This window comes from Eleginops maclovinus, chromosome 16 (assembly GCF_036324505.1).
Source record: "Eleginops maclovinus isolate JMC-PN-2008 ecotype Puerto Natales chromosome 16, JC_Emac_rtc_rv5, whole genome shotgun sequence".
In the NCBI taxonomy this organism is placed as follows: domain Eukaryota; kingdom Metazoa; phylum Chordata; class Actinopteri; order Perciformes; family Eleginopidae; genus Eleginops; species Eleginops maclovinus.
In genome coordinates this window covers 1,794,919-2,083,276 of record NC_086364.1, presented here as the reverse complement: position 1 = coordinate 2,083,276, position 288,358 = coordinate 1,794,919, and the positions used below count along the sequence as shown (strand labels likewise).

General features: G+C 42.3%; 9 protein-coding genes and 1 long non-coding RNA gene across 22 annotated transcripts in view; 1 reads left to right on the top strand and 9 right to left on the bottom strand.

The window, feature by feature from the left end:
• Nucleotides 1-19,835, bottom strand: part of ppl (periplakin) — a 22,452-nt gene extending 2,617 nt beyond the window's left edge. Inside the window, 23 exon segments of the mRNA XM_063903908.1 lie at nt 1-420; nt 545-637; nt 1,146-1,262; nt 1,356-1,439; nt 1,744-1,894; nt 2,032-2,225; nt 2,924-3,062; nt 3,184-3,362; nt 3,468-3,625; nt 4,645-4,751; nt 4,839-4,990; nt 6,213-6,359; nt 9,195-9,317; nt 9,430-9,525; nt 10,389-10,496; nt 10,614-10,775; nt 11,522-11,563; nt 11,896-12,021; nt 12,240-12,314; nt 12,316-12,361; nt 13,568-13,722; nt 14,506-14,605; nt 19,608-19,835. The exon segment at nt 1-420 is cut by the window's left edge and continues 2,617 nt beyond it. Coding sequence (XP_063759978.1) covers nt 1-420; nt 545-637; nt 1,146-1,262; nt 1,356-1,439; nt 1,744-1,894; nt 2,032-2,225; nt 2,924-3,062; nt 3,184-3,362; nt 3,468-3,625; nt 4,645-4,751; nt 4,839-4,990; nt 6,213-6,359; nt 9,195-9,317; nt 9,430-9,525; nt 10,389-10,496; nt 10,614-10,775; nt 11,522-11,563; nt 11,896-12,021; nt 12,240-12,314; nt 12,316-12,361; nt 13,568-13,722; nt 14,506-14,605; nt 19,608-19,660 — 3,027 coding nt within the window. The 5' untranslated portion in view covers nt 19,661-19,835.
• A 25,565-nt stretch (nt 19,836-45,400) lies between these two features.
• On the top strand, nt 45,401-153,241 carry si:dkeyp-72e1.9 (syntaxin-binding protein 4). 5 transcript variants are annotated; one of them, XM_063904296.1, is made up of 22 exons: nt 46,268-46,466; nt 93,095-93,168; nt 99,269-99,364; nt 110,056-110,125; nt 110,214-110,288; nt 113,965-114,044; nt 114,778-114,948; nt 115,636-115,759; nt 118,412-118,553; nt 132,828-132,934; nt 133,509-133,650; nt 134,329-134,401; nt 138,861-138,949; nt 141,650-141,746; nt 144,041-144,168; nt 144,242-144,334; nt 144,425-144,490; nt 146,159-146,398; nt 148,013-148,129; nt 151,666-151,715; nt 151,909-152,036; nt 152,348-153,241. In XM_063904296.1, exons 1-22 carry the CDS (start codon nt 46,324-46,326, stop codon nt 152,392-152,394), a joined length of 2,352 nt encoding a protein of 783 aa, XP_063760366.1. In that variant the 5' UTR covers nt 46,268-46,323; the 3' UTR covers nt 152,395-153,241. The 5 variants fall into 5 exon arrangements, with proteins under 5 accessions (XP_063760370.1, XP_063760369.1, XP_063760366.1 ...); XM_063904297.1 differs by lacking the exon at nt 46,268-46,466 and adding an exon at nt 80,889-81,051; XM_063904298.1 differs by lacking the exon at nt 46,268-46,466 and adding an exon at nt 82,698-82,839.
• On the bottom strand, nt 58,531-59,779 carry LOC134877722 (uncharacterized). The gene is made up of 3 exons (XR_010167613.1): nt 59,613-59,779; nt 58,959-59,023; nt 58,531-58,666 (listed from the first exon to the last, which is right to left on the bottom strand). It is a non-coding gene; the product is annotated as an uncharacterized LOC134877722 (long non-coding RNA).
• Nucleotides 153,242-155,076: 1,835 nt separating the features above from the next.
• rrn3 (RRN3 homolog, RNA polymerase I transcription factor) lies at nt 155,077-168,230 on the bottom strand. Its single transcript, XM_063904301.1, has 17 exons — nt 167,887-168,230; nt 166,516-166,572; nt 166,326-166,415; nt 164,246-164,375; nt 163,992-164,051; nt 162,636-162,699; nt 161,912-161,981; nt 160,997-161,095; nt 160,752-160,847; nt 159,751-159,874; nt 159,530-159,660; nt 158,957-159,087; nt 158,680-158,867; nt 158,051-158,159; nt 157,273-157,425; nt 157,067-157,151; nt 155,077-155,572 (listed from the first exon to the last, which is right to left on the bottom strand). The coding sequence occupies exons 1-17, from the start codon at nt 167,977-167,979 to the stop codon at nt 155,426-155,428; spliced, it is 1,827 nt and encodes a 608-aa protein (XP_063760371.1). The 5' UTR covers nt 167,980-168,230; the 3' UTR covers nt 155,077-155,425.
• Nucleotides 168,231-176,423: 8,193 nt separating this feature from the next.
• On the bottom strand, nt 176,424-178,285 carry si:dkeyp-72e1.6 (transmembrane protein 238-like). Its single transcript, XM_063903304.1, has 2 exons — nt 177,653-178,285; nt 176,424-176,714 (listed from the first exon to the last, which is right to left on the bottom strand). Exons 1-2 carry the CDS (start codon nt 178,167-178,169, stop codon nt 176,635-176,637), a joined length of 597 nt encoding a protein of 198 aa, XP_063759374.1. The 5' UTR covers nt 178,170-178,285; the 3' UTR covers nt 176,424-176,634.
• A 2,454-nt stretch (nt 178,286-180,739) lies between these two features.
• LOC134878614 (phosphoinositide-interacting protein-like) lies at nt 180,740-191,428 on the bottom strand. The gene is made up of 2 exons (XM_063904771.1): nt 191,380-191,428; nt 180,740-182,001 (listed from the first exon to the last, which is right to left on the bottom strand). The coding sequence occupies exon 2, from the start codon at nt 181,982-181,984 to the stop codon at nt 181,652-181,654; it is 333 nt and encodes a 110-aa protein (XP_063760841.1). The 5' UTR covers nt 181,985-182,001; nt 191,380-191,428; the 3' UTR covers nt 180,740-181,651.
• LOC134878744 (52 kDa repressor of the inhibitor of the protein kinase-like) lies at nt 183,711-188,434 on the bottom strand. Of its 4 annotated transcripts, none has more exons than XR_010167718.1 (3): nt 188,008-188,434; nt 184,046-184,157; nt 183,711-183,903 (listed from the first exon to the last, which is right to left on the bottom strand). XR_010167718.1 is itself a non-coding variant. In XM_063904954.1 (2 exons), exon 1 carries the CDS (start codon nt 187,016-187,018, stop codon nt 184,541-184,543), a length of 2,478 nt encoding a protein of 825 aa, XP_063761024.1. In that variant the 5' UTR covers nt 187,019-187,327; the 3' UTR covers nt 183,711-184,157; nt 184,508-184,540. The 4 variants fall into 4 exon arrangements, 1 of the variants encoding a protein (XP_063761024.1); XR_010167716.1 differs by lacking the exon at nt 188,008-188,434 and adding an exon at nt 184,508-187,327; XR_010167717.1 differs by having other exon boundaries at nt 183,711-184,157.
• Nucleotides 191,429-193,434: 2,006 nt separating the features above from the next.
• Nucleotides 193,435-204,301, bottom strand: gspt1l (G1 to S phase transition 1, like). The gene is made up of 14 exons (XM_063904170.1): nt 203,857-204,301; nt 202,458-202,502; nt 199,674-199,925; nt 199,073-199,106; nt 198,886-198,963; nt 198,478-198,658; nt 197,065-197,219; nt 195,870-196,010; nt 195,687-195,780; nt 195,085-195,165; nt 194,798-194,971; nt 194,602-194,691; nt 194,281-194,449; nt 193,435-194,091 (listed from the first exon to the last, which is right to left on the bottom strand). The coding sequence occupies exons 1-14, from the start codon at nt 204,047-204,049 to the stop codon at nt 194,039-194,041; spliced, it is 1,740 nt and encodes a 579-aa protein (XP_063760240.1). The 5' UTR covers nt 204,050-204,301; the 3' UTR covers nt 193,435-194,038.
• Nucleotides 204,302-204,700: 399 nt separating this feature from the next.
• pdxdc1 (pyridoxal-dependent decarboxylase domain containing 1) lies at nt 204,701-240,893 on the bottom strand. 6 transcript variants are annotated; one of them, XM_063903678.1, is made up of 23 exons: nt 238,026-238,206; nt 237,838-237,903; nt 231,453-231,539; nt 230,785-230,934; nt 229,795-229,984; nt 229,316-229,384; nt 229,147-229,225; nt 228,945-229,029; nt 227,515-227,563; nt 224,001-224,102; nt 223,474-223,599; nt 223,229-223,279; nt 221,490-221,534; nt 218,321-218,381; nt 217,154-217,224; nt 216,719-216,824; nt 216,452-216,626; nt 212,315-212,433; nt 212,084-212,205; nt 211,787-211,879; nt 211,052-211,148; nt 210,659-210,757; nt 204,701-209,040 (listed from the first exon to the last, which is right to left on the bottom strand). In XM_063903678.1, the coding sequence occupies exons 1-23, from the start codon at nt 238,100-238,102 to the stop codon at nt 208,754-208,756; spliced, it is 2,406 nt and encodes an 801-aa protein (XP_063759748.1). In that variant the 5' UTR covers nt 238,103-238,206; the 3' UTR covers nt 204,701-208,753. The 6 variants fall into 6 exon arrangements, with proteins under 6 accessions (XP_063759748.1, XP_063759749.1, XP_063759753.1 ...); XM_063903679.1 differs by having other exon boundaries at nt 230,785-230,931; XM_063903683.1 differs by lacking the exons at nt 237,838-237,903; nt 238,026-238,206 and adding an exon at nt 240,707-240,893.
• Nucleotides 240,894-254,161: 13,268 nt separating this feature from the next.
• Nucleotides 254,162-288,104, bottom strand: LOC134877442 (mitochondrial adenyl nucleotide antiporter SLC25A23-like). Its single transcript, XM_063902930.1, has 10 exons — nt 287,402-288,104; nt 277,551-277,674; nt 276,904-276,991; nt 274,993-275,104; nt 273,761-273,919; nt 271,268-271,420; nt 270,933-271,046; nt 269,951-270,118; nt 259,166-259,316; nt 254,162-259,077 (listed from the first exon to the last, which is right to left on the bottom strand). The coding sequence occupies exons 1-10, from the start codon at nt 287,612-287,614 to the stop codon at nt 258,896-258,898; spliced, it is 1,464 nt and encodes a 487-aa protein (XP_063759000.1). The 5' UTR covers nt 287,615-288,104; the 3' UTR covers nt 254,162-258,895.
• Nucleotides 288,105-288,358: the final 254 nt, after the last annotated feature.

The window sequence follows — 288,358 nt, the reverse complement described above, 5'->3', positions numbered from 1 at the left end:
CTCCTCTTGACCACGATCTCTCTCTATACGCAGGACCTCCTTGACGGTGTACTGCTGTGCCCCTTCTTTGAGTTCTGTATCAAGGCCACGCAGCTTCAACTTCAGTACCTCAAGGTCATTCTCCAGGACATGGGTAGTGCGGCGCTCCTCTGAGAGTTTCTGCTGGACCTTGTGGACTTCCTCATCAAGCTGCGGGTCAGGAACCTTTTTGATCAGCTCCCTCTTGACAATTGTGTCTTGGGGCTTCTGTCCTTCAAGGACATATATGTCTGTCTGGATAGTCTCAATTTCTCTCTCTAGCTGCTCCCTCCTCTGGATTTCATCATCCAACTGCTTTTTGATTCTCCATGGCTCTTCTCCCGGGGCAGCAGCATTGACTGCCTTGACATTTGTAGGCTGGATCATAGAGATCTCAGGTTGCTATGGAGGGAAAATAATTACTTGTTGTCATTCTTTTTAATGTTATTTATGTTATGATTACAATTTGAAAGTTATCATGAATACTATTATTATTATGATTGTCAATATTGTTAGAATATTTTACCTGGTTGAGAAGACTTTGAGTGAACTCCAGATTGAGAAGCTTCTGCTTGTTCACAGCATTCACCTCAGTGAACTTGGCCTCAATAGCAGCTTCCTGTGAACAACATGGAAAGCACTGACAGTGAACACTTGGTGGTTCACAACCTTTGGGAACTTAAAGGTTAAATACAATATATACTGTAGATATATACTTATGTGTGGAGCGTTTTTCAAGATTTATCTAGTTGCACCTTGGGAAATGTAGAATCACATGTTTCTTGGACATGCTAGGGTCAGGATATCTCTAATGCTTTCATTATTTGAATATTTCTCTCACTAAACTGTTCTTTTGGTGAGGGGTGGGGGTGCTGTTACTAAGCAATACTAAATGTAAAGTACCCCTATAAATGTGTGTGAGTGGATTCACTGGCTAATCTATCCTCAGAAAGAACAAACACAGCTGTGATTTACTTCTTTACACATGCTCATGCATGGATGAAGAAGACAGGGACAGAATGTTTGTCTTCACTGTGTACTGTAAAATACTTGCTCATGTCACTGCAGTAACCTAACCAAGATTTTCTGAGTGATTTGACAGTGACCTATCTGGTGGTGTGCCTCACCTCTGCCTTGACTGTCAGTCCAGGGGATTCCAGTCTGTTCCTCTTGTATGTCTGAGGGACAAGTCCATCCTCAAGGTCAAGGATGGATCTGAACTTCTCAGTGTCATTCTCGTAGTCCTACAAACACAAATAAATAAACCATCAGTTAACATCATCTTTTTGTATTTCCGTAAGTCAAATGTAGTGATGTGGTGGTTAAACATATCTCACTTTGATAGCTTGTTGGTAGAGCTGGGCGTTTTTGGACACGTTGTTCAAGTCAGAATCTTTTCTCGCAATATCAGAGAGCAAGTTCTGTAGAAGACAGGAGTTGTTATACACAGCAGCACTGACATAACATATCTCTTCACCAGGAAATGTCTACAACTGAAAAAACTGAAATGTTGACATTAATTAAATGTAGTATGTACTTAACTGTATTAGGTTAGTCCAAAGCAATAATATTAAGTTTACATAAGAAATATTAGTTCAACTTAATATTATTGCTTTCAACTAACCTAATACAGTTGTGTGAAATTTGTTGACATAATACATTTAATTTAAGTCAATGTTTCAGTTATTTCAGTGGGTGAATCTCCCTGTTGCTCATTACTCTCACCCTCTGATTCTTCAGCTTGGTCTCCACTTGACTCGGGTCATCAGTTTCACGGGGCTCGTAGTTTGGGACACGAGAGAGCCAGTTGTTCAGATTGTCATAATCATTGCGGTAATTGTTGTAAGACATCTTGGCTCTCTGCAAGCTCTGAGACCTGCGACACACAGCATAAGAGATTATGATGCAGATCGTACGTATGAGTCTATGACATGCATTCATTTGATGCTCAGCATTCCTTCAAATAATTATTGCTGCACAGATCTTTGTGAACTTCTGCTCTGACCCTCTCACCTGGTGTCGGTCTGCCTGATGAGATTGTTGTACCGCTTGTTGAGCTTCTGGACGTCCGCCTCCTGCCTCTCGATGTCAGGGCAGTGCTCTTGGAATTTAGTTGCCATGGTGTCACAGCTGCTTTTGGCCAGGCGCAGGCTCTGCTCCGTCTCAGCGATCACTGACCTCTTGGTCCGCAGGTCTGATGCAATATCCTAGCAGAGTAGCAAGGCCGTATAAATACACACAGTAATATGTTCTTCAGGAAACACAAGCCAGTGATGGGCCAATGGCAGCATAGGAGAGTGTGAAGGCTTTGTTCCTTTCCTTAAAGTTTCTTCAAATTGACCACTTGTTAAATCTTTGAATTGTGTGCAATTATTCCAAATATCTTTTTCTGTGAATTTGGAGATAAATGTACCATTTTGTACTTGTATATATGAAGGACATGGCAGGGTGCACTTGTTAGAAGGCCCTGGGGAAAAATGGCCTGGCCCTATGTATCTTATGTGACAATAAATGTGTGTCAATGTCATCAGGTACAGTGAGAGATTACAATCTAAATTATAATAATATTTCAGTTATATTTATTTATAATTAGTTTGTTACATTGGTTTTTAGGGGGGACTGGATCAATAGCATTGTAAAGGATCTAAGCCAACCTTATGCAGGATCCATTCGAGTTGTAATATTATATAATAGAGCGCGAAGACAGTTGCCCGCTTTGCTTATTGATACTCCATCTCTGGCAAGGGACCATAATCCATGGGCCACAGTTATGAAAAACAAAGACCTGCTTCACAGTGCGTGGCTTCATAACACCGCTAGTGATCAAAGACTTGTGATTTGTTCATTTCATTTAAAAGTGGGATCTCATTGTAATATGATCCAAAGTCTAAAAGAGGCATCTTACCCCAAGTTCCCGCTGAGTTTTCTCCAGAGAGGAGATATCAGATGGAGCCACCTCCTCCCTGGCCAGCTTGTTCTCGTAGCTGGACAGCAGAGTCTTTCCGTTTTGAAGGGAAGTCTCCAGCTGGTTGGAATTTTTCAGTCTGAAATATAGGTAAGTTGCACAAAATATTAAGTATACAGTTGTTTGATTGATCACATTTCTAGGTGTTTCATGAACTTGAGGCTCACAACAATCCCAACCACAGGAGACGAGACACATACTTCTCCTGAGAGCACTGCAGAAGCTGCTCGATGTTGGAGTACTTCTTGTTGGCTTCGTCCACCTTGCTGTGAAGTTGAGGAGCGCTGGCACAGGATGGGTTGGACACCAGGAAGCTCTTTGACTCCTGCACTTTAGAGGACTTCTCTGGTTCGATCTTACTGACAGCAGCAGCGATATCCTGGAGGGAAATGTCTTGGATTTAGTGATTTGAAATGCACTCATTCCCTCTGTAAGCTTTTTGAGCTGAATTGAGAAAGTACGCATGTGGAGAGGATCACATTACCCTCATATCCTGCAGGCGGTCAGCGCTGTCCTGCAGGGGCCTGGTCTGCTCCAGTGGGGGGCGAACACGAGTATGAATGGCCTTCTCCTGTTTGTCCAGGTCACTCACCACTTTGTCCAGACCGGCCATCAGCTGGCGGCACTGCTGCTCCTGCTTATCTGAGGACACACACAGGCACACACATGGTGAGGGACAGATTTTGTATGCAGGAGAACATACGAAGCCTTTGTCTGACACATGGTGCATTACAGGAATAACAATCCCTCACTGGGAAGGAAATCTGAAAGTGCACGTGTAAATACTATACTTACAGTAAGTAAACATTTGAGGTACTTGTACTTTACTTTACTTGAGTTTTTTAATTTCGTACGATTATATCTTCTCTCCTGCATTTTGGAAGCTGTTTTTTGTACTTTTTACTTCATTCATTTTACAAGTTTATTTACTAATGACTTAAATTATGATTATGACACATAATACTCGTTTAAAATATAATGATTTGCAATAGATTAAACCACCCAACAACATATTTAAGTAAATAAAACCATGATTTGTTAACAGAAAATGAATTGGCAGCAATTTTGCTCAGAAGTTTTTTTGTTCAGAAATATTTCACAGTTGAGCTTCTTAGATTTGCTGCTTTTGCTTTAACATATTTAAAACATTCTCGATATATTTACTGATGTAAACCAGTTAGCAGATCTCAGCAATTCACTTCTTGAGAAATGTATTATTAATGCTAACGCAACACTACTAGTTCTAAAATCTAACCCATCACTGTGTTATTTATTATGTTTCTGGCTGGAACTTAATTCTCTTTAAAAAGTTACAAAAAACTAAAAGCTTCAAGTTGTCAAGGGGAGTCATTTATATACAAATGATTAACCTGCTTGGCTGCTGCTGTTAGCTTCTCAATCTTAAATATCAAACAACCCCAAACCTGTGGCTATGTGGATGGTTAAGCATAATTTAATAATATAAACAGTAAAAGAACAGTGTCAAATTAAATAATAAAGATTTTGAAATTAGAGTTGACACAGGGATCATCTTGAAGACAAAGCAAATAATTAAAGTCATGACAAAGTCCAGCGATACATAAGTTGCTTGAGTTGAAAGACTTTACAGACTGCAGCTTTCCTAGAAGCTGCAATCCATCAGCAGTGGATGTGTTCTGTACCTGTGGTGCCGGTCCCGCTCGCCTTCTTCAGCTCATCGAAGCGTTTGGTCAGAGTTGTTTTGCTGCCCGACATCCTCTGCTTCACACTCTTCTGCTGGCTGGCCAGGCTGCAGACACACAACACACACACTGTTATAGCCTCAGAGGATATAAAGGAGTGTGTCATCCAGTGAGTGTTGTTTATACACACTCACTTGTCAGAGATTGCCACTGCCTCTGGGTCAGTGGGGGGGATCATGAAGCATACGGCGGGGGCTGTGAGCTGATGTCCAGCAGCGTCCTTCACGTCCCATTTGGCCCCGTTGTTCCGGAGCAGAGTGTACCTCTCCCCGCGCAGAATCGCCGCCTGTACACATCCAACAATTATAATCTGTCCTCTGCTACTGGATATAAATATAGCATATAGATATAGATATAGTTTAAACAATCACAGTCAACACAGCTTTGATATCATCATCGTTTGAAGATTATCAATTTCTTTTCATAAAATATTCTTTCATTTTTTATATTTTTGAGCTCGGGCGTAAAAAGCCTTGGTGTGCACACTTTACTGGAAAAGAAAATATTTGGAATTCACTGATATATAATCTGAACTGAAATAAAACCCTCTAAAAGATATGTTCAATATCAACAAACATTCAAAAAAGACTATATTGAGTAATATAAATGAATTACGTTAGTGAAGTAATATAAGATATTGAAACACAAACACACATTCTATATAATCCTTGCTTTTTTATATTTTAAGATTAGCTTTAAAAAAGAAAAAGCCATCTCCACAAGTAATATGCGAGCGTGTAAAATTATTCAAGTGTTTTGTTTTTTTGACATGCCTTTACTTTTGTAAATCAAAGCCTTAGAAACCTGACAAAATGGATTTATGTTTTAAGAAGAATTCGGTGAGGTCAAACAGCCTCCTCTGCTACAGTAAGCTGCAGAGCTCCGGAGGCTCTACAGTCGGAGAGAAGACTTCTTTAAATCCCCTGTTCTGATCTTCACGGGTTTCAATAAGATACTCAGAGTCTCAGCCTGGGCTCTCTTCTGAGGGGATTTGAATATTTAACATTAAAAGTCCAATAAAAGTTGCAGGCCTAGTGCTAAAGAACAGCTCAACAAAGAGTAAGTGCTTAGTCATGAAGCCGGTAACGTCCTGTCATTGTAGCACTAATACCCAGTGACGGAGGAAAAAAGATAAGATGAGCTGTTTAGAGTTGAAAAAGGGGTCACAGAAGCATGGAAGAGCAAAAAGCTAATAAAGATGAAGGAAATTGTGTAATAATGTTATAATGTAAATTTACGGGCACATTATTCAGTATTCTGATTCTGAATAATAAGCTAAATGCTTCCGAAGAGGAATTCAAAAGAAGGAATAAAATGCTGTTTTAAATTGGTACGAGGTAATAGCAAACATCCAAATCACTTCTCTCTGGTTTCAGATGGTAAAAAATGTTATCTATATTCCTAATGCAGACCATGAGTTCTCCCACTTAAAATCTGGATGAACGCAAAAAAATGGCAACTCAGACTAAAAGATACTTAGCACCAGCTTCCAACAACACACTACTTACATCATCTGTGTCGTACTCGCACAGAGCCTCAACAGGTAACATCTTCGGGGGGGTCTCCCGACGGTACTTCAGAGGCAAAACCTGCAGGCTGCGCTTCTGAAGAACCTTCACCCGGTCATCGAAGTGGTCCATGGCCTTAGCTTGGTCCTGCACACACAAATAAACAAATATTTAAAATACATCTAGAATCAAAGGACATATCACAGCAGGATCTGGAAAAGTAGTCCATGCTTTTATCTTCAGTAGACTGCAGCTGATTCAGAATGCTGTGGCTTGAGTCCTCACTAACACTGAGAGAGTGGGTCACATCACTCCAGTTCTGAGGTCTGTACACTGGCTTCCTGTCTGTCAAAGAACTGATATGAGAATATATTTCTGATCTTTAGCAGAAGGTTTTTTTAATAATTTCAGCTAACCCAGGGTACTCTTTTTTTGTGCCTTTCTTATTCTTTTTAACTTGTTAAATTGAATGGCCCTTTAACTGTATTCAAATGGCCTTCTCGATGCGTTATTTGCACTTTGTCTCAATGCTTTTATCTTTTTATGTGGAGCACCTTGAATGGCCCTGTAGCTGAAGCTGCTGCATGAGTACTCCTGCCTTATGATAGCAGATACTCACATCCAGCTCTCTGATCAGACCCTCCATCTGATACACGTCCTTGAACTCTGGGTTGTACTTTTGGCTGAGCTCCGTGTCCATCCTCTTCAGCAGGTCCTGAGTGTCCCTCGCCTCCTTATGGTACTGCATGCACACAAAAAAACTGATGAGCTTTACCTGTTTGTGTATGTGTGTGTGTGTGTGTAAGTGTGTGTGTGTGTGTGTGTGTGTGTGTCACCTTGTGGTACTCGTCCATGTGTTTGAGGTGGTTCTCCTCACAGATGAGCAGGTTCAGGTACTCTTTCCAGTCAGCGTGCACGGCCTCCGTATGAGCCTGAAAACAAGAATGTGAGTAAGCATGTGATAAGTAAACTTTAACTGAACACTAATATGGGATAAACACTCAGTCCAAAAGCATACAAGTGAAAAATAGATGTTCGCTGTATGTAAAGACATCAGTTTGGTGAGGTATTTCCAATATTAACAAGGGCTGTTCCAATGTTCTCTGGGCCAGGAGAGAAAGGGCTTGATCCCCCTTTTATCTTTGGAGTAAACCAGCGGTTTGGAAGTCACACCCCACTCGTAAATCTCCACCACCCCTCCCAAAAAACACAAAAACATTACTGAATTCTGTGACTCCTAATATCATTGTTTGACTTTAGTTTGAGGGACACAGCGGTGTACCCATGGATGTACAGAAGATAACTATGGTAAACATAAATACTAATGACTCTTTTTATACTTATCGTTTCGAAGCAGACGTTTATTTGTTAATTTCAAAGGGGAATATATTATGGAGGTTTCTTTAAATATGTAAATCATATAAGTTTGTTCAGAATTGAGTTATGACTCAGAGAATGGGTGGTTTAAGCGCCTTAATCTCATCCAGGAGCTGTGTGCCACACACACTGCTCTACCTGCTGACTGGTGAGCAGTCCAATCAGCAGCTGAACTAGAATCACCCCTAATGCACCTGTCCCTGAACCTCCCTCCCTCGGCATCCTCACAGTTGGAACTCCTCTCATTTGACCTTGTAGGCAGCTTAAGGTCACATGGCCTACAACACCTCGATGAGACTTTAAGTCTGAGTGCCTCTGAACATATAAAAAGAACAGTCCAAGAAAACTGACTTATACCAGCATACTGGGAATAAAAGGGAAGCATTCAGAATACGGAGGTAACTGTGACTGTACTCGATGAGTTCTTGCTGTGTAGAGGCTATAACAGCTCCTTCCGTATTCAGATGGCACTGGAAGATGAAGCGTGGCTTGGTCTTTCAGCATGACAATTGTACCAAGAAGTTCACCTGTGCGCAGGCAACAAGAGTGGCTAAACAGGTAAAGTTCATTTGTTAGTGTGTTATCTGGTACAGTGTGTAGCCAGTCTCGTATGCTGGGTTGTGCAACCCGCAGCTACCTCATACTGCTCTGGCGAGGCGGGTTAATCCAGGTTGGTGTCGCTCCACGAGGGATCTCTCCCGGCCTGCTGTCCACATACAGTCGTAGGTGCAGCGCGCATGTATCCGAGGTCAGCAGGTTGCGCTGACGGTTGCATGGAATGGCCAGACAGGTGTGAGGGCGGAAACTTGAGAGCTTACCACCACACATTCAGATTCCCTGCATGTATAGCCTAACAACATTCAATTAAAAATATGAATAATTTTAGTCAATATTGACAACATAAGTAAGCCACAAGTGTCAACCTTTGTTTAAAATAGAAATCTAGACCTGTACTGAGGATGAAATCCATAATGTCAGTGTTTCAGAACAGTTTGTCATAAGTTTTTATAAATCTCGTCAATGTCATATTTGACAGTCAAGATGAAGAACATAGTGAGTCGTCTTTGATGACTTTTGATATGGAGACAGAAACTTCCCAAGTGTGTGTGGTGTTATTTATTTACAGTAGTTTGGCGACTTCACTGGAGCTGTGACGTATCTGCAGGAACACGGAAAAGGATACTGTTAATAATGTTTGTAATGCTTTAGTAGACTCAGTACGTTCCAAAATGAATAATATGCACGTATAATAGTCCACACTCAACACTAATGTTTGGTAACCAACAGTTTGAGTTTATACTACCTGTTTTTATATGTTCAAATGTTAAGTAAAGAAAACAAAAACAGAGGGAATATAAAAAAAATGAAATTAAAAAAGTGTTTCTATTATGATAATTTAAGGCAAAGGTATCTTTTATGATGCTTTCTTATTCTTTTTTAACTTGTTAAATTGAATGGCCCTTTAACTGTATTCAAATGGCCTTCTCGATGCATTATTTGCACTTTGTCTCAATGCTTTTATCTTTTTATGTGGAGCACCTTGAATGGCCCTGTAGCTGGAAGCTGCTGCATGAGTACTCCTGCCTTATGATAGCAGATACTCACATCCAGCTCTCTGATCAGACCCTCCATCTGATACACGTCCTTGAACTCTGGGTTGTACTTTTGGCTGAGCTCCGTGTCCATCCTCTTCAGCAGGTCCTGAGTGTCCCTCGCCTCCTTATGGTACTGCATGCACACAAAAAAACTGATGAGCTTTACCTGTTTGTGTATGTGTGTGTGTGTGTATGTGTGTGTGTGTGTGTGTGTGTGTGTGTGTGTGTGTGTGTGTGTGTGTCACCTTGTGGTACTCGTCCATGTGTTTGAGGTGGTTCTCCTCACAGATGAGCAGGTTCAGGTACTCTTTCCAGTCAGCGTGCACGGCCTCCGTATGAGCCTGAAAACAAGAATGTGAGTAAGCATGTGATAAGTAAACTTTAACTGAACACTAATATGGGATAAACACTCAGTCCAAAAGCATACAAGTGAAAAATAGATGTTCGCTGTATGTAAAGACATCAGTTTGGTGAGTATTTCCAATATTAACAAGGGCTGTTCCAATGTTCTCTGGGCCAGGAGAGAAAGGGCTTGATCCCCCTTTTATCTTTGGAGTAAACCAGCGGTTTGGAAGTCACACCCCACTCGTAAATCTCCACCACCCCTCCCAAAAAACACAAAAACATTACTGAATTCTGTGACTCCTAATATCATTGTTTGACTTTAGTTTGAGGACACAGCGGTGTACCCATGGATGTACAGAAGATAACTATGGTAAACATAAATACTAATGACTCTTTTTATACTTATCGTTTCGAAGCAGACGTTTATTTGTTAATTTCAAAGGGAATATATTATGGAGGTTTCTTTAAAATATGTAAATCATATAAGTTTGTTCAGAATTGAGTTATGACTCAGAGAATGGGTGGTTTAAGCGCCTTAATCTCATCCAGGAGCTGTGTGCCACACACACTGCTCTACCTGCTGACTGGTGAGCAGTCCAATCAGCAGCTGAACTAGAATCACCCCTAATGCACCTGTCCCTGAACCTCCCTCCCTCGGCATCCTCACAGTTGGAACTCCTCTCATTTGACCTTGTAGCAGCTTAAGGTCACATGGCCTACAACACCTCGATGAGACTTTAAGTCTGAGTGCCTCTGAACATATAAAAAAGAACAGTCCAAGAAAACTGACTTATACCAGCATACTGGGAATAAAAGGGAAGCATTCAGAATACGGATGGTTATACTGGTGAGCCTGTACCTCGATGACGTTCTTCGCTGGATGGTCAGAGGCTATCAGCTTCTCTCCGTCTTCATTCATTCTGGTGATGGTGGCCTCTTTGGACTCAAGACATTTACCAATGAAGTTCTGTTGGGAAGACACAGATAGGTAAACAGAGGATCACATGTTTCATTTGTTAGTGTGTTATCTGTGTACAGTGTGTAGCTAGCTGTTATGCTTGGGTTGTGCCCATCCCGCAGCTACCTCATACTGCCTCTGGCGGGCTGGGTAATCCAGGTTGGTGTCGCTCCAGTCGTAGTGGATCCTCTCCTCGGCCTGCTGGTCCATCCAGTACAGCTCGTTGGTGCAGCGCTGCATGTAGTCCCGTAGGCTCAGCAGGTTGCGCTGACGGTTGCTGGAACTGGCCTGACAGAGGGAGGGTGGAACTTCAGAGCTACCACCACACATTCAGATTCCCTGCATGCTATAGCGCTAAGCTAACACATTCAAATTAAAAATATATATAATTTTATGTCAATATTGAACAACATAAGTAGAGCTACGTTTTATGGAAGTTAGTTCAAAGCAAAAACAACTAAAACAAGTAAATATTACTTTTAAATCATTTTAAAATTGGACATTGTCACATGGAAACCTCTAGCTGTAGACATCCTTCACATTTCTAAAATGTTTTAGTTTGTAGAAGACTTAGCCGACACTCTTTCATCTGCAGAGCTGCAGCAGTGTTAAATACAATCTTTAAAACATGGGACTAACGGGTGAACTAAACTAAAACAGGTAAACTATGAACTTAGCTGGGAGAACTTTTACGAACCCTGAAGCTGTTTTTAATACATGTATGCAATGTGGTTTAATATTTACCATACAGGACTGCTAATGTTCTATGATGTTCCTATTTTAAACAAAGGTGGTCAACCTTTGTTTAAAATAGGAACATCATAGAACCTGTACTGAGGATGTAAACCATTAGATAGCTCAGTGATGTTCAGAACAGTTTGTCACTAAAGTTTTTAGTAGAATCTCGTCAAATGTCAAACTTTTGACACAGGCAGGAGAAGAGACATTAGGTGAGTCGTTTTGTGATGGGACGTTTTGTACTGGAGAGACAGAAACTCCCCCAGTGTGTGTGTGTGTGTGTGTTATTTATTTACCAGTAGTTTGGCGTACTTCATCTGGAGGCTGCTGACGTATTCCTGCAGGAACACAGGAAAAAGGGACTACTGTTTAATAATGTGTTGCTAATGCTATTAGTTAGCATTACAGTACGTTTCCAAAATGTAATAAATAATGCAAACGTATAATATCCACCTCAAACTATATTTTTTTGATTAACCAACATTTGATTATTACTACTACCTGTTTTATATATGTTCAAATAGTAATAAAAGTAATGTAGAAAAAACAAAAAACAGAGGGAATATAAAAAAAAAAAAATGAAATTAAAAAATGTGTTCTATTATGAATAAATGTAATGGTCAAAATGTATCCTGTGTAACTGAGTTCTTCTTGGGGTTTAAGGTTGTACCTTGTCTCCGCCGGTGGAGATGTGAGGAGCCAGAGCCTCCACCTCGCTGTGGAAGATGTTGTGTTCCTCCACCTCGTTCTCCACAGACGGCAGGTCCTGGCCAAAGCCCTTGTTGTTCAGGTTGTCCTGAACAGGGGGACAGAACCGCACGTTAGTCCATCTGTCACTAGTATAGTCGGGCTAATACTGAAATTAACTTTTTTCAATAATGTTTAAATTGTAAAGTGTCCAGATACACTGTATAACAAGCTGTATTTACTCTACTCGATTATACGCTCAAAGATATGGTATATTAACAGCATCAACTACTGATGAGTGATCTGTATGGACATCATGCTTCCTACCAGCTTCTCATCTATCATGTTGCCCCAGTTGATGCTGGGCATGCCCTCAGTGCGGGTCAGGTGGTAGATGCGGTCAGTGGTCCTCCTTCAGCTTCATCACCTTCTCTCTCAGCTGCCTCATGCTGAACACACATAAAACTCATGTTAGCACAGCTTTATATTTTCTATATACTTGACTGAAAGACCAAACATTTCCTCTATCCATCACGTACAACCAGGAAAACCCCCATAAGAAGCTGGTATGGGGAGCCTGCACTACGATGACTCAGCATGATGTACATTTAGACTGACAGCAGTCTTCTGATGTTTTGCTCACACACAATTCTATTTCCATTCAGATATTACTGTAACTTCTCAAATAGTTGTTTAATCCAAGAAATAAACAGGCCTTCATATCTCATTTTTACACTCAATTCAAAGGTAACTCATTTACAGTATTTCTTTTGCTGTTCAGAAAATCATCAATAAAACATTTCTATTTATTATTCCCTCTTTGCTACTAGAAGAGTTTTAATGTGAAACATCTGTGCAGGAAGAGATGGATTTTGTTGGCATTAGCTAACATGAATGTCTTTTATTTACAGTTGAAGTTTAGATCTATTTATTTAACCGTGCAATAGTCATATCATTCAGGATTTATACGGCATTACATTTGGAGCGGTAATGTGGTTTCCATCATGAATATATATATCAGTACTTATATACAGATTTTTATGTATTCATTGTTGTTATATATTGTGTTCATTTCACTTAGCTTCATATGTTAACATTGATATTCTCCTTTTTGTATTTGTATTTGTCTTTGTGTTTATTTCTTTATTTTGAGTGGTTAAATAGAGTGCAGATCAAGATACTGATTTTTAATGTCACATAGTACCAGGCTCGGGGAGTAACAGATTACATGTAACGGGGCTAGCTAATCAGGATACAAACAAAAAGGCAACTGTATTCCCTTACAGTTACATAAAGAAATATGTAATCAGATTAGTGGTACTTTAAACAAAAATGGGATTATTAGCAGGATTACAATGTTATCATTTGTTTTCTAATAAAGAATGATATATTCTAGGTAGAATTTTCTTTTTGCTTGATAAGAAACAACTGGTAATTTATTTTCTCTTGTTTGTATTTGCATGGCATTGGATATTGAGGAAATCCAAAAGTAACGTAAGTAATCAGGTTACATTACTTTTCTATTGTGATAGTCAGATAAGGTTACTGATACCTTTGTTTACAGGTAATTAGTCATTGTAACGGATTACATTTTTAAAGTAACCCTCCCCCTGCGTGGGACAGTGTAGTTTTTAGGCACGGGGAGTTGTACTCACTCCTTCTCTATCATCTCGGCCTGCGGGTGCTGAAGGCGCTTGGTGTTGACGGCGTCGTCTTCCAGGCTGTTGAGCAGCTCCAGAGACGCCAGGATTCTCTTGTTGGTGTCATCTTGATACAGAGGCTGCTTCCCCTCATTGATCTTACTCACATCCTGCACACACACACACACACACACACACACACACACACACACACACACACACACACACACACACACACACACACACACACACACACACACACACACACACACACACACACACACACACACACACACACACACACACACACACACACACACACACACACACACACACACACACACACACACACACACACACACACACACACACACACACACACACACACACACACACACACAGGATGTAAGAAAGTCCATCAGGTACAGTATATCCTGTTTGTGTCCATGTGAACACATCAGAAGCAAATTACACACAAAGTGAAAACGTTTTTCAGTCTGAAGTTGCATATTTCCCTGCTTTTTAGCTTGTGAAGAAATATAAAAGGTAATTTGTATGATAAGGGGTTGACAGACACATCAATAAGATATGGCTAATAGCTAGCCAAACTAGCTAACAGTCTGCTGTAGTGTAACATGTGTCTCTGTTTGCTAAGGTGTGACTTATTTTACCGTCTTTTCTTACTGTTCCAGTCAAAGAGAGCTGGTTCTCTGGCACCGCTTGGTCATTATATCCTCTAAAATGTGCGCTAAAGGCCATGGTAAATGTTTTCATTGGAAATCCTCTGTGTTTGTGTGTGTGTGTGTGTGTGTGTGTGTGTGTGTGTGTGTGTGTGTGTGTGTGTGTGTGTGTGTGTGTGTGTGTGTGTGTGTGTGTGTGTGTGTGTGTGTGTGTGTCTGTGAGTGTGTGAGTGTTACCAGATATCTGAGGAAGACTTTGCTATCACACTGTACCTTGTTGAGGTTCTGCTCGATTTCATAGCTGTTCTTCTCCACTTTGTCAGCATTCTTCTGCAGCTTTTCGATCAAAGCGCTCAGTTCTGTGGACGGAGCGCTGCAGGACAAACACAGAGCATGTTTCACCAACTGTTCACACACTCACCATCATCAGACACACTAGTTCTGTTGTTTGGACTAAAGTTCCAGTCAATTAAGTTGCTAAACTAGCCAAAATTAAAACAAAAAATGTAATTAAAACTTTCATGAATAACAAATAAAGGTGAGGTTCCATGATATTTAATGAAAAAATAAAACAAACTACTTCTTAAGAAAGACCAGAGCACAGGAGTGTTTGTAGGTTATGTTCTTGGAATAAACAACCACCATAGGTGTTAAAGATTTGTTCCAAATGACTCATTAGAGTTTGTCCCAGCCGCCAATGTTATCTACTTTTATAGCTGTTAATGACTTTATGAGTCACAGTTTGACTTCTTTGGAGCCCGGCCCTCATCTCAGATTAGCATGACAGTCACTGTGTCTGCTGCTCTGTGAGTTAAATGAAACACTGCCTGGTGGCTGAGGACGCTAGCAGACACACCGGTTTCCTCAGGGTAAAAACCAGCTGAGCAGGTTCTATTCTCATATCATGCAGCAGACATGAATCATCCTTCAGTGTAATGGTGCTATAGTGCACGCTGAAGTGTGTATCATGGTGACTGTCAAAGGGAGTGTAGAGGGTTCATATGGAGCACTGTGAGATCACCTTTACAACTGTTGAGTGGATTTCTTTAGCTGGAGTCTAGAGTCAGACATACATGCCTAGCCTTTTTTATTGGCTGACTTCATTATCACAGATAGATGGTCTCTGAATGGATATCAACTTAAAAGTTCAGAAATTGCAATTAAGAAATAACACAAATACATTCAAAGTCATATAAGAAACAGTGTGTCCATTTCACAGTTTGTCCACCAGAGAGCACTGTCAAATGTCACTCCGTACACCTGTGTCAACTCTTTACCAAACTAACATGTTGTGTTAATAGCAGACATATTGTTATCAGACTCTTTGGACATCATTGGTGGCAATATATATTTATCAGTTCAAGAATCATATTTAATCCTTCAAAACGTTGTATATTCTCCATGCATTGCTTTTTGTCAATAGTGTTACAGATGAACATTATGCAAGCAAATACTATACTAGTTATTGTCCTCAAAACATGCAATTGGTGTGTGTGTGTGTGTGTGTGTGTGTGTGTGTGTGTGTGTGTGTGTGTGTGTGTCGGTGGGACCAAAAACAGACCATGTCTGTCACCTTAAAGCCACCAACCATCTCCTCGCACACACACACACACACACACACACACACACACACACACACACACACACACACACACACACACACACACACACACACACACACACACACACACACACACACACACACACACACACACACACACACACACCCCCATTCATCATCTGTACACACATTGCATGTCGTCTGCTGCACACGGGTCCCTGACTTTAATGTGAAAGCTCCTGCTGGGCTCACATTAAATTAAACTAAAGACTGTCAGAACAAGTTTGAACCAGTATAGTGAGGAGTTCTGCAGAAGGAGCTGGCAGTTTGTTTTGGAATGAAAAAAACCCTGAGGAGTGTTTGTGTCACGTTACAACAGCTCATCATGATCTCTCTGAAAGCCTCACAGCAGCGCTCCGCATGTCTACATCACATGTTTTCTGATTGCAACTACTAGACTCTGGAGTGTGAGCATAAATAAACATCAGCTGGCTGTTAAGAGCGGGAAAATTATATGCATAGTTGTCAATACAATTTTCTTGTATGTTTAGAATGATTAAAACCACTGGTTTGTACAGAGCACGTGTAGAAAAAACCCAGATATGTTTGTTCTAAAATTGAGAACAGATGTAAACTAATCCTGCCGTTGTCGTTTAAATGTTTAGGAATCCAGCTGAATGTGTCCAACACCAACAGCCTTATATTACATAACTGAAAGAGTTTTCTTGAATGCAAGATTACTGCTCCTGAACACAACATAACAATAATTGACCTACTATACAACACATGTTGTTAACAGTTTCCAGGGAGGCTCATTGGCATTTACTCATGTTTGGAGTTTTCGTTGTTTCTGGGAAGGAACTGGCACTGGAGCGTTAGCTTGAGCAACACAACTCAGATGTTCCCACAGGGGAACGGTTAAATTAGAAGCAGAGAGCACAGCCCTCAGAGGGCGTGGAGGGCTGCTGTCACACAGTGTCACAGTATCCCCATCCTGCTCAACTCCCCAACCATAGCACGGCTGAAACATGGCCAGATTATAAAACAACAGGCCCCAGGGGCACATATTGTAGTTTTAATGTGTCTTTCTGGTTGTTGCCAGCCTCTTTGGGAATCATGTTACTCTTAATGTTTTTGCATCTTTTCGATATTGTTTTGTGCCTCTTTGAGGACCTTTCATGTGTCTTTGAGGTTGTTTATGTCTGTTTGTGTCTGCTTTCCATCTGTTTGTCCCTATGTTCATTTGTTGATATATTACTTTTCTATGCAGCACAGAGGCCTGTTGGAGTCTCTGAACTGAGCCCTATAGGCCATCCAAAGCAGAGGAAGTTGATTCCAAACCTAACAGTGCCTCCGGACTTCCTGGCATCGTTTTATTCTTCTCTTACCACCTTACAACAAGAATAAACCGTAACAGGCCTAAGCTAACCTTTCCCTTTATTATTGTTTGGATGCAGACGAAGGCTCTAATCCCCAGCTCCCAGGTTTCAGCGACCTTGCCACGGTCAGATTTCAGGCTCGAACTTGAATCTGTCATTAGCCTGGCACGGCCTGAAAGCCTGTCAGATACCTGAGATCCCAGCCTTCATGCACCAAATACAAACTGAATAAGAAGAGGGTGGAGCTGCATTATTCAGACTCCACCCCTGTGTGTGTGTGTGTGTGTGTGTGTGTGTGTGTGTGTGTGTGTGTGTGTGTGTGTGTGTGTGTGTGTGTGTGTGTGTGTGTGTGTGTGTGTGTGTGTGTGTGTGTGTGTGTGTGTATGGCTAGCTGACAGTGAGAAGGTGTTCAGCAGGAAATATAATGATGACCTATCTTTAATGCATCCTTTTTGTCTCATGGCCTGATGAGTGGAAACCAATGCAAGCTACAAAATGCAATTACATGGTTTGGTATGGACTTTTATAACTAAGTGCCTGGTACATAAAGATCATATTTCTTTTTACTTTCTACATTAGTATGCCTCTCACCCCCATCACTGTTTTGTTGTAAAAGAAGAATACATGAAGTGTAAGTGTAAAACTACTTGCACTTACGAGGAATGTACCTACCATAAAACAGTACAATTCTTTAAATAAATGAGATTCCATTTCATAGCCAGGTACAAAGACTCTGAGTTTTATGGCAGGAGATAGGGCATTCCTGTCCTCTCACAGGTGGGTGTGTCAGTGAGAGGAACACACCTTGCACTGAGAACCATCTGAGAGGTAGATTAGTTGATCTTTTGGAACTTGACACTGTCAATGACTTGTTTGTAAGACCCCTATCCCCCTATTACCTGCTGAGTGACAGGAGCATTACGCTCTGTACTTTCTCCAAAGGCATTCCTCCTTACAGAGAGCTGGTAGGACATTTGTTCAAATTGCAAGTGAATGATTTAATAAACCCATTCAGCCTCAATATGCACTATATTTTTCCAGGGTAAGAAACTAAACTGATTTCCCCTCACATCTGAAGCCCAGAGAAAGGTACAGGGAGCAGAGGTGGAAAGTAATTAAGTACACTTACTCAAGTACTGTACTTAAGTAAAACGTTGAGGTCCTAGAACTTTACTCGAGTATTTCCATTTGGTGCTACTTCATACTTCTACCCCACTATAATTCAGAGGTAAATGGTGTACTTTTACTCCACTACATGTATTTAATCCCTTTAGTTACTTTACAGATCTGGATTAATGATGGTAAATATAACCAGCCCTTAAATCAGACTTTAGTTCACCTGGAGTAAATTCAGCAGCTACCCTGCAGTATACAAAGCCATTCAAACTAGCTGCACCTTTACCAGCTCTGAGAACACTTTAATGATCAATAATTATAAAACAGATCAGAGATATTATTCTGAAATGGACCAATCACACAATGACTACTTTTACTGTCGCTACTTTAAGTACATTTAGATGAGAGTACTTTCTACTTTCACTGGAGGAACATTTAGAATGCAGGACTTTTACTGTGACAGAGTATTCCTACACTCTGGTACTTCTACTTTTACTCAAGAACAAGACCTGAGTACTTCTACTTTTACTCAAGTACAACATCTGAGTACTTCTCCACCTCTGACAGGGCCTGGGCTTGGTGCAGGTGGGAGAGGCTGCAGGCAGTTCCTCACATTTTCTCTCTGAGGAGGAGCGAATACTTATCAAACCAGTTACTACAACTTTACTGCAGCCTGTCCACCACACCCTCCCTGAGTTAAAAAGCACACATTATGCAATCTGATCTACAACCTCGTATTTCTGTCCAAAGACACATTATCATTAGGCAATCATTATCAAAAAACACATTGAGTGGATTAATCGATCCACAGTCGTGCAGAGGGGATTTCACTTGGCCAAAAGTCAGCAGCAGTCTGAGGCAGAGGGGGAACGCCTCATTCTCTTCATTTCCAGCCTGCACCATACTCTGTTAAAATATACTAAACTACAATGACGGCATTTGTCACTATGGCTTAAATACCATTTCAGTTATTTTGTGAATCAATGGGAAAGTATGTTTAATGCGGCAGGTGTGTCATAAATTATTGATATCTTCATTTGATTTATTACCTTACTTTTCACTTCTTTTTTAATAGCAGAACTACGTGATTCAGTGAGACGTTTGTACACAACCTTAGCTGAAGGATTTCTTCGTAATGTTTCTCCATTAAATCTCACAGCCTTGAGGATTAGGTAAATTAGTACAGCCAGATATTTGTGTGACTACCGCAAAGCAAGGTCACTTTTAAGGATTTTAAATGAAGTTTGCAGCAAAGGTACAACGGCACGGCTCCGCGGGATTAAATCCTCCGCAGGTCGGTAAAGTAGACCCTGACTCACCTGGTCTGTGGCTGCGTGATCGCGGTGGTCTTGCTCTTTCTGCTCTTGAACATGTTGACAGGTCACCTGTCAGAGGCTTCCGAAGAAAAAACAATCCAAAAGCACAGGTGAACCTCAGCGGTGTGTGTCTGTATGTGTGCTCTGCTTTCTCCGCTGCTATATGTGTGGTGTGTCAGATGTGTCCGCAGCCTTCTCAGTGTCAGAACCTCCCTCCCACAGAAACTGCACTGAGCCTTCACTTTTGGTTTACACACACACACACACACACACACACACACACACACACACACACACACACACACACACACACACACACACACACACACAGGGGACAGGTGGGGCCACAGTCGGCCCCGCCCCTCAGCTTGCCCCACAGGTATTTACAGCTAAACACTTAGCTATGGTGGAAAGTCACCAAGTGCTCAGGTATTTTACTTAAGTTCTACTTTAACAAACTTGTATTTTACTAGTATTTATATTTAATGCTACTTTACTACATTTCAGATATCATTTGTTTTACTCCACTACATTTTTTTACTCTCACAGTGACTCGTTACTCTGTACATATAAAAACACATTTATGCTGATAGGGTGCACTGAAAAGCTGCAACGTTGATATTAATGAAATGTATCACGTCAGCAAATTTCACATGTCTGTATTAGGTCAGTTGAAAGTAATAATATTGAATTTTTTTATTTATTTAAACTTAATAGTTTTACTTTCAACTGACCTAATACTGTAATGTCAAATGTGTTGACATATTACATTTAATAAGTAAATGTTTCAGTCTTATCATTGTATTGCAGTACTTTATTATTAATCAACACAGTATTTCTAGTATCTGAATTCCTCAACATTGACAAACTACAATACTTAAATGTGTACATGTTACATGTATTTTACTTTTGATACTTTAAGTCAAAGTCAAAGTCCACTTTATTGTCAAAGTTTCCACATGTGTTATACATACAGAAAATTGAAATACCGTTTCTGGCAGTCCCACAGTGCAAATATAAAAGAACATATACATAAAAAGATAAGAGCCTAGAAAAAAAAAAGAAGGGGGGGGGGGGTAAAAAGGGGGTATACAAAAAAAAAACGAAGTAATATATACATATGTTAGACACAATCAACACAGTTTGACGGTAGTGCAAGTAGTTCTTTAGTGCAAAAAAATACTTTGTGCAAAGTACATTTTCAGTAGCAGCAGAGAATAGAAAGGGACTGGTGATGGATGAGGGACAGGTGTGTGAGGGAGGGGGATTAATGTCCAGGTACATTTCCATTGAGGCTGTGGGGAAAGGTGGGTGGGACGGAGGGCGGAGAGGTCAGGGGAGAGATGGGAGCGGGGGTAGAGGGAGATGAGAGAGGGGGACAGAGAGGGATGGACTGAGAGAGGGGGAGCGAGAGGAGAGAGGGAGGGTGAGAGGTAGGGAGGGAGGGAGGAGAGAGAGACAGAGGATTGAGGGAGGGACGGACAATAGAGAGAGCGAGAGAGGGAGGGAGGGAGGGAGGGAGGGAGAGTGTTCAGCATCCTAACCGCCTGGTGGAAGAAGCTGTTCCTCAGCCTGGTGGAGCTCGAGCGGAGGCTGCGGAACCTTCTCCCTGAAGGCAGGAGGCTGAAGAGGCTGTTGGAGGGGTGGGTGGGGTCCCCCGCAATGCTTGGCGGGTGAGTCGGGTGCTGTAGATGTCCTGTAGTGTAGGGAGTGAGACCCCGATGATCCTCTGGGCAGAGTTCACGATGCGCTGCAGGCTCTTGCGGTTGGAGGCGGTGCAGCTTCCAAACCACAGCGTGATGCAGCTGCTGAGGATGCTCTCAGTGGCGCCTCGGTAGAATGAGAGCATGACGGGGGTGGAGGCTCCTGCTCGCTTGAGCTTCCTGATAAAGTAGAGGCGTTGCTGGGCCTTCTTTGCCAGTGCAGTGGTGTTGTTGTTCCAGGTGAGGTCATCTGTGATGGTCACACCCAGGAATTTGGTGCTGCTCACCTGCTCCACAGCAGCACCATTGATGGTCAGAGGGAGGGGGGGTTGGGAGTGGGTTCTCCTGAAGTCAACAACACTCTCCTTTGTTTTCCCCACATTGAGGAAGAGATTGTTATTTTGGCACCAACAGGCCAGCTGGTTCACTTCCTTCCTGTAGTAAGTCTCATCATTGTTGCTGATGAGACCCACCACGGTGGTGTCGTCAGCGAACTTCACGATGTTGAGGTTGTTGAGCAGGGAGGTGTGACTGTCACAGGTCTGCGGTGGTAGTTTGTAGTCCGTTATGGTCCTAATACCCTCCCTGCTGTCTTTGAAATGTCCTGTGATTTTTCTGGTGTACAGACGTTTAGCTTTCCTGATGCCACGGCACAGGTCAGCCCTGGCTGCTCTCAGCCCAGCTGGGTCTCCAGCTCTGAAGGCGATGTCGTGGGCCTTGAGCAGCGTGCGGACTTCCCCTGTCAGCCATGGCTTCTGGTTGGCTCGGATGGTGATGGCTCTGGTGGTGGTTACATCATCAATGCACTTGGTGATGTAGCCTGTGACTGTCTCTGTGTATTCTTCTATGTTAATGTGATGGTTGTAAGTTGCTGCTTGCTTGAACATGTCCCAGTCTGTCATATCAAAGCGGTCTTGAAGTGCAGCAGTACTGTCCTCTGTCCACACCTGTACCTGTTTTGAAACCGGTTTGGCAACATTTACCCTTGCTCTGTAGGCCGGTTTCAGCAGGACAGTGAGGTGGTCAGAATTAAACTGATAATACTTCTGTAATTTATATTATTCTGAAATGGGCCATTGTGCACAATGACAAAAACTATCAAAGTAAAGTGTCACTATATGTTGTGAATCATTATAGCAAACAAATGCTAAATTCTACACGTTTCTTTTTGTACAGTGAATGTGCTGTTATGTTGATATATATATATATAACTTTACTGAATAAGTGGCATTACAGAGTGAAAACAGCAAGACATGATGGGATATTAGATCAGCAGGTTTGTGTTCTCAGCAGGATTTCCAGCGATATTTCCCACCTGAAGTCAGCAGCAGGCGGACATCAGACACACCAACAAAGCCTTGTTCACTCAGCTCATGTGTCCTCTATTTAAATAGAAGTCTGCATAAAAAGGGATAATCTGTAGGGAATGGTACAATATCTTGGTATTGGAAGCACTGTGGTATCTGATTGTGGTCTATTTTTAGTCAGAATGGTATTAAACAATCACATTTGACCAGCTTTGGTTGAATGCAGATAAACTGTCCATGAGGTGAGAACGAGGTTCATGGACTGGCCACAATCTCAAATCAATTGGCTATAGTCCGACAACGATTTCACTTTTTATTAGCTTAAAAATGTGCTTGTGGGCAACTTGGGTAACATCATATCAAAGAAGTTGTCTCTCCGAATCCTTTCTCGCATTTCAAGGTGCAAATCAAACTGTAAACAACAAGGGCCGCATAACAAAGTGTCATCTTGTCACAGATACCTGCTGGCTACACCGGAACCCCGGAGACTTTTTGTCCTTACTGGGAACATCTTATATCCAGTAGGGAAGAATAAAGGATGTCAAACTGATCATTTCTAAGATTTAATTTGAATACATTTTTATTATGAAATAAGGATCAGTGTTTTGGCATCTCCAAAGTTTTCCAACTGATTTTGTTTTGTGTGTTTTTAGTGTCTTTAACAGATCTGACTTACCACAACTTGACATGCTTTGTATCAAGCAGCACTTCATTTTGTGTCTTCGTAATCATAGAGAAGTTAACATTTCTAGACATTCAACCTCTCTGTCAATCCCAAACTGCTTCTCCAACAAAGACTTGAGAAGCGAGTCCCTCCATAGTCAGTGAAGACCTCGACTTACTCTGAAACCATGGCTGATGGATCTCCTGCTTTTTTCATGCCTCTATTATATTTCTTTCCATGTCTGCAGGTTACTTAAATCACCTTGTTTCAAGCCAGAAGTGCTCAAACTTTTTAAAGTTTCAACCGCCCAGAAAGATGAGGTTGGTGTTCCAGCCACCGCATTACGCAAGTTTGGTCAGTGAAGCAAGTTTATGTCAGTGAAGCTACTTTGAAATCATAGCTTTGCAAGATAATTTTAATAGAAGTCAAACACTGCCCATTGTTGCCAAATCTTTTCCAGTAAAGGTAGCCAGCAGCACAAGCTCCAAAAGTCGCTTGTATCGAGATAGTTGCTAAGTCGGCAAAACTGACACACTAAAGCAGACATATAGAACAAGGCAATGTATCAAAAGGATGCTGCCCATCATTCACTTCTCTGCAGACCTATAGCTTTACTTTTCATCAAATAATTCTTCAACAGACTGTCCTCATGTCTTATAATTCTTTGTAATGGACTTTCAGGTTTTATGTTAGCACTGCCTGCTACAACACACCCACACCTCTGCAGCTATTCTGGATGTTTTGCTGGAGGCCTTTTGACAATATGGCCTGTATTTGAATTAACTATCACTTGAAAACACTTAACTGTAGGCCTGGACTGTGTGGAGATGAATTTAAGTCCTTTGCTAGTTCCTAGTTCTAGAAGCTTTCTAGAGTGGAGGCTTTCTTCAAACAGGGTTATTCTTTCCATCCCTCTGTTGGAATGAAACAGTGTCATTCAACATCTGGGCAGACGGCCATGACCTCTCACCCAGGGAAGGAAAGACTGTTATCAGCTCGAAGGAAGAGCTGGAACAACCAGCCACTGATGTGGTCCTAAACAATGGTGTGTGTGTGTGTGTGTGTGTGTGTGTGTGTGTGTGTGTGTGTGTGTGTGTGTGTGTGTGTGTGTGTGTGTGTGTGTGTGTGTGTGTGTGTGTGTGTGTGTGTGTGTGTGTGTGTGTGTGTGTGTGTGTGTGTGTGTGTGTGTATGTGTGTGTGTGTGTTTCTATGTTCTCAAGTCGTTTTGGAAATCAATAGTATAGTCTTGAATTTTATATTTTGCCATGGCAGCTCCTTTTATATGAGTGCAAGTAAATTCCTCCACTCATTACATTCATTCAAATGTTTCTTCCTGTGATCCATCTTCACAGGGAAATACTATTCAAAGTGAGGGGGAGTTTCTGACTCTGAATCAGTGTGTTTGTGCATTGCTATCAGCAGCTATAATTGACAGCCTCTTCCACTCTTGCCATTGTTTGTTCTCATTAAAGTAAATCAGTGACCCCAGAGGTCATGATAGTTTGACCTTTGACTACAGAGGAGCTCGAGTTTAAAGGAGATCAAATGAAGTGCCAAACACCATGGCCACGGAGCCAGCTCCAATAAGGATAGCAGGGCATGTTTTAATGTCGTCTTTGCTCATTCCACATTATCTCCACCTTAAACAAATAAGGATTTTCTTGCAGTTACAGTGTCATTAAGCTGTAAAATAAAACTCCAGGACCTGATGCTTACCGGCACTAACCATGTATACACAGTCTGGTAGTAACATGTGGATTATTTCTGGATACTCTGTACGGATAATGTCATCTGATCACAGGTCTTTGCATTTACACCGCTGTTCTTGTAATCTCTATAGAGTGTTGCTGGAATGAGTCTTAAAACTCAGGAATGAGTAAGCATTTTTCCACTACCAAAGTTTTATTTGAAAAAATGTGGTTGGATGCCTGAAATAATGTCTTTGGTCAACATAAGCTGAAGAAATGTTTTGGTAAAATTAAACATAGTATACGTCAGCTAATACACCACTGGTGAATGTCTGAAGCACGTGTCTAACAAATTGCTAACAGTTGTAAATGAGACAAGTAAACGTCATCACGTCGAAAATTAGCCGCCTTTAGCTTAGCAGACGTGAAGTCATGTGACAATTGCATTTACTCTATTAAAATCTTAATAGTTGTGTTAATATGTGGAGACTATCCTGCCAGGTGCAGTCTTTGTGGAAGGGTGAGATCAGGGGGAGTGCAGAGCTGAGACTCCCAGTTCTTGGAGAGTTTGAAAGAGGATCTGGGGGTTCACTGAGTCAAACGCAGCAGAGGAGAGGGAGGCAGCTTCCTCAAAAATGTCAGGGGTAATAGACTGGAGAAGGTCAAGAGGGCAGCTGGTAGTGCAGGCTGAGGTAACAGGGTCAGAACCTGGTTTGGAGAGAGGGAAACTTTAAATGGATAGAGATGAGCATGTGTTATGAGCTGGGAAAAATAGTTGGCTTGGTAGAACAGAGGAAGGTGGAGGGGGACTGGGGAAGTTGAGGAGAGGGGAAGAGATAGAGAAGAGTTTTTGGGGGTTTGGAGAGATAAGATTTTATTTTAGGTTGAAAGAAGATAGAGATAGATAGCTGGATAGGTGAGGAGGTCATAAAGGTGGTTTGATTTCCACCACTTCCTTTTCAGCAACCCGTAGGAATGGAAAGAGTGAGAGGGGAGGGTCTGTGGGACTGTCGAAAGCATAAGAGAGAAGAAATCGAGGGAAGTGGGGGCAGGGAGCACAGATAAGGCCAGAGAGGAGGGAGAGAGAGGGAGGGAGGTTACAGTGGACAGGTACAGTGTTTGATGAGATTGGCTTCTAATGTTTGGAAAGAGGGGAAAAGAGTCAGAAATACTGATCATAGATGAGAAGTGGGGTTACAGAAGGTTCCTGGTGAATATGAGAGAGAGAGAGAGAGAGAGAGAGAGAGAGAGAGAGAGAGAGAGAGAGAGAGAGAGAGAGAGAGAGAGAGAGAAAGTTGATGATCCATGAGTTTCTGCTCTTTTTCATCTGAAGGACATCTGCTGAGAGTTACAGATACAGGCAAAAATGCATTGTCTCATCCATGGATATGGAAGTGCATTTGGTTATAAGGGTGTAGTGATTTGAAGTTAGATGACCTTCCCAAAGATTGAATATATTACATTTGACACGAAGAGCAAGGAACACTGGGTATCAATGGGAGCAACCCATGGCGCCGGTGGAGTCTCAGTTCTGTAATACACTAAACACGATTTCTTCTTCATAAAGGCCAGTATCTGACCTGTTCTCGACATCCCCCCCATTTACCACATCACAAACACATTCCTCTACTGATACAAGCATGAGAGTCAGTGGATGTGAAGGATCAATGAAGCCTGTTGAACATTAACCAAGCCAAGCCCTCCCTGCAAACCTGCAGCTCAAAATGCAACCTGAAACCATCCCTGATGAAAAAGGAAACCACGCTCTGACTCACGGATAGATTTATTAAGGTGTCCACTTCTTTCTGAAAATGTTTTACACAAATGAATCAAAGCATAAAACACCCTTAATGGGCTTATCAATCCAATAGTTCACCTAAAACCTCCTTCAACTATTTTGGTATTAAAACTGGAGAAATGTAGGACACATAGAGAAGGATACTCTGAATTGTATCTTTAATTCATAAAAGCGGAACTCTGTAAATGTTGCCCGTTGACCTGAGCCTGCCCCTTCAGGAGTAATAAAGAGATTTAACCCTTGACCCCTGAACATTGGTGTAAACCCTGCAAACCTACACTCTATTAATGACATCACATCAGTGTTGTACACGTGGAATACAATATGAAGATTTCTTTCTTAATTTAAGGAATTATACAAAGAATGATATCATCGACTAAAAATATGACTTTCACTTTCCAGTATTAGAGTAAGAGACAAAAAGTAGATTACATAATGAGAAGTAAACCCATCATAGAACAAATCCCAACTGAGACTTGTGTTTAAGCACATCTCTTTAATGTATACATAATAATAACAACAGTGAAACAACCTAGAGAATTATCTGACGTAATAATCCCAGTTTGACTATTTTGAATATTTGTATCATTCTCTATGTTTTTATTCAGCGCTTCTCAGGGTCTTACCATGAATGGCTGATGGGATGTTTTTTATTTAAAGCTCTACAGAAAACACGAAGGCATAAGTATAAAAAGCTCCTTCACTTATCACTTCTTTAATCCCTCCAGCTGAACCAGGGGCGTGCTAAAATAAAGAATAAATAAAGTTGATAGTGCACAGATAGTGAAGTGAGACACTATCAGAGACAGTTTAGAAAGAATGTTTGACTATCAAAAAACAGAGGTATTTGTGGCGGTGAAGAGTGACTTTTATTTTAAATATTTTATGATGAGTGAGGTTGTGCAGACAAAAAAAAAAAATCTCACTGAGGGCCCCCTTTTGCTCAAAGACCCTTGGGCACATGCCCAGGTTGCCCATATGGTTAATCCGGCCTTTGGGAACATACTCAACCCAACATCAACAGTGAATGAGAGTGTGGATTTGAACAGTCATTAAGATAAACAAATATCCATATACTATTCAAAACTTTTCTTTTAGATGATCGTAATTGATCAAGGATGGATAACTGCACGGGCCTACCGGGCCCAGGCCCAGGGGCCCAAGGGCCAAGGGGGCCCTGAAGCCCAAGCCTCCGCGCTACCATTTCAATATTGTTTTTACAACATAATACATCCTGATATCTTATTGAAAAAAGGGAGACACGTTCAGAAGCACCTTCACTCTGTAAGCAGTTTGAGACATTGGAGATTGCGTTCATGGCCACGTTTTGGGATACAACATTGTCACGATTCCATGCAACTAGCGCTATTTTGCAGCAGTGTCAGTGTGCTGTCAGAGCGCTGGAATCAGTACGTGATTGCATTGCTGCACAGAGGGATCTTTTTAACAAATTTGAGAGGGCCGCGTTGAGTGTGCCTGGTCTCAGCCAGGTGTACAAGTATGACATTTGTCGTCGAAAGAGACGCAAGGCCTTTGCTGACGAAACAGCAGGAGAGGGCATTGAGCTCGGGGGAAAATGCAGATTTCAAATAGAGACTTTCAATGTTGCCATCGACACACTCACACAGAGCCTCAGACACCGTCTGGTGTTCAGTGCGCTTTTCTTCGAAAAGACTGAATCGGATGCCTCAGTGATGCAGAAGGCCAATGTTCTGGCATATGCCTACCCATCTGATATGGATGAATGTTTAGGCGATGAACTAATCCAACTGAGGTCATTCATCAAGGCTGGGGATGACACAAGCCCAAAAGGACTGCTCAGACTAATTTTGGATTATGCCCTTGAGTCTATGTTTCCGAACGTGTATGTTGCGCTTCGGTTATTCCTCACACTGCCTGTAACCAACTGCGAAGGTGAGCGATCATTCTCTCTCCTGGGTCGGATAAAAAATGAATTGAGGACCAAGATGAAACAAGAACGCCTCTCCTGGCTTTCTCTGATGGCCATCGAGAGTGAGCTGACCAAGTCATTGGACTTTAATGACATTGTCAATGAATTCGCGCAGCGCAAAGTCCAGAAGAGATGCGTTTAATGATAGCCTATTTAATATATTTTAGCCTGCTTCACACAAACATGTAGCCTATGTTTCAGATCATAACTTCTGTGTGAGTGATTTGTTCAACAGTGATGTTTCATGATTTAAAATGTATTTTTAGCGCAACCTTTGTACCGCTGCTGATTTGTGCGTGAGTCAGAGTTGGGTTGTGTGCCGATGTGGCGTGTGTGTGTTGGGGGGGGGGGTTGGCTTGTCTCGTCGTCTGGGCCCAGGGGCCCACGGACTCATAATCCGTCCCTGTAATTGATGCATCAGAGGCTGTGAAAACCACTTTAGATCCATTAACCGTAACCCTCAGGGATCTTTTCTCAGAGCCACTGAACACATTTAAAGCAGTTTTTGCAGCAGTGATCGACACAACTGATCTTAAAGTGTTATCTAGCGGCAGCGGCTCTTTAATTCAGCTGAATTGTCGCCCTCATTCTTCAGGTACTGTTAATGTAGCAGAATGTTAAATGTGAAGTGTTCAAGCAGGGTGTAGTCTGGCTGATCCAGGGTCTGTACCACAACTGGAATGTTGGACTGGACTGTTGAACCGGTCCGGCCACATTCTGAACCAGATCACAGGTATGATTCAGGGGGAGAGGCTGAAGCCCTGCTGAGGCTCCTAAACACACTTATAAAGTCAAATGCTTTAGGAGGAGAGAGTGGTAAAGCCCGAGGGATGTACTTCAAACTCTTAACGCTCTGTTCTCAACTCTCACCTCTGACCTCTGTGAGGATCGAAGCAAGAAAAAAACAGCTAGAAATAGTAGTAGAGGTAGACGTAGAAATAATAAAGCTTTAATAACAATAATAATAAAGTGCTGTCACAACATGGCACACATCACAAACTACAAGACAAAAAATAAGAAATTCCCTTCAGATCAGACTTTAAAACATTTTAGCACACATAAAAACATCACATAAAAAAAGAGACACAACGAGGTGTGATAAGAAAAAGAAAATACAATAAAATAAATACTGATCCCTCACTGTAAAATAAAGGAAGACATAACACAAAATTAATAAATACAATCAAATATAAAATAATAACAATATAAACTAAATAAATAATGAGCATAATAAAGATTAAAAGAACAACTTCAAAGGAAATATCCCTAATAAAACGATAAAATAAGTAAAACAATATCAAAATAGGGGGGGGGGTAGCAGGAGTAGAAATGCAGGAGAAGTGGAAGCAGCAGTAAGGGTATGGATCAGATCAAACTCTATATTTCAAAAGGGAAGACGCAGATTTTCTTAAGTCTAGGACTGCACTGAAAAAAGTGAACCATTGACTTTTATTAAATTCCAATGTCACACATTTCATATTACTGTATTAGGTTAGCTGAAAGCAATAGTATTAAGTTGAACCTAACATTTTTGTAATAATATTGCTTTTAACTAACCTACAGTTATGTGAAATGTGTGACATTGAAAAGTAATAAAAGTCAATGTTTCAGTTTTTCAGCGTGCTTTCACTCTTGGTACGGGGGGTGGGGGTGAGGGCTCAACGGCCTGCAGTGTGTGACTCTCCTGTCCTTGAGCTGTATTCGAAAGGTGTAAAAGCTGGATCGATTCTGAACACTGGACAAAAAACCCATTGTCCTGAGCCCAGCTAACAGAGTCAGTGGCGCAAGCCCCTCATATGTCCCCCTTATTAGTCATGTTCCCACTACCTCCCCCCCTCCCCAGGCCCATGCATTTGCTACAACTTTCCACACGTGCCATTCCCTGTCGCCTGACCTCTGACTTACCCTCCTGTCACAATCACCTGACAACTCTACATCCAGCTGCTCCCCTCATCCTCATCCCCCAATCCCCCCCCATGTATTTATAGAAAACCCATCGCTACCTGCTCTTTATAGCACATAAGGAAAACACTGCTAGGAAGTTTACCAGGACTGAGAGAAAAAGCCTACATTAATTAGTTTATTCCACTCATGGCAACTATCATAAAACTAAACATGTACACTTTACGCAGAGAAGGAAATCTTATTTTACCTGCCCCTTATTCAGAAATAAATATACATTTAATGAAAAACCACTCACAGCTGTTTTCAAATAAAACAATCTACCTTAATCAATGAACAATACAAAATGCAAATTGACTGATAGTCAAGCACATATTTGGCTTTGTTCAACACTATTTTGAACTAAAATGAGCTTATTCCCACATACAGCATCTCACATAGGGATCTGTCTGTGACCCGGTGTGGAAAGGAGGTGAGGTGTTGAGTGTTTTAATGTCCTAGCAACCCAGCTGGATGAGTGACATGCTGGAGATGCAGACAGGTGTAGTGATACTGTGTGCAGGTATTCATGAGGAAACAGTACATTCATACCTTTGTTAGGCTCCACATTCCCCGGGGGGGTGTGACCTGAGGTGTGTCCCCACAGGTTTGTGACCTGTAGGAGGTGGCAGCACTGCTGGTATGACAAGTATGACACATGCAGCTGTAGAGACATTGTTGCACAGGGTGGGGCCACACAGCGGGGGAGTCTGAGGGGCCGCTGCATGCTGTGCAGATGAAGAGGACATGCTTTACATTTTTGAACCCTTACTTTTTATTTTACTACCTCCTTGAGAGACTTTAAGTGTTTAACCCCCACACAGGCAACACAATGATATACACTGCCTGGCCAAGCAAAAGGTCACACACGCTAATATTGGTTGGACCGCCTTTAGCTTTGATTACAGCAAGCATTCGCTGTGGCATCGTTTCCACAAGTTTCTGCAATGTCACAACATTTATTTCTGTCTTGCATTCATTTTCCGTCAAGATCTTGTATTGATGACGGGAGATTCAGACCACTGTGCAAAGTCTTCTCCAGCACAGTCAAAGTCAAAGTCCACTTTATTGTCAAAGTTTCCACATGTGTTATACATACAGAAAATTGAAATACCTTTTCTGGCAGTCCCACAGTGCAAATATAAAAGAACATATACATAAAAAGATAAGAGCCTAGAAAAAAAAGGGGGGGTAAAAAGGGGGTATACAAAATAAAACTAAGTAATATATACATATGTTAGACACAATCAACACAGTTTGACGGTAGTGCAGGTAGTTCTTCAGTGCAAAAAATACTTTGTGCAAAGTACATTTTCAGTAGCAGCGGAGAATAAAAAGTGACTGGTGCTGGATGAGGGACGGGTATGTGAGGGAGGGGGACATCCCAAAGATTCTCAATCGGGTTCAGGTCTGGACTCTGTGGGGGCCAATCCATGTTGTCTCATGCTCCCTGAACCACTCTTTCACAATTTGAGCCCGATGGATCCTGGCATTGTCATCTTGGAACATGCCCGTGCCATCAGGGAAGAAAAACTCTATTGATGGAATAACCTGGTCCTTCAGTATATTCAGGTAGTCAGCTGACCTCATTCTTTGGGCACATTGCTGAACCTGGACCAGACCAACTGCAGCAACCCCAGATCATAGCACTGCTATGGCTTGGCAGTGTATATTGCACTTCTGATTGACATGAAAGATAAGTTCCTGTGAGAGACTAAAGTAAAGTATTCCTTGATCAAACGGTATGTTTGCTGGGTCAATGCCACACATGAAGAAGCACAGGGAAGGAGAAGGCTGCAGGGTGTGTCGTCATTCCACACTCACATCTCCAGTTCCCTCTGTAGCGCAGAGGAAAGAAAAAACTGTGTGGATGTATTCACTGCAGTCTGGATCATTTGATAATCAGCAGCAGATAGTAAAATGCATTCTTGATTTCTCATCAACATTTGTGTGAATAGTTCTGGTCAGCGTTATGACAAATATAATAAACTGTAATGAAAATGCCATTTTCTGTGGATACCCTACGTGTATTTACAACCGCAAATACATGCAATGCAGAGCTGCTGTTTTTTCTCCATAAGTAGGATTAGGTCAGAAATGTTCACACTAAGTGAACCTGTCCAAAGTACAGACAAAGTGCTTTCCTACAGTTATGTGGTTTCTCTGAGCTCTTGCCACACAGTTGGAGCAGGTGGAGGGTGTGTGCAGAAACAGCCTCTCAATGACAGGTGTGTCCCACTCTACAGGTTTAAAACAACCATGGAATAAACATTCTTTATTAACACACACATCTATGCATCTAGGCATTCACACTGACAAACAATCATACTGACAGAGAGCTATGCCGAGCCCTTCCTGCTGCGCATGATTAAAAACCAGCGACTCCACCCTGCCCTTAGATATGTGAGGCGCTCAATAAACACTTTAAAGCACTTCAAGAGTGCTTGATTAGTCTCATTATCTGTGCACAGGTGAGGACATGTTTATCCCTCAGTATACAGCATTTACAATACACTATCATTGTTCTGCAGGAGAGTCATAACTCGGTCTGTGTGATGATAGTCTAGTATAGTTATTGACAACTCATTCCATTAAAAATGTGAAAGAATCAAAGAATGTATGCTCTAAACCTAGTGTCTGTTTCTGCAAGGACATCAAAAGGTGTGAAATATATTTGGTAAATTAAAATCAATACTTTCTATTTCTCATCGTTTACCTAATTCAACCCCACAAACTTGTGGATGAGGACTCTACTACTGCAAACAAAATCTACCTCTGGGTATAAATAAAGTAACTTGAACTTGAACTTTAAATCACATAATGGCTTTGTGATGATAATATAAATTGTACCACACTGCTAATCTAGTGTGAAAGGTTCATAACAGTTTACTGAATAGAATAGAATTACTTTATTGATCCCAATTTGGGACATGTTTTCGTTGTAGCAGAACAATAAAAAAACAAAATAAAACAAGACAATGTAATTACAATAAATAAAATAGCATTTAAAAAGAAAGTTAAAAATATACAATTTGGACAAAAAATGTACAGAAAATATAAACAAAAACAAAATATGAAGTAGACTACAATATGTGCAATCAGTGTGAAGGTGTGGAATATTAAATAGAATAAATATAGAAAAAGGTCCAGTTATACGCAGTCATGGGCATCTTTTCTATCTGAGATCTGGGAACAGAAGATCTGGTCAACAAACAACAGCCAGACAATATGAACAACAACATTTGTATATAACAAAAGATCAAATGCTTATATTTAATGTGAAAAGTGATGCTGGCAGAGGCACACCCACAGTGGCGTTCCCCTCCCATCTTCAGAGCTTTATTAGCTCATTGTTTGGGTTTCTGGCCCGCTGGCTCATTTCTAACAGCCTTTAACCACTGTTCTCCCTGGAGCTGTGCTCTTACAGATTTCTATTATAATTCCACTTTACTGTGTGTTTCCACTCTTAGTTTTCAGATAATTAGTTTTCAATTTACAACCTCTCTGATGGACTATGTTAGTGATATGTTGATGTTTAGAAAGGATCTTAGCAGAGGTGGAATGTTTTACAGTACATTTACAGGACAAGTACTGTACTTAAGTAAAAATGTTGAGGTAATTTACCTGAGTATTTTCACATTATGCTACTTTATATATTTACTTTCCTCCCTTTTTTTTAAATAAATGTTTTACTTTACTTTATTTATTTGACAGCTTTAGTTATTAGCTACTTTGGAGATATATGTAGATTGATGATGCAGAATACAATAAACCAGTGGAGATGTCAATAATTGCAACATTGACATTAATGCATTCATAATTATTATAATGTAATATGTTTATTAAACATTAATACTTTTACCTTTAGTAATTCAGGATATTTGGATGCTAATACTTTTCTTCTTTTTCTTGATGACAATTGTGAATGCAGGACTTTCCACCCCAGAGATGTGATCAGACTCTCAGTCTGTACACCTGAAACTTCTGAGGAAGAACCACACCTCAACTGGTGTGTGTGTGTGTGTGTGTGTGTGTGTGTGTGTGTGTGTGTGTGTGTGTGTGTGTGTGTGTGTGTGTGTGTGTGTGTGTGTGTGTGTGTGTGTGTGTGTGTGTGTGTGTGTGTGTGTGTGTGTGAGTGTGTGTGTGTGTGTGTAAGAGAGAGAACCTGCTAAACCAGATCAAGCATTTTTTGGAGTGTTGATCGTATCACTAGGTCTGTTGGATGCTCTTTGTTAAACTGAAAAATGATGAATGGGCTTATGAGACATCCTAACACACACTTCTACAATCAACTAAGAACTGATGTTTGATATCAGGATCAATGAAAAGCCATAATTATAGTATTGTATATGTGGGCGGTGGTGGCAAAGTCTATAGGGGCTTGGCCTGGGAACTGGAAGGTCACCAGTTCAAGTCCCCGAAAGACCTAGTGCCACCGTGGTGTCCCTGAGCAAGACACTGGTTAACTACACTGCTCCCCGGGCGCCATACATAATGGCAGCCCACTGCTCCTAACACTAGGATGGGTCAAATGCAGAGACCGCATTTCGTTGTCCTAGTACTTGTACTCTGTGCAATGACAATAAAGTTGAATCTTCATCTTCATCTTCATATGTACAGAAACTAAAGTACTTATGGCTACATGCTTTGTTAAATGAAGTCAGGATGATTGGTGGCAGCCCGCAGGTGCACAGATAGACCCCAAAGGAGGCCTGAGCACCTGCTCTTCTGCCCTCCTATTAAAGAAGTGCCCATTTTTGTATGTTTTGCTAATGAAACCCAGTTCACAAAGGGTTAACAACAGAGAAGTTACAAGCCAATTGTTATACAGAGTTTTCGATACAGATGTGCTTTAGCCAATCAGAATGCAGATCCTGCAGCACCGTAGGCTAGCTTTACTGGTGAGTGTAATTTACGGCATGCTATACTGTGGTTTTATATTTATTTTATGTTACGAATGGTTTTAATAACATAAAAGATTTGTTTTTAGAAATGTCTTCATATACTGTACTGTACTGGAGTTACAAACGTCCTCCTAGCCTACGCTCATATTTAGGGGAATTCAATTTTTTTGGAAGGATGAGATCCACACTGGATGGAGTCAAATTGTTTTTTTAACGTATTATTAATGTAGTAAGACACATTTTATACATTGGATTAGTATTTTGTTGTCCATTTTTTAGGCAGATTGAAAATTAAAATAAACAAATAAAAAGCAAGAGTAAAAAGCATATTGTCATTCTGTTCTCTTTAACAAACTTTATTACAAATATTATCAATATATATTCCAAAACTTATAATATAGAATATTATTAGAAAGGTGTCATGTTATATTTCAACAAAAGGTATAATGTTGTTCATAAAAGGTGATAAAATGTAAAAAGTGTATTGGTATTCCGTAATGCTTGATTAAAATAAATGCTCATTCTTGTCCTTTTGGACAATCATTGTTAATTATCTAAGGTTGTTTATTTGATTAATTAACACATCAGGCATAACACAGTAACACACTCTATCAGAAAATGTTTTTATAATAATTTTCTTTTTGACCTATTTGTTAAGTTCTGAACTTGTATTTGTTTTATTGCAGATTCACCATGTGCCTGAATTTGGAGAAACGCACTCAGGGGGCCCAGGGACATCAAACGAGAGTGTATAATATATGAGGGTGCTAAACCATTAAGAGCTTTATAAACCAGTAAAATCATTTTAAAATCAAATCTAAAGACACTGGGAAATCCTGGACACAGATGATTATTTTAGTTTTTAAATGTTCAAATGTTGTTTTACTCAGTAGCTTGTATGTTATCTGAATGTGTTGTCCCCTGGATTTGTATTTTTTCCCTCAAAGTGTGAGACTTCATTTATTTAAATAGTTACTAAGGACAACTTTATCTACCTCCTGGTCTTGTTCACAGTGTTTCAGCAGTTTCTTTTGAAAACTTTCCACAAGATGGTGCTATATCCAAACTATTAGACTTGCTGCAGCTGAGTTGCATTTACTCACAATTAAAATAGCAGGTCAGGCCGTTAGTGGAGGTGCTACAACATATACATTAAATCTGCATGCATAAGAACCCTGTCTGTATTCTGCAGACTGAAGCACAAGACACACATGATGCACCCGTAACAAAATAAACATAATATAAGAACTTACCAAATAGATCAACAATGAATAACAATGTTGGTATGGCGTTTCATTTCATTAGAGTGTACAGAATCACTCTTAACATTTTGACATATTATGCTTTTATGAATTTCATCACAGATTGACATCTTACAGCAACAACACTTCTTATATTCAACATTTTCATTTTTGACGTAATATACTTTGAAGCATTTAAACTAATTTTCGAAATTATGACATGCATGCTTTATACTCTGTATATTGCACTGCCTTACTAACAATTAGGACAGTGTGTGTTTTTCTTTGCTATTTTCAAATGGACAAACAGAATCCCAAACATTAATTACATTTTACGTTGTTACGTTATTAATCCATCCATCCATCTTCTCCCGCTTATCCGTCAGGGTCGCGGAGGTATCAGCTCCAGCAGAGAGCCCCAAACTTCTCTTTCCCTGGCCACATCAACCAGCTCTGACTGGGGGATTCCAAGGCGCTCCCAGGCCAGTGAAGAGATATAATCCCTCCACCTGGTCCTAGGTCTACCCCTCGGTCTCTTCCCAGCTGGACGTGCCTGGAACACTTCCCTAGGGAGGCGCCCAGGTGGCATCCTCACTAGGTGCCCGAACCACCACAACTGGCTCCTTTCAACGCGAAAGAGCAGCGGTTCTACTCCGAGTCCCTCCCGGATGACTGAACTTCTCACCTTATCCCTAAGGGAGATGCCAGCCACCCTGCGGAGAAATCCCATTTCGGCCGCTTGTATCCGCGATCTCGTTCTTTCGGTCATGACCCATCCTTCATGACCATAGGTGAGGGTAGGAACAAAAATGGCCCGGTAGACAGAGAGCTTTGCCTTCTGGCTCAGCTCTCTTTTCGTCACAACGGTGCGGTAAAGCGACTGCAGTACCGCTCCCACTGCTCCGATTCTCCGGCCCATATCCCGCTCCATTGTTCCCTCACTCGAGAACAAGACCCCGAGATACTTGAACTCCTTCACTTGGGGTAAGGCTTCATTCCCTACCTGGAGTGGACACTCCATCGGTTTCCTACTGAGAACCATGGCCTCAGATTTGGAGGTGCTGATCCTCATCCCAGCCGCTTCACACTCGGCAGCAAACCGATCCAGTGAGTGCTGAAGGTCATAGACGGATGAGGCCATTAGGACCACATCATCTGCAAAAAAGCAGCGGTGCAATCCTTAGCCCACCGAACTGCGCCTCGAAATCCTGTCCATGAATATCACAAACAGGATTGGTGACAAAGCGCAGCCCTGGCGGAGGCCAACCCTCACCGGAAATCGGTCCGACGTGCTACCGAGGACCCGGACACAGCTCTCGCTTTGGGAGTACAGAGATCGGATGGCCCTGCGTAGAGACCCCCTCACCCCATACTCCCACAGCACCTCCCACAGTAGTACAAAGCACATGTAGACCGGATGAGCGTACCCCCAGGCCCCCTCCAGGATCCTTGCAAGAGTAAAAAGCTGGTCCGTCGTTCCACGACCAGGACGAAATCCGCATTGTTCCTCTTCAACCTGAGGTTCGACAATCGGCCGGACCCTCCTTTCCAGCACCTTAGAGTAAACTTTCCCGGGGAGGCTGAGTAATGTGATGCCTCTGTAATTGGCACACACCCTCTGATCCACCTTTTTAAAGAGAGGAACCACCACCCCGGTCTGCCACTCCTTCAGTAATGTTTCCGAATTCCACGCAATGTTGATGAGACGTGCCAACAGTGGCGGCTGGTGAACATTTTTTGGGGGGGGGCGCAGTTGGGCGGCACGGTTTAAATAGCACTTTTTTAGAGGTTTAGCTTAAGACAGTTGGTTAGGTGGCTGCGGCCACATTCGTGCTTCTTACATTTTTGTGTGAAGTGCTTTAGATCCTTCATCCCGGTTGTAGTCCAAAGTGTTTCAGTCCCAGGACTTTGAAATAACAGACAAGGGAAACAAAAAAAGGCATTGCTCACTGTACAACCAGCTAACCAATTCCGCTTAGCATACAAGTTTGAGGAGAAGGTCCGAGTGTAGGTTCTCCCGCGATCAGTGGTCGTCTGTTGAATGTTTAAATCCGGACGCTCGGGTCCCAAGTCTTTCAATTTCTTCTTTTCGACATCTGATAGTCGATGAAACGGTGTTTTAAGTAGAGCTTGCACGGAGTTCTCAGCCATCGATGTCGCCATATTCACTCAATCTAAGTTTCAGCTAGCTACGGTGCTGCTCTTTACGCTTGTGGTTAGGGAATGATAACGATGCTGATTCGCCGAAATAGTCCAATCGCGTAGCTATCTAAGAATGTCACATTGAACTAAGAAACAATGCCATTGGCTGTGGGCGCAAAGATTTGCGCCCACAGATCTAAGTTTCATCCCCCAATGAAAAGCTATCCTTGCTAAAATGACTGAGAAAAGTATAAGCTCTCCTATAGACTCCCATGTTATCGGCGCCCACGGACGGTAGCCGACCTGCCTATTCTCAGAAAAGGCGAATGGCAATATATTATGTCCGGACACATTTTAGCGGTTCTTGACAGTGGTCTCCCATACACATTTAACCCATAAACACGGTACATTTCTTATTTCAATTATGTTGTATATATAACGTTTTTTAACTCAAAAAGTCAGGGTGGGCGGCGCCCAAGCGCCCACTATTGACGCACCGCCACTGCGTGCCAACCATGACAGTCCCTCAACACCCAGAGTCTTCAGCATTTCTGGGCGGATCTCATCCACCCCCGGGGCTTTGCCACTGTTGAGTTGTTTGACTGCCTCAGTGACTTCCCCCCGTGAGATTGGAGTTGATCCCCCTTCATACTCCAGCTCCACCTCTAACATAGAGGGCGGAGTTGTTGGATTCAGGAGTTCCTCAAAGTGTTCCTTCCACCGCCCTAACACACTATCAGTTGAGGTCAACAGCGTCCCATCCTTACTGTACACAGCTTGGATGGTTCCCTGCTTCCCCCTCCTGAGGTGTTGGACGGTTTTCCAGAACAACTGCCGACCGAAAGTCCTTCTCCATGGCTTCTCAGAACTTCTCCCACACCCGCTGCTTTGCCTCGGCCACGGCTGAGGCTGCTGCCCTTCGGGCCTGTTGATACCTCACAACTGCGTCAGGAGTACCCAGGGATAACATATCCCGGAAGGTCTCCTTCAGTCGCACGGCTTCCCTGAACACCGGTGTCCACCAGGAGGTTCAAGGGTTACCGCCCCTTAAGGCACCTAAGACCTTGAGACCACAGCTCCCCGCCGCAGCTTCAGCAATAGAGGCTTCGAACACCGCCCACTCAGGTTCAATGTCCCCAGCCTCCACAGGGAAGCCCGAAAAACGCCATGATCTGGTGTGAGTTGAAGGCTTCCTGGACTTGGGATTCCTCCAGACATTCCCAATTCACCCGCACTACACGTTTGGGCTTACCAGGTCTGTCCAGAGGCTTCCCCTGCCACTCGACCCAACTCACCACCAGATGGTGATCAACTGATCAACTTATGTTATGGCCAATCTATGACTAGCACAGAAGTCCAGTAACAAACCACCACTCTGGTTCAGATAGGGGGGGCCGTTCCTCCCAATCACGCCCCTCCAAGTGTCTCCATCATTGCCCACGTGTGTGTTGAAGTCTCCCTGCAAGACTAAGGATTCCCTTTCAGGAGCCCCATACAGGACTCTTTTCAGGGTCTCCAAGAAGGCCGAATACTCTGAACTGCTGCTCACACCTTGGGCAACACCGGAGAAGAGCTGGTGGTGGATTTCAGACGGCGCCAATTTATTTGAAAAGTGGGTTTATTAAAACATGAAAACAACTGTGCAAATATACATATATATTTAAGAAGTACAATTTAAGAAGGGTTTCAGGTAGGGGCCATATTCCATTCTACCTTTTGAATTTGTTGAGGGCCGATTTAAAATGGACATTTGGCCCCCGGGCCGTAGTTTGGACACCCCTGCTCTATAACCATCATGGCCCGCGGTAGACCCCCTCACATATAACAATACTGACTATAACACCCCCAGTTGTGTCAATAACTGTGCAATACATATCTGGCTGCTATACTTTTGTTTTTGTGTATTTTGTAAATTGTGTGATTCTTGTATATTTCTTTAGTATCTTGGGTGTAACATTAAGCTGTCTTTGGCTCTTTCTGCTGTAACAATGAAAATTTCCCCTCTGTGGGTCTATTAAAGGTATTCTGATTCTGATCCTGATTCCAAATAGAGGGCAACCCCTCTCAAGAAGTTAGGTTCCAGAGTCAACGCTGTGCGTAGAGGTGAGCCCCAACAGATCCAACTGGTAACACTCCACCTCCTGCACAAGCTCCGGCTCCTTCCCCCCCAGAGAGGTGACATTCCACGTCCCCAAAGCCAGCTTGTGTCGCCTGAGTCTGGTACGTCGAGACCGTCTGCTTTTTTTTTTCATTGGTCCAATCGGGACGTAAATCTGAAACACTTCTGTTCCCAGGCCAAGTCCCTACAGACTGAGCTACTGCCTCCACATGCCATCCGTTTCCTTTTTGTTTTGGTGCTTTGCTCAAGGGCACCTCGGGAAGTGAACCGGCACCTCTCCATCTAGCAGCCCACACTCAGTCTCTACGTGAACCTGCGACGCTGTGGTTCCCAGGCCAAGTACCTGCAGACTGACACACTGCTGCCACGTGTCTTCTTCTCTTTTATGTCCTTATTATTTAAGAAGAAAATCCCCACAGGAGCAATTTGTAGAAAAGAATCTTGCCCAAGGACACTTTTACCCAAAGCGACTGCTTGGGCCTCACCCAGGTGCACCACTTCTCACTTTTCCCACTCAAGAAGTGCTCTGAGCCTTGCTTCCTGCAAAATAAAAAAGAATGTACGTCCCTCACCTGTTCTGCTGTCCTCTCTCACATGTTCCTGTTAGACACGTTCTCCCTCAACTGGTCTGCTGTCCTCTCTCTGTCATTTTCCTGTACGACACGTTCCTCCTCTCAGGGTCTGCTGTCCTCTCATAACTCTCACATGTACCTCCCTCACCTGGTCTGCTGTTCTCTCTCTCACATGTTCCCGTAAGACACGTTCTCCCACATCTGGTCTACTGTCCTCTTTCTCTCATGTTCCTGTAAGACACGTTCTTCCTCTCAGGGTCTGCTGTCCTCTCATAACTCTCACATGTACGTCCCTCACCTGTTCTGCTGTCCTCTCGCTCACATGTTCCTCCAAGACAGGTTCTGCTGGATTTGACTGGATTATCTGATCCCAGCTCACTGTCCCCAATCCACCTGATCAGAGTCAGAGCACTGACCTGGAGCGGCTCACCTCTGAACCACAGTCTGAATTGAAAGCAGCTCTGATGAGAAGCTTCTTTATGAGGCTGTGAGGATGGATAGCACCAGGCTAGCTTCCAATATGAGCTTTAATCAATGAGTAGTTGGTGATAGACCTACAGGCATTCCCTTAACAATAACTTAATTATTCTCATGATTATATTGAGACTCACAATTAGGTCAAACAAACAAGAGCATTGTTTGATTACATTGTGAGACTCTACTAGAGTATTAATTGCAGGTAAGTCTTATGAATGAATTGCATATTACCTTAAACATGCTCTGACCAATACGTTTTTCTGTCCCCTAAACTCCTGAAGAGCTGTGACATGTGTTGTGTTGCTAAATGGTGAATCATTTAAGAAAAAATTAACATTTTGATTTGTATTGCCTTGTGTATTCCTTTTCTTTTTCAAATGTAGGTAAGGTAAATGGTGTTTTGTTTTTTTTTTAAACAAGGGGAAATAATGGTTGAAACAAAAAATCTAATATTGAACCCCCCCAGCCCCTTCCCAAGTTAAACACAGTATTTAGGGGTGAAACGATTCGGAAATCCAGACTGGAGCCCTCCCTGCACCACAGCCTGTGCAACTGCAGCAAAATAATATTATACTGATATATGATTTGAGTTGCTTTAGCCTCTATCTGGTCTCTGGAGCTGTCGCACACTCTCCTCCCAGCATCAGTCTCCCATCTGCAGGGGGAGACATGGAGGAAGGTTCTTCTAATCTCCCCCATCCAGGGCTTAGTGGATGTGAAAACACACAATAAATTATATGATGAATATTGTGGTGCCCCAGCACCGGACCACTTCAATAAGGTGTGTAGTGTTTAAAAGGAACACAAGACATGTTGTATGAACTTTTAATAGACTTGATAATCCAGATAAAATATCATGTTTGTCCATTATCTGACTTTCATTCATCAGTGTTGACAGAGTTGTCTTCAGGGGGCAGGTCTTTATGCAGGATTTTAGAATCATTGTTTTAATGCTGTTTGAAAGCTTGCATTTTTTAATTTGTGTTTGATCTCCAAAATCGATATTTCCAATATGATCACTCCATAAAGTACTTGAATCAGCATTGTGTTTGTCAAGAACATACTTTTTTCAGAACAAATTAAACAACATTTCTTTGATGGGCTTCGAGAATTTAAATTTCTAAATTGGCAGTAGACGCATTTCTTTTGCTTTAATTTATAATAACGAGTTGTTGATGCAAAATGTATTGGCTAGAGAATGATTAGAATATCAGTATTTAGATTGGCTCAGTATGAACTTCACACTTCTGTTTACCTCGGGTTGCATTCCGCTCTCACAGTAAAAGCCCTGACAACCTCTTCCCTAAACCACTTCCTGCCAGAGACCATTTCTCTAAGAGGCAACTGATGACTCTCCAGAGTTGTAAACTGTAGAAACTTTACCCTGCCTTGAGGGATGTGACCATGAATGCAAAGCCTTAAAAAAAGTTCTTGCTGGGAATTTTCTTCCCGTTGTTTCCCGCCCTATACGGTAGCCAGATTGCTAACAAGGACTAGGAGATTGATTTACTTTACATCTGAAGATCTACAGACAGGCAATATCTTTTCACCAACTTGCACAGTTGGTTTGGAAACAAACGCTGTGTGTCCTGTGTTTTTGGTAGCTCTAAGCCGGGAAACAGAAAGAGATCCCACAGCAGCTGCAAAAACAATGGAAAACGCTTTAGCTGAACATTTGAAAAGTTAACCATTTCCACTTAAAGCTAAATTAATATTTGAATCACCATTGGGTAGGGTATGAAAATGCATAACAACAATGGTAAGAGCAAAAATGATTTTTCTCATTTCATTAAAGGTTGATGTTTTAAAATGTAGAATGACTACTTTTCCAGTTTGCTGAAACCCCCAAATTGCAATGAAAAATTTCTGAGGACAGATTCTTATTCGTCTCCATGAACGACCCAACCTGGAAGATGACAATCTTAAAAATGATCATTCAAACCCCCCACTCACACATGATCTAGCCTATGAGGCCAACAGTGCCAGCAGAAATCAGGACTAAGACTTTAGTTAAGAGATTCTGCATTCACAAGGCAGATGTTTATAGACATTAGATCTGAGTCAGGGTTGGTATATCCTACAGAGACTTGGTCAACACAAATATCAGATTATAAATAGATTACCTTTCTATGATAGACGGGGTGGTATAAGTACTCAGATCTTTTACTTGAGTAAAAGTAGAAATACCAGTGTAGGAATACTCTGTTAAAAGTCCCACAAAGTCCTCTCAAAATGTTACTAAAGTAAAAGTAAAAAAGTATTGGCATCAACATATACCAACAATAAGTATTTGTTTGATTGGTCCATTTCAGAATAATATCTCTGATATGTTTTATAATTATTGATCATTAAAGTGTTCTCAGAGCTGGTAAAGGTGCAGCTAGTTTGAATGGCTTTGTATACTGCAGGGTAGCTGCTGAATTTACTCCAGGTGAACTAAAGGCTGATTTAAAGGCTGATTACATTTCACGTCCTTAATCTAAATCTGTACAGTAACTACAGGTGTTACATAAATGTAGTGGATTAAAGTACACCATTTACCTCAGTGGAGTAGAAGTACCAAGTCGCATTAAATGGATATACTCAAGTAAAGTACAAGTCCTTGAAAATTGTACTTCAGTACAGTACTTGACTACATGTACTGTACTTAGTAACTTAAAACCACTGAAGATAGACAAATAGTTAAAAATGTCTTTTGGAAAACCACTGTCAGAAATAAATGAGTGATTATTGAACAAACACAGCAAGACCACTGGAGAGTTTTTGTTTTAATTTGTACCGTTGGTGATGCATATTCTTCAGAATAAAGAAAAGCTGGCCGATTAGTTATCTTAGGATAAGCAGGCACACCACCCACCCTGCAGACAGCGCATGGCCCGTTTCTCTTAATTGGACCTTGAACGCAGCACTGATCCACAGTCAGAGACAGTGTGTCCTGGTCAGTAGAGAGTCAGGAGTGAGTTCAGCGGCTGAAGACACCGGGACATTTTGTTAAACAGAAGGATAAAGGTCGGTCAGCAGGAAAGGCTCACGTGTAGTGCCGACAGAGCAGCGTTCGGTTACCGGGAGCACTGGCTAACTGATCTGAGGAGTGCTGACACATCCAAGTGCTCAGGCACGCGGGCAGAGGGATGCGTTCCAGGGACCTGGACACAAGTTTCTCTTGTGGAAGCTGAACACCGGAGCGCACACACACACACACACACACACACACACACACACACACACACACACACACACACACACACACACACACACACACACACACACACACACACACATCGGGATCATGTCTCTGCTGAAGCAGCGGGGGAGAGAGCTCGAGCGCTTCGATGGACTGTCGCTCATTTACTGGTACGTGATAAATACGTTCATGCTCTACAGGAGAAAAGCAAAAGTTATGTTTCCATCCTGCTTTTTTTTGTGCCTTAAACAGAACCTCTATACTGTTCTCTTGAAACATGCGACAGACATTATAACCCGGGCTGTGACGCTGGGCTTTGATAGTCATAGTGCTGCTTGTTGTATAGGTATCGCTCCCTGCTTTCACACACCCTCTGAGCAAAGCAGTGGAGTCATCACTCAGGTGATTACATTTTTAATTAAAGGGTTCTTTTTTGATTGGTCATGTTTAGATTTGTGTGCGTGTAAGAAATGGTGTTAATGAGTTAATGATCATTTATTTGGAATGATCCTTTAATATGAAAGGATAATGGAAATAATACTGAATATATAACCTTATGCAACAATTTTACTACTTACGATACATCATAAAGTATGTGCAGTTTGAATGAAGTGTTTAAAGAGTGGGATGAATCCTCTTTATGCGTACTTCCATTGGCATTTTAAAATGACAAAAAAGCTACATAATGACAGGAAATACATTTAGCATCCATAAAGCAGCAGACAACTCATTTGTCTTCAGTATCAAAGTTTTCCAAATTAAAAGAAAAAGATGGAATTGTGAATGCCTAATGCCTCAGCTGTTGGTGAGTGGGGCGAAATTGGGGGGGGTGAAATTGTCCCTGCTATGGCCCTGAAGGGAGGAGTCAGTCAGCTAAATGTAGGTGCTGAGTGGAATGTTGAAGCTGGCTCAGTGTTTAAAGGCGAACTGCAGGACGCTCGGTGACACTGTGCCCCCCCTCTCTGGATGACACACGACTTTTGCCAGCCGTCTTTCCCACACACACATCCTGCCCTGAAGTTTCCCTCATGATTCTCTCATCCAAGAAGTTACCCGAGCTCTGGGACTACTTTCTGATTTACGTCTCCGGAGCCTTAGAGTTTAATCCTGACTGCAACGACATAGACCTGGGACTGTTTCCCCTCAGGATGAACCCCACCATTAAGACCAGGTAGGTGTGAGTCAGGGAGGCAGGGTGGGGGGATGCTGAGCAATCTGCTGAGAAACTGCTGCTCCCAAGGCATCCAGGAGAGAGGTCAGTGTGTCTGGGTTGCTAGTGTGAGGAGTGACCAAAGCTTGCACTTTGGTTGTACTGTCCCCTTAGAGTGAGAGGAACGAGTGTGTGTGAAATGCAGGATAATGACTTGTTGACTCGCTGATATGTGGGAATACCAGACACTGCTTTTTAGTTTGGTCTATCAGAGGTGGGAAGTAACTAAGTAGATCTACTCAAGTACTGTACTTAAGCAACATTTTGAGGTACATGTACTTTACTTGAGTAATTGAATTGAATTCATTATGTGCCCTGTAACATTTGAACAGAGGTACATGAAGCATGAATCCCACAGTGCAGCTGCCAGCACTGATCCAACAGGAAGTTGAAACAGAGAGACAGATGGCCCTGTACAATCACTGGTTTCTCTTCATTCTCAGATTTGCTTTTGGCACTAGATTTGACTAGACAGAACCATCAGGTCAATGTTGGTCTTTTGTTCAATTTTAAATCAGCCTGTCACACTGACTCCTCTCTGTCACAATGGAAGGAGGGTCCTGCAGTTGTGTTATGATCAACCTTTGATTTCAAAACTTAAGAAAGACGGTTATGTTTAGTCTTGGACCTCAAATGGTTAAGGTTAGGACCAGTTGTCAGACCGCCAGTCTTACGGGTTAATGAGTTGTCTGTGTTGAAAGGGCTAGCTCTTAAGTTAAGTAATGAGGAAAGGAACTTTGAGCTGACTCAATTAGAAATTGAGAAATGAGAAAAAAAACAAGCAGAAGGTAATAACAAATTATAACTGTGTCCTTTAAGCTGCTATCTAACTGATATATATATATATATATATATATTTCAGTTAGATAGCAGCATGTCAGATCTGCCCTGAAAGCGTGCGTGCGCATTCCTGTCGGTGCTCTGAGTGTGCATAGAGACCAGTGTTACCAAACTGAATTTCTATTTATTGGGATGCTGGAAAAATGATCTGTGCATATTAACAGTGCACTGCTGAATGCATGTATATTTACAATTTAGTTAAATGGGTGTTTTTCTAACGAAAACATGCCAACAGACCTACATGTATTATTACTTCATGTGTATTTCATCTGAAACATAGGTTTGGAGAATCCTGACAACCCTGTCCAGGACAGTCCTGAGATCTTTATGAACTCTCTTGTACCCGTTGCGTTTATGCTGCTGACTGAAACTGTGGGACACGATGCCCCCTCACACCACACACACTTCCAAATGGAGCCCCTCTTGCAGAGCACGTAGTACTGCCGCCACTTTGTTGCAGTGTCCACTGACCACCGTCTATTTAACGAGGAATTCCCCTCCTTCTGCTCCTCCTCACACACACACACACCCACACCCACACCCAGGGACTCAAGTCAGCACTGTACATCACTGCCTATAAAATCTCGGACATTTAAAGTGAGACTGTAAATTGTAAATATGTACAGTATGATGTTGGTAACAGCTAGCTACTAAAGAGCTACTGGTCATCCAAGTATGGTTGAGGTAGCACACATCTCGTGTTCAATTGTGTGATTGTGTTCCTTTACTCATAATCCAGCTTTTTTATTCTCTAATACCAAGTATATATATCATCCACCCATCCATGTTTGTATGGATCATCACAGAGGTTTTGAATAATGTTGTTGGTATAAACCTTTCACTGTAAATCTAAATTATGGACAGTGGTTCTTTAATACATTGGTCACAACCTCAAATTGATCTAATATTAACCTCATTTTGTGGATTTGGCTTGGTGTCCTTGACTTGAGTTGTATTGTGAAAGTGACCCCGGGCGGTGGCAGGGTGGCAGGTGTGACTGGATTCACTCTGACAGTTTATTTACTCCACTCCTGTCCTGTGGAATTCAGGCCTCTGGTGGCAACCACCATCAGTTCTGCAGTGACAGAGGAAACAACGTGGCCTCGTTCAGTCACCTGGCCTCAGCATCTGTCACATCCTTATCCGGGACACATTATAATGATGTACGCACGTCCTTTTGTTACTCCCATGTTCATCAAAGGTCATTATTGCATGCAAAATTAGATAGAACAGGTTGATTGAAATTACCAATCTCAGAGCTCAATACATGATTGGTTTTGAAAATGTGGACTTGAAGCCAATAGAGGCAAGAAAAAAACTACCTCAGGTTAAAAGTTGCACAGTAGTGTCCAAAATAATAATTATATTTATATATCCTTACTTAGAGACACTTTGGTCTGTTTGTTTTTCACAAGGCATTTGAGTGCTTGAAGCAGCTATTTAGTCTGAGATCATTTTCATTGTAGGAAAACAATTATTAATAATTGTCAAAATATCAGCTCTCAGATCACCTTTCCATTATTTCTTTACCTCTGGGTGAAACGTCATCGGGTTAATGAAAGATGGTGTTTGACTTAATCAAGACAGCAAGCTAGACATCTGCGGTGCTTTGAGAATTGGACTGCACACTATCCCACTTGTTCATGATGTGCCAGCCAATGGTATTATTGGGCGTCTGCTGTGCAGAAATGACAATTTCCAGTACAGCGGACTACAGCCGTGGAAAAAATTAAGAGACCACTTCAGCATTATCATTTTCTCTTATTTTATTATTATTATATATTTTATATATATATATATATTTTTTTTAATTTTTATTTTTTAATTTATTGTATTCTATAAACTACTGACAATTTTTTTCCGTGTTGGAATTCAACAGACACTGGACTGGCTGCCACACATGTAGAGATAAAGATTTAAGAAACATTTGGAGTGGTCTCTTCATTTCTTCTGGAGCTGTATATTCTTGATTACCAAAGTTCAAATTAAAATTAAAAAATGAAAGTGAAACTTAATGATTGTGCAACTTCCCCCTGCGGTCAACACACATTAATCCACATTAATCCCAATAATTAGGCTACGATTGTACGAACATATCTTAAACAAATCCCATTTAATGCAGTGTATGTACATCCTGTTTGGCCTTCACATATATCACCATTCAAACATGTTTTAAAAAGGAACCCCATACAACCCAGTAAACCTTATGAAGGTTGACTTTATTTGATCATTAACAGTGAAAAAGTAATGTTCATATTTTTGACCTTCTGAGTGTTGAAAGTTCAAAGCACAAGTTCTCTGGCAAGTCATGGAGTACTTGTTGAAGCTCCTTTCCTATATAGAGAATCTGAGCAGCTCTGATCATGGCTGCCACTCAGGTACTTCCGGGTCATTTCACTGTTAGGAACCTTTTGATTGGTCAGCGGTCAAGTCGTTTTCTGTTGCCTCAACATAGCAATGGGCAAATAATGCCAACGAACACACTCATTGAAAGCACTGATTAGTGCAGGGGCATTACTGAGACTGTCGCACTGCGCTGGCTGTGAAAATGGCAGCTATGTTGGTTTCAAACTACAGTAGCCATGAGACGCTCCATGCATGCTAGCACCGCTGTGTCCCTGTAGGATACTTTGAGCCCAATGCTAATGTCTGCATGCTCACATGCTACATCACTGACAAAGTTAATATGCTGATGTTTATTTTTGTATAATATTTACTATGATCAACTTATGGAGGTGGAGCATTCTAGTAATAACCACTAAATCACGTAGTTTACCTTACTGGGAATATTTGATTGAAGTCATGGTTTCACAGATTTTATTACAATGTCTCCAACCTCTGGTGACTAAAAACCCCAAATGAACCTTTAATCAATATGCGTGCAGTTTTGACTATAGAACATAAATTAATGACCAGATACTTTAGTAGCAAAGGGTGAGACCAGTGTAAACAAATGTATATTTAGCAATATCTGTGAATGAATTTTCACAATTCTGACGGTATATATAAGTATTGAACACGTCACCTTTTTTCTCAGTAAATATATTTCTAAAGGTGCTATTGACATGAAATGTTCATCAGATGTCGGTAACAACCCGTGCAATCCACACATGCAAAGAAATCAAACATAGATGTCCATAAATTAAGTTATGTGTATTAAAATGGAATGACAGGGAAAAAGTATTGAACACGCTTACTGAAATGTATTTAATACTTCGTACAAAAGCCTTTGTTGGTAATGACAGCTTCAAGACGCCTCCTGTATGGAGAAACTAGTCGCATTGCTCAGGTGGGATTTTGGCCCATTCTTCCACACAAACAGTCTTCAGGTCTTAAGGTTCCGTGGGCCTCTTCTATGAACTCTGATCTTTACTTCTTTCCATAGATTCTCTATTGGATTCAAGTCAGGTGATTGGCTGGGCAACGGCTGGGCCATTCTAGCAGCTTTATTTTCTTTCTCTGAAACCAATTGAGTGTCCTTGGCTGTGTGTTTGGGATCATTGTCTTGCTGAAATGTCCACCCTCGTTTCATCTTCATCATCCTGATAGAGTTTTATCAAGAATATCTCTGTACATTTTTCCATTCATCCTTCCGTCAATTATATGAAGTGTGCCAGTGCCCTATGCTGAAAAACAGCCCCACACCATGATGTTCCCACCTCCAAACTTCACTGTTGGTTTGGTGTTTCTGGGGTGATGTGCAGTGCCATATGACCTCCAAACATGCTGTGTATTATGGCATCCAAAGAGTTCAATTTTGGACTCATCTGATCCGGCTATATTCTCCCAGTATTTCACAGGCTTGTATAAATGTTGTGCAGCAAACTTTAAACGAGCTTCAACATGCTTTTTCTTCAGCAATGGAGTCTTGCGTGGTCAGCGTGCATACAGGCCGTGGCGGTTGAGTGCATTACTTATTGTGTTCTTTGAAACAATTGTACCTGCTGATTCCAGGTCTTTCTGAAGGTCTCCACAAGTGGTCCTTGGCTCTTGGAAAACTCTTCTGATAATTATTTTCACTCCTCTGTCGGAAATATCGGAGGAGCACCTGGTCGAGGCTGGTTTATGGTGAAATGATGTTCTTTCCACTTCCGGATTAAGGCCCCAACAGTGCTCACTGGAACATTCAGGAGTTTAGAAATCCTTCTGTAATGCCATCAGGCCCTCAGTTGGGACTGAACCAGCTGATATTCATTTGCACTGAGGGGCAGGATTGCCTTCTAATTACTGATAGATTTCAGCTGGTGTCTTGGGGTTCCATGCCTTTTTGCACCTCCCTTTCTTCATGTGTTCAATACTTTTTCCCTGTGTCATTAATATTTAAAGTTTGTCAAAGCAAATATTCTGTACAGATTATTGGCAAAATAATAATGTATTTTAAATTCAGTTTATAACATAAGGTAATACAGCTGTAAGAGTGTGGTCATTTATTTTTTTCTTTGGAATTTGTGTAATAATCTAAGGGGTTATATTCCTCCCATGTAAAAGAAGGAGTGTAGCAGCTAGGCAAGACACTGTTAGATAATACTTTCCATCAGAGCCAGCTCCAACAGTCTTCACTGTTATACAAAGTACTGGAACCATGCTCTACAACCAGGTCATATGAAGTCTGCTCCTTACAGTATCTCTGTAAGTTATTGTGGAACAGGAACAGCAAACATGTGCATTCACCTGAAGTACTGTCTGAACAACTGCATCCAACATGTTTTCCAAGAGGTCTCCTTCAGTAGTGTCTCTTACATTCAGCAGACCGGTAACAGACACTCTCAGAATTAGCTCCGTTCTTCCTTGTCAGGTAAGATCAATGTGCAGTAATGGGATTTCAATTCAGCTCCTATCGACTGCTCCTGTCCCTCTGGTCACCATTGATTTTCTGGGAATGACTCCTGGGTTGGATTTTCTGTGCTCGGTTCCTGAAACAAACTGCTGACTGGATTTGCCTCCCGGGGAGTTTGCTTGTTGCTGATTTCTTTCCTCCCCCTTCACCTATTGATGTTTCTTTACTGAGCTGACTGGTGTGCGTTGTCTGTTTAGGAGTGTCAAAGGTGTCAGGAGTCTCTGTGTTTGCAATTGAGAGGATGTAAGTGTGCTGCAGTGTGTGACCTAACAGCTTTAATTAGCTGAGACAGGCTCAATGCTCCCATTCAATGAAGGCTAATGAATCATTAAGGAATCCCTCGCTCACCATTTCACTGTCAGTTTTATCTCTTCAATGTTGCAGCTTTTGTACTGATATATTACCTTTTTTATCAGCTTGAACTAGTTACTCCAAATCAAAACCCCACTGATGTTGGGTTTGATCTTTTCAGTTTGAACCTTCTTCAAGAGAAAATCCTATCTTCAACAAAGCGACACGTATAATCAGACCTCATACAAGCAGGGTGCAAAATATTGTATGCTATGACACCAGGGTGCTTAAAAACAGACTGGGCTACATCACTGTCGGTCAGCGATCAAACCACATGGAACATAGCGACATTTGACATCATTTATGCCATGAAAAAAATATGAATTGTCCCTTTCGTTTATGGCAGAATTGGCTAAACTTTTATAAAGTATGATTTGAATCAAAAAGACTTGTAAATCAGTCATAATCTTAACATATTGGATAAATACTGGGGCTGTCAAGCAATTAGAATAGGTCATCCTATTTACACATGCTTTTAGATTTATTAATCTAGTTAAATTGCATTTATCAAAATTAAGATATTTCAACTCGAAACACTACATTTGTCTGGCAAATGGCTCAATTATTGAATGGAAATATCAAAAGGTGCATTAGAAGTCAATAAATTGTTTTACTTTCAAAAACCTGTGCCCCACTCGACGGTCAGCATTTTGCAGATACTGCAGCATCACAAAGATTAACATTGATTGGTAAAAGTGCTGTTGAGCTGTGATTCATTCAATGACTGATGTTCTGTCTGGTGATGGGACAGCTTGTGGAAAAGTGAATGGTGTGATTTCAATCGGCAAAGGGATTGTTGAATGACTATGGTGTTACTGCTTATGCAAATATGCTTTCATTGAAGCCATTTGGATTGTTATAATGAAGCTCTTCATATTCTCCACAGACAGAGTACTGGAGTGTTCAAATTCAGAACACATGGTTCTGGAGCAGGTGTGTGTGCTGTGGCAGTATCTCATCACTCTGATCCGCTTATGTGGCAGTTTAAAAAAAGCTGCAGGTACTCACAGGAAATCAAATAGAGTAGACACAATCTCTAATGCATGCTACCTCTTCCAACCAGTTTGTATTAAATTCTTTATTCATGTGGAGGAAAACTGTGTTTGTTCAATTTTCTAATATTAAGTATTTAGGCATGTCTTAATCTCTTTCAGGACAAACAGTTTGATGTGGCTGGTTTTTGAATTTTTCCTTACTCAATGGAACTTTATCTTTTGTTCACTTTATCTGGAAGGACTTGCAAGATAACATACTGAATAATAATAAGCTACAAGGTCAACAGTAGGAAATACAATGTCCTTATTTGTCCTGACTTTAGAGGTTTTCATTTAAAAAGGTAGCACTTTAACAACATAAAAAAGGCAAGAGAACCATCTCTTAAATATCCCAGTCAAACCTCTCATAATAAGCAGTGTAGTCCCCATGTGGTGCGTTGTATATCCTTCCCAAACACAAGCAGAGACATATTCAAATGTTGTTATTAATATTTCAAAGGAGGAAAAGCCTTTGAAATAGTTCAACAATTTCCTACAGAAGGCCAAGAGTCTCCATGTTCATTTATATTTATTTCCCAAGGTCACAGAATATATTTTTAATATGTCCACACATTATAGCGAACCTCAAATGCAACCCATGACGACACTATTTTAAGGTCCTTTAATCCCCTAAAGGCTGGGCAGTACACTGGCTTCATCTCAGTCACTGGCGAAACATCCTGCTACAGCATGGATTTTGTGAGTCTGTTACCTTGATGAACACACACATACATTTTGGTCTAAATGCACACACACACACACACACACACACACACACACACACACACACACACACACACACACACACACACACACACACACACACACACACACACACACACACACACACACACACACACACACACACACTCTTTCTACATGTGGATTAAGTGCACGTTTTTGCCCCCCACATATAATGTCTTGCTCAGATTCAGGTGGCAGTAAAGTTAAATCTATAAACTATGTTAGGTTTACTGGAGAAAAACACCTGTAGGCCAGTACCCTATTTTCCTACGTATTCAGAGGCAATAAACACATCCTTTCTGTTTATCATTCTTTTTTCTGAAGATATTTCCCATTATATTGGCAATAAGAGTGACAAAAGGTGAGTATTGTTTTTCGTTGTGTAATCGTGTGACTGTCAAAACAATAAATCCTATGAAGTCATTTTACATCATATCGCCCATCCCTCATTCATTATAGGACACCTCTCTGCTACTCCAAACTTGGGGCGTGCTCAGTCTGCCGACCGACATGTACTGTAGGTAATACACTGCAGAGTTGGACTGAAAGTTGGAGGAACCCTCACCTTTGCACATTCGCTGCATGTTTCCTTGTTAGCCTTCACTTTAATCATGGGGAAGTCGTCCTGCAGGAATAGCCATTGCAGTGTGGATGTGATGCATCTTAAACCTTTAAAGCAGCAGGATGTTCTCAATTGACTTTGTTGGAATCTCAGACCCTCGAATGCAGAACATGTTTCCTTTCAGGATACTTAAGCTCCTTGGTTTTTATTGCATTTGTTTCTATTTAGCCATTTTTCCAGTGAGCTTAGGATCCAAGGTGTTCCCTGATCGATGGAGTCATCACAGTTATGTCGTCTAAATAAGCTGAGCAGCCGGATGCTTTGCATTGTTGTTCACTTAAGCCCTCTACATTGCATTTATCCAGCCTTAGGTCGAAGGTTTGTGGCTGACCCAAACAGAACCACTGATATCGTGCCATGATGCTTTTCTCAAGCCTCTACCATTTAGTGGTGAAGTTTACCACTTCAGCGGATCCATGTGGGACTTTATGAGCTTGTCTACTTCTGATAGGACAACACCAGCTGGGATCCACCACATTACTGAAAGAGTAGCCCATTTCTCAAATTTCCCCCTCCTCGGTCCTCCGGTAGTGACCCGGAAATCGATGTCAGCTTGCCATGTTGAAAGACATTTCATTTCAATAATAGGTTGGTTTCATCTGACGTCACACTGCTGCATCGCGAGAGCGCGAAATTCAGATGGAGGGCAGGAAGTGAAGTAGCTTCTGAGGATCTGCCGTCCGAAAAAATGCTAATGTTTTGTGTAGTTTACGGCGGCTCCAGTCGTTCTAACCGAGAAAAGGAAAAGGTGTTTTATAGAGTACCAAAGATTGTCGTTGCCAAAGGTGAGAAATGTAAAAAGCTCTCAGAACTACGCCGTAAAAAGTGGATTTTAAACCTACGTCTGCGGTCGGGAGGAGCAGAGTCTGCTAATGCCGTGTCTGCAGCGACCACTTCGTCAGAGGTATGTTAGCTAGCTTACTTGGTTTTTGTGGCTGTGTTTATATAGCATTTGGTTGTGGTCAATTGCTCTGTTACTTAGTAATGATTATTAAGTTGCCGGTAGTCTAATAGGGACTTCATTGGACTTTTTAGGCTGCCCTAGCGCTTTGAGTGACGTTGAGTCGGTAGACTGGGCTACGACGGTCAAACTCGGTTACCAAAAAACTAAGTCCAAATCAGAGGCATCTCTTCAACGACAGCAGAAGATGAAGCTATAGGAACACCAACAGAGACAGTCGGAATGTGCTGAGGCTATGTTGGATCTCCAACAGACTGCTGAGAGCCCGGATATGAGCCCAGATCTGAAGCAGACAGCCGAGAGCTCCGAACCGAAGCAGCCAGCTGACAACCCACAATCAGAGGGCATCAGTGGGAATGGGACATTAAATGATCAAGGTCAATTATTGTACTAAGATGTGTAACCAGCATTATTATTAAATATTACAAATGTGATCGTCAGAAAATCTATGCAAACCTCGAATTCGGTTTTCAAGCACGTACGAGTACAATCGCAGTAGTACGGATGATGAGAGAGAACGATCAAAGGCTTGTCTTACACAATGGATGTTTTCCTCAGATGTTCTTGGTTGTCCCCTCCTCCCTTCATCCAACACTGTCCCTGTCTCCATAAATGTCTTGTTGCCACGCACGAACTGACAGACCTCATGGCGGATGTCTTCCAACAAACACTCACCCTGGCGAAGACCAAACGATAATCATCGTGGAGCCGTTTGGTACCGAGGCTGTGGACCCAACCGCTGACAAAAAAGTGATATGCCTCCAGACTTTTATAGACTTTCATCTGCAGTTTGGTGTAGTAGGATGTCTGAAGGACCAGATACTTTGTGATATCAACAGCCTCGATTGTCGGCAAATCTTTAGGTTCTGTCGAAAACTCACTCATCTTCATGAGATATGGGTCAGGTCCAACAGATTTGTTAATTAATTGCTTGTATCTTTGTCTTGAAACTGGATCTAAATCCGTACAATACGGACTCTCTGCAACAGTTTCCTCCATAGACGTATTCTCCATTTTTACTTCCTGCCCTCCATCTCAAATCGCGCCACCTTCGTGCGTCATCATAATCACGTAACTGAAACCCAGCTATTGCACATCAAGGATGTTTAATAGAGGCGTGACACACAGCTGAATCAATGACAGCTCTGCAAACTGTTCCCAGGGTGATAAGAAGTTATTTAAGAGAATCAAATGCGTATCAAACTTTCTGCCTTTTACCGTTTGATACTCACTAATCACTAGTGTTGCACGGTATACCGGTACTAACGAAGTATCGCGGTACTGAGGCATTTAAAACGGTACGGTACGGGATTTGGAAAGTACCGGTACATGGCGGGAAACTCATCAGTAACGTTGCGTGGTAACTAGGATACAACTGAGAGGAGCAGGAGAGAAGAATGGCTGCTGCACCACCTGTCACTCCCCTGGTTGACAAACCAGGGGCACGAAGTGCAATCTGGAAGTATTTTGGCTTGAAGTCAGATGAGGAAGGCAAACCAACAAATGTAGATGCACCGGTTTGCAAAAGGTGTTTTAAAACATGCCAAGCGAAGGGCGGCAACACGTCCAACCTAACGAAACACTTACAGGACAAGCACCCAGACCTGTATACAGAGCTCAGGGGACAACAGGTAGGCTAACTCACAAACTAAGGTTTTCCCCCTTAAAATGACAGGGAGCCAAACTATTTTTGAAGTGAGCAAGTCATGTCAGGGCAAAAAAAAAGTTGCACCTTACGTGTAGGCTAGATAACGCCTTCAATAGCGGAGAATGCGGCACGTTCGCTTTTCAAATGGAATAGCTCAGTAGCCTAGTTAATATTTGGAAGGGCACACAGAGACCAACCACATTTCACGTTTTTAAAGTTTGTTTCAGTCCGTAGGCTACCATCCTCGCAGAAATACGATCAGTAGCCAAGAACTAGTCTTTCACAAAACAAATTCAGTGATGTGTCAGAGAGCCGGTTCTCTGACGTGACAACGGCTCCATTGCAGGCTACTGTTAGGAGCTCCGAGCCCGTATACTCTCTCTCTCTCTCTCCCCTCTCTCTTCGGCCCCTCTCTCTCTCTCGCTGCTGCACGGAGACAAATGTTTCCCCCCCGCCTCATCACGTCACACTCATGCAATATAATAGTAATAATAAAAAAAATAAAACGCATTAGGTGCAAGTTGTGACAGCGTTTTCTGACATAGGCATATCGTCTGCATAATAGTCTTAATGCCGTCACTATCTTTCGATCTGAAGCGACGTTTCGGCAATCTTGCTGAAAAGTACCGAAAAGTACCGAAAAGTATCGAAATACATGTTAGTATCGGTACCGGTACCAAAATATTGGTATCGTGACAACACTACTAATCACACCCACCCCCCCTGGATATTAGGCTACAAATGGTTTTAATTCAACTGTTTTAATCGAGACGAGATGTTTGCAGTGAGAACAGCTGTGAGGTCCGTGCAGAAAGCAGATCAGTGTGTATAATATATATCACTCAGTAACAGATCTCCATTACACTCTTTAAACAGGAGATATTTTTCATAAAAGCATTTAGTGCTTCTGTAGCCGGTCTGGCCTGCCCCTGCTACCAAACTCTGCATTGTGTTTGAGTGGTTGAAGGAGACATGGACTGCTCACTTTGCCAGCCAGGGGAATGTATTCTCTGTGTGAAACATGAAATATCAGTACAGCAAGCAACTACACAAGCCAGGTTGATCTCATGCACATCTCTCCTCTGGGAGCGCAACGCTGACTCCATGTCATTACAACTCTGTTTCTGAAACAACATAAAATACCATGAAAAATAAAATACAAATGAAATCATCTTAGTGACAATAAAATTGTCACAACAATCGGTTGAATAACCAAAACAAAACATATCTCTGATAGTTACAAATAAAACATTAATTTGAGAATGTATCCACTCACAGCTGCAATATTTTTTATTTTATGAATTATATTAAATATAAATGAACAGGAACATACATTCATGCTGCATAACCCCCCAAAACCCGAAATCATCCATACACAAATGTACATAAACAAACATAATGGAGTAGCTCACATACCTGTGTGAAACATCAAATGTCATTATAGCAAGCAACTTCACAAGCCAGGTTGATCTCATGCACATCTTTAAAGGGGAAAAGCAGACAACAGTGGCTCAGTCAGTAGGGGCTTGGACTGGGAATCGTAGGGTCGCCGGTTCAAGTCCCCAAACAGACTTGAAATACGGAAGGTGGACTGCTACTTGGAGAGGCCCCAGTTCACCTCCTAGGCCCTGCTGTGGTGTCCTTGAGCAAAGCTCCAAAGACACCTCCAATCCCCCCTCCCCATTGCTCCCTGGGCGCTGCACGATAGCTGCCCACTGCTCCTAGTACTTGGATGGGTTAAATGCAGAGGACTTTCACTGTGTGTGCTCTGCTGTGTGCATGTATGTGACAATAAAGAGGGTTTCATCCTCCGATTCTATTCTATTCTAACAGCAGGCTGCCTGAGAAACCTTACCATGCTCTTAGCATAGCTTGAGAATGGTAGCCTAGCCTGTTGCACAAAAGTGCAGTACTCGATAAATAATTACATACAATATAATAATAAAACTAATATACAACATGAAAGTAAAGGACATCATTTGTGAACTGTTACAACAAAAAAACTGCGACCCTGTCTAGCATTTCATCCCATTTTAACAAATGATTGACAAGGCACTTATATAAGCTTACCTCTCCTCTGGGAGCGTAACGCTGACTGAGAGAAATGCCGCGAACTCACCATGAAGTGAGGTCACGTAATTTCAAACTAAAAGCTCCTCCAAGAGAAATGAATACAAAGCAGGTGAAAACAACAAAACATGAACAGAAAAGGATTATTGGTGAAATATATACCTGGTACATTAGTACACCAGTTACACTTCATGGAGTAGCCTGATACATATGCTTTAGGAGCTGTAGGTGCGTGTCGTAACTACAGTGTGTAGGTGCGGATTGTACACTGTGTAGGTGTGTGTTGTACAGTGTGCGTGTGTGTGCGTATACGCGGCGGACAGGTAGGTTTCAGTTAGTCTGGTTACCCTGCTTACTTAAATAATTGTAAATAAAAGCTTTTGGCCAGTAATTTCATTTCCCCGTTGTAGCGACCAGAGAGAGGAGGGAAATATATCCAGTCTCTGATAGTGTGACGTTATTATGAGGGTGCTATGGTAATTGTTTGATTGTGGAGATCGTATTGAAACGCAGGAGACGTTCATTACAGTTGAGCACACGAATGCGTGTCTCGTTTAATCACACAGTAAAAGTTAACAAAACAAGATGGCGCTGTCCTGTAAACCAACAAGCATGGGGCTCCACGTCATCGTAAACACAGATTAATTAAAGGGACCACGTTCCCTTTTTACAGTCGTACTTTCAAGCCTAAACCAACGGTCATACTTACAGGCATGAAACAACAGTGTGTAGAACCACACTTAAGAAGGAGGTGAATTATGTATATTACATTCACTACACACGTCCCCCCAGAATTCACCATATAAGAAGAAAAACAAAAAAAACAGTCATCGGTGAGGTGGTCGTATTAAACGGCCACAACGGCTGTGCCGCACAGGAGGCAGAGGAGGCACTACTGCGGCAGGTGTCTCACCATGACACGGGTGTGGGGCATGCAGTGTGGGGGTTTTGGGAGGGAGGGGAGCAGGGGGTGGGGGCAGACCTGGAGGTCGCCCGCGTCTTGGGGGCTGGGCCAATTCAATGGGCCTAGCCACATCCAAATGAGCGGGTTTGAGGCGGTCAACAGAGAGTCGCTCCGGTTTGCCACCCATGTCCACCACAAAATGTTTATCCCCTGTCTCCAACACACGGAATGGACCTTCAAGGTTTCAAGGTTTCAAGGTTTTATTTGTCATATGCACAGCAGATACAGCGTATATGTTGGCAATGAAAATCTTATGTCCCATGCTCCTCCAACAACTCCACATACATGGTGCAAATAAGATAAATAAAATAGTGCAAAAAGAGAGAAGAATATTTACAATATCAACAATAAAGATTTGAGGATGTGAAATATATACATATGTGGAATACATTGAGAGTATTTAAATACTTTACTCTGTGGAATGAGGAGGTACGGACAGATGCATATATTATGTATAGCAGATGTATATGGCAGATATGTATAATATATAGATATGTGTACTATAAACAGATGTGTATAATATATAGATATGTATACTATAAACAGATATGTATGGCCGATGTGTATAATATATATAAATGTATGTGTGTACTATAAAAAGATGTGAGTAGACATTCACACAGCTCAGGAGTTCAGCAGTCTTATAGCCTGTGGTATAAAACTGTCTCTGAGTCTGGTGGTCTTGGTCCGGATGCTGCGGTACCGTCTGCCAGACGGCAGCAGACAGAACAGATTGTTGCTGGGGTGATGGGGGTTCTGTAATATCTTACCGGCCTTCTTCCTACACCGCTGGGTGTAGAGGTCCTCCATGGATGGCAGCTCCGTCCTGGTGATGTGCTGAGCAGTTTTCACCACCCTCTGTAGAGTCTTACGGTTGAGGGCGGTGCAACTGCCATACCAGGCGGTGATGCAGCCAGTCAGGATACTCTCGATGGTGCACCTGTAGAAGTTGCAGAGTATCCTGGAGTCCATGTTGAACTTCTGCAGCCTGCGGAGGAAGAAGAGCCGCTGTCGAGCCGTCTTGGATATGACCCTGGTGTGATGTGTCCATGTCAGGTCCTCACTGATGTTAACCCCGAGGAACCTGAAGCTGCTGACTCTCTCCACAGGAGTCCCGTCGATGGTGATGGGTGTGTGTGCCTCTCTCTGCCTCTTCCTGTAGTCCACAATCAGCTCCTTTGTTTTGCTGACGTTGAGATGGAGGTTGTTGTCCTGGCACCAAGATGTCAGGGCTCTGACCTCCTCTCTGTACGCCGTCTCGTCGCCGTCTGTGATCAGGCCGATGACGGTCGTGTCGTCAGCAAACTTGATGATGGTGTTGGAGCTGTGTGTGGCCACGCAGTCGTGCGTGAACAGGGAGTAGAGGAGAGGGCTGAGCACACAACCCTGAGGGGCTCCGGTGTTGAGGGTCAAGGTGGAGGATGTGATGTTCCCCATCCGCACTGCCTGGGATCTGCCCGTCAGGAAGCTCATGATCCAGTCACAGAGGGCGCTGTTGAGCCCAAGGTCCCGTTCGTAGGGCGGGCGTAGCGGTCCCCTGTGGGTATCGTGGCGAATGAAAACATAATCAGCCGTCTGAAGCCCAGCGGGGATGTGCGACTGAGGGAGGCCGTGACGGGAAGTAGGGATAGGAGCGAAAAGCCTCGCATTGTCCAGTAGCGTGGCTCGCTGGAGAGTTGCAGACCAAGGGGCAGTGGTGCTAGGGACAAAATCCCCTGGAACCCGCAGCGGCTGGCCATAAACAAGCTCTGCGGATGAGGACTGTAGGTCCTCCTTTGGTGCAGTTCTGATGCCCAGCATTACCCACGGGAGCTTGTCGACCCAGTTGCAGTCTTTGAGGCTGGCACGAAGAGCAGCCTTCATCGACCTATGAAATCGCTCACAGAGTCCGTTCGCCTGCGGGTGATATGCAGTAGTGCGGTGGAGTTTCACTCCTAGGCTCTGGTCAACAGCGTTCCACAGCTCAGACGTAAACTGCGCGCCCCGGTCAGAGGATATGTCTGATGGAGTGCCGAAACGGGCAACCCAGGTGCCGATAAATGCACGTGTCATCTCAACAGATGACAGCGATGTCAGTGGCACAGCCTCAGGCCAACGGGTGGTCCTGTCAACCATGGTCAACAGGTAGGTGAAACCCTGAGAGGAGGGCAGAGGGCCGACCAGATCAATGTTAACATGGTCAAACCGTCTCTCTGGCACTGGGAACAACTCTAACGGGGCTTTAGTGTGGCGGTGTACTTTGGCCCGTTGGCACTCAACACAGGTGTTAGCCCAGTGCCGAACGTCCTTCTTGAGGCCGTGCCAAACAAATTTTGCCGCAACCAGCCTCTGTGACGCTTTAGAACCAGGGTGGGAGAGACCATGGACGGCATCAAAAACTTGTCGTCGCCAAGCCATGGGAATGATTGGCCGAGGGGAGCCTGTGGAGAAGTCACACAGGAGCGTGGTGCTGGTATCGCCAAAAACCACATCCTCCATCATCAGCCCAGTAGTTGAGCTCTTAAGGTGTTGCACGTCTGGGTCTGTGGTCTGGTCCGCTGCCATTCGGCTGTAATCCAAACCAAGATGGACTGCCCCTGCCACAGCCCGTGACAGGCAGTCAGCCACCTGGTTGTCCTTACCTGCAACGTGCTGTAAATCCGTGGTGAACTCGGAAATGTAGCACAGATGACGTTGCTGGCGGGCGGACCACGGCTCAGCCACCTTGGCCATGGCGAAAGTCAGCGGCTTGTGGTCGACAAAAGCGGTGAAGTGTCGCCCTTCCAGCAGGGAACGAAAGTGTCTGATGGCGAGGTAGAGGCCAAGCAGCTCCCGGTCGAAGGTGCTGTACTTCCGTTCACTGGGGCGCAACTGACGGCTGAAGAAAGCAAGCGGCTGCCAGGCCCCGCCTACCCACTGCTCGTAGACGGCACCGACAGCGTAGTCTGAGGTGTCCGAGGTGATGGCGATGGAGGCTGAGGGAGAAGGATGTGCCAGCATGGCGGCGTTCGCCAGGGCTGTCTGTTTATTTTCCCAAACATGGCTAGTCGCAGTGCATTTTCCATGTGGATCCCAGTTAATTCATGTTTCTTTGCCTTTTCTGAAAAGTGCTTCAAATCAGTCATACTTGTCTTAATCCATGCTGGGTCAGATCCTGACGTTTGAAAAAGGAGGCAGGGAAAGCAGAATAAAGCAGTAGCCTCGCTACACGCAGTTAGCCAAGCCTTGTTGCTAAACCAGGTCCTGGAAAATCAACGAGTATATTGTCTCCCTCTGTCTTTTGACTGCTGATGAATCGCGATGTTCGGCTGATCAGGTCCGAGCTCTTTCACGTTGAGCTTCTCCTGATATGTTCTCCTCTCAAAAGGTGTTCTCTGAAGTGACTTCACTGAATTATTTAATATATCTTTCTCCATTTTGCATCTCTGTCCGATCGTCTCCAACTCCCGCGACTTGACCGTCCCGGACCTGACGCTGCCCACCTTCTCTGCGCCCACAACCAAGCACGGGGTGGAGCACCACGTCACCACTGAGGGACCCCCAACCTACGCCAGGGCCCGGCGGTTGAACCCTTCCAAACTCGCAGTGGCGAAGGCAGAGTTTTCGACCATGGAACACCTGGGTGTCACCCGCCGGTCTGACAGTCCTTGGGCGTCCCTTCTGCACATGGTCCCCAAGCCAAATGGTGGTTGTTGCCCGCGTGGGGACTACCGCCGCCTCAACGACGCAACACTACCCGATCGTTACCCGGTTCCGCACATTCAGGACTTTTCGGCGCACCAGGCGGGTAAGCTTGTGTTTGCTAAGGTGGACCTGGTGTGTGGTTACTACCAGGTGCACGTACATCCCCTGGACATTCCCAAAACGGCAGTAATAGCTGGAGGGGCTCCGTGTATGAGGCGGTTCACCACCTATTGCACCCTGGCGTGAAGCTGTCGGTACCGTTGGTGGCCGCAAAATTCATCTGGCGGGGACTCAAAAAGGACGTGAGGTCATGGCCCGGCACGTGTGTGGCTTGCCAGCGAGAGGAGGTTTGACCACGTCAACATCGACCTGGTTGGCCCATTACCCTCATCTCAAGGTTTCACCTACCTCTTAACTAGGGTGGACAGAGGCGATCCCACTCGCCCTGATGGCGGCAGCTTCCGAGATCTGGAACGCCGTTGATGAGGGTTTGGGGGTTAAGCTCCACCAAACAACTGCTTATCACCCTCAGGCTGACGGACACAGCGCTCACAGAGGCCCACTGCAACCCCCTTACAACGGGCCTTTCCGGGTCTTGGAACACGGGGCAAGCACTTGGTAATGGACCTGGGTGGCAGGGCTGAGCACGTCTCGGTGGACTGGGTGAAGGCTGCTCACCTGGACTTGGACCAGCCTGTGGTGCTGGCCAGGCCTCCGCGGCGGGGCCGCCCACCGGCCTTAACCCCTGTCACCAACCTTGGGCCTACGGTTCAGGTCCCACCTCCCCCATCGACCTCCCCAGCAGAGGTCGATTCCCTGGCTCCCGTTCTCCGGAGTCGTGGTGGTCGACCTGTCGTTCCTCCTCACCGCACGGACTTTGTGTATGGGTGAATTCTGTGGGGTCTTGTGTGGTGACACATTGTGTGTGTGTGGAATAAATGGATATTAACCTGTGGAATTCCATATTAAACACACCGTCTCCGACTTCCATTCATCGGCTCCACACACCTCAGTTATAAAGGCAAAAGGCACTGATGTCGAGTACTTCTCCATAGTGGTCTGCTGCTGCTTTTGCGGTGTTGCAGCGACAGATGTTGTTGGCCGTTGTCGAATACAACTGTGCTCCAAAGTGTGAGAGTGGCTAAGGCGCTGGTTCTGTTTTTCAAGAAACACAAAAACGAGACAACGAGATGGCGCAACCAAAGGTGATACTGCTGCATGATTGCCTATTAGCATGTCACTCCATACGTTGCTAGGTACCAGAGGACGAGATCCTTTGTTTGTGCAACCAACCTTGCTTCGCAACCTAGTGTTGCAGGCCTGGTCTGGAAGGCAGCTGCAAGGGGTTGTGGGATTTGGAGTTGTGCGGGTGTGTGTGTATGAGGAGGAGTGCAGCCGAGGAGAGAGTTGGACAGGTGTGAGCAGAGATAAGAAAGTTTATAGGAAAGCAGAGAAATAGAACAGTCAGTCGGCAGAATAATAGTGTAGTTTGACAATGTCTGTATCACCGTTACTGTATAAATCTAAGCCATGATCGTTACGCATTACACCATCGACCGGCTCAAACAACGCCCTGCTTGAGCCATATACATTTTGTCAGTTCTTGTCAGCTGTTTACAAATCACCGTTTAACATGGATGAAATAAACTCCACCATGTTATCTGGTGATATTCACAATATGACACAGGCAGACGCTGCCAACGCAAGCCTCAAAAACAAATGCAAAAGCCATGTGTTACGGACAACAGACAAGCATGGTCATCTGAAAGGATATTGCTTTGTTTTTTAGCCTGAAAAAAGTGCATATAGTGACCATTACAAAGCACATACAGTGGGGCTAAAAAGTATTTAGTCAACCACCAATTGTGCAAGTTCTCCCATTTAAAAAGATGAGAGAGGCCTGTAATTTTCATCATAGGTATACCTCAACTATGAGAGACAGAATGGGGGAAACAATCCAGGAAATCACATTGTAGGATTTTTAAAGAATTTATTTTCAAATTATTGTGGAAAATAAGTATTTGGTCAATAACAAAAGTTCATCTCAATACTTTGTTATATACCCTTTGTTGGCAATGACAGAGGTCAAACGTTTTCTGTAAGTCTTCACAAGGTTTCCACACACTGTTGCTGGTATTTTGGCCCATTCCTCCATGCAGATCTCCTCTAAAGCACTGATGTTTTGGGGCTGTCGCTGGGCAACACAGACTTTCAACTCCCTCCAAAGATTTTCTATGGGGTTGAGACTGGCTAGGCCACTCCAGGACCTTGAAATGCTTCTTACGAAGCCACTCCTTCGTTGCCCTGGCGGTGTGTTTGGGATCATTGTCATGCTGAAAGACCCAGCCACGCTTCAACTTCAGTGCCCTTGCTGATGGAAGGAGGTTTTCACTCAAAATCTCACGATACATGGCCCCATTCATTCTTTCCTTTACACGGATCAGTCGTCCTGGTCCCTTTGCAGAAAAACAGCCCCAAAGCTTGATGTTTCCACCCCCATGCTTCACAGTAGGTATGGTGTTCTTTGGATGCAACTCTGCATTCTTTCTCCTCCAAACACGACGAGTTGAGTTTTTACCAAAAAGTTCTATTTTGGTTTCATCTGACCATATGACATTCTCCCAATCCTCTTCTGGATCATCCAAATGCCCTCTAGCAAACTTCAGACGGGCCTGGACATGTACTGGCTTAAGCAGGGGGACACGTCTGGAACTGCAGGATTTAAGTCCCTGGCGGCATAGTGTGTTACTGATGGTAGCCTCTGTTACTTTGGTCCCAGCTCTCTGCAGGTCATTCACTAGGTCCCCTCGTGTGGTTCTGGGATTTTTGCTCACCGTTCTTGTGATCATTTTGACCCCACGGGGTGAGATCTTGCGTGGAGCCCCAGATCGAGGGAGATTAGCAGTGGTCTTGTATGTCTTCCATTTTCTAATAATTGCTCCCACAGTTAATTTCTTCACACCAAGCTGCTTACCTATTGCAGATTCAGTTTTCCCAGCCTGGTGCAGGTGTACAATTTTGTCTCTGGTCTCCTTTGACAGCTCTTTGGTCTTGGCCATAGTGGAGTTTGGAGTATGACTGTTTGAGGTTGTGGACAGGTGTCTTTTATACTGATAACGAGTTCAAAAAGGTGCCATTAATACAGGTAACGAGTGGAGGACAGAGGAGCCTCTTAAAGAAGAAGTTACAGGTCTGTGAGAGCCAGAAATCTTGCTTGTTTGTAGGTGACCAAATACTTATTTTACCGAGGAATTTACCAATTAATTCTTTAAAAATCCTACAATGTGATTTCCTGGATTTTTTTTTCTCATTCTGTCTCTCATAGTTGAGGTATACCTATGATGAAAATTACAGGCCTCTCTCATCTTTTTAAATGGGAGAACTTGCACAATTGGTGGCTGACTAAATACTTTTTTGCCCCACTGTATCATATGCTATGAAAGTAGCCGCTGTGAGATACGAACCCAGTCATGCTTTCAAAAGGTAATAACCCACTGCTCTACTGCTTATAATATACCGTTCAGATGTTGAAACAACAAGGTGAATATTTATTATTGACTATTTGCTTGTAGATGCTCCCAATTGAGAAAAACTGTCATAATTGGCTACAACTTCATCACTGGATGCATTCAAATAGAGGCATGGTTTGGCAAGGGACTTTATTTATTTTTTGGCCGTCAAATACATGCAGGACAGTAGTAATCTTTGTCCACAGGTGGTTCCCCCACACAAAGGCTGTGATACCAACTTTTACAAAGCGTGCACTCCGTTTGGAAGAAAAGGGCAAAAACAAAGATATGCTTTAGGACAGTTGTAAAATAAAAACATTACAGTAATCAACTTCAAGTGCTCCAAACTTGCCTGACCCATTCGTCATGGGTGTCATGTTCGCCACGCATCCGACATAGCTCAGACAAATCATCTGCTGATTACAGATAGCCATGCTATTGGCTGAAATAAATAGTACCTGCATGACAATAACAACTGAAAACAAAGTAGAACCCAACCCGTTTCCTTGATCAGCTGTTGGGCTATGTCCATTCGCAGATAGCTGATCCCCTGCTCATCAAAGGGACCAGCCACCAGTTTCTGTTTTAAAATCATGTCTGCCAACTTTAACAAGAAATATGTTGAGGATACATGGAAGCTTAACAAATCCAGTAATGCATTTCTCTGAATTGATGGAAGATGAAAGGCAAATTCGCTTACTTTACACACAATAACGTCACATGCTGTAGCATCTTGCTGGAGTGGGTGCGTGATACTTTCACATGACCAGCGGGAGACGTTAAGGCCACGCTGCCTCATGAAAGCCCTGCTTAGTAGAGGGCTCATGAATGACTAAACACCCAAAGTGACTAACCCCTCACCCAAAATAAATGGACACTCCCCACACCGTGTCCCTCACGTATACCTGCTGACTTCTGTGCATCTCTTCAGTGCCTGAGACTGAGCCCCAAATGGATCAACATAGAGGGAGCGTTTCTCTTGCGGATAGATGGCCTGGACAATAGCAACAGATATATAAGGAACAATTACATCAACATGAGTTATGTGTAATCTAATCTAAATATAGCCAAGGCCCTTACTGTGAGTGTCCAGTGGTTCTCATCACAAACCGCTCCCACCATGACATCATAATCCATGGGGTCCACCTGCAATTACGCAATATAGTGCAATGACACTGACTACCTCCTTATTGTCCACAGTGTGATTACATTTATTATCACTTACCCTCCTCAGGCCTTTGTATTTTCTTTGCCAAATGGCACTCATTTGGAATGAGTCTATTAAATATGCCCGTTTGCCTGATCTGTTCACATCCCTCACCGTTGTGGTGAGGTACGCATTTATGATCTGTAATGAAATTTAATGTTAAATGTTCAATATGGGAATTGCCAATTTCCAAACACCAAATTTTTGCTCACCTCACTTTCCACAAGGGTCCCAGGACCAAGGTGCTCCCGCAGGTTTCAGGAGAACAATTTATATGGGCCTATCTTGCTCCACAAAATGTCCTCCTTTTCCCCAGTCCACATTTTATGAACCACTGTGGTGAGAAATGTTGGCAAATGACTTGCAGTCATAGACAACATCAACAATCGACAAAATAAGTCCATCATTACCAGTTTCCAGAGTGTCTGCTTGTATTTCTTGTACTTGTGGAAATGTAGGGCTGGACTGAGGTGGGGACGGGGACTGAGGTGGGGACGGGGACTGAGGTGGGAATGGGGACTGAGGTGGGGATGGGGACTGAGATGGGAATGGGGACTGAGGTTGGAATGGGGACTGAGGTGGGGATGGGGACTGAGGTGGGGATGGGGACTGAGGTGGGGATGGGGACTGAGGTGGGGATGGGGACTGAGGTGGGGATGTGTCAGTAATTGTGGATGGGGAACCAGTTTGCCATTTGTGCGGCACACGTGGTGTTGGCTCCATGTATCGGACGAGTTGGTGTATATTTACTTTATGCAAGGTCTTGCCCTTCTTTGACATTATGTCAGCACATTTTCCATCCATGCTGACGATTATAAATGGCCCAAGCATTGACGACTCCATCTTCCCGCCCTTTCGTTGTTCCTGCCTTATATTTTGCCGCAACACTTTATTGCCAACTTTGAAGTAGTCATCATGGCCCTGCTCCTCCCTCTTCCGCTTCACTTTCGCCCTTACCTTTTCTGTGTTCTCCTGGGCAGTACTGTAGTGCCCATGTAGGTTTTAAACACCTGGTGACTGGGATTCCTGACCAGCAAGGTGTTCCAAATGCTCATCAGTTATCTGTGGCAACAACGAATACACATGGCACAATTTCAGCACATCAGATGGGCATCCATGCAGTCAAACTTCATAATCTCATACAGACAACACAGATATGGAGCACTTTACTACACACCTCGTACACTTTGGGAACCTCAGTGGGATACCTGGCCTCCCGACCAAATATCAGAAAGTAAGGTGAGAACCTTGTAGTCAGCTGCTTTTTGGTTCTGAGTGCAAAGAGTGTGGCACAGGAGACATAACATAACAACATAGTCACTTATAGGATTGGAAAGTGTATTAAAAAAAAACAACATATACATTTATCTAAGAAAAGAGGGCACATTATATGGAAATATGTCCTCACTTTTGGGTGAAAAAAATCATATTTTTATTCAGTCACCTCAATTGGGATGTAGGCCTTCTTAATTTTCAAGACATTCCTTCTGGCCTGGCATTCAGGACACTCAGATATCTAAACAGAGGAGTCAACAGTGAATATGAAGATGCATATAATTGTTGTGAAAGTAAATCCTGCACAGAGATCACTTATAAATTCAGATAAAGCTCACCCATTTTCTTATGTCCTTCTCCATCCAAGGCCAGTAGTACCGTGAGGCAAAGGCATCAACAATTTTTTCCATGCCACAATGGCCTCCATGCTCGCTAGCATGGAAACCCACAAACACCTGGTTTGCCTCCTCCCATAATCCATGGGGTCCACCTGCAATTACGCAATATAGTGCAATGACACTGACTACCTCCTTATTGTCCACAGTGTGATTACATTTATTATCACTTACCGTCCTCAGGCCTTTGTATTTTCTTTGCCAAATTGCACTCATTTGGAATGAGTCTATTAAATATGCCCGTTTGCCTGATCTGGAGTCAACAGTGAATATGAAGATGCATATAATTGTTGTGAAAGTAAATCCTGCACAGAGATCACTTACAAATTCAGATAAAGCTCACCCATTTTCTTATGTCCTTCTCCATCACAGGCCAGTAGTACCGTGAGGCAAAGGCATCAACCATTTTTTCCATGCCACAATGGCCTCCATGCTCACTAGCATGGAAACCCACAAACACCTGGTTTGCCTCTTCTGGCGAGGTGACTACTTTGGCGAGATAGTCACCCTGCTTCCTTCTATGGCATATGTAGTGAAGCAGCCCATCTGATGAGCCCTTCGTATTAGTAAATCTAAATGAGTGATGTATAGTTTGAAATGACAAGCCCTATCACTTACCCTTAATGCGGTAATTCTCGCATCTTCTCTTTATTACAAAGCGCTCCATGGACGTGGAGCCCACAGGATAGGCATTATGCATCAGGAAGTCTTCTACCTCCCTCACCAATTGAAAAGAATTGTTAAAGGAGCTGTGATGCTGAGACTATGTTTCCGGTGGCAACCACTGTAGAATGTCCGATTAGAACAATAAAAGGAAACGGTGTCCAAAGAAATGAGTCTTTATTGAGTCTTCACACCCACAACACAGAGTAAGAATGATCAATGTGTGATCAGAGTTTGTATGTATTTATGTGTGTGTTTCACTAGATGCACGCACACCATCAAACACAAAAGAATCAAATTACTTCAACAGTCAGCCTGCAACAGCTGGACTTCGATCCCACTCCTGAAGATGCCAGAAAAGGAAGAGGTCCTAATGAAACCTCAGCTTTATAGTGCTCAGCCATAGGTGGCCAATTAACTGCCTGACCAAAATATCAATAGCACAACTTACACATTACCAAAATAATATGAATCGATGGGCTTTTGTACACCAATCGATGGTCCATTTCAAAAACCTTTCACTACTCTTAACGTCACTTACCTCACCTCTCCTTACCTCACCTCTCCTTACCTCACCTCTCCTCACCTCACCTCACACCACACAACACACTCTCACGCTCACACTCTCTGTCTCTCTCTCTCTCTCTCTCTCTCTCTCTATCTATCTCTCTCTCTCTCTCTATCTAGCTCTCTGTCTGTCTGTCTGTCTGTCTGTCTGTCTGTCTGTCTGTCTGTCTGTCTCTCTGAATCACCAAACTCGCTACAAGTCAAAAGTGTCTAAACATATATAAACATAAATATATATATATCCTTTGCCACCTAATTTGCTAATTGACTTCATCCAGTGATCAATTTCAATGTCATTGTTACTGTTTTTCCCAATTGTTGGGAACAGCTACAAGCAATTTCTCAATATCAAATATTCAGCTTGTTGCTTCAACGTCTGAACAGTAGCTCAGGCCATTAGCGGTAAGACAGCGGATTAATACCTTTTGAAAGCAGGACTGGGTTCGTATCTCACAGCGCTATTTTCATAGCATTTGATATGTGCTTTGTAATGGTCACTATATGCACTTTTTAGGCTAAAAAACAAAGCAATATCCTTTCAGATGACCATGCTTGTCTGTTGTCCGTAACACATGGCTTTTGCATTCGTTTTTGAGGCTTGCGTTGGCAGCGTCTGCCTGTGTTATATTGTGAATATCACCAGTTAACATGGTGGGGTTTATTTCATCATGTTAACCGGTGATTTGTAAACAGCTGACAAAAACTGACAAGATCTGCATGGTTCAAGCAGGGCATTGTTTGAGCCGGTCGGTGGCGTAATGAGAAACATTCATGGTTGAGATTTATATTGCCCAAACGTACGGGTTCGAATCCTGTCGCTGGAGTATGAATATTGTTTATTTTCATTTTTATTATTTGGCCAGCATATTGTGTGTTGTTGTCTGTAGGTGATCTCGACATGACCATTTTACATTAACTGGTGATGTTAATGTATTTTCGCCGAGGTTTTCTCCGTTGTCTTGTCACACTTCAGACACACAAGTTACGTGAAAGTGACGAACCTGACCACAACATCTGGCGGAAAAGGTAAACAAACGCCACCAGTTAAACCGGAATCCAGTTAAACTGGAACACCGGTAACGAACAACAAGCCCAGTCAGAGTCACGGTGAGCATCCCAGCTCACGAAAGGGCTAGTGTTGTTCATCTGATGGTTCTAAAGGGCAATAAGCAAAGATCTTCAGTAACAGCACTCAACAATGTTCTCCACATGATGAACACAGACTTGACTTTATGTTTTGTTCTGAACCAGAATGTTGGTGCTGCTGTGTTAAAGTGTGTGCAGAGGGCATTACTGATCTAGAATGGGAAATAGGATATCATACATCCCTATTCTATAGCTGCTTCTCCTGTGCAGCATTCCCCCTGGGAAGAAGTCTTTGTTTTGTTATTACTTTGGTCCTATATAACATGCTTCTCTTTGCTGTGGGGGTCCAGCTTGCACCTGCAGCCAACCAGTAACAATCCCTGCCTCTCAAACTGCAGGTCTTAACAACCAGATGTAGCTGTAGTCGGCTCTCTTCAGTCAGTGGATCTGTTTACTGCCACAGGGAGATGTACAATGAAATGTGATCCAGCACACCTCTCACCTCCTCAGGATACACACTGCCTCTCGTTGCTGTGCTGTGTAAATGACCCTCAGTGTGCCAACATGGCCTCCATACTGCTGACCTGTACAAACAGATTTGCTCACACCTTAGCTCAGCATCAGAATCCCCATCTCACAAAGATACACACAGGGCATTTTCACACAATTCATCTCCATACAACTATGTTTGTATAGTAGACAACTCCATTGTATCCATGTATTATCTTTTAAGTCTGTACACATCATATCAATCCTGGGAGAGGGTCCTCTCCCGAGGTTTCTAAAAAAAATCCTGTTCACTGCAGGGTTTCTTTAGCAGCTTTTCCATCTATGCTGCGGAGGTACTGTATAAGGACAGAGGCTGATTTATGCCGTACACACTGTAAAGCCCATGTGTAATTAGTGATTTTGGGCTATATAATTAAATATAATTGATGATTGAGTTGCTTAGTATTCTTAGACTGCTGGAGCTTTCCCTCTGTCAGAATCTCTGCAGCCTCTCTGCCTCATCTGTAGAGGGCAGCCTTCAACTGGAAAGATTTGACAGTGATCACCCATCTCTATAGGTCGGCACACACACGCACGCGCGCACACACACGGTGCGGGATGTTTCACTGGGATTGGGTAGGGCTTGTCTGATTTCTCATTGTGGACTGGATAATCCCATAATCTGATAACGACCCACTGTGCAGATTTAGTGATTAAACTTCTGAGGCAAATGGTCGTTACCATGGCTGCCAAATGGAGGAAGAGAATAAATCTGTGTGAAATGATAATGTGAGTGTAGCAATGGGGGGCAAACATGCTGTAGTAGTGCTGAAATGTGCATGTGCGATCTGAATCCGAAGATCTTTGACTGCCAAGTAGGTTTAATCAAAGAAGGCGTGTGTTTCGGAATTTCGGTGCATGAGTCAAATAAAGAAGGAGAAAAAAAACAAGAACTGCAAAAGCAAAGAATCATTCAAATAGAAATATATACAATATACCTTGTAGAATTGAAACAAATCTACAGCTTTAAATACTTTGGATTATATATTCAAAATATTGACTAAAGAAATATTAAAATAATATGTGCAGTGCAAAGATGTGCATTAATGGATCGATTGACATAGATTTGGTGACTTTGCGTTATGGCCATGTGTCAGGATTCTGACCGAGAGATGGAAGTGGACCTGAAGAAGAAACTTGTGTTTCCATTATCTCACCGGGACCAGAAATTGACAGACAACATCTTGTTATCCAAACACACGGAGCCCTGGGAGGACACTGTAGCGCTTACCAACTGAAGAAAGCAAGTCCCTGGATTTGATTACTATCAGCAGAGCGAATGAAATGCTGAGCTCCTCATCCCCAGCTGTGGTTGCAGGGTACGAAACGTGGTGGAGGAGGTGATGACAAAAAAGTATTTTTAAACAAGACAGACTAGGCTCGATTATCATACTAGAGTGGATCCAAACTATTGCTTTTGGCATGTGAGCATGCACCTGTTGAGCCAAGGGACCAGTTGTTAATGAGAGCTGCTTTTTGACATGTGTGACATACACTGCCCGGCCCAAAAAAAAGTCACCACCTGGATTTAACTATATAGGAAATAGATAAGAGCCTCCCATTGGATAATTACTGCATAGGTGATTATGTTTCAGCTGGCAACAAGTTATATGAACCCTAACTGATGCAGTGAGTAGTTTCTCATTTGTTAAACAGTCAGGTGGAAAGACATATCCTGTGGTCGTGGAAAAGATGTTAATCTGTTTCAGAAGGGTCAAATTATTGGCATGCATCAAGCAGAGAAACATCTAAGGAGATTAATGAAACTACTAAAATGGGGTTAAGAACTGTCCAACGCATTATTAAAAACTGGAAGGACAGGGGGGAAACATCATCTTCCACGAAGGAATGTGGTCGGAAAAAAGTCTTGAATGATCGTGATCGGCGATCACTTAAACGTTTGGTGAAATCAAATGGTAAAAAAACAACAGTAGAACTCACGGCTATGTTTAATAGTGAAAGTAAGAGCATTTCCACACGCACAATGTGAAGGGAACTCAAGGGATTGGGACTAAACAGCTGTGTAGCCGTAAGAAAACCACTTGTCAGTGAGGCTAGTCGGAAAAAACGGCTTCAATTTGCTAGGGAGCGTAAAGATTGGACTCTGGAGCAATGGAAGAAGGTCATGTGTTCTGATGAGTCCAGATTTACCCTGTTCCAGAGTGATGGGCGCATCAGGGTAAGAAGAGAGCGGCTGAAATGATGCACCCATCATGCCTACTGCCTACTGTACAAGCCTGTGGGGGGCGGGGCTATGATCTGGGGTTGCTGCAGTTGGTCTGGTCTAGGTTCAGCAGCGTGCCCAAAGAATGAGGTCAGCTGACTACCTGAATATACTGAATCACCAGGTTATTCCATCAATGGATTTTTTCTTCCTTGATGGCACGGGCATGTTCCAAGATGGCAATGCCAGGATCCATCGGGCTCAAATTGTGAAAGAGTGGTTCAGGGAGCATGAGACAACATTTTCACACATGGACTGGACACCACAGAGTCCAGACCTGAACCCGATAGAGAATCTTTGGGATGTGCTGGAGAAGACTTTGCGCAATGGTCTGTATTTCCCGTCATCAATACAAGATCTTAGCGAAAAATTAATACAAGACCAAAATAAATGTTGTGACATTGCAGAAACTTCTGGAAACGATGCCACAGCGAATGCATGCCGTAATCAAAGCTAAAGGCGGCCCAACCAATATTAGCGTATGTGACCCCTTTTGTGTATAACCTAATGTTACTTTCAACTAAAACCTTTACTATTGTTATAAATCGGTCTATTAACAGACTAACAGAGTCACTAGGGTGACAACACATCACAGAGTTTTTTTCAAGGAAACTAAAAGTGCATGGAGCTTTGTGAGCCAAGTGGACCGGAGTTGCTTCAATCTCAGTCACGTACTGTCTCAGTCTCATGTTCCACCTGGGAGCAGCAGTCGAGTCTAGTGCATTGGCAAGCTCTAGGGGCTTCAGATCAGAACTACCTGTTAAGGTTACAGTGGTACTGTGTGATGGTAGTGCCCAAGAAGCTGAGCACCAGCACCTTATCGTGGTGGAGAGGTTTGTGAACCTGGGGGCTGTGTTGTCTGGAACCTTGTGTTCCTGGTAGGGTCTCCCATGGCAAATTGGTCTCAGGTAAGGGGCCAGACTAAGATTGGTTCAAAAAGAAAAACAAACAAAAAACCGAGGATACCCGGCCCGGGATCCCTTTCTGGAGCCAGGCCCAGAAGGAGGACTCGTCGGCAAGCGTCTGGTGGCCGGGCTTGCCACCAGATGCCTCTTTAATTGTATGCCAATTACAGAGGCATCACATTACTCAGCCTCGCCGGGAAAGTTTACTCTAAGGTGCTGGAAAGGAGGGTCCTGCCGATTGTCGAATCTCAGGTTGAAGAGGAACAATGCGGTTTTCATCCTGGTCGTGGAACGACCGACCAGCTTTTCACTCTCGCAAGGATCCTGGAGGGGGCCTGGGAGTACGCTCATCTGATCTACATGTGCTTTGTGGATTTGGAGAAAGCGTATGACTGGGTTCCCAGGGAGATACTGTGGGAGGTGCTGCGGGAGTATGGGGTGAGGGGGTCTCTACTCAGGGCCATCCAATCTCTGTACTCCCAAAGCGAGAGCTGTGTCCGGGTCCTCGGTAGCACGTCGGACCGATTTCCGGTGAGGGTTGGCCTCCGCCAGGGCTGTGCTTTGTCACCAATCCTGTTTGTGATATTCATGGGCAGGATTTCGAGGCGTAGTCGTGGGGGAGGGGTCTGCAGGTGGTGGGCTAAGGATTGCACCACTGCTTTTTTGCAGATGATGTGGTCCTAATGGCTTCATCCGTCTGTGACCTTCAGCACTCACTGGATCGGTTCGCTGCCGAGTCTGAAGCGGCTGGGATGAGGATCAGCACCTCCAAATCTGAGGCCATGGTTCTCAGTAGGAAACCGATGGACTGTCCACTCCAGGTAGGGAATGAAGCCTTACCCCAAGTGAAGGAGTTCAAGTATCTCGGGGTCTTGTTCTCGAGTCAGAGAACAATGGAGCGTGAGATGGGCCGGAGAATCGGAGCAGCGGGAGCGGTACTGCAGTCGCTTTACCGCACCGTTGTGATGAAAAGAGAGCTGAGCCAGAAGGCGAAGCTCTCTGTCTACCGGGCCATCTTCCTTCCTACCCTCACCTATGGTCATGAAGGATGGGTCATAACCGAAAGAACGAGATCGCGGATACAAGCGGCCGAAATGGGATTTCTCCACAGGGTGGCTGGCATCTCCCTTAGGGATAAGGTGAGAAGTTCAGTCATCCGGGAGGGACTCGGAGTAGAACCGCTGCTCCTTCGCGTTGAAAGGAGCCACTTGAGGTGGTTCGAGCACGTAGTAAGGAGGCTAGACCCCTCTAGACGAAAGGAATTTAGGCTCTTTCATGACCTTGCTAAACTTAATAAGTAAAGTTTGCCTCCTTGATGCAGCTTGCAATACTTAATTTTTGTGAAATATTTGAAAAATATTCACTTATTGTTAAATGAAGTATTTCAGAATCAGAAACCCGGGCACCCCAAAGCAGATTACTAAAAACATAAGGTGGTTCCTCCCTTTCCTCCCTGCAGCGTTCAGCTTGTTTTGGTTCAGGTTGAAAGCACCCTTCAGTTCTTTAAAGCCCCACAAAGATGCTTTGAAGAACTGCTAAGCCTCTCTAGGTATTAGATTTAAAAAATGCAGGATTTCACATGTTATGTAATCCAGCGGCTGATCAAAGTAAACACAAGTCACCCCAATCAAATGCACATTGAAATATTTGAGGTGGCTTACCCCAGACATTGGCTTGCCATTTGAAAAACATGCAGACAAACCAAAGCAAAGCAACGGTGGGGAAAAAAACTGCTGATGAATGTGAGGCTTAAGGTCCTGGGGGAGAGTCATGTCAGGATGGTGAAAGCAACAACACACTGCCCTCTATTCAACTCTCCGTCTTCTTCACAAATACATCCCAGAATTATTTTGACATTGATCATGATTGTGTTTTTGTTACTTTGAGAGAGCAGGAAGTCCCGAATGAGATTGTATGCAGGAAGGCATTATGCCTGATATGACATCTGCATTTCGAAACTGTTGAAAACCTCTAAGGCCCCGGTCCACATGGTACCTTTTTCTGGCAGAAAGGCACTAGGAAAAACCTCCTCCCAAACAAACACTCCCAGCGCTTTTGTATTGTTTCTATGACAACGATGTCTTTAAAACACATCATATATACTATTTTTCTTCACCATGAACCCTCACCATAGGAGGCCCACTCGCACATTTTAAATGAATAAGCTTCAGTTTACAGAAAAAGGATGTTGGGTGCAGCATCTTTTGTCGAGGCGGCTAATTACATCAATTAAAAGAAGCTCAGAAAGAGAAGCTATGTGGACATGGGCTCTAAATAATTGTCAGCACTTGGTAAAGATTACTATGATACTATTTAATTTTCATCAACATTTAATATTTGGGGGGTTTTAGGGCAGCAATATACATCAGAGTTGATTTGAGTTCCAGAGGGTCAGCAGCTGACCTCTCATTTCCTGGGGCCATACAGTACACCATGCATCCACAACAGAATTATGCATGTAGGCATATTTATGAGACATCTTTCAGAAAGTACTCTGACCCTTTTAAGAGCAAAGACATTCATTGCTCCTGCCCTTAACAGGATTTTCTTTTCTTGTTTGTATCATCCTGGTCGTCTGAAAAAAGTATCAGCTAAATTAAATGTGGTGTAAAGTGTGACCCCAGCCAGTTAAGTAAAAGACAGTGGCAAGTTGGCCATAGCAGCAGTCAAGTGTTAGACAAGTTTCCATCCTGCTCCCAGAGCCAGTCTGGAGTCAGTACAAGACGGTGAGGTTAGATAAGAGGCTGGAGCCCCTCCAGCTCCTTCTTATCCTGTCAACTGAGAACACATCGGAACCTTGGCCTCAGATCCCTGTTTCCACCTACATGGGTGTGTAGGTGGAAACAGGGATGTTTTTATGTGGCATGTTTGGTTTAATCAGCTTATTAGACACCTAAATGAGTGAATTACAAAATTCAAAGTCGAAAGAATATTAACACAAAATTAAAGCTGCATTAAAGCTGGGTTAGGCAATATATATTTTGGCATCATTAGGCAAAATAACCTTGTAGAATATCAAATGAAAGAAGAAATGACAGACAGGAGGGAAAACATTTCAAAATAAAACAGGAAACAAAACTCTATAATCATGACAAAAACAGAAGATGGACACCATCAGATATGAGATTAAGGGATGTAAAAAAATGTTGCTAATAGTTCAGCGTTCTTTTCAAGGGAGTGGCTAGTGTTGTGAGCTAACTTTAGCCTCATTGATAATGTATGGATGCTACCACTTAGTGGTTAGCAGAAAGCTAAATTATGAGCAACAGTTTCTCTCTGTCCCTTACATTATTAGCAGGTGTTGTCGTGACTCTCGCAGTCTGTCATCTGAAAGGGCTTAAGTTCATATAAAAAGCAGTCATCCAAAAAAAATACTGGCCACCTCGAAGTATTTTGGCAACTTCGACCTTGGTATGGTAAGAAACAGTTGCTGGTTTGCATATCCAGCAGAATAAGAACCATTGGCTAATGACAGGACTACATTTCAACTCTACTTCTCAACCACATCACAATCTTCTCCATGACATCCCAGCTGCTTAACTCACAATAACAAAACTACCATTCTCCCAGAGCTCTCAATGACATCACCAGATTTCTACTAATTCTAACATCGTAGCTTTAAATGACAGCAGCACTGATCAAGGTTTTCTGTAACTGTATAAGTCTGCTCACAGTTTCTGATCCACTAACCAGTCCTTAAACTCTGAAGAGCCCATACCGTGATCCCGTTAGTGTTTACTTCCTGTCTGTTTTCTTCTGCTGTTCCTGTTAGTGTTTACTTCCTGTCTGTCTTCTTCTGCTGTTCCCGTTAGTGTTTACTTCCTGTTTGCCTTCCTCTGTTGATGTCATTTTTTTTGCTTAGCAGTGGTTTGTAAATCAAGTATTAACAACCTCTGAATTTTCAAAATTGACCAATCAGAATCAAGTATTCTTCTAAGCTGTATAATATAACAACCGTGCCCCTCAATGACATCACTGGACTTTGAATTATAGAACTATAATATAGATATTTAATTTAGGGAGTGAATACAACTCTAAAGACATGAATTGGTCGCTTTGACGGCAGTTCTTAACCAAAGCGAACCACAAACTGTTTCTAAAACTACAGCGTCATAAATAATATAGTGTCATAAATATATTTTGTGTTCTGAGAGCTAATATGTGCTGACTGTTTGGAGTCATTAAGTAGCCCTCTTATTAAGGCCTATGTTTAGCACATTGTTGGGCCATATGGATTTGTGTGTATTATCCTTTTGCCATAAGCTTATCATCTCCTCATCAATCGGCTCTCTTCATGTCGGCTTGGCAGCTCTAGTGCATGATGAGAGGGAATATGCAGAGCCAATATTGACTACAAGAAGCAGATGTCCAGGCGTTTCCCCAAAAACAGAGCCATGTTCAAACGGTTGAAAGTTCCTATGAGTGTTGCCAGGTAGGTTTCCATCTCTATCAGTCAGTAAAGTCAAATTCACTGGCAGATCGTACTGGTCCCTGCGTGCCAGGGATTATGAGGCTTCGCTAAGCTGTTTTAGTATTCTAGGATATTTTCACATGTATTTAGCTTGGTAGTCAAATGTTAGAAATATGTGTTTGACCTAAAATCATATTATTTCTTCATGGGCCTACACATGAACCCAGATGCGTTGTTTGAAGCTACTGTAAGGCTCATGTTTTTTGCACTGAAGCTGCCAGTAAATGATATTTGATGTCATTATTCAGCAACTTGAAAAGCTTTAGCTGGATTCAACCACAGTGTGCAGTCGTTGTATTCTACTACTATTAATAAGGAATTAGAATGTTGGTTTGTTCTGAACCAGCATTGAACACTAAAACCCTTTTCATTATATCTTAAATTTACCATCTCAACCGTAGGTGATGAAAACACCACCGTAAATATTTGGTGGGAAGGTACAGTAAGCCTTTTATTGAATAGGCTCTGCTGGTTGCTTTGCTGCCCTTTCAATATAAACACAATAGATAGCATACAGTAAGCATTAGCTAATAAGGTCAAATTTAAACAAGGTTACGTCTCTAAGAATCTTTACCTGGAATATGACAAAATATATATTCTTCTAAATCAGTTGCTCCAAAACAGTTTGATTTGAAAATTCTTAAAACAAGTCATCAGTGCATTCTGCATGTAAATGTCTCAATGTGAAATGTAATGTGTAAATACCCAATAATTTAATGTAACTTAACCAGTCACAACATAGCACTATGGTCACTTTTAATTGTTTTAAATCATCATGTTTTCAATGGAATACATTATTAATGTAGGCTTTCATTACAAATAATCAATAGATTGAGTGAAAAGGAAAAAAAACGACACTTTCAGGTAAAGAGCAGCAGAAAATAAATCAAAACACATCTGCTCTGAGGCTTGAGTGACAAATGACAATGCCCAGTAATGGATGTCAACCGAGGATTAAAGTTGCTTTTAAATGAAGAGTGTGGACCCCCCCCCCCCCCACACACACACACACACACAGTTGTTATTCTGGTGGGAAGGCTGAGGGAATATTTATTCACGGAATTTTCGTTGCATTTCATTGTTGTTGTGTGATATTATTATTTTTTATTAAATACTTTAAAATATATGTTAAAAGAAGAAAGGAGAAATGCCACAAAAATGTCCAATAGCCTTTCAACCATTTTTTTCTAAATCTTGTAAACCATTAATACATACTTGAGGACTAATGAGGAGATTATGAATGATCTATGCTGCTTATCAATAATCAATAGCAATAACTTTCAGAACGGGTTATTTTCCCTTTCCAATGAAAGTTCAGCAACACCTGATGACACGGTCCAGCTGCAGGTAACACTGAGCAGGAGCCGCGGTGGAGCGAAGCGTCACCGAATTCATTTCCAGGGCGTTCTGCGCCCTTTTCATTTTCGGTGACTTTGGTTACGTAAGAGATTAAGAGTGTATGAAGGTGGAGATGTTTGGAGCGGACAGTGTGTCTGGCGTTAGACTGCCTGTACACACACACACACACACACACACACACACACACACACACACACACACACACACACACACACACACACACACACACACACACACACACACACACACACACACACACACACCATGAGGCTGCCTGCTGAAGGCTGAAGCTGGAGCTCCCGACCCATCGTGCAACCTACCGGAGGAGCTGCTCCGTGTCAACATGCCCACCTTTTCAGTCATGTATAAAGGAGCCGTCATCATTAGCAGGTAAAAACATCTCGTGCGTGTGTTGGGGGTGTGTATTTGTGTGTGTGCTGGCTTGCTGCTGTCTTCATACTTTTGTTCGGGTGGAGTGTGTTGGTGGTGCTGGAGTGTTGTTGACAGCAGCTGCTTTTGGAAGTTAAATGTATTGGTTTCTACATGTGTGATGTTAATGTGAGGAAACAGTTGGATAAATCTGCTTCGGGGCTCGCGCTGGTTCGGTGAAGCAGTAAACGTGGTGCTGCGCGTGATGGAGGTGCGTTAGTGTCCAAATGTGTTCCATGTTGGAATGCAGAGTAACCAATTCTATATTTCCACATTTGCAGTAAAAAACGTGTTAAAACTCGGGAGCGTGTTTGTTCATCATTCCGCCCACACAGCTCTCCATCTGTTGGTGCGCGCGCGCAGCCACACGCGGATGTTTCCCTTTGCAACACTTTAATCATTAACATGCAGGGTTGGCGTAATAAATACTAGAGAAATCAAAAATAGATACGATGTTTGTTTTACTAATGTAAGACAACAGAACAACATAACCCTAGAAAAGAAGATATTCAGGATAAAATGTTTCTGCTCTGTGTGCTGTGACCACGACTTTCATTCATTCAGGATATAGGCCAACTTTAAATGACCAGATAAGCAAAGATAATAATAATCAGTTTCAGTTTTGTACATAGAGTATTTAGATCATTCACAGTATTTTTTTTAAACATTTGGGTTCAGCTAGACCTTTCCAGTGAAAGCACTCTTAGAACTGGAAGACACGTTTGACGTGTGAAGGGTTGGGATGTAGTGTTGGGTACTATCTTCATGGTTGATTCAAGTTATTGTAAATCGCTGTGGAATGTAATGTAAACAATGAGAACACAATGTCACTTTGCATTTTATAACCTTGTAGTTAAGATGCCTTAACTTAACCTAGTAGTTTGAATGTAAAGTACATTCAATTTAATACTACAGTGTATTTACTACTTTTTACCCATGATCTTTTCCTGACCCTAGGCTATAGAGCGGTGCAGTGGTAACATATATTTGAGGCCAGGGTTGGGGAACGTACGGCCCGTTGGCTGTATACGGCCCACCAAAGCCTTTCATCTGGCCCGCGGAAGCAAGAAAACAATAATATATATACATATATATTTTTTAAATAATATTAAATTAAATGTTAATAAATTACAAGCATAAGTGGAGGAAGAAGTTGTAGGTGAAGGAGGATAAAGGAGAAAAAGTTTTTGTTTTTTTTTGTTTACATTTGAATGTTGAGGGTCCTAAAACAAGTCGCAGTGTCAGTTCTAAATCTAACCGTTGACGGCTAACATGGCTTCCGCCAAGAAACGAAAGGTTGACAATGAATGTCGTGTTTTCCAAGAAAAATGGACTGAGGATTACTTTTTTGTTGAAGTAAGAGGCAGGCCAGTTTCATCACGAATACGGCCCAATTAGCCATTTTTGTGCGTGGGATTACTGCAGAGTTCGATGTAACGGAGGAATTGCTTTCACTGCAAGCCATGCATGGCACGACCAAAGGTGCGGATTTATTTGGGCAAGTTATGTCAGCTGTGAAGGAGTTTCAACTTCAATTTGAAAAGTTAAGTGGCCTTGCGACAGATGGGGCCCAGCCACGGTCGGTGGGCAAAAGGGTTTAACCGCATTGATCAGAAAAGAAATGAGCAGTCAAAACCTAGATCCGAGTGAGTTACTTGTATGCCACTGTATCATACATCAGGAGAATTTGTGCGCACATTCCCTGAAGCTCAGTAATGTGATGTCAACTGTGTTTCCACCATCAATTTAATAAAAAGCAGAGGACTGAATAGCCGCCAGTTTAAGGAACTTCTAAGTGAGCTTGAGTCGGAATACGAACCATTGTGAGGTGCGATGGCTGAGTCGAGGGGAGATGCTCGCACGGTTTTACAAATTGAGGGAAGAAGTAAAACAATTAATGGAAATGAAGGGCAAGCCTTTCGATGAGCTCAGTGATAGCAGGTGGCTGTGTGATTTGGCATTCATGGTGGACATCACCAAACACCTTCTGAGCTGAACGTCAAGCTCCAAAGTCCCAACCAGCTTTTCAGTGCTCTGGTCTCCCATGTTAAGTCATTTGAAGCAAAATTAAAGCTGTGGCAAATGCAACTGGTAAAGGGCAACAGCGTGCACTTTCCTACTTTGCAAGATCAGAAGCCTGCTATGACATCTGAATATGCAGCATGCAGCAGAGTGCGGAGAGTTTGGTGAGAGGTTTCAGGACATTAAAAGTAAGATGAACGAACTCAACATTGTTGCAACTCCATTTAATGTGGAACCAGCTGACGTGCCTGACAAACTGCAACTCAAAATCATTGAGCTCCAAAGCAATGACGAGCTCAAAGCAAAGTACAACAACCTCCCTCTGCTTGAGTTCTATAAACTGTATGTGCCTGCTGAAGAGTTTCCTGTTCTCAGGAGACATGCATTGAGATTTGCATCTGTATTTGGCACAACCTACTGCTGTGAGCAATTCTTCTCAAAACTGACTCTTGCAAAATCTCGGTTCCGCTCAAGATTAACAGACCAAAACCTGGAAAATCAACTGCAGGTAGCTTCATCATCATCGCCATCCAACATCAGAGGCCTAGTGAAAGAGAAGCAGTTGCAGCCATCTCACTGAGTGGGGCAGTTCCTGCTCCCCAAAAAAACATTTCCTCTAAATAACTAATTCAAGAGTATTATTATATTATATATTATATATTATTATTATTATTATTATTATTATTATTATTATTATTATTATTATTATTATTATTATTATTATTATATGTAGTATTATGTAAGTGTTGATATTTTATACTGTTGAATGTCTGTTGATGTTCTGCTGCGTTAGTCAGCTGCGCGCTGTTAATGTGCATGCATGGCTACTGTGCCAATCCACTATGTTATCCATGCTGTTAACTATTTCAACATTATTATATTATTATTATTATTAGCATTAGCATTATTATTATTATTATTATTATTATTATTATGTGTAGTATTATGATAGCTATTGATATTTTATAGGTGTTTCTGATGTTCTGCTGCGCTCCTCTATTGCTGATGTTAGAATAAACCAGTTTTGGCTATACCTTGATCAACTCCGCTTGAGTCTGCGCTTTGGCACACCTTTATTCCTAATGCAGGCTATGTTTTTTGAACCCATACTCAGGCCTTTTGTGAGGGAAATGACCTTCATTTATCGTCCTTCATTAATTTTCTGCAGACGCAAGAAAGACTGCTCATATACTGTACATGAACCGATTCATGAGCCAAACAGCCGAAATACCGCGCTGCACAGGCAGTTTATTTCAAGTTTTCAGAATGAGTTTGTCCTCTGCTTGTCCTAATGAATCTTTATACATACATACATACATACATACATACATACATACATACATACATACATACATACATACATACATACATACATACATACATTACACTATTTTGTATGACATATTTTTATAGGCCTAAAAAAAGTGCGGCCCCTGAAACATGTTCAAAAATTTGATATGGCCCTTGATGTCAAAAAGGTTCCCCACCCCTGTTTTAGGCTAACCCAGAAGTTAGCTTCAGAAGGGCTCCCTCCACAAAGAGCAATGGGATCTTTCAATTGGATTTCAGAATTTTGAAAAGAATAAGATTGTTGGCAAACAAACATTTATGATACTTACACATTTTGTTCTGCAGGAGTATGTCCACATATAAACATCACAGATTTTGAAGCATTCTTTTAAAAAAAAAAGAAGCTAACATTAGGCTATAAAAAATGACATCCTGGTCACACGGCTGCGTGTCACCACACTAAACTAAAGGCGGCTAATGTTCGGCGTGATAGTGTTTAGTCTTCTCCTTTACACACTTGTTTTTAAATTCAGCAGTGGGGTGTATAGTGACATATTGTATCTCATAGAACAAAACGCTAAAGCATATTCTGCTTGTGTTAACCACAGACCTTATTTCAAATATCTAACAAAAAACACCTTCCAAAACTGAACTGAACTGAACTGGACATTCATAGGAAAATGCAAAACAAACATAACGGGTTTTCAGTACACCATTTACATTTACCTGTCATAGTGTGAAAAGGTGATCTATGATGTGGGCTCTGTTGTTATGGATTGGGCTTAAATGGGATCACGTGACCAAAGAAACTTGAGCTATGATATTTTGGTGTGTGTATGTCAAGATAACTTTAGTGTTTACAATAAAAAATTATCATGATACTTTAAAAACATCTCAAAGGAATGTGTCTACAGGTCATTAAGACGCCGATAGAATTGTTAGGCACGAAAATGGACACACAAACAGCTGCCCTGTGTCAGGAAATAGTCTCTATCCGCCAGGAGTTGCAAACCACCGTCAGCTCTTTGCAGTCAGCTAATGCACAGAACACCAAGCGCATTGACGATCTTGAACAGTCTTCCACAGAATGGAGCTCAACAGTCAAGACTCTGGAAACCACGGTGAAACGATGCAATCCGAAGTGTGCAGTTTGTCAGAGAAATGCTTGGACCTGGAAGGTCGTAGCCGTCGTCAGAATATTCGGCTGATTGGAATAGCGGAGGGCAAAGAAGGTAGAGATCCGCGGCAGTTCTGTGCTACTGTATTGAAGGAGGTATTGGATTGGAAGACACTCCACGTCTGGATCGCGGTCATCGTACACTGGCGCCAAAACCCAAAGAAGGAGAGAGGCCTAGGCCATTCATAATTCGCATGCATCTTGGGCACATGAAAGATCGCATTCTCCGTCTATCAAGCCAGAAGAAGACGTTGTTCTACAAGGAGAGGCGTGTTCACATCTTCCCCAACTTTGCCCCAGAAGTGGCTAGGCAGCGGGCGGCTTTTGCGGAGGTAAAGCGGCCCCTTCAAAACGTAAACGGTGTAAAATTCGGGCTCCGTTTTCCCGCTACGTTCCGCATCACGTTCGGAGGTGAGGACAAATCTTTCAAAGATCCCAAACTGGCTGTATCCTTCATAAAGGGGACCATTCTTCCACCGAAATGATTATGTACACTGTCAATGACATTGCAACATTGGACATTGCGGTAGGTTTGAAGGACTTGGATTGCTGGTCTTCTTTTTTTTTTTCTGTTTGGAGTAGCCATACGAACAGTCATTTGAAACGGGAAAGCTACGGTATGCAAGTCGTTTTTGTTTTCAAAGTTTTGGTTGGATATACTTTCTGTTACGCCATTATCTATTCTTATAACTTATATTTCGAATGTTAGAGTATTACGAGATTCTGGCCTGTAGTATCTAATGTATCTCTTGCAGTGGTGGAATTTTATAAGAAATTCTCAGCAAAATTAAGCCCTTTACTCCAAAAAGTTTTTTAAGACAGTTTGGACTCTCAGAGCCTTCCACCCACTTTGCGCCAGGCATCAATATCCCTTCTTCTTAAAAAGGGCGGGGATCCCCACAATTGTTCCTCATACCGCCCAGTAACTCTCCTTAATGTCGATGTAAAGATTCTGGCAAAAGTGTTGGCTCTATGCCTTGAGTCTGTTTTGCCCACCATTATATCATGTGACCAAACTGGATTTATGAGAAATAGGCATTTATTTTTTAATATCAGGTGCGTGTTTAATATCCTTTATTCATCATCCTCATCTCAGTGTCCAGAAATACTTCTGGCTTTGGACGCTGAGAAAGCCTTCGATTGTGTGGAATGGAATTATTTGCTCTATGTTCTTGGGCGGTTCGGTTTTGGGAATAGCTTTATTTCTTGGGTCAAACTGTTGTATGGTTCCCTTTTGGCCTCTGTCAGAACCAATGACAATTATTCATCACATTTCCTCTTCAGCGTGGGACTAGACAGGGCTGCCCTTTTGTCTCCGTTGCTTTTTGCCTTAGGAATGGAGCCTCTCGCAATCACTATCAGACAGTGTACAGACATCAAGGGGATCTTCAGAGCAAACCAGGAACACAAAATGTCTTTATATGCGGATGATGTCCTTCTATATATATATATCTGACCCTCTTACATCTATTCCTCGCCTTCTTAGCATTCTTAAGGTTTTTGGCAGTTTCTCAGGGTATAAACTTAACCTAGGCAAAAGCGAGCTTCTACCCATTACTACAGCATCTTGTCAGCTCTCATTTCACTCTCTACCTTTCAAGGTGACTGATAATAAGTTTAATTATCTTGGTGTGTGTATCACAAAGTCCCATTCTCAACTCTTGAGGGCCAATTTTACACCACTTCTGGACCGTACCCAGCAGGATCTCACTCACTGGTCCACCATGGCCCTATCTTTAGCTGGACGAATCAGCATCATTAAAATGAATGTCCTCCCCAAATTTGTATTTTTGTTTCAATGCGTCCCATATTTTCTTACAAAAGCATTCTTTACAAAACTTGACAGTCTCGTCTCATCCTTCATTTGGAATAATAAAACACCTAGGATCAGGAAGTTGTTCCTGCAAAGACCTAAAATACATGGTGGGATGGCTCTACCTAACTTTCAAATCTACTATTGGGCTGCCAATATTAGGAGCTTGTTGTGTTGGCGATGGGCTATGTCCTGCCTGGATCTCCCAGGCTGGGTTGCAAATAGAATCTAGTTCCTGTTGTCCCATCTCACTTTCTGCTCTCTTGTGTTCCTCTATTCCCTTACATTTTCCCCAGACCTGCCAGAATCCAGTAGTGCGTCACTCCTTAAAAATCTGGTCTCAGTTCCGAAAACATTATGGGTTAGTCTCCATGTCAGTTAATTTTCCCATCACAGCCAATCACTTATTCCCTGCCTCTCTTTTGGATAATACATTTACTCAGGGGCTTAAAAATGGAGTGTCGAGTATAAAGATGTCATACAAGGATGGCATCTTCATGTCATTTGATCAGGTTAGACTGGAATTTTCTTTGCCAGCTCATAATTTGTTCAGATACTTACAAGTCAGGCATTTTGTACGGATTTACTTCACTCAATTTCCTTCACTAACACCAAAATCACCGCTTGATTTGATCCTTGAAACCCCGTCTGAGGTGAGGGGGACAATATCAAGACTATACACAAATATATTTGAAATGGAAGGTTCTTCCCTTTCCATCATAAAAGAAAACTGGGAAAGGGATATGAATACAAATATATCTGAGCATCAATGGGATAGCATAATTCAAAGAATTCACTCTTCCTCCATTTGTGCGAGACATAGCCTTATTCAGTTTAAAATTGTACATAGGCTTCATATGTCCAAGGTAAAACTATCCAAAATCTTTCCAGGGGTAAGTCCTATGTGTGATAGGTGTAAGCAAGCTCCTGCCACTCTTTATCATACATTCTGGTCATGCTCTAGTTTAACAGCATTTTGGTTCTCAATATTCGAGGTATATTCAGCAATTTCAGGTTTCACTATTCATCCTTGTCCTTTTATTGGAATTGTTGGTGTACCAATGGAGGATCTTCCTCTACGAAAGCCACAATTAAATGGTATGGCCTACTCCTCCCTCCTAGCGAGGCGGCTCATTCTTTTCCACTGGAAAAGTGACCGCCCGCCTTCATTTGGTAGATGGATCTGTGATGTTATGTTTTTCCTTAAGATTGAAAAACTGAGATACACACTGAATGGATCAATGGGGAAATTTGATGTAGCATGGCGTCCATTTATTTCTTATGTAGAACAGCTGACGGTGCCACTTGGCTCTGACTGAGATGTGAAGTAATTGGGTAATCACTGTGGATGTTTTTTTTTGTTTTAAAAATTATATATATATTTTTTGTTTTTTTGTTGTGTGTTTGTGCTGTTGTGTGATTGTGTGTATCTATATTTGATAATTTGCTGTTATTTTTGTCTCAATTTCTTATGTGTTGTCTCAAGGGCTTGTTTATGTCTATGTTTAAAACCTCAATAATTATACATTGACTAAAAAAAAAAGATAATCGTGTTGTGTAAATTAGAGGACTGTGCCCCCAACAAACACATATAACTGGATTTATGTTCAGTCCACTGTACACAGGGAATTGCAGACTCCTCTTTATGTGGTTGAATTAGGAGGTAAACAAATACTCCGGATCTGTTCGGGTTGCTCAGGTCCTTAGCGTCACTCGTCTCAATGTTTCTCTCAACATCCATCACCCTCTGATAAACCTGCTGTACACAAACTGCTCAGCAGCAAAGAGCAGACACACAGTTAGAGACTATCTGAACACAGCAGCGCATTTAGCCGATAATGACCCAGAGTATTTATGGTACATCAATGTTTGCAACCCATTGTCATAACTGTATGATTGGTTTAACATTTCTCACATTATGCACATTGCCAACACACATGATCAGTATGCCTACAGACAACATGAAGTCATATCAGGTTCTTTGTTCCCATCGTCAAACACGAGCCAGAGGAAGGTTTACTATCAGTCAAAGATATTGTGTCAGCTTCGGTTTAAACCTCAGGGTTAATGGTGTAACATTGACGGTTTTTCCAACAGAACTACTTAGACAGCTAAGGCAAGTCAACTATTCAGTTCATGATTTGGGTTCAAATTAAAGTCTCTATGAGGAATGTCCTGTGTTTGTTCCAACCGTTTATCTTCCCTACAATCCGACTTTCTTGGTATTGTGTTCTTAAAATCCTCAAGTCCTTATTCCTTCAGTTAATAGGAATTTTAACGTACTAAACTAAATAGACATGGGTCATAATATGCTGCTTGTACAAACACCCTACACGTTTTTTTTTAGGAGGCTCCAGATAGATGCTTCATTATTTGATGGATTAATCTCTGAGGTGGCAGCCCACACACACACACACACACACACACACACACACACACACACACACACACACACACACACACACACACACACACACACACACACACACACACACACACATCCTTCTTATTTCACACTGCTTGAAACTCAGTATATTTTTACAGTCAGCATTATTTGTTGGGGTGCTTTTATACTAAAATTGTACATGGGGGGGTCTTTAGATCCATCCATCCAGAGCTGAACTTTTGTACTCTCAGCTGTGGCAGATGGCGTCTCTACAAAGACTCTCTGTATTTCACCAAGAGTTACAGGAAGTATATGTAACTTGGGACGCTCAGCTCAACATGCTGGATTAATATCTGAGTTGGACAGTTTATATTATTGTTTATTATCCCTGACTTACTGAGTGGGTGTTGGAGTTTTCCCAGCTTGTTAGCATGTTGCGTGACATGCTGCTTCAGTTCACTTTAAGAACAATTCTGAATGGGACAGCTCCAGAATATTGCAGCTGAACATTAAATATCCAAGAAGTCATTATTGACCCTAGCACTGGTGCTGTAAATGTGAAAGAAATTAACATTCCAAACATTTAACACGTACAGGAAATGTTTGGATAATGTGCACGTTTCCATAGTTATTTTTAGTTTTGGGTTGTTTTACCTGATGCGTTTTTTTTCACTATCCACAATCACTTAAAACATGTCAGGTGGAACAGCTCCTCCATTTCATATGTGCATTGAATTTTGAGAGAATGGTGTTTATCAAATGTGACAAAGTCAGAAAGGTTGATAAATAAGTATTATATGGATTCAACAGACTCCACTTTTACCAAAAAAGTACCAGGATATGAAAAGTGACTGTTGGCACGGGTTATTGATGGCTGTGTGTTAGTGTTTAAAGCAGCCAAGGGAAGAACCATACCAGGACAGACAACAAATAGTAGTGTTTAATTGACAAATTTTCACGGTAAACTTGTATATATTTTACGATTTAGTTCAGTTTTTATTTCTCTTTTGTGATGTTCCTATTTTATTTTTTATTTTCAACTCTTTAGTTTTCAAGTGATGTGCAAGGCCTTGTTAACCTGATGCTGTAATGAAACATTTCCCTATTTGGGTTCAATAAAGTTTATCTTATCTTACTAACAGCCCTGCCTGAGCAGCAGACACATGGGTCAGAGAGTGAAGGGTCGTAACAATTTTGCCACTTGCTGATGAAGACACCACAGACTCAACCTGGGTAGAATTAGAATAGAGTCTAGGTTTGGAAGGCAGCTTTTGTTTGGCTGTTCTATTATATGTGAGGCACTGACACCCTCACACCTCCTGACTGTTCTGGAGCTGCGAGCTCTCTCCTACCCGCTGTCGGAGAACCTCTCAGATTTAACCATCACTGAGTCAAATTGCACTCACAACGAGATGTCACACCCTGACTGTGTAGCTGCTGAAGGCTATACTGTGGAGGAAAACTAGTGAATGCTCTCTGAGTTTAGTTTATGATGTTCTTATTTTCTCCTTTCTCCCCCCTCTAACAGGACATTAATGGGTCCTTACGGAGTAGACAGAGCTGTTCATTCCATGGAGTTCACTGACTGTGAGAATGGCCTGGGTAAGTACGTTTTTTATATGTTACTGGATACAAGGAAATAGTGATCAACTGAAAAAATTCTAACCCTACACTGCTTAGGGGGGAGAACATGCACCCCACACAGAAATAAAACCCCCACTGATGCAGAGAAAACATGAGTCTTACCAAATCCTGTCGCACACTTGGACATAACATGACCTCCAGGCATGCATACGTTTAAATTGGAATCCTTTTACTTCAGCTGTTCACTCTTTAACACACAAAGCTCATCGCTGCACGAAGCTGCATTCACTCAGCATGGCGTAATGAGTGATGCCTTTACATTAACATTAATTTACATTAACAACTTTTATTTGTATCTTTTATTATGAAAATCTGACAGTTTACATTTTATTTACAACTTTTACATAATACAAACATTAATACAAAGCAGTATCCGTTAAGGACATCCTTACTTTTGTACCTCTGCCAAAACCAAATAATGAAAAACCAATAAAAAATATTAACATCCACAAAACAAAGAAATTAACCAAAAGATACGAGAACAAAATAATGTCCATTTTCCTCATACTCAGCCATAAAAAAAAACAAAGCAAATTAATGCTTTGGAAAAAAAAAGACTCCTTCAGACGAGAAACATAACATACTAAAAGTTTATTAACAATTTACCCGCTAAACTCATTATCTGATACCATAAAGCACACACACAGCTCAGTATTCAGTTAAAGGTGGTCACACTCCAGGCATCCTAACTCCAGTCCAACCAAGCTAACAGGTGACGCACCTTTCACATTACACGCTCGATATTAAACGTGTAAGAACTACGGTAAATACAATATAGATATATTAATACTTGTTACAGTTTCATGTACAATCTAAATTAATGTCACAACTTCTCATCACATTAGCTTAGCTGTAAGAAACAAAAGCACATGACTGCACCAGGCTGTCCCATGAGTGATTCCTTTACCCCCTTAAGCCTTTCGGACCCCTGAGCTTCACTCCATGTAAATGTAACTTCATCTGCTAAATATTAAAATTGGTATTGCACATGAACCTATCAGAAAATAACAGGTTGATTATGTAGGTAATACAATAACATATAAATAAAGTGCTTTTGCAATATGATACAGTTCCATGTCCAAGCCAATATTACTATGGGTCTCACAATTCTAATAATTCCTAGCACTAAAACTAAAAAGAGCATCAGAACCGGCAGCAGACATAAATCTGCATTTGAATGTAAAAATAACAAGTGGCGGGGCACATCATCCTATTGATTCGCTGATTAATTATAGGCTCGCTGTCTGACTAGCGGGTGCAGTAAAGCCCGCCTTAGGTACTGCAGGATCTGCGTTCTGATTCGTTAACACACTTCTATGTTGAAAACTCTGTGTAACGATTGGCTTGGAACTTTTGTGTCGTTAACCCTTTGTAAACTGGGTTACATGTGCGCTAAAAAAACATTATACATTTCATTTTTCTATCCTTGCACGTGCGTGGTGGGCCTAATAAAGCTGTAACAAAGCTGATTTCTCCTGGGGCTGCCCCTTGGCGCCAGGCCTGCACACCATACCAGACCGCAGTGTGAGCCTCACGCTGAAAATACTCTGTAGTGGTTTCTGACTTTGAGGGAATCTTGTTAGACATATTAAGGTTTACAAAGCTGCAAAAGACAAGGCAGAACAATGTGACGGGATGTGGGGGGCAGGGGTTAGGGTTAAAGATGTGAGGGAGTGCAACGGATGATCCGAACGACAATAGGTTAAGCTCAGCTGCTCCTGATAGAAGTCCCTTTAGCTGCTGAAGGCTCTGCTGCGTTCACTGTGCTGGCAGTGAGGCTGGGCCCAAACAATGAGCTGAGAGACATGAGGGACATACATTACAGATAGTCATGTGATCCATTAGCCTGTCATCTATTGTGAATGCATATAGCTTTACAGATGCTTTTATTCTGAAGGTCCCAGCCTCACACGGTCCTGTTGTTGCTCCGTGAAAAGCATCATGGTGAGGCGGTGGTAAACGGATCGTTGATGATTCTTGGATCTGTATTTTTTATAGAAATGTTTTGTTGTTCTTCATGCTCCTGCTTCTGTCAGTTTGGTAGAGCACTTGTTGGGGGAAAGGGGCGTGGCATGTAAACAGGATTTTGAATCACTGAAATAAGTGAAGTCGTTCTCTTAGAGGGATTGTCTCTGCAGAGTAGGTATCCTTGTTAAGTCTCAGTGTGTTTGCCTGCGAAGGGAAGTAGGTCATGAGGCAAAGCCCTAACCCACTTAACTGAGCTGGGTTAAGGATGCCGCTGTTGTTTCCATCCTTACTACACTTTGACACCCCCACGCTGGTGCAGCTTCTGCCTACGCAAGCACAAATACTCCAAATGCTTGAATACATGCTAAATATCCTGCAACTAGAGGATATGTAACGTGTACCCAGCAACAACTGACGCACATGAACCAACTTCAGTTGTTTCGCCTCCTGTCTGAGTAGAATATTTGAACTTGTTGAACGTTTTATCATTTTAAAATATATATTCACCCAAAATATAAACACCACCCCAATGACTTTATTAGGATTATAAAAAAACGAGAGGAAATGCATGCCAAAGGTGTCTCTAATAACAACGCTCATCAGGTCTGCATCACAGCAGGCAGTCATGATGTGGGAAGATGAAGATTTGATAGTGAAGTAAAGATTGAAGTGAAAGGTGTGTGTGTGTGTGTGTGTGTGTGTGTGTGTGTGTGGGGGGGGGGGGGTGTATAAGCAGCAGACAGGTGAGAAGCAAAGCAGCTTAGAGTCACCCGACTTCAGCATTTGCAAGTGTACACACTGTTCCAACTCATGGAGCCTAAAGACCCCCGCACTACAGCGCCACAGCAGTGTGTTCACAGAGCAGTGTGTTCACAGAGCAGTGTGTTCACAGAGCAGTGTGTGTTCACAGAGCAGTGTGTTCACAGAACAGTGTGTGTTCACAGAGCAGTGTGTTCACAGAGCAGTGTGTGTTCACAGAGCAGTGTGTTCACAGAGCAGTGTGTTCACAGAGCAGTGTGTGTTCACAGAGCAGTGTGTTCACAGAGCAGTGTGTGTTCACAGAGCAGTGTGTGTTCACAGAGCAGTGTTTTTTCACGCTGGGAAAGATGATCAAGTGACATGGGCACTAGTCATTAGAAATCTATAGGAAAAATGAATGTAGCCATGTCACATTTTGAGAGGGTTTTTTGTAAATATACTACATTTTGCTCTGTGCACCAACGTAGCTATCATTATTATTTATTTTTTTCGAGGCTGTGTTGAATATTAATAAGCATACTGCAGTTTGGATATTGCAGTGGTGCATATTGCTATTTCGATAACGTTTGGATGAATTGTGCAGCCCTTCCTAGTATCACCTGGGCCTTATAAAGCATTTTGAAAGCAACTATATTTTCCTCACACTGAGTTGTGTGATCTTTACAAAGTGTCGGAACATTAAATCCTCAGAAGGCAACCATGCCCTTGATGCACATTGAGGAGGAAATAATGATTTGGAAAAACAAAATGTGAAGACTAACAGGACGGAGAGAGGGGAGCCTTTCATATTTGCTCCGGCTGCTTTTGCATTAGTATGATGTTTTTCTTAACTGATGGTAGGCGGGGGTGGAGGAGAGTGCTTTGAGGCTGAACAAAAGAACAAGAGACTGTTTTCCTCAGAGAAGAGTCAGAAGGGAGGGAGGACAGAGACAATGAACTTTATAACCCCATTCTTCCAACAGGCCATAATTAACACGCACCACTTGGCTCCAGATATAATTAGTGTTAGCATTTTGTGTGTGAGGTAACAGGCCAGCAGCAGCCAGGAGCCGGGCTGTACCCACAGAGGGTCGATACAGAGATACCCAGCGTGATGATTCTGGGTACAGAGCGGTGTTAGCCTCACAGTTGAACGCACTACAATAATGGATGTAAATACACCATGAGCCATATTGTGCTTAAACCATTTCCCCACAGTAACTGCTCTTTCATTTATTGTGTCCTGTACAGCAATATTGGCCGACACAAACTAGAGGTAGAAACCATGTTGCCCATTCAAGTGTTTTGTGATGGGTAAATGTCCCCAGCACGTTTTGACAGCGACAATTTTGTCCCTATCTTTTTTTAGACATACAGCTCCGGAAAATATTAGGAGACCACTGCAGCATTTTTAGTTTCTCTGGTTTTACTATTTATAGATATGTCTTGGATTTAAATGATAGGTATGTCTTTGAGTCAAATTTGTATTGTATTCTATAAACAACATTTCTCTGTGTTGGAATTCAACAGTCACTGGAATGGCTGCCATACATGTAGAGATAAAGATTTAAGAAACATTTGGAGTGTTCTCTTCATTTTTCATGCAAAACATGCAGCAGATATATGCGGAAATACGGGAGACGATTAGGGCCACATAAGCATGTGACCAAAAGTAAAAAGACATTTGGAGTTTTGACGTTTTTCTCTGAGGAAGAATCAGGCTTAAACTTATTTTTAAACTTTTGTTGACATCCAAACATTGTTTTCTTCTGTGGGCCAAATCCTCTCCCATAAGGAAACATACAGAAAAAGTACAAAGGTTTTCCCTGCCCAAACCTCGGGCAGTCCTTCAGTGCACGAGGACACATGCAGCTGGATGTTGGGCACATCCTGTCAGACTGATGACCTCTGCAGTGACAGATCAAATATCGTTCTGTAGTTTCTCTCATGTGATTGTAAAACATGAAAAAACGCACAGCAACATTGGCATGGCCTACTTCCTCTGAACCATAAAGATGGATATAGGGCAGACATTGAGGGACAGTGACATGTATACTGCAGTCGGAACTGCAGAGAACCATCCTCACAAAATAGCACATCATCAATAGTTATATTTAATGTTTAATGAAAAGACTTTCTCATCACTGATGTTTACGTCCTATCAGGTTCATTTTACGCAATTTAACAGTACGTTCACTGACGGACCCTGTGATGTAGTATTTCATGGTTGTTTTGTTTATTGCATTCCGCTGTTGTTATATATCTTCATTTTTTCCAGAGCTGTACATTGTTTTAAATCAAATCTAACAAAAAAAGCAATTTAACTAGGGTTATTCACAAAAAGTCATTAAAGCTGAAAAGAAATAAAATCATCCCTCAGCCAACCTATATCAGAAATATCCCCAAAAACCGTGGCAATTGAAGGTTTCAATGGCACATTTCAAGATTTTTCTCAAAATATGACTTTTATTTTCCAGCTCACACTGTATTATCATCCATTTGGGTTATAGGCAAATAACATCCATATAACACCTTTATTACACCTGTATCACACTCATATAACATAACTGTGACTCCCATCTTACAACTTTACATCCACTTTCAAATGTTAAACATTGACTGTGGAATGAAGCCATTTAAGGGTCAATGTGAATTTATTTAACAACCAGTCAATCTCACCCCCATTTCATTTCCTAAAATCCCATATATGTTTCATCTGAGCCCTTATGTCCCAACACTGTCCAACACACTCCTGTAGAGTCCAGTCACTGAGACTCCCTGTGAGCAGCAGAGGCTTTGCAGGACAGATGAAATGTAGCTTAAAGGAGCTGGCCCTTCTTAACTTAAATATTTTTGTCTTCACTATTAACAAACTGTCAGTGTATAACTCAACTACAAAGCCTACACATAAAACTAGTGTATCTGTATATAATGTAGTATATTCAGTTACAGTTGTGTTCAGTGGGGTTGTTTAATGTAATTACATATGTATTTATTGCAACTCATACATAACAAATATGCATCATATGGTGTGTTGTTGTGAAGGTAAATACTCCTCCAGAAATGACCCTGACGTTCCTCTTCTGTCAGCAGTATGCTGATATAATGTCAGCTAGTGTTGAATGACCTTCCCCTCACTCCCCTTAGGTCACAATATTTAAAAACCCATCTGCACCAGATCATTATTATTCATTTATGTACTTCAATTAGCATTTGTTCTATTTTGAGTTCACCAGTTAAAGAAAAAAAAAACTTCCTTGTGTCATTTATCCATGAAAGATTTTAAAATGACTGCAGAAAAAGCACATTTAAAATATGTCAAGTAAAAGTGACTTCTTATTCCTTCATACAGGGATCAAAGTGATTGGTGGAGTGAAGGAGCAGACCGGGGAGGAGTTTGGAGTCTACGTCAAACGGATCTTACCAGGAGGCCTTGCATCGAACGATGGTACAGTTCACCCTCTGAGCAGACAGTCACCAGCCAGCCTTAGATGAGATCCACTTTAGTGACCCCAAATTAGGGAATCTGCTTTGTTAGAGCAGTATGTAAACAAGGAATGAAAGAAATATAAAATAATATGAACAGTTAGTATATACTTCATCACTATGGAATACAAAGTTAGCATTTAAACATATTGCTTACAGTATGAGTCTGTGATGTAACTGCAGTTTTTATATTAAAATAAATTGCAACGACGCACAGTGTGAGAACAGTATATACAAATACATTTATCAGGGTTATTGAAAGGATGTGCTGTCCCATGTTTACTTTAAGTATTTTAGTTCCAAGGTTTCCACTTACACAGAGGCTGTTAAACTGCTGCAGACTCAGGGTCCGGAGGTCTTTATCAGCTCCTGGCTACACATCCTCCATAGACACAGTGAGACCCCCTCTGATCGGACTTCTGCTTATACGCTGGTTCCGATGATCTTATTGGCTGCCATGTTATGTCTGTGTTAAGTACTTTCCGATCAAAATGATAACACATTTCATGAAAAATAATTTCAGATTACTCTGAAACCATATATATTTCAGCTAATAGGCCTATACAGAGTCAAGGGTCAAACTTTTGAAATAAATCATAAATATGCTTTTACCAGAAGGCTTTAGATCAGGGGTGTCCAAATTACGGCCCGAGGTCAAATGCGGCCCGCGGCAAACTTTTAATTGACCCTCAGGAAATGCTTGAAGTACAATGGAATACGGCCCACAACTGAAACTTGTGCTTTTATTACATTGTACTTCTTAAATATGTAAAAAAAAAAAAAAATTACACAGTAGTATTCATGTGTTAACAAGCCCAATTTTCAAATAAATTATTAACATAAAAAGATTGAAATATACCTTCATATTTCCTCTTATTATCAGCACTCTGAGGCTTCTGTTTTAAGGGATGAGCTGCCAACAACATAAATGGAACCCTGCGGAGAGCTGGAATGTAGACTGTTTGTTTTCTTAAAGCATATTCAAGTATCAAGCATAATTGACCTACATTTGATTGATTTTGCTAACTTATAACTTAATTTATGAGGCAGTATACCTCTTGTGAGTGGCCCAACCCTTCAAATGGTTTTCTGTTTGGACACCCCTGCTTTAGATTAAAAGCAACAAAATAAGACATTAAACAATCGGCATTAATCAATCAATGAAAAGAAAAAAAAGCTAATTATTTGACATATTATTTTTATACTTGAAGCCCTTCTTATCAGCTGTGGCTCCTGCAGGTATCTTCTTTATTGCTACTTGTCATATTGGGAACACGTGGGGGACAGTGTAGCATGATCATCAGGCTGCAGAACAGAGCCGACGGTGTTTGAAGTCTGGCTTTGGGTTTATAGTCCTCCTTGTCAGTTAGTGAAACAATGAATCCGGATTTACACGGCAACAATAATAACAACACGTCCTGTCTTACTGTGATTCCCTGGTCCGCATAAATACAAGACAGAAGCTCTGCACAGCACCTGTGAGTGTCCTTACAGCACCCAGAGGAGTTCACTGGCGATCATTTGCAAACCAGATGAAGGGGGGTTCAGGAAGGGGGTCTGTAGCTGATACATTTGGGAGTCTGTGCAGGTGTCCTGATGTCACACTGGACATCTGATGTCCACTGTCCTTGACCAAAGAGACTTGTTCCCTCTTACTCCTCGCCTCTTCTGTTCCTCTTCCTCTCTTTTCTCCTTCCCACTCTCTTTCTCTGTAAGGGGCAGATTACCTGAAATGTAAACTCTGAATTCTGTAGTGAGCAGGGTGGGTTCCAGGGGCAGTTACAGGGGGGGCCAACAGGAGCCCCTGTAACGCTGACCTGGGACCCCCCTGTGGCCCCCCCTCCAAAAGAAAAGTTTATTATATTAGATTTATTGTTTATAGCACTGGACCGATACTAATGGAACTAATGTTACTCAGCATTCTAGTCGGACCTCTTAGAGCGGTACACCGCCACTGGACGGCTGAAGACCAGAGGCTGATCCGTTTTTACTTTCAGTAAGATTCAAACCTAGTTGTTAAGAGACTACAAATCACAGAAACTGCAGGATGTCGTTCCTGTAATGAAACTGTATATAAAACAATAAATACTGAAACAAAAAACCTTAACTTAAAGTTACTGAAATAAATACCTGTGCAGAAACAAAGACCAATTGCTGTATTTTATGTTTATTTTATGAAATTACCTTATACTGTCTTTGTCTTTTTTAACCCACGTTTATTGTGCCCCTCTCATAAAATAACTGGCCCCAGCTTGGCCCCCCAGGTAAAATTGGTCTAGAACCACCAATGGTGGGGTCATCGGGGCAGCAGTGTAGTTCAAAGCTTACAGTGTATTTATTGGCTATACAAATCTGAAATCACAGTCGACGCCAACACGTAAGACATACAGAATCAGCAACTGAAGCAGTGCAATTAGAAATAGTGCAAGTGATACAACGGTGCAAGTAAATGCAGGAATAAAAAGGCTGCATACATGTTGGATCAAAGAAGATAAAACAGAACTAAATGAACTCGGTCTACAGATATGAGCTCAGCTGTATTTCAGCCTGTCTGTAGAGCGCAGGAAAGATTTCTGGTGAGTTTGGAACATTGGTTTAGGAGAAGACACTTTTGGACTGTAGGCTACTTTCATCCAGGCTGTACTCCACGAAATAAAGATGAATAGCCTGCTGCCATCGACACAGAGATCAGTGAAAAATACTGAGGGAAAGTGCTGGTAAAATATTTAAAACGTCTTCTTTTTCTACTGACTTTATTCTTGTCAAACAAAGCATCACATGAGTCAGGTTAAACATGCAGCAGATACATGAGGAAATACGGGAGACGATTAGGGCCACATAAGCATGTGACCAAAAGTTAAAAGACATTTGGAGTTTTGACGTTTTTCTCTGAGGAAGAATCAGGCTTAAACTTATTTTTAAACTTTTGTTGACATCCAAACATTGTTTTCTTCTGTGGGCCAAATCCTCTCCCATAAGGAAACATACAGAAAAAGTACAAAGGTTTTCCCTGCCCAAACCTCGGGCAGTCCTTCAGTGCACGAGGACACATGCAGCTGGATGTTGGGCACATCCTGTCAGACTGATGACCTCTGCAGTGACAGATCAAATATCGTTCTGTAGTTTCTCTCATGTGATTGTAAAACATGAAAAAACGCACAGCAACATTGGCATGGCCTACTTCCTCTGAACCATAAAGATGGATATAGGGCAGACATTGAGGGACAGTGACATGTATACTGCAGTCGGAACTGCAGAGAACCATCCTCACAAAATAGCACATCATCAATAGTTATATTTAATGTTTAATGAAAAGACTTTCCATCACTGATGTTTACGTCCTATCAGGTTCATTTTACGCAATTTAACAGTACGTTCACTGACGGACCCTGTGATGTCCATGGTTGTTTTGTTTATTACATTCCGCTGTTGTTATATATCTGCCTCTAATATAGGAATATGAAATCCTCATTTGTTGCATATCTGTCTCGCGTACGAAATAGAAGAATGACTCGTATAATATTACCCTCTGACTCCACATGACTCACTTATCTTACAGTTCCATTCAGTGTTTTCCCTGCTGTGCTTCGTGAAGCATTATTTGTTGTCGTCCCCCACCCTGCACTACAGACAGTATGTAGTGAGCTTTTTCAATATATACTGTACATCGATTGGCTATAGCTATAGATCTGAGATATTGGCAGCCTTCAGACGAAGAGACCAAAGTTTTTACAGAACCTCACTGTTATGGAACGGACTAGGTGGTTAATTGGTGTTAATTAATTGTGATTCCGCACATGCGGGTAAATTAAACAGCTGATCACTGTCACTGTGATTGTCTCAGCCGGCACAAAAGGTTCCATCCATCCATCCATCCATGTTCTCCTGCTTTTCCTTCAGGGTCGCGGAGGTAACAGCTCCAGCACAGAGCCCCAAACTTTCCTTTCCCTGGCCACATCAACCAGCTCTGACTGGGGGATTCCAAGGCTCTCCCAGGCCAGCGAAGAGATATAATCCCTCCACCTGGTCCTAGGTCTACCCCTCAGGTCTCTTCCCTGCTGGACGTGCCTGGAACACTTCCCTAGGGAGGCGCCCAGGTGGCATCCTCACTAGGTGCCCGAACCACCTCAACTGGCTCCTTTCAACGCGAAGGAGCAGCGGTTCTACTCCGAGTCCCTCCCGGATGACTGAACTTCTCACCTTATCCCTAAGGGAGATGCCAGCCACCCTGTGGAGAAATCCCATTTCGGCTGCTTGTATCCGCGATCTCGTTCTTTTGGTCATGACCCATCCTTCATGACCATAGGTGAGGGTAGGAACGAAGATGGCCCCGTAGACAGAGAGCTTTGCCTTCTGGCTCAGCTCTGTTTTCGTCACAACGGTGCGGTAAAGCGACTGCAGTACCGCTCCCGCTGCTCCGATTCTCTGGCCCATCTCACGCTCCATTGTTCCCTCACTCGAGAACAAGACCCCGAGATACTTGAACTCCTTCACTTGGGGTAAGGCTTCATTCCCTACCTGGAGTGGACAGTCCATCGGTTTCCTGCTGAGAACCATGGCCTCAGATTTGGAGGTGCTGATCCTCATCCCAGCCGCTTCACACTCGGCTGCGAACCGATCCAGTGAGTGCTGAAGGTCACAGAACGAAGAAGCCATTAGGACCACATCATCTGCAAAAAGCAGTGGTGCAATCCTTAGCCCACCGAACTGCAGACCCCCTCCCCTACGACTACGCCTCGAAATCCTGTCCATGAATATCACAAACAGGATTGGTGACAAAGCGCAGCCCTGGCGGAGGCCAACCCTCACCGGAAATCGGTCCGACGTGCTACCGAGGACCCGGACACATCTCTCGCTTTGAGAGTACAGAGATTGGATGGCCCTGAGTAGAGACCCCCTCATCCCATACTCCCGCAGCACCTCCCACAGTATCTCACTGGGAACCCGGTCATACGCCTTCTCCAAATCCACAAAGCACATGTAGACCAGATGAGCGTACTCCCAGCCCCCTCCAGGACCCTTGCGAGAGTGAAAAGCTGGTCCGTCGTTCCACGACCAGGACTGAAAACCGCATTGTTCGTCTTCAATCTGAGGTTCGACAATTGGCCGGACCCTCCTTTCCAGCACCTTAGAGTAAACTTTCCCAGGGAGGCTGAGTAATGTGATGCCTCTGTAATTGGCACACACCCTCTGATCCCCCTCTTTAAAAAGAGGAACCACCACCCCGGTCTGCCACTCCTTCGGTACTGTTTCCGACTTCCACGCAATGTTGACGAGACGTGTCAACCATGACAGTCCCTCAACACCCAGAGCCTTCAGCATTTCTGGGCGGATCTCATCCACCCCCGGGGCTTTGCCACTGTGGAGCTGTTTAACTACCTCAGTGACTTCCCCCCGTGAGATTGGAATTGATCCCCCTTCATACTCCAGCTCCGCCTCTAACATAGAGGGCGGAGTTGTCGGATTCAGGAGTTCCTCAAAGTGTTCCTTCCACCGCCCTAACACACTATCAGTTGAGGTCAACAGCGTCCCATCCTTACTGTACACAGCTTGGATGGTTCCCTGCTTCCCCCTCCTGAGGTGACGGACTGTTTTCCAGAACAACTTTGGTGTCGACCGAAAGTCCTTCACCATGGCTTCCCCGAACTTCTCCCACACCCGCTGCTTTGCCTCGGCCACGGCTGAGGCTGCTGAGATGTTATACGATGATACGATAACAAAATCGATCATGGACCTTCTGACTAGGGTGCTCTGGTACCACGTACACTTATGAGCATCCTTATGTTCGAACATGGTGTTTGTTATGGCCAATCCATGACTAGCACAGAAGTCCAGTAACAAACCACCACTCTGGTTCAGATCAGGGGGGCCGTTCCTCCCAATCACGCCCCTCCAAGTGTCTCCATCATTGCCCACGCGTGCGTTGAAGTCTCCCAGCAAGACTAAGGAGTCCCCTTCAGGAGCCCCATACAGGACTTCTTTCAGAGTCTCCAAGAAGGCAGAATACTCTGAACTGCTGTTTGGTGCATAAGCACACACAACACTCAGAGTTTTCCCCCCCATGACCCGCAGGCGTAGGGAGGCGACCCTCTCGTCCACTGGGGTAAACTCAAACAAAGCAGCACTCAACCGGGGGCTTGTGAGTATCCCCACACCCGCTCGGCGCCTCACACCTTGGGCAACTCCAGAGAAGAATAGAGTCCAACCCCTATCAAGAAGTAAGGTTCCAGAGCCGACGCTGTGCGTAGAGGTGAGCCCCACCAGATCCAACTGGTAACGCTCCACCTCCCGCACAAGCTCCGGCTCCATCCCCCCCAGAGAGGTGACATTCCACGTCCCCAAAGCCAGCTTCTGTCGCCTGAGTCTGGTCCGTTGAGACCCTCTGCTTTCACTGCCACCCTTCTGGCAGCGCACCCGACCCCATCGTTGTTTCCCGTAGGTAGTGGGCCCACGGGAAGGAGAAGCGGAGGTGTTGCCCACGTTGCTTTTTCGGGCTGTGCCCGGCCGGGCTCCGTGGCAAGCCCGGCCACCAGACGCTCGCTGACGAGTCCTCCTTCTGGGCCTGGCTGCAGAAGGGGACCCCGGGCTTCCTCCAGGCCAGGTATCCTCGCTTTCATGGATGTTTTCGAACCAATCTTAGTCTGGCCTCTTACCTGAGACCAATTTGCCATGGGGGACCCTACCAGGAACACAAGGTTCCAGACAACACAGCCCCCAGGTTCATCGGGGCACACAAACCTCTCCACCACGATAAGGTGCTGGTTCTCGGAAAGGGCAAAAGGTTCCTGCTGCTGACGATATTCTGAGTTCATATTTTGGTTGTGAAGCATATGTTTTTTGACCGCTGCGCTGCAGAGCTATACTGAGCCTAAGTTTCTATTTTTATTTAAGGTGCTGTCTTCATCCCTTTCTGGAAAGACACTTTCATTTATGTTTTAAGAAGAACAATGAGGAAACAGAAATGTGATGGATAACAAAATAAATGTAGCGATAAAAACAAACAATGATCTCTTTGCGTGATATGCGATTGCGTCGACCAGCTAAATCCAAAGGACCCAAAGGAGCAAAAGGAAAGTGGGAAAGATTGCTCTTTTACTCACTTAACAACTTAAAAATAATACCTTTAACTAGTGTTTCTTTTCTTTTAAGACATTTCATGAAGTTAAACGGAACGATTTAACAGGCTACCAAAATAACAGATGGACCGTTTAGGCTGTGCCCTGCACTTGAACCATAGATACATGACACATTCTTCCTTTAGTGGATTAAATCTTATTTTATTAATCATACTTATTCAAAGTCTCACTGGATGAGATCAGCATTAAAATGTAAAAATGTTAAACGTGGAGTGCAAAGCTGCAGTGAATAGAAATAGGTCACACTGAGGTTTAGTCCTTATCTCCAAAGTCTGATACTGTCAGTGCCTAATACTTTATCTTGAGGACATGTTTGAGATGGCTGTGAGCCAGACTGAGGGGAAAGGTCATCCAGCCTCACAGATCCAGAGGAGAACCAGCGGTGACCTGTGGAGCGGAGGAGGCTCACAGGGATCTACATCGTGTTGGCACGAGGCTGTGGCTCTGTAGCAGATCTTATATATATTAAGAAAAGATAAGAATGACTTCATTTATCCCCAACTGGGAATTTGTTGCATAATACAATACAAGGCATAGCAAATTATTAGGCCATTCTAAAGTATAGACATCTCAAAGAAGAAATAGATATGAAAATAGATATATTGTGAATAATTCCAACACTTGCAATCCCATCACAGGACTGCATCCTTTATCAGAATCAGAAGTACTTTATTTATCGCAAACTGGGAAATGCTTGCATTGCAGCAGTGAAATACAAAGAGAAGCAAAACAAATACAAATAATTACAACAACAAAAATAAAGTAAAAATAAAAATGAATGAAGATGAATAAAAATGATAAATATACAAATGTACAAAAAGGCAATAATAATAAATGTAAATGTACATTGTTAAGTGTGAAGGAGTGCATGTTGAGTCCAGTTTACAGAGAGGCTATGGAGCAGTGAGTTGTCTGCCAGCCAGAGGGGAATTATTGTACAGTTATTGCAGTGGGCAGGAATGTTCTCCTGTACCTGTCCTTGTGACAGCAGAGCTGGAGCAGTCTGTTGGAGAAGGAGCTCCGCTGTCTGTCCAGCTGCATGTGGAGATGGTGGGTGGGGTTTCCCATGATGGACAACAGATTGTTCAGGGTCCTCCTCTCCACCACAGCCTCAAAATTGTCCAGTGCGATGCCAATGACCGAGGTAGCTTTCCTGATCAGTTTATTGATTCTGCTTGTGTCAGCGGCTCTGATGCTGCCCCCCCAGCAGACAGCAGCAAAGAAGAGTGCAGTAGCAACAACAGACTGGTAGAAGATCTCCAACATCTTGCTGCACACGTTGAAGGATCTCAGCCTCCTCAGGAAATAGAGTCGGCTCATCCCCTTCTTGTACACAGCGTCAGTGTTGGCCATCCAGTTCAGTCCATTGTCAAGGAGCACTCCCAAATAATTGTAGTCCTCCACCACAGCCACATCCTCACCCAGAATGCACAGGGGCAGTGGAGACGTCCTCTTCTTCCTGAAGTCAATGACCATCTCTCTGGTCTTGGCCACATTCAGAAGCAGATTATTTTCCCCGTCCACTCCACAAAATCCTCCACCAGCACTCTGTAGGCTACTCCTCCTCCCGTCCATCCCTTAACACCATACCACTGCAGAGTCATCCAAAAAGGTCTGGAGGTGGCATGACTCTGAGTTGTATTGAAAGTCAGTGGTGTATAAGGTGAACAGGAAGGGAGACAGCACAGTCCCCTGAAGGGCTCCTGAACTACCCACCACCACATCACACAGAACACTGCCCAGCCGGACATACTGTGGCCTGTCCGTGAGGTAGTTGGTAATCCAGGAGATGGTGGACATGTCTACCCTCATAGCCTGCAGCTTGTCACCCAGTAGCCGTGGCTGGATCGTGTTGAAGGTGATTCTCACAGTGCACCCTGATCCATCCAGGTACGAGTGAGCACGCTGCAGCAGGTAGATAATAGCATCGTCCACCCCCAGGTGAGGCTGGTAGGCAAATTGCAGAGGGTCAAGAAATTATCTCACCTGCGGTCTGAGATGAGACAAGACCAGTCTCTCCAGCACACTTCATCACATGAGATGTGAGAGCTATTGGCTGTTAGTCATTGAGCCCAGAAGGAGTATTCTTTTTAGGGACAGGAACAACGCAGGACGTCTTCCACAGCACCGGGATGGTCTCCAGGTGCAGGCTCAGGTTGAACAGGTGTTGAACAACAGGAGACAGCTGGCTGGTGCAAGTCTTCAGAACCCTGGGGCTGATGCCGTCCGGGCCTGCAGATTTGCCTTGGTGTAGTTTCTCCAGCTGTTTCTTCACCTGGCCTGTGGTTACAGTGAGGCGGGGGAGGGAGTTTGATGTCTCGGTTGCAGGGAGGGATGTCGGAGGTGAAGAAGTAGAGTTTAGAGTGCTCAACAGGGGGAATAGTGATGGGGGGGTCAGAGGCGCGGAGAGCAGTGGGGGGATGTTGAAGCCCCGATGAGTGGTGGAGGTGAGGTGTGAAGTGGAGGAGACATAGGCAGGGGGCGGGGGAGCAGAACCTATTGAAGAAGGTGTTCAGCTCGTTAGCCCTCTCCAGAGTGTCGGTCGTCAGTCTGTCTCTCCCCTTGAACCCCGTGATGGCCTTCATTCCAGTCCACACATCCTTTATTTAAAGTGTGAAGGTATCACATGGTTTTCTTGCCGTGGTGATGGATGCCCAGTAACTCCCATGATGCTTTGTATTTTTGCTCTGCTACCTTTTTGTTTTAATTTGTAGTCTTGTGTAACTTAGCACGTTTGTTCAGCAGGATAACGTTCAGATATTTAGACCACTCCTGTTTGAAGCGTAGATGCAATCGGCAGAATTAAAAAAGCTAACGTTTGCCAACAAACTACAGCTTGCAGATGCAGCTGCTGGAAACATTTCAGACATGATTTGAGCCCAAAGTGTTATCGTGTCGTGTTGTGCATCCCGGTGGCACAGCTGTGCTTCACCACCGCTATTGTTCCGCATGAGTCACTAGTACAATTATTTAGACACTTGTTAGCAACCATTTTTATGACACAGAGACTTCAGACATTAACCAGTGGGGCATTCATCGATCTATTTTATGTCGTAGAACAAAAAGAAAATCTCTTGTATTCACCAGACATCTTAATTTAGGCTAAAAAACAAAAACACCTGCAAAGTTCTTCCAGACCAGGGAACAGGATGTGGTAAAATGAAACATCTGGGTGTAAGGACTGAATCATGCAACTCTATACAGATACTGTGCATTACCAAAAGCATGGTTCAGTTTCTCTTGAATCTTGACTTGACGGACTGAAAACGTAATGCTCTTGTCCAGTTTTCCTCCTGTGTTTATGGAAAGTCTTCTAATGCGGTTTGTTTTCAGTCCTATTGTACTGGTGATGAAACGTGCTTTCTATCAGGTTGGATTCTCTCGAACACCCAGACGAGGAATCCTGTCCCTCTTTTATCTTTGTCCAAACACCATTGTTTACTGAACTACATATTGTGTAACATGATATTGTTCTGGTGGATAACTCAATTGTTGACCTTTCTCTGACCTCTGACAGGAAACCTGTTGCCGGGGGACCAGATCTTGGAGGTGAACGGGGACAGTCTTGTAGGAGTCACAAGTGAAAGGTAGTCCAGAGGAAACAATGACCGCCTCGGTCATTCCTTTAACCACATGGTGATGCTGTAGCAATGTCCATCTGTCTTTGTTTGACAGAGCTGTGGACGTCTTGAGAGCAGCTTCTGCAACCAATCACATGCGCCTCCTCATAGCCAGAGATGAGGAAGCAAAGTAAGAAATGTCTATTTATTTCATACAGAACATTCAAAGAATGCCATAGACATTATTGTAGAAAATAAAATCAAACACACGTTTATGATACTAACAAATGTTAGTCTCCTATTACAATATAAGTGCTGACACTTTATGAATCCGACAAACAGAAGATATTAGTAGAAGTGGGAGGGCAGAAAGTATAGCTTGCACAGAAAGTAGTCATCCAGTTGCAGGATAAAGAAAAATAGATAAGTCAGTAATTAAATACGAACAGAAATAACAAAATTATATATATATATATATATATATATATATATACTCAGTTTCCAGGGTGAAAAGAAAATAATAAGGTAAATAATAGATAAACTATAATAATTTAGATCATTTTGATAAAAGCCATCATAATTCTAATTCTCATTACTATTGTTAAATATTGACAACACTTTCTTTTTTTAAGCTTTAACATGAATGAATCTAAACATGATTTTGAGAAAAGGGAAGTAGAAGTGTTAAAATGCTGACTCATGGGTTTAAGGACTCATTCCTGCACCTATCTGTTGTGGCACACTGATTCGTCATGTTGTGATTCATTTTTTCCAACCGTAATTACTTATGAGAATGTCGAGGAAACGGAGCAGCTCACGGCTTTCAGTGCTCCTCTTACACTAAAGGCTTTCAGATAATGAATGCTCCAAAACCTATGCAACAAATGGGTTAAACAGTAATCTTGATATGGCAAGGCATGCCTGATGGAAGGTCGGTAGTATTAGTGTTCAACCAGCTTTCTAATCTGACCGCAGCCAGTTGCGGTGAAAACAAGATCAGTGCCAGCTGTCGGCATCATAGGCTCCCTCTCCCCTTAAACACACTTCAGACAACATCTTCCTTAACTGTAATATATTTAGTAGAGCAAGATTTTGCACGTGTCAGCCATGATATTTCCCCAGAAGGATGTTTTTTCTGCCTTTAAGTGAGACTCACTGCTCACAGTGGAAACACCAGACGGATCCGCTGTAAAGATCCCAGTTTGAATATGTATAACTGCAGGAATTTTAGTGCTGACAAGGGACATCCTAAGGTTTATATGTCAAAAAGGGAATGTAGTGATGGATTCTCACAGAGGTGGAGAGGTGCCCCCCCCCCCCTTCCCCCCTTTGTGGAGGAATGACAGCAGACTCAGAGAGGGGAGAGAGCTTAACCTAGGGCTGTTCTCCTGATGAGATGAGGCTTGTGTGTTAATCTGTGCTCGGTGCTTTAACTACCCTTCAGAGCAGAGGATCAGGGTGGGTGGGGGATTATGCCCGTCTGTGTCTGCGTCTCCCTCAGATTTACTCTCGTTCTTTTAAAAATAAACTTCAAAACACATCCGCACCAACTGTGATAGTAAATAATTACTATAGTCATAACCTCGATAAATACTACTCCTTCACGTGAGGTTCAAAAAGCTCAGCACAAAAACAGCAAATGGAATGGCTTGTTTAGTTTCAAATAGATCTTAATCAACCAATGATATTATTAGAGTGTTGCCAGATGAACAACAGTGAAAAAAATCATGTCTACATAATTTTCATTTTTATCTTCAATAATGACACTGATTATTTATTGTTTAAGCTTCCAACAGTTTACATTTATATGTGGTTTAGAATAAAATATGCTCCACCTGTTTGCACACAGTGCATGGTGTATCATACACATACTGACATTTCATGTAACTGTATTAGGTTGTATTAGTTGAAAGCGATAATATTAAAGGTCCCCTATTATGCAAAAATGCACTTTTTGATGTCTTTTATACATAAATATGTGTCCCTGGTGTGTAAGGAGACTCACAAAGTGTCAGAAAATACAACCCTCTCTCTTTTCCTCCTTAACCACATCTCTAAAAATGGGGGTACAAACGAGCTGAACCACATTTGCTGCAGTTATGACATCATAACTGAAATGTGGGCTGGCTTTACATTGAAGTCCTGGCAACCTCCCGCCCACGTGACACGTCCCAACCTATCATCCCCCATATACAGTGGGCTAGCTTAAACCACTCCCGCAGCTGTTCTGGAAGTATTATGGTCTGTGTTTACATTAGCAAGCATCCTAACACTGTACTGGAGAGACTGTGTGTAATATAAAGGTCCTGTCCTTGTGGTAAACCGAGAGAGAGACGTTTGAGCTCTATACTGTTTCAGAGATAATGCTGGATGTGGTTTGGAACAAAATATGGCGTTTAATCACGGCAGCGTTTAGCTGAGTTTCTCCCGGTAGAAAACTCTCTTCAGAGGAGAGATCATGACGCTACAAACGGGCGTGGCCAGCAGCAGCTCTAAAGGGGCGTGGCCAGCAGCTATAAAGGGGCGTGGCCAACAGCAGCTCCAAAGGGGCGTGGCCAGCAGCAGCTAGTTCATTTAAAGCTACAGTCACAGAATCAGCACTTCAGGAACAGGGCTAAGATAGAGGGCGATGAGGCATGCTAAAACGGGGGATCTGTTTTCTATTTTGAGCAGAACACTTAACAGACATGTTTTGTAGAGATATGACACCTATAATATATTGTTCAAATATAGTATAATAAGACACCTTTAAAAGTATTGGTTTTAACTAACCTAATACAATTAGGTGAAATCTGTTGACATAACATATTTAATTAAAGTCAGCGTTTCAGTTTCTTCACTGTATGTACTATATACTGTATGATGAACACTACATTAGGGCTTGGTAAACTCATCTATTGTAGATCAGGACAGTTCTTTGTCAGACTCAGTGGATAGGGGATTTGATTTCTGAAATGTTTGAGCGGAGGAGGATGAAGAAATGAATGAGTAACACAGCGAACACACGGTTCCGTTGCGTTGACGCTTACCGGTGCCGCTTGGGGTTAACTCGACCAACAACCAATCACTCGTCCTGTATGTATCCCTGTTTATTCCATACAGCTATTATTATTATGGCCTCCATGTTTTGGAAAATGAGGAAAATGAGCCGTGCTATGGCTCTCCCAGCATATTGACATACATGCGGTTTGATGGCTAGTGCTTGTACTGGCATATTTGCATAGACGAGATTTGAGGACCATCACCACGTTGGTCCAAACAAACAACCTCCAGATCATGATGCTGCTCTGCTAGCCGCTGCAACACTACAATGCTAGATGAATATTATGTTTCCCCAGCTAACATTTGATTGAACAGAACCATGATCCCACCTCTAAGTGCAGAAATAAAAGATGAAAAGACGTATCACAGGAGGAGAATTACTATAAGAACAGGTGGAACTGTTAGCCAGGGATCTGTGCTGCTGCTTATGGAAGAGTGTAGCCTGAGTAGGAACAGTCTCTTTATTTACCATGGAGGGAAATTGCCGTTTATCATAATCTGCTTAGATACGGCACATAGAGAAACTCTATTGTTGTGATGTCCAAAAAGTTCTAATTGATTCCACACTTTTTATAATAACTATGTAAAAACAAGGTATATTGTAGGTAAAATAAATGATTATGTTTCTTAATAATTGACCTTATAATACATTGTACCACTCTATTGATTGTATGCTAATTAAAATGTGGAATAACTCACTGTACATCAGATTAGATTTGGTTGATAAGTTACATATCACTGCTAGTTCAGGATCAGTCACTATCTGAGTTCATTTAGAATGACCTACGCTCCCAGTGACGTTCCTCTTTGGTTTCTCTGAACAGGAGAGAGTTTGCTGAGTTGCTGGAGAAGTACGGCTCTAATGGAAGCACAGGATCCACTCGCAACTCCCCCATTCAGCAAGGTAGGCGATCCCTGTCCAGTCCTCTGTGCGATACATGATTTATTTCTCTCAAGCAGTAACAGTGATTTAATCTGGGCATGTCTACTGCTCATGTAAACGCACACTGAGAAAACTGAGCCATTGACTTGAATTAAATGTATTATGTCACATCACTGTATTAGGTTATCACATTAAACCTAATATTTTATATATTGCCTTCAACTAACCTAATACAGTTATGTAAAATCTGTTGACATACTACAATTAATTCAAGTCAACGTTTCAGTTCTTTCCGCATATGTGTAAATATATATCTGTGTTAACACTAATCTCTAAATGGCATCATCAGATAGTTCTAAAAAGACATTTCTATTTTGATAGTAGGCCTAAAGGGTAGATGAAGCAAGTCTGCCTTTCAAAATGGCTTGTGACAAGTGCACTTTCATTACACAACTGCCAACATCTGTCTGAGGAGGGCAGGAGGCGGCCAGCTGCTACAGCTTTGTTAAACACGGCTTCAGCACAGAGCAGTCTCTAGTCTGTGTGCTGACCAATCAGGGTTCACCTATGGAATCACATCCCAATTCATGAATTCACACAGAAGGATTCACAAGTGTATGGTAGACCACCAAACATGGGGTCACTATGGTTGGCTGAAAGGTTCACTCACAGATGACCTGGAGTTAATGTCAATAACTGGTGTGTACGACGTTGTGTCCGAGCAGGGGAATCAAAAGGGTTTTTTGTGTTTCAGCCACGCTGACATGTCAGAAATTCCCCCAGACGTCAGAGGGCCGGTCAGGAGGAGCTGATGGGGCCGTGACCGGCCCTTGTTCCTCCCTGTACACTGCAGCACGGCACATGGCGCCGGACGAAGCTGAAATTCAGTCCGACCCTAAAACGAATCATGCGGCTCAAGAACCTGGTCAGAAACAGGCTCAAACTGTAGTATCTGCCCAGCTCAGTCCTCCATGTAGTGCTTTTGGGGGGGGGTGAGCCTGAACCTCCCAGTGTGTGCAGTAGTGCTTTGTCCATGTGTGACCATAAATCTGATAAATCCATCCTTTGCTTCACACCATTTTACTGCCTAGGATCAACAGCTCTGTGTTAACACTGAGGGAAAAAAGCATTTTCATCTCGATTTCCCCATGACACCCCCCCCCCCCCCCACACACACAACCAAACATGCCTTTGAACCTCAGGACAGCAATGTTTACCCCAGGCAGTGGATACAAATGAACCATTCTGTGGTATATTCCTGCTGCTCTGCAGTGGCTTGGTCAGCATGTTGGGTATTTTTCAGAGCTTACAGTCGCTCAAGCTTAAGAAATGTGTAACATTTGTCAGACGAGAGCCTCAGTGACAGTGCTGGAGACTAGTTCAGAGCATGTTGTAAATAATAGTATCCATACTCTTATAACCTTATAGAACACACATAGAGACCAATTCCACTAAATGAGTATGTGTCCAATAAGTAATAAATAATTATTAAGACATCTTTTTTATTAATTTGACAATGCTAGATGTTCAGCACCCTGTAGAGCACAGGTTGAAAGACAAAAACTCACTCTTTGTATTTTTTGTGTGTCTCTTCTTTCTTACATTTCCAAAGGAGGCCGCTACCTGGAGAGCACTTCCTCTGGCTCCTCGTCCCGCTCCCAGAGTCCTTTGCTGCTGAGCCCAGCTGGCACTCAGAACATGTACAACACAAGCGGGCCCATGCTGCGCTCCCTCAGGTACCGTCAGTCTATACAGCACGCACACACACCTGTACAGCACCCGCACACACCGGGCACTTCACCTGTTTAAAGACACTAGGTGAAAGATGCACACAAGCCAGGCTGTGTTGTGTCATACACAGCTACAGTGAAGATACAGTGGGGCAAAAAAGTATTTAGTCAGCCACCAATTGTGCAAGTTCTCCCATTTAAAAAGATGAGAGAGGCCTGTAATTTTCATCATAGGTACACTTCAACTATGAGAGACAGAATGGGAGAAACAATCCAGGAAATCACATTGTCTGATTTTTAAAGAATTAATTGGTAAATTCCTCGGTAAAATAAGTATTTGGTCACCTACAAACAAGCAAGATCTCTGGCTCTCACAGACCTGTAACTTCTTCTTTAAGAGGCTCCTCTGTCCTCCACTCGTTACCTGTATTAATGGCACCTTTTTGAACTCGTTATCAGTATAAAAGACACCTGTCCACAACCTCAAACATTCATACTCCAAACTCCACTATGGCCAAGACCAAAGAGCTGTCAAAGGAGACCAGAGACAAAATTGTAGACCTGCACCAGGCTGGGAAAACTGAATCTGCAATAGGTAAGCAGCTTGGTGTGAAGAAATCAACTGTGGGAGCAATTATTAGAAAATGGAAGACATACAACACCACTGCTAATCTCCCTCCATCTGGGGCTCCACGCAAGATCTCACCCCGTGGGGTCAAAATGATCACAAGAACGGTGAGCAAAAATCCCAGAACCACACGGGGGGACCTAGTGAATGACCTGCAGAGAGCTGGGACCAAAGTAACAGAGGCTACCATCAGTAACACACTACGCCGCCAGGGACTTAAATCCTGCAGTTCCAGACGTGTCCCCCTGCTTAAGCCAGTAAATATCCAGGCCCGTCTGAAGTTTGCTAGAGGGCATTTGGATGATCCAGAAGAGGATTGGGAGAATGTCATATGGTCAGATGAAACCAAAATAGAACTTTTTGGTAAAAAACTCAACTCGCCGTGTTTGGAGGAGAAAGAATGCAGAGTTGCATCCAAAGAACACCATACCTACTGTGAAGCATGGGGGTGGAAACATCATGCTTTGGGGCTGTTTTTCTGCAAAGGGACCAGGACGACTGATCCGTGTAAAGGAAAGAATGAATGGGGCCATGTATCGTGAGATTTTGAGGGAAAACCTCCTTCCATCAGCAAGGGCACTGAAGATGAAGCGTGGTTGGGTCTTTCAGCATGACAATGATCCCAAACACACCACCAGGGCAACGAAGGAGTGGCTTCGTAAGAAGCATTTCAAGGTCCTGGAGTGGCCTAGCCAGTCTCCAGATCTCAACCAAATAGAAAATCTTTGGAGGGAGTTGAAAGTCTGTTGCCCAGCGACAGCCCCAAAACATCACTGCTTTAGAGGAGATCTGCATGGAGGAATGGGCCAAAATACCAGCAACATGTGTGTGAAAACCTTGTGAAGACTTACAGAAAACGTTTGTCCTCTGTCATTGCCAACAAAGGGTATATAACAAAGTATTGAGATGAACTTTTGTTATTGACCAAATACTTATTTTACCGAGGAATTTACCAATTAATTCATTAAAAATCCTACAATGTGATTTCCTGGATTTTTTTTCCTCATTCTGTCTCTCATAGTTGAAGTGTACCTATGATAAAAATTACAGGCCTCTCTCATCTTCTTAAATGGGAGAACTTGCACAATTGGTGGCTGACTAAATACTTTTTTGCCCCACTGTATATAACAGGCTCCTCCAACAATGCAACATAAATATATTTAACACCTAAAACAAATACAAATAATTAATGCAAACCCACGGGGGCGGCAGTGGCTTAGTCGATTGGACCAGAAAAATGGAGTGAGCTGTTAACTGGAGAGGTGCCAGTTCTCCTCCTGAGCCACTGCCGAGGTGACCTTGAGCAAGGCACCAAGCCCTGAAACTGCTCGCTGGCGCCTGGTACCTGGCAGCCTCCCTGCTCTGCCACCTCTCCTGCATGTGTGTGGTTGTTTGTGCATGTATATCCTCCCTGTGTGTAATGCAGAGTGGGGAAAGAAATGTATGCATCCATGTGTGTCCCATTGGCAGGGGGACTTTTGACAATTTCGAGTCCTTCACAGCTGGATATTCTACATTTTGGGATTTAAGGAGTCATTCCTGCACCAGTCTTTAGATCTCTGCTTCATGATGGATGTGTTCAGTGGTGTAATGTCACTAAGAACATACTCTAGTTCTGTACTTAAGTAAAAATGTAGGTACTTGTACTTTGCTCTAGTATTTTTACATTATGCTACTCTACACTTTTACTCCACTATGTGTTTTTTTTTTTTTTTACATATTTAGTTTGTAGTTACTCTGCAGATTAAGGTGATTAATACAAAATATAAATCAACACATATAATATCATATTATTATGGGTTAAGCTATTCAGTAGTGTATAAAGTCATTAAAATAAACCCTACATCCACCAAGTGCAACATTTAGGTGATGAACACATTAATGCACCAATATTTGCACTTCTTTACTTTGACTTAATCACTTCATTTTGAATGCAGTACGTTCACTTGTACCTGAGTGTGTTTACACTGAAGTATTGCTACTCTGAGTAGAGCAACTCATCTGAGTACTTCTTCCGCCTCATGTCTCAGTCATCCAGGGGAAGGAGTGATTCAGCTGATCTCAGTGGCGCGATCCAGCAGTCTGGGCATCACCATCGGAGGAGGCTCCAACAAACCTGACGGCCCCGCGGTCTTCATCCAGGAGGTGCTGTCAGGAGGAGACTGTCACCGGGTAAGAGAGGGAACACACACTGCAAGTAACTGCAGAAGTTGAGAGGGAAACATGGAAGGTGTGATGAAGGGAACGATATTTCTCAGAGCCATACTAACATCAGTAAAGTAACTGAGTACATGTACTCAAGTACTGTAATTAAATACTTTTTGGACAAATGTGTACTTTACTTAAGTATTTCCTAATAATGCTAGTGTATACTTCTATTTCCTACAATTCAGAGCTGAATATCGTACTTGTTACTCCACTATATTTATTTACACACTCACAGTTACTAGTTACTCATTGGCCAACAAAAAAAAAATACTTACTTACAACTAAAATGCTCTTACATGTATAAAAACAATAACCATAAAAAAAAAACCTGTACTGTCACCCTTGATAGTTGAAGTACATTTACTTCTGTTCCTTATATTATTCTGAAACGGGTCAGGGTACAGAATGAGTAATTTTACTTTTTGTATTTTATGTTTATTTTGACGCTATTAGTTTTGTACTTCCCCTCACATCAGGTAGCATTTAGAAATCACCGCTTCTACACGTAGTAGAGTATTTCAAGACCATAGTATTTGTACTTTTACTTAACTAAAGGATCTGAGTACTTCTTCCAACAATAATGTTATTTACATTTTATCATTAGCAAATGCTTTCTTACTTACCCAACAATAACACATGTTCATGTCATGACTGAACTGACCTTGATGTTGTCTAAGGCAGCAGCCACGTTTTGATTGGATGACGTAAATGAGGATCTACATTAGATACGCAATTTCCCGTACAATATGGAAGCAACAGAATACATCATATTGTTTGACTTCAGTGTCTACCATGAGCCCTGACTGGGGGACCGCAAGGATGAGACATGAGTGAGATGGATTCAGTGCAGCAGTGAGGAACTCCTTGTGGGGAAATGAAGTAACGAAGATGGAGGAAGGAAGAGGAGGGACCCAGGTGGAGCAGGAAGTGGAGAGTGCATGTCTGGCAGTGAGGTCCTTAGATTAGCATAACACACTGTACCGCTGAGTCATGCCTCCGGTTAAAGGCTGTTTATGTGGCTGTGTACAAACAGACATGATATGATCTGTCATCTCCGGCCATAGTGCACGCAACTATACAGCGTTTGTGACCATCACACACACACTTGCTGAATTCAAACAGACCTTCACATGGACTGTGATATGATAGGACGACGTACTGACCAACACATTAAACACGTATCCCAATCCAATGCTATATTCCAGCAGTGGCTCAGTAAGTAGGGACTTGGGCTGGGAGCAATAGGATTGCCGGTTCAAGTCCCCGAACATACCTAAAAATGGAGTGTGGACTGCTACTTGGGGAGGTCCCAGATCACCTCCTGCGCCCTGCCCTGGTGCCCTTTGGCAAGGCACCGGACCCCCCCCCATCAAAGCATGTGCCAGTTGTGTTTGTCCTCAACACATACATTGAATGACAAACATATAAGTAAACACCGAGAATTTGAAAAAAAGTATGATCCCAAATCTCTGACAGAAAAGCAAGAAGTATCATCGTCTTAATGCTGGTATACATTTATCATACACACACACACAGCACCCAGGGATGCTTCATCATCGTCTAAACAGTATGTATTCATAATGAATCCTCTGTGTTGCAATTTTGAAATGTCTATTGCATCATTTTGAAATGAATAGTGCTAGATGTAATACATGCTAAGCAGTGCAAGCCAGCCAAGTAGGTGTCCTTGAGACTTGAGCAGTTGGTGCATTTCTTATGATGAGGGAGCATTCTAGGTCCCAATGCAGGGAGCTGGATCCTTCAATAAGCGCAGCCTCCATTGATACTACTGTAGATTCATTTAGATAACATTCATTTTTATTGTCGTTAAACAGAGTATAACGAAGTGCAGTTTGCATCCAACCACAAACTGCAAACAGTAGAAAAGTGCATGAGGTTTGAATAAATTCACATAACAAACACGTTGTAGTAATCTACAAACATTTATAAATATGAATAAATATCTTTGGATAAGGTGCAGATTTATAGCTTATACATATAAGGTACAGGGTTTTGGAATATATAAGTTAAATACAGTTTTAAGGAATCTTAAGTACAGTTTTAATAAATATAGTAAACAAGGAGTCAAAGGTCCCTGGGTGTGTGGCGCTGTGAACTGGAGCCCCATGACATTGAAAGTGGAGTGTGGAGTGTGGTGCTGGGCAGAGGGTGAGAGTTCAGGAGGGTTATGGTGTTGTGGAAAAGATTGTTCCTGAGCCTGCTGGAGCTAAGGCTCCTGTCCTGCCTCCCTGATGGGAGGAGGGCAAACAGTCCGCAGTTTGGATGCGAGGGGTCTTTGATGGTGCTTTGAGCACGTCGCAGACAACGTGTGCTGGAGGTCAGTGATGGCAGGTAGTGGGACACCGATGATGTGTTGAGACGTTTTTACCACCCGCTACAGAGCAGCTGTCATACCACACTGAGATGTAGCTGGTGAGAATACTCTCGATGGTGCAGCAGGTGAAAGTTCTTCTGAATCTGAGCAGAGTGGTGGGCTTCCTTGATCCTCTTAAAAAGGACAGGCATTGATGTGCGTTTTTAATAAGGCTGGAGGTGTTGAAAGACCAGGAGAGATCCTCAGAGATGTTGATGCTGAGGAATTTGAAGGTGGAGACACATTCTACCTCAACCCAATTTATGTTAGTAGGGGTGTGTCTGCAGCCTTTGGTCTTCCAGTAGACCACAATGAGCTATTTGGTCTTTGTGGTCTTAAGGGCAAGGTTGTTCTCAGCGCACTCTGTTGTAAGAAGCTGGACCTCCTCCCTGTAGAGGCCTACAACAGTGGAGTCATCTGCAAACTTGCAGTCATGGGTGAAAAGGATGTAAAGGAGTGGGCTGATCACACAACCCTGTGGAATGCCGGTTTAGGGTCAGAGTGGAAGAAGTGAGGTTGTTAAGCCTGACAGACTGGGGTCTGGTGGTCAGGAAGTCCAGTGTCCAGTTGCAGAGGTCCCTAAGTTTAAAATACAGACTTGAGGAGATGACTGTGTTGAATGCGGAGCTAAAATCAATGAATAACATCCTAATGTAGGTGTTTGTATTGTCCAGGTGACTGAGGGGAAGGTTGAGCACTGTGGATATGGCATCCTTGGTTGATGGGGGTGCAAACTGATGTGGGTCTAGTGTTGGGGGTAGGCTGGATTTAAAGTGAAGCAGGACCAGTCTCTGGCAGCACTTGGCGATGATGAGAGTTAGTGCGACGGGGCTGACTCCCTGTAGCAGATTTTTTGGGCACCAGCACTGTAGTTGTCATCTTCAGGCATGTGGGGACTACAGCCTGGGACAGAGACAGGCTGAAAACCTCAGTGAAGACCTGGGTCAGCACATGCCTTGAGTGCACACTGGGTAGGCCATCTGGACCAGCAGCGTAGCGTGCAGTCACTCGCTTAGTGCATATTGAACAGCAGTGGTAGAGTCTGATGTTCTGTTCTTCTGGTGGGGGGGCTTTGATGGCTGATATTTTATTGACCTGAACAAAACAAGCATAAAAGTTGTTGAGGTCGTCTGGAAATTAGGCATCAGTGGCAAAAATATAAATGTGCAAAAACATCAAGGTGCCCTTTGCCAAAGCTGTTACTTTGTTATCCCTAAAACACATCGTTTCTTTCTCTCTTCTGTCCCCTTCACTAAAGACAACACCCATGAAGTGACAGACATAACAATCCAGTAAATTCATTGAATCCTATTGAAGGAATTCATGCTAGATTAAATGTGAAACACAGCTGGTCTGCGCGTTCAGTGTCAGTGCTGCTCTGTTAGATGAGTCCCAGGACAGAAACTGGACACCAGTATGAGGTCAGCGGTCAGCCAGGACTCTGAGGGCATCCGCCTGTCCTCCCCACAGTGCACTGCTGGGAGCATGTGAGGGAGGAGGTGAGGAGAAACAAAGTAAATGTTCCATTTATCCTGACAGGAAGCTACTGCTGATGGTGATGGATGAGCTGTGTGCTGTTGCTGCAGTGTCTCAGGGAGCAGGGAACACACTCATTTCTTCATGGCAGGAAGAAAGCAACAAGTGCTACAAAATAAACTGCAGCTTCACAGGAGGCCCGGCATCTCGTTATCTGCTGGAGGATAGAGCCAAACGAGACATGAGGTTAACATGAAGGCTTCATCAGCACAGCCCGCTCCAGTTTGTCAGACTGACGGAGCTGTACCATAGTACCAGAGATTAGTTTACTGTTCAACTGATAAAGGATCCTTCCAGTTTCTTGCAACTTGAACTTCTTTGTTGTTATTATTTTGGATGTCAATCATGGAGCATAGTGCTAATTCTGGTGTAGCACAGTCTCTGTTGCACTGGCTGATATCGGCCTTTTCATTTATACATCATCACGGCTGGCTCTTTCTTATTTAAATACTACTAATCCTAAACATGCAGTGGCAAAGTCTGAATGCTCGTCAGCGGCTGGGCTGTCACGACTCCCTCCACCATGTCTCAGTCTTTGGAGTCAGTGATTTGACTCAGACGTTGTTATAATGGAGATCTGTTCAGAGCTCTTTCAAAGAGAAGTCAGCATTCAAACCTTATGTGGTGCTCTGATGTAAACGTTTCTCCCCTAAACCATCAGTTTCTTCAATCTGTGGGGGCCTTTACAATACATGATGCAATGTTGAATAAGAGCCAACAATCACAACTATACAGTAGGTGGAGTCGCCGCACATACAGCTTCCTTCTCTCTTTCTCTCTGGTTTCCTCAGCTTCTCTCTTCCCAATCCCATCCTCCTCGCCTCTTTGTTCACCTAATCTCGTCAGCTGTGGGCAACATGACAAGCGAGCACAGGAACACCGCTGCTCATTGTGTTCTGGAGGGAGGCTGTTTCCAAACAGATGTTGCTTCTTGTACATGCCCCTGCAAGAGTCTAAATCCTTTCTATTCAAGATGCCAAGTGAGTAAATCAAAGGAAGCGCCTCGGGGATAACAAGATATCCCATGATCCCTGTGGACTGTACTTTGAGCACTAGTTTGTACCTTTTGGTGCAAGAATTAAGGGGTTATGAAATCCATCCATGTTCTCCCGCTTTTCCGTCAGGGTCTTGGAGGTAACAGCTCCAGCAGAGAGCCCCAAACTTTCCTTTCCCTGGCCACATCAACCAGCTCTGACTGGGGGATTCCAAGGCGCTCCCAGGCCAGCGAAGAGATATAATCCCTCCACCTGGTCCTAGGTCTACCCCTCGGTCTCTTCCCAGCTGGACGTGCCTGGAACACCTCCCTAAGGAGGCGCCCAGGTGGCATCCTCACTAGGTGCCCGAACCACCTCAACTGGCTCCTTTCAACGCGAAGGAGCAGCGGTTCTACTCCAAGTCCCTCCCTGATGACTGAACTTCTCGCCTTATCCCTAAGGGAGATACCAGCCACCCTGTGGAGAAATCCCATTTCGGCCGCTTGTATCCGCAATCTCGTTCTTTCGGTCATGACCCATCCTTCATGACCATAGGTGAGGGTAGGAATGAAAATGGCCCGGTAGACAGAGAGTTTTGCCTTCTGGCTCAGCTCTCTTTTCGTCACAACGGTGCGGTAAAGCGACTGCAGTACCGCTCCAGCTGCTCCGATTCTCTGGCCCATCCCACGCTCCATTGTTCCCTCACTCGAGAACAAGACCCCGAAATACTTGAACTCCTTCACTTGGGGTAAGGCCTCATTCCCTACCTGGAGTGGACAGTCCATCGGTTTCCTACTGAGAACCATGGTCTCAGATTTGGAGGTGCTAATCCTCATCCCAGCCGCTTCACACTCGGCTGCGAACCGATCCAGTGTGTGCTGAAGGTCACAGACCGATGAAGCCATTAGGACCACATCATCTGCAAAAAGCAGCGGTGCAATCCTTAGCCCACCGAACTGCAGACCCCCTCCCCCACGACTACGCCTCGAAATCCTGCCTAGGAATATCACAAACAGGATTGGTCACAAAGCGCAGCCCTGGCGGAGGCCAACCCCGACGTGCTACCGAGGACCCGGACACAGCTCTCGCTTTGGGAGTACAGAGATTGGATGGCCCTGAGTAGAGACCCCCCTCACCCACTCCCGCAGCACCTCCCACAGTATCTCCCTGGGAACCCGGTAATACACCATCCTTACCCCACACAGCTTGGATGGTTCCCTGCTTCCCCCTCCTGAGGTGTCGGACGGTTTTCCAGAACAACTTTGGTGTCGACCGAAAGTTTTTCTTTGGTGTCCTTGAAGTCCTCCATGGCTTCTCCGAACTTCTCCCTCACCCGCTGCTTTGCCTCGGCCACGGCTAAGGCTGCTGCCCTTCGGGCCTGTCGATACATTGCAACTGCATCAGGAGTACCCAGGGATAACATATCCCAAAAGGCCTACTTCTTCAGTCGGACAGCTTCCCTTACCACCGGTGTCCACCAGGAGGTTCGAGGGTTACCGCCCCTTGAGGCACCTAAGACCTTGAGACCGCAGCTCCCCGCCGCAGCTTCAGCAATAGAGGCTTTGAACACCGCCCACTCTGGTTCAATGTCCCCAGCCTCCACAGGGATGCCTGAAAAGCTCCGCCGGAGGTGTGAGTTGAAGGCCTCCTGGACTTGGGATTCCTCCAGACGTTCCCAGTTCACCCGCAGTACACGTTTGGACTTACCAGGTCTGTCCAGAGGCTTCCCCTTCCACTCGACCCAACTCACCACCAGATGGTGATCAGTTGACAACTCCGCCCCTCTCTTCACCCGAGTGTCCGAAACATGCGGCCTCAGGTCCGATGATACGATAACAAAATCGATCATGGACCTTCTGCCTAGGGTGCTCTGGTACCACGTACACCTATGAGCATCCTTATGTTCGATGTGGTGTGAGGCGCCGAGCGGGTGTGCGGCTAAGGAATCCCCTTCAGGATCCCCATAACGGACTTCTTTCAGGGTCTCCAAGGAGGCCGAATACTCTGACCTGTTGTTTGGTGCATAAGCACACACAACACTCAGAGTTTTCCCATAACCTGCAGGCGTAGGGAGGCGACCCTCTCGTCCACTGGGGTAAACTCCAACAAAGCGGCACTCAACCGGGGGCTTGTGAGTATTCCCACACCCGCTCTGCGCCTCATACCTTGGGCAACTCCAGAGAAGAATAGAGTCCAACACCTATGAAGAAGTAAGGTTCCAGAGCCGACGCTGTGCGTAGAGATGAGCCCCACCAGATCCAACTGGTACTGCTCCACCTCCCGCACAAGCTCCGGCTCCTTCCCTGAGAGGTGACATTCCACGTCCCCAAAGCCAGCTTCTGTCGCCTGAGTCTGGTCCGTCAAGACCCTCTGCTTTCACTGCCACCCTTCTGGCAGCGCACTCGACCCCATCGCTGTTTCCCGTAGGTGGTGGGCCCGCGGGACGGGGAAGCGGAGGTGTTGCCCACGTTGCTTTTTCGGGCTGTGCCCGGCCGGGCTCCGTGGCAAGCCCGGCCACCAGACGCTCGCCAACTAGTCCACCTTCTGGGCCTGGCTCCAGAAGGGGACCCCGGGCTTCCTCCGGGCCGGGTATATTCGCTTTCAAGTGTGTTTTTCATGAGGTCTTTTGAACCAATCTTAGTCTGGCCTCTTACCTGAGACCAATTTGCCATGGGAGACCCTACCAGGAACACAAGGTTCCAGACAACACAGCCCCCAGGTTCATCGGGGCACACAAACCTCTCCACCACGATAAGGTGCTGGTTCTCGGAAAGGGGGGTTATGAAATGCCAAGGGAATTTGGATTTGGGCCTTTATGTGTGAAGATTTATTTAGTCTTTTAGTTAAATCTGAAAGCTACATCCACCTCCTGAAACGTTATATAGTCTTATCCTAAATGTTATTAGTATTTTTGTCACGTTGTAACTACTAATGAAGCAAAGGCATGTATGTCAATGTCTTGGATGATTGCTGATGATACTCCCTTTTAGTGTCAGTATAGCACGATGACCTTGTAGTAAGCCACAAGGTTTCCCGTCATATGGCGTGCAATCCTAATAGCGTGTGATGTAGAAATCTGATGGTGACCTTTTTTAAAAGATCCCATTTCAGAAACAGATTCCTCTCATAAAAACTGAGCCAATGATTGAATATTGTTGACCCAGAATACTTATTTTGGATCTCTTAAAACTTCGTATCCTTTTGTTGTGTTTGACGTGCCTTGGTTTTTATTTCCCATTCGAATGATTGTCTTTTGTCCTCTGTCTGAGTTCTGATTTGCATATCAAATAAATAATTACTTTAGAATAACATTTACAAGGTGTAATCACACAGGCTGTGGCTTCACTAGGAGGATAGAATCAGGATCACCTAAACCTCCCGTTTGCATGTGTGGCTCAGACATACAACATGAATGACATGCACCATGATGCTTGGCAGAATGACTGTTTTTTTAGGCATGACTTGGTTGACCTTTTCTCAGTAAGGCACAGCTAACAAAATGTAAAGATATCAGAGTGACATGGCCCATCCCTGCGATAGTGTAGCTGATCACAAACCAAGCATCAGGGACAAATCACACTGTCCAGGCTGCTTTTTCTTGCTCACTCTTATAGTTTAAACACTTCTATGGCACATCTGTGACGTTGCACAGAAGAAGAGGGAATATGTTGCTGTCAGGGGGGGACAGTTATAGGTCCCCTATTATGCAAAATTCACTTTTTGATGTCTTTTATACATGAATATGTGTCCCCGGTGTGTAAGGAGACTCACAAATTGTCAGAAAATACAACCCTCTCTCTTTTCCTCCTTACCCACATCTCTAAAAACGGGGGTACAAACGAGCTGAAACAGATTTGCTGTCCTTATGAAGTAATAAGGAAAATATGGGCTGGCTTTACATTTAATTCCTGGCAACGTCCCAACCAGGTGACACGTCCCAACCTATCGTTTGCAATATACGGTCGCGAGCTGAAACCCCCGCCCCAGCTGTGTGTGTGTGTGTGTGTGTGTGTGTGTGTGTGTGTGTGTGTGTGTGTGTGTGTGTGTGTGTGTGTGTGTGTGTGTGTGTGTGTGTGTGTGTGTGTGTGCAGGGTGCGATTTGTAGGGGGGGATGGTGAGGATTTCCCCCCCTCTGGTTTTCCTATCCCTACCTCTGCTAAATTATTTTTATCTCCGGTGGGGACAAGGATTTCCCCCCCTTGATAGCGATGAATGCAACTTAACTGCTAGCCTACTTAAACTCTTGAACTCTAACGATCTTCAGTGTCTTTACATCAGAGTAGGCTATTCAGCAGCCTTCTGGCAGACGGTGCATATTTCTGAACGTCATCGAACACAAAAACATTGTAACATTTTTGTGCGGGAACTTCGCAGGAAAAACAGCGCTGAACCAAACATGAAACGCGTTCAGAGCAGCATATCATCTTACTTTACAGGACCCATTTGCAGAATTGTGGATAGAAGAGGGCCGAAATGCTGCAGACAATGCCCCGATAGGAAAAACGAAAAAGCCACCACAAATTTGTCACCAGAGCCGACTGTTTACTTTGTCTAGTTTTCCAGACCTGTCCCTGAGTGTTGACAGCACGTTGTGCTATTTAGTGAATTATTTTGAGTGTTTGATTTAAGTTAATTGGAGGGTCTTTTCATGGAGAGCATTGATGCTGTTCTATGGTGCTTTCTGCCTGTTAGTGCTTACGCATGTTTTTGTGACGTTGAATAGAAATCCATGTATGGGTTATTAAAAGTTTTGCCATGTTGTGATGGGGACTAATCCACGGACCCGAAAAAAGGGCATGTCTACTTTTTGCGTTTTTTTCTCCCTAGTTATGCAAGTTAAAAGTCCAATGTTCTTGTCTATGAATAAATTTAAAAAAACATCCCCCCCTCTGTTTTTTTGTCAAATCGCACCCTGTGTGTGTGTGTGTGTGTGTGTGTGTGTGTGTGTGTGCGTGTGTGTGTGTGTGTGTGTGTATTCAGCACGATGTTTGCAGGAGGGACTTAGAGTTGTTGTTTATATAATACATAATGTCTCTGTTCTAGTGGTAAACACTTGAGAAAGAACAAGCTATGTGCTGTATCAGAAACAATGCGCCACGTGTTCTGGAAGTATTATGGTCTGTCTTTAAATTAGCAAGCATCGCTAACACTCCTGTCCTGTCCTTGTGGTAAACCGAGAGAGACGTTTGAGCTCTATACTGTTTCAGAGATAGTGCTGGATGTGTTTTGGAACATTATATGGCGTTTAATCACGGCAGCGTTTAGCTGAGTTTCTCCCGGTAGAAAACTCTCTTCAGAGGAGAGATCATGACGCTCCAAAGGGGCGTGGCCAGCAGCAGCTCCAAAGGGGCGCGGTCAGCAGCAGCTAGTTCATTTAAAGCTACAGTCACAGAATCAGCACTTCAGGAACAGGGCTGAGATAGGGGGGGATGGTGCATGCTACAATGGGGAATCTGTTAGGTATTTTGAGCAAGACAAGACAAGTTTTGTATAGATATGAGACCTATAATATAGTGTTCAAATATATACTATAATTGTGGACCTTTAACTAGTAACTGAATTGAATATTGGACTCCATCACATGAAAATTATTCAGAATAAATGTAAATGTTGCTCCGTGTCTGCTGGATGTGTTTTCGAGCATGTTTGTTCTTATAAAAGGCAATAATCTTTTAATATATGTAAAATTTGTTATCAGCTCATTCCACTGCCCCAAAGTGGACAAAAGGCAATTAATGTAACTAAGCCAATAAACTAACTAATAACCATAACTATTACACTTAAACCATTGTTAACATGTATAGGGTTTAGACTAAAAAACAAACCATTTCAAACAGCAATACCATTAATCTAGATCTTCCCGCGGTGAGGCTGCAGAGCATCATGGATGTATGCACAGCGTTTCTTTTGCTCCATTTGTTGTGTGCATGCCTCTGGACTCTAAATCCCCATTAACAGCTGGTGAATGCTAGTCAGCTGTATAGGAGACACAGTAAAGCAGAGCTGGACTGTATTTCCACACTCTGTCATAAAGTCTCTTTTCCTCACGCAACACTGTGAATCATGCCTGGCTCTGTTCAGTCTCCCAGCTCTCAGTCTTCTGCTTATGAAAGCAGGTTGTCCATTTCCTCTAAATCCCAGCTCTAATCCTTTGTGTCGTATAGGAAGCCAGCGAGCGCTTCATGCTCTGTGATTTCCTGTATGGGATGAGTCAGCTGGGGAATTATGCCATCATTTATTATCAGAACTGTAGTTGCTATATGGTGGCAAACCCTGCTTATATGGGACTGTAAGACCACCGGAGGGGTCTGGAGAGTTGGGTCCAAAGACAATTATTCCAGCTGTATGTTTGTGGGACTAGAGAAACTTCCACACATCCAAACACTTTCTGTTTATCAAACCAGAGTCAGCTGGTGGCATCACTGTATATTTCTGCATTATTATGGTAAGTCTGTTGGGTTGTGTAGATGTTGACCCAAAGAGGAACACCACATGTATACGTGTTCATTATGTCAGAGCTGTTTTGGTCGAATGCAACTCTGACATCCAATAATTCCAAGACTGTGGAGTTCATTCAACACATTAACAGGGTCAAGGGTTAACCCATAAGAACCTGGACTCATTTGTAGGAAAATTAAGGGAAACATAGAAAACACTTAATAGACTACTTGGAACACATTACAAAAAGTGACATATATGTCACATTGGGCATTAATTGTCAAGATATTCTTTATTTTTTATAATTTAATAAATGAAGATGATTTTTTGTTTAAACTTATTTTAATATTCTTTGAATTTAACAATATAGAATATACAGTGCCTTACAAAAGTATTCACCCCCCTTGACTTTTTATCTATTTTGTTACATTAGAACCTGTAATTTCAATGTTTTTTAATCTGAACTGTATGTGATGGATATGCACAAAATAGTCTAAGTTGGTGAATGAAATGAGAAAAATATATATATTTTAAAAAATTGTAAATAAACAACTGAACATTGGCATGTGCATATGTATTCACCCCCTTTGCTATGAAGCCCCTAAAAAGTTCTGGTGCAACCAATTACATTCAGAAGCCACATAATTAGTGAAATGAAGTCCACCAGTGTGCAATCTAAGTGTCACATGATCTGTCAGTATAAACACACCTTTTCTGAAAGGCCCCACAGGCTGCAACACCATTAAGCAAGAGGCATCACACCATGAAGAACAAGGAGCTCTCCAGACAAGTCAGGGACAAAGTTATTGAGAAATACCAGTCAGGGTTGGGTTATAACAAATATCCACATCTTTGATGATCCCCCAGAGCACCATCAAATCCATAATCTTCAACTGGAGAGAACATGGGACCACAACAAACCTGCCAAGACAGGGCCGCCCACCAAAACTCACAGAACAGGCAAGGAGGGCATCAATCAGACAGGCAACAGAGAGACCAAAGGTAACCCTGAAGGAGCTGCAGAGTTCCACAGCAGAGACTGGAGTGTCTGTGCATAGGACCACAATAAGCCGTACACTACGTAGATCTGGGCTTTATGGAAGAGTGGCCAGTAAACCATTACTTAGTGTTAAAAATAAGAAGGCACGTTTTGAGTTTGCTAAAAGGCATGTGGACGACTCCCTAAACGTATGGCGGAAGGTGCTCTGGTCAGATGAGACTAAAATTGAACTTTTCGGCCACCAAGGGAAATGCTATGTCTGGCGGAAACCCAACACATCCCATCATCCCAAGAACACCATCCCGAAAGTGAAGCATGGTGGTGGCAGCATCATGCTGTGGGGATGATTTTCAGCAGCAGGGACTGGGAAACTGGTCCAAGTCGAGGGAAAGATGGATGGTGCTAAACACAGGGATATTCTAAAGCAAAACCTGTTTCAGTCTGCCTGTGACTTCAGACTGGGACGGAGGTTCACCTTCCAGCAGGACAATGACCTGAAGCAGACTGCTAAAGCAACACTCAAATGGTTTCACCGGAAGAATTTAAATGTGTTGGAATGGCCTAGTCAAAGCCCAGAACTCAATCCAATTGAGAATCTCTGGTTTGACTTGAAGACTGCTATTCACAAGCGGAAACCATCCAACATCAAGGAGCTGGATAAGTTTTGCCATGAGGAATGGGCAAAAATCCCAGTGGCAAGATGTGGCAAGCTCATAGAGACTTATCAAAAGCGACTTGCAGCTGTAATTGCAGCAAAAGGTGGCTCTACAAAGTACTGACATCAGGGGGGTGAATAGTTATGCACGCTGAAGTTTTCTGTTATGGTGTCCTTTTTGTTGTTTGCTTCACAATAATAATAAAATAAAAAAAACACATCTTCAAAGTTGTAGGCATGTTCTGTAAATGAAATTATGCTGACCCTCAAGCAATCCATTTTACTTCCAGGTTGTGAGGCAACAAAACGTCAAAAATGCCAAAGGGGGGTGAATACTTTTGCAAGTCACTGCAATAACTTAATATATTTGAATAACTTAAACTAACTGAGCATGATCATATTTCTTATTGTGACATAAATGTCACTCTAGATTTCTGGAACATTTTAAGGTTAAAGTCCTGACTTTAATGTCACAGCGGTTTGTATCTTATTTGTTTCATATGAATTTGATCAATAAATGTTCCCACAACAGGTGAAATGTAATAAAGGACATGTTATGTAAGCATTATAATTCTTAAATGACTTGAAATTACCTTTAGCAACAAAAAACAAGCTTTTGAAATGTAGTTAGTTCAGTCACATGTTAGCCTGGCACACAGACATCTTGGACATGTTGTTATGGCAACACAAAATCACATGACCTGGCCCATGACCCACGCGGAAGTTCAGTATGTGTCTAAGGGACTTCATGAGTTAAAATCAAGGCTAAAGCTTTATGAGATAACTTTCCAGAATGTTTAAATGTCCTGTAACATCTGTGTCATCGTGGGTTCTTATGGGTAAAGATGGAATTATTTTTTCTTGAGGTTTGATATGGGTCTGTGCTCACAGTCATGAGCACTCAAATGAAGACTGGTTTAAAAGCTGTAGTGTTATGGGCTTGTGAGAAACATCCTCAGATTAGAGAAGAGTTAAATATTTGCATTAGCTCCAAGATTATACGTTTAATAGCCTCAAACCGTGTCATGCGTTTGGAAAGGGTTTGAGGCGGACACCATACAGACCCTGCCTGAGAGGAAAGTTGTCTGCTATGAAATAGGGTCTTACCGCACCATGTCTCACAACCGGAGAGGAATTGTCTCTTTGGATACATGCACATCCAGCCCAGTGAGCGTAATGAGAGGAGATAAAGCAATCCTCTGTTACACATCAAATGAAGAGGGGGGGTTCTTCAGTCTGACGGCTGTGTGTGTGTTTGCAGGATGGACGTCTGCGGCCTGGAGATCAGCTCATTGCTGTTAACAAGGAGTCCTTGATAGGTGTGACCCACGAGGAGGCCAAGAGCATGCTGAACAAAGTCAAATTCAGGTGGGGGGGCCTTTAACATCTAGTGGTTCATTCAGGAACTCTGACCCAATTCCAAACCGCCCCATTCACACCTCCACTCGTTTGAAAGCAACAAGTGGGGAGGGGGAGTGGGTTACCAAGCTCTACCTGTCCCTAATGAAACACTGTGGACAGTTGCGTGCAAACATTTACAGACTTTAGCTGAATCCAAGCAGCTTATAAACATCAGATTTTTAAAACAAAATGAGTTTAATAAAAAGAAACGGCATCAATGATTCTCGTGGTTTTGTTTTAGTTATTATTTAATAATTTTTGTCCAAGAGAGGCTGATTTGAAACCGTTGTGTCAAAAAAGTAACAGTATTTCCTGTTTCTGCAGGAGAAACAGCAAAAAACAGACCTGTAGGAATGAAACCTCGTTTAGCTGTGAGTGACTTGTGGGAGTGGGTAGGGGGTGGTTTGGAACTGGGCCTAAAAGTGAATAAGATCTGTGAGTCTCTGTTGGGGATTACTCAGGAATACACACTGTCTCTGTCCTCTGCATATACGTCTGTCCCTGTGTTCATGCTAAAGTCTTCTATGAACTGTGTCTCCAGCCAGGAGAGTGTTGTGGAGATAGCCTTCATCCCGGGGAAAGGACTTTTTCCGAGCAGCACATCTCTCCACAACGGGGTGCAGCGGGCTGCAGGCAACAGCTACAACTCCGGACGCTTAAAAGTCCACATCAGATCTCCTGAGGTCAGCCATGCAAGTTTCAGTCCTCAGAAACATACCAGAATATGTCAAGGACTTCGAAATACTGTTTCCAGAATACTGTAGCAACAGATGCAAGTATAAAGTAGCAGGATTTCCCAGTGAAGCTGCTCTTTGTTAATTGTGTAATTATTGGAATAGTGTACAGTAACTGTGTACTGTACAGTGTGCCCATAGAACACACCAGTGATTGGAAAACAAAGGTAGGTTGTCGTTTTAAAAATGTGGGTTTGTCCAGTCTGGTGCTAGTAGTATACTAAAATAATAATATTATCTGTCCTCTGTTGCCATAGGACATCCGAAATGCAGCAGGTCACGCTGAGTAGAGCCGTGCTATGCAGTGTAAACGCAGCATAGGCTCTCCTACAGTCTGCTTCAATGAGTAATTCACAATTTAAAGAACATATAAATTATCATTTGCAACTAAGACAGGTTTTTTATGGAACTTTTTATTGAACACATTTAAATGCAAGTTAAATCTATTGATACGTTTGTTAAGTTCTGCACCATAGCATGACTTTGTCCTTTTCAGTCCAACATCAGCTCATTATAACTTTTGTTGTAGGGACTTCCTGCAGATTAAACCAAAACAGTTCCAAATCCTTCCTTCTGGAAATCTTCATATTCATCTTTTTTCATTCATTTTGGATCCATGTTGTGCAGATGTGTGCAGAGGAGCCAGCCCCGGTGTCCTCTCCGTCACCTGACATCTGCCCTCCAGATATTCATATTTCAGGTAACACAGCTCACTGTTCACACCCAACTCTCATTTATAAATGGGCTGGGGAAGTATTTATAGACAGACTGACATGGTGTTGGTTTAGATGAGGGGTGTCAAACTCTAGGCCCGCGTGCCAAATCCGGCCTGCCAGCTCATTGGTTGTGGCCCGCAAGAGCGCACAAAGAATGACATAACTTTATCATACGTTTAATGTCTTTTTATATTATAATTAAATACCGTATTTTCCGGACTACAAGGCGCACCTGAATATTAGCCGCACAAGCTAACATTAGGGAAAAATCCTGTTTTGTTCATACATTAGCCGCACCGGACTAAAAGCCACAGGTGTTTTAATGTTTAGTTACCATATGTAAGAGAATATGCATATATCTTTCTGAGTGTGAATTTGCGGAAGTTTGTTATTTTTTCCGCGTAGTCGGGAGGGAGTTGCTGACACACAGTCGTCCGCGCCCTGATGGACAGTCCTTTTCGTTTCATAAATCTGTGACACCAGGATGGTCCACCTCTGAAATTTTCTATGTTCATTTCGGTGGCGACTGTTTTGGCTTTCAGTCGGATCTGCACAGTTGAAACACCTCGCCCGTTTGCTCTCTGTGTGTTCACCCAGTCTTCAATAAAGTCTTCAAGTTTGGGCCATCTGCTTTTATTACCTCTGAAGCTTTTTTCGTCTTTTTGGACTGAGCCAGTTCTTCACGCTGGCGTCTCCAACGTCTCACCATTGATTTGTTTATACCAAGGGTACGTGCAGCAGCTCTATTTCCCTCGTTGAGAGCCAAATCGACTGCCTTTAATTTAAAAGCTGCATCATATGCATTTCTTTTGTTTGCCATAATGAGGGTTTGTGAATGAAAGCTTCCTTTGCTCCTGTAATACTCGTCTTGCTCTTGCTAATCTAGTCTCTTTTTCGCGCTAATTCGTACGGCACTACTTTGCCTGGCGGACGGACATGTGACCAATATACCACTCTTTTCCCCCGTGACTGTGTGTCTGATCACATACCCTTCCGCCAGACAAAGTAGTGCCGTACAACAGCAGAACAAACCAAAACAAAACCTCTTACGATATCACAAAAATCATGAAAAATCCATAGAAAAGCCTGCACCGGACTATAAAACGCAGGGTTCAAAGCTTGTGCAAAAGTAGGCTATAGTCCGGAAATTACGGTAATACTTGATCTAAAAAACGTTCTTATTCACTTAAAAAGTATGTTGATCTCTTATTAATGAGATATGATGAGGCTAACTTAATCTCATCAATTCATGGGATTTATGTAACGGTAGAACAGGGAAATGTAAGTGTGCACCCAAAGACTTCAGGAAGATATTAATTAGATTATAGTTTAAAACAATAATAATCCAATGCAGAACAAATATGTAATATAATACATCATTTTATAGATTAGATATGTATATTTATAAAGTCTTAAATGTATAACCGGCCCTTTGATGGCAACCATAATGCCCATGATAAAATTGAGTTTGGACACCCCTGGTTTATATCTTTTGTGTGGGGTTTGATGCCATAAGAGGAATATAGACTATGCCAGCCTTCTACTCTCAGAAGATGTTAATATAACTTCCTGTATGTCACTGCGCTGTCTTTTGCAGTCTCTCCCTGACACCCATCTCATCCCCTTCCCCCTCTCCATTGGTCCTTCTCCCTCTCTTCCTGTTCACTTGTGTGATATAGTTAACAAAGCAGCATCAAACACATTTTAAGGACTGTTAAACACCTGCTAAATGAGAGTAAAGGTGTTCAGTGATTTCAATGTCCCTCATATTAGATCAGATACATGTTAGATAAAGCCAGCTGATCCCAGAATGAAAAAAGGGGAACAGTTGCTCCCTGGCAGAGATTGGGGATTAAAGGACAGGAGAGGAGGATTTATTAGAAAGCAGAGCACAGCAGGGGGCCTCCGAGAACACAGGAATGTGAGGATCATCAAAGTTCCCGCTGGATAATAACGGGTGTAGTTCATCACCGTTTCATCCTCCCTCTTATCCTTGAGGAGCAGCTGATGTTACACACAGGGCTTAATGACATTAATAAGACCAAGACAGAAACGCTCATATTAAAACATATTATAATACATTTTTAGGGACAGCAACCGTTAAAAGCTGGCTATTGAAATCTCAACAGTCCTGTCAACATGGGTGGGAAGTAACTAAGTACATTTGCTCAAGTTCTTACTTCTGAGGTACTTGTACTTTACTTGAGTATTTCAATTTAATATTACTCTACACTTCTACTCCGCTACATTTAAAAGTGAAATAATGCAATTTTACTCCACTACTCTTATTAAACAGCTTTAGTTTTAACAAAATGCATCTCTAAAAATGTAACTATTGGATTAAGTCTTTAAGAGTCAATGTATTTGAAGATTCAGAACTATTATACACTTGGTAGACAACCAATGCTCACAAAACATGTACTGCTTGATGAAATGACATTTAATAACTTGTATCGAGTGTTTTATTGAGGTCCAACCAGCCATCTTTCTGCTGAAACCCCTTAGACTGAGGGCGATATAAAACCGGTGTTTGGAATCAAAGAGGAACTGCTGGAAGGTTTAAGTGAAATCTTTTGAGCAGCAGGTCTGATGTTGAGGGTCGCCTGCGGGCCCCAGCTCAGAGCCAATCCTATTGGGCCGGATTAGCTCAGTCAAGGTTATTCCCTAGGTGCTGTGACCACCTCGCTCCCTGCAGTCTCTTATTGGTTAAGCCTGTTGCTAGCCATGACAGATGTCCGTAGTTTGTGGTGAGGTGAGCACATACAGACACTGACTGGGTATTCTTTATAAGACTGACATTGACTCCTGACAGTAAATCAATTATTTTGGATTCATTCTCATTCTTAATTATGGGAAGCAAAGGATGGAACCCTAATGCCATTTAAAGTAGAGCTGCAGGATCAATTCTTCCTGCTGCTGACTGGCACCTGTGCTTCAACTTCAGCTTGCTCACCCCCTATGACAGGGTTGTGCACACGCGGACTAACAGTAAACAAATGCACACTCATCTGTTTGAGTCAGCTGACCTCTGGGACTGACCTCCCTCTTCCTCTCATCCCTCGGACAGAGTCTCCTCTGAAGCACGGCCTCATCCTGTTAGAGAGATAAACACTGTGTCCCTGTGAGTCTAAAGCAACACCTCTCACCTTGGCTCCTGGTGATTGCAGTGGTCATGTGTGCAAACCAGTCATATTGTTTTTATAAAGCAAACATTCAACTGTCGAGGTCAACAAGGAACTCCGAGTTTCAGTGCCTGCAACTGACTGTCTGTATATCTGTGAAATAATAATACAAATTCATTAATGTGCACCAAAGGATTTGTCTATATATTTCTGCTAAAGTGCTAAAAGACATATCATGAGTTAGATAACAGAATTAAAATGCAGTCACAGCAGCACAAGGTTTACTTCGACCACAATCTCAGAGACATACGAGCGGAACAGAACAAGAATAAAGTGGACAGTTCACTGAATTTGAAATGAAATGTCGAGTTTATTCCATTTCCTCTTTGTCGTCATCATTTCAACTTAGCTGTCAAAAGGCAAATATATATTATTATCAATGGTTCAACCTTATTCTCAACATGCTCAAGAAAATCCTCCTCTGATTTATTTCCTCTTGTGATGGGCTCTAAAACGTAGGGATTAACTTTATACTCAACATTTTGATTCCCTTTACGACATTTTAAACTTTCTCAAAATGCAAAAAATGTCATTGAAATAATAATCTTTCTCCCAATTGTTCCCATATCCTCTTATTACATACATTCCTTCTTAAGAAATGGAAAGGTGGTAAGTTTGTATTTCTTTATATTATGTTATGTTATTGTATTTGTTTTATACTGAATGACAACAAATGATGTGTGCTGTTTAGGGTTGAAGCACAGCTGTTGTCAAGGCAGCAGACCTCTCAATCATCCGTGCCAGTCAGGGGTAGGGTGTGGTGCAAATCTTGTGGGCGGTACGAGAGGGTTTCAGTGAAATGAGTTCATATCCCTAGCAACGGGGGTGTGGACCAGAGGAAAGGTTGTGATAGCAGACTCACAAATCTGGGACAGACACTCATCAAATTAATATTAGGCACTGGCTGATGCTGCCCCCCCCCCCCCCGTGTTCCCTCACCCTCATCTATATAATCATCCACATTTCCTTCTCTTTTTAATCATCTGATCTCATCCCCCCACCCAAACACAAACTCACACACACCTCCCCTATCACCACCACCGCCCTATCGGTCCATCACTCTGATGGTACAGATTATCCACTGATATTTCTGCTGCTGTTGTTTACTCGCTGTTCTGTGGCCTCACTTACTCTCAGAGTCCCGCTGGCGGACAGCAGGGGGCCCGGCCTGATGTCTGAACTTATTTACCACAACTCCTGCTCACTGACCGAATCACCCACATCTCTTATCTGCTTTTTCCTCCTCTTCTCCTTTCTCTAGGTTCCACAAGTCAGAGTTCGCCAACTGGGGCCAAACCTAAGATAACACTGGACCCCTACATCCGCCTCAAATCAGACAAGTTAGACTTGGTGAGTAAGGTTTTATACAGCCATAATGTGCAGTGGTGTTAAGTAACTGAGTACATTTACTCAAGTACTGTACTTAAGAACACTTTAGACAAACTAGTATTTCACTTTTTGCTACTTTGTACTTCTACTCTACTACAATTCAGGGTAAATGGTGTACTTTTACTCCACTACATTTTAGTTTCTTTACAGATCAGGATTAATGATGGTAAATATAATCAGCCCTTAAATCAGACTTTAGTTCACCTGGAGTAAATTCAGCAGCTACCCTGCAGTATACAAAGCCATTCAAACTAGCTGCACCTTTACCAGCTCTGAGAACACTTTAATGATCAATCATTATAAAACACATCAGAGATATTATTCTGAAATGGACCAATCACACAATGACTACTTTTACTGTCTCTACTTTAAGTACATTTAGATGAGAGTACTTTCTACTTTCACTGGAGGAACATTTAGAATACTTTTACTGTGACAGAGTAAAGTAAGTACTTCTTCCACCTCTGCTGTTGTGTGATGCCAGGCATGTTGAACAGGTTTATTTTGGTGTGTGTACAAGGCTTTCAGTGCAGTTTTCTCGTTCAGCTCATCCACCTTTCCCCCTTCAAGCAACATTTTGACAGGAGGCAACCCCCCCCCCCCCCCCGCCTGCAGACAAAATACCCATCAATAATCACTATATTAATATATTATAATATAAATATAGTGATTACTATTATTAAGAATAATAATATAGAGAATAATGCTATTACTATTTATAATTGTAAATACTATTGTTATATAAAATCCAAAGAAAACATGCTGAATCAGGATAAAAAATTAAGGATATTTCATAATCTGTATTCAAATGTAGTTCCCTCTGTCAGCAATGTATAAACTGCGCACATTTCTATCAATATTTCTCTGTGGTGTGGTTGACATGATGTGGATTGTTAGGGATTAAGGGGAGACCCCCCAGGTCACCATAACCATGAAACTTCCCCAGTGAATTACTTAAATTAATACATCATTTTTTTGTCTTACAACTCTTCTGAAATGTTATGTGTAAATGTGCAAACGGACATTATCATCTGAAAAATGCATACATTGCATACATATTTCCAGTGTCTTTTTGACGCCATCTCTTCCCCTGCACTAGTGCCCGCCTTTGATTGTCAATCATTGCAGCAATGTGTGTGACGGTATCAGATGAGAGACGTCCTTTCTCTCTCAAACCCTCACTTGATGTGGAGCGTATGGGCCTCGTGAGTCGCAAGTGAAACTTGCCATTTCCATTATTATTCAATAGAGTTGGTCCTGTTGGTAACTAAATCAGCACGGTAATGGAGTCGCTGTAAGGATTCATCCTGTGGGGACCATGAATATCCATAGCAACATTTTATGACAGGCTGACCAGGATTTAAAGCAACTTACAAGGAATCTTCTTCAACTACATCAGCACAGATACTTAACCTACAGGGACCTCTGTTTCTGCTCTCTGTTAGAACATCATGTTCCCATCATAACTCTGGTCCAGGTAGCTTGTAAAAGCTGCCCCCTGTTACCTGTGTCTTGCTCATTATGTTTCGTAAAGACGGCGATTCCACCGTGGAAACGGGAAACATTCCCTCCACGATGAACGCTGCGACAAACCTGCTCATCTCTGCTGTCAGACTCTTGTGCTCCGTCTCCCCATCTATGGCCTTAAAGTCACACAAGTAACGAGATCATTTCGTGCTTCCTAACTGAACTATAACTAGTGCTGAACCAACAGTAACAAATGTAATCTGATTACCCCCAACACTGCGGCCAACCTTTGCCAGTGATAATCTCAACTCTTCTCAGAGATTGTTTCTTATGATTTTCCAGACAGCAATCTGACCCTGTGACAGGAATACATAAACCTCACTGATGGTCTATTTGCTGACGTAAGTCACACAGAGACATCATTATTAAACTGATAGTGTTTTCTTATAAATTATAATACGTTTTAAACCAACACGCAGTGCATTAGTAAGGCACTTGAAAGGATTCCCTCATTTGCTGTTTGAATGGTGTGGAGTGTTCGGGGGGGTGGAGACTGTGAGGGACATATGGCATATATTTTCCTTCTTATCAAGCAGACTTTACATCCAGCATGTTTCGACGCTCAGAGGTTTTGACAGAAACCCTGAGCATCTTTACGCAGAGGATTCTTCTTTCTCTGATGAACCCCCCCTTTCATCTCATCATTGATCTCTCTCTCTCAGTCTCTCTCTGCTGGCTTATCACACTCGCGCTCTTCGTCTGTACATTCCTTTCACCCTCTCAGCACATCCCCCCCTCTAACCTCCTTCCTGTCTCTCACCCTCTGCTGGTTCTCTGGCTCTGTTGCTGCTCTCTGTGCAGTTAAGTTACCATTATTCGGCTTTGCTTTAATTTAGCTCAGCCGTAGGTTGATCCTAATCTACCAATTCATTAATGGGATTATAGAGTCGGAGAGGTTAAATGCTAAAGTTGAATACAGGAGCAGTCCTCTCGTCCTGTGCTGGCTCCATGCAAATGAGAATTATTAGCATCACCCTGCTTTAATACATTCTCAAGGCTACATTTTAATATCCTGGAGACCACAGACCCCTTGTACACCACAAAATCACAGATGTTCGAGCATTTGGGGCTGAATGATATTGAAAGGGCTCCATGGTAAAATGAATTCTATCTCTTTTTCTTCCTCTGCTGTAGGCTTTGACCTTCCTCGGTTTGGATGTCACAGAAGAAAAGAGGAAGAAACTGAGACAAAGCCTGACCGCAGACCCACAAGGCACTGTGGCCTATGGAGGTGAAGCACACACACACACACACACACACACACACACACACACACACACACACATACACACACACACACACACACACACACATACACACACACACACACACACACACACACACACACACACACACACATACACACACACACACACACACACACACACACACACACACACACACACACACACACACACACACACACACACACACACACACACACACACACACACACACACACACACACACACACACACACACACACACACACACACACACACACACACACACACACACTTCCAGTTGTGTCAACATGAGAGATATCTGTGTTGATCCCTGTCAGACCTCGGTGTGTGTGTGACGGCTGCATGTCACTGACTGCTTGTGTTACTTGGCTGTGGTGTCACTTTGTGTAACCGTGATGACGATCTATGCCTGTACTCAGCATCTCCATGACTCACGCTCCTCACCTGGAAACACTTTACAGGAGCTGGGTAAAAGGGTGGATAATATGTGATCATTTGTTTATTACTATTATCTAATACATAACATATCTACTAATGGAGCAGTACAAAAAATACTGTAGAGGCCATAACCTGTTCCTGTTGGTGTTGAATTCCTGCCTGTCTTCTTCTGATGTTCCTGTTGGTGTTGACTTCCTGTCTGTCTTCTTCTGATGTTCCTGTTGGTGTTGAATTCCTGTCTTGTTGTCTTCTTCTGTTTATTTCTCTGATGTCCAACCGCTCCGTCTTTTAACCACTCTCCTTCTCTCCCTTGATCCTCCTTAGCAACAGTTATCATTTTGCTTGCTCGGTTGATTCTTCATGTTCAATAATACACATTATTGTTAACACATATAGGTATATAAAACAGTTAGAATTGCCTGATCAGAATCAGGTTTATTGCCAAGTAGGTTTACACATGTCTGCACAGCGCACCAATTTAAAATACAACACAGAGAGAGGTACTATAAGGTTTGTCAGTGCATACCTCTGATACAAAGAGGGGGGAAGAGGTTCAAGGTGGTTATGCAGCGACCTCTAGTGACTGTATTCATGGTGACAGGAGCACAGGAGGAGTTCAGGTGACGTAGCATTACTAGCTACAAAGGGTATGGTCAAATTGTGAAAGATCAGCTCCTATCGTCTTCTCCTATGCTCTATTCCTTGACCTTTGTGTGAAACGTCACAGGGGTTAAGGAATAGTGGATATGATAATTCAAAAGGACTTAGGAAAAGAGACTGCAATGCTTTGAGAATCCGACTGCACTTTCACTATCCCACGTATTTATGACGTTATTAATGAGCGTCTGCTGTGGGGAACTACAGTTCTCTGTACAGGACTACTGAAAGACTCTAGAGACTCTGCCTCGTGCTCTGATGGTGTTGTTTATGCTTTATGAACAAGGACAACAGAGAGACATACAGAGCTGAACGTTCAAAACAAAGCACTTTAGCAAGTTATGGTATAAGTTTTAAACTGCTTAATAAGCACCGTGGAAAGCCAAATGTTGTGTCACGATAAAAGCTGCTGTCGCAAGGCATTGTGGGACAGCATTTTCTCCTTTCCTTTCCTTTCCTAAAGGAAGGTCCAGTGTTTCCTAAGCTAAAGGAGGTTATAGAGGAAGTTTCAGAGCTCCTTTCCTATCATCATAGGGACAACAGATGGAAATTAGCATAGCAGCTAACTCTGGCTTATTTACAATAATTTGTCTGTTAATCAATGAGCACTGTCCCTACCAACTAAATAAATAAATCTAGAGAATTCCAACAGCTCTTCTCATGGCTGCCACTGAGGGACTTCCGGGTCATTCCATTCCGTTAGGAACCTTCCTAGATATACTGACTATTCCACTGCAACCAAAGTGTGCTTGGAAGGGAGGTTGGGGGGGTGGGTCATGGGTCAACCAAACACATGACTAGCAGAAGTTAACCTGTGTTTTTTACGTATTTTAGTTTTGAAAATATTTTTACAAAACGCAAACCATGATCTTTAGCTAAACCTGCCCAAGCAGTTTTTTTTCAATCAAAAAAGTTATAAATTGCCAGCTCTCACATACTGTACATCTGAAGCACTGAAATGGTAGTGATTACAGAATGTTCCCATTTATTACTCAAATAACATTTGAAACGGAAAGGGTTTTTCGGGGGATTCCAAATAAACTAAAAACCTTTGCCAAAAGAAAACCATGTTGACATAAATGATAAATAGCAGAACAGCTGTACTGATGTGTGTCTGTTGGAAACACTTGCTCCTGCAGTCATCAATAGCTGCTCCTGTATGTGCTTGTCTGTCTACCCCTAGACTTCGTGGAGGCCACCCGCAACATCTTCCAGGAGAACCTGGAGGAGCTGGGTTTGGGGGCAGATCCCTTCATGTTCTCCTATCACGAAGCAGCCAGTTTGATGGACACATCCGCCTTCCACTCCCCCGTAAGCTCTCACACAGATCAGAAAGGAAACTGAAGAGATCCTCACCTGACATGTTGTGCTCCTGTGTGTGCAGACGTATGAATCAGAGTGCAGCTACAGCAGCGAGGAGATGGAGCAGTTTCAGACGGAGGTGAAGCAGCTGCACACCCAGATGAAGCAGCTCAAGGTAAACTATTGTAATGTACTCATTCTTTAAGCTTCTTCCTCTGACCTGATGCTCAGGGATCAAAGCCCCCCCCCCACCCTCTCTGTGCAGGTGATGCTGAAGGACATGGAGCACAGCAAGAAGACTCTGGAGGAGGAGCTGCAGAAGACCTCAGAGGTGAGTGAGTGTTTCTCTGCATCAGCTCACATGTTGTGACCTGGTGCATGCTGGGAGAATTGTTCACTCATGTAAAATGAATTCAGCTATTATGATGCATCAAGCAACATTTACATTTACAATGTTCACTGAAACAATTCCCTCTAATCAATATCAACATCTAAGTTAAATAATGTGCAGCGAGGTTCCACTAATTCAGTTTTTAAACTCTGCAGAGCCCATAACCTGTTCCTGTTGGTGTTGAATTCTTGTCTGTCTTCTTCTGATGTTCCTGTTGGTGTTGACTTCTTGTCTGTCTTCTTCTGCTGTTCCTGTTGGTGTTGACTTCCTGTCTGTCGTCTTCTGCTGTTCCTGTTGGTGTTGACTTCTTGTCTGTCTTCTTCTGATGTTCCGGTTGGTGTTGAATTCCTGTCTGTCGTCTTCTGCTGTTCCTGTTGGTGTTGACTTCTTGTCTGTCTTCTTCTGATGTTCCTGTTGGTGTTGAATTCCTGTCTGTCTTCTTCTGCTGTTCCTGTTGGTGTTGAATTCCTGTCTGTCTTCTTCTGATGTTCCTGTTGGTGTTGACTTCTTGTCTGTCTTCTTCTGATGTTCCTGTTGGTGTTGACTTCTTGTCTGTCTTCTTCTGCTGTTCCTGTTGGTGTTGACTTCCTGTCTGTCGTCTTCTGCTGTTCCTGTTGGTGTTGACTTCTTGTCTGTCTTCTTCTGATGTTCCTGTTGGTGTTGAATTCCTGTCTGTCGTCTTCTGCTGTTCCTGTTGGTGTTGAATTCCTGTCTGTCTTCTTCTGATGTTCCTGTTGGTGTTGAATTCCTGTCTGTCTTCTTCTGATGTTCCTGTTGGTGTTGAATTCCTGTCTGTCTTCTTCTGCTGTTCCTGTTGGTGTTGAATTCCTGTCTTTCTTCTTCTGATGTTCCTGTTGGTGTTGAATTCCTGTCTGTCGTCTTCTGCTGTTCCTGTTGGTGTTGAATTCCTGTCTGTCTTCTTCTGCTGTTCCTGTTGGTGTTGACTTCCTGTCTGTCTTCTTCTGCTGTTCCTGTTGGTGTTGACTTCCAGTCTGCTTTCTTCTTCTGCTGTTCCTGTTGGTGTTGACTTCCTGTCTGTCTTCTTCTGCTGTTCCTGTTGGTGTTGACTTCCTGTCTGACTTCTTCTTCTGCTGTTCCTGTTGGTGTTGACTTCCTGTCTGTCTTCTTCTGTTGTTCCTGTTGGTGTTGACTTCCAGTCTGACTTCTTCTTCTGCTGTTCCTGTTGGTGTTGACTTCCTGTCTGTCTTCTTCTGCTGTTCCTGTTGGTGTTGACTTCCTGTCTGTCTTCTTCTGCTGTTCCTGTTGGTGTTGACTTCCTGTCTGACTTCCTCTGTTGATTTCTCTGACGTTCAGCATCTGTCTTTTAACCTCTTTCCTTCTCTCCCTTGATCCTCCTTAGCAGCGGTCTGCTGTCAAGTATTAAGAACCTCTGAAATCTCCAAATTGACCAATCAGAATCGAGTATTTAGCTAAGCCCTGTAGTAATACGATTATAACGGTGTGAGTGTGTGAATGTTAGTCCCTCAGAGCAGCTGGTATGGCAGCCTCTGCCTCTGTATGTGTCTGCAGTGTTTTAATGTATAATATAATACAGTCCCTTTAGCGTTCTGAATTTATTCACCAGCGCCACTCTGTCCTCCTCCACAGAAAGCAGGTCTGACTGTGGAGGAGAACGCCCGTCTGAAGACCCGTCTGCAGGCAGCTGAGGCCGAGGCCGGGCAGCGGCAGGCGGGGGGGCAGGCCGGGGGGCAGGCGGGTGGGCAGCGGCAGGCCAGCAGTGCTGAGCAGGACTATGAGGAGGTGATACAGCTGCTGGAGGCTGAGATCAGAGACCTGAAGAACCAGCTGACCAGCAAGAGGCAAGCCCGAGGACTGGAGTCCACTAAGGTCAGTCTCTGCGAGGGACGGGACACAAATGCACAACCCATGGCAAAGCTCAAAATTCTAAAATCTTTACTGAAAGAAGAAAAACAAAGTACAACAAATAATCACTCTTCAAGAGGAAAGATTTAGCAAAAAGAAACTGCAAAAACATAGAACTAAATAAACTGACCATGGGAAATAACTAATGACAGACGAGACTAGACATGAGTGCCTGTACCCTAACGCCAAAGTCTGATTTAAGGGTTGATTATATTTCACATCATTGATCCAAATCTAAAGGTATTAAATACATGTAGTGGAGTAAAAGTACACCATTTACCTCTGAATTATAGTAGAGTGGAAGTACAAAGTAAAGTATACAATTGAAATACTCAAGTAAGTACCTCAAAATTGTACTTAAGTACAGTACCTGATTAAATGTGGTTACTTTACACCTCTGCATGAAACATACAACATAAAGCTGATGAATAACTTAATCCAGTGGTTCTCAAACTTTTTCAATGGGTAATTGGGTAATTTCGTATTTTCGAGCCCCCCCGAGCCCTGTTCCGACCTAGATTGGTAGGATTAATTGTATGTAGTTTTATAAACTTTACATTTTCTCTGCTAATAATAACAACACACAAAGATCCAACTACAGTTGTTTATGTTATTATGGATAACATAAACAACTGTGAAATGAATGTTATTTTTATTTGTTATTTTTGTTTTTTAAAGGGAAAAGCTAAACAAACTGGAAACAGAATTAAAATTGCTTTATTTAATATATATCGTGGATGCTGGGCTGCTAGCACACGCATCATACCTGCAGTAAGTAACCAAGTACATTTACTAAAGTACTGTACTTAAGTACAATTGTGAGATACTTGTACTTAATTGAATATTTCAGGTTTGTTACTTTGTACTTTTACTCCACTACAGTTCAGAGGTAAATAGTGTACTTTTCCTCCACTACATTATTTAATCCCATTATTTACTTTACAGATTTGGATTATGATGTGAAATATAATCACAGATTTTAGTACTTCTCCCACCTTACACGTAATTGGGACAACAGAGCTTTGATTTATGGCAGAAAGCTTTCTCCGTCTCAATATGATGCCTTTTGGCCAGCTGATGGACAGATTTATCCTGTTTAAGCGAAAATACTTATTGGTTTGATAAAATGTGCAAGATAACTTTAAGGTAGCAATACTATATAACAAATATAACATATAACAAGTATAACAAAGAGCAACCAATGTCTTCCTCCCAAGCTTCGCGCGCCAGCCCCTGTAGTACCTCGGGGCGCGCCCCCCAGTTTGAGAGCCACTGACTTAAGCTGACAAAGGTAGATTAACACCCATGACCTGATGTCACAGTCTCTGTGAAACAGGACAGTGCTTCATACCTGGTGAGGCCTGTGGGAGATACATGTTCCTTCTTTTCTGTCAGGCTGAAGTTCAATACTCTTCTCAGTGATTCACTGAGTTAATGAAGTGTTGACAGCGCCTGTATTGTGTGTGTGTGTGTGTGTGTGTGTGTGTGTGTGTGTGTGTGTGTGTGTGTGTGTGTGTGTGTGTGTGTGTGTGTGTGTGTGTGTGTGTGTGTGTGTGTGTGTGTGTGTGTGTTCCTCAGGAGGATGTGCAGGAGCTCAACAGGAGGATGACTACTATCGACGGCCAGCTGAGGAAGTCTGAGCAGAGCAGGAAACACCTGGAGGTCTCCAACAAGAAGCTGCTGGGTTTCGCTCAGGTCAGAACCTCCACTGGACACCCTAACCAACCCCCCAGCAAATACAGGGTGCATTTAGTTTTGAAAGGATAGATCAGGTGACTATTTATATTGATCTTGTTGTCAACACATAATAAAAAAAATAATAATAATTGTAATTATATATTTTATTATTATTTATTAACATTTTATTTAAAAAGAGCGCTTTTCCAGAAACTCAAAAACACTTCACAGAGTAAAAATTCAGTAAAACATAACTAAAACAACACACTTAAAAACAACAACAATTAGAGTTCTGAGAAAGGGAGTTCTGATTGGTGGTTTGAACAGGTTGCATTAAGGGATGTGTTTCCCGAGTGGGAGGGAGGGGGCAATGGTGGCGACGATAGAGCTTCATTGTAGTCCAAACAATATTAAAAGACTGAAATGATAAATAATCATTAATAAGTTAATAGTCTCAAGACTGACAGGAAAGGCCTCCATTCATTCTGGATCATCCACTGGAGTTTAGAATAGCAAATCCACAATACCATGACATTCTCTGGGTGTGCTGCCAGTCTCCTGCGCTGTCATGGAGCCATAGACTGTATATGTGGAGCCAGTGTGGCCCCCGGTGGCTGGGAGACACCATCCAGCTCTGCCTGACCTCTTTTCTGAAGGTTCACGTTTTTTCCAAGTAGGTTTCCATGTCTCAATCAGCAATAGACCAGTGTTGGGATTGTCCCTCTATACGAGTCAAACATGTGGACAGTCTTCTCTTCTAGTGAACCAGGGACCCCGACTCCAGAGGCAATGGAGCTGTAGATTGTGATACACAGTGGCCGTATTCAGAGAGGAGCTCAGCTTACCACTAGGAGTCCGTTTTAATGTTCCTGAGGGTCAGAGCTTTCCACAAAGCTGCCGAGAGCAACTTCTTCCAGATCCTTGAAGGTGCGACTGAGCTAAACTTGTTCTTCAACAGGTTTGATCTTCCCATCTCCAGCTCAACAGGACAGAAGGGGTTCTCTGGCACCATCTCCCACCTTCCCACCTCTTCTACTTCTACTTCTTCTCCAACCACACCCAACACCAATCCACAGGGGACAGCATCCTCTCCCCATTCAACCCCAATCTCCCAGGAGCTTCACACCTCCAATAATCACCGCCAGACAGGTCAGGAATCAGCTCTCGAAGATCAATGTGAGAAAGGCCAGGGGGCCAGACAACACCGACCCCCGGGTGCTCAAAGTGTGCACCGGACAGTTAGCAGGAGCTTTTCAGCACCTCTTCAGTCTTTCTTTGAAGCTGATGAAGGTGCCTGAGATCTGGAAGATTTCCCGCATTGTCCTAGCCTAGAAATCTAGGCGCACCCTAGCGGTAGCAAATTTAATTTAGAAACTCCTCGTTAGCTTGCGAGCTGCAAAACCCTAACTCTGGTTTGGCCAATCACATCGTGTGATTGGCGGTGGGCGGGCTAAACGTAATGACGACAGAGTTGCGACCGTTCAGCTTGTAGTCCCCGCCGGTCTCTGCTACATGTAAATAAAGAAGATGGCTGCTGCTGGTGAACAGCAGTCTTTCGAATAGGCACCATACACAACACACCATACACCATACGTGGAACAGTTGCCCGTGGACTCTTTTCCGTCGCTCTGACTACGGCACCTTCTTTGTTACTCTGATTGGTTGTAGCGCTATCCTATTGCGTGCAGAGGGAATCTGATAGACAACCGTTTATCCGCCCCTCGGATTGAGCCCTGCCAATTGTGTGCGCCCAGACTGGTTTGCAAGGCCAGCATTGTCCCGGTGCCCAAGAAAACACGCCCCAGCACTCCAGGAGACTAAAGGCCGGTAGCTCTGACTTCTCATTTCATGAAGATCTTTGAGAGACGGATCCTGCAGCATCTCAAACCCCTTGTGTGTGACTCCCTCGACCCTCTACAGTTTGCCTACCAGGCCCACATCGGTGTAGAGGATGCCCTCGTCAACATGCTGCACAGAGCCAACTCACACCTGGAGAAGCCACACATCTCACCAAGAATCCTGTTCTTAGACTTCTCCAGCGCATTCAACACCATCCAGCCACACCTGCTCGCTGAGAAGCTGTCACTGATGCAGGTGGATCACAGCTTGGTGGCCTGGATCACTGACTACCTCACCAGCAGACCTCAGTATGTCAGACTGCAGGGCAGCGTGTCTGATGTGCTGGTGAGCAACACTGGTGCCCCCTAAGGAACTGTGCTGTCACCATTCCTGTTCACCCTCTACACTTCTGATTTCCGCTTCAACTCCGGCTCATGCCACCTACAGAGGTTCTCCGATTAATCCTCCACCGTCAGCTGCATCACAGATGACAACGAGGAGGAGTACAGGGCCCTGGTGGAGAACTTCATAGGCTGGTGTGACAACAACCACCTCCAGCTCAACATCAGCAAGACTAAGGAGCTGGTGATGGACTTCAGGCGGAGCACGAAGAGGTCTCTAACCCCCATCACCATCAGGGGGGAGGAGGTGGAGGAGGTGAACACCTACAAGTTCCTGGGAGTGCACTTGAACAATAAACTGGACTGGAGTGACAACACTGATGCTCTCTTCAGGAAGGGACAGAGCAAACTGTTCTTCCTGAGGAGGCTCAGGTCCTTCAACGTGTGCACGAGGCTGCTGCAGACGTTCTACTAGTCTGTGGGGGCCAGTGTGCTCTTTTTTGCCGTGGTGTGCTGGGGGGGAAACACCAACAAAAGGGATGCTGACACGCTGAACAAGCTTGTGAGGAAGGCTAGTTCTGTTGTTGGAGTTAAACTGCACAATCTGCAGGAGGTGGCTGAGGGGAGGATGAGGAGGAAACTGGAGAGTATCCTGGATAACCCCTCCCACTCCCTCCATGCAGAGCTAGTGAAGATGAGGAGTACATTCATCCAGAGACTCATCCCACTTCGGCACATCACTAAGCGCCTGGGAAACTCCTTTGTGCCTGTAGCCAACAGGCTGCACAACAAGGGGGACACCATGTGACCCACTGACAATAACCCGCACTGCACATCAAGCCTGCACTTCTCAAGACTTTTACCCGTATCAATCAATGTAAATATTCTTAACAATCCGGATACAAATTGTTTATATGTTCATTGAATTCTTTAATTCCGTTTTACCTGATACTTACCTGTACATCATTTTAATGTCAATTTAATTGTATTATCCTGTGTGAACCACACTGTCCTGTTTTCATCCTTATGCTGTTGCTGCTTTAACTACTGAATTTCCCTCATGGGATTAATAATAATAAAGGTACATCTTATCTTATCTTATCTTATCTCTTGAGTGAATTAAGACATATGATCTGGGGGAAAGGCCTTGTGACTTACATACTGTGTGTCTGCATAAGAGAAAAGAGACAAACAAATGATGTAGCAGTTAAGGACCAGTGGTTCTTCCAGGTGGTTACAGGACCTGGTTGGGTCTCCAGGTTAGGCTTACATCCTGAGTCTCACCCCCCTCACCTTCCCTCTCCTTGTTTTGGTGTCTTGTGAACAGACAATATTGGGACAGAACCTCACTCCCCCTTTTATCTCTGTCCTCAGAACGTCCACAAAGTGCTGACCACACCCAGCCTGTTTGGAGGAGAAGGCGGGTAAGAGACCGAACATCTGCTGCTCATCTCAGCATGAGTCCCCACAGCCCTGTAAGCTCTGTGTGTGTGTGTGTGTGTGTGTGTGTGTGTGTGTGTGTGTGTGTGTGTGTGTGTGTGTGTGTGTGTGTGTGTGTGTGTGTGTGTGTGTGTGTGTGTGTGTGTGTGTGTGTGTGTGTGTGTAATGTGTTTTCAGGAGCAGCAGGTCCTCTCCAGCCACCGACAGCCCAGACACCCCCTCCCCCCTACCTGACACCGCCTTCCAACTGGCTGTGGAGGCCAAGGAGCTGGTGGCAGGAGTAAGCGCCCCCCCGGATGACCAAGGTACACACTGCTGTTTATTTTTGAGACTTCTGTCATTCATGCAGAGAACAGTCTCCTCCATGAATCCAGAGTTTGTGTCGGGGGATTGACAATCCAGAGTCTTGACATTTGGAGCCAGAGGGTCAAACTTTGTGGCTTTACTGGGCTTCAACGGGGACCTTTAGATTGACTGTGTTTTGGCTGTTCAGTTTATTATAGACTGTTTTGACAAGAGGTACTGCCGAAGTATTTTATACTGTTGTATTGTAGCATTCTACTTTTACTTGCAGTTTGTAATCGTCCTTTTCTGTCCCACTGGGACCTGCCTGCAGTGTTGGAGGCAGCATCAGCCCCAGATGCCTCCCCTCCTCACATGTGAGAGCAGCACAGAGCCAGAGAGCATTGTGGGAGGACCGGGGGCAGGCTGAACCCAACAGACTGGACACACCAGACCATCCTCTCTGCAGCCCATCCAGACCCCCTGAGATGGAACAGCCCATGTTTAATGCCAAAGCCTGCCTGCACTGAAAATGAGTGTCTTGTTTTGAAATATTACAGAGGGGTCCGCAGCAGGGGGGTGTGGCACTCTTTTCATTTGTTCATAATATCTGTACAGGAGTCTCTGTGAGAAGTGCTCTGCCAAATATAACGTCAGCCGGATTTCTGCAGGTGACTCTGACAGCAGGTGGTGTTGGGGGGGCTGCATGTCCGAGCCCACAACACACACACGCTGCTGTAAACCTTGTAGATACTCCTCCCGCACCACTTTTCTAACCTGCCCCCACACCCAAATTCACTCCAGGGATTGCATGTAAAGGACTCGTCAGCTTGGAGAGGACGATCCACCGCTGGTCTGTTCAAAGAGTGTCCCTCTGTCCTGATACCTGTCTTCATCAGAACAGTGAGCAAAAAGTAAAATACAGCGGTCCCTGTCTCCTCCTCCTCCTCATGCCCCTGTTCATTAAAGAAAGGTAGAGTGTGGAGAGACCAGGGACTGGAGCAGAGTGTGTGGCTTCATACTGCATGGTTGCTGTGGATGTGTGTGAGCTGCTGTGTAAACCTGTGTTTGGTAGTCACACATCATAGGCTACACGTGGAACATACATCTGATTTATAAGGACGGCTTTTAAAGATACGGAGCTGTCCTGTACTTCAACAAGATGTGTCTCTGATGTGGCCTCATATCTTTCTGTTACTGTTTTATAATAAACGACTAACTGCTGAGTGGACGCCTCCTGCTGGTTCTTCTTTTTAAACTTCCCTTTATTGCTTTCTTTACAGGGTGCTGACAGTTAAAAACAATATCTTTTATTTTTTATTTTATCCACCTGTTCTTTTTTTGTACAGGTTAGAGACACAAACATGGACATAACAATAACATATGGAAGAAGACATTCCCATCTCAGACTAAAAGAAAAACAGAAGCAATAAATATAATCATTAGGATTGCTTCAACATTTCATAAACACAAATAAATAAAATATGTTGACAGCCCAATACCACCAAAAACACACACAACATGCCAAGCATATTTATCGTTCCTTTTGATTTTTTGTGTTAATCATTTTTTGCAATATACTAAACCATTCCGGTTTCTCCTTCATTGAGAAAAATATGTATTCTAGCCAGAAGAATAGTTGTAATTGTTTACTGTTCACGGTCTTCCTCTAAAAGCCCAAATAAAATATTAAACGGTGTAAATGTGAAATCAATATTGAGTGTCTTCAGACAATTTTCAATGTTAGACCACAGACATGCAAGGTCAATAAAAAAAAGAATGCATCTGGTCTTCCTCTTCATCACAGAATAATGGTGATGGCCCAATATTAAAGATGTTGAGTTGTTTTTTTGTAGCGGTAATCTTGTAAAAAATCTTCAATTGGAAGATTCTTGAATAACAATCAATTGTTATACTGTATATAGTTCTTGTTTCCAGGGTATGAAAATATTAAAATCCTCTTCCCAGAAAGACAGTTAAACAGTTACTTTAAAGAGAACAGCGCCTGAACGGGGACATTAGCTACATTATAATCAAACAGTAGTTAGTAGTTGGATATGTACCTGAACCATTATGGGCTGTAATTTTCCCCGTTATTAGAACATCACCTGTAATGTCCAGCCATCTGTAGGTGCATCATCTTGACCCAGTTGTTAGTAATAGCTTTTTTTTCCAGCAGGAAAGAGAATTTGACCAGATATTTACCCCCTACATGTACAGTCCCTCCATATCACCCAAGAACAATATAAGAGGGATTGCGTAACCTAGCACCATGCAGACCTGCTGTTGTTGTACACAATATTACACTTTATTCATCCTGAGGGGAATTACAGTTTCATGCTGGTGTTCTTTACAAGACATCAAACTTGCATACCTGCATTTATGGATTGGTGTCAGAGTTTAGGGAGTTCAATGAGTTGGAGGTTTGATTCTTTGCTCAAAGACATATCGGCAGTGGCAAGATGGGGAACTCTCTCCAGCTTTCTGTCCACGCTCTTGGTCCAATCAGGACTTGAAGCAGCGACCGTTCAGTGTTCCCAAGACTGAGCTCCTGCGGCCCAAATTATTCCAGTTTCCACACGTTTTATTTTTAATCTTTTACAGTAATAAAACATTATTTAACCCAAACAAAAACTCAAATAATCCAGGAGACATGTACTAAGACTGTATCAACCTGCAGTTTTCCACAGGGCCGGTCCTGCGCTATTCTGGGCCCGGGAGCAACATCGCGCCTGTCAAAGGCTACATCCATTGCCATTTCACCAGGAAGCCATTTTTGGCGTCGCTTACGGTCTTCTGGGAAAGTGGGTGAACCCAGTATCCTCAAATTGGTCTCCCGTTCGTATATTCAGCCAAGAACTGTAGACTCGCTTTGCATTTTCTGCCTCCTTTTTTGTGTTCTCGGTCCTCCGTACATAATCCTTTGTCTTTTGAAAACCTGATTTGTTTCCAGACAATTTGATTTAGCCTAGGCTACCAACTAACCGAATGTTGATCTTACGTCTTGAGCCTGCGATTACTCCCACTGGGGGGAGGGGGGACTTTTGATACATTTAAAAAAAAAAATCGTTAACAGTCAATAAGGAAACTTCCAGAAGCAAACATACAGGGTCTCTTTGTGCTGTTAAGTGAGACACACTCGGCGATACACTTAATTAACTTAATTTTAATTTGATTATTTTATTTTTTGGGCCCCCCTCCAGACCGGCCTGGGTGCAATTGCTCCCGTTGCTACCCCTCCAGAACCGGCCCTGATCATGGTTATTGCTTGATCGGTCCTTTCTCAAATAGTTGTCAGGTTACACCGAGCAGGTCTACAGCTCCTGAAGCTTCCTCTGACCCGCCCTGTGTGTGAGCAGTCTCCTCTGCTCCCCGCTCATCAGTCCGGATAAATTCAACGTAATGTGTGTGATCAGTGTCTCTGGAAGGCCATGGGGGGGGAACCCACGCTGCTGGGGCTGCGGAGGCTCGAGTCGTATGAGCTGGGTGTCATTCCCACAATGCCCTCTGTCTTTGGCGTGTCCCCAGACAGGAAGTCGTCCTCGTCCTCTCTGGAGCACTGACACACACACACACACACACACACACACACACACACACACACACACACACACACACACACACACACACACACACACACACACACACACACACACACACACACACACACACACACACACACACACACCACACCACACACACACACACACACTACACACCCCACACACAACCCCACCCACACACACACACCACACACACACACACACACACACACACACACACACACACACACACACACACACACACACACAGTTAGTCAAACTACAACATTCTGAGAAATGTTGACTGCGTGACTGAAGCGTCCCGATGCTAACCCCGATTACCCCGCTGAGTAAGTATTAATAGCATTAGTTGTATAGTTAAGGTACAACAAAGAGTATTCAGAAATACAAACATTAAAACATATAGTATGTAGTACTGTTTTCCCAGGCTTTAAAGAAAAGTTAGAAAGCTAAAATCCATCAAACTGTTTTAACTGTTTATCTATTACATTTCTGGATTCTTGTCCCACATTCCTGCATGGTTTCTGAGCATCTTCAGATTACCACTGGATTTAGTTAACGACAGACAGGTGTGTTCAAAGATCAAAGCGTTTCCACGGCAACGCCCTGCCAGTGAACGAGAGACAGCCTGTCAGAGGATGCGTTGACAATATTGTGCTGCATTATTGCATCATTATTAAAAACTGTAACTGCAATCAGCTAAATATCCTCCCCAGAGTATTTAGGATACCAGAGGAACACCTGATGACTCTGTGTTTGCTATATGTGTAAGTCCCTTTGATTAAATGAGCATATCGATGCGACCGTGACACATTCCCTACATTATGATCACCAAATGATGTATAAAGAGTGAAAATTGTGTCCAGCCGAGCACCAGTTGGAAAAAAACCTCAGTAGATTTTCCAGCACCTTGCCGTGATGTCCCCCCCCACTCTAAGTCTTAGCGAGCTCTCCCATACACACCCATTATAACATGTGAAACAGTGTGACACTTTCACAAAACGTAAGCTGCGACTACGTGAGAACCGTACTAGGTATCAAAACATATCCAATTAGTCTAATAAAGTCCATAGTCTCGAGAACCGTTTAAACTTCTAATGTTTGTTCTACGTTAAAGTATGTGGAATCTGTATGGGGTCAAAGTGGGCTGTTTTTGAGCTTTGTTCAAATGGATTTCCCTTTCATCCCTATGGGGAACATGATCGCAGTTTTCAAATCTCTTCATAACACAAGACAACAAGACATAACACACCGATCCCAGTCATTCCGCACGAGTCCAATACTAGACGATTTGAGGCTTCGCCAGTCACACACAATAATTACCGAAAACTCATTTGTCAAATACTTTCTCTGCCTGATATCACTTTTCGGGTAGATGCCTTCAGGAAAAAATAAACAAACTTAACGTGTGTTGTTGTGAGCTGCAACTCTGATAGGACAGGTCCCCAGACATTAGAGTTTGCAGAGGATTGCTCAGCCTGTCATCTCACCTGTTGTCCTGCTGTGGGGGGGGGCTGCTCTGTGTCTGGTAGCTCCTCCCACACCTGGTACAGAGGCTCGATCAGCTGACTGGACCTGCACACAGACACACAAGTTTTCACTGCCTATTGGTGGAAGAAGAGCCCTGTACCAAAGGGATAGAAACAGTTGGATCAGTGAGGGGGGGGGGCAGATCAGAGGACCAAATAAGAGGTACCTGTGGAGCAGGTAGGGGTCGAAGGGGAAGAAACTGTCCAGAGGGTTGGTGTTGGTGGTCACGCTGTCCCCCCCCGCAGAGCTTCGCACCACGGGCAGCACGTGGCGGTTGTTCCTCTCGATGATGGTGTAGCAGAACACCACCTGGTACTTCCTGCAAGAGAACTGGCATGAAGCTGGACCCGGAACACAGGGAGAACACTGGGAGAACACAGGGAGAGCACTGGGAGAGCACTGGGAGAACACTGGGAGAACACTGGGAGAGCACGGGGAGAACACGGGGAGAGCACTGGGAGAGCACTGGGAGAACACTGGGCAAACACTGGGAGAGCACTGGGAGAACACTGGGAGAACACTGGGTGAACACTGGGAGAACACTGGGAGAACACTGGGAGAGCAAGTGGAGAACAGTGGGAGAACACTGGGAGAACAGTGGGAGAACAGCGGGGGCTGATGAAACACACTGGAGATACAGGAAGTTACAGCGGGAGGATTCTGAAGGGACAGCTCCCGGCCAACCAGCCTCTCTCACTCCTCAATATTTAGTTATCCCTAAGAGAAGAATCAACATCCCAAAACCTGTCAAAGAAAGATCTGCCATATAGAAACCACAGGGAGACAACAATTACACACGCTCAACTGTTGCCTGGGGGGGGCATGTTGTTTTATTCCGCTCGCTTTAATGTAAATAAAGTATTTCCATGAAAAGGGAAATACTTTTACTACATTAATATGACAGAGTGACTAGTTGTAATTGGATACAAAAAAAACATGTGTACCTGGTGATGGCAGCGAACATGCTGGTGACTGCAGGCAGACACACCTTCAGAGGGTTCAGCTGACTCATCACCACACGCTCCAGGTTCAGACCCTGCAGGTACTCCAGGCCTGACACACACACACACACACACACACACACACACACACACACACACACACACACACACACACACACACACACACACACACACACACACACACACACACACACACACACACACACACACACACACACACACACACACACACACACACACACACACACACACACACACACAGTTACAACACTACCTGATCTAATATTATTTTAGGACGTCTCACTGCCATGTGTTCCTGTTTCCTGCTAGCTTTCTGAAAACATCCTTGTGATGTGCTGTTATTCTGGGAAATGCTCACACTAAATGAAATGCCTTGCTAAAACATATTTAACTAGCTGTAATGCTTTAATTAATTAACTCTAGCACCCTGGTCTTGACTGGCTCTTCAGGAATAAGCCTTTAAAAGCTGCTTGTTTGTTTGTGGTTTAGTCTCCTTTTAAAAACCAACAGTGATGTCATAGCTGTCAGGAACCTTGAGGAGTAGTCCCGTCAGGGCAGCAGGGTGTGCAGACTGTCACAGATCAGCGTACCTTTCTTCATGTTGCCCTCCAGCATGGCTCTGTGTCTGAAGATGAGGGTGTAGAAGACGGCCTGGCAGGCGGAGTAGAACGGTCCATGCAGGCTGATGTCGCAGCAGGCCGTTCTGCCGCTGCCGTCCTGGCTGTCGATGTAGCGATGGATCCATGAGAGCAGCAAGTCCAGACAGGCCCGCACAGTGCTGCGGGGGGGGGGGGGACAGGGGATTATAACAGCAGGGTAAACATCATCACCGACTCAGGCTTTGGGTTCCTCTGCAAAGTGACTCACAACACAGGGATGAACTTGGCCCGGGCCAGGAAGCTGCCCAGGTATCCAGCAGCCGCCTGGCGCAGCACGGCTGGCTGGGAGGGGCTCTGCAGGATTTTCCACACGTGCTCCAGGAAGGCCTCCGCCAGAGCCTGGGACGCAGAAATACACGACATACAGAACTGAACTCACGAGACGATGGAATAAACCATGTTTATACAAAATGTATGACCGTATTTTCCGGACTATAAGTCTGAGTATTAGTCGCGCTTGTCAAACAATGTGCTCTGTGCTCTAATTGACAAGGGGTTTCGTTGCATGAAATGGTAGCACCAGGAAGAGCCACCGTAAAATCATTAATATTCATCTCCGTGGCAACCACCTGAGCATGGAGACGTACCTGCCTTTGTTTGTGTTCGGAGTGTATTTCAGTTTGGTGTGTAGCCTATTAATGTAAACTCTTTTCTTTCCGGTGGTACAGCAGTTTTCAATTGTCACAATTGGCCGTAGTTTAAACGCAGTCAGACAAAATACAATATATAACTAGAAATCGCCAGATTTATAGTCCGGAAAATACTGTACGGTGGTACTGACCACTCTGAAGCTGCAGAGGTAGAACAGTGTGTACTGCACATGGCAGGAAGCATGTGTGGGCAGGATGAGCTTGTCAAACACACTCAACAGGTCTCTGTACAGATCCTTAGTCCGGTCCACGCGAAGAGATCCTGAAAGGGGGGAGGCAGATTAGAGACACATCTTACTCACACACCAAAGTACACAAAATACATCTTAGAAATGCTGTGTGACTCCATTACCATCCACGTGGCACACATCCTTGATGTACGCCAACAGGACCGCCATGAGTGTGTCCAGCCTGTCAGCCACTGGGTGGGCCATCACTGTGGGCCTGGGGGGGTCATCTGCTGACATGTCCTCATCCTGACGTACACATGTTATCATTAAATGCAATCTAGAACATTCAGAATCAAAAACAGGTTTATTGTTTATTTAACACACGAGGAAAGGCCGAGGAGTGTCGGTGCCTACACCCACACAGTGAAAGATCAATATGAGAAAAGGTAAAAAAACTATGTTAAGGAAACTATTATAAAATTGAAATATAGCAATATTTATATGTAATATAGATATACAACAAAAACAAAACTATGTGTGGTAAAATATCACACAATGTTGGAAAGATGTGCAGATATAAGAGGTAGCTTTGTGTACAAGCAGGGTGTGGTTAGAGAGCCGCCTGATGGAGGGGTGGGAGCGGAGCGGCTAGAGACCAGACAGCTGATCAGTACCAGGGAATTAAAGCGTGCTAGTAACCTGGTTCTGGTCTGTTCTGCAGTAGGCTGGGTCCTGGGAGGACGTTGTCAGTCATTTATTTTGAGTTGCCTTTCATTATTTAGGGACAACAAACCCTTTTTATTTCAAAAATCCTTCTCTTTCTTTTTACCGTGTGTGTGAGTGGAAGCGCTCTCAGTGGGGCCTGAACAGGGACATGAAAGAAGGAAAAGGATTTGAGTGGATATAAAAAGGGTTTATTGTCCCAAAATAATGAAAGGCAACTCAAAGTAAATGACTGACAATGTCCGTCCTGTGGCCAGCACGTCCTCCAAGGACCCAGCCTACTGCAGAACAGACCAGAACCAGGTTACTAGCACGCTTTCATTTAGAGACTTATTACCTGATTCCGATCAGGTGTCTGGACTCCAGCCGGTCTGCCCCCACCCCTCCAGCAGGCGGCACTCTAAACCCCCCCCGCTGCCTCAGTGATTCATCTACAATCTACCCAGAGGGATCACAGTACCATGTCAAAGAGGCCTTCCTCCGTCCTGTCCTCTGCTCTCCCACTCTGCACGGAGTTCTCTTCTGCCTCCTCGATGTCTGAACGTGATGCACTCACCTGAAACACACAACACACACTGTAACACACACTGTCACACACACTTGTCACACACACTTGTCACACACACTTGTCACACACAGAGCTTCAGGGTAGAATTCTCCTGTGAAGCTCTTTGGGTGACCTGTTATTGAGGTTGAGATACTTACATCCAGTTTGAGCATCTTCCCGATGATCAGCTCCAGCACGTCTCTGCGGAGCGCCGGGATGTACATGCTGAGCCTCAGGAGGTTGTGGACGTAACACTCCTGCAGAGCAACATGCTGTCACTGGCCAAGCACATCACACTTTACAACGTGGTGCTCAAACTATAATAATACATGTAAGGTTTTATAGCACTCTGGGTCCTCAAAGCACTGACTGATTTACTCTGATCTCCTGCTGCATTATGAAGCATCAGGTCTGCTCTCTGTCTGAGTCAAAGCTAAACGTGGAGGAGCAGTGTTCAGTTATTCTGCTCCAAACTCCCACAATCCTGCAGGATTCTCACCTCTTTTAAATTCAGGCTGTTTCTGTTTGCTGCTGCTTTTTATTAAATCAAATATCACTTCATATCTTACACTGCACTCTCACGTGTATTCTTCTTTTTATGCCTGCATTAGTTTACCTTCTTTTAATTTATATATATTTGGCTTTTCAATGGCTCTTTATTAAATGTTATTTTATAATGTGCTTCTTTTGCACTGTGCTAATTCTTGAAATGTGTTTTTGAGTGCATTCCTAGTTGTTCAAATGTGCTGTGTGTGTGCTGTGTAAATAATCTGCCTTGCCTACGTACTCAAAGACAACTTACAATAAAGAAAACATGTCATACATACATATACACACACAAAAATGACCTCCACTCGGCCCAATATGTTGCAATATACAGGACTATAAGTATAATGAGCATCAGCTGTGACTTTCATACAGGAACAGGATGCTTTGGTGGCAGATGTGTGTCATTTCTCCACATTGGGGCTGTCCCCAATGGAGATGCAGATGAAATGTTTCAGCTTTCTTCAATGAACATATCTACTCAGGCTGGTTAGATCCCTGCTGCCTCCCTCTGTGTGCGGACTCACCAGAGTTCTGGGAGATTTCCGCACAAAGGGGAAGTTCTCCTGCAGGATGGGCATCAGGAAGCGACTGGTGCTGAAAGGAGAGGACACACCGTCACGTTATAGCACAGAACACCAGGCAGGACGGGGAGTCTTTGGGAACATCTGATCATCATGCTTCTACTGGATTTAATGATATATATTTATGCTAAGGTAGATCATTTCAACAGATCATGGTACAGTCCTCTAGCTGTGTCTCCCTGTCTTCAAACCAGAGTCACTGTTTACTGAATTGTCCCTCCGGCCTTCCATACAGTCAGGATCGTGGGAAGACAACGTGGTGGGATTTATTCACATCACATGGTGCCTTTCTTTAGTGGATATGGAACCAGTCTGCTCATACTGAACTTTTCTATGGATATTAGGTTTCAATTTTCCAGAGCAAAACTTTGAACCATCGATAAACATTCACTGGAAGTATTTGGCACCTAGAAAAGCATTCATATAAGTCCTTATAGGAATCACATATTGCTAAAGGGATTGTAAAATCAGCCTCTGAAGGACAGAGCAGCAGGCACAGAGCCGGTACAGACATCAATAATAGAAATGATGCAGGGATCATTTGTATTGGGAAGTTCAGAGCTGGTTCCTTATGGTTCCTGCATGCACCAAAGCTCCATCTTTGATTCAGGTGGGTAAAACACAGATGCAGAGACAGGAAGAGAGAACAGAATCATATGGGACTTACGATGGAACGTATCTGGTGATGAGCTGCAGCGCCCCGTGACACTGATCGAAGTTGCTGGGTAGGTCTGAACAGATCACAGCAGCAGATTAGTGTTTAACATCATCTGTGTTCACCACACCCACACTCAGCATGCCCTCACAACCTCCTACACTTTCAACCAGCAATCACACACCCCTCACACACCTCGAGACCGTACCAAATGCCTCCTCTTTTACATTCAAAGCTTCTATTTCTCTCTCAGCCGTTGGTATGAGGCTGATGATGAACAGTGGAGGACAGGTTTGAATCAGTATGTGAATGTGTGATTACTGTCTATTTATTGAAGTAATCAACCGATTAAAAACAAATCTCAATTTCAACCAAATGATAAATCAGATACCATGAGTTCAGCTTCCTTTAAAGAATAGAAGCAGGGGCAGTGGTCTGCTGCAGTAAGAAAGAATGATTTGCATCAGTAGAAAAACAAAGTAAAACAAATACCTATTTAAGCAGATTATCTGGTCAAATAAAAACACGTTGTGAACTTTGGAAATGATTACATTTCCATTTCATAATAAATGTGGACTGAACAATGCACCAGTCACAAACCCTACACAGCCACCCCTGGAATCTGATTTTACTAATAGTATATTTCTAATATCCTATCTGGTTTATCCCATAAAAGGCGCTGCCAGTATTGAAATGTTGATTTAAATCTGAATATAATTGCCTTAAAATATCTTGTATATGTGTCTTTTGTTGTTATTTATTTATTTCAATATTGATTTTTGTTGTTAAGGTCTTTTTTTTCCTTTCTGTTTGTTTGTTTGTTTTTTGGTATTGTTGACCCTGGTAGAATGGTTTTAACTAGAAATTTCACAAATAAATTCTATAATAATAATAATTCATTTTATTTATGGGTGCCTTCTTTCAAAGCTCTCAAGGACACCTTACAGAGCATAATTAAAAACAAGCAACAAAGAAGGTCAAACAGTAATTTCAGACTTAAAAAAACAAAGACTTAAAAACAACTATCAGTTTAGAGTAATTCTGGCACAGAGTAGGCCAGTTTAAAAAGGTGGGATTTCAGGCAGGATTTGAAAGTTGAGAGTGAGTCCATATTGCGGATTTCTTGCGGGAGAGAGTTCCAGAGACAGGGGGCAGAGTGGCTGAAGGCTCTTGACCCCATGGTGGTCAACGTATCTATATAGAAAATCTGAATATAATGAACTGAGGTTTGAATCTACAAACTATTCAGAGCAGCCCCCTCAGATACATCATATCTCTAGGAATGCGAGTATGATATATTATATACGTTTTGGACAGAAACATTTCATGTATTGACACTCCAGGTAGAGAAATCAGGAGGACACCTACTTTCATCTTCATCGTCTGAGTCAGAGATATCCACTCCGCCCTCACAGATGGTCACTCTCTCTGGAAACAGAAACACAGGTCACATCTCCACAGTGAATACTCTCTGATTAAAATATAAAATCACTGAAAACATGACACAAGGACAGCCAGGGAGCAGAGCGGGAGATAACCAGCATTATTTTACTGACAGAGAGAGAGCTGGAATCCCGTTTCTAACTCTATCAATATTTAGACCAGCAGGGAGAGGGGCTCACTGGGGGTGAAGTGTGAGACCACCATCTTGAGGCAGGCACACAGGTACACAGTCTGAGCCGACACCAGGTTACTGAGGAAGGCCATGTACTCCTCCACCACTGCCGGGCTGCGGCCCACCCAGGGAAGCTTCTAGAAACACACAGGGAGAAATCAGAAGTCAACACTGGTGCTCGTTTATTTTTCATCCCACCCTCTCCTTTGTGCCATCAGGCGGCACAGCTCAGAATTGACCCCGACTTAAGAATTTAACAATGAGTAAACAGTTTGATTTAACTCTATTGTTGTTATTTTATATATTTATTGCTACTTAAATAATTGTTCAGTTATTTAAACTTGTACCAGTCCTCTCCTGTCCTATTCCTGTTGCTGCTTTCACCTCTGAATTTCCCTTAACCTGGATCAATATAGGTTTATCTTACGTATCAATAATTGATAACAGCTTTTTATTATTAATAATAATAATAATGATAATAGTAATAACAATAATAATAATGATAATAGTAATAACAATAATAATAATGATAATAATAATCATGATAATCATAATAATGACGATAATAATAATAAAATAATAAACTTGACACGGCCACGGAGTGCTTTACAGAGTATGACAGAAAGAAAACTAGAAAAAGTTAAGGAAGATAATTAAAAACAAGGTATAAACAAACAGTTATATCACACAACCATAAACACAATAAAACAAACAGTTGCCACAAATTAAAAAGATAGGTCTTTAATTTACTTCCAATGGAGGTAGCTGTTCTAAGATCCCCAGTTTCCTTGTAGTGTACTCTAGATAACTCTAAGATTAAATTCGAGGATCTGAGTGTCCTTGCAGTTAGATAAAATGAGACCTCTCTTACATGTGTTGGGGCAAGGTTATGTAAAGCCTTGTAAATCTAAGGGACAGTTATGTCGTTTGAAGGGTGATACTAGTAGATGGTGGTGGACCCAGTGTGAAGAAACAGAGAGGAGCCCAGCATAGAAGCCAACTAAGAAATCCAACACAAACTATCCTTGAACATCTTTTTTCTTTTAAGTTATTTTTCGGGGCTTTTTGCCTTTAATCGGATAGGACAGTGGAGAGTGACAGGAAAGTGGGAGAGAGAGTCGGGTGGGATCCGGAAAGGACCACGGGTCGGGAATCGAACCCGGGTCGCCGGCGTACGGTGCAGGTGCCGCAGCCAGTTGCGCCACGGCCGGGGCCATCCTTGAACATCTTAAAGTCTTAGTCCTCACTCATGCAGTTATGCCTGGTTTGCTGCATGAAATGTATAGACAAACACCATGTGCTGAAGCTAATCACACATTTAGAATATTTCATGTCTTTGTTCAACATACCCATTAAACACTCAGTGCTGGGGGAAAAGCAAGTGAACCCTTGGATTGAATAACTTGTTTGACCTCCCTGTAGTTCACCCTTAGCTTCATCAGTCTACAAAACATTTTGGCGGTCTCATTATGGAGATGTGAGGTTCTCTTTGACAAACTGCAGTGGTGTTATTCTGGATAGCAGCGGCTTCCTCTGTGCCATGGACACCACGCCGGATCAATGTCATACTTGCTTGGCGCCTGTTTCTAGGCAGAGTAGCCGCACTTCTAAATTGGTTCTTTTATAGAACATTAGTCTCTTGGACATTACTTTGTAACCCTCTCCACCTTTTATGCAAAATCCACTTTTATGCATAAATACGTGTCCATTCTGTGTAAAGATCCTCCTCAGAGGGGCGTGGCCAGCAGCAGCTCATTAGTATTTAAAGCTAGTCACAGAATCAGACCATTTGGAACAAATTAAAAATGTTAGAGTGAGTTTTATGAGTCAAAGAAGCTCGAAATAACACTTCTAGTTTAGCGGTTCACATTCTTTTTCTAACCCACACTGTGAATGTTTGAATGGTTTATTCAAAATGGACAAGAACAACACAATAATTGGTGTTCTATCAGTTCAAACAGACTCTGTTTATAATTGTAATTTATTGACCAATTCATGCATAAAACCAGCACATTCCAGGGGGTCCTCATACATTTCTTCCCAATGAGCAACAATAGGCTCCACCACCCTTTTCTCCCCACACTCACGAGGACGGTGTAGATAAGCTGCTCATGGTCCTTAGTCAGCTGGGTCACACAGCTCCGGAAGTCCTGCAGCCACTTGATGATCTGAGTATCCTGTGAGAGGAGAGAATCAACAATGAAACACACACACACACACACACACACACACACACTCACACTCACACTCACACTCACACTCACACTCACACTCTACCTTTATCTCAGGGTCAGACAGCTGATGTTTCAGCAGCTCATAGTCTCCAGAGTCTCCCTGTGAACGAGAGGAGAAGCAGCACGGCTTTATATCAACACGAGGCAGATCAAAGTGCTTCACAAACATCAAAAGCATTAAGAAATAGAATCACATTATGCAGCGACATTGAAAAGCATTTGAAAAACATTCACAAGAGAATAAAATGAACAATAATAACACTCGTATAGAACAGATGAATACAGTGCCGTGTGAGATATGAACGGTTCAATAAAAAGCTGCAGCAAAAGCGGACCTGCAGGATTCTGGGAGTTTGTTCCAGATATTTGGAGCATAATAACTGAACGCTGCTCCTCCAGGTTTAGTTCTGACAGAAAGCAGACCTGATGCTTCATAATGTAGCAGGAGATCAGAGATGTATTTCAGCCATAAACAACTCAGTGCTTTATAAACCAGCAGTTTAATGTCAGTTCTTTGACAAACAGAAAACTAAAGAAATCAAAACTTGTTAATTTAATATAGAAACACAGAGCTGGAAGGCTGAGGGGTTAACTGGATCTATAAGAGGGTCAGGGGTTTGATCTCCAACCACCTGCAGTCCTCACATGAGGCAGGATACTGAACCCCAACCTCTGTCACAGTAAAAGTCCTGCATTCTAAATATTCCTCCAGTGAAAGTAGAAAGTACTCTCATCTAAATGTACTTAAAGTAGCAACAGTAAAAGTAGTCATTGTTTGATTGGTCCATTTCAGAATAATATCTCTGATATGTTTTATAATTATGATAGATAGATAGATAGATAGATAGATAGATAGAGAGATAGATAGAGAGAGAGAGAGAGAGAGAGAGAGAGAGAGGCAGACCAGACAGACAGCTCTCGACTAGGCTTCCTTTCGCAGTGCAATTGCATCTTTTCCGTAGGTGAAATCCGGGAAAATCGTGAATATTAATGAGGGGGAACCGGGGATTATCCAATCACGTTGGTTAAGTCCCTGATCCAATCCAAAAAGGCCAAAATCCACCACATGATTCCAAATCCACATGTCTGCTGCAGGGTAGCTGCTGCATTTACTCCAGGTGAACTATAGTCTGATTTAAGGGCTGCTTATATTTACCATCATTCACCCAGATCTGTGAAGTAACTAAAGGGATTAGATACATTTAGTGGAGTAAAAGTACACCATTTACCTCTGATTGTAGTGGGGTAGAAGTACAAAATAGTAAAAAAATGGATACACTCAATGAAAGTACAAGTACCTCAAAATCACAGTACGTGAGTAAATGTACTTAGTTACTTCTCACCCCGGACTGAAGGATCTGTAATGTAGGGGTTCAGAGTTGACTGACTGCTGAGTGGACGATGGAGCTCTCACCTGTTTGTGTTTAGCCAGAGTTGCCGCCACAGTGCCTCCGAACCGGACCGTCTTCAACGGAGGAGAGTTCAGGAAGTCCCGGTCTATCTCCATGTTTCTCCGTGAGCATGGAACAGTGATTTCGCTTCGTCAGCTGTCTGTAGGCTAAAGTACCGGAGGAGACACCCTGCCTACATGCTCCCCTAACAGAGCCGCGGACAGAGTTAATCACATAGAGTTACGCCAGTATTTTGAAAGTAGTGGACGACTGTTAAACGCAAGCGCGTGTTTTCACAGCAGGAAGAGCACCCCTTGTTTACGGAAGGGAATGCAGCTCAGCGGTGCCGCATTCAAAGTCTTCCCCTAAAGTCAAAGCATGCGCTAACGGGTTGTTGTTGTTCTTCTTCTTCTTTGGGTTTAATGGCGGATCGCAACCAACTTTAAGGTGCATACCGCCACCTAGTGTACAAGAGTGTATAACATTATGTCATTTACCCTTTCTTAAATTCTACTCACCAGCCTTGTGTTGTTTAAAAAAGTAAAGAGAGCCTTCCTGGTGACTCTTACCCCCTCTCCCTCTGTTCCCAGTATCCCCATTAAATCCAGTCCCTCCCCGCCTCTTGGACTTTATCATGTAACCTTTCTCTTTCTACTGTATACATGGCACAGTGAAATATGATATGTTCAACGTGTTCTTTCACTCCACAGTTCCCACATTTGTCACTATTCCTTTTCCCCAGTACAAACATGGTGCCATTTAAACCTGTGTGATCCAATCTGAGTCTTGTTGTGATGATTTCCTCCCTTCTGTTCCTTTCTTTGTAGTTCTTCGTTATCACTGACTTTTGTATTTTATGGTACCTTGGTACATGGTACTTAATTTAATTAGCAGCCCTTCCCTCCACATATAATCATATGCCTTTTCAATGTCAAAATATACTATTGCCATCAACTCTTTCATTTTCAGTGTCTTCTCCACCTCGTTACTTACTCTAACTAGAGCATCTATTGTGGATCTTCCTTTTCTAAATCCATTCTGGAAATGACTCATTAACCCTCTCTGATCCATTACATGCGAAAGCCTACGAACTATAATCTTCTCCATCCATTTCCATAAGTGGGATTTCAGCGCTATGGCCTATAGTTAATAGGATTAGCAGGATCCTTCCCCAGCAACTCGGCATAACTCCATCCCTCCAAATTTTGTTAAAAAGTCTCCGCACTAGCTTCACTGTTTCCACTGGTAACTGTGCTCTCTGCTTCAGGGAACAGTATCATTTGAAGGTTCTGATTTGTTTTTGTCAATATTAATCATGCAAACAGTTACGATTAAACATATGATTAAACTCAAGTACTGTACTTCAGTACAATTTTGAGATAAATGTACTTTACTTTAGCATTTATATTTTCTGCTACTATGTACTTCTACCTCATTACAACTCAGGGTAAATGTTGTACTGTTACTCCACTACATGCATTTAACACTTTTAGTTACTTTACAGATCTGGATGAATGATGGTAAATATAATCAGCCCTTAAATCAGACTTTAGTTCACCTGGAGTAAATTCAGCAGCTACCCTGCAGTATACAAAGCCATTCAAACTAGCTGCACCTTTACCAGCTCTGAGAACACTTTAATGATCAATCATTATAAAACATATCAGAGATATTATTCTGAAATGGACCAATCAAACAATGACTACTTTTACTGTCGCTACTTTAAGTACATTTAGATGAGAGTACTTTCTACTTTCACTGGAGGAACATTTAGAATACTTTTACTGTGACAGAGTATTCCTACACTCTGGTACTTCTACTTTACTCAAGTACAAGACCTGAGTACTTCTATTTTACTCAAGTACAAGATCTGAGTACTTCTACTTTTACTCAAGTACAAGATCTGAGTACTTCTACTTTTACTCAAGTACAAGATCTGAGTACTTCTACTTTTACTCAAGCACAAGATCTGAGTACTTCTACTTTTACTCAAGTACAAGATCTGAGTACTTCTACTTTTACTCAAGTACAAGATCTGAGTACTTCTACTTTTACTCAAGTACAAGATCTGAGTATTTCTACTTTTACTCAAGATCTGAGTACTTCTACTTTTACTCAAGTACAATATCTGACTACTTCTACTTTTACTCAAGTACAAGATCTGAGTACTTCTACTTTTACTCAAGTACAAGATCTGAGTACTTCTACTTTAACTCAGGTACAAGATCTGAGTACTTCTACTTTTACTCAAGTACAGGATCTGAGTACTTCTACTTTTACTCAAGTACAAGATCTGAGTACTTCTACTTTTACTCAAGCACAAAATCTGATTACTTCTACTTTTACTCAAGTACAAGATCTGAGCACTTCTTCTTTACTCAAGTACAATATCTGAGTACTTCTACTTTTACTCAAGTACAAGATCTGAGTACTTCTACTTTTACTTAAGTACAAGATCTGAGTACTTCTACTTTTACTCAAGTACAATATCTGAGTACTTCTACTTTTACTCAAGTACAAGATCTGAGTACTTCTACTTTACTCAAGTACAAGATCTGAGTACTTCTACTGTTACTCAAGTACAAGATCTGAGTACTTCTACTGTTACTCAAGTACAAGATCTGAGTACTTCTACTTTTACTCAAGTACAATATCTGAGTACTTCTACTTTTACTCAAGTACAAGATCTGAGTACTTCTACTGTTACTCAAGTACAAGATCTGAGTACTTCTACTTTACTCAAGTACAAGATCTGAGTACTTCTACTGTTACTCAAGTACAAGATCTGAGTACTTCTACTGTTACTCAAGTACAAGATCTGAGTACTTCTACTTTTACTCAAGTACAATATCTGAGTACTTCTACTTTTACTCAAGTACAAGATCTGAGTACTTCTACTGTTACTCAAGTACAATATCTGAGTACTTCTACTTTTACTCAAGTACAAGATCTGAGTACTTCTACTTTTACTCAAGTACAAGATCTAAGTACTTCTACTTTTACTCAAGTACAAGATCTGAGTACTTCTACTGTTACTCAAGTACAAGATCTGAGTACTTCTACTTTACTCAAGTACAAGATCTGAGTACTTCTACTGTTACTCAAGTACAAGATCTGAGTACTTCTACTTTACTCAAGTACAGGATCTGAGTACTTCTACTTTTACTCAAGTACAAGATCTGAGTACTTCTTCTTTACTCAAGTACAAGATCTGAGTACTTCTTCTTTACTCAAGTACAAGATCTGAGTACTTCTCCCTTCTCTGATGCATTGCTATCTTGTACAATTCATACAACTAAATTAAGAATTGTTTGCGAACAACCCAACAGTGTTGTAACCATGACAACATGTTTACTGTTCCCTTTAGAGGCTGTGTCTCTTCTTAAAGGTAACTGTCAAAACGACAAATAATCAATTTGACACTGAAGAAAAAGATCAGTGGCACAAATGTGTTACAATTAAAATGTTTATTGTAGCACTTATTAATTATTAGTATTAACAATATTCGTATCAATTCAAATAATGTATTGGCTGGTTCCTCAAGGTGGCCTGGGGGTTAACTGCATCGGAAGAATAAAACATCCCCACACTAAGGTAAGGTAAATATGTTGAGTTGAGTGCTGGAGGATTCAGCTGAACCTTTTATGGATATGAAATGTCCATAAAAATGACGTATATGGTTATATTATTGTGCAGATTTCATAAACAAAACAGAATATATTTAATGAAATAACATACATGTTTAAATAATACATCTGCAAAAATCATTAAAGTAGCCTAATAAAGAACTTGTAAAAATTATAGACTTAGTGTCCAGCTGCCTTTTCCTTAAAGCTTCTGGACTCAAGTCGGTTTTTCTGCTTCACGTTGGACTACATTAAATACACACCATGAAAAAACATCTCAGGGATAAACATGTAGAAGAGCGGACAGATTTGGTTTTATAATCCCACCACTAGGAGTCGCCTGTATAACACTTCACATCCTGCAGAGCGGCGTTAGAAAGAGAAACAGTTGGAGTTACTGTAGTATTGCAGCTTCAGCTAATTCATACACAAAATACACAAGATAAAATAAGATATATTTCTACAATATATTTTATACCAGTCTTGCACAGATTTATGGAGACTAACTGTCAACATTAATATTTATATATTAATAACAGCAAACGTTTGCTCCTTGCTCATTCCAGAGGCGGCAGGAGGACATGGTGAGGATGGTGAAGGGTCAGAATTTTCGGAAGACCAGAAGTGAAGTAACTAAGTACATTTACTCAAGTACTGTACTTAAGTACAATTTTGAGATACTTGTACTTTGCTTGAATATTTCTATGTTATGCCACTGTGTACTTCTACCTCATTATAATTCACAGGTAAATGGTGTACTTTTACTCTACTACATGTATTTAACACCTTTAGTTACCGGGCAGATCTGGATTAATGATGGTAAATATCACCAACCCTTAAATCAGACTTTAGTTCACCTGGAGTAAATTCAGCAGCTACCCTGCAGTATACAAAGCCATTCAAACTAGCTGCACCTTTACCAGCTCTGAGAACACTTTAATGATCAATAATTATAAAACATATCAGAGATATTATTCTGAAATGGACCAATCAGACAATGACTACTTTTACTGTCGCTGCTTTAAGTACATTTAGATGAGAGTACTTTCTACTTTTACTTTACACTGCTCATCATTTTTCTAGTCATGGATATGTACTTACTCACCTACCTATTTTTATTTTTCTTTAACCTGCTATGCCACTTTTAATGAAACAGTGTAAATGTCCCTGCTGTGGGACTAAGAACGGATTTTTGATTCTAAGGTTAACTTTAAGTGTATTTTGATGCTAACCCTTCTGTACTTTTACTTGAGTAATGCAAGATTTTTACTTGGGACAGAATATTCCTGCTCTCTTGTACTTCTACTTTGACTCATCAAGATCTCAGTACTTCTCCCACCTCTGCTGAAAATATTTCTTCTAAAGAAGAACCAGAGGTCTGATGTTGAGGTTGATGTCCTTTACTCAGCCTGTCTTCCTGCTGAGGAGGGAGTCTGGAATCAGAGGAACAGCCAAACAGCCCCCTGCTCTGACACCATGCGAGCGTTTTGGTGGGTTCACAGACATTGAGCGGATTAGTCTCCTATGATTACATAACTTTACACATTTTGGGTAGTTAACGCTGATCCGGATCCTTTTAGACTAAATCTGACATCGTTTAGCCCAAAAAAGTTAATAAACCATAAAACAGTGTCAATGATTGTCTTCACTTCACTCTAATACACAGAACCAAACAATGGCAGACGAAACTGAAAATACCAAGGCCAAAACACCACAACAGATTCTAACAATTCACTTAATAACTTATGGAATGGATCAATCCCAAATTGGCCCCCTAATGTAAAAAAAAAAAAAAACAGTGACATCATCACTGAAAACACACTTCTGTTTAGACAACAAAACATGAACCAAATGAACATTAGCATTAAATATCAATATGGGAAAAAAATGTATTTTTCAAAAACATGTCATATTATATATATATATAAATATTATTGTATATAGTAGGAGCTGTCTGAATCAACCATTGTAAGATTATTAGTAAGTAAGTTAGTAACAGGCTAATACTATCAAAGACAATCACAGGTAAAAGCTTTTTTTTTCAACAGCTATTTTAACAACCATTTTCATCATCGTCCAGTATTTAACAAACCTTTTAAATATATATCATTTTGGATAATGGATGTAAATCAATGTCTGGAGTGATACAGAAAACCTAAAAAAGTGAACAAGCTTTATAATCATATGTTTATATGTTGAGAAACGCAGTCAACTCCATGTTCGTTCATTTGTTTGAGTAACGTTTCTGGTGAGATGTGCAGACATTGATCTATCTAATGAGTATCATGTACCAGCTGTTGGATCAGGACAATACTGGCTGTAAATCTTTATACCTTATTTATGCCTACAGTTTTAATATGTAAAAAACAGCATCAGTGTTCTGCTCTGTGGGATGCAGTGTGTGTAAAACTCCTCTACTCGTCTATTATCCTTTTGGATCAGCTATTCCTTTTAGTAACAATAATGTAGCCTTGTGATTAAAAGTTGTGTTTTTTCTTACATTCATTGCAATATTCTTTTGATGTGCTAGCTTTGCGCTTGCGTACTTTCTCCACATTTAGAACTGATGCTAACTGGTCACAGTACATGGAAGGGGTTTATTTCCTCCTGCTAGTAGAAACAATAATGCAGGCAGAAGTAGAGCAGTCTAATAAAGCCAACTGGTTCCAAAGGTTACAGACAGTCTTATCAATCTGGGTGGGACCAGGAAGCACTCAGTGCACATTTGTATTTTAAATGATATGTTTGTATCCAGTTGTTCGTGTTGTAACTTGTTAGCTTCTGAAACTACGTAAAGTCCCAAGAAGGTTCAGCATGACCCATCTGAACACTAAATAAATATATAAATCATAATCACAGCCTTCAGTGAGGTAAGGGTCACAGTGTGTAGACTCATTTACAGCTCCTATCACAGGAGCCGCTCCTGCTTCATGAACCACCTGAAGGCTGGATCTACATATTTCATGATGTGTTTAATTTGCTTCTCACAAATAAAAGTGGATACAGTATAAATGAATAGATTTTGCTTCAGGAGCAGACACAATGGAGGTGCCATTACCCAACTGATTACTGTCTGAGTTAACGACACAAGTAGGGTTAAGGTAGGGTTTTCAAACCAAGCAATATGTAGACTCCTATAAAAGAGTCCCTCCAATGATCCTTTGTAGCCCATCAGAAGTATGTTGCGGTGTCTTTTCCTGGACTGACCTCTTCTCTTTCATTTGGCTGCACTTCTGTGCGTCAACTTCTATGAGAACAAAGCCACCATTTGCCAGATGTCAGACACACATCCAAGAGGAAATATCAAAATGGAGGACATGTTTGTGCAGAAAAAGCAGAAACATGAGGTGAAACACCAAACCATTAAAAAGTATTTCCAAAACCAGAGGGAATCTGAGGCGGGGGGAAGAGGCCAAAAGCTGTGTTTACAGCAAGGCACAAATCCTACTCATTGTAGGGCTGAAACCAATCACATAAACCTCATTTATTCCTTTTTTTTTACCACTTAGGTCACCTTTTGAGGTAACTTAACAGAGTTGTTAGGGATCAAACTATTGCTAATAGCAGATATTAAAGACATTGTCATGAGTAGGTGGTGTGCAGTGGGTTTTCAAAAGTTTATCCCATTAAAAAGAGCTGCCATGTTTGATCTACAGCCCCGGAAAAAATGAAGAGACCACTCCACATTTTTTAAAATCTTTATCTCTACATGTAAGGAAGCCTGTCCAGTGCTCAGCTCAAATTCTCTGGAAGTTCATCCCTAAGAGCGACCCCTTTCACCCTGTCAACCGGCCATTTGTTACAATTTTAGTATAAGAATGTTGATCATACCTGGCAGAGAAAAGTATGCTACAGTATCCAAACCAGGAAGCCCACAGGATTATCAAAGGCCCCCATCACCCCAGCAACAAACTCTTCTTTCTGCTGCCGTCTGACAGACAGTACCGCAGCATCAGGACCAAAACCACCAGACTCAGAGACAGTTTCATCCCACAGGCCATAAGACTACTAAACACCTGAGCTCTGTAAAGTGCCTCCATAACACAAAACATTCATCTGGTTGCATCTCAGAATTTATTTAATATATTATCTTAATAGTTATTAGTAGATAAAACTGTATTTAATTGGATTTCACTGTACAATATTTTATATTTAATGTTATTGTATATTTAATTATATTTACATTTATATAGAAGTCTGCATTACTTGGTCATTTTCTACATTCCATGCGTAATTTATCTTATTGTGTTTATTTATTTTTCTGCCATCTATATACTTCATCTAAAGTACTTATATACGGGTCTAACAACATAACCTGCACTATTTTACTCTAATTTAAACTACTCTGTTTCATTTTGCACTTTTTTTGTTTGATTTCAATTCTTTTTATGTTATTTTTCTGTCTGATGTCCTTTTATAATATGTTGCATTGTTGGAGGAGCTCAGGACCTTAGATTTTCATTGCCATCACTACACTGTAGCTACTGTGCACATGACAATAAAAACCCTTGAAGTTACACATGGAATTTGTCTGTTTACATTCAACTTCAAGAACTTTTGGCCAATCCATCTCTACATAACCTACCCATAAATCAGGACCAAGTTTCCTTTAGGAACTCTGCAGGGCACTGTGTGGACAGAATCCACCCTCCAGAGAAAGACAAGACCTCTGTGAGGCAAAAATAAGGTCAAACCTCTTTCAAATTCTATCTGTCTTTTCTGTTTGTCTTTAAGCAAATCCAGGATTTTTGATTTCAACATGACACTTTTTCAGTTGTCCTAGATTTCTCGTAGCACCGGTAATAAAAAAAGAACATCTTAGGACATTGAGCTCATTTGTGCAACCGTCATTATGAAAATGTTTGCTGTAATTCTGTAAATGTTTACTAAAACATGTTTCTCAATCTCAAACAGACTGGAATAATGCTGCCATATTGATTAAAACACATTTATTAGGAAAATATACATTGTAATAAAGTATTGAACAAAGACTCAAAAGACACATTTTCCACATATCATTATTAATTACCAAAAATGTCTTATGAAACTCACAAACAGTATAAAAGTGGAGGATGGTCCGGAGGCACAGATGGAGGACACGGTAAGGGTTGAGATCAGAGCAGGTTCAGGTGCGTCGGCCATTGTTCAAACCATGGGCGTGTCTGTGGTTAATGTTTGATCAGAGATAGTGTTCACTGCCACAGCCTCAGGTAGTGCTTTCAGTTCTGCATTCACAGACATAAAAGAGAAGAGAATGAAGTTACGCACAGCAAGAACACCTTCATGAAAACAAGGCATTTTTCATGTGTAAAGGTCATTTTTACTTAGTTTGAACCTTGAGCTGCTACTCTAACACATTAGATGTGTCTTTCATGAACATATCACACTGTAAACTTCCCTTTAATGATGTTTTATAAAAGTAATAACAGAAAAATGCTTTTATTGGAGCACATTATGCCTAATATTCTGTTGAGATCATGTGTTAACACTGGGAAATTACTCTTATAACATTGAAGGGCATTTGTTTTAAAGCTACCCCTGAGGACACTGTGTCCTTACTGGGAATTTGGGCTTTAATGATCTTAATGAGGAAGATTTTGCTTTCTAAAAATACCCAAAATGACACATGTTCTGACAGTTTCCTGGAAAACATCAAATGATTAAAGCTCATCTGAATTATATTCGGTGTATAACATCATTAGAAACAGCTTTTAAATCACTTTACTTATTACTTAGAATATTATTGCACAATAATAATACAGAAACAACTAAACACAACATTAAAAACATTAGTTAAACTGTTCCTTGTTTCACAGCAGTTTATGTGCAAACCATGTCATTTGAATTGCCAACATTTTATCTAAAAATGAGAATTGTTGAAAACAATCCCCATTTTAGTTGAACATGTTTTATACTTCTGGTTTCAAATTCTTTGAATTAAGCGTTAGCACCAACATCATCTGTCTCCCTCCTACAGGTGTTATGTATGATGGTATAAGGTTCGAAAAAAATATATCTAGTCTCAAAACAGATATGCAAGTGGAACAAAGCCAGTAAAATATATAGATGTAATATAAAAGGCTGTATAATCCTGTATAATGCCGTGGTAGCCAGTTGATTCATAGTGAAATGTAGGCTGTATGTGACGGAGGTCAGGCCTCACCTGCAGCCTCTGCTGTGTGCGGCATCTCTACGTAACAGCCCGCCACTGAGGAAGCAGCAGTTTGCGGGGTGTGCTCCGGTGGGGTCATTGTTGTCATGGCAACCGTCACCTGCTCGGCCCCCGGCACCTGTTCGGTCCCCGGCGGCCCTCCGGCTGACCTCTGCGTGCGGGCCGGTGCTCCGTTCCTGCGGAAGGATGTCCTGATGCCGGAGGTCACGCGACTGGAGAGGCGCCGCACCGCACCGCTGAGGCCGCCCAGAGCCCCGGGGTCCTTCTTCAGTAACCCCACATCATCCTCCAGATCCGCTGGGGGCACCTCGATGTTCCCGGAGTACCAGAACACCCACCAGATGAGGCTGAGGAAGATGACGATGGCTCCTGCGTAGATGAGCAGGTCATAGAAGAAGACGTTCACGAACACCCCGAGCAGCAGGACCAGCAGCCCCACGATGTCAAAGGCTACCGCGAGCCAGAAGCAGCACACACAGCGGCCCAGCCCCGGGTACACCGGCTCCATGTCGGCATACAGCAGGTCCGTGAACCCGGAGACACCCCTGATAGTTTATTGCCTGGAGCCTTTGTGCCTGGCATCGCGTGTCAGAGCAGGGTAAGGTGAGTCAGACTGCGGGGAGGGGCGGGCTACTCCGGGGGGAGGGGCTGAGCTCTACCGGGCGGTGAGGTGTTCTACTTCCCGGGCAGTAGAGCTGCCGTCTGAACAGTTATGAATGTTGGACAAAATGTCTGCAGCACGTGTTTTAGCCCTGCCCTTACTCACCTTATCTCTAAACAAACAGGGAACCTTACCTTCTGAGTCGCCGAGGCTTAGATAAATAAATACGAAAGGCCAGTACAATGAGTTAATGTTGCATAGGACCTTTCTGACAACACACATGAAGCACATATACATTAAAAGAAGTTTATTAACATTAACAGAGACTCATTTGTCTAAATGAATTAAACAAAACCTGTCAATGAAAAAAAGATTTAGGAATAAGTAATTCATCTGTTTTAGGCCTTGTGTGAGTTTAATATGCAGTAGTAGCCTACGCACTGTTATCTGCATGGTCAGCACTCTATAGACTTGTATTAAAAGTAATGGAGTAAATACCACTATAATAACAAGGGTTATTCCCATTCTAGGAGTACTGTACGGACTGTGCCTGAACAGTTCACTCATGCTACTGTACGTTTTGCTTTTGTTCCACTTCCAGGCTGCGTCAGTGTGATCCTGTGCTATTAGTTAATCACGACCTTGGTAGTTGGTCGACCGTCCTTTGCTACTGTACTTTCCGTTTAAATGCTCCACCATAAATCTTCTTTTATTAATGACAGATGATTGTGTGCAGTCTGCAGTGAGTGAAAGCAGGTGCTGATCTTCACTGTTTAATCAACTCTTTTTTTTAAACAGAAACACAGGCTCCGTGTCCAGACTTTATGCAGCACGTTAGCATGTTGTGTCCGGACAGCTCTGATGCAGACTGCACACACACAGATGGACGCGCTGCAGGCCACATCGGGTCAGAACAGTTCATACGCTACTCTTTGGCCTGCAGCTGTGTGTGTGTGTGTGTGTGTGTGTGTGTGTGTGTGTGTGTGTGTGTGTGTGTGTGTGTGTGTGTGTGTGTGTGTGTGTGTGTGTTTTGGTGGTCTGCAGCCATGTTGGTCTCCGAACAATCCCAGATGGATGTCCAGCAGCATTTCTCTGCCTCATTAATCCTGTTCTAAAGGATTTACACAGAACACCAGCTTATGGAGAAGATGAAGATAAATAACTAACAGAGAGCAACAATGATACAACGGGACAGATGGGCGGCAGAAAATGACCCATTTGGGGCGGCCTGTGTGACATATTCCTCAAATAAACACACTTTAAAACCATGCATGTGTTCAGATGTAGAGACTCACAGACTCACACACACACACACACACACACACACACACACACACACACACACACACACACACACACACACACACACACACACACACACACACACACACACACACACACACACACACACACACACACACAGTGCCGGGGGGTGGGGGGCGGACAGCTCTGTGTTACAATAATGAGTGTTGAAAATATTGAAGGTGAAAGGCTCTATGAGCTCCTTTGAAATGGAGTCATGGCTTCCTTCCCTATTTTTCCATCAAGCCTGTAGACGCCTTAAACATTGTGTTTAATAATAAACAACTAGGGTGGTCTTTCTTTCTCCGAAACTTAACCGGTAAAAAAACTATTCCTCGACGGCGTCCTTTCGACAGGTTGCCCATCTGTCACATTAAAGAATGGCGCCGTGGGAATTGTATTACTTTATGCAGTGTTGACTACATACGTGGTCTTTTTTTATAAAAACAAAATACTGGCTCTAACAAGAGTTTATCGTAATAACTAATAAATATCTACAGATATGTAGTCCTTAGATATGACTTTTAGATGGACTCAACTAGGATCAATAACAAACATCTCCTCAGCCTGGTTTCTGTATTCTCATGTCAGCGTAGTTTACAAAGCAGACTATCATTTTATCGGTTTGTGAGAAAAAAATATAAGAAATATAAGAAACACATGTAAATTATTCTGTATGCTGTACTTGACCTGCATCAAATAAACAGATTTCATATTTGTCTTTATTTTTCAGCTAATTTGCTTTGTTTTCCAGACAGTTACAAGAAAATAGCCTCCCGTTACAGCTTCTTATTCACATGGAACCATTGCATTCTTACAAAGGTGCAGGTTCTGGATAAAGAGTAGCATTAGCAGAGCCTGGGTTGAAATGATGACAGAGCCACATCTTTACCGCTCTTTAACCTCAAACATCTCACGCATAATTTTACAAATCAAGGGTTCCCATCCTGACACAATCCCAAAATGCCAAACCCCAGGCTTCACGACATGACAGTCCACACAGCATTCCCCGTCTCTTACACATTGTATTGTCCACACAGCCAAATTGCATCTGCTCAGGCTGCAGCCCCCTGGAAAGGGAAATGATAATAACAAGGCTTGGGCCTTTAGACTGATGATCATTCATACAGGGACGACTAATACATAATATATGTTCCAACCGATCTATAAAACTCCTCAAAGTTTTCATGGATTTGTTTTTTATTTAATGCTCTTTTCAGTTCGTATAATAAAAACACCAGCAGTAGTAGTTGATGTACCATTTTAAAGTGGGAGGAAACTCATTTATTCAAGTTAAATAGAGGAAGAACAAAACAGGAGAAGAAAAGTCTGGACTAGCAATAAATCACAAAGTGGTTATAACAAATAATAATGCCTTTAGAGTCCCAGCTTTAACATGAAATCCTTTGTTAAGACAAAGATCTGAACTCAGCCCCAAGATGCTACATGTTTCAGCCCATTGGCATGTAGCATCTATCAACGGTTTCTTTAAAGACTTATTACACTATGTTTTATACTCAATATATAACATTTTGATTACTTGTTCACTGTTACTGTTTTTCTGAGCACACAAAACACATTTACTGCGGGGGACACACAGATACAGGACAGAGACATACAGCTCCAGGAAAAATGAAGAGACCACTCAACATTGTTCTTAAATCTTTATCTCTACATGTATGGCAGCCATTCCAGTGTCTGTTGAATTCCAACACAGAGAAATGTTGTCAGTAGTTTATAGAACACAATAAGAAAAATTGTTTTAACTCAAAGACATACCTATTAATAGTAAAACAAGTAATGCTGAAGTGGTCTCTTCATTTTTCCGGAGCTGTATATGGTGGTAGAAAGAATACTCAAAGAATATAACAGAAAAGTTTCCTTGATAAATGATAAATACATCCTAGTATGAAATTCAAAAATCTGAGCGATGGCTTCCACTGATTGGCCCAGCAAACAGAAAACAGTTTTACAGATTCAGGCTCAGATGTCCTGACCTTCAGTCCCTGCTGTGGGTCACACACTCACACAATGTCCATACTGTCCACGGTGTGCCCTGTTTGGTGCTTCTAAAGCCGGTGGTCCTGTTAGTTTCCCATCAGTGCTGCTGGAGCCCCCCCTGCGGTTCCTTCCCATGGCTGACTCTGGCTCTGTTTGAGCACGGGGATCCAGACCAGGCCAGTGACCAGGAACATGAGACCCACAGAGAGGAGGAGGGGGCCCAGCAGGTAGGGGACGCCGGCCGTCTGGGTGAAGTAGAGCAGGGACAGGGCGGTGCCGGACCCAAACAGCAGCGCGCCCACACCGATGGCCAGGATGGGCCTGAAGTAGAGTCGCCAGCAGGATGGAGCCTCGCCCTGGTGAGGGTGGAGAGGGGCGGAGGCCTCAGTGTCCCCCACACCTTGGCAGGACGGATCCATGGTGGCTATGGTTGAAGCTGTGGGGAGCAAGGGCCGAGCACAGTCTAAACAAGGGTACAAACAGGATTACTCCTCTGAATGTTTCCTACAAATGAGCAGACTCTCAGTCCAAAGCCTATTGGTAACTGACAACTCAAGTGTTATTTTATTTGTAATGTTATTATATTTATATTATAATAGTTTTTTTTATCACTGTCCTTATTTTATTTTTATATGTTTATGTATGCACCATAACACCAAGACAAATTCCTCGTATGTGTTAACCTACTTGGCAATAAACCTGATTCTGATTCTGAAAATGTAGAGTTAAACACGAGTATTATAAATATTTATCACTTTATTTTTATTCTTAATGTTGTCAGTCTAACACGTTACGGTACATTCATGTTCCTCTCAGTATGAACTATAATAATGTTTTTATATATTTTGAGTCTACTACAATACAGCAAATGTTAGCATGCTAGCACACATCACTTTATGAGGTCATAGTAAATGAACCTCAGATTATCATTGCCATTCTGAGCATGTTAGCTTGCGCACGTTAGCATCTAGCTCTAAAGGCTCAGTGTTTAACAGCTGGTCACTGCAACATTTAGCCAATGTTACTCAAACATCAGGAAAGGTGCAGGATCTTCAGGAAGTGACCATCAGCGGCAGATTGATGCTGCTCCTGTTAGTATTCAGCAGCAGCATGGTGTATGACTGATGGCAATGTGAGTTAATGGAGCTGGAGGTGAGTAAACATGGTGGCCCTGTATTCAGCTGAAGGCAACCAAACTAGCTCGGACAAAACATACAAGGAAATCCTTCAGGGTAAAACAAAAACTGAAGGACTACATTTTAATTGATCTCTAGTGGAATGTATTCCCCTAACTGTCAACAACAAGACGAACACACAGCTATAGAGGGAGATGTTGCCAACTCCATGGGAAGGAAAGTAGCCATTGGCTGTCCTAAAAGACGCTAAATGACGTCATCACCTAATTTGCATAATTTGCCGTATGCATGTGACAGACGCTGGAGGACAGAGTATCGCTGTCATCATGAAAATGTAGCAGAATAATGAAACTCTGAGGTCTTATTATAAATGGCCAAACATTTACAGACATATCAGTACAATGATAAGTCTCTTGAAATGTGGTTCCTTCATTTTATACCGTTTTTTCATTGGATGTACGTGATTTTGGCATGTCCCACACACGGCTCTGCTAAATACAGTGTGTAATAAGTGGTTAAATGAGACTAAATAATAAAAAAACAAAAACGATATAGTTGTATTGTCCACAACAAGTTATTTGATAAAACGAGTCATTTTGATCATGTATATTCTATTTTCATCATGATATTGCACATTTTGCATGTGTCCCTGAAATTGCTGTCCACCCTGTCATTATGGGGTAACTGCCCCTTAAGTAACCCCTGATGTCTTCAGTGACATTACTACCATCATGTTGTCTTTCTTCAATGGAGGCTGAAACAGTGGCTAGTAGAGTAAGTATTTACACTTATATTTCGTAATTTTCATCATATTATGTGTGTAGTCGTATGTTGTCAAACTTGTCATGTCCACTCTGTCATAGTGAAATATCAATTAATATAAAAACCTTTCAGAAATTTGAAATATATTTGTAAAACAATACACAGTCACCTTGCTAGCTGAATCATGTTGCTAACTGAAGGTCCACCATGTGCTCATTAAATGCTGACTTTGAATGCTTTGAATCCCAGGCCCGTAGCCAGCATTGTGGTGGGGGGGGATCTTTTCCCCCCGAAAGTGGACTTCATTTGGCTCCCTACTCCAATGCCCCCTAAATACACCAGCACACTTCAAATCTTTTAATTTAGACATATTTTATTCATCGTCAAGTTTGTTGTGAGTCTGTTGTTGCTGTCCTTCATTTTTTGTCTGTTGCTCCCCACTGTTAACATAAATGGACATGAATTGCTTCAATTGAGCTATCTCTATAGTCATTAAAACTTTAACAAGAATGAAGAATTTGATATAAATGTAAGTGTTACTCAAACTTCCTACATCTGTGATTGTCTGTCTCTGTTGCTCACCTCAGTTGTCTGTTGCTTTCTTCCATTGCCTGTCTGTTGCTGCCCTCCATTGTCTGTCTCTGTTGTTGTTCTGTCTGTCTGTTGTTGCTGTCCTTTATTGTCTATCTCTCCACTGTTGACATAAATAGATAACAATTACTTCATGAAGTACACTATCGGTATGGTCATTAAAACTTAAACATGAATTAATAATGATATAAATTGAAGTGTTCCAGAAAAGAGCTTTCAAACAGCATCAAAACCATCTCTTTGTAATTTAAATTGACATAATCAAGGTTGAATGTGTAGTGCCCTACCCTCTTACTTAAAACATTCTTAGTCCATTTCTCCCTTATATTAGTGCCAGATTCATGCAAATGCAGTTCTGGGGTTCTACCTTACCACTAAGAAGGCACACAAAGTTTGATTAAAATCTGTGTCGGTTGGGCCCCAAAGTGTCTGATTTCACGTGAAATGACCCACCCCCCATGTCTCCCTCTTCTTCTTCTATGGCTTCTATTGCATCAGAACGCTCATCAGCTCCAATCGTCTTGGGTGCATTTTTGAGTATAGATCGACAGCTTCATCCAGATCCAGAGCCATGTCGTAGTGGGTATGGATGAGAGCCAAGGATGACATGCGGTCCTCTCCCATGCTGCTCCGCATGAATGTGTTGAGTCTCCGGAGAACACTGGCAGACCTCTCACATTCGCAGGAGGTCACTGGCAAGGTGCATGCAATTTTCAGGAGTTTGAAGATGTTCGGATACATCATCTCATCACACTCTTTGATAGCTGAGGCACATGAGCTTGGTCTTTGGTGTAATGCTTTGACCTGCCACTTCAACTTCCACCGTTTCAGCTCCTGGTCAATGACCTCTGGTGATGGCAAGTCATCTTGGTACAGAGCGACTGCTTCAGAGATGTCCACCGTTACATCTGAGTTGCACTGGACAGATGGAATTAGGCCCATGAGCCTTGATGCGGTCACAGAGAGGGGACTAAATCTGGACTCAAACTCTGAAATGACATGGTCTAAGAAGGGTATCGTCATGTTCCGGAGATAGTACTCCTTCACTCCTTCAGCGGGTACATTTTCCCTGTGTTTCTGCCTTCCAGCTGCTCTCGGCTGGGTTGGTTCCACGTTGACCTGAGCAGCCATCCTAACTGCTTGTTCGTAGATTTGATTGAAGTCGTCGTCGATGGTCTCGCGGAGCTCCTTGTAGACAGACTTCACCTCATCAACCATGCTAAATGCCTCGATGATGTCGAGTGAGGTGCTTTGCAGTTTCACCGTGATGCCCGCCAGGTGGGATAAAACTTGGTATACGGTGAGGAATGTGAGGATGAATCCAAAGTTTTGTAGCCCACTCAAGAGACCATAGGCCTCTGCTTTGTACTTGCCCTCCCATCCACTGGTGACATCTTCACTGTACTCCTCTGTATGGAGACCCTGTGCCATGACTTCCAGAGCCTTAATAATGAAGACAAAGGCACTGTAGAAGTGACTGTAGGCATCATGCCGTGCTGCCCATCTTGTGCGGCTGAGGTCAATCAGGGGCTTCCGCTTTCCGGTAGAATGTGCCTCCTTATCTACAACCTCCTTGAGAAGGTGTTCCCTCTTCGGGCTGCAGGTGAAGAACATGACGATGTACTTCATCTTATCAATCATGTTGCGCACAACTGGAAGAGCACAAGAGCGTGCAATGACAAGGTTCAAGCAATGCCCATTGCAGTGCATATAAACTGCCTTAGGCGCATCCTTTTTTATCAAAGCTTGAACGCCAACATTTTCGCTGCTCATATTGCTGGCGCCATCGTACCCCTGGCCTCGACAGTCAGCAATCTCTATGCTTAGATGACTCAGCACATCTTTGATCGCGCTTGCAATGTGGCGACCTGTGATCCGTGGCAAAGTACAAATCTCAAGCAACTCCTCTCTGATATTTAAGTCTTTGTCCACGAAGCGAACACACATTGGCATCAGCTCTTCATTATGGGATGTGACCTCATCAGCTAGGACTGTGTACATCTGAGCATGCCTGACCTCTTCCACGATCTTGGCCTGAATCATGTGCTTCCCTATTACATCAATCATTTCATTTTGGCTTTGAGGTGATAGATATGTGGCATTTTTTAGCTTTGGTTTCTCCAAATGCTGCTTCAGCTTTTCATCGTGATTTGAAAGCAGTTTCAATAGGGCCAAGAAATTCCCAGGATTGCCACTACAATGCTGCTGCTCAGCTGATCCTCTCAGTGCAATGCATTGACGGCCACAGTAGAGAACAGCCTCTGCAACGCACTTGAGAATGTGCCTGTTCTCTTTGATGTTGGTCTCCTTTGCACTGTCCATACGGACTGATATCCGGGTATTGGGGTTTTCATGTGACTGTCGAAACAGTTTTGCTCTTTCAAATGCCACTAAATGGTTTGCTTTCGATTGGTGGCTTCCAATTATCTTCGTTTTCTTATGCCATTTACTGAAGGGCGCATTTATCAGTGAAGTTGACTGTTTCCTCTCTGTGGCATTGAGAAAGAGAGCACAGCATATGCAGAAAGCGCCATCGAGTTTCATGCTGTAAACCAGCCACCATCCATGCTCCTCAAACCAATCATACCTGAATGCCCTGTTGCACCCACCAATAAATGTAGTTGGGAAAATGAAATGTTTCGAAGGTCTGACGTGGTTTTTCACCAAATTGTACTTTTGGCCATCAGACATCTGACACACAGCCTGTGCTATTTCCTCAATAGATTTGGTTGCATCTATGAAGAAGCCAAGGTCACTGTCAAGTACAGAGCTCGGCTGGGCTACCTCACATTCTGCTGCCTGTCTCACTCTCACATCCTCAGCCACTTCAGGAGCTGCTGCATCTCTCTGCTCTTCCACTGCACTGTTACCTGGCAAGGCTGTTTCATTGCTGCTACTACTAGCTGCTGGTAGCTCACCCTCCACATGCTGACTCACTAAATAAATACAGCAAAAGAAAGACATTTAAGTCAATTTTAGAGTATTTCAAACCAGACATAATAATAATTTTATTCTCTGAATTATTTTATTTTCTATTGTGCACATAGAATTGTGAGGGTTTGGGTAATTTCATCAAGCAGATATATTGCATTTGTCATAAAACGGTTTTAACAAAAAGCACACACAACAAACGTCTGACAACAAACATCTGCACCTGAAACACAAACATCAGGTGCAGGGAAACTACACTGATTGACTCACATACACCCTATCCATGTTTAACCCCCTTTTTTTTTTTACACCTCTATACTGTATTTTATTTACTATGGCCTTAGGAGCAACAGGCATGGTGACAGTAAAATACAGCCTAGCTGGAGCAACAGGCATGGTGACAGTAAAATACAGCCTAGCTTGATCATCAGCATTGCAAAGTGAGTTACTGAATGTTATTGTCACTTACATTTCTTAAAAATCAACTAATGGGCATAAAATAATTTGGCTTTAGTGTGGGGGGAACCCCTCATAAAATCCGTTTCACTTTCAGGAAAAGGTGGAGAGGCACCAATAGAGACCGAGGTCGAAACTGCACATAATAAGTTCTGTCATAGACATCTGAAGCCGCGAGCACAAAATGGTAACACTCTGCGTCAAGACAGTAGACTCAGGAGACAGACACTAGTCTAAAACAGACGGGGGGAACTGTCAGCTATGTGGCACTTGCAGAGCACAAGCATAACGAGATGGAGGGGGGGAGACATTGAAGCACCGAAGTCACGTTAACACGCCAAGCAATACACTTTTAACAATCCCGAAAATAGTTACTGTTACGTTCGCTATGTTTCCTACAAAATTGACAGTGGTATTTTCTGTGTTCGGCGAGGGATGGGGCTAGCATATAGCCTAATGGAGCTAGGCAACCACTGACAAGTAGCCTAGGTCAGTGAGTGTTCAGATGCAGCTAGGTCTAGCAGCTAAGTAGTGAAGAAATAGAAGCCCTGCACTCAGCAGCTTACCGATTTTGGTCCTTTTCTGGAATAAGTCACCAATGTTTTGGGACAATGTTGCCGCCGACTTCTTTCGTTTACGTTCCTTGTCTTCTTTTTTACCCATTTTCGCTATTCTTCTGATTCTTCTTTGTTCCTATGTAATAGGCGATTAGGCTAGCTACCAACAGAAATGGGGGCATTACCGCCACCGCCTGGATTGGTGTAAAACAGTCTGAACAAAATGTGTAAACAGAAATATTAACCATTTTTCTTACTCGTCACTTCTCTGAGTCTACTTTTCTTTTTTATTAGTCTGGATTTTGATATTGTAAATTTAGATTTGAATCATGTATATTCACCGGAGATGAACAATTCATTCATTGAATAGCCCACATATCTTGAGGGGCGTGTCTGTGTATGGGGGGAGGGGGGGGGGGGGGGGGGGTCGAGTGCGGGAGGGGGATCGAACGAACCCTTCGATCCCCCCTGGCTACGGGCCTGAATCCAGTGGTGGGCCGTCAGGGCCAGCAAGGCCTTCTCTGCTGGCCTAAACATCATCAGAATATAAATTACATTTTGATATATTTTTTCCACAAATACGTATTAAATTATTCCCCATAGTCTATTCTCTTCATTTTATAGCGTTCGTCTTGGCTGCGCTGCTTCCAGCCTCAGAACGAGATTTGGAGGGCTGGCCTTTATGTTAGAGCTTTTATCCAATCATATTTCAGCCATAATGTGTTGCTAGGGTCAAAGAAATCTGCCCTTAGGCCTTCAGAATCAACAGTGCGGGCGGCTGTAGCTTAAAGTGAACGCAAACAAAATTGTGGCGTTAACCAATCAGATTTCGAGGTGGCGACAACGGGCCAGCTAGCAGGCGTACGCTAACGTTAGCACGTGCACATCTTCTGATTGGATACGCACTATTGAGAGGCAGAGCTAGGCAGTAGGCAGAGCCATACAGTCTATGGGCAAAGCTAGCAAACAGAACTAGAACTTGAGCGAGCTAATTTGTGTAGATTTCTACAAGCTATTTTTTTCAACCCACAATGGCTGAAGGAGGAGAAGAGATCAATTTGGTCGAAGATATAATAACAACGCCATTTTCAAAACGAACTTTTCAAGTAAAGCTACACATCTTGAAAAGGTGAACGACCCACTCCAACGCTAGCGAGCCTAGCACAGCAGGGAAACTACGAGCGGTACCCCTGGCTCACAGCCTCCGAGAGGCACTGCAAATTGTACTGCCGGGAATGCCTGGTATTTGCAACTGATCGATTTGGTGTTTGGAGCCACACTAAATTTGCAAACTTGAGTTGTCTAACCAAGGCAGCAACGAGACACCAAAGCACAGCTGGGCACTTTTGGGGACACCCGAGTGGATCTACAGCTCAACGAACAAGTGCGCAGGGAAACGGAGCTCCACAACGAAAGGGTGAACAAAAATAGCGAAATATTGAAAGACTGATTGATTGTGTCCTGTTTTTGGGTAAACAGGAACTTTCATTTAGGGGACACGATGAAAGCGCCGAGTCCAGAAACAGAGGAAACTACGTGGAGCTTCTTTCTTTTCTCAACAACACAGATTTGCATTACCACCTGTACACAAACAACATGTTTACTGGGACGTCAGGTAAAATACAAAACGACCTGATGTATGCTATTGCTGAAGTGATGGGAGAAGAGATCAAAATGAAGATTAAAAAAGCACCCTTTGTCGCTGTTATGGTGGACGAGACGTCAGATGTGGGTAATGTAGCACAGCTGGCACTTGTTCTGCGTTATGTGACAGACACAGGTGTCAAGGAGCGGTTTGTCAGATAATCTGATTAATTAAGTTAACTGTATATGCTGATGTATTGATTATAAATGCTTCGGAAATATTAATATAACTCTGTACTTGACTATGTTAAGGTGATGCAACGCCCGGTTATACTGCGTTTCTGTCTAAATGTATAGTTTCTAGAGCCATGGCGTCATAATGATGGTATTAAGAGGTGGAATAATTCAGGTAGGACTGTGTAGGACATCACTGAAGGCCTAGGTGTGAAATGCACGGCCCGCCACTGTTTGAATCACATTCCATAAATCAATTGGTCATGTATTGTTACATTTTAGAATATCACATTTAGTCAAAAGACTGTTATGTGGGTTGAAATTGCTAGCTCTACATCCAACCCTCCTCCTTTATCCGAGCTTGGGACCTGCAAAGTGTCCCTGTAAGCCAGAGTGGGATCAGCTGGGGCTTTGCGCATGCTCCTCTGTCCTCTTTTGGGACGGCGGACGGGCTCAGCACCCACTGCTCGTTGAGGAGAGTAATTGCAGGAAAGTCTCAAATAACAACAATAAAAGTCTCTAGATTTGTCGCTAGTAGCTCTTGACAAAAAAAGTCAACAGATTTAGCGAGAAAGTCGCGTAGTTGGCAACACTGTATAGAGGACCTACCAACAATAGAAGGCAGTGCTACTGTGCAGCATTCATCTGTAAATAATGAGTTATAAACATCTAAGCAAACACTGGAAAACTGAAACACTGACTATAATTAAATGTTTTATGTCAACTGTATTAGGTTAGTTGAAAGAAATAATATTAAGTTGAACCTAATATTTTGTAGTTAAATGTAATATTATTGCTTTCAACTAACTCGTATTGTTATGAGAAATCTGTTGACATAAAACATTTAATGAAAGTCGAATTTTTCAGTGTGGAATATACACACAACCGCATGACATCCATCGCAAAAATAAGAATCAACTTGAAACTCTAACTGAACAGATTGAAAACACCACTAAAGAAAAGACATCTTGGAACTTAAAGCAAACAATATCATCTCATCTTTCCCCATAGGCAGGAAAAATAGGAAAGAGCGATTCCTGTACAATCTATATATGGATGACTGAATTCAAATGAACTGGAGTGAGGGACCTGATGACCTCCTGTTACCCATGGATAGAACAGAGCCCTCATTTCTCTGCAAAATACAGGAAGCTCCTTGGGGAAGATCTTTGGAGCTATACCCACATGTTTTTCAGTATGAAACATCTATTGTGTATTTCTTTTCATAGGCTCTGTTGGCAATAACAATACAGAATGATGGCACACTTATCTAATTATTAAAAGCACAGAAAAAATAAAGGACTTTCAATCTTTACCATAGAGTTTCATTTCTGGTTGATGAGAAAAGGACGTAAACCTGTCTTCAAAATGGAATGGAAAAAAATGGAGAGCCCTGAGCCAGATAAAGTGCCACAATTCCCATGATCAGGATCTCAGTCTGACAGCAGAGAGCGGCTGGATCAGCAGGAGTGTGATGCTGAGTTCAGGGACCTCTTGATCAGCCACATGAATTAACAGACAAGTCTTAAAAGAGAACAAGTGAAATGTGAGTGTCCAGCTTACCTAGAGCCTTTGTGTGTCTCCCTGATGGACCAGCGCTGACTGACTGCTGATGGACAACTGATCCATCACAGCCCCCCTCCTCTATACTCCTCAGCAGGATTAGTGATATCCTCATGTAATATAATGTAGGAAAATAATACAATTGTGATTGTTTGAGGAAAAAATCATAATGTAATTAATCCCACTTAAAGGAGCAGTGCTTAACTCACGGCAACCATAGACGGTATTGGGGGGGGTTCAGCAGTCAGGAACTAACCCTGACAAAAAGCATCAAAAGTTGCTTAACAGCACCGTTGTGTTGGAGAGTGGTGAGCTCTTCAATCCTACTCTCACTGATGGTCATAAAGGGGGGTGGGGAGGGTCTTTCATGACTAAAAGAACAAGATCACAGATACAAGCGGCCGGTACGGGGTTTCTCTGAGGGTGGCGAGCATCTCCCTTAGGGATAAGATGAGGAGTTTAGTCATGGGGAGGGAGTTGGAGTAGATCCGCTGATCCCAGTTGAGGAGGTTCAAGCAGGATGGAGGCCATGGAGGAGACCAAGGGGTAGACCCAGGACCAGCTGGTGGGATTACATCTCCTGGCCTAGGAGAGTCTTGAATCCTCCATTCAGAGCTGGTTGATGGGGCCAGGGAAAGGGAGGTTTGGGGCCCTCTGCTGGAGCGGCTGCTGACTAACTGATATATAATCTTCGCTTTTATTTGTGGAATATTTGGACAAACGGAGTGCTGAGATTTCAGGAAATTATCATTTTAAAACAATACGTACATACTTGAGTCGTTAAGAGGGAAAAGTGTCTCTAGAACTGCCAACATAAAACATGAAGGGACAAAGACACTGTTGGACTTCTGTGTAAGAGTCAATTAGTCCGGGAAACACAGGTTCAATCTTTAGCATGTGCTGCATATTATTATATTAAAAAATAATATACAGCACAATATCTAAAAAACACAGTACGACTTAAAAAGAAAGAAAGCATCAAATACAATGGTCCAATTACATGATTGTTGAACTGATAAGAAAACAGAGACCAAAAAGAGGCATGGTTTTGAAATGACTAACACTGGCAGAAACATTAGATAGGGATGAGCTTTAACTGGAGCCACTATCATAGCACAAGTCCATGGAAAACTTTGGTATATGAATTACAATGTAATGACTGATATACGGTTTCTTTAAATTCAAATACATTTCCCCTGCTTTCAAAATAACTGTGTCCACCCATTTAAGCTCGCCCAGTGAACTGTTCGTAGAGTCACTTATTCAAATATGGATCAGAAAGGTTGGTCTGCATGCATTAAAAACAGCCCTACCAAGACTGGGCTTCAAGTTAGAACTTCCCTTTGCATAAACATACAATCATTAACTGAAGATGTTGTGAATAGATTACAAATAAAGTCATCAGTGCCCTCTGGAGGACGGAGCATGCAACACTGTTTCTATGAACCAAAACATCCTGGGAGTTTATGATCAGACTGAGACCTTTGCTATCAACTGATAAGCCCGTATCAGCTGATAAATATAGCACATGCTAGTTTACAGTACCTGAACAGAGTTTAAGATAACATTTGCCAGGGTGGTGTTTTAAACCAAACGGACCGTTTGGTGCTCTGTGATCTCTGAGGGATGCTGAGCTACGGCTTGTCCACATGCTTCCGTTGGAAGCTTCAACGGAGACACTCCCCATTTACTTTGAAAGGGGTGACGTCTAGCTTTGCCAAATTGAACTGTGGTTCCGTCGCTTCCCTTTGCCAGCGTTGCTCGCTGTGAAAGTTTAGAAAAGTTTAAACTTTTCAAGCGTTGACGAAGCGCCAGCCAATCAAATCCCGTTTATGCAAATATGCCAGTACAAGCACTAGCCAATCAAACCACGTGTATGCAAATATGCTGGGAGAGCTCATTTCCCCAAAAATGGAGGAGAAAATAATAGCTGTACGGAATCCCCCGGTCTTATATGACCAAGCGTCAACGCAACGGAACCGTGTGTTCGCTGCAAATGTGACAGAAAGTGAGTTATGAAAGATTGGCCCGTGCTCTGAAAATGAACACACTCTGTTTCCCAATTTATCATTTTATTGTCATAGTTGTTTGCTTTAATAACATTTGAACACGCTCAAGCACACTGCCAGAACGCCACGAGAAACCAAAAGGTGGGGAAAAGCAAAGGGAGATGTTTACACCCAGGATACACGTTTTGGTTTCAACTGGTTGAGTTCTTTCAAGTGATATCTTTTGCAAATTACTTCTGAAAATCATCCTTTTTATTCCGAGCAGAAGCCTGGTCCACATCTGTTCACAGATATAACTCCCGCCATTTCTCATTGTCATTCATGAAAGCAAGAAAAAAAGTGGAAGAAAAACAATCATGTAATGATGAGTAGACCAGAGTAGGGGATGGGGGGGTGGAGGGGGGGGCTAACCCGGGAATGGCATAGCTGAGCTCTCAATATGAGAAAGCTGACTCGTGTGGACTTCATCTTGGTGTGTCATTGCTTAAAAACGGGTTCTTTTTCACATGAGTTTATTTCTGAAGCTGTTCTTCGACACACAGAAGGGGGGGCGGTACAGGAGGGTGCCGTCGCCACTGACAACTGTGTGGGCGGGTTTGAGCAAGCTCCGCCCATTCCTTCTCTCCAGGATATCAGGCAGCGCTGTGTGTTCAGTCCCGCTCCGCTACCAGCTTCAGAACCTTACCAATGGCAATGGTCTTACCTAAGACAAACAAACAAACAGTCATACATCTCTCTTTTGTCAATGCCATCAGAGACAAGACAAAGGATCCAACACAAAGTTATCTGATCGTTTGTTGTCCAACAGGAGGAGACACTTTTCTATATCTCTAAAAGACATGACACTCAGCTGTAACTCCAAACCCCCCACGTCTGTGTGCAGGGGCTGTACCTTCGTCTCGTAAGGTAAAGCGTCCCATCTGAGGAAAGTCTTTGAAGGTCTCGAGGCAGATGGTCCCTGCGGTGCGCAGACGGGCGATGCAGACTTGGTCCTGTTTGACGAATCGTGGTCGTGTCTTACTCTTGTCTCCTGTCTTTTTGTCTACCATACAGATTAAGGCCTGCACACAGGGGCAACAGAAGATCAGACACAACAGCACACTGCTACAGTCCTAGCTTCATGCTAAATGTGTTCCGAGGTCACTTCTCCCTCTCTAACATCGTGGTTCCTTTTCTTGTGAACAGGATCAGTTAGGTCAGAATGGGCTCTTACTGTAATTTGCACTTCTTCGATGCAGGTGTGAATGTGGAGCACTGCGTTGTAACCCGGGCAGATGATGGATTTGTGTTCAATGATGACGATCTGCGGTGGAAAGATTGGTCATGAGAAAAACGTTCTTTAACAAACATGCATGATCAGACTCGAAGATCACCGAGTCTGTAGAGCGTGCAGCTGCTCAGACACCGACCTGGGCGTCGAAAGTGCGCCCAGAGTGGCACAGGTTCTCTGCGTTACACAGGATGAAGCCGGGCAGGATCTCTTCCTCCTCGATGCCCTTCAGCCGCAGCTTGAGGTTTTCCCCGGGCAATGCATCGTCCGTCTCCACATCATCTGACAGCAGACTCAACACCTCCACCGTATGCTGCAGGACAGACAGATCAGAGGTCAGGTGTTAAATGGAATATCTTAGTGAGAGGAGTTTGGCATCTTTCTTAGCTCAATCTGATGGAAGCAGAAGCTTGTGGGACATCTCACCCGGTTTGGCATCATGACGAGCTGCTGTGCTTTACTGATGGAGCCAGACTCCAGTTTTCCCAGAATCACTGTGCCCATGTCCTGGGGAGACAGAAGGAAGAGGAGTGTTACAGAGCAGAGAGAGGAAACCTTTACAGCACTCACAGGAAGTGAGTTTGCTACAGTGCACAGCCTCGGGGGTAAAAAGTGTTCCAGTCATGTCTGACAGCTGCAACATGGTAGAACATGACCGTTATCATGCTCGCAGTGTGAAGCCCAGCGGACACTCAGAACAGCACATAGCTGTAATCTACAGTGTTTCTCTGTAGATTACAGCTATCACTCGTGCACCATTACCAAGGCGTTCTAAAGAGGAGCCGATTGGTAGGATCATTCCTGATTCTAGAGGGGCAGAGCAGTGATCCTCTATTTTATTCACCAAGATGTTTTGTCAGTCACTTATTAACAATCCTGGAATCATAAAGAGCCTTTATCCATTGTATTGAAAGGGCCTTTAAGCTTTTTTAAATGTGCCTTTCATGTTCAGTCTTGTTATAGGTTGTGGGAAACACTTTTTTGAACACAGACTTCCACCGTATAGCCCCTAAAGATGTGACGCTTACTTTGTATTTGTCTACGATGGGCATTCGAACCGGCCCATCAGTGGACCTGTTAAAACTTGGCAAACTGTCCAGGTGTGGAATGAACGGTAACCCTCTGAAAAACAGATATAAGAAGCAGTGAGTAAAAAAAAACCATTTCGGTCAATAAAGTAAGGATTTGAAAAGTAGAGAGCCTGAACTCACGTGTACCAGGGGCACATGTCGGTGGGCTCCTTCAGGTTGGCCCCTGTGAGTCCGGAGCACGGCATGAAGTGAATGTCTTTTTTTGGGTTGAAGCCCACCTTCTTCAAAAATGGCACTAGTTTCTCCTTACACTCCTCATATCTGAGGGAGCAAGACAGGAACCACGTCAACATCCCACAGGAGGAGGGCAGAGAGGGTAACAGGCAGAGAGGGTAACAGACAGAGAGAGAGAGAGAGAGAGAGAGAGAGAGAGAGAGACAGACCGAGCGAGAGACAGAGTGTGTGAGGAGCACATACTGAGAGGGAAACTCAAATGACAGATCCTGAGTAACTGTTAATACCCCCGTTAGCATACAAAAGGGGGTCAAAATATTAGCGCACCGCTGCAGGAATGAGTCCTAGATGTCAGAAGTGAGTTAGCATCTAACCACTTCCTGTTCCCAGTGCTTTAAAGGTGCCATAGAATGGAAAACTGTATTCACCTTGGCATAGTTGAATAAGGAGAGTTCGGTACATTGGACTGACATACCGTGAACCTCAAACACCATTGTTTCCTCCTTCACGTGCAAATCATGAATATGCATATCACAGCAGTAAAACGGGCGAATTACAACAATCCCTGTGTGTTACGTCACATACGGTAGTCCGGCCCCAACATTTGCATACACCAGCTCCTGGAAACAGTCACGCTAACACTTAACACTCAGTAACGTTGCTCTCCAATCTCCGACCAACTGGCTGTTCTTCAAATTCATCAGTTTCCTCCTCTGATAAAGGCTCAAACATGTAAGGCTGGATGCCAATAGCCTCCATGGTTCATCTCTCACAGTTTCGGGAACCTCACTTACTTCTGTGGGCTCTGAGGCAGTCATGGATTGCTCCTTGTAAACCAGCCAATCAGAGCAGAGCTCATCATAATTATTTAAATGAGCCCCCAAATAAGGCAAGTCAGCTTGTTTCATTCTATGACCCAATCATAGGGTTGTAAATGGGTGTTTAAAACCGCATCTGGACATTTTTTGGATCAACCAAAGTTATATACCTTCTTTGAAGATATCAGAGAACAATTTAAAATACCAGCTAGATGTATTCTATTGCACCTTTAAGTCGAGGGGAAACTTCCCGTGGTTGGCCTACAACTCAAATAAAATCTCGACAAACTAAGAGCTACTTCAGAACTGTGTTTTCCTCCTACCTCTCCAGGCTCCAATTGACTGTTGGGTCGTCCATTTTATTCACCAGAACGATCAGGTGCTTGACCCCGGCCGTTTTGGCCAGCATGGCGTGCTCCCGCGTCTGTCCACCTTTCTCAAAACCAGTTTCGAACTCTCCTTTCCGGGCAGAGATCACCTGAGGGACAACACATTCCTCTGGTCAGGTTTTTTTTTGACAGCGCAGGGTTAGGGTTACTGCATACAGGTTCCTTCAGTTATTTATCTTAGCCATTTCCTGTGTTACACACTAAACAGGATAGATTCAGTGACATGAGACACACGACAAGTAAGGATTGTGTCCAGAACAAAATCAATATTTTAACACGTTTTTAATTGATCAAGAGTGTAAATTAAAGAGTGATGTCATTGATGGTGGAATTGTTTGTCTATTTGAAAAGGGGAGGAGAGAGTAAGCACCTTTCCTTAGCATTCAGAGAATTTGAACAGCTCTCATTGTGGATGAGACGTAATACTTCCAGGTCATTTCCCTCAGTCAGGAATAAAAATGACTATTCAACCGCAGCGCAAGACTTCAGGGTAGAAAAAGTCTACAAGCTAAGTTGTGCTGTGATGGTCCAACGTGTGGTCATCCTGGGAACTAGGGCTTTGACTTTTGCCCAAAAATCATATTCGAAGTTCGTTTGTTTATTAATATTAAAGTTCGAATGTATTCGAATATTTATTAATAATATTTTGACCATTAAATGTCTTCAGTAAGACCAATATTAGTATCACACTTCAGTTCGATGTTCTGTCCACCAGAGGGCAGTGTATCAGTCAATGGCGGGTGTCCGTAATATGTACAACATTAGTGTGGGTCCCACATATGACAGTTAACGCTCCATCGGAAATACACGAGCTTACAGGAACCTTTCGTGACGTGCACCTAGTCAGTCAATGATGCTTTCGGAAGAAAAACACAGTCACTTGTTTTGGTTTTTTTAATTGTATTATTATCAGACTCTGGATTAAACACAAACAGTTTTATCCACTGTTCTCATCAAAAATAAATAAAAAAATAAGCCAGTCAGGCTAAGTAGGTTAAGGCTTAGCCTACTCCTCATCAGGCGTAGTTGTCGTTGGCGCGGCCATTGTTTTAGAATATTGTTTTAAAATAAGCGCGATTGCGCGAACCAGGAGGATGCCAACGTCATAGGTCTACAGGAGCCCAGATGACCAATAATAGCCTTGATAATGAGCTCGCGGTTTTACTTCACCAGGCGTGAAAAAAACCTTGGAATCTGAATTGAAAACAACACTAATAAAAAATAATTCCCATATAGGTTCGAATATTAAGGGCTCCCTAAAATTCGTTCGAATTTCTTTATTTTTTTAAACAATCGAATTATATTCGAACAACGAAGTTCGAGGTCAAAGCCCTACTGGGAACTCACCAGGACAGCCAGGTCGGCCTGTGACGCTCCTCCGATCATGTTGGGGACGAAGCTCTTGTGGCCCGGAGCGTCTAAGATGGTAAAGTGCTTTTTGTCTGTCTCAAAGTACGCCCGGCCCACCTCCACCGTCTTGCCTTTGTCCCTCTCCTCTTGGTTGGTGTCCAAAGCCCAGGACAGATACCTTTGAGACAGGAAAGGGATTTGGTCAAATGTGGGAAATCTGAGATGATTTGATATATCCAAGATCAACAGGGACGAGGAGCTCCCGTTGACCCTGCCATAGCTAATATAAAACCATTAACAATCGAAACCTAACTATACCTAGTGAGCGTTCACATTTGATTTAAGTCAGCACAGAGTGTATTTCCATGCTGAAGAAACATTGAAAGAGCCTGATGGTTCACTCACCAGGTTTCCCTGTTCTTCTCCTTGGCTTCTCTCTCGTACTTCTCCAAGGTTCTCTTTTCTACCATGCCTGTCAGATACCTGAGAGAGGAGGTGGACAGAGAAAAGCAAAAAATGTCAAAGCTCTGTTTGTTGAATGAAACTCTGCTCAATGGAAGAAAAGGCAAAAGAACGAAAAAATTAGACTCACATGATTTGTCCTCCGATGGTGGACTTGCCAGCATCTGTAGAAGAAACAGCAGAGTGGATTCAGAGGAGATACACAGGGACAGTACATATGATATGCTTCTGTCTGTCAGGGGTAGCAAAGAGCTCCTGAACCTGTTGATTAAGCACTGAGAAAACAACAGTCTATGCTGAGTGATAACAGGCCATAATGACTGCAGACTGGTCGTCAGGGACAGTGTGAAGGTGGAGGGTAATGTGTCAGCTGGTGACAGACACTGACTGCAAACAACACAGCTGTGTAAACACCAAACAAGGACATGGAGCATAAGCAGTCAAGTGTGAGGGACATTTCAGAACAGCAATGCTTTATGTAACATTTGGTTTATTAGCATAAGTATTTTCCTATACAATTAGTATCTTAAAAATGACCACATTTAAATGTTTTCTACATCCCTGAGGCAGATAAGATTAAGGGGTAAAATCATTAAATATATCCACCCCCCGAGCTCTATGGCAAAGATTGCATTTCATTTGTTCTTTTAATTCTCCATTGTCAGCATTTTATAGCCTGAATCATTGCCCTCCCCCCGCCATGCCTTTAGTGGAGCGGTGTATGGACTGACCTACGTGTCCGATGAACACAACGTTGACGTGCTCCTTCTTCGGGGCGTCTGGCTGTGTGGGGGGGGCTTTGGGCGCTGGTGCTTCCTCTTCCTCCTCAATGATCTCGGGAGCGATCTCCTCTATCACAGCCTCCTCGGAAGGGCCTCGGTCCCCACAGGGTCCGCCTCCCGGCTCCTCCTCATTTGGCTCCGCCTCTTTCTGGTCCCATGGCTCTTCTGTGGTCATCACCGAGTCCCCGTTTTCCACTGGAGCTGCACAGTCCAGAAAACATTTAAAATGCCTCCTAAAACACCTCAGCTGAGTTCAATATAGACAGACTTCATGCAATAATACGCAGCGGACTTTCCTCTTATGGGGTACAAATACTATAATATCCAAATTGACTTCCGATACACAGAGGTTACCAGTGCAGTGACTCATTTAAAAAAAGAAAAACCAAGGATGGTGCGCCTCTTAGAGGAACATCTTGGACTCCATTAGGTCAATGTGTGCACAACATATTCATTTTAACACGACATGCATATTGTCATGCCTAAATCACATTATAAGCACCCTATGGGCTTTTTTTTTTTAACCGTGTTGCAGTAAAAATGAACTGTATGGATGGCAATATGGAGGAAATCAAACACCACAATATCTCTGATCAAATACCTTGATACTGATACCATATTGAATGGATGACTATTGGTGCCGTAACAAAATATTTACTAAATGACATTCTAAAAAGAACAATTACTAGTTATGTGGAAAGACAAATAATAGGACTGCTGGAACATTGTTGCAAGTTCATAAAGCTACGTGATTCTACTGTGATGCAGCTTCTAAAACCAAAAAGACACATTTATGCCATAACCCTGACAGGCTGGGCTGGAAGGCACACAGGTCCCATTGCAGCTGCTGGGGTGCCATCCTGCCACAACATGCACTTAGCAGAACTGTAGCGACCACGATTAAGGAACAAACACATATTTATTTTATCACACTCAGGAGCCGCGTGTGTCACGTGTGAAAAATGTCGGATCCCTGAATGAGCGGAAGCCTGTCGCTGCTCACGGTTCAAATGCTTCCTATTGATACAGTGAGCCCCCACCTGCCTGCTCAGAGATGCTCATGGTCCAAGTTGGTCTTTTGCAAAGTATTGGCCTGACAGCGCTTCAAATCGGGTGAGTATCATAGACTGCGTGTCTACTTTCATCGGCTACGATGTTGAAGTTTTCCAGCTTTTAGTTTGTAAAAGGTGTAAATGTATGCTTCGACTGTAGCAAGGTTCACATGTTCATATGGCGATATATCAAAATATAAGACGTATGCATTATTTTTTAGCTCTCCACACCATGATCACTGTTCTCCATTATAAAGTGAATTCAGGAAGTTAAACCGGACCACCATACTTTAATCGCCATTTGCCTTAACACTTTGGTTTAAGGGGGACTTAACAGCATCTGTCTAGGGACTACAGATGAAAAATAAGATATATAATAAGCAAGATATAATGTGCACTGTCGCCGTTGAATATACTAACATATCAAAATAAATGTATATGCCTTTTCATTTCACATCTTACACTGTGCCAGGTATTTTGGAATTTTATTTTTTGGCTTGTTACCCACTTATATGAGGGTGAAAACCTGTGGTGCTCCTACACTAAACACATGTATACACGTAAAAATGAGATTGTCTTGAGAGCTGATGCTATTATATCGTCTATCCAAAACCTTACAGTGCTGCTCCTTATAAAGTCTTACACGCACCAACATGTTCAGGTAATGAGTTTCCTGACTCAAACACAGGCCTCAGAGCCTTTGAAGAGCTCCCCACATTCACCCTGACGGAACACTTTCCTCTGACACATTTTCTGAATTGAGGACTTTTCAGAGCAGGGACCCGTTTGCAACCTGCCATACAAGGTTTAATGAGAATGTTTTAAGGAAGATACTGTGTGAAGATCATAGGGGTTTAGTTCATATGTAGAAATAGTTAAATGACTATTTGCTGTGAAATATTAAAGGAACAATGTCTACTACAGAAACCTGGCCAACGTGTGCACTGTCAACAAGGCCTCACTGTAACGGCTCTGTTCGCCATCTGTAAACCTTTCCTTCATCTAACAATGTGGCACTTTTTCCACTACAGTGTAAAGCAAATAGCACAGTCGTTTATTGGAAGACTGTACATTTACATTTCTCTATAGTAACGTATCAGAGCCGCTGTATTTATGGTTAATGTTATCAATGTTAGTTTACAACTATTTTTGTAGCGGAAAAAAAATTGTAGCGGAAAAGAAATACCCTATGAAAGAGCCCACTTAAAAACATCACTGCAAGCATCACATATATATGATAACGTATGTTGGATTCATTACAAGCCTCTCTAAAATGTTCATATTGTGACTTTATCTCCCACTGAAATATGTGTGTTCAAAGTAATAACAGTTCCTGTAAATGTGTCAGAGCAAGATCCAGAGACAAAACAAACAAGTGCTAATCTACAACTAAACTCAGTATTCAGTTAGTTTGTGGCAAACACTGTGAATTCAAATCCTAATCTCTAAGAAGGCACCTTGTGAAAGATGTAGATGTAGAGTCTCGACTGCTAAAATCAAAAAAAAAAGGAGGAGGAACGAAAAGACACGGCACTATCAACTTCTGTGTTTTGGTCTCAGTTACTCATAAAGCCAAAGGCACGTTAAGCTAATCCATGCATTCAGTGTGCACATGTCAGGACAATGAGGAGCAGGAACAGCACAGAACACCTCAACACTAAAACAAACACTGCACACATACCAGCACTTTCCGACACCTCCGTCGAGGATATCTTCTCCACAGCAACTGAAACAGAAAAAATGTCACGGTTAATCTTTTTAAAAAAAAATTTTAAGGAGCATGAACTGTTCCTGTAGTTTGAGGAAAAGTGTGGGGACTTAAGGAAAATATAAACCGACTAACTAACACAGAACAAGTTTGTTTAACCATGTTCCAAGCAGCTTTCACTGCCCCGTCAGAGGCCACCTTAAGTTTAGGCAGGAGAAAGATAAAGATAAATGTGGAGGACATTGACAAATCCTCACATCAAGAACCTCCATATGTTGGTGAACAAACCTACTATTGTAAGATTGTCCAGAGATATGGAGTACATTTACTCAAGTACTGTACTTGCGTACAATTTTGAGGTACTTTACTTGAGTATTTCCATGTTATACTACTTTACACTTCTACTCCACCACTATAAAAAGAAGTATTGTTATTTCACTCCACTTCATTTATTTAACAGCCTTTTTTGAACAAAAAAAAATTCAACTAGTGGACTAAAATGCTACTTGGTGCAACTATATTATCTATAATTTTTTTATAAAAATACAAAATAATTAGATATACACAAAAGGCAATTTTTCTGCACAATGATTAAGATGACTTAATACATTAAGTACATTTTGATGAATGTACTTTTACTTATAACATTTTGAATTTAGGACTTGAAATTAATTAAATACTTTGACAATTATGTATTTGTACTTTTACTTTAGTAAAGCATCTCATTACCTGTCCCACCACTGATACAGGGACGTATTGAAGCTGCTGCGATCAGAAGTGCCTTCACGCGGCTTCCTGACACATGTTACTCCTCTGTACCGGCAGTGCGTCAGAAAGTCCACGTCACAACGAACATTCACGTTTCCATTATTTTATTTTCTATGAAGCGCTCGCTTAGCTTAAGTTCCCAGGTGAAGCTGTGCTTTTCGAAATTAAAACATGGATGTTGGCCAGGAGCTCATTTAATTTGGTTCCATTTACCGTTTAGAATAAATGGTAACAATTCTAAAAGGCAAAGACTAAACTGAGCGCTCAATTGTGAAACCACAGAAGCTAACCGATATGCTAGCTAGCGCCGGTTAGTTGTAGCAAGCTAATGCCGGCTGGTTTGATACTTTAAAAACAGTTATGACAGGGCTCTACACGCTACAACAACACGATTTAGTCTAGCGCCTAACTAACATGTACATAATTGACAGGTTTAGTTCAAGTGTCAGGTATAAAATGTGAATTACTGCTACCCCAAACAGCACAAGCAGCAAGCTAGTTTGTCGCGCTTCAAGAACGCGTGTGAGCTAGCCACCCAGCCCGGCTCCTGTTAGCAACTAGCTAACTGCTAGCTAAAGTAGCCCCCCAACGTGACTGAACTTACCGACAGAATCGAGATTTTCCGACTGTGCCTTCATGGGAAAAGTCGGAACAAATTCGACGGCATTTACGTTGGGCACAAATGGTTTAGCGCTCACATTAAAGTGTGTGAATGCATCATCCAGTTTGCCGTCGATTGTGGCCTCCACATCGTCCTCTTGTTCCCAGGAATCAGGGGCAGTGTCTCTCGGGTCCATCGTGGGTCTTAGATTTTCACTACTGTGAGATTTCAGTTAACGTTACGCAGTTGTTTGTCTACGAAAGTGTCCGCCCAAAGCCCTTAAGGTCACCCCTTGAAGTAATTAAGAGCGTCCCAACTGGAAGTGTAATGTTATGACTCCGATTCAGGTGAATAAAGCAGCCGGTTTCTAACGGGGAGACGCCAGAGAGGATATTCGACTCAGCACTCCCAGAGACAGTCCGCGTGAGCTAATGCGTCCCCGTCAGTGGACGTGCTACACGCAGGGAACCCTGGGATATGAAGTATTTTTTCAAAGCGGAAAACGTTTGCCTTAAAAGTCTCCTTGGGGCAAAAAAACTACGCTCCCCAAAGACTAGTAATGCCAGTTTCCGTTAGTAGATTCTAACCTTTTTCAGAACTGCAGATTCGATTCGTTATGTTTTAACATTTATGTTATGTTATGCTTAGTGATATAACGTAATTTACTTAAAATACAATATATATTGATTATTTTTGTTCATTTTATTGAGGAAACACATTTTACTCTTCAGAGTGAAGTTCCCATATATTCTGGCATTGGCAAACGTTCTTTTCACTAAGCCTACTGTAACAATATCAGTATCCAAAATGTTTTTACTCCACCCAAAAAAACATACCAAAACAACAGTAACTTACTGAGCTTGTGATTTATTAAAAGTGTTTGGTTTTTCAACACACCAATATCAATAAATGTTAATTATCTGAAGTCAATCCCTTTTATTTCATTTCACTTCACACATTAATGCATGTTATCTTTGGGCACAGGAGGCATATCACAGCTTGGTAATCATACATACAAACTAAACCAAATAAATCAACATATACCAGTTTATTGGTTTAATGTCCTCAATATGATGTACACCTTTTCCCATTCAAAAAGTCCTCTGGGATTATTTATGTTAAAGTAAACTGAAACACGAGGTGTTGTTTGCATAACATGAACCATCTCAGGATGTCTCATTGTTTCAAATATGCCTTCAGACAATAAAGTGATCAAAACATTACTTACTAGTTCTGACAATGTTAAATTAAGTCATTTTTACTGCCACTGTTTTGCAAGTCACAAATAATAATAATAATGCTTTCGATGTTGCATCGACATTCAAAATCTCTTAATCTCCTCCTATTATTTACTGGTGGGACTGCTGTTATTTATTCTTTTGCTGCAATCGTCAAGGCCGCAGTTTGCAAAAAGACAAATGTAGATTTCATTTCAGGCTGACATGCCTAAAAAAATAGTTTAGTTTTACGTTTTCACATTCTACATATTACTCCAAAACTCATTTCGATTCTACTTCTATCCTCTTTATAGATACACTGAAGTATTAACTCTTAATTTTAATATGAAGAATTCTGTTACAAAGCATTAAAGCCCATTTTTTAAATAATAATTTCTTTCCCAAAATGTCTTTCTTGATATTAATACCTGGCATTGTTTTGGTTTCTCTTGTGGACTTTTGTTTATTGCTAAACTTGCCAGAAATCTATGTCTCATGTAAAATTATAAATGTAATAAACAATATATACTGCTCAACTGAACCACTAAGATGCTAGCTGCATTGAATGACCAATATCCCATCATTACAGAGGAAGACTCCAAAACATAAGCAGAGCTGCTTTTACAAATCTAACAGAATCACAGAAAGCTGTGGCTTCACGTTAGGGCTAGAAAACGTTGAATTTATTCTGTTGCGAGACAGACTTTATCCCAAATGTCAAACTGTACGTGTATTGTAAACTAAAGATAGAAAATATTCTGCTAATCAAATACAATCAATAACTCAAACAGTGACAGTGGACGGTCCAGGAAATTTCACTGAAACAAATCAAAAGTAGTTTTGATTTAGCTTTTGCATTATATTCACATTAAAATAATAATCAACAACATTCTGCTTCATTGACACCATGTCGTTAATTAAATAAGGAACAGTAGTAAAGAAATTATCTACAGAACAAGTGCAAAGACGCCGAAATAGATTATTTTGCAATCTTAATCATCACTGTGTTAATCCTTAATAAACCTGTATTCAATCCACATTTTACAACTCTTTACAGTAAACATTTTAAATTAAGTTTTTTCAATTTTGACACCTTCGTGAAAGACATTCTAAAACCATTCTGCCAAACCCATCCAGGCTCATTCCCCTTCATTAAATCCAAAAAGGCATGAAATAATAATATATCCCTGTTGCATCAAAAAGAAATATCAGGCAACGGCCTGGAGGTTCAGAGAGGTTGGTATCAGTGTGAAGTCATAGCACACTTCCCTTTCCTGCTATTCCCATGTTTTCATGTCCAAACCCTTTGGTGACACATTAAGGCCCCTAGACCAAGCAAATTCTTGAAGTGGCCAACCAGGGGCACTACACTTGTGTGTCAGTTTGTGATGTCATTCTGCCCAAACAAGCTCTTTCCAACTGACTCTTTGACTCCAACTTGAGAAAGAGGCTTCTGTAAATCATCTCTCTGGAGCTACATCAACTAAAGGATGAAAACTGGAAAGCCCTCATTTAAAATCATTATGTTTAAGAAGCATTAAAAGCCGAATCCATTAGACTGAGCCGAGAGAGGGCGGGATGTTGCAGTTTGGAGGCGTGGCTTAAGGCGGGGTTTAAAAACGATGCAATTACACATGCTCTATGAGCCCAATGGATGGTCAGCTGAAGAGCTAGTGATGATCCAGGTACATTTGTAATTAAAGTCAGGCCATTCTGGCTCCATGCGCTACTGAGCAACTGTCACTGGAAAATATGGCTCTCTCCATACATCACTGCCCTACCATTAGTTGGTTCTCACAGAGAAGCCACAGATTTCCCCACATCTCTCTCGCCCTCGACTGACAGCCAACCCGTCCTTTGGGATCCACCCCAAAAAAGGAGAACATCATCAGCATGATATCTGTTATGATTTATACCTAAAGACGTCAAACGGACTAGTGCAAGAGACGAGTGTCCCAAGCTTAGCAGAACTGACAAACTAAAGAACCGACAAAAAATAAAAACATTTGACCCTGTGATATGGCACTGGAACATGTTTAAATGCTAACCCTGGACAGGAAGGACTTTGACCCAGGTCTGGCAGGATGTTTTAGGCAAAAAAAGAAATATCACTACAGTAAATACATGTGAGAGGATGTTCAATAATCGACAGAAACAATAACACATTTACGTATAAATCAAAAACATTACTCCCACTGGGCTGCATGTGCAATTTCAAAAGCCATTTGATTTTGATTCCAAAGCTGTGGCTGCAATTCATATTGTAGGCCCACTGTTAGTGCACAACCTGGAGATTATTACAGTCATATTACTTCATATTACTACTTATAACCCTTTACTCATGAAATTACTTATATATATCTTGTAACTAATTATTTTCGTAATATGTTAAATCATTTTGTAATCGTACGATCACATATTTGTTTTTCTGACTTTTCCTCAGGATATTAAATGGTCATTGCGTTGTGACTTTATAATTTATTTAGATTTCTTTCAGTGCAAACATGAAGGGAGTGTTTGAAGCTGGAGAGCAGCTACTATCAGTAGGTACTTCTTTTAAATTAAATAGATCATTATACTCTAATCCTCCTATACAGATTTGTTGATTATAAATAATTATAGTTAGTAGTTTCCTGGGTTAGATATATAACATCTGTGCAGAATATTTACAGTGGTTACTCTGCTGCTCTGATAATCAGTGTGAAAACTCTTGTTTAACATTCTTAAACATCATGAGCAGCTGGAATACTGGGGAGATCCCTCAGAGGAGAGGCAGGGGAATTCATTTCCCTCCATCACTAGGGGTATAATAATTCATGTTTCTGTATGAAAGGAAGCAAATTATTCATCTCATTGTGACTTTACGGAGTCAGTCTAGTTGCCAGCGCATACAGTAGAGTGCTATAATGAACCCTGAGATGTTGAGTACTGCGAACTTTGTGTTAGAAATGTATAGTACGGGTCCCCCACATAGAAACCGCTGGATGCTAACCTGCATACAGTATGTTGATCAATCTGAACAATTAGCACAAGTTGTGTTAATTAGCATGAATTAGCATATGGAACAATTTTGGAGCGGTTGTTGAGGATGCTAAGAACATCTCTGACATTTTCAGGATAAAAAAAGGTGGTTTAAACCAGAAAGAAGCCATATTTATACTCCCGGTTGGAGGATTTTGATGAATTGTGAGTCGATTGTTGATCCTGAAAATGTCAGAAAATGAACTCAGTATCCTAAATATATCTCAAAACCACTCCAAATGTGTCCATTGTCTGCATATGCTAATTAATGCAACTTATAATTAGTGTGTAAATTACCCAACATATGCAGGTTAGCATCCACCAGTTTCTGTGTGCTGGGGACCCGTACTCTACAGTTCTAACACAAAGTTTGGGGTCTCAACATCTCTGGGTTCACACGGCTGGCAGCTAGAAGTGGTTAAAGGGCATTCTGAAGATGATGGGGAACTCATTCCTCAGGATGCTGCAGCAGGTAAAATATGGAATGAATTAAAACTAGTATGCACTCAGATGCGACTGGGGTGGATGTTCCCTTTGACTCTGAAACAGGACGGAGATAAACAGCTCCATCAGCGTCCCCACACTACTGGAAGAGTTGGATTCACCATATAAAAAGACTTTTCTCAGGCTGGTAGCCTTCAGAGGACGGCTGGAGGACACGCCTATCTGCCGCTCTGCTCCGCCTCCTGGCCTTCAGGCTGCCACTTCCTCTCCTCCTCCTCCTCCTCTTCCTCCTCCACCACCTGTGTGTGCTCCTCCACAGCAGACTCTTGGATTTCCTCCGCTGCAGCATCACTTGCAGAGTGCGAGTCCTCCTCAGGAGGGGAGGAGGGTGGGGGGATGCTCGGGGAGCCACTCCCCTCCCTTGGTGTCTCATCAGCTTGTCCGATGGAGCTGGTTTCACTGAAGGAGTCAGAGGCACCCCCTGAGCGCCGGAATAACCTCTGACCTGTGAGGACAACGGAAAGACGGTAAATGCATAATGTGAGAGTGAAGACATCGTCCACAGGTGGAACGGAAAGTACTGTCCGCTAGTTTCCTGTCAGGGTTACAAACTGCCTCGGTAACGTGAAGCGAGGGAGGAGGAAAACATGTGGCACTAAGAAATAATAAATATGGGATAGCTTCCTGAGGTTCCTTCCTTCTTCTCAGGAGGGAGATGTTTCTACACAGAATGTACAGCAGAGATTGAAATTAACTGCGTACATTTACTCAAGTACAGAACCAAAGTACACATTTGAGGTACTTTTCCTTTTACAGTACTTTATACTTCTACGCTAATCTACATTTTGGAAAAAAATGTTGTACTTCTTTCATAGATTTATTTAGTATTACTTTATACACCCAGATTTTCACACACAGCACTTTTAAAATAGGATTATTTGGTATAGATCCAACATTATATTCAAGCAACTAAAGCCATGTTTGGGTTAACAGAAAATTAATTGGCAGCAATTTTGCTCAGAATTTCTTTGTTCAGAGAAATGTCACAGTTCAGCTTCTATATCATGAGCTTTGCTTTTAAATATTTAAAATAAGGGCCGCCGGACAGCTCAGTGGTAAGAGCTGGTGGCATTAAACCGCTGCCTAGTCAGCCAGTTCGAATCCTGAGCTGGTCAAACATTCAGGCAATGTCCTCCCCTCTGTGTCCCCCTTTCGCCTCTATAAATCCCAAATAAAGGCCCTCTCTGGTCGTACTAGACCAGAGAGGGCCTAGAAGTACTATTCTCGATGAAGTACTTTGACTTGAAATGTAGCATTTTTCCAGTGTGGTATTAGTGTTTTAACTAAAGTAAAGCTCTGATATATAGGTGATATAAATCATGCCCTGTCCTAAACACCTGTCTCAGAGTTGGACTCCTGAACATACTGTAGCTGACCACTATCAAATTAAGGTTGCCACAAAAATTCCAATGGAATCACCATAAATCAGTGCAACCAGGAAGCAGAAATAAATGCAATTAGTCACAGATCTCCACTTTGACACAGAAATGAGAAGGTTGACTAACATCAAACAGGATTGATTAAATTGGGTAACACGTTTTCCAAAAGACATTGATGGATCTAACCATCATAGCTCATCAGCTTTGTTGCACTTCTGTAAACCTGAGTAAAGATTGCTCCACAGAAGAGGAGTGATGCATTGCAGACAGCCGTGAGAGGAGTTCATGTACGCATCTCTCTTTAGAACGATGTAAACGTATTGATGTGGGAGTGACTGCGCCAATACACTTCCGTATTGACAGTTATCTTGTTTGTTAATTGATACTTAACAAGCTCAGGGAGCTTTTTCCCACTCCAATAACTGTTCATTGAATGCATTATATAGTTCCAGACAACATATCAGGAGGAAGAAACCCTCCCAGTACAGAGAACATAAAAAAGCCCTCAGAGCGACTGTTTTTCACCTGACATCGCTAGCAGGTTAGCCGTTAGCCTCACCAGCTACAATCATATTTTGGCACGGATGAATTTTCTCTGTGCCTCCTTTTTAAGCCACTTCAGTACGGTAATGTTAAACATCTTTAGCTTAACGATCTTCTCTTCGACATAAAACAAGAGCATACCTGGATGTTTCTTTGAGGAGGAGGTGGGGGTGTCCTGCTGGGACTGCCTGCCTGCCTGAGCCTTTTTCGAGTAAGTCCCCTCTGTGGAGTCCAGGGAACCTACAGACACACAACATTTACACACATGTTACCGACCAATGCTAACAAACATTTATATACGTATGTATGGTTACAGCCCTAAACATAGGTATAGATACATTTTAGACATGCATTTACAACTTTCCACTCATAAATGTGAGAGTCTTCCAAAAAGACAATGAAACAGCGGTGTCTGTTGAAGTTTGAAAAACAACAATAATATTCACAAGTTGTTGTGAATATCACTTAATTGATGACAGAAAAATGACTTCAGAGTGTCACCACTCATCACTGTGATGTGCAATCCCACTGTACCTGCAGCCAGGTTGAAGGTGCGGCCCTTTATGGCGCTCTGGGATGGAGAGAACCAGTTTAACACGGAGCCCACCAGAGGCAGCTGTCTCAGGACCCCCTGCACACAAACAGAGACAGACATAGATGTGTATCCTTACATGAAAACACTCACACAAACCCACGCACACAATCGATGAAAAAAGAGAGCAAAGAAGGCAATCATTTCTTACCCCAGATCTAATTCTTTATTATGTAAGTCTGAATCCTTCCTCACCTAATGTCATTTAACCCTCCTGTTGTGTTCGTTTCTCCTCCCTTACTTTGGGCTTCCCGGTCAAATTTGACTCTCACATTAACACAAACACCATTAATCACCACATTTTATTTAACACCTTTTCAAGCTGTAAACAGTGTCTCAGACTACTGGTTTCCATGGATAACTGCAGTGAATATACAAAGAATAGAAAATGAAAAGTATTCCACATTAACATGGTTGTTGATTTGTGGGTGTATCATTTGATGTGACTGATTGTGACTGGGAACGGTAACAACATTGACTAAACCTCTCAAAGTTAAGTGGTGATCAGCGAATTGTTCAATGCCTCCTGTGGCCTTGAGACAATCAACTGTTAAACACAATATTTATGATCGATGAAAGAAGTAAATCGGTGAGATTTGATCCCAACACGACAGGAGGGTTACAAATTCCTCATTAATTCCAACCAAACATCAGTGTACCAGCAGTCGCACACACACCTCCTCCATGAGTTTCTCCTCGTTGGCCTTCTGCAGCTGCAGCTCCGCCTCCAGGATGCCCTTCCTCACCACCTCCGTCATGTTCTCCAGCAGCTTCAGGGAACACCACAGACACAGACATGACAGACCACAGAGTAAACACACAGTACATGTGATGTATTTAATCATTCTGAAAATCCTGGTGTCATGGTGTGAGAGAATTCTGCAAAGTGTAAAATATTATTCATCTTTGGTGAGTTTTTTTTCCACTACGACATGTTCCAGTGCCCTGTACATTATTATATATATAGCACTTACCCTTCCACTCTCCTCTATGTCCCTCCCGAGGGCAGCTACTGTGTCCACCAACTCTGAAACATCCACGTCCTCGGTCACCATGCCAACAAAGATACAGTCCTCCTCTGTCCCAAACTCAGGGCCTGTGAGGGGGAAGGAGACGGGACACGAAAGGGACACAACAAACTAATCAATGACACTCCAGCAGGAGTATTTACGTCTCACAGGCCCCTGAGATGTGCGAGCGCTCACCAGTGGAAAAGATGATGTCAGTGTCCAGTTCTTGAAGTTTCTTCAGCAGCTCGGTGTTGATCTTCTGCAGCTCCTCCATCCTCTTGCTCTCATCCGTCCCCTCAGCCTGAGGCTCGAACCTGCACATTACAGTCACAATCCATTAGACCCACAGAGTAAGTAATGAGGTAGCTCCAGGAGGACGGAAGTACATTCCATAATTACTAGTGTAGAAGTATATATGTATATATTGCACAGTGTTATATTAAAAGGTGTTGTGTATTTCAAAAGGAAAAAGCAGCCAGTTGTAATTATAACATAGGATACAGAATTCACAACAGTGTGTTATGTCTGTGTTGTTGTGTGTGTGATCATCCCTGTCATATTTGAATCCTACTGAGCCTTATAGAAGCTGTAACACAGTTGGTATTATCCATCAGTTGGAGGGGTGTTTTATGGACTGATCCATCATGTTTGCATTATATTTTTACTTGAGTAACTTCTGTAAGTAATCCTCCTTTCAGCCATAGGTGTCTTTCACATTCCCACTTGATGGCTGTATTTCTGCGGACCCAAAATGAGCAATTTAAACATGCAACTAAACTTGAACTAAATATAATTCCTCTCCCTCTGACTCTAAAATCCCTAACTGCTGTGTTTAAAACTCCACTTTGTCACCTGACCAACACCAACTTACTCACAATGAATATCAGGTAACTATCCCCACTGTTTGTAGTTTGCACACTGCCCTCACTAAACCACAACGGCAGAAATACACCAGGCAAAGGCGAAGTTGGAATAAGTCTTAAAACCTGTAAATTACTCCGCAATTTACTAATTCTGGTTCCCTCGTCTGGAGTCAACATTTCTTTCAACATGTTTTTGGTTGTTAGCCTGAAATAAGATCTGTGGTTAACCCAAAATGAAGACATTTTGACATTCAGTTCTAAGCCTTCAAATAGGTCAGTAAATACCCCACTAGTGGAGGTCTTAAGCTCCTACAGTAGCCTATGTGTCAATAAAAATGCTAACAAGTGTCTGAATAAGACTACTAAACATCATCAAGCTAAACATTAGCCGCCTTTAGCTTAGCGGTGGTGACATGAAGTCATGTGACCGTGCTGTAGTTCCTTTATAGCCTTACCTTAGCTTTTCACTTATGGATATTGCATTTAAACGTCAAAAATCATAAAGTGTTGTTACAATATATCATAAATAAGCGTTTCCCACAAAGCTTATTTTCCGAAATATTCCAAAATCCAATGGAAAAATCCCATTGCTTTTTGTCGAGGGGGCTCTTGGGATGCTTACTTCTGGGTCGGCCTACTGTGATAAGTCACGACTCACCAGTGGCGTAGCTAGGCCTATTTTAGAAGGGCTTCAGCCCACCTAAAATGTTTTAAAGCCCACCCAAATGAGAATTTAGAAGAAAAAAAAAAAGGCATTCACATCTCATGCCCCTTTTTGAAGAATAACGTTATAAAAAAGAGAATAGCTCACTTAATGATTTATATTTTCTTTTCAAAGTGCATCAAATGCATGCAATTCACTTTAAAATGTTTTCAAAGAAATCTGCCCGGGGGAGCATGCCCCCGGACACCCCTAGAGGATGGGAAGGCTAGGTAACATGGACCTGGTTAACTTGAAGAATATACGCAACCAGCACAAAACACTATGGGGGTGTAGTGGCTTTGCTCAGTGCACAACTCCCAGACTTACTTATCCACCATCATGCCATCTGAGTTCCTGGTTATTGTACTACCATGCAGGTGCACCCCCCACACCTTAAAAAAAAGAGACCCCAAAAAAGTTTTAGTGCTCGCATTAGCACACGCACACAGCTCCACCTCACCTCTGGGCTAAGCCCACCCAAACTTGAAAACCTAGCTACGCTCCTGTGACTCACCGCTCTATTATGATCCAAACTTTACCTCTATGGTTATTTTTCTGCGGCCAGGAGGAGTGTTCATGTGTTTCAGGCAGAAATAATTTCTTTGTACCACGGCTCAACATTTCACAACAGTCACAGGACGAGATCAACTCTCAAATCTACTTCACGTAATATTTAGTAAGTATTTTGATATTGCAGGTATATAATCCAACTGTTTTATTTGTCATTCTAAAGCAGCATATGGTGGCTGCTGCACTGAGAATATTCAAGGACATGCAACACATGTTGTAACACTATTGTCCTTGTTATTGCACTGGTTATCTACAGTGGTATGCAAAAGTTTGGGCACCCCTCTGAGATTTCATGACAATTTGCTTTTCCTTTATAATAGAAGATCACAGCAACAACATTTGTTTTCCTACAAAGATGTAGACGTTTTAGTGTTTTCCAGACCAAAATTCTTAGGGTAGCATTACATAGTTTTATTATAATAAAATAAAATGCAAAAAATGGGATGTGCAAAAGTTTGGGCACCCTTATAAATAGCATTCATTTCAACACCTGTACGGATTTATAGCTGACAGGTTGCTGCACAAAATTGCTTTGATTAGCTCATTAGACCTTCAATTACAAAGACAGGTGGAACCAATCATGAAAAAGGCTATTTAACATAGGTAATAGCTGGCTGTGCCTGGCCTAGGTTCTTTCTTAGGGAGTGGCAAGATGGGGACCTCAAAACAACTCTCCACTGACCTGAAAGCTAAGATAATCCAACATTATAAATTAGGAGAAGGGTACAAAAAATTATCTGACAGGTTTAAACTGTCTGTCTCCACAGTCAGAAACGTAGTTGTGAAATGGAAGGCCACAGGAACAGTCCGTGTGAAGGAAAGATGTGGTAGGCCGACAAAAATAGGGGAAAGGCACAGGCGAAGGATGGTGAAAATGGTCACAGAGAAGCCACAGACCACCTCCAGAGAACTACAACAACATCTGGCTGCTGATGGTGTAGTTGTTCACCGTTCCACAATCCAGCGTACTTTGCACCAGGAAGAGCTCATTGGAAGGGTGATGTGCAAAAAGCCTTTCCTGAGTGTTAATCACAAGAAGAGTCGCATGAGGTATGCAAAAGCACATCTGGACAAGCCAGAAGCATTTTGGAACAAAATACTGTGGTCAGATGAGACCAAGATTGAGTTATTTGGTCATAACATGAACAGGTATGCATGGCGAAAAAAACACACTGCATTCAATGAAAAGAACTTGTTGCCCACTGTAAAATTTGGTGGAGGATCTATCATGTTATGGGGCTGTGTGGCTAGCACAGGTACTGGAAAACTTGTTAAAGTTGAGGGCCACATGAATTCCTTACAGTACCAGGAGATTCTTGACAAGAATGTTCTAGAGTCAGTCACAAAGTTGAAGCTACGCCGGGGTTGGATTTTTCAGCAGGACAATGATCCTAAGCACCGATCAAAATCCACCAAGGAATTCATGCAGAAGCACAGGTACAATGTTCTGGAATGGCCATCCCAGTCCCCAGACCTTAACATCATTGAAAATGTATGGATTTATTTGAAGAAGGCTGTCCATGCACGGAGGCCAAGAAACCTGACTGAACTGGAGACGTTTTGTGTGGAAGAATGGGCCAAAATACCACCTGCCAGGCTTAAGGGACTTGTCTGTGGCTACAGGAGGCGTCTACAGGCCGTTATTGCAGCAAAAGGAGGCAATACTAAATATTAATGGAATTATTTCTTAGGGGTGCCCAAATTTATGCACATGCCTATTTTTGTTTGAATGCACATAAACATGTTTCTGTTTGACCAATAAAAGTTATTTCACTACTGAGATGTTTCTGTTACCATAAGGTATAACATATGTTAAAATGAAGTTGCTGCTTCAAAAGCTCAGCAAGTGACAAACTAATGCAGTGGTTTTCCTAAGGGGTGCCCAAACTTTTGCATACCACTGTATGTATTACAGTTATTGTTTGATTGATTCATTGCTGGTAAGAGAGGAGTAGTATTTGAAATGTGCTCCTCATGTTTATCTGATTCGAAGATTTTTATTACCGATGATGATGTTTGTCCTAATAATGTCCAGAAGAGACATGAATGAATGGATCTGGTCAAACATGTAAATATGTAAGCACCTCTCAAGATATTTGTAATATGTATGTAAAAAAAAAAGGAAAAAGAAAGGAAATGATGCTCTTGATTATTTGGTGAATGTGATAGCAGCTCCTCAAAGCTTTCCTCTCTTACCGGACAGCGCCGAGGCCGGGCCAACTCAGCTGCTCTCGGTATGTGAGCGAGGGCGAGTGTCGGTGGACCTCCTCTCTGAAGTCCTGTCTGAGGCTCATTGTGGAGCACATGGCAGGCACCAGCTCCGACAGCTTCTCCACCATCTCCTCTGTGTTCTCCTGCTGCGTGCCCAGGACTGGACCCAGGCAGAGAACCATGGTGTGGTTTTAACCCTTATTGCAGTATATCAGATATCTCAGAGACACTGTGTGAGTGTGTTGATGCTACCTGCAGCAGTCAGGAGGGGGCTGAAGCGAACACACGTGCCCTCATCTTCCAGCTCCACCACCTCTACTCCACTTGAGGGGACCAACTGAACCAGCTGTTCTCCTAACTACACACAGAGGAAGAAACACATCAGCTGTGGGGTTTTTCTGGAAAAAGATTTAACTGGCTGTTAAAACATTTTGCAAGGTGACCATCTTTTAGAGTCTGATCTGAATGGTTTCCTCTCTGATTTCTTTTTTGTTGTTGTTATAAGGCATTTATTGTTGTAATACATATTTTGGCCACAAGAGGCTGAAAAGCAGCCCATGTTCTCAATAGGTGAATAAGTTCTTCGGTCATTATAGTTTTGTTTACACATTATTTATTGCAGCTTTAAATAGCATAGGCACTTAAATACAACGAACAGGTTATGTTTAAGGAGGAGGAAACACTCACCCATCTGTTGAAGGCATCGAGCACCTCCTTCTCCCCCGCACATAGACCTTCCACTGAACCCCCACTGGAGGCTATCAACAGAGGACAAAGAGAGAGTAAGAATACAACAATGTACTTTAAATAGCTGTGTGTAGTGACATCATTATCCTGGATTAATCTCAATAACCCCTGAAATGTGATTTCAGCAGGTCTCAGGGTTACTCCGCACCGACGGAACGAGGAGGGGCTGAACAGAACCAGCAGAACCCGACCTGCTCATGTGATGACGACACTGCTGCTGGGGAACATGTAACTGTTGATGACTGGTAAGTGGGCCTTTGAGCTAATGATATGTCATTACACTAATCCCTTCTGGTTTGAGAAAATAACTGCTTCGCCCACACAGTTAGCATCCACGTCTGTCCAAAATGTTAGTTTAGACATTTGTGTGAAATTGTAATAATAAGCAAATGGAGGAAGATTTGCCCCCATATTATTTCAGTGAACAGATGGTCGATCTGTGCCTAATGTGTCATTTGCAAATGTACAAACACCCTCCACAAAAACACTTGTAAATAAAAAACACAACAACTCCACAAGTTAAAAAAAGAAATCTACAAATACATCAAATTGAAAAAGAAATGAAAACGCCAAATATCATTCTTACATTCACATACTTTTGATCTCCGTTCTCTGATGGTGGATTTACATTTTACACACATTTTCAATCCGAATGAATATCTATTTGTTTCACTCTGCCTTGTTGGATATTAAGTGATGGCCTGCTGATATCTGGTTACTGCTGGTTGTTTTCTTTTAAACAACCAGCTGCTGACGACCTGCTTCCATCATTTGATTATGTAAATGTGACCGTGAGTGTTACTGAGTGTTTGTATGTTTTAGGTGTATTATCCAGCGCACACTCCTTGACCTTTGATCACAACATTCTAATCAGTTCATACTTGAGCAGAAATAATGCTTTCCTGGCTATTCTGACCCACAATCTTTTGTGCAGCAGATATAAACATAAGAAGGTCAAAGGTCAAGGTGCCATGTTGGCACAAAAGCATATCTCCCAGTTGTGTGCATACTGACAGTATATACGTTTACCATAGAGCTCCTTTCCTTCAGGATATTACTGATTGACAAACAGTCTTTATCAAAAGTGTCTTTCTGTGCGACCCTCACCAGCACTCATGTCCTGTGAAAACTTGAAGAGCACCACAGGAGAGCTGAGTTCGTCCTCCACCTGTTGGACACACAGGGACACACATCAGGGGTATGACCACAGGGACTCTGATAATCACAGTGAACAGGGGTCTGCTGTACGACATGCAAAACACACATCTTCAGGATGAGATGTTCACGTTTCAGATTCCATGCCTACTGAAGCTGCAGATGTAACTGAACGTCACACACACGTCAATATGGAAGTGATGGGCCGAGTCCTTTCCTCTCAGCGGTGTCGAGCAGTACAATCACAGCTCCACTTCACAAGATTTGACTCACATTCCTTTCAGTATGAATGGATCAATATGTGGCATTTAAACTACTCCATTATCAATGAAGACATTTCCAGGCAAGGCTATTAACCATGCAATGGGTCACGGGTGCAGGCAGTACCTGGATACATCTGTGTTTCTGAGGACATCACCAGGGCTCTTATTTGTGTCTGATTGGTGATTCCATTTAACAAGATTCAAATTCAGCACACATATGATCTCAGTGATGTTGCATATGGTACATGTCTTCCTTTTCTGAATCAGGAAATGAACCCACAGTGAAGCCCATTGCTGATGACATCCAGGTGAAAGGTTCAGGCAAGCATCATGCCTGGGGAGGGGGGGGGGGGGGGTGGCGCTGAAATGAAGGCAAGTGTGTCTGGGTGTTCATGTGAGGGTTATGAATAATCCAGTAGCATGTCTGCTGTTGTCGAGTTAGAAAGCCAGAACAATAATTGTCAAATGTTTTATCCATATTAAAAGATTGATATCAGCTGCAGCCAGGGCTTCAAGGCTTTAGCATGCTAATGCTACCTGAAACACAGGTATGGCTTCCTGTCTGTGTCCTTCTTTACGATGGAGGACTCATGCCTACCACTCAGGAAAAAATGAAGAGACCACTGCAGCATTATCAGTTTCTCTGGTTATACTATTTATAGATATGTCTTTCAGCGTAAATGTGTTTTTGTTTTTTTTGTGTTGTATTCTATAAACTACTGAAAACATTTTCTCTGTGTTGGAATTGAACAGACACAGGAATAGCTGCCAGACATAGACAGAGATAAAGATTTAAGAAACGTGGAGTGGTCTCTTCATTTTTTCTGGAGCTGTATTTTCTAGGTGTGAACTTTTGCAGGATTTGATTTGCTCTCTTTTTCTATTCTCCATCTTTCAATTGCTGCCATTCCTTCAATTCCTTAAGGAAAGACTGTCCAAACATGTGTGCATTAAACTCCTTCTGATAAATTGATCATTCTGTTCACCCTGCCTTATGATGTGGACAGAGGACACCTTTTGTCACATAGTTCATGTAAAGCAGACTGAGAATTTAGTTTTTCTATTGTACGTCAACTGTTGGAGGGCTGAGGGAAATCCACCAGCTCCACAGTGTCCTCTGAGAAGAAGACAGCCATGAGACAAAGATCTGTTGAACAGAAGTTTACCAGATGGGAGGCCTCACTTGTGTAATTAAAGTCAAAGCTAACACTTTGTAACAAACATGTGTTTAAATAAAGGAGAAGTGAAGCTTTAGCAAAATGCTTTAACACACACAATAGTCTGGACAGTCCAAACATAATGATTGGTTCAATAGTAGATACTGGGGAAGATTAAATAGTTGTTATCTGTACATTCTATATTTATTCTATTTAATATTCCACACCGTCACACTGATTGTACATATTATATTCTGCTTTATATCTTTTTTTGGTGAATATTTTGTGTACATTTTCGTCAAAATTGTATATTTTTTCGTTTCTTTTTAAATGCTATTTTATTTTATTGTAATTACATTGCCTTGTTTTTATTTATTTTATAGTTCTACTGCATGAAAACATTTCCCAAATTGGGATCAATAAATTAATTCTATCTATCTATCTTTAAACTAGTTAAAGAACACTGCACACAGTACCACATAGACATAGAGAACTGACTCCTTATGGCTGCATAACAGTACTTTACAGCTCTGTCCTTTCACATGGATCACAAGTATGAAATATAGATGTCAAATGGATTACTCTATTATTATCAGCGTCATTTTGAGGGTACTGGTGTTAGTGCTGGTCCCACTTTTTAAACAAAACCCAGCGCTGAAGGATGAAAACCTCCTACTAATCCTCCTCAACACCAAGGAGCTGGAGTTGATTTTAAGAGAGATAAACACCCCTGAGAATGGATGAGGTGGCACACCCTCAGGAACGTGGGAGTCCACGTTGCAGAGAATCTGACGTGTCTGCACATAAGATAAAGACATCCAAAGTCCCTATGTATGAGTTGTTTCCTCTCTGCGCATAAATAACGTCAGTTGGCTGTTGGATGTAGTCGTTTAGATGCGGTGTGTTTAGATGCATTTTTGGCCAAGACGCAGGAAAGGTAAGGCGACAAAAAGGTCACTGCATCACCAGCAGTCCTCTGATTGGTTCGTCTTAACACAGAGCATCACCACGTGGATTGTTTTAGTTTCAAAATCAAGTAATGACATGCAACAGCACATGACCCATTCATGAATTATTCAGGACCCTTGCATTTCTTCCAAGGCATCAACACAAGTGGAGAGGCATTCTGTGAAGTACCTCATAGAACATGCCTGAGTGGTCCACATCCTAAACAATGAGGAAGAAGTGAACAGTCCATCAGCCAATGGAGACCCAAATACCGCTGAGCTAATGTGAATGAAGGAAAAATGGTCGGGAGTGACAGGAGGTAAGAAAGGGAAGAGAAGGGAGGTAAATGGGAAGGGGGGAGTGGGAGAGACAGGCAGAGGCTTGGTCCCACCTACAATAGAGAGCATGAGAGAGCCCAGAACGTCCCGCAGCGAGGCGCCGGAGATGGGTGGGATCGGCGACACCACGCCCTGGAACCAAGGCAACCCACACTGACTATAACCTCTGCCACACACACACACACACACACACACACTGGTTTGTTTGAGCCCCCCTGTGTCATGGATCTGATCCCCAGCACTCTGGTTGTTCACTGCATTTAAGTTCCACTTGTGTTCATGTATAGTTAGACTAATCCCAGACCCTCTGCTGGGAGGAACTCTACACACTACATGTGACTGTATGAATGCCAGTGAACAAGCCTTTACCCCCACCCCCTCTGAGCCTGTTAGTATCATCCCTGCTCTGGTTTACCATGGTCAGAGCCTCAAGGAGAGAGACCTCTGTCTGAAGCACATCCTACAAACACAAAGGCAGTTTGTCTTTGAACAGCTGCAAGTCATTTCCTCATGAGATATAGATATACATGTGATTTATTAAGACATGGAGGGATGTTGACTCTTGAACCAAACACACACATTGCACACGAGCTGTCTATCACGCAAGAATGAGGCAACGGTTCAATGTGTATAAAGGTGTGTTCGAATTTCACCAATGGGGGATGACAGTAGCATAATAAATGATTACTTATCCCAAATATTATCAGAGATCTCACTCCCTACCCTAATTCAACTGTGTTTTCTTTTTTAAAAACATTTAATTTATCGTTTTATTTGCATTTTATGAAATTATTCACAAAGCATACATAACAAAATAAACACATATAGGTAACTAAATTTACATCAACTTTGTTTTCTTAGTGTTAGTATTATAATTTTTTAGACATTTAGATTGGAATCCTTTACGACATACAGTGAAGGAAATAAGTATTTGATCCCCTGCTGATTTTGTGATTTTGCCCCCTTACAAAGAACTGAACAGTCTCTACTTTTAATGGTAGGTTTATTTTAACAATTAGAGACAGAATATCAAAAAGAAAATCCAGAAATGTACATTAAAAAAAGATATAAATTGATTTGCGTTACATTTTTGGAAATAAGTATAGAAAGAGATAGCTTTCTCATGCAGGGGGATCTACTGAAATATTTCATAGAAGCTGCTCCTACTTTGATTGGTTTGTCTAAACTGAGACACAGACTTCAGTTAGCTGCCATACATGCTTTCATGTACTTCATGTCTTTAAGCTGCTTTTATAAAGAGTGAGATATTCTTTGGTATCTTCTGGCTGATATTCCATGGTCAACCACTAAATAATATTAAAATCAGTTTGGATGTATAATAGCTTCATATCCATATTAATCTTTATTTTCTTCAACATATCTAAAACTTTTTAGTTAGGAGGACCTGATTCTTTAAGACTAAAATCCCAGGTATGGAGCAGTAATCAGAACCAGGCAGGTCAGTACTGAGAGTGTGTGACTGCAGTACTATGAAACTGGAGTTGGACTCTATTCAGTAATATTGTTTTTGGATATAATGTGTTGAGTTACAAAACAGTACCTGCACAGATTTCAGTTAATGTATCAGATCTACGCATTGGGCTTTCTGTGACTGGGACCCCTGCTCTCACAGCAATATTATGGGCGTTCTACTTCATCCTTACTGACTGCCAGAGGCAGTGCTTAGCACTGGATATCTTCCGTCTCGCGCATGCGTAGGGTGAGTATTTATGTCAATAAAGTCATGTGTGACCTCTCATGACCCCGGGAAGCATAAGTTTCGGTGTTGTCAACGAGTTCACTCCTTTTTCATCTTCTCGCTACGCAGGTTACTACTTTAAGAGCAGAAGCCAAGCTAAGCTTTTATATTGATTATTCAAAAGCTCATCTGTAGCCTTGTGATCGCGTCGGTCAGTAATAATGTAATGTAACTCATTACTTTAAAAAGACAGTAATAAGTAATATGTACTGTATTACATTTTGGAAGTAACTTGCCCATCACTGTTGTTGACATAAATACTCGACCTGCGCATGCGCGAAATGGAAGATATCCAGTGCTAAGCACTGCCTCTGGCGGTCATCCAGGATTTATAGAACCGTAGTTACATATGTAACTCTCATTTTATGATGGCAGAACATTATGAGAACACCTACCGATGTTTTGATGGAGGTCAGAGCTTTGAGCTTCTGCAGGAGGTGCTGGCTCTAGAGGGGAGAGAAATACAGGTTCAATGACTGACTCTCCATCTGCCAGAGTAAATCATTAGATTTTATTGCTAAACCCCATAATATGACACTTGTGCCACATCTAATATCTGCCAATATTTAAATCAAGCATGTGAAATATCTTTAATTGTTGTTTAGGAATGACAGTTTAGGGGAAGTGAAGTGAGGCTCACCAGAGCAGTGGCGTGTCTGATTTTTTGGACGATCCCATCATGTCCGAGGTGCTGCAGGGAGAGCCAGAGAGGCAGCGCCCGCAGCCTTGCCACCGGCTGGCTGGAGGTCAGACCTGCTGCCAGAGACTGACACACAAGCGCAGGTCATTCAGAGACAGACAGCTGAACTGAACCGTCAGATTCATAATTAGATTCGTCCCACAGTGGGGACACTAACAGCATTACAGCACAATGACAAGAATAAGAATAAGATAAGTAATGAGGTGGCAGCATGTAGCAACATTATTCTTTGTAAAAACTGTAAATTGCAGGCATAAAAATATTAAAAGTGTACTGTATATTACATGTAATGCAAGTAAACTTAATGATTTTAAGAGAAAAATCTTAACATAGATAGTTTTAATTGTGACAAGTGTGTGTGACAGGGAGCTGAACGTTCCCTCAGCGAGGACCAGCAGCAGGAGGACAACCACAGGAACATGGTGGCTCTGTGCCGGGTGCATCCGTATAGAGTGGTGTGAGCGTACCAGGGCTGGGTCCTCGTGTCTGTAGAGGGTCACAGCAGTGACAGCAGGCAGGCCCAGCCACTGACCTGGGGTGAGAGTCATACTGTCACTTCTGGTGGCCGCCTGCAGAGAAACACACAATAGAGAGTAAGATGTTTTTTCCTGTGTCTTGTCCGGCATCTACCACCTAAAGGAGGTTAGCAAACACTTGGGGTGAGGGCTGTCTCAGAAATTGGCAGTTGTCAGAGGTGTATGTGGCTGAGATTGAATATTATTTTTCCTTAGAAAAGGTTTCTTACTGGGTGAAATCACCCTGAAGTACCTTAGTGTCAGCCATGATCAGAGCCGTTTGAATTACCTAAATTAGGGGTGTCCAAACTACAACCCGGGGGCCAACTGCGGCCGTTTTCCATTTCTAATTGGCCCACAGCAAATTCTAAACACATAATGGAACATGACCCACACCTGAAGCTTGTGCTTTTCCTATATTGCAGTACTTAAATAGATATGTAGACATAAATAACACAGTAGAATTCATGAGTTCATAAGCTCACTTTTGAAATAAATTTAGTCAATTCAAGTTGACATTTTTTCCCAACAAATTTTAGTTGATAAAAATATCCCAACCTATTTCCATAACCAGCTTGAAATAAACTATTCACATTTCCTCTTATTATCAGCACGCTGAGGCTTCTGTTTTAGGGATGAGCTGCCAACAGAATAGAGTAACCCCTGTACTTTTGTATCAAGAATAATTTACCTACATTTGATTGATTTCGCTAACTTATAACGTCCTTTATGAGACAATATACCTCACCTCTAGTGAGGGTCAGCCCTTCATATGTTTTCTGTAAGGTGCCCTCAGGGAAAACAGTTTGGACCCCACTGATTTAGATGATAGGAAGAGAGCTTCAATGCTTCCTTTATAATCTCCTGTAGGATACACCGGACCATCCTTTTCAAAAGGAAAGGCTGTCCCACATCCCTTTCGACCGCAACATTTGACCCTACGCACAAATCAACCGGCGACTGTATCCACCATACGCAGAATGTGTAAATTACGGTGCTTATTCAGCATTCTCCATCTTATACCATGACTTGCTAAAGTGCTAATATGTTTGAAATGTCAATATACTGTATGTTAACCAAAAAACTAAACAATGTCAATGTACAGTGGGGCAAAAAAGTATTTAGTCAGCCACCAATTGTGCAAGTTCTCCCATTTAAAAAGATGAGAGAGGCCTGTAATTTGTATCATAGGTATACCTCAACTATGAGAGACAAAATGAGAAAAAAAATCCAGAAAATCACATTGTCTGATTTTTAATGAATTTATTTTCAAATGATTGTGGAAAATAAGTATTTGGTCAATAACAAAAGTTCATCTCAATACTTTGTTATATACCCTTTGTTGGCAATGACAGAGGTCAAACGTTTTCTGTAAGTCTTCACAAGGTTTTCACACACTGTTGCTGGTATTTTGGCCCATTCCTCCATGTAGATCTCCTCTAAAGCAGTGATGTTTTGGGGCTGTCGCTGGGCAACACGGACTTTCAACTCCCTCCAAAGATTTTCTATGGGGTTGAGATCTGGAGACTGGCTAGGCCACTCCAGGACCTTGAAATGCTTCTTACGAAGCCACTTTTTCGTTGCCCTGGCGGTGTGTTTGGGATCATTGTCATGCTGAAAGACCCAGCCACGCTTCATCTTCAGTGCCCTTGCTGATGGAAGGAGGTTTTCACTCAAAATCTCACGATACATGGCCCCATTCATTCTTTCCTTTACACGGATCAGTCGTCCTGGTCCCTTTGCAGAAAAACAGCCCCAAAGCATGATGTTTCCACCCCCATGCTTCACAGTAGGTATGGTGTTCTTTGGATGCAACTCTGCATTCTTTCTCCTCCAAACACGACGAGTTGAGTTTTTACCAAAAAGTTCTATTTTGGTTTCATCTGACCATATGACATTCTCCCAATCCTCTTCTGGATCATCCAAATGCCCTCTAGCAAACTTCAGACGGGCCTGGACATGTACTGGCTTAAGCAGGGGGACACATCTGGAACTGCAGGATTTAAGTCCCTGGCGGCGTAGTGTGTTACTGATGGTAGCCTCTGTTACTTTGGTCCCAGCTCTCTGCAGGTCATTCACTAGGTCCCCTGTGTGGTTCTGGGATTTTTGCTCACCGTTCTTGTGATCATTTTGACCCCACGGGGTGAGATCTTGCGTGGAGCCCCAGATCGAGGGAGATTAGCAGTGGTCTTGTATGTCTTCTATTTTCTAATAATTGCTCCCACAGTTGATTTCTTCACACCAAGCTGCTTACCTATTGCAGATTCAGTTTTCCCAGCCTGGTGCAGGTCTACAATTTTGTCTCTGGTCTCCTTTGACAGCTCTTTGGTCTTGGCCATAATGGAGTTTGGAGTATGACTGTTTGAGGTTGTGGACAGGTGTCTTTTATACTGATAACGAGTTCAAAAAGGTGCCATTAATACAGGTAACGACTGGAGGACAGAGGAGCCTCTTAAAGAAGAAGTTACAGGTCTGTGAGAGCCAGAAATCTTGCTTGTTTGTAGGTGACCAAATACTTATTTTACCGAGGAATTTACCAATAAATTCTTTAAAAATCCTACAATGTGATTTTCTGGATTTTTTTTTCTCATTCTGTCTCTCATAGTTGAAGTGTACCTATGATGAAAATTACAGGCCTCTCTCATCTTTTTAAATGGGAGAACTTGCACAATTGGTGGCTGACTAAATACTTTTTTGCCCCACTGTATCTTAAACAAAAGGTCTGCAAAGAACATTATGCTCATCACCGGGAAATGATCCAATAAAAGCAACATGTGTTTACGGAGCTTGGCGGGGCTTCCCATGTAATTGTTTGAAATTCAACATGTTTGAATCATTTTTTTTAAATACATCCAATAGGCAGACCAGAGCGAAAAAGGCTTTAAGAGTCAAAAAAAGATGGTATTATCCAAAGTATGATTAACTAGATCTCAATTCACGTCCATTTGCCACAGTTCAGCCAGCAATCTCTGGAATCTCCAACAGGAAGTGTCATACTGCAAACACTTTGGAAGATATACACTTTATATGTTTAACACCAACTAAAGAATCCTCATGTCAGCTTCTCCTCATGTAGGGAACAACTGGACCAACAACCCTCAGTTTGTGTAAACTGGTTAGTCACATCCACAGACTACAGGAGGCTAGGAAGGGATAACTAAAATAATAAATGCCAATTGCCAAGTAATTCATTTACTTTATTCGTTTACAAATAAAGACACTCTATGAGCTATTACTGTGTACACTACTCATACAAAGTATAAATAGAAGTCTGGACTATTTTTGAATTTGGCTCTCTCTTTTCCCCCCCATTTACAGAGCCAGGACTGTTTCTAAACACCTGGTTTCTTTTCAGTGCACGCACAGAACAGACAGCTAGCTACTGTGAGCAAGAATTTGTCAATTAGACTTAATGTGTATTGGATTAGAATCCACATTTAAGTAGAGAAGAGTATTTGAACATTACCATGATGGCAGAGGAGGTCTGACCCAGGGCCAGCGTTGCCAGGTTGACTCTGGAGAAGAAAACATAATAACATAATAAAGGTTCATATTTCTGTAGAGGAAACAGGGACGTCATACTAAACATTATAGCATATATAACTGAAAGTGGAGCTTCGTCACCGTAGCTCATTGACTGGACGCTGGATTTATTACGACAGTACGACTGAAGTCTTTGCTTCCCTGAAGTCAGCATGCACCATCTGATACTGGAACAGCAGCACTCCCCTATTTGGAGATGAGTGTATACAACAGATCTTTGTTTTTTGACAGAACATGGGTATATTTTCTCCTTTAAACCAGAGTGTGTTTCACTGCTGTTTCAGTTTGCGAGTAGCCCCTTTTGTGACTCAAACTCAGAGGTTGGAAGAACATTTACTCAATTAAGTACAATGTTGAGCTTCTTGTACTTTACTTAAGAATTTCCATTTTTTGCAACGTTATACTCCTTCTCCACTACAATTCAGAGGTAAATTAATGTACTCCACTACATGTATTTAATCCCTTTAGTTACTTTACAGATCTGGATGAATGATGGTAAATATAACCAGCCCTTAAATCAGACTTTAGTTCACCTGGAGTAAATTCAGCAGCTACCCTGCAGTATACAAAGCCATTCAAACTAGCTGCACCTTTACCAGCTCTGAGAACACTTTAATGATCAATAATTATAAAACATATCAGAGATATTATTCTGAAATGGACCAATCAAACAATGACTACTTTTACTGTCGCTACTTTAAGTACATTTAGATGAGAGTACTTTCTACTTTCACTGGAGGAACATTTAGAATACTTTTACTGTGACAGAGTATTCCTACACTCTGGTACTTCTACTTTACTCAAGTACAAGACCTGAGTACTTCTACTGTTACTCAAGTACAAGATCTGAGTACTTCTACTTTTACTCAAGTACAAGATCTGAGTACTTCTACTGTTACTCAAGTACAAGACCTGAGTACTTCTACTTTTACTCAAGTACAAGATCTGAGTACTTCTACTGTTACTCAAGTACAAGACCTGAGTACTTCTACTTTTACTCAAGTACAAGATCTGAGTACTTCTACTTTACTCAAGTACAAGATCTGAGTACTTCTACTGTTACTCAAGTACAAGATCTGAGTACTTCTACTTTACTCAAGTACAGGATCTGAGTACTTCTACTTTACTCAAGTACAGGATCTGAGTACTTCTACTTTTACTCAAGTACAAGATCTGAGTACTTCTACTTTTACTCAAGTACAAGATCTGAGTACTTCTACCACCTCTGCCCAAGCATAGAAATAGACTGACACAACGTGGAGATGTGTGCTGATGACCTCAGGAAGTGCCATGTGTGAAGTTGATGGCTGAGCGGTTCTTCAGGTATTACAGAGAGATAAAGAGTGGACCCACCCCTCCACATGCAGCCACATGCTGTACTGATCACACAGCTCTCTCAGTCGGGACAGCTTGTCTGTGTGTCCTGCCCCTGGGGTACCTGCAGGAAAAAGCAGAATAAAGTCTCATGAGAAACTCATCTGCTCGCCTTTAAAGAATGTTCACCTCAAGTGTTCCACCTGTGTATGTAGTGGAAAGTAAATATCGGGGTTTAAACCTGCGTTGGCGATCAGCAGCAGAGGAAGCTTCCCTGCTTCTACGTCCTCTTTGATCAGTTTGTCCAACAGGGCCACATCCTGACAGTGAGGAACAGGATACGAGTCAAAACTAATTATTCATTACTATCTAAGAGTGTTCTCATATGATCTTCATTCCGATTCTCCTACCATTTGGTGCTGGGATCCAAAGATTGTGTTACATGGGACAGTGCACAGGCTGGAGAGAGGCAGGCCCAGCTGAACACACAGACACATGAAAATCATTATATATTCTGATAAATTGGAAAAAAAGTCTCTATTTTTGAGTCCAATACAATACCTTGAGAAATATAGATATACTGTATGACACTATTGTTGATACCAAAGGGAAGAAATTACACAACATTGAGGACATAAAATGATATAGCACGTAATAGCATGCATTCTATTTGTGTTAATATATTGTTAAATAATAAAATAAATAAAGCTGCATTGAAGTTAATTTAATACATCAATACAATTATTAGTTGCACCCCTCGTTTGTTAAGCCTCTTTGTGTTAATTAGAATATATTTGTAAGTGTTGGTATAGATTTTTCCAACATGATGAATATTCAGATGACATGCTGGCACACAGGGGCTACTCATCCTCCCCCCCGCCCTCCCTACCTGGCTGCAGAGGTGCTGCCCTAGGCCGGGCCTCCCGGAGGCGCTTTGGTAGATGACGGGCTGTTTGGAGCTGAGCACTGCGTATCCCTCAGAGGAATATTCTTCATAGCGGGCGTTGATGATTAGACGACACACTTTCACCAGGCCGTCCCTATCATCCTCGTGGAAGTAGGCGGAGCCGTTCTCATAGCTGAGGGACACATCAGAATGGTACATGAACAGGAACTAACAATAGAGGACCTCCTCATAAACTACATGTTATGATCTTCTTTTTAAAATACAACATTATTATTTATCTTATTGGTATCGGCCATGTGTGTGTGGACTTTACAGAGCGGTGCAGTGAAGCCAGATTTTTGTATACTGACCCCCAAGTTATCATCCCCAGGGCTCCATCGACAAAAAGTAATGGGATTTATATTGGATTTTGGAATATTGAAGAAAATAAAATCTTTGGCAAACAAACGTTTATGATACTCCCACGGTTGTTGTTTGTTCATCATGATTATCTCCACATGTTAACACCACTTCATGATTTTAGTGAAGCCCTACCGTTAAGCTATAAATAAAGTACATCACACATTTCACAGCGTCCCGTCACCAACGCTAAGCTAAAGGTGGCTAATGTTTGGTGTGAGGACATTATTTCGTCTCATTTGGACACCTGTTAGCAACCGTTAATCTTAGGAGACACAGAACCTTCAGACACTCACCAGTGGGGTATTTACTGACTGATTTTACAAACAGCTTGTGTTAACCAAAGATCTTATTTTAAGCTTCTAACCAAAAACACGTTTACAACTCGTTGTCTTTGAGAGGAGGGAACGGGAAGTGGTAAAATGCTAACTAATTTCTGGCTTTTAAGACTCATTCCTCACCAATCTACAAAGGCTGTGACAGTAAGACTGCTGATGCTGTTTTTCTACTTTACAATAATAGACACAACCCAAACAAAACAGATGTGATTTTTCCAATCCACAGCAAGCGTACCTGAAGAGTCTGCAGAGCCACAGCGTGGTGTCAGACAGGATCCGGGTGGTCAGCTTCCTCAGTCTCTCTCTGTCCAGCACAGAGATGTAGGCTGCCAGGCTGTGACCCAGCAGGGCCATGTGACCCTGCTCCCCCACATTCTGCATTCTGCTGGAGACATCACAGAGCGCCGTTATCCCCCCACTGAGAGCTGCCCCATCCCTCTGATAACAGAACTTGTGGAGGTAAGGAGTAGGTCAAAGTTATACCAGCAATACCCTGTGAAGTGTCTTCACCTTCATTTGTTTAAAGCAAATTCATGTTTACAGTCCACGTATTCACTACATTTGATTTACTCTACAGTTTGTTATAGTACTTTCTGTTTTACCTGCATGTTACCTGTTTACTTATTCCTGCAGTGTACCTCACTGCAATATCATTGCAATATTTTAATATCTGAGGTATATTGTATGTTGTACCGTGGACGGAACCGGGCCTCCAGATGTTTATTGCCAACAACTACGCTGTAGCTATTGTGCATATGATAATTAAACCTTTCAATCTTCAATATTTTAACTTCATGATATTTAGGTGTAACAGTTTTCCTCCCAGCATTTCCTTCCTTGTACCATGTTTCCCTGACTGTACTATCCTATCCAGTAAATATGATATTCCTCAGCTGTACTTACTGTTGGTGTGGCTTGTCCTCCTCCTTCTCCTCATCATCATGAATGAGGTTGTGAACTAGGTGCAGCACAGTGGCAACATCCTGACCCCTGCACAGCAGACAAAACGAAACAAGTGATGAGCTTCTTTAACTTTCTCAAAACAAAACAGTTCCGTGTTTTGTCCTTGCTTTGTATAAAATGTGCATTGATTGTGTCTTCTTTTATTCAATGTACCAATAATCAAATAATTGAAATAAGCACATTACATCCACTAGATCAGGGGTGGCCAATCCGCGGCTCTCGAGCCACATGCAGCTCTTTGCCCAGTCACATGCGGCTCCTCCGTTCATATGGAATTTTAATAGTGTGGGGTTTTTTTGCACATATGTATCCAAGTTCAAAAAGGGTTAACGACACACAAGTTCCAGGCCAATCGTTACACAGAGTTTTCGACACGGAAGTGCTTTAGCCAATCAGAATGCAGATCCTGCAGTACAGGGGGCGGGTTCTACTGCACTCGCGATGTGACAGTGAAGGGAGAGATCTGCTTCTGAACGGCGAAAATAAAACTCAGATAAAACCTAATAACTCAATACAAAGTTGTCAGATCAAAACGGTAACACTTTGCAGTTGTAGTTGTGTGTGAGAGGGCCTGTTCACGGAAAGCTGGCCACCAACACAGAAGGACTCCTGAGTTGCTGAATCGCGATAACGAAATAAATAAGTGAGAAAGTGCATCTCTGTCAGCAGAGCTTCTGCCAGTCACAGGGTAAAAGTTCAGATAGTTATCATGAGAGGATAATTAACTAAAATACACTTCATTTACTTTAAAATGTCATGAGGCAGTATTTGAACCAACCTTAGTCATGGGTTTGTTTTAAATACAAACATTTAAATATTGTAAGCCAGATTTGTAAAGGAGTGTTCAAGGCAATGAATGCCAACTTAGTTCAAAGAAGCAACATGCAGTAATATAAAAGTAGTTTTCACATGATTAAGTGAGAGTGTGTGTGAGGCAGTGCACACACTCTTAATGGCTGAAAATAACTGGCCTCTGGTCTTAATACTGATTTCTGTCAATATCATGGTGTGTGACATTTACAAGGAATCTGGCTGAGCAGAGGTATGTGTGTCTGTCTGTGTGACAGAGTGTGTCTCTATTGGTGTGTGTGTCTTTGAGTGTGTGTGTCTGTGTGTCAATTATTGTACATTTTTAGATTTTCATTTTCTATGTGTGAGAGATAGAGAGGGGCACAGAGGAATAGAGTGAGGGAGCACACCAGTGGTGTAGCTATACCTATTTTAGGTGAACTTCATCCCACCTAAAAAAAATAAATCCCACCCAAATGAACATTTTGAAATTGAAAAGAAAAAAATATATATATATATTTTTATGTCTCACATTAGTGTTGAGAGTTGTGCCCCCTCCCCTTACCAAGACCACACAGTTATATTGTGTAGCCTCTTAATTTTGCTCTCAAAGTGCACCAGAAGCATGCAACTCACTTTAAAGTGTTTTTAAAAAGCATGCTCCCCGGACCCCCCTAGAGGATGTGAAGTCCACCCCACTCAAACTTCAAAACTAGCTGTGCCCCTGGAGCACACAGAAAGGGTGAGAGCAAAAGAGAAAGGGCAAGAGAGAAGTGGGGGGGACATACATCCACAATGTGTGTATGATGTGGCTCTTTGCAGTAACACAGTCAAATAATTGTCTCTTCGTCTCTGACTGGTTGGCCACCCCTGCACTAGTTCATAGCAGTGCAGCCAGAAGAGTCTACTCAGTGAAAGTGAAACATCCTCTAAACCAGTGATTTTCACCTACAGATCCTCAGGTGTGCCAGGGGAAATCATCCAATTTCCCCTTAAATCAGTGAAAAAATATAATTGAGTTAATGCTAATAAAATACTAAAGTGCCGCGGTCACAAGCAAGCTTTAACGTCATCTCCAAAGAAACACCCGTCACCTCAAAACAAGAACACAGACTATTTTATTCGCCTGCATAAACAAACTGAGATACAGGTAACCTTTATGAGAAAAACCACCAAGAGACAGCTCTCAAAGCCTCTCATCATTATACCGTGTATACGCTGTATATGGCTACAAAGTGTCATTTTGTAACTTTTTGGGTTGTTGGTGTGCTGCAGGATTCGTTTAATATACAAAATGTACCGTGGCTCAGAAAGGTTTAAAAACACTGCTTTAACTAAGGAGCAGGAGATTTAGTCGTGTAAACATTACTGACCCAGATGTGACCCAGTTACATGCTAATGATGCATTGAATTATCCTGCAGAAAATCTGACTATTTGATAAAGAACTTCAGGATAACCTCTTTATGCCGCTTTATTCTGACAGGTCATCTGGTGGTTTCTAAATTGAGAATTTAAGAAGGAACAGGAGATTCTTCATTTTGGAGGAAAAAAGTTACTAACATATCAGATTATCATGGGTACATTAGGATAGGTTGTTTATTTGGCATCATGGGCTATGAAGCTTTGGAGAATCCCAGGAGACGTGACAGGAAAACTCATTTTGGCTATCAAACTTTTGTCATGTACTGTTAACAGTACTGTCTTATATTTGTTCATAAAAACGTTTGACCCTGTTGTCTCTAAATAAAAGAAAACATAAAATACAGTTTTTAACTTCACAGAGGAGAGGGACAGGAATTGTTGGAATTGCTGGAAATCAAATCCCTGATGTTGTTATTACACGGTACGAAACCTAAACAGCTGAATGGTTATTAATATCCATATTATTATATCTTGTGAGAAGGGAGAAACTGTGCATTTGTGAGAGGTGTTGCTATTGGTAACACATGGATTGGAACGTCATGAATCTATTCTGTAGTTCTAGAAGTTTTCCAACAGAGAGAGTTCAATCTCAGGTCTATCACAGGCACACTGCGCTTGAGACCGGTTCAGTTCAGACTCACTCTGCACACTGAATACTTCACAGAGATTATCTGCACAGGACTGCAGACACTGTATGACGACCTTCTCACTGAGAAACCTCAGAGACAGAAAGCTCAGAATAAGAGAACACAAAGACTAAGTCAACCAAACTGAAAATGCATGAAAACAGGCAGGTCAGTAAAGGAACTTTAAAGAGGCTTCAACTGGTTTAGAGATTAATTGGCACAGTTAACAGTCTATAAAGAGTAATGAAGACATGATCGATGAGGGAAGTTGTGTGAATAGCATTTAGTGAGTTTGAGGGTGAGATTAAGGACATGTGGGAGAAGATGAACAAACAATGTGACAGCAAATGTGTGTTAATGCACACATACAAGAACAAGGATGAAGCTTCACCATTTTTATCACAGAGTAATCTAAACATCTTACAGCCTAATTAATTGTATTTATATAGCAGATTTTATAATAAGTAAACTTCATGCACTTAGTCTAAATATAAGCAAAAAGAAATGAAATGCATGCAGCATGTACAGGGGAAATGTTTTTGTGTGTCCAAAAATCCCATGTGCTTATAAGGAAATGAAAACAAGAAGGAACACTGTTTTACATCTCCACAGATTCCTCATTCAGACAACATGGGCAATGAGGAGGAGAACATGGAATACCTCTCCATCTCTCCTGTGTTCTCAGACCCATCAGATCACATTCCTGTCTCAGAAATGTTTGACCAGACTCTCGCATATGTTGATGATCTGATGAATTGTGATGATCTAATGAAAGATGAAAAGGTCACCAGCCCATGGTCCCAACCAACCATGAGCGAGGAGAGCATGGGAGGGACTTGGTGTTTTGACACTGATTCAGACATCTCAGATATGATCACACAACCTGATCAGAATCAGAATCTCAACAAGGTGATTTCTGAAGTATGCCGCAGCTACTTGTTTCCAGAAGATCTGGAGACAGAGGAGGATGATTTTGAGGTGAATTACAAGCCTCCCCAGCACACTGAAAATGCTAAGACAGTGGAAGTCCAAGAGCCCCCCAACACACTGGAGGTCCCCGAGCCTGCCTCCACACTGGAGGTCACTGAGTCTCCAAAGATACTGGAGGTCCCTGAGTCTACCAAGGTAGTGGAGGTCCCTGAGACTACCAAAGTAATAGAGGTCCCTGAGCCTACCAAAGTAATAGAGGTCCCTGAGCCTACTAAGGTAATGGAGGTCCCTGAGACTTCCAACACACTGGAGGTCCCAGAGTCCCTGGAGCTTGCTCAGCTTCCCAAGCAAGTTGAGACCCCTGAACCTACCAAGACCCTGGAAGTCCCTGAGCTGACCAAGGTACTGGAAGTCCCTGAGTCTCCCAAGACGCTGGAGCTCCCTGAGCCCACCAAGACACTGGAGGTCCCTGAGACTCCAAAGATACTGGAACTTGCTGAGCTTACAAAGCAAGTTGAGGTCCCTTAACCTACCAAGACACTGCAGGTCCCTGAGCTGTCCAAGGTACTGGAGGTTACTGAGGCTATCTAGGCACTGGAGGAACCTGAGCCCACCAAGACAATGGTCACGAGGCTGCATATTGGTGGAGGAAATAATAAAAGGTCTCCTTGGAGGAGAAGTTTCAGTAGATGGCACAGGAGAATGACTCAGCCACTGGAATATTTAGATGAGCCTGTCAGCTATGTTAGCGCTGACGTGACATCTAGGAGCAGTGGACAGCACAAACAGGGCTCTCTCTGTTCTCAAGAAACATCCTCCAACACATCCTGCAGCTCTGCTAGTAAGTCCATTCCACTAGAGTTAGTGGACATAGAGGATGAAGACAAGACACCAGGAGCTATCAGAAATCATTCATCTCTTTATTCTACAAGCTCTATGCTACGGTTCATCAGTTAACCGACTCTGATGATGAGGAAACTCTCAGCCAGATCTCTGTCGTCCAAGGTCAGCCTGACTCTGAGCGTCAAAACACAGTCGATGTTGAGGAGAACAAGGCAAAGAGGAGCAATCGCTTCTTCCGCAGTATCTTATCAAAGGTAGGTAGTCACATACATTCTGAAAATTCAGACAAGTTAAAAGTACGCAAGAATAGAGTGGACCAGATTGGACCAGATAAGATTTAAAATGTTTAGTCAAGTGGAACAGACCAGCAGAGAGGTGTTATCAATGTTGAACCTCTCTTCTGCTTACTTTGTTTCCTTTCCTTGATTCTCTCTCTGATATCAAAGTATTAGAAATTGTATAGTTATGTCTGTCTTGCGAAGTGCGTTTTAAAGTCTTTCAGGGACAGTTTCCATCAAGTGTCTTTTTGAAGACCAGACTAAGTCACAACACCATGTGTTGTAAGTAAAGAGCTCAGCCATGCACTTGTATTTTATGAGATTAATTCATGAGTGAATCAACTTGGATTATCAAATGCAGCTTGAAGCAGGCATTAGTTAGCCAACATTGCACACTTCTCAACCTTCATGCGCCCTGATAAAACAGATCCATGTGTGCTGCCATTGCTTTGGTGAAGAAGTATTCAAATCTTGCTGTTTTTCTGATGGCATAGACTGCTGACACACTGAGACTGAATCAGCAGAAACACTTCAGACCAAGTATTCCCACTGCCCTGGGCGCTGAATTTGTTGCACTTCCACCATCAGATCTGAGGACGCTGATTGAGTGAAATTAGCGATTGGTTGACTGCTGCAATTGCTGGGGCGCTTTACTGAGTGCTCCAGATGAGAGGATTGAATGTGAGGAAATTTTAGACGGAGCTCCATGGTGACTAGTGTTATTTGTATAACATGCCCTGCAGGTGACCAAGTGCCCGCGGGCACCGTGTTGGCTGTCCCTGGTGTAGTAATACTCTGTCACAGTAAAAGTCCTGCATTCTAAATGTTCCTCCAGTGAAAGTAGAAAGTACTCTCATCTAAATGTACTTAAAGTAGCGACAGTAAAAGTAGTCATTGTGTGATTGGTCCATTTCAGAATAATATCTCTGATATGTTTTATAATGATTGATCATTAAAGTGTTCTCAGAGCTGGTAAAGGTGCAGCTAGTTTGAATGGCTTTGTATACTGCAGGGTAGCTGCTGAATTTACTCCAGGTGAACTAAAGTCTGATTTAAGGGCTGATCATATTTACCATCATTAATCCAGATCTGTAAAGAAACTAAAGGGATTAAATACATTTAGTGGAGTATAAGTACAGCATTTACCTGTGAATTATAGTGGAGTAGAAGTACAAAGCATAAAATAGAAATATTCAAATAAAGTACAAGTACCTCGAAATTGTAAAGTAAATGTACTTACTTCCCACTTCTGCTTTGGTGTAACAATACAAATAAATACAAAAATGGCTTAAGGGCTAAAGCTTGTTAAGTTTTATTTCAAAATTGGGACTCTTTGTGTGTGTGTGTGTGTGTGTGTGTGTGTGTGTGTGTGTGTGTGTGTGTGTGTGTGTGTGTGTGTGTGTGTGTGTGTGTGTGTGTGTGTGTGTGTGTCTTACTCTCCCTGCAGGGGTCCAGGGATGCTGGCTCTGAAGCGCCACCTGTCTGGTCCTGCCTCCGTCTCTCTGGACAGATTCAGAGCACACAGACAGAGATCTCAACATGCTCTCATTGGCTCTCTCATGGTCAGAGACGCAACACAGACCTGCAGCTGTTTGATATGTCCTGCTAAAGCCTCTCATCTTACCTCTGGCCGTCCCCCAGGATCCTCATGGCTTCACTCAGGTTCTTCCCCACCAGAGCAAACGTGGAGTCCACCATCATCTAAAGTATCAGTGTGTGTGTGTGTGTGTGTGTGTGTGTGTGTGTGTGTGTGTGTGTGTGTGTGTGTGTGTGTGTGTGTGTGTGTGTGTGTGTGTGTGTGTGTGTGTGTGTGTGCTGGGATTAAATTAAAGAGAGTATACTTTTATTATTTAAGTCAGTACTTTACAAATGTTGCAACACTTACAAAGTTTTCATACATGTACACGCTCTGATGATGTATTCACAGCATACAGTATATTCAGATATACTAATACAGCACTGTACACACTATATTGTAATACTGTAGTACAATGTGTGCACATGTTTGCTTTAAATTCTTATCTATACATCACTATTTTTACTCTATTTTATTGCACATTTAAATGTTTTACTCTTATGTTTAAATAATATTTTATTCCATTTCATTTGATCTTTTATTGAAGTTGTTACTTTAATCTCTTATATCTATATACATATTTGTATTCTATTTTATTTGATATATTATTGGAATTTTTACTCCAACTTCCTATGTGTATATAAATTGCTCCTGATTATTGTCTATAGTATAGAATGCATGCAAGACACTTTGGATGAAAGTGTTTTGTAACATGTAATGTAAAGCGTCTTTGAGCACCTGGAAAAAAGATGAAAATACCATGTATCATTAATATATATATATATATATATATATATTACTATCATCATGATCCATCATAAAAACATTTATAGTTATTGATTACTTTTAATTTCTCTTTCATTTTATTGTATTTACAGCGACTGTCACAAAACCCAATTAAATATTGTTCAATGTATTTTTTTATTAGGGGGGCCATGGCCAAAGAGACATATCACATATTGCTTTGGGTGAGTTTGTGAAAGAAGCGCCATCTGGTGTTGACAGCCTGTAACTGATTGAATTGGAAGGGGGGGGGGGGAGCTTCTCAGCACTTCTGAGGCTGGGACTATAAGCCACAGTGTTAACACGGCTGGTCTGAGCATCAGTCTTATTTTCAGTTTTAAATGATCTTATTTAACTCGGTAGAAGGAGGATTAGCTTGGTGCTTCTTTTGGTTGGGAAAACATTTATATTTATAATAAAATTCCCAAATACAAAACTCAACTGCTGTTTTCCAGCCTGATAAAAACGGAACAAGTATCCGCACTTTATTGGCTGTAGGGTCAGGCCTGAGTGAAAGGACACAGTGCAGCATTATATGGGTGTGGACACACTCACTGTTTACTTTGGACAACTGCTGCACACAAACCAGCCACAGAGGTAGTAAAATTACAATCTGGGAGTAATACACAGACTTTAAAGAGATGTCTGCTGTCATAAGCGCGAGAACAATGACTTAAAGTCAAATACTCTAATACATTACATATTTTGATGTTTGTTTACATTTTTAGCAGTTTGTGATACTCAAGTGTCCTAATGTTGAAATTATTTACCACCCTTTTTGAAATTCATCATGCTCCTACAGTCAACCCTGCATTATTGTTGCCAAAAAAGTGTTTGTTAAAAAAATATTCCGATGTTTGATTTCCTCCATATCACCCAGTCCTGTGTGAAATCAAAAACCTGAGGCCAAAAAAATGTTTTTTTCAAACCAATTTACCAGCCCCCTCCATTTTGCATATGTGAACTTATATTGTAGTTTAAAATATTTCATTACAATTTCATTTCTTGCAATTTCTATATAAAAATATAACTAATTTTAGTGAATCATTTACCAAAGATGTATAATATGACAACTGTACCACTTTAAATCTGATATACTTTAAATGTTTTTGTATTTTCAGAGGAAATTGTCATGTTTTTATTGTGCTTACTTTTTTGTATGTTTCAATTTTGAGTATTTTTTCAAATACTTTTAAAATAATAACATATTTTCTTCTTTACATCTTAATTCCCCTTAGTGTTTTTATGCACTGTTAAACCCCAAAGCATATTCCTTTTTTTAAAGATTAAAAGGGTTTATTGTCAGTGTACATAGGGCAATGACAATCCTCCAACAATGCAACATAAAAATATGACATAAAAGCAGAACAGAACAGAAATAAAAAAGTGCAAGAAAATGTTGCAAGTGACCAATGTGCAGTTAAATGCACACTTGTATGCGTAAAGTAAGGTATTACAGTTTAATGTATATGGTTAGTGTAGCGTTACCTTTTAAAAGTGATGCACAAGTTTCATTTAAAGGCTGCTAGTCTATTATGATCAGTGTTATCATCTTGTTACTGTTACTACAGTAATGCAGTGCAGTAGTATGTTGAACCAACAACAAAAAGCACTAAGTTATAAATACATTTTGAGGTATAGTTCTTATTTAGATGTAACATGTAAGGACATTTTGACAGCAGGACCAGAGAAGGAAGGCCCCCCCCTTCCCCCCTTCCCTCCCGAATAAGGTCAGCAGGGGACACAGTGAGAGCATCTCCATGTTACACTGACTATAATACAGCTTTCATTTATAAATATAATATATAGTTTCATGCAGCTTCCTCCAGAAAGCTGCAGGTACAGCTCCAGAGGACAGCGGGCAGCGGAGAGCGCTCTGCCCGGCACAGGGCGGACACAGGGCGGACATGGAGCCGACACTGGCTAGCTAGCACCTGACTCCTTACCTTCACTGCGGAGCCCGGCAGTCTCTGCTCGGGGGGGGGGAGTGGGGGGAACCGACACTCAGCGGCAGGGGCCTGGAGCTGTGTCCCTTCAGAGGAGTTCGGGAAGGCGGGATGAAATGTTGAGTTAGACACGTATTCACCGCTCGGACTTAAATCTGTAGTACGCAGACCGGACCGGATAGTTTACTTCCTGATTGGAGAGCGACGTGCGTTCCACGCTGGCAGCGCCTACGTCACGCTCTGTCAGAGAACCGCCAATCAGTTGGCAGCTAAGGATGAGCGAGGATCTTTTTTATTATTAATGATTTATTGATATTCCATTGAATACAACCTGCAAATGTACTGATGGAATGCAATGTTAAATATATTTTCAAAGTGTTTGAAGACAAGTAAACAATGTTCTACCACTCTTTAGAGAGAACAGTTGTGTTTCATCAGGTGATCATATCATGATCTTTTACTGTGTTCATCACTTTAATGTTGTAGATGGTAAGGCCTGGATTATTTAATTCACATAAGGCTGATTGCATGTAATTAAATAATGCAGCACTGTTTCTCCTTTGTGTCACTATTTGGTATTAATAATCTAAATCGGGAATCATTTTATTCTGCTGTATACTTTACTGTTGACACTACATATTTTTTCAATAATATATATATATATATTTTTACATACGTATGTGACATTTTTGAGGCGGATCTGTTGCTTGTAATGGAGTATTTAATTTTGATATTAATTTGGGGTAATGCTACTCTCACTTGAGGCTTGCTCCACCACGGTCCTTTAGTCTCACCCTGAGAGCTGTGTGAGAAATAGCATGTCACATCTATTATAATCTCCTCCTGAGGGAGCACACTGAGAGAAGGATATCTGCCTTTGATTTAAAAAATAAAACATATTTTAACATCAAAAGCACTTTAATGTCCCGCCAGTTAAACCAGCCAGACCGGAAGGGTTCGTTTCTCTGCTGTGTCTTTATCAAAGTACACAGGCTTGGATATGGATGACTTGTTCCTTAAAAATTTTTCAAGGAGAGCAATTTGATTTCACCAGAGCAACCACATCCAAACTCCAAAGGAAAGCCCCTAGCCAAACAATTATGTGTTTTAGAGCTGGTCCCAACCCGAGAACACACTTGTAATGTGTTCATTGTTAAACATGGCAGGAGTCCCAGCCCAGCAGGTGACTCTGGATAAACAAGTCGGTCAATGATCCACCAGATACAGCTGCTGGATCACATTCTCTGCTCAGACAGTACAGTATGAAGAGGTGTGATCATGACCTAAATCCCTCCTCTGGGATTAATAAAAGTATGTCTGTCCTCTTCTGATGTTGTATAGGTTAGTTATAAAAGTTGTGATCCTTAAAACATGTTCAATGTTCTGAAAGGAAACTCAGAGACGTTTTAAGTGAAATGGCAGCCCTTTATAACGTATTTTACTGCATTGAAAGTCCTGCCGCCTGACTAAGTTTACATGTTCACGCTTAATTTAGTTTTTTTTGAAATTTTTTTGGAGTGTTTCTTTTTCTATATCATTTGAACTGTCTCGGGATATGACTTTATTTCATGGGCCTTATAGTTTACTATCATCTGATATGTAACCCCGTTTAAATCCTCAGGAGGTTCCTGGAAAGCAACGATACAAAGTAACCAACACGTACCCAAGTAGCCGTAGTCATTTACGTGGGAGCCAGAGGGAGCCGAGCTCCCATAGAGTGATGACTGGCTCCCATGAAAGCAACAAAGTCAAATTTTTGAGGGGGTCTCTCATATCTGAAGGTGTCTGCCATATATTGCATTGTAATTTAATCGTAAACAACACTCATTATCCATCCCTTTGCGGTCTCCAACCATTAAAGACGTTACATTAAAATAGGCTAATACCGGACGTGCTTATACGCTCAAGAGCGCAGCATACTGCACTTCACCACCACACCACTAGGCTACGTGAGCAAACTGGATAAGATCGATTTGACAGCACTCGCAAGTCAGAAGAAGTCACATAAAAATGTGCTTTTGAGGTAAAGACCAACAACACATCTTAAATTTAAATGTAATTGCCAGTTATGCCGCCGAAAAAAAGGCCACCTGCACCGAATTCATATTCGGCCCTGACCAGTTTCGGTTTTACCACTAAAAAAACAAAAATAGTTGCAGATTTAGAATCAGAAAATGGCCTAGCAACAGCTAGTTCTAGCCAGGCGCCTAACTCTACTGAGCCAGAGTTGTGGCTACAACCAGTCATCATGATGTTTTAGCTGGGACACTTACCAATGACGATGAGGACGTTGAGGAGGAATTGGACGGAGAAGAGGCTGCGGAGACGGGGTCGGGGTCCGGGACCGATATGGAACTGAAGCACCTGCGCCACCTGCCTCAGAACTGGGGGTTCACACAGTGGCGATCGTGGAAGGAGAGAAATCCATGGTTGTGTACAAGTGAGAGTGGCCTTGGGTGCGCTCCCTGCCAGGCAGCAAAAACTCTCTTGCTCCATGAAAAAAAGACTGGGGTGCACCTTTCGGATGCATGGGTTAATGGGACCGTCAGTAGCTCATTGCAAAAGCAATTACGTAAGAAGATTTACCTGCACCGGGACAGCCTTGCTCATAAAAGAGCAGTGGAGATAGCAGAATTAAAACAAAAAGATGTTCTGCCCACCAAAGTTGTAGAGCTGAGTTTGGCTGCCATCGACGTTACATCAAGCTCATTTAGGGCGGCGTACACTATAGCCAAAGAGAGATTGCCATACACCAAAATGACGCCGATCATGACAGTTAATGAGCTTAATGGTGCAACAGTGGGCCCTGCACACCGCTCCGATCACTCCTGTGCTGCTATTGTGAAACATATAGCAGATGAAATGAAAAGAAGACTTGTTTCCCATGTCTTGAAACTCAACTCACGTATCAGCATAACGTTGGATGAAAGCACTGTGCATGGACGCTCCTATATGATTATCTACATGAGGTGCGATGTAACAGGTAATGGAGACGTAGAGAACGTGTTTTTGGACATTGTTGAGTTGGAAAAAGGAGATGCAGGATCTCTTTACAATGCGTTAAAAGACAGTCTTCAAAATGTGGGGATAGAGGCAGAATTTCTTAAGAGGAACTTCATCAGCATAGCCACAGACGGAGCCGCTGTCCTTACCGGTAGGCATACAGGACTCATTGAAAGACTTAAACAAGACTTCCCTCGACTGCAGGATGTACATTGCCTGGCACACCGATTAGAACTAGCTGTTAATGATTCTTTGAAGGCTGTGGCTGGGTGCAACCATTTTGACATTTTTATTTCAAAGCTTCATAGTCTGTATCACCAATCCACCAAAAACGCACGGGAGCTTGAAAATGCTGCTAGGGAACTAAACATGCAGATTTTAAAAATAGGCAAAGTCTTCACAATCAGGTGGGTGGCAAGCAGTTTCCGGACAGTTAAAGCTGTGGTGAAAGATTTTCCTGTTTTGGCACAGCACTTTACAATGGCCAGCGAAGATGCCTCGCGCAACGGTGTGGAGAGGGCGAAGTATGGTGGCCTACTCAAGCATCTGACATCTACTGGCTTCCTCTCCGATTTGGCAGTGATGAAAGATGTGCTTCGTGAACTGCAGGGGCTCTCATTGAGACTACAGAGAACGGACACGTCTCTGGTGGATGGCAGCAGACAAATCCATCAAACCATCGAGATATGTCTGCTATGAAAGAAGATGCCGGTAAAACGGAATCCAAGATTCGCGCAGGCATAGCAAGTGGTCGGTTCAAAGGCATTGTGCTTAGGGAAACGCAGCCTAAGATTAATAAACCCCAGTTTTATCAGTCCATCCTTGATAATCTCAGATCACGTCTTCCTGACAGTGAACTTATTGCCATGCTCAAGCCTCTAGATCAGCACTTTTGGCCTGCAGAGAGGTCAGACCTAATGCTATTTGGAGAGCGCGAAGCGGCGAGATTCGCAAAACTCCTCTGTGAATCGTCTACCGAGGCTATCGAGGAATTCCGAGATTGGAAGCTTCAAGGTTCTCAGGGGAATACTCTTAAGAAACTTATCGTCGCATGCCGCACTATACTCCCGACCTCAGCGGAGTGTGAGAGGGGTTTCTCGGCTTGCAATGACACAGACGATAAAACTAGGAACGGACTGCGTGCAGCGAGCCTCACTGCCCTGCTATTCATTGACTTGAATGGACCTCCTATTGAGAAATTCAACCTCGTGCCGTTTGTCCACTCATGGATTAAGAGTGGCCACCGGACATCAGCATCATGGATTCCTGGGCGCAGGCCCCAGCCAGCTGAGAGCAGGGCAGTTTGGTCTATTTTGTCTCCGTAAAGCCCAACAAACATGATCAGAGCATCGAACTGAATTGTTACATGATGGGTGAGTTTTGTCTATATATGCGTTCATTGGGTTACATTATTTGACAAGTCCTGAGAATGTCATGTTTGCTGTTGAACTTGTGCTTTCTTCTATGTTGTTTGACAAAGCCATAGGCTACATAATGCATAACAGTTCACAGTCTAGCCTGTCCCTAAACTGAAATTCAAAAGAATATGTTTAATCTATTTCCGTAAAGCCCAACACGGTCAAACATGATCAGAGCATCGAACTGAATTGTTAGGCCTACATAATGCGAGTGTTTTGTCTATATATGCGTTCATTGGGTTACATGATTTGACAAGTGCTGAGAATGTCTGTTGAAGTTGCGCTTTCTTCTATGTTGTTTGACAAAGCCAATATAGGCTACATAATGCATAAGTTCACAGTCTAGCTAAACTGAAATTCAAAAGAATATGTTTAATCTATGTATTTGTATGTATTGCGATATTGGAATGAAATATGGACAATCAATAATATGTTTAAATTAAATGGAACCGATTTCTGTAAAACAAACCCCAAAAAATCTGTCTGTTGTGTTGTGCGTGTGTTACGTGTGTAAGTTGTGTCTACCGTGCGCAAAAGCGCCATTCGCACCTATTCGCGGCTATTTAATTGACATGTTAGGTTATGGGGGGGGGGGGGCGGGGAGTCCAACTTGTTTTTATAAAATAGAGAGACCCCCTTGAAGACAAAAACATAATTCGAGCACTGATTTTGCTTCTCTGCAATTTAGCAGAAATAGTGTTACTTTACTGCCATGTTATACACGTACAATAGAATACACTGCTGCTACACTCTGATCATTTTACTATAAGGGTGTATGTGAGGCTCTGCTGTGGCTCAGTTGGTTAGTGCGCTGGTGCAAACCCCCTGCAGTCAGCATGTGGTCGTGTCCCTGGGCACTTCACCCAAAATTGCTCCTGAGGCTTTGGGTAAAAGCGTCTAACAAGTGACATGTGATTTAATGTAATACTCAAATCCTTCAATTAAAATGGCACCACAATCTTCACATACTTTAATTTAGGTAAGGCCTGTATTTAAGTAAAAGTGCAAATGTAGAAATTCCTCAAAATCTTTCGTTCTTCAAATTAGAGGTGTAACTGCCATCGAAGTCAGAATAAATAAATAAATAATAGATTAATAAATATTAGGTTAAAAATATAGAGTTCATAAAATACATACATTTCTAGTAATAATAGTTTAATATTAAAAGCATCATTTCATATATTTCATGTATATTGTTTGTTTTGATACGGGAGAAAAGTCTTAATTAAGGGGGGAACCAAAGTTTGCTGCCGCAGGTTGACGGAGTGTTATGATGGTCGTTACTTGTTAGTAGCATTCTGGACCAAGCTAGCAGGCAGACACCTCGCGGATTCCTCTGCCTAAGACCAGCGATGTTATAAGGAAGATTTGAATAAAGTGCATAGTGCAATGAAGGACTGAAGGAAGATACCTAATTGTCTCTCAAGGGAAAGCGGCCAATGAGGTACATTTCTGTTTTGTTACTGTTATTTTTGTAAGACTGTAAAGATGTAATGTGACGGATTTCTGTTGAGTCATGTAACTATGGTCGCGTTGTGTCTTTGATGTTTACGTGGGAATAATTTGTTTTTATTTGCTTTTCTGTCTGTATGTTAACAGTTCTCACGGCACACTATCATGCTCTTCGTGTGATTAAAGCCAGTAAACTTTAAGAACGACTTGGTTTCGTAACTTCGACTTGAGAGGGAATTACAGTGAGAACTCAGCCACCGCCACACGAGGGGAGAGCGTGACCAGCAGCCAGCAAGGAGCCAGCACGCGCGCCTGTCTCTCGTCGTCAGAGCTGTGAAGATGTTCGAGGTTTCGGAGGAGCTACTCTTCAAAGGACAGTAAGCAACCTGCCGGTAACCTAGGAGAGTTGTGTGGTTATGCCAACGAGAAGCACGTTTGAGCCAAGTTAAATGTGAAGACGTGGAGTAGCCTCTACAACTGCTAAAAGGACTTTTGAGTTTGAAGATTCAGTCGGACTGATTGCACACAGCATAAGGATAAGTTCAAGAACTTGCATATTTCATTAATGAATGCTTGCTAAGTTTGAAGTGTAATTAAGGTTTAATGCGATAACCTTTCTGATTATTGTACACATATGTTGCCTTTGATATTTGAAGGTTTATAGGCTAAGTGTTAAGCAACTTTAAGCAATTCTGAGGAATATTTAGTTAAGGGAGTACTGTGGTATTTGACTATTTTCAGTGATTCTAAGTTTAAAGAGTGCTCTCATTTAATATTAATTTGAAATAAGTCTATCTTGCCATATAGGGCATTTAAGCTATCACTTGACATTCAAGTTGGTGTGATCTGATTTAAATATTATTACTTCATTTATTACTATTACTTATTATTATTAGTTTTATTACTACATCATTAAGACTGCATTATTGATATTTTAAAGTTTTAATTTCACAGAATAGCCTTTAAACATAGACCAGTTTAACTGTTTAAAAACAAAAGGTGAAACTTTAATTTACAAGCTAATTTAATTTACAAGCTAATTAATGCTATTTAAGGCTCCTAAAGGTTACTTATTAGACTCAGTTTAATTCTTAAAATACTAAAATGGCTGATAAAGACATTGCAACTAAAGTGCAAGACTCGGAAGATACTCATGAAGACGAAGAGGAGTCTGTTCACGATGAACCTTTAGAAGAAGGCCCTGCAAAAGAAACTGAAGTGAATACAGAAACTGATGTTACAGAAGAAAAGAGGAAAAGAAAACTTACTGAAAAGGGTCAGGAATTGCATAATGAAAAGTTAAAGAAACTACAACGTAATTTTGACAAAACATACGATAAATGGAAAGTTCTTGCCAAAGAGGCTAAAAAGGCACTCTCCTTACCCAACCCAACCGACGTTCTACATGAACACCAAATCCAAATTCACGCTGCTGATCTCGAAGTAAAGGAATGCTATGAGGAAGTTCGCAAACACAGTGTCCCGGACGCAGACACCCGACGTCGGGTAGACACCTGTGATGCTGTATCAAAACAGCTCATTGAACGGCTACAGGTTCTACAGGATGAAGACACAGATAAGCATTTACCCACTGTACAAGCACCATGGGGTAACACTGGCTCAGTGTTTTCATTTAAAGAAGACCAAGTATCCATGTTGAGCCGCCCAGTCTCTGGACGTGTTTCAAGACGCTCAAACCAGTCCTCCACAAAGAAGCAGGAGGCAGAAGCAGAGTTAGCTGCAACTAAAGCTACCTTGAAGGTTCTTGCAGAAATGGAAGAGGAAGAAAAAGAGATTCAAAGGCTTGAGGCTGAGAACAGGAAGAAGATGGCAGAACAAGAAGCAGAAAATGCTGAAAGACAGACGTTACTGGAAGAGAAGCGCAGACAGTTAAAACGTTTGGAAGCAACTAGAAGAATGAATGCTGCAAAGGCAAGACTGCAAGTCTATGAGCAAGATGTAGGCTCAGATGAAGAAATATCAGATCTTCTTCATAACCGTAACCTGAAGCGATAGCAGAGTCCATAAATACAAGCCGTCTTCCAGTGCCAGAGCCGCCGATCTTTAGCGGAGACCCAATAAGGTACAAGGACTGGAAAATGTCATTTCTAACCCTTATAGGCCGGAAGAACATTCCTGTAAATGAAAAGATTTACTACCTCCGCAAGTATGTCACAGGAGCTGCAAAGAAAGCAATTGAGAGTTATTTCCTGGTGGGCACTGACAAAGCCTATGATTCAGCATGGGAAATATTAGAAGAGCGATACGGACACTCCTTTGTGGTCGCTAAAGCTTTCCGCGACAAGCTGAATTCGTGGACAAAGATTGGACCCAAAGACAGCTTTGAGCTCAGAGAATTCGCGGACTTCCTGCGAGGCTGTCAAGCAGCCATGAGTCATATTAAGAGTCTTGAAGTCTTAAACGACTGCAGTGAAAATCAACGAATCCTCAGCAAGCTCCCCGACTGGCTCATTGCAAGGTGGAACAGAAAGGTAATGCAATTCGAAGAGGAGACACAAGACTTTCCGAGGTTCCACACCTTTGTTGAGTTTGTGTCTAGAGAAGCCAAGATAGCTTGCAATCCGATGACTTCACTTCATGCTCTGAAGAGTGGTGATGCTGAAAGGGCAAAGCCGTTTAAGGTCCGCAATGTCGCAGCAAAGGTGCTAGCAAGTGCATCTGAAGAGAAGCCGGATGTTGAAGGACAAAAAGGCGATGCTAAGGGATGCATGTTTTGTGAGAAGACAAACCATGGAATTCAGACATGTCGGAAGTTAATGGAGAAGCCTGTCAAAGAGCGAGTCAAGTATGTGCAGACAAAGAAATTGTGTTTTGCATGTTTAAAGCCAGGACACCACTCAAAGAGCTGTGAGAAGAGAAGTGTTTGCAACGTGTGCAAGGGGAGGCATCCCACATGTTTGCATGAAGACCGTGCCAAGACGGATGAAAGGGTCCAAGTGGATGGACAAAGGGAGAGTGGAAAACCCTCAAAGGGAAAGGAAAGGTCTAAAGAGCCGAAACATAGTGACACAGAGTCTACAACTACGGAAGTAACGAGCACAGCTATGTCTAACCAAGTCACGCACAATGGGAACAGCACATATTCGTCCACAATAGTGCCTGTTTGGCTGTCAACGACAAGAAACCCAGATGCTGAAGTTCTGGTATACGCTCTTCTGGACAGTCAGAGCGATAGCACCTTCATCCTACAAGAAAGGGCAGAGACTCTTGATACACAGATGGAGCGTGTGCAATTAAAGCTTTCCACACTAGCGTCCAAGCTGACCGTAATCCCAAGTCACAAGTTAGTTGGGTTGCAGGTCAGAGGGTTTTACTCCTCCAAGAAAATCCCTCTTCCCGTGACTTACTCACGAGACTTCATCCCTGCTAGTTTAAGTCACATCCCTACACCCAAGACAGCAAGAGCATGGTCTCATTTAGAGCACCTTGCTGAAGAGATCGCTCCTCTGATTGACTGCGACGTTGGCCTGCTCATAGGGTACAATTGTTCTCAAGCCCTGTTACCAAGAGAGATTGTATCAGGCAAAGATGACGAGCCATTCGCAGTAAGGACGGATCTTGGCTGGAGCATCGTTGGCTGCGTCAATCCCTGCGTTGACTATGGAGATGCCATCGGAAGCAGCCACAGAATCATTGTGAAACAAGTCACACCAAGTCTACAGTCACAGAGTGACCTAACAAGTCAAGTTCAATATATACGCAGAACCCAAGTCAAGGAAGTCATTGTTCCGACAGATGTGCTGAAAGTGCTTGAATCGGACTTCAGCGAGAGAAACGTGGAAGACGCTCATTTCTCTCAGGATGATTTTCGCTTCATCACAAAAATGGAGGAGGGCATAAAGACACAAGCGAATGGACAGCGTGAAATGCCATTGCCATTTAAAGAAGACAAGCCGTGTCTGCCTAACAACCTCAAGTGTGCAGATCATCGCCTCCGGTGTCTGAAAAGGAGGTTTGAGAAAGACAAGCAGTACCACAAGGACTATGTTGCATTCATGAATGACACCATATCCTGTGGAGATGCTGAGAAGGTCCCGGAAAGTGAACTCCAACGAGGCTCTTGCTGGTACATTCCGCACCACGGAGTCTATCACCATCAGAAACCAGGGAAGATCCGCGTGGTGTTTGACTGTTCAGCCAAGTTCGAAGGAGTATCACTTAACGACCATCTACTCACTGGACCAGAGTTGACTAATACTTTGATAGGCGTCCTCTGTCGATTCAGGAAGGGCCCAGTAGCCGTGATGTGCGATATTGAGCGCATGTTTCACCAGTTTCGGGTCAGAGCAGAAGATCAAGACTACCTCAGGTTCCTGTGGTGGAACAAGGGGGACATCAAGTCAGAGCCATCAGTTCACCGAATGAAAGTGCACCTATTCGGTGCAGCCTCGTCACCCGGCTGTGCGAAGTACGGCCTGAAACACGTCGCCGCACAAGGACGAGGTCAGTTCAGTGAAGCAACAGTCCACTTCATTGAAAGAAACTTTTACGTCGATGATGGCCTGATAAGTGTCTCAACGCCGGAAGAAGCCATAAAGTTGGTTGCTGAAGCCAGACAGCTCTGCAGCTCTGGAAGGTTGCGCATCCACAAGTTCGTTTCCAATAGCCAAGAGGTGCTTGCATCCCTCCCGAAAACAGAGTGTGCAGATGCGTCAAGAAGTCAAGACCTGGCTCTAGGTGAACCCCAGATGGAGAGAGCGCTGGGCGTTAAATGGTGCGTCACGTCGGACCACTTCAGCTTCAGAGTGGTGGTGGATGAACGCCCACTCTCTAGAAGAGGAGTGTTGTCGACTGTGTCCTCCATCTTCGACCCCTTAGGCTTTGTCGCTCCCTTTATTCTGATCGGGAAGCAGATACTTCAGCAGATGTGCCGCGACAAGGTTGGATGGGATGATCCGCTGCCAAACGATCTGAGACCACGGTGGGAGTCCTGGCTCCTGGACTTGAAGAACCTGGCAGGACGTCAAGATTCAGCGATGTTATCTCCCATCAGAGTTCAAGCAAGTCCAAAGGTATGAACTCCATTACTTCTCTGATGCTAGCGTCCTGGGGTATGGAGAATGTACTTACCTGCAGGTAATTAGCGAAACAGGACAAATCCACTGCTCCTTAGTGATGAGCAAAGCCAGAGTGGCCCCCACTAAGGTCACAACTGTGCCAAGACTCGAGCTATCGGCCGCAGTCGTAGCCGTACGCATGAGTGACCTGCTCAGAAAGGAGCTAGAAATTGAGGCTCAAGAAGTCTTTTGGACTGACTCAAAGGTCGTTCTTGGATACGTGAACAACGATGCAAGAAGATTCCACGTGTTTGTGGCAAACCGCATCCAGCGGATTAAAGACAGCACCAGACCAGATCAGTGGAGACAAATGAGATCAGAAGACAACCCTGCCGATCACGCGTCGAGAGGCCTGCGGGCAAAGGAGCTCATTGCCTCCAACTGGTTCTCTGGTCCTGATTTTCTCTGGTGTGAAGAACTTCCTAGTGGAAATGTTGAGGTAGAAGATGTAGCAGCAGAAGACCCTGAGGTACGCAACGTCTTCGTACACAAGGCTTCAGCTACAGAAGTTGCACTTCTGGATCGCTTCCCTAGGTTCTCCTGTTGGACAAGATTGGTCAAGGCCATTGCTCGTCTCATGCGACTTGCTAAGGAGCTGAAAGGTTCAATCCCAAGAACAGAATGGAAGTTGGCAAGGGTCACAAAGGTCTACCCTGCAGAAGATGGTTGCGTAAGGAAACTGCAACTGCTGATCAGTGACTCATCTTTGGATAAAGAAGGGAAACGCATTGGGAAGCCAGTGTACTTGGAGAGACCCATCCATAAGACGGTCACCCTGATTGAAGCCGAGTGATGCAGCCACATTTTTCTTGCAATGTGTCTTATCATCCAGTGTTAGCTTAGTATGTAGGTTTGAGTAAAATCTCAAGTGATTTGGTGGGAGTGTAACTGCCATCGAAGTCAGAATAAATAAATAAATAATAGATTAATAAATATTAGGTTAAAAATATAGAGTTCATAAAATACATACATTTCTAGTAATAATAGTTTAATATTAAAAGCATCATTTCATATATTTCATGTATATTGTTTGTTTTGATACGGGAGAAAAGTCTTAATTAAGGGGGGAACCAAAGTTTGCTGCCGCAGGTTGACGGAGTGTTATGATGGTCGGTACTTGTTAGTAGCATTCTGGACCAAGCTAGCAGGCAGACACCTCGCGGATTCCTCTGCCTAAGACCAGCGATGTTATAAGGAACATTTGAATAAAGTGCATAGTGCAATGAAGGACTGAAGGAAGATACCTAATTGTCTCTCAAGGGAAAGCGGCCAATGAGGTACATTTGTGTTTTGTTACTGTTATTTTTGTAAGACTGTAAAGATGTAATGTGACGGATTTCTGTTGAGTCATGTAACTATGGTCGCGTTGTGTCTTTGATGTTTACGTGGGAATAATTTGTTTTTATTTGCTTTTCTGTCTGTATGTTAACAGTTCTCACGGCACACTATCATGCTCTTCGTGTGATTAAAGCCAGTAAACTTTAAGAACGACTTGGTTTCGTAACTTCGACTTGAGAGGGAATTACAAGAGGCTTAAAATGTAGCTTTTACTGTCACAGGTCAGTGTGGCTGAAGGAATGGTCCTCTTTCATGTGAACCTCTGTTCCTTGCTATTCCGCGGTCAAAACTGGCCAGCATGGGAGACCGGGCTTTCTCCTCCCTCGCTGCACGTCTGTGAAATCAGCTTCCTGAAGATTTAAGGACCTCTGCGTCACTCTCCGTTTTTTAAAAAAAGCCTTAAGACCCACCTGTTCCTCACCGCGTTTTACTGATTGTCCTTTATTTTATGTTTTAACCTTTTATGCTCTAAACCTTTTTATTGTTGCTTTTTAAAACACTGCTCACTATTTTTTTTAAATGTATTTCATTAAATATGTTACTTAGATAATATATATATTTTTCCTCATAACATTGTGAAGCACCTAGAGATGATGGTGTTTTAAAAGTGAGCTATACAGGTAAAAGGTATTATTCTTATTCCTATTATAAGTGAAGGTGTCATGGTGATAGGGTTTTGCTTCCTGTTTTATTTTGAAATGTTTTCCCTCCTGTCTGTCATGTCTGTGTATGCTTCCTGTCTGTGTTTTCCCTCCTGTCTGATTGTCTGATTGTGTTCACCTGTTGTCCCTGTGTTTCTCCTCCCCCCTCCAGCTGTGTCTTGTCCTGTGATTAGTCCCTGTGTGTTTAGTCCGGTCTTCCCTGGCTCGTCATTTCTACCTGGTCTTGTCCATGTTCTTTGCCTGTTCATGTCCGTCCGTCTGTCTGCCTGCTCCTGTGTCCCCTTGTTGGTGTTTGTAGTTTTTCTTAGTATTTTTGTATCAGCGGTTTAATAAAGCTCGTTTTTTGGTAAACCCCCGTCCTTGCCTCCTAAGCTTTCAATGCTGCACGTGGGTCCTGTTACCAAATCCTGACAGAAGGGGACATTATGACCTGAGAGTGGCAGTAGAGGACAGCTCATTGTGTTTATTCAAGAACATATCAAATATATGAACATCATACGCGCAAGACATTGAATTCAGGGGTACAGAGGTATGCACATGTAGTCAAGACAGCACTTAAATAGTGATGATGTTGAGACTTTCTTAATCTCATAAATGCATGGGTATGTGATATTATAAAGAAGATATATTTATATAGTTTCAATCTAACCACACACCCTTTGAGTGCAACTATAATGCTGACGTGGCCCAGGATGAATTGATTGTGATTTTTTACCTTTCAGATGTTGTAGGAGAAGCTTCTGGTGCAGAAATGAGAGTTTTCACATTTTTGTACGTTTTTAGGGAAATGTTGTGATATTGCAATGTAAAATTAAATTAATCAAAATACAATTTCATGAATGTATTCCTCAATAACTAAATATGTACATGTACATTGTTATAATCACCAAATTCTATTTCACTTACTTGAATTTGACAAATCCAAATCCAATAAAACAAAGAGATTGTCATGTCTCGAAAAATAATGTTGTTTTATTTATATTAGTTTTCATCCTGTCCCTTTGTTGTCTTGTGCCTCCCTGTTTTATGTTGAAGATTAATTCCCCTCTCGTTTCAGGTCTCTGTGCTCCCCGCCCCCGTGTGTCTCACTCTTTCGTGATTGTCTTCCCCGCCCTGATTGTTTCTACCTGTGTCTCCATCTAGCCCCAGGCTCATGTATACTCCTAGACCCTTGTCTCAGTTATGTTTTTTTCCCTCATACGAGTGGTATTGTTTTCGTAGTCTTTAGATCAGGTTTTTTCCCTCAAAAGAGTGTTTTTTGTTTGTGAAAGCCATTGTACTGAGGTCAATCCAGTAAAAGGACTTTTCCTGAAACCCCTTGTCTCTGAGTCGTGCGTTTGGGTTCATGCCCGTAAGTTCGCCCCTGACAGAGACATTGCTTGGTTTTGAGATTTGGACGTTGTGTGAGTTTATGGCCAGAGGGCAGGAACTGTAAACACATTTACTACCCAATAGGATTGGGGGCTGAACAAAATGTCCTTTTGACTATGTAAATTAGTATTAAAAAAAACAAAACAATTACTGAATTTTTTAGGATAGCTTCAAGTGATGTTGTAAAATTATGACCGGGGGCCTTACAGGGTGAATCACTGTTAGGGTTGCCTCTGCAGCTCTGAGATACACACTGTGGGAATATGAACAGCTCTATAAAGGCAAACTTGTATATGTCATATTCAAAGAAGCTGACAATCAGATGCTACAGGAGTGTGCGTGCACACACTGATTCACTTAGCATCCCCATGGGCGGGACCCTGATCACATGACTTCAGACAACATGGAATGCAGTGCAATTATAACTCATTATTCATTTTTATTTCCCTTTAAAGCCTTTTGACAGACAGTTCACTTCAGTGATACAACATCACATCAAATCGATGTTGTTTCAGAGTCGTATTCTGATCATATCATCCTCTTCTTCTCGTTGACTTTAATTTAATGTCAACAAGTTCCACATCACTGTATTAGGTTAGTGGAAAGCAACAATATTAAGTTGAACATAAACAGTTTTATTTAAACATAATATTATTGCTTTCAACTAACCTAATACAGTGATGTGGAACTTGTTGACATAAAATTAAAGTCAACGTTTCAGTTTTTTTCAGTGTATACACATCCCTTTGTTCAGTTGACCTTGAGTTTACTTGATAGTGTGTCCACAGATTTAGAGCATATAAATCATATGGTAACGAGGAAGTTGCAGGTGTATAAATGGAAACAGCTGTATGATGTATACACAAGTTACCACTGAACTATTAGAGCTCTCTTCTCTGCAGAGTCACAGAATGAGGCATGTAAAGTGCACGTACACATTCATGGTTTACCTCTGAAAAGCATCTTTGAGCACCTGATAAAGCGCAAGATAAATAAAATGTATTATTATCTGACATAAGTGATTTATCAAAAGTAGAAAGCTCTTTTTGTATCCTCACACTGCAGCTGCTGTGTTTTGGGTTCAGCTCATATAAACTCCTCACAGCTCACACACACTTCCATAAAGCCTTGGAAACATGCACTCATGCTTCACAAATATTGTCATGCTCACAAGTCCGCAGCGGCAACAAGCACTCATCCCTTCAGGTACGCTTGCAATGTAGGGATTTCTAGGCAGTCATAAGCAAAATAATACATACCTCTGTCTTTTATGCCAATAACAACATTCAAAGTTAAGAGTGCATCACCCCTCCCTTTCTCCTCACACCTGAACCAACAGTTCAAATCCAAGTTCTACCTAAATATGATAAATAAAATCCTGCACAGACTTGTGTTTTAATGTTATCTTAAAGGTGCTGTTGATTGACACTTGCAGCTGGTTTAGGTTTTTGACTGAGGACCAGACCTGGGAACAGTATATAAACTAGTCAATATTATTACGTTTATAAAATACTATACAAGTCATACAGTCTGATTGAGTGGAATATTTAGGAATATGGATCAGCTGCCTCATAATGTTCCATAATGCTCACACAACACACGGCAGAGAGCCAGAGGACTCTTGAACGGCCCATACAATCTAAAACTGATATCCTATTAGAAACATATTCTAATTTCACAACTGAATACCTACAACAGAAAAAATATTAGTGTAAGAAAAAGATCAAATACAACCTCGCCCACTAGTGTAGGCAGAAGGTAATTCTTGTCCCCCATAGAGTGGTGCAGTAATGAGTCCTAAACCTGGAAATAAGAAGCATATAGCAACCCCAGCTCTCCTTTTACTATCCAACAAAGTCAATGGGATTTCTCCATTGGATTTTGGAATAGTCCATAAAATAAGATTGTTGACAAAAACATGTTTAAGATACTTTCACGTTGTGTTCAGCAGGATCATCTTTACATGCTAACACCACTTTTATAAATGCTGAAACGTCACAGTGAATCTGCTGGAATGCAATCGCCACAAGTCAAAGCTAACTAAAGGCAATAAACCAGGGGTGTGAGGGCCACATACATCAAATGATACGAAGGGCTGGGCCCCTCAACGGACTTGAGGTATATTATAAGTTAGCAATATCAGTCAAATGTTGGCAAATTATTATTGATGTTTGAATATGATTTAAGAAACATCACAGGGGTTTCATTTATCTTGTGGCAGCTCATCCCTTAAAACAGAAGCCTCAGAGTGCTGATAATAAGGGGAAATAAACTAACTAATCAACCAGATGTTTTAGGAAATGTTTTCAACTTTAAGTGACTGAATTTATTTGAATTGTGGGCTTATTAACACATGCTCCTGTTTAACATATGTCAACAAATACATTTAAGTACAATAAAAGACCAGCACTAGTTTCATTTATGGGCCGTATACCATTATACTTCAGAATTGGCTGAGTGCCAATTAGAAATGCACAACATGCCGCATTTGGACCCCGGGCCATAGTTTGGACACCCCTGCTATAAACCAAATACAGCATGGTCACATGACTTTACATCATAACCGCTAAGCTAAAGGCGGCTAATGTTCAGCACCCCCATGTGATCACTTGTTAGCAGCCGCCGTGTTTATGACACATGAAGTCCTTATTTCAGGCTTCTGACCAAAAGCATGTTAATAAAGAATTGACTTCGATGTGAGGGAACTGGAAGTAAGAAAATGCTCACTAATTTCTGTGTTTAAGGACTCATTCCTGCACCACTCCATTAACCTGTCTGGAGGCTGACGGAGCTCAGGGGTGAACGGAAACTTACCTTAACTATGACATCAGTAGCCCAGACGGCTGAGAAAGAGACAGCCCATAAAAAACATCATTGTCATTATTAGCCTTCAGTCTTGTAACCGGGCTTTGCAGCATGAAACTAGAGTCTGCTAACCACGAGTAAAAACACCCTATACCTCATTCATACATTCTCTCTTTTCTCCAAAGACCTCAGACTGCAGGTACAGTTCCACATTCCCTGTGTTAGCACAGCTGAGGGGCTGAGGGTTAGACATGAGCAGCAGTCACACTAAACAGCAGTGTGTCAGAATGTTTTTCTATTACTTTGTTTCAGCACTTTATGGATGTAAATGTCCTTTTGGTTTCTAAGGCGGTACAGTCCAGGTTTCACTCCTGTGGAGCAGAACTATGCACCGCAATGCACTGACAGGAACATATGGGGAGTGAACCTGAAGCCAAATTTAGAAAGTATTTATCTCACCAAGGACATACAATAGTTTCTTCCTCAGATTATTAAGGAGCTGTTGAGGGAGGCCTGTTCCTGCTGTGTGGGATTTGGGTGTCAAATCTTAGGAGCCGTCTCCACTTTACAGAGATGAACTGTTTTAGTAATAAAATACTTTCAGAATTACTTAAACATAGCATCACAGGCTAGTGACTTAGTCCAAGAACCTAAACAATAATAATAAATAACATATAAGGGACCCCAAATCAGTAAGCTCCTGTAACTTAGTGTGCCTGGACCAACCGTTAGTCAAAACGAGGAATACCTTTGTTCTCTTTCCAAAATCAGCCATTTCAAAACTACTCTCAGGCCTAAAGCTCCAGCAGACTCTCTTAACTTCCCTCACTTCCCTTTAAACTAAATATTTTCTGCATGTTTTAACCTTTGCTCTTCTCACTGGTTGGCAGAGGAAGGGGATCATTTTTGAAAAATGGTGATATTATCTACTTTGGAGCAAGGTTTGGAATCCAAAGGTGATGACAGCTGATGGGTTTTCATTGTGGAGTTAAACTCAACCCTCACGATAAAATCAACCCTGTTCTGTCCTTCTCGTCAGGAGTCTCTATTATTCGTCTCCGTCTAGTAAGCCACTCCGAGGACTTTCTTCATGTGCTCGTACACCACGTAGGAGATGCTGACAGCTGGAATTACTTTGAGGAAGTTGGGGGTGATGCCTCGATACAGTCCTGGGACTCCTTCATGGGATATGATGTGTTTGAACTGGCCCACCATGGTCAGCTTGGGTTTGCCCTCATAAGCGGCTGAAAGCAGAGGGACAACAGGGGTCATTGCTGGGACACCGTTCATTTTCAGTGTGTTTGGATGTCTGGTTGTGCCAGCCTGTCTCACCCTGGGCCTGCATGCGTGTGCGGATCAGGGCGAGGGGGTAGGAGGCCAGCTGGCCGCAGGTGCTGGAGATGGTGCCACAGCCCAGCAGAACCAGCACACCTGGATCTGATGAGTCTGCACCGTTCCTCTGCAGCCAGGCATTCTTCAGAGTCTTACAGCATGAGGGGATGGAGGAGAAGAGAGGAGGAAAGAAGGATATAAGATAAGAGGTGGTATTAACTACGATTCAACTATTTCAAATTGTGTGGAATTGTATTTTATAAGGGGCTGGACACTTGGGTAAGATTTTAGCTGTTAGTGTAAGAGTTCCTCAGTGTTATGACCTCTGCGCTGTAAAGCTGTGATCACTGGAATCCTACCACAAACATTATTTACCAGTAGAGCATTTCAGGAGGGACTGAGTCAAAGAGATAACTTAGGATTCCTTGTCCCTCTATGAAAGACATATTTAAAGCATAAGGCTGGTGATATTTCCATATTATCTGCCAACCAAATGGCCTTCAGCTGGCATAGGATATTCTCAGTTTTTGTATCTGTATTGTCAGGAAAGGAGAGCATTCGTGTCCAAGAAAATAATAAAATCAGGCTCTTCTACACTTCAAATGTTAGTGGAAGAATGGGTCAGAATACTTTCATTTATCCATGGGGGAAATAAGTTTTCCTCATAGTTGTTCCATTTTAGAAGGAAATAAACAAAAACACAAAAAAAAGGTAAAAAACACTTATAATAGATACAGTTGTATATTAGTATTCATAAGATATTGATGCTTAAATGCACAGTTAAATATAACTAAGAATATACTAAATAAACTGTTCCATAAAACTCCATTGTTGGTCAAAAAACAGTTAAAAGACCAAAACATGAAAAAAAGAAAAGTGAAAATGTAAAATATACTCTTAAGGTTTGGGTGAAAACAAGGAAGTTGTTGAACTGACCTCTAACTCTATCCAGAGCACCTAAAATCGTCTTTATTTGTGACTTCCTACGGGCTCAAATGGATGGTGGCTTTACTAGGTGGGGGGAAAGGCCCCTCTAAGCAATCTTTGCGATTTATAAAAAACAAACTTGATGGGAAATGTGCTGTCCTCCACCACACACTGAACCATGCGTACGCACAGAAACGGGAGAGATGAGAAACTGCGACACCGTTGGCCGAAGAAAGAATGGAGAGAAACGTGAAATAATACCATACATCTAAATATTACCTCTCATGGATACTTCATACATGAAGAATTCATTTGCAAAAATGGACAAACGCTTATATGAGACTCCTGAGTGCACACAAAACCCCAACTTTGAGAAATAAATAAATACGGATATTGAACCCCCCCTCAAATATGTTCTCTGAGATGTTATGAAATGTATTCTCATAAATGATGCGGTAACAGAAAGAAAGAATTACGTTTAAACTGACCCCGTTTTGGTTACGATGCATGGTTTTACTATATACAGTAATTATGTTTGAAAATGTGTTTAAATTGTTAAGCATTTTAGAACTGTATTTCCTTTAACTGGTGGATAGAGTTGCTGCTGTCAGATCATTTCTGACAGCGTCTTATCCAGGGGGTGCGTCCCTGTCTCCTGCCCGAGGCACACACACTCTGCCTGTGTGAGGCTGTGTGTGTATAGTGTCATTAACTAACCTGTTCTGTCAGCATTTCCTGCGATCGTCATCAGGCAGTCAGTGTAAATGAATATTCATATGGGGCGTTTCTTTGAATATTTATAGGCAAATATGGAGAAGTCTTCAAAAGCTGCGCTGCATTTCGAGTTGATTGTGATTTATAAAGGGAAACCGGCGTAGGACTTGCGTGTGCAGTGTTTTATAAATCCGAATATTCTTGTGCGTATTTATTCACTTTGTCCTACGTACGCCACCTTCCCAGGTGAATCCTACGCAAAGCTTTATAAATGAGGCCCCGGGCTTTCTCCCACCTCCAGGCCTAATATGGTATTGCGCCCACTGAAATGTTTAGATATTTTCAAACAAGATATTATTTGACGACTCACAAAGAATGGGACAGAATGAAAGGACCACAGACCCATTTTGAACAATACTGGATTAGAGCCAAATTCATACAAGAAAAATGATGTCTTGTTCGTACAATAGAACACTGGATTTAACTGATAATACATTAGGTGTGAGAGATAAATTGAAGAATTGTAATCCAATGCCATAGTTACAGGTGATGAGTGAGAGAGGTCTTGCTTTAATAGTAAAATTTGGAGGGACTTCAATGGATGTTAAAAATAAGACACTTCAACACTCCCTCTGTAATATATAATTATGACAAGAAGTCTAGCCCACCCTGCGAGGATGTGGATTCATCTTCTCACACGTCTTTTGGGATTGCCCTAAACTACAACTATTTTGAATAAGACAAACACGCACACACATGCACGCGCGCACACGCACGCACGCACACACACACACACACACACACACACACACACACACACACACATCAAACTTCAGGGGAAAGAAGGATTCATAAAATGAATGTCACCAGGGGTGATGATAGTTAAGGTTACCCCAATAAGTCTTTCAAAGTTTCAGCTGCTGTCTGCCAAATGGACAGAGTTTTTTCAGAGCTCCATGAATACGGGCAGTTGACAATTCCAAATATACCACATCTAAAAAGGTAAGAATCCACTGTCTAATGTTAAGTATCTGTGAGGGTTTCCATCGCTTAACAACCATCTTTTCGGCGGCTGTGAGGCCAGCTAGGATGTTGCGCTTATTTAGTCTAGAAGTATGAAGTTCTGAAAAATCATTCAGAATCAGAACAGGGACAGTCGCTGGTACCGACACAACCACTAGATCTGACAGCGTCGAAGCAACATCATACCAGAACTGTGTTACTGGTGAACAATCCCACATCATATGTAGGAATGTGCCTGGAGACTTTAGAGTACAAAAGGAGCACAAGGGAGAGTCTATCAGTTTCATGTAGAAAAGTTTGCGTGGGGTTAAATAAGTTCTATGTATGAAATTAAAATGTATCTGTTGATGGTTAGGATTACGTGAGGCCTCCTTTACACTATCCCAAACATCCTCCCAGTCAAATTCTGGATCCAGAGCAGGATAGTCTTGTCTCCACAATCTGTGTAAAGGCAAGTCAGGGTATGAGGATCCTAGAATAAACATGTACAACCTAGACACCATACCCTTGGTATTATTTTGCATTGACATCAATCTGCTCAGGGGATGAATGGGTAACGGTTGCCGCCAAGGCACGCCATATGCTTTCAGGGCTGATCTGATCTGTAAGTAAAAAAAGAAAGAGGAACCTGGAAGATTGAATGAAGTTCTAATATCCTGGAAGGAACCTAGGGCGGTGTCATTGTATAAATCTTCAAGGTAATGGATACCACTATTGCTCCAGTGTGATGAAGAGATAGGTCTCCCTCCAATCAGTAGCCCTTTGTTGTTAAACAGAGGGGAAAGAGTATGCCATTTACAGGATATCTTACATTCCTTTTCTACCAAGCGCCACGTTCGAATCACGTTTGAAACTAAGGGACCAAAGCGTAACATGGTTTGCTTGTCAGAAACCTTAGAAAACAAGACATCTTCCAAACTCCATGGTCGTACCATTTTTTCTTCCAACTTGCGCCAAGATACTGGGGTGTCAGGATCACACCACGTAACAATAGGGCGGAGCACAAATGACCAAAAGTAATACTTCAAATTAGGTACAGCTAAACCACCATCCCCTCTACTCCTCTGCAAGGTGGAAAGTTTCAGTCTGGGAAGTTTTTTGTTCCAGATAAATTGGGAAACGTCAGACTGGATTTTTTTCCAATAATCTGTAGGAGGGCAAAGTGGAATCATTGAGCTAATAAAATTAATTCTAGGTAAGATATTCATCTTAACAATAGCGGTCCGGGCCTGGAGAGAGGCAGGTAGGATAGCCCACCTATCCATATCATTCTTCAGGGTTTTATGCATTTCCAAAAAGTTAGAACTTGTGCAGTGGGGTTAGAGTACAAGACCTGAGTCATATGGACAAACCCTTTCACAACCACAAAAAGGACCCCTCCAGCCTATCCAAGGCCTTCATGGCATCAAGCGACAGCACAGCTTGTGGGACCTTTGCATCTTTTGCAGTATCAATTATGTGAAGAAGTCGCCTAACATTGTCAGAGGCAAGTCTGGACTTGATAAATCCCGTCTGATCACAATGAACTAAAAATAGCATAATCTTTTCAATACGCCGTGCAATTAGCTTTGTTTAGATTTTGAGGTCCGCATTTAACAAACTCAGGGGTCTGTAACTAGCACAGTCTGTGGGGTTTTTGTCTTTCTTTAGGACCAAATATATAAGGGCTGTATTGACATCTCTTGAAAAAGTTCTTAATTGATGCTGTGATCATGTCTAGAAGTAAAAGGCCTAATTTCTCCCAGAACAACAGATAAAAATCTGGAGGTATTCCATCTAAGCCAGGGGATTTATTGACTGCATAGACAAAGCCGCTCTTTCTAATTCTTCCACCGTTACAGGGTTATCAAGGCTCAAGGAATCTTCTACTGATAGAGATGGTAGATCTAGCTGTCTAAGAAAGTTCTCGCATCCGTTTTTGTCCAGCTGGCCTTCGGATTGGTATAAAGTGGAATAAAACCCACTACGCGTTTTATTAATCTCTTTGGGTTCTGTTGTAATGAGGCCTTCAGTCGTTCTAATGGAGGGGATGTCAGCAAAGTTGCCACTAGATCTAATTTTCATGGCCAATAAATGACTGGGTCTGGATCCATGAAAATAAAACCTCTGTCTAGTTCTGTGTAACAAGAATTCAGATTGCTGTTTCAAAATGTCATTAACTTCTTTTTTGATGAGGTTACGTTTAGTCTCTATGTCTGAGGAATAGTTATTTTGCAGAAGACAATTTAATCTAGAAAATTCAGCTTCAAGGGTTTGTAATCTGGCAGGTTTAGCCTTACGCAAACTGGAACTGAACAATGTGGGATTACTTCTAATAAAACCTTTTACTGCATCCCATAATATCCTAGGATCATCTACTGAACCCACATCAAAAGAAAGGAACTGAGATAGAAATTGCACTATAAAATCCCCATTCTTTGATAATGAAGAGTTAAAGCGCCATCTAGTGGCCCGCTTTAAGTATTTCAGAGAGGCGCGACAGAACACTCCTTTATGGTCTGACAGAGCAATGTGAAGCAAAATAGTATTATCAATGCTTTGAAAAAAGTTTGGGGAAGAAAAAGAAAATCTATTCTAGAGAATGTTTTATGCCTGTGAGAAAAAAATGAATAGTCTTTCAAGGTAGGATTAACTGATCGCCAGACATCTACAAGACCTAGGCTTTGGACCCAAGATCGCAGAGCAGCAGTAGCCAATTCTTGGTCTCTTGAGGCTCTTGGATGGGAATGATCTTGAGCCACATCCCATACAGCGTTCATGTCAGCCCCAACCATAGGCGCCGATTTATGTTTCTGCCGGTGGGTGCTCAAAACAGTGGAATGCCCCAACCCCACGCCAAAGATAAATCAAGCATGGCCTTGCTCTACATTGCGTTATCTGACGTATCTCCCTCTGCAATGGAATACTCTTTTCTGATTGGCTAACGGGGTGTACATGTCTTTGCAGGCTGGTATAAACCTATAAACAAACAACGTAACCATGACAACACAATTACCTCGGAGGGGGGGGGGGGGGGGGGCTACGCACTACTTTCTCTAACGGCAGCACTAGGCCACAAATCAAGAAATCATCAGGTTATTACCCATATTTTTTTCCTAAATATAAAGGAAATGGTCATATAAACAATATAACACATTTCTGGATGTGGTAAATGGGAGATAAGCGGGATAACGGCCTTCGAGGTGTACATTACACAAAGTTAATGGATTTAGCTGAGCATCGTGGAGTTCTTCGCCCCGCTGCGTCCATGGCATGACATGCACCGCACGTGGGTGCTCGGCCTTCTCCGTGGGTACTCGGGCCTGGAAGCACCCACGGAATCGGCACCTATGGCCCCAATACTAATGAATACTCGGTCAGTTCTAGCATATGATCGTTAAGCAGTCATAAAAACCTTTCTCAAATTGGTTTGGCGCATAAACCGAAGCCAAAGCGACTTTCTGCCCGTAAAGCTCTGCTTTCACAATTACCAATCTGCCCACTGTGGTGGTGGTTATGTGGTGCTTTTAAACCGCGTTCCATACTAAGATAGATAGATCACCCATTATCATATTGACCAGATCTCATAAAAAAGCAGATAACTGAAAATATTGGCAACAACCGGACCCAACAATCCCAAGCATAACGCTAAAATCTGCAGTAGGGCCTGGCTCAATTTGTGGCATTTGCAAGCAGTGGCAAGTACTTCCGGTGGCAGCTGCAGATGCCACTACTTTCCGAGGCAGCTAGTGGCATCTAGTGGCATCTGCGGCCAGTACTTGCCATAGCTGCTGAAGGGGAATTACCACTGGATGCCGAGGCAAACGAATGTTTAAGGTAGTTGCCACTCGCTTTCCGTGGCAAATGCTGCTGTTTTAACACTTATTTATCGCGGAAAAGTCTCAGTCACGTAGAGGGCGCTTTCTCTGTGGAAAGTGTAGGCTAATATCTATAATAATAATTGATTATAATATATATATATCTTTTCATATTTCATAATAAAATGTTACTAACTATCATCATGTGCTTTAAGTACCTTACTGTTTAATATATACATCTAAACCATTATTACAGTACAGTATGTAACATTCAGAGTGCATTTTCGACTTCTGAACACTTGGCTCGGAGAAATATACGTAATATACGTAACGTAACGTAACGTAGGCCTGGCTTCTATTTAAAGTAGGGCATCTGTGTTGGCATCGGCTGCTACCACTGGATTCCGAGTCAAACTAGCTGCATCTTTACCAGCATTGATAACACTTTTGTGCATCAATAATTATGATCAAATCGCCTTCTATGGCATCTGCAGCAAGTTGTGGCGTCTGCGGCTAGAGATGCCACTACTTTGCGGCAGACGATCTGTAGTGGCATCGGCTGCTTGTGATTCCGAGTCAAACCAGCTGCACCGTTACCAGCTTTGATTACACTTTTGTGCATCAATTATTATGATCAAAACATTTATGATGATGTGATCATATACAGAGTGGTTTTACTTTAAGTATATTTTGATGCGAATACTTGGTGTAGGCACTGTAGTCAGAGGAAAAGCGAATTCTCCGTCCGTTTACTGTAGCAGGTGATTTCCTCGCTGCCCGCAGGATGTGTTGATGGGTGGTAGAGCGAAGGACATTAAAAACCATGGTGCCGCGACTGGCTCTATTGTTGCCGTTATCACTATATATCCGGTGTGCCCTCATGATTTCCCCTTTAACATCCCCCAAGGTGGGAAACCACTGTGGTAGGGAATTTGTCAGGAATTGTATGGAATTTGATCCTTCCACCCCTTCAGCTAGACCAGGGGTCAGCAACCTTTACTATCGAAAGAGCCATTTTGGCCCCTCTCCCTTGAAATAAAATTCACCTGGAGCCGCAAAACCTATTTTACCCTTAAAATGAAGATAGCACAGTGTATAACGTTGTGTATATAGTTGTGCTGTATATACAGAGGGATTGGAATTGATTCATTTTTCGTTTGTATTCTTTTTTATAACAATATTTTCATTTACAATTTATTTGTCACGCACTCTAAAATAACTTTTGTGTGTTGCATTTATGAAATTTCAAAACAACAAAAAGAAAATTGTGGACATTTTATTGCTGGTTTTACCTATAACAAAGGAAAACCTCAAACTTTATGAAAAGAAGAAAACACAATGGCATGTGTAGACCTACTTAATAAAACACAGAACCATGCAGGTCTATTTGAATCCTTCCCTTATTTGTGGAAAATTAATCAAATAAAAAGTAGCCAACTTTGAAATAAATAAAACATATAGCTGCACCCTAATATCTTTAAAAAGAGTAAACATAAAAATAGGCGAGTTTGTATTTAATTATGACTTCAGTCCATCTCAGTTTGTTGTCATCCTGCCACGTACAGCAATCAACCATTGAGCCGGAACATAAAACACAGCTCAGGTTTTAGAATGTTTTTTTTGTGCAAAATAATAGCCTATTAAACCATCACTGCTGAGCTTCTCTATGTCGGGGCTGGAAGACGTGACTTTGATCTTTACGCAGGACTACTTCTTCATATTCATATAAGTGTCGGGAATGGCATTCCATGTTTCAAACACAAGTTTGTCGGGTTTGGGGAGGATTTCAAAATCGCTCCATTTGTTCTCCCGCGCGAGAGTAGCTTTATGACATCTTGGAGATCAGCTCTCAGGCTTTTGAACTTGGACACCCATAACTCTTTATCAGCTATGTCCGCCAATTCAATTTCAAGATCGGGTTGACTTACTCCTGTGAATGCTGACATGTTCAGCATGGATGGGTCGATGTCCAGGGGTGTGACAGGGAAGGATAATGAGTTGTTTTCCTTTCTGAACTCACTGAATCTTTGTCCAAAAGCAGTTTGCATTGCAATGATCGCACGCTGTAAGTACTCACAATTTATGTGGTTGTGTGCTTCTTTGAACTCTCTCAGGGAGGGGAAGTGAGAGAACGTACCTTTCTGTACGTCTCTGGCAAACACTGTCATCTTGCGCTCAATCGCCAAAACATCCTCCAGCATCTGAAGGGCCGTGCTTCCTTTTCCCTGGAGACTTTTGTTTAGCATGTTAAAGTGACCAGTCATATCTACCATGAAGTGCAGCTTTTCCAGCCAATCTGGATGTTCCAGTTCTGGATAGGTGAGACCCTTGCTTTCCAGAAAAGTTTTCACGTGATCTAGACAAGCAGCAAACCGTTTCAGCACTTCTCCCCTGGACAGCCACCGGACTTTGTTGTGAGCAGGAGATCCGAATATGCGCTGTTGACTACATCTAACAATGAACAGAACTGTCGGTGGTTTAACCCTTTTGCCATTATTTTGTTCACTATCTGAATGACAATGTCCATCACCTCCTTGCATTCGGGGGGAAATGTTTGAGCGCACAGTGCTTCTTGGTGCAGGATGCAGTGAAACGTCAGCAGCTCTCGACCCAGCAATTTCTGAAGTAAAGTCACAAATTCCTTCTGTGTTCCTCGCATACTAGGTGCCCCATCAGTAGCCACTCACATGTGGGTGGTGTTTATTCCTTTGGCTTTTAAACAAATCACCACAGCCTCACAAATGTCCTCCCCCCGTGTTTGGCCTTTTAGCGGTACCAACTCAATGAGTTCTTCCTGCGGCCCATCAGAGTTCACGTAGCTGGATAACAGCGCAGTTTGTTCGATGTCGTTTACATCACCTGACTCATCACAGGCGATTGAGAATGCTGGAGCTGAATTTATGTCCTCAGCTTGTTGACTGGTGATGTTTCCTGCCATCTTAATGGTCCTGTCCTTGACAGTCTTTGCAGAGAGGGGCATATCTCTAATTTTCTGAACAATTTCACGTTTATTTTTGAAGTCCGAGAATAGATGTTCTGATATTTGAATGAATGATTCTTTCATGTATTCTCCATCGGTGAATGGCTTTCCGCGCCTTACTATCTCCCGAGCTGCCACAAAACTAGCTGCAGTAGTTGAGTTTGGAGACTGGATCCACTTCTTGAAAGAATGTTTGCTCTGCCCAGCTTTCCGCAGCAGTTCCGAAATCGCTCCTTTTCTTTCATCTCTTGCTGGGTACTTTTCAGCAAATGCTACGTGTTTGTTCTGGAAATGTCTTTCAACATTATATTTTTCGTTGTTCGATAATTTATCGCCACAGATCAAGCACAGGTAAACCTGCGTCGTTAGAAGTGAACGCAAATGAATCTGTCCACGCTGAATTAAACTCTCTATCTTCCTCCGAGGCTTTTCTTTTTCTGGATTTATCCATGGTTAGTTTACCATTGTTCGGAAACTCAAGATTAGCCACCTGCAGATGGTGGCAGAGGCACCGGGGTGTGACGCATATTTTAGTTGACGAAATAAACACTTTTTTTAATTTCAGTGTCACAGTATCACCTCGATCTCCTACATAAGAGGTGTTCCCTTTGAAAGAAAAAAAAAAAGAACCGTTATTTATTTCCATTTTTTTTCAAAGCTACAGGGAGCCAGCGCAGAGGGGCTGAAGAGCCGCATGCGGCCCCAGAGACGCGGGTTGCCGACCCCTGAGCTAGACCGATAATGGGGAGGTTGCATCTCCTGTTGCGATCCTCCATGTCGGCTAGCTAGCGGGTTGAAGAGAGCAAAATTATGCTGCCATCTTATCCAACCGATCACGTGACCCCCCATATAATATATGAGTTTAATTCTTTAATTGACTTAATGAAATAAATGAACTTTACCGCAATATTCTAATTTATTGAAATGCACCTGTACATATTTGTATATAATATTTATCTGTATCATGTTGTGTGAGACTCACAGTCGAGGAACTTGTTCTAATAAATGTAAACATGTTTTTATTATTTTTATTGTAATCATTTTAATGTGTAAGGAAATAACTTAACATTTTCTAATTCAATTCTATCGTTAACAGACTTTAGAGATTTAGGACAATTGGGTTAAGACTGAGAGCCATACCCAGGGCAGGGACGACTTGAAGTACTCAGAGTAGACTAATACTTTTTTGGTTTTGGTCTCTCACAGGATTTGTTGATATACAAATATAAATTCTGGTGGCATTGATATACTTTGAACAGAACCAGAGTTGTATTTAAATTAGTTCAAGGCTCTTTGTGTAGATTCCAACACCATTCACTTATTGTGGAAGAGCGGCACACGCACCTCATACACAGCCAGGTCGATGCCAGCGTAGGGGATGATGCCCAGTGTGTTTGGCAGGTAGCCCCTGTAGAACGCCCAGACCCCCTCCCTCTTCAGGATCTGTCTGGCACAGTCAGCCATCCCAGAATACTGTCCTGTCTTCCTTAGAGTCAGACGCGTCTTCAGAACCTAATCACAGTGCGTGACAGAGACACGTGAAGGGGGTGGAGAGAGGAATGATAGGAACAAGGGAGTAATCTTCAATCGGACGAAGAGATACCTCTACACTTTTAAATGTTTTCATATCCTCCTGAGACCCAGCCCATTGACCAATGTCCTCTGAATTGGACCTTTTGTTCACATGTGTCTCCTTTTACTCTTTTGAGCTATCTATCAATCCCTACTGCACTATACAGGACATCCTGGGCTTTCCAATGATATTTCATTGGTTAAAATTGCATTCTGGGAAGTTCCTCTTTCTTTTCATTCAAAATGGCCGGCATACCAACAACAACATTTTATAGAAGGGGGATGTCAGATATTGTTGATCTCATGTTATTTTCACTGTGTAAATCATATACAATAAAAATGTTCCATTTTCCATCCACTAACTGAGAAATTGAGTAGGGAGCCAATGTTCAATGCTAAACTAAAAGCAGCTCAGGACAGCTTTACTCAGCCTCATTGTAGCGGTGATAGCAGCGCTGTGATGCGATCCATAGAAAAGTCCGTACTGTAGTCAGAGTTCAATGTGTTTCATAACAAAAGAAAGCAACAGTTACCAAGTCGGACCACATTTCTACAGAAAATGTCATCCACAAAACCGCCATCCAACAGGTGACCTAAATACCAATGAACCACAGCCATGTGACAAACTGCTGGGAGAGATAACCAACTACAATTAAACATGGTGTAAACAAATAAAGATAACAACAGAAATAATGAGCAATGGCCCCTACGCTCAGTTTATTATGAAGCTTCCAATGACACATTTCAGACTGACCTCCATGGGGTAGATGATGGTCTGGGCGGTGGCTCCTGCCAGAGAGCCAGCAATGAACCTCTCATGTACCCTCAAAACCCCTCCCTCCTTCCTCCCTCGGATCAGCCACTTGATCTAGAGTAAGAGAAGGAGCAGGAGGAAGATGTTGGGAGTGGATGCAAGGAGCTGCAACGGTAAGAAAAGATGTAGCATTCGGTCGCTCCTAACATGCTATTTCTATTTGACGTTCCAAGACGACTTACAAAAGTGTGAAGTTTTTACAAGGTCCTTTTTTAAGTGTAAAGAATTTATAATTTCTTTTGTATCATTTGTATGGATTACTGTGAGGAACTGACCTGTTCATAGGCCATGAACTTTATGGCAGATTCCGGGGCGATCTTGAGGACATTGATGCCGTTTCCCCTCCACAGTGAGGAGACCCCCCCCTCTCGGATCATACCCGTCAGGCCAGACCACAGGTTAACCCCCCGAGAGGTAGAGCCGTGCACCTGGACACAGACACACTGCCAGGTCAGTCATCTTTATCAGTTTGGACATCCAGTGTTGTTCTTCAGGTTTGACTGATGGAGACGCTGCAGGTGGAGAAGTTTAGCAGCATGCTAACATGTTGGAGAGGCGTTGCTATTTTTTAGCCCCAGCTGTTGTAATTTAATAGTTTAGAGTTATAAGATTAATGGTTTAATTTGTTTTATTGATTTAATTCATAGAAAGCTGCTAAAGGTTGTATTAATATTTACAGTTAAAACGAGAGTTAAAAATGATTACATTTCATTTGTATTCTATCTGACTGATGTTGATTTGAGATACCGCTTCTGTTCTATTGCCTAACAAAGGGTTAAGAAACTGAACTACCAGAATGCTTAGCAGCTGAAACCAGTAAGTGTTACGCACCTTTTTTCATTGTGAGTGAAAAGTGCTGCGTATATGCAACTGACTAGTGAATACATTAGCAACATGATTATTTATGTTGTCGTGTTTGCTGAACGTGTAATGTACGTCTACTGATTTCTCTACATAAAAAAGCCTTTGTTTTCATATCCAACGTCCTACCGTTAATTTTGGAGGTAGTTAATCTACACCAGCAGACAGAAAAACACTGTCCCTTAATCACACAGTGAAGTAATGTTAATTATCGCTCATTGTGGATGTGACCAGTGGTTATTGATACCATCGTAATAGGTCAGACAGGCGGCTCTGCACCAACCTGAGCACACAAAGCTCTTCTTGTGATGTGTTGTCTTTTTGGTTTAATCTGTGTTTGGTTTACCTCCACTCTTTCCATCCCTTATAGAGTTTATTGGCTCTTTATTCTCTCACCTGATTTCACTCCTGTCATTGCTACACTGGCTGGAGGTTGGTGTCACTTTAATGTATTCCTAGTTTTGGTGTCCCAGTGTGAAGAGATTAAAACCTGTTTGTGCAGCAGACCCCCCTGACCCACAGGAGACTGATTATATTATATGATATTTAAGCCACTTGCACACACTTATAGCCACTTAATACCATTCACATACCTACGGGGCAATTTCGGGTGAAGTATCTTTCCCAAGGAGAAGCAGCGTTCAGTTATTATGCTCCGAATATCTGGAACCAACTCCCAGAATCCCGCAGGTCCGCTGCTACTCTGACTACTTTTAAATCCAGACTGAAAACATTTCTTTTAATTGAACTATTCTTATCTCACATTGTACTGTAACTTTTATTCATGTATTTTATACCTGTGTTATACGTGTTTGATGTTCATATTATTCTCTTTGTTTTTGAAGAACTGTTTTTAAATGCCATTTCTTTATGCGTTTCTTGATGCGCTTAATGTCTTTCATTTTTGTAAAGCACTTTGAACTGCCATGTGTTGAAAGGTGCTGTATAAATAAAATTGCCTTGCCTTGCTTTGACTCTCTGACACCAATTCAGCCCATGTTTGCCCCCAGATAACCACTCATAACATCCGTTTATAGGCTGAAACCGTTCAACCCAGGTACAAATATCCACTGTGTAAGTAAGTAAGTACAATTTTATTTATATAGCACCCTTCTCAACACAAATGTACAAAGTGCTTTACAGACAGTACACAATAAAATACACAATTACAGCTGTAAAATATACAATAAAAGGCATAAAACACAACAGTACAAATTAACACCAGTATAGGGACAGCTAAAACCTCACCTCCCCCGCCACCCCAAAACCTTGTCGGAAAAGGTGAGTCTTCAGCTGCCCCTTAAACATTTCCACTGAGACAGCGGCTCTCATGCCCCGGGGGAGTTCATTCCAAAGCCTTGGAGAAACGCCTCCGATTTGTTCTGTAAGGGTGGATCAGGTCGTGAATGTAGGCGGGGGCTTGGCCATGGACAGCAAGAACTTGTGTGTGTCTGCTGTTGCTGAGCAGGTTCTACACTGAGTTTACCGTAGAGGGTTTTAATGTTTTTTATGGAAGAAAATGGTGGTGAGAAAACAGAGAGAGAGCTTTAGCGTATAGAACTGCCAAGTTATTTCAAGTTCATTGAAACCACACCAACAGTGAAATAATGTGAGCACAAGGACACACTTCTATTATTATTATTATTATTATATTGGATGTAATGGGTGTCCCCCCCCCCTCCCCACTGGCTCTGCTCTGCTCTAATCTGTTCTGCATGTATCATTTAAATCTCATAATTTAAACTACACCATCCAACAGATATAGATCACAAACAGTTGTTTATTTGATACTTCTTCAGTTAAAGGATTTTCCTTTTGCTATATTCTGATCACATTCCTCACAGAACGCTGAAGAGTTCCTGAACCCTGATCTGTACCTGTGTGTGAGTGGAGCTGAAGTGACCCACCTGCAGGAAGACCTTCAGGCGGTCCAGAGGAGCGGTTCCTGTCCGGGACACCGCCCCCGCCATCGCCCCGGCAACCAGCTGCCTCCACACCAGACCGGACCGCCGCTCCTTCTCCGAGAACTCATCCGGTACCGTCAAATGTTCCCCAATGTCATACATCTATGATAAAAAAAAGCCGATCTGTATGTATCCAGGAGTGGGGTATCCTTAAAGGGATATTTGGGTTGATATTTTATTTTTATTGAAGGGTATGCTATATTTGATCCGAATTAACTGCTTTACCTTGCCATAAACTCAAAACTATTTGAAACGTGGACTTAAATAAATGTATTTTGTGGACTGAGAAAATAAAATGTTGACTTTAATTAAGTGTATTATGTCAACTGGTTCCACAAAATTGTATTAGGTTAGTTGAAAGCGATAATATTAAGTTGAACCTATTTAAACATTGTTCAGTGTACGTAATATATTTATTCAAGTCAAAGTTTCAAATAGTTTTGAATGTAAACAGATAACACACAACTGTATGTTATGTGTTTCAGGTTAGTTGAAAGCAATGATATTGAGTTTAAATAAAAAAACATTAGGATCAACTTATTACTATCGCTTTCAACTAAACTAATACAATTATGTGGAAACTGTTGACATAATAAATGTAATTTCACTGTTTGATTGGTTCAGTGTAGGACAGCCCTTTTTAGATGGGGCACTGAAGACACTATATCCATCTATGCTGTCACTAAAGCCTCCAGACATTGAAAAGGATGGAACACAAAGGTTACTTGGCCGCTGCCTCCATCAAGTACATTTTTAGGTTTTTGGAGAAATTTGGTAAAATATGAAGTGACCCAAGTCACATAATAACTAACTAAAAAACTGAATGAGGGAAAAGAGTTACTTTCCATAAACGTTTTTCTCCTGATAGGATGGTGGCTTTGGTGGGAGATACTCTGTAAAGCCGTCTCGTGCTGAGGAGAAAATATTCTAAATAAAGGATAGCAACTGTGTAGGTAATCTGACATCTCATACAACCCCACTTTAAAACATCCAAACTATTTTGAGCCCTTCTTATTCTAAAATAATACACCACATTATAGAGTTACGTCTGCACAGCCACCTTCCAGACATTCTGCATTCCTACAGACCACAGGGTCTGTAGCTTAGATATGAAGAATGTAAATTCTGACATGATTAGGATACATCATTACTATCACTGGAGGCTGCTCACTCACATGGGAGTGTTTCCAGTGGTGGACAATCTCCTCCATGTTGTGGAAAGGATTGAACAGGAAGTGATCTCGCCACTCATTCCAGTTAATGGTCATGGTGCCGTCCCGGTCCATACTGTGTGGTAGAGACAGAGGGAGACCAGAGAGTTAGAATTCATACAGAGCCATCAACAGAACACTCACAAGATCATTCTTCTGCTTCTCACCAAGACACCTGCTACCCCTCAGTGTAATCTGATTACAAGTCAATAGTTTAGTAAGCATTATTTTAGACAGTAATGGTGTGTCGATTGGCCAGTCAGTTACACCACCTTAAATGAATGACTCCTCTCCGTACATCTGCTCTACATGTTCAACACATCCCACTAAATACTTAGACTGCATCTGTGAAACTTGCACGGTGCGGTACTGGTCTGTACATCACTCCTCATTCCCCTCATTCCCACTGCTATCATTTTATTAGCGATATAACTTTGAAAACCTGATTTGTCAGGTTGAACCCTGACATTCAAACACTGTAGGTGAACATGGCAGATGGAAAAAATACACATCCTTTACTCAAGTAAAAGTACGGATACTAGTGTTTAAAAATACTCTGGTAAAAGTAGAAAAGTATGGGCCTTGAAATGTACTCAAGTAAAAAGTACTGATAACTACCCACTGTTTATAGAGTACCTGGTACATGGCCCTCACTTTATATTAATAGAACCTCAAAGATCTTCTATTTCAACTTGTAATAATGTCGTTGTTAGCTAATGAATGTTTCAACGGTGAACAACCACCATTTAGAACACAAGCAAAGAAAACCAGCGTGGGGACAGGGATAAAAACGCCAAGGCTGCATTGTAGATTCCAGGGTGGCGCTACCTCTTCCCTAGAAACAAGACAACAAATATTATGGTAACGCTTTTAAAAAACAGAATTGGTGTGAGTTATAATTTAAACTTATTTTAAATTGTAGGAACAAATAATTAACAATAATTGTGTGTCTGTCTGTGTGTGTCTGTGTGGACGCAGACAAATAGACGGAGTTTCAATGGTGTCACAGTACACTGGATCAAGCCTGAAACTCTAGAGAGAGGCTTTGCTGACGGCAAATTCTTGAAAGCCAAAAGTTCCTGGGTTTTAGGTCGACACAATTCGCATTTGCCATGAATGGTTTTGTGCGATGACAGTAGCGAAAATCTCCCTTATGTGTGGCCATGGGTGAGGAAGATGAATATCTCCGCTGCTCTCTGTATTTTCACTAAGTTCCACCCCCTTCTCTGCCTCTTCTACCCTTATGTCCGCCATTATTCTGCTAGCTGTGGTTCTGGTCCTGGCTGGTTTGGGATAATAAGGCGCCGTGGTTGCTTCTGGTTCAGAGGATGATGGGAATAGACTCGGGTTCTCATTGGTCCCTCTTCTTTAGAGACCAGGAAATGATGGATACAGGGATCGTGTTAAATCAAGAGGCACACAATGACTCTAAATAATAATGATCAGGCCACCAAACGCAGATTCAAACTAAAGTATAAATCCTAATCCTTTAAGCAGTACAAAGTACAGGTATTTGTGTTAAAAATATAAGAAGTAAAACTAAAAAGTCGTCAGAAAAATAGTAAGTAAAGTACTGATACCAGAAAAATGTACTTAAGTACAGTAACAAAGTATTTGTACTCCACTACTTCCCACCTCTGGTGAACACTGCCACCGATCTCAGATATATTTGTGTTTTACCAGGTTTCTTTAGATGACCTTTATATACCCAGTCTATGTAGAGGACTTATGAAACATCATAATTAAAGATCAGCCAATAATCAAGGAGACAAGAGCTATCAAAACCATAATATAAAAAGTTAAGGATGCTTTTTGGGTGGTTTAAGATATCTCTCATATGAACTTGTTTCTGGTGCTTTCTCTGTCACTCTGTACCTCTGCAGTATCCTGGAGGCCTGCTCCATGCTGACCTCCACACCCAGCCTGTGCAGGGAGTGCTGGATCTCCCCCACATCGATTCGACCTACAGAACAGAACGTGTTAATGCCTCAGTACACTGCAGTGTTTGATATGAAGGCAGGAAGCATAGTTTCATGATGCACTGGTGAACTGTTTTGCTTCCATATCGTTCCTTATTTTATGTATTAGTTTGTGTCTGTGGATTTATCCAAGTCACAACATTTCAGAAAACTTGTATTACAAAACAAAACACTTTCTTCTTTTTAAGGTATTTTGTGGGCCAGAGAGGGCATTTATTTGAGATATAGAGAAATGGGGAGAGCCTATAATGTTCGGCTGGCTCGGGATTCGAACCCAGCATATGGGCCCCCAGCTGTAACCACTGAGCTGTCTGGGGGCCGCAGAACAAATTACTGTTGTAATTAATCATCTGAGGAAGGTTCATTTCCACACTTTTCAGTTGTAGTGTCTCCCCTTAAGGAAATGTTACATGGGAAAGAAGTAGCAAGTGACAGATAACGTGTGTGTGTGTGTGTGTGTGTGTGTGTGTGTGTGTGTGTGTGTGTGTGTGTGTGTGTGTGTGTGTGTGTGTGTGTGTGTGTGTGTGTGTGTGTGTGGCACACCATCCTTGTTGCAGTCCAGGCTGTTGAAGATGAGCCACAGCCTCCTCTCATGAGCCCACAGGTACTGGGAGAACTCGTGGAAGTCCAGTAAACCATCGCGGTTGATGTCGCTCTCCAGGACTATCTGGGGGGGCGGGGGGACTGATGTCAGTCAGCAGCTACACACAGGTGAAAATATGATATGAGCAGGTGGAGATGGTGGGGATGTACAGGTGAGGGTGTGTTGGTGATGCAGACAGCAGTGAAGTGACAGGGGTCGGGTGGGGGGGGGGGGGTGGGGGGTGCAGAGAGTGAGGAGGTCAGAGGGCGGTGCTCCCTGTGGGGCTCCAGAAGTAAACACATCTTACCTGTCTGCAAACATAATGTCTCCTCTCTGGATGAGGACACAGAGAGGGAGAGAGGACTAGTTCTTGTGCACAGAAGGAGGAGGAACACTCATACCCTGCAGCTGTTCTACGGTCACTCTCTGATGTAGGAACTTTAATCCAGCAACAACTGCTCAGAGGTCTTTCCCCCACGAAACAACGCAACAACACATCCAGTGATCTTAGTATTTTTGATGTAATTCAAATTGTATAGTGCTATAACCCTCCATCTCTGTCTTCTTTTGGAAGTCAGTTAAGTTGAATTAACACTCAAAATGAACGAAGAGGATCAGGGCCACATTATGTGATTTTTATTTAGTTCTGAGAAAAGAATCTGAATTCTGACTTTCCTTTTAAAATTCTTACTTTTTTCTCAGAATTCTGTCTTAAATTGTTTAACCCGCTCCGCTCTGGCAGGAGGCTGCGGCATCCATTGTCACCTGAACAGTTTCTTACCTTCTGCTACCGGCCTCATCAACAAGGCCCGGGACCCCCACTGACACTGACCCTCAGCCATATCATAGACTCTATGCATCGCATTAATGCACACAATGTAAACAATATCTTGTTTTTCATCATAATACTGCACATCCCTGAATTCTGCACAAAGAAAATGCACTTATTTAATGCCTTACAAGACATTTTCAAAAACGTAATACCTCTGGAGATCAAGATTTAATATTTGGGGATTTTGCCACAGGAATGGTTGAGAAATTTGGTTGAGACAAATATTTATTCAACATTCTGCTGGTTGCTTCTAAAAAGGCATTTACCACAAAATGGTTATCAAAGGACAGCCCAACTCTGAAAGGATGGATGGACATCATGATGGACATTTATAACATGGAAAAGATAACTGCTTTTTTAATCATAAACTGGAGCAATGTAAACTCATACTGGGAAAAGTGGACCCACTATGTAATGCGCAATAAGCCTGATTTTGTTTTCACAGATTCTCAACTCTACAAAGAAATGACTACTCCCTAACTGTTCATTGTGCTTTTATATTATTTTCAGTTTTTCTCATCTGTCATTTGTGTCAGCATTGCTGAAAAGGACTATGAACACATTAAAGTCATTCATGCAATGATGCACAGTATGCAGTACGTTTGACACCACTGTTCAATAAAATGCACATATTTCATTCCAATAGTAATTTCATTTCTACGGCTACACACATATTTCAATGTTAATATTTATATATTTTTTATGTTATTATAGTTATCTTCTAATAGTTTTTTATCAGTCCCAATTTTGGTTTTATTTTATGTCTGTATATGTAGGCACCGTAACACCAAGTCAAATTCCTTGTATGTGTTAACCTACGTGGCAATAAACCTGATTCTGATTCTGATTTTTTTTTGGAAAGTCTAATTTCTGACAAGAATAACTTTTGGTCAAATCCGATAGAAAAATACACACGTGGCCCTGATCCTCTTCCGCACAATATAAAGTTCCTTAGTGAGTCCAGTGCTCTGTAGTTAGCACTATTTGAACAAATTGACTAATTAATTAATTCACTTAAATGAAGATTCAGAAATATTTTGTGAACAGATTACCCAAATTAACCACAGATGGGTAAACAGTCCTAGCTTTTCTTTTTCTTTACTTATTACTAGTTTTCTTTTGCTCATTGTGCTTTTGTTTTCCCTAAATAATATGGAACTATGACAATGATGATGGTAATGGTAAAAATAGTAATTATAATTATGATGGCTATTATCATGATCATCTTATTTATCATAGTTTGCATAAAAATTGGATGAGAAATGACAGTCTTGTTATCTGAACAAGAACTTTTGGGAATGTTTTCCTTATTATCGTTCCTTTCACCTGGGATGGATGTATGTACATATGTATGTATAGAAATGTCTTTATTTGTGTGCATATTTAATAATTGATTTATCTTTTCTTTTTTTAAATCCTGTTACTGGATGACTAACGGGAGGGCTACTCTTTGATTAAGCTATGCTTTCTGCCCTCCCGCTTTTACTAATGTTGTTTGTTTGACAGAATCAAAAATGTTCTGTATTAATATTGTAATAGTAGAATAAAATAAAAAACTTTCGAAACCAACAAACATAGTTCTTCCGAGTACATGTGAAATGTCTTGGAAAGATCAGGACTCAGAGTTATAAAGCATAACCATACCAAACTGGTTTGGATTTGAGGAAATAAAATAATGTGTGCTCTGGATGAGCTCTGTGAGAGTTACCCATCACACCAAACCAAAGGCTTGTTCAGAAACATGTAGACAACAGTATGCAGTCTATTACAGACTCTGCATACAAAGGTCCGGGAATGAGTCCTTAAACCCGGAAATGAGTTAGCATTTTACCCTCTGGTTCCCTCTTCTTGACTAAACGGTTTTTAGTTTGAAGTCTGAAATAAGGTCTGTGTTTGAAATGTGATACACACAGTAGGAGATAGGCCTAACCATGTGTGCATACTGATAAAGTAGAAATTATTGTAATAGTCTCATACAATCCAACTCATTGGGATTCATGTGGATTAATGCAAGAGGACAGGAAGGAGCGACCATTTCCTTTCACTTTCCTGCTTTTACTTTAATTTAAACCTTAGTATTGAAGTCATTTATTTTCCACCGTTTATAAGCACAACGACACAATAAGAACGCACAGGGTGAAGTCTCTAGATGTGCTTCTCGTAGTCCATCTATAAAGTCAAAGCTTTCCACAGCAGACACACATAAATAAAATCTGCTGGCCCTCATAAAGACGTCCCCCAGCGTCAGTGCTGTCTGTTTTCTTGATAAAGGCTACGGTCAAATTGTCCAAAAATCAGCTCCTATTGTCTTCTCCTATCCTCTATTCCTTGACCTCTGTGTGAAACGTCACAGGGGTAAGGAATAGTGGATAAGATAATTCAAAAGGACTTGGGAAAAGACGACCGGGCTTCAAGAGAATCCATCTGCACTTACACTATCCGACTCATGATGCTCCAGCAGACGTTATTAATGAGCGTCTGCTGTGGGGAACTACAGTTCTCTGTACAGGACTACTGAAAGACTCTAGCTCAGGGGTCAGCAACACAGTGCCCGCGGGCACCAGGTCGCCCCCAAGGACCACATGAGTCGCCCGCAGGCCTGTTCTAAAAATAGCCCAACTCACTAGTGAGCTGCGTATAAAATTACATTTTATTCTGTTGCTATTCTTTTTTAATCACACTTGCATTCATATAGATTTAAAAATGACAATATCTTAAAAATACACTTCATTAGACATGAAGTTTAGATAAGTTCAGGGGAACTCTGACCTACTCTAGTTCTAAGGTCAGTATTATGCACGTGACAAGTGGAGAGTAAGCTAGCGGGCGCAGTGAAGATGGGCGCTGAATGCAGTTTCTTACCCCAAAAACATGGCAGAAAAAATAAAGAAAACGTATCACTTTCACAACGAATAGGAGGAGGAGTTATTTTTTACGACTGTGAAAGACACCTGCGTGTGTCTCATTTGCGGGGCGCCTGTGGCGACGGCAAAGCGGCACAAGCTACCATGCTAACTGCCCACCGGGAAGCGCCCTAAGGGCAGAAATAGCCCGCAAGCTAAAGGCAGCTTTGGGTAAGCAAGTATTTTTTCACGAGGCCGGTGAAAAAGTCACAAAAAGCAACCGAAGCCTCGTTTAGAGCTACACATTTTCTGATCAACAAGAAGAAGACATTTTCAGACGGAGAAGTTGTCAAAGAAGCAATGATTATAATTGCTAACACTGTACTTAAAGAGAGACAAATGGAACCGATCTAATCTCCAGTGGCGGCTGGCCAATAGAGGGCGCTACGGCGCCGCCCCACCACTCACCTCTCACCACATTTCCTTGAATAAGACATAAAAAATGAAATAATAAAATAACAATATTTCTAAATATATGTATATATTTTTTTAGATGTGCAAGATAAATATTTCATAGTCAATGATGAGTAAAGTTGTTTCGTTCGTTGACATTGTCTGATTGGTGACGTATTTCCGCCCTGGGCGCAGGAATCTTTGCCCATAGACTCTCGTTAAAAGTTGTACATGCGCAGTAGCTCCTCTTCAATACAAGAGATAGGACGATGTTGGGGCGCACCTCTCCTGCGCCCCGAGCTGAATGCAGCTGGATTTGGCGGCGGGGCTGACGTCACAGCCTTCTGTCATACAGTATGTGTATTGTCCATGTTATATATGATATATATTATTTAAATATATAGATATAGAGATAGATAGAGAGAAAGATATAAAGATAGATAGATAGAGAGAGAGATAGATATTTATTATATATGTATATTGGCCGTCTGTATAGTAATATAGCACATCTGTATATTTGTTCATACTACATCTGTTTATACTATGCCAATTATTCCCACCTCTTTATACTGCCCTTATCTTTACATAATCACTCTTAACTGCATATACTGTACATAATCTATATATCGCACTTGTTTCTCTTTGCACTTCTATCTATCTATCTATAATGTTGTTGTTGTTGTTTTCATTTATGTAAATACACTCGTTTGATACCTTAGTACATGTATGCATGCTTTTTATTTTATTTAATACATTTTGGAGTTATAACCCCCCTGGAGAAAACTCCACCAGCCGCCACTGATAATCTCCACTCTCTCCGACGTCCAACTGGGGGCATCTACCATGGCTAGATGAGTCAGCTATGTCTGGTAACTTGGCCGATCAGCTGGACCGGGATCTGGCGAAGTGCAGCTGGTTTAGCATCCAGTGCGACGAGTCCGTGGACAGCAGCAGTACAGCGCAGCTGTTGGTTTTTATCTGGATGGTGTTTGAAGATTTCTCCACAAGAGAAGAACTCCTGACACTACTGCCCTTAAAGACAACTACGAGGGGAGTTGACATTTATAACACGGTGAAGGAGTTTTTCGTGCTGAAAAAGGTACCATTGGAAAAGCTGGTAGCAGTGACTACAGACGGGGCTCCTGCTATGATTGGCCGACATACAGGTTTCATCGCTCACTGTAATGGTGACCCAGGCTTCCCAAAATGTCTGCATTACCATTGCATCATTCACCAGCAGGCGTTATGTGCAAAAGTGATCAGCTTTGGGCAGGTGATGACTCCCGTTGTGAAAATCATAAACAACATCCGCTCCAAAGCAAAACAGCACAGGATTGTCAAGGTGCTATTGGAGGAGATGTCAGCTGAATATGGTGACCTGCTGCTACACACAGAAATCCGATGGATCCGAGGACGAGTTTGACTTCGTTTTTTGTCACTTTTGGGTGAAATCAAAGAGTTCATGCAGTCCAAAGGCGAAGACGTCTCACTGCTAGAGGACACAGAGTGGACACTTTGCATTTTTGACGGACATTACTGGGAAACTAAACCACTTGAACTGCGAGCTGCAAGGCAAAGGTAAGACTGTTGTTGATATGATAAGTGCTTTAAATGCATTTAAAGCCAAGATGAACATTTTTTCTGTGGATTTACAGAGAAAAAAGGTGCTGCACTTTCCCTCTGTGCAGTCGGTGCTGAAAGACAATGCTTCTGCATCTGAGACATTTGCCAAAGTTGCAGGAAAAGTACTGTGAAGCCATAAACACACTTGGGCAAGAGTTTGAGATTAGGTTTTGTGACCTTGATCAGCTTGAGCCATGTGTGTCATTCATTTCCGATCCTTTCATGAATGTGGACACAACATGCTTTGCTGAGCAACTAAGTGCAACCTTCGACGTGGATGCTGGACAGGTGGAGATTGAAATCATAACACTGCAAAATGACCTCCACCTCAAAGCCTACCAGTCTGCACCCAACTTTTGGTGCCTTGTTGATACAGAGAAATACAGTGGTGTATGCACAGCAGCTATGAAGGTTGCCAGCCTGTTTGGTTTAACCTATCTCTGTGAATCAGTGTTTTCTGACATGAACAAAAACAGAACAGGCCTCACTGATGCACATCTGAAAGACTCACTCAGAGTTGCAGTGTCAAGTTACACACCCAGATTACAATACACTGGTGAACAGCATGCAATGCCAGTCTTCCCACTAACAAAGAAACAGATACCAGATGTTGTCAGTGGCAACATGGCAGTGCCATGGCAAAGTTGAATTAAAATATTGAAGAATTGTGTTCAATTTAAAAGTGTGTTCATGACATGTAACAGTTATCATTTTGTTACAAATGCTGCAGATTTGGTCATTAGTTCAAAATATGACAAGAGTTATTTAAAAATATGTAAGTAGATTTTTCTTTAACATTACATAATTGATAACTTTTTGAAACATGGTGCAACATAGTTCAGGATTTGTTAAAAGGGTTGGTCAGTGGCTAGTGAAAATGGGACATTTTTCCTATGAAATGTAGTGATGTAAGTGATCATCTGAAGATGTAACAGTTACTGAGATGAACAGAGATAACGTGCTGAATATTGATATCTGTTTCCCACCGTGTTTTCATTGTTGATGATTATTGTGAGAAATCATTAACGTGATCACTGTCTTTACATAGATGGGTATCATTAATCATTATTAATAATGTATAACTAAAGGCAAACTGAGTAAATGTGTTATTTCAGAAGAGCTTATCAAATTGGTAGCCCTTCGTATGACCCATGAAGTAGCTCTCAGTTTCAAAAAGGTTGGTGATCCCTGAGCTAGATGTTAGGACTGTTGTTAGTGATGACACTTCTTGTTTGGCTGGCCCTCGTTTTTACAAGTGGTTTAAGTCTTATTATGAACATTCATCAACAGTTAAATATTGTGTTCGTGCTTTGCTTCTGTCTCTCAGGCGTGCATGTTCCCTGTGAAGAGAAGCAGAGCAAACGGGCCGGCCTCTTCTCTCACAGTTGGGATTTGAATGAATTCTGAACGGCTGCCAACAGAGGCCAGCGCCTGTATTTATTCAAATCAGGGACAAGGACACTGTTCATTATTTATTTTTTAAATCCTTCAAATGCTCTTCAGTAGTAGAAATTAACCCTATATTTATAAGTAGAGATGAAAAGATGTAATATTGGTTGAAATGAAAACAAAATGAAAACCTCACTAGAGGAAAGAGATGCTGCAGTTGGATTCCAACATCAGAAGAATCCTAGAATTACAATAAAATAACAATGTAAATTGTTTAAATCAAAAGTAAAATAAAATGATCCTATTAACTATCATTCATATTGCTTTACCCGTCATGATAAAACAAATCAAAACATGTTTTAGAACCAGACTAACATCATTGCAAAATTTCTACTCAGGGGATGAATATGAAAAGTGTTGGTAAAACTTGGTTCAAGGAGTTGTTAAAGGAGGAGCTTCTGTGCTCCCTCCTCTGCCCTAAAGCCCAGAGTCTCAGGATCATTCTGTATGAAAGGAAGGAGCATCGTGCAATCCAGAAACCCTTCATCACTGTTCCCACAATCGCAGCGCTCTTTGTATGCGTTAATGATCTACAGAAGAACCTATTCTAACTTCAGTCTGAAGTGTTTCTGAAACCTAAAGTGTTGCGATGCTTCATGACTGCAAGTATTAATAATTCACAGTGCTGTCAGTCCCACTCTGCGCTCCGTACCATGTTCTTGGTGGGAGGATTCGTACAGCCCATCTGTTTCGATTGAACCTGTATTATACATAAAACTACTTACAGAGAATCAACACATCGATTGTTTATCAATCTAAAAATACTAAAACTACAAGACTTGTTTGACTATCCAAATTATATTCAAAGCCGCAAATCAACAATTGCCTCATAGTATCCAGGGATACCCTGAGAGGAAACTGCACATTCTAATATCAACCATACGTACACATTTCAAACTTCACTGCATAACAACAAAAGGTGTTAATCTGTGCAACTTTATCTAAACTAAAAAGATGATTCACAAACAAAATCCTAAATGGATGAGCAGGACCGGTGATTTCCGGCTTATTCTTGTCTTTGATGATTTTGATTTACCGGTAAATGATTTGATTATTTTTTTGATTTGTACAAAGAGAAGATTTTTATTTTAAATGTTTCAAAAATGACTGAAATATCACGAATGCTGATGACGATAAGGAGAATTTTGATTTTCATGAACAATGTACCTGTATGGTAGAGGGGGCAGGGCCAGAAACGTTTTTTCTTGCCCCTTTTGAACATGAAGGAATATCACTTATTAAGTATATTTATTTTTGTATACCTAAGTCTTTGTTAACATGTTCAATAAATTGAGTAATAATAATAATACCTTTGCAAGTAAAATCAGGTTGTCTTGTAACTAATTCACTTACAACAGTTTGTCTTCCTTAAAGTGAATATATCTGCACTTTCCTTGTTGTTCAGATATTGAATCTTTATGTTTTTCACACTTATTGAACTGGATTATATTTTGTGCAGGACTTCTTTTTTGGTTTCCCCTCTGATAGTCTTGGGCAGCCCTGCCACCACTTCCTGTTAAAGCTAACCCTCATCAATGTTATCTGGCTTGCTATCTTTTGTGTTGTTGCTCTGGGTTGATGTTTGTCTCCTTTAGCAAAGTTCTCCACTCTCTAGTTTTTGATCTTAAGTAATGCCATCAGATGTATGTGTAGCTCTGCATATATTTACAACAGCAGGTAGAACTTCATTCTGAAACTACAGGGGCAACACATTGTATTACATGACATTATGTTGCTTTTGTGTTGGTGAGTAAAAGTAAAAGTACAGAGCTGAAAATGTAATCTTTTGTTCAAATTTAACTTTGAGCTATTTGATAATACACCCGGTGTTTATTGACATCTGTGTGTCAACAGAGAAATTACCAAATGAAGTTTTGGTTTGAAAATCACAGAGGACACCAGAAGAAGAAGCTTGTTGGGTTACAGATGGTAAGGTTACAAGTTGCAAGCTATCAGTCCTGATTGTATTTATAATGGATGGTGTGATAGTCCGGGGAGTGTATGATGGGATGGTGGTGTAAGGATGTATACTAAAAGAAGTTATGCAGCCATATTCATAATGACTATCCATCACAGTCTGTGTTGTGCTCAGAAACACAGAATCATGGAGACCCCACTGAAGTGATCTGAGAGCCAGGATGACAAATCAGTTGTCAGCAGGGTATCGGAGTAACAGGTTTGTTTTACAGACTGTTACAATATTTATCCACAAAGGGTTGGATTCCTCCATAAACTGGGACAGGCTGTATTTATATGGTGTCATAATCAGGACACACACGATTAACTGGCAAGGGGAGGATTTATGACAGTGTCACCCAGAGGACACTTTTGGGATATTATTTCTGTTTAAATGTTGGTAAACAAATGTGACCAAGGTTTAAAAGGATGAGTTAGAAAGAAGAATGTTAATTACATTATATTATATATTTTCTACAGGCCCTGTCAAATAATAATGAACCTCTCCATCCCAACTCTCTTCTGCATCTGCACAAAGTATTATTGTGTGTGTGTGTGTGTGTGTGTGTGTGTGTGTGTGTGTGTGTGTGTGTGTGTGTGCGTGTGCATGTGCGCGCGCGCGTGTGTGTCCTGTCTTAGCATCAGCATGTCTCACCTCCTCTGCCTCCCCCCGGTGTAACCCCCGAGCAGCCAGTCCGGTCCTCAGTTCACTGATGTCCACTCTGCCGTCTTTATTGAGGTCCAGCTGGCTGAACAGCTCCGCATACCTCCTCTCTCCGGCCGGGTCCAGAGGCGCTCCGGTCTCTCCCGGCTCTTCGTTTTCTCCGTGGCGAGTCTGGCCGCTGAACCCCTCCTTGTCTTCGCCCATGGGAGATATAGAGAGCCAGGTGTCTCTACTTGTCCGCTGATAATATCACAGCCGAGCTTGACACCCTCAGGACCGAGCAGAGGGTTAGGTTTGTCCACTTGTTCTAGAAAGACCGCTCGGCTCCCTCACACCGCAGCTAGCGGGGACAGTGAGGCTAACGGAGGCTCCGCTCCCTCCGCGGAAGATATTCGCCGGGCTAATGGATGAATGTGGGTTACACGAGCTCTTGAGAGGATAATTCCCGTATCAATTCCATACTCGGTCACACCGGCACGCTCCAATTCAGATAAACTAAAGTTTTTATCATAGCTGTCAATGAGCTCCGGGTTTACTGCAGTCTCTCAAACCAGTGCTGAACCATTGGAAACAGTGACATAAAATGCGACTACATACAGCACGTTTTTCGACGTTATTCGCGCGAAAAGGGGCATTTAACTGTCCGAAGCCCTTCCGAACAGATTTGAATGGAACCTGATTTAAATGACTTCACCTCCACACGTTAATCCACCCACTCTCGGTGACGCTCGTGCCTCTGCATCACGTGCGTGACATCCTCAGCGCATACTCAGCAGAGGCATAGATGAGGCGATTTCAGACGATTGTTTTCTAGCATTAAGGCTAATCAATTCAGCTGTTAAAATACTCCCTAAGACCAGTGTCCAAGTATAGTAATAACAATGTTAAAAGCTGCAAAGAGAAGTCAAAAGTATTAGGAGCCTTGGGTTTTAGTGATTTATGAAGTCA

Excerpts from the sequence above, each read along its gene's own strand:
- si:dkeyp-72e1.9 (XM_063904296.1), top strand. The coding sequence starts at position 46,324 with ATGATTCTCTCATCCAAGAAGTTACCCGAGCTCTGGGACTACTTTCTG. Across the intron at positions 133,651-134,328 it reads TCCACATCAGATCTCCTGAG|ATGTGTGCAGAGGAGCCAGC; the intron begins GTCAGCCATGCA and ends CATGTTGTGCAG. Across the intron at positions 151,716-151,908 it reads CTGTTTGGAGGAGAAGGCGG|GAGCAGCAGGTCCTCTCCAG; the intron begins GTAAGAGACCGA and ends ATGTGTTTTCAG.
- rrn3 (XM_063904301.1), bottom strand. The coding sequence starts at position 167,979 with ATGGAGATAGACCGGGACTTCCTGAACTCTCCTCCGTTGAAGACGGTC. Across the intron at positions 159,088-159,529 it reads ACCTCTGCAGCTTCAGAGTG|GCTCTGGCGGAGGCCTTCCT; the intron begins GTCAGTACCACC and ends TCTGCGTCCCAG. Across the intron at positions 158,160-158,679 it reads GGAGGGCAACATGAAGAAAG|GCCTGGAGTACCTGCAGGGT; the intron begins GTACGCTGATCT and ends TGTGTGTGTCAG.
- si:dkeyp-72e1.6 (XM_063903304.1), bottom strand. The coding sequence starts at position 178,169 with ATGGAGCCGGTGTACCCGGGGCTGGGCCGCTGTGTGTGCTGCTTCTGG. Across the intron at positions 176,715-177,652 it reads GCACACAGCAGAGGCTGCAG|AACTGAAAGCACTACCTGAG; the intron begins GTGAGGCCTGAC and ends CTGTGAATGCAG.
- LOC134878614 (XM_063904771.1), bottom strand. The coding sequence starts at position 181,984 with ATGGATCCGTCCTGCCAAGGTGTGGGGGACACTGAGGCCTCCGCCCCT.
- LOC134878744 (XM_063904954.1), bottom strand. The coding sequence starts at position 187,018 with ATGTCTTTCTTTTGCTGTATTTATTTAGTGAGTCAGCATGTGGAGGGT.
- gspt1l (XM_063904170.1), bottom strand. The coding sequence starts at position 204,049 with ATGGACCCGAGAGACACTGCCCCTGATTCCTGGGAACAAGAGGACGAT. Across the intron at positions 194,692-194,797 it reads GGCGCACTTTCGACGCCCAG|ATCGTCATCATTGAACACAA; the intron begins GTCGGTGTCTGA and ends TTTCCACCGCAG. Across the intron at positions 194,450-194,601 it reads TCGAAGAAGTGCAAATTACA|GCCTTAATCTGTATGGTAGA; the intron begins GTAAGAGCCCAT and ends CCCTGTGTGCAG.
- pdxdc1 (XM_063903678.1), bottom strand. The coding sequence starts at position 238,102 with ATGATGGTGGACTCCACGTTTGCTCTGGTGGGGAAGAACCTGAGTGAA. Across the intron at positions 223,280-223,473 it reads TCAGACACGCCACTGCTCTG|AGCCAGCACCTCCTGCAGAA; the intron begins GTGAGCCTCACT and ends TCTCCCCTCTAG. Across the intron at positions 221,535-223,228 it reads TGACCTCCATCAAAACATCG|GATGTGCTTCAGACAGAGGT; the intron begins GTAGGTGTTCTC and ends TTGTGTTTGTAG.
- LOC134877442 (XM_063902930.1), bottom strand. The coding sequence starts at position 287,614 with ATGGGCGAAGACAAGGAGGGGTTCAGCGGCCAGACTCGCCACGGAGAA. Across the intron at positions 271,421-273,760 it reads GCCTGAAGGTCTTCCTGCAG|GTGCACGGCTCTACCTCTCG; the intron begins GTGGGTCACTTC and ends GTCTGTGTCCAG. Across the intron at positions 259,317-269,950 it reads TCGACCTGGCTGTGTATGAG|ACTCTGAAGAATGCCTGGCT; the intron begins GTGCGTGTGCCG and ends TCATGCTGTAAG.